The 288,358-nt window shown below is 41.4% G+C and overlaps 3 protein-coding genes across 6 annotated transcripts; 1 reads left to right on the top strand and 2 right to left on the bottom strand.

Moving 5' to 3' along the window:
* Positions 1-38,936: 38,936 nt before the first annotated feature.
* LOC135489992 (nucleoprotein TPR-like) lies at positions 38,937-41,093 on the bottom strand. The gene has a single exon (XM_064775635.1). The coding sequence runs from the start codon at positions 41,091-41,093 to the stop codon at positions 38,937-38,939; it is 2,157 nt and encodes a 718-aa protein (XP_064631705.1).
* A 37,620-nt stretch (positions 41,094-78,713) lies between these two features.
* LOC135489502 (5-hydroxytryptamine receptor 1A-like) lies at positions 78,714-248,433 on the top strand. Of its 4 annotated transcripts, XM_064774881.1 has the most exons (5): positions 78,714-78,730; positions 141,388-141,480; positions 175,710-175,830; positions 215,289-215,569; positions 229,908-248,433. In XM_064774881.1, the coding sequence occupies exon 5, from the start codon at positions 229,952-229,954 to the stop codon at positions 231,479-231,481; it is 1,530 nt and encodes a 509-aa protein (XP_064630951.1). In that variant the 5' UTR covers positions 78,714-78,730; positions 141,388-141,480; positions 175,710-175,830; positions 215,289-215,569; positions 229,908-229,951; the 3' UTR covers positions 231,482-248,433. The 4 variants fall into 4 exon arrangements, with proteins under 4 accessions (XP_064630951.1, XP_064630952.1, XP_064630953.1 ...); XM_064774882.1 differs by lacking the exons at positions 78,714-78,730; positions 141,388-141,480 and adding an exon at positions 152,046-152,115; XM_064774883.1 differs by lacking the exons at positions 78,714-78,730; positions 141,388-141,480; positions 175,710-175,830 and adding an exon at positions 182,953-183,205.
* An 8,904-nt stretch (positions 248,434-257,337) lies between these two features.
* LOC135489780 (uncharacterized) lies at positions 257,338-260,650 on the bottom strand. The gene is made up of 2 exons (XM_064775317.1): positions 259,765-260,650; positions 257,338-259,443 (listed from the first exon to the last, which is right to left on the bottom strand). Exons 1-2 carry the CDS (start codon positions 260,529-260,531, stop codon positions 258,699-258,701), a joined length of 1,512 nt encoding a protein of 503 aa, XP_064631387.1. The 5' UTR covers positions 260,532-260,650; the 3' UTR covers positions 257,338-258,698.
* Between the last annotated feature and the right edge of the window lie 27,708 nt (positions 260,651-288,358).

Here is a 288,358-nt window from a genome sequence, read left to right as displayed (position 1 = left end):
TTGGTCTTTTTGAATTAGAATATAAATCTTAATTACACTTGGGTCTTGGGATCATTATGCTTATCTCCGGGCAAAACTACCTATCCTTCTCCTGTTGTATTTAGTTTCCCACATTCTCCCCACTTATTTTCTATACTGCGACAGCGTCTATTGGGTCAACTGCCATGATGGCATCATCCTAACTATATCCCCCCTCTCCCACCCACCAACTACTCGCCATCAATCATTGACATTGTGTGCTAGCCAACTGCTTCTTCGGTCAACTGCCATGATGGCATCATCCTAACTATATAACCCCCCCCCCCCCCCCACCGAGTCTTCTCGCTCACCAGCCCTATTAACGAAGAGCTCCCTATCAAGGCCTGAGCCTTCCTCATATTAGCTGACGCAATGAAGATAATGCTGAACAATGGTTCGAGTTCCATACTATGACTATTTACAACTATACATGTACTATTTGAGCTTATTATAACTATATCGTGTCCTCGCAGCCTCCCAAACGACCTCACTAAGACAACCTAAACCTTATAATCAAATCTGTTCCGAAGTCCCTATCAACCTCGGAAACGAGGGCAAAAAAAACGACAAATCCCCAGCTTAAAGGAGAACGTGTTTATCCAGTTAAAGCATGTAATGAGACAGCCGGGAGAAGAAACCCTGACATTCTCCATCAGGGGACTCCTCATTAGCGGAAGAAATTAATTAAGCTTTGTACCATCTTCTCATTTCTATCGGCTGTTCTGAAAGAACCTGTCAGCATCGTTTGAGGTCGGCTCCCGACGGAGGCAGCCGATTTTCTCATCCGAAAGATTAATTCTTCTTCAGCAGAGACGATACGATGCAGAATCTGCTACGGTCGTGGTGAAGGGCCTACTTCTGTGGTGCTGGATAAAACCTCTGTGATAGTCGCAGGGGAGGTAAGGGTGTTTTGAATCGGGGAAGAGGAGGTGAGGATATTTTCAAACTTACATGCGTCATCAAATTTGTCTTTGAAGACTTTTCCAGAGCAAGCTTTTTCCCAAGGTTGTCGTTAGCAACCACAATCTCTTTCAAACGTTCTATTTTACATTCGATTCCCAGTTCATCTACTGAGATTCACCATCAAAGACAGTTTTACTTTTCGGCATGGACCCTCTTTCGTTCGGAGGGAATCTGGTAACAGCATAGATAGTTAACAAATTGGTAAAAAAACCAAACGAGCGGTTAAGCGCTCCACAACTTCAAACGCTGCGGACAGATCTACTTTACGATTGTGAGAACCACATGAACACTTCTCGTCGCCAAAACCGGGGATGCCACCTGCTTTGATTCGGTAACGACTAGGCGTTTGTGAGCGTCTTATTTTCTACCATAATTAGCCTTCGACGCATTTAAATGGAAACTGTAAATGTATTCCCTGCGAATTGAGGTGTTTGCCCGCACGCTAGCAACGCTGATACTTCATTTGTTGAAAAACAATTGACTTCGAAGAGTTTCATGTGATGTGAAGATTGTTCGTTTGATTGATATCATGATGCTGCTCTATGAAAGAATGTGGCAAAAAGCTAACTGTGACCGATTGGTTTCAACATTGTACCCTGTACCATCTAGTGTTGCAAGGGTTCATGTGGGTTCTTTGGCGGGGAGAGTTTGCCATCTTTCAAGTAATGTCAAGGTTACATGGTAAGGCGAAGTGTGAAGAAATCTTCTTCAATCTGGGTAAGGCCATTAGGTGCGTACGTTTTGCCTCTCGTTCGAATGAAGGACTGGTGACAGTCGCTAATGGATATGAACTGATAGTCGGTCATTCAAGGAAGCTGCCAAAAGCTTTCAGCACGTGTATTACCGGGCGAATCAACTTGCTGGTGATTGCAGGATGTCAGTCGGAAAGGACTTAGATGGAATTTGGACTTGGATAGGTCGTTGACTTGGTAAAAAGGGTGGTTTGGAACAGCAAATTATCACGAGTTCTTATACGTATACGCAAAAGACTCCGTAGAAAGTGGACGTTTCGATCCGTATGCGTGTAAGGATCCGTGATAAGTCACTGTTCTCAATCTCCCTAATCAAGTCCACCTACAAACGAAGTATCCTCTTTTCGCGGAACGGTTCCTACTCATGTCACTATATCAGGTCCAACTCTCCAACAAGTCCACCACCACACGGGACACAGTTGGCTCGTGTTCTCTTTTGAGTCTGTTTTTGTACTTCTTCTACCGATGATGGGCTATGGTTTAAGTGAAGTCGGTTTCCATATTGGCCGCAGGCAAACAGACATCTTCGGCAGCCCATGCTTCTCTGTAAAGAATGACAGTCCTGACATTGTTTTGGTTTCTGCTCTTCACACAAGCTGATTTGTGGTGTTTTTTTACGGGGCCGGGGGGTATGTTTTGAAAAAATCAATATTTCATCTTGTCACTAGTACTGTATCATAACCTCGTCTCATGGTACTCGGATCTAACTGCGCCATGTCGCGATATCGTATTCAATTAAAAAAACACACACCATGCTGTTGCATTTTGATTTAGGCACTGATGGATTGCCGCGAAAGAGCCAATGCGTACCTTTCAATCTTGACTAATTTGTAATGCTAACACAATCTTAATGCTTAGTTGTATCAGTCGCCGGAAAGTCGTAGTCAAGGTAACCAGCATCACTTTGAATGAGTCGTTGTCAAAAGAGATTGTCTTCGTGAATTGAACATAGGATGCGCCTATAATCCCGGCGCCGAATGTGATTTCAAGTGAAGATATTTACGAGGGCAACTTGCGTGGGCACAGGCCTTTGTTCAACGCTAGATCATATGATCTTGCCTCGGCGACATCTTTTGACTGTGTATCCAGTGGCTTTCCTTAGAGAACTTATGAACCTATGTGGCCTTCTTTCCATTGTCTTAAAAGCCAAACAAAGGTTCATTTTGTGTGGGCACAGGTGAACACTGCATAGTTTATAGATATGCAGTCTTATAAAGGCGGACTATAGGCAGCAGCTAGGGCGTTCTCTACAGGGTGGTCCAGAAAACGTTTCCCTTGCACAATAGAATTCTATTGTATATCCATTGTGTGATGAGGGATAGTTTTCTTGGCCACCCTTTGCATGACGTATATACACGGTTAGAAAACTGATTTACATATATAGTGCAAAACAGTCCTCGTATACGAGAATTGATAATTCTCAATTCTACAGTACAACAGTAGGTGTCTATCGGCGACGTTGCAAAATTTGATATGTCCGGTTCCTGCTTATAGTCTTCCTTTAATATTGTATACCAGCACTTCTTCGTCGGTGGTCGCCGACACTAAAATCATCAAGATGGGACCTTTACGAATCACTGCTTCTAGGTTGCCAAGCATGATGCTGTCATTTCAGGTTCGCAGCCTGCTCCGCCGACAGTGAGAGGGAGGTCAGGAGTCAAGACAAGATTCACTACTTTTGTTATTAGAAAAAAATCCTGATTCAGGTAGGCCTATGCGTACGGATCCTCGATTTCGATAGGAGGGGAGGGGCGATTGTGAAGAAATCTTATTTTATTGTAGAGACACTTGGCGGAAGAAGAGAGAACTGCATTCAAACTCAATAGGCTATTGCTCTCCAATATCCGTCCGTGAAAAAACAAATGTACCTGTGCATCATGCGTCTGACTGCACTTTACAAGGCTTATAAGGTGTCTGGAATCAGTTTTTGTGGCAGTTGACAACCATATTGTGCAATTTCTGTCTCGTCTCGAAAATAGTTTTTCTTGTCTATACTATTCTATCGCTAGACAACAGAAACATACCAGAGAGGAATAATCCGTTGGCGTCAGTCGCGGTAGTATAAAGCCGGTGGTGTAAATTTATTCCTTCTGCGACAGGATGGGCTGCTAACGGGAAAATAATATATTTTTTTAACATGCCGGAAAATCGTATGACAAATAAAAGACGTCTAAGATGTCTGCCCTTTATTTCAATTTGAGAACGTTTACAGAAGCTCCCGTCGTCGACTGCAGTTAGACAATTACAGACCAGGTGGGCGACGACTGACTATATACTTTGCTGAGACGCCTGCCCTTTCAGGGGATGTAAATATTTCCCAAAGGCTCCTCATTCTGTCCGAAGGCCTATTTGATTCCAGATTTGTTTGTTTCCGAATGTCATGTCGGGGAGAAATGAAAAATATTAGCCTGCATGGTCATGTTTTGCTTTGATGTTGCACTATACCAGTGTCGAAAGTAATCGTGCTTGCATCGAAATAATCATTTTTCAACACCTCACCTTTCAAGATGAGAAATTAGAGACAGATTTTAAGAAAGAGATATCATGTCATATCATAAAAAGAATGATCACCGCCTAACGCGGTACGCATAGCCTATGCTTATCAATGCACCGTTCTTATTTCGTGAAGACAAAAATGGTCGATATTTATCTCCGGGCAGAGCGGAATTAGTTGTATTCAGCATAACGGCACCAACGGCTACATTCTCAGCAGACGCAGACGAAATACAAAACGATCTCGCAAATAAAAGATTATTATACAATGTGTGGCGGTTTCGATGATTCTGTCGTCTGCTTCAAATCTTCGAAGAACGAATCTTCAGACGGGTAGGCGACAATAATTATGCTTGAATCTGCCATTCTGATGAGGTAATACCGACAGTCGTTTGCTCACATCATGATGATATCATCATGATGTACGGAATAATTTGGTAGTGATACTGATAAACACGTGCACTATCGTGCACACGTTTGTTGTTTTCAGCCCCGGTATTCAGCCGCTGTTAATCGACTGACAAACACCCACCCACTGACAAAACTTCTAAAAGAGTTCTTTCCCGTGTGTTGTCAGTGGGGATGTGTTTCTACGTCGATTGAAGGAGGGGGGGGGGGGGGTGGAGGGGGGGGGCTATTAAACTCTTAATTTCACGTGTCTTTGGTCTACCTAAACAATTACCGTATGCAAGTTTGGTCTAGCATCGCTTTAGAAACACTATCATGAACGCTGCTGTGATCGCTAATGTATTATAGATGGAGGCATTTATACCTCCGGAACAGGAGCAGGGAGCCCGGTAAAAGCGGGAAGGATTCATTGAATATGCCGAGTCGACTTCAAAGCCAGCCTGATGGCGCAAACTGTGCCATTAGTGACTCGTCTTGGTGATGTTCGCTACATGATGAGTCGGTGGAAATTTATATACCTGATGTAGTCTATACCTGGGGCGACTACAATTAACGATGGTGAACCATTTATTCAAACAGAAAGTGCTTTTTCGCCTGGATGTATCTAATTCTGATGATGGGTTACAGACATATCTAAAGTCTCAAAAGAAGTGACACGACCGACCGTATCGGCTACCTTTCAAGTTATTGCAAACTCGCCTCTGAGCAGTTTTCAGCCTGCCCTGATGAGCACAATGTCCCTTTCGTGCGTTAGGACACCGAACGCATTTTCCATATCTTATAGATGAAAAGTTGGTACATGTGCATGTAATTTTTTCCATTTGACCATCAGATCATACCATACATGTAGTTAGAAATTGTCGACAACGATGTCTACATGTAGGCCCTAGTTAGTTCTGTGCCAGTTTCAGGCGAATACTGTAAAACTTGGCCACGCGCTGGCCGGACATGACGTTCGCCTTCCCCGTCTTCTTTTAATAATGGACATGGCTTTATCTCGTTTTTGTTGATATTTCCATGCATGCACAACTCAATAGTATTTTTCAGAAGACCTGTTTTGTAGATCAGTTAGGCTCATCAACTTTGCGGCATAGAATCTTTGGGGTCGTATCGGTACATGTTATATTGTTGCAACGACGTATATCAAAGGCATGAAAAGCAACATGGTCTCCATGAGTTACGGGTGTAACTCTATATTCATTATATATATATCTTACACTTGGTAAACCAAGCTGGGGACTACTGAAAAATGGAGGGAATTGCCATTTAATGGCGCTAGGATCGTGTGACACATACCTGTATTTTGGCCTTTTTCCACATTCTTTTGAAAGTCGTGAGCACTTGAGGAACCTGAGGTAAAGAGAGGAAGAGAAACAGGTACATGTAGGGGCCGGCGGGGGGGGGGGGTATTTTATTAAAATAGTTTTTATTTCCTCCTCACCTGTAATATTTCACTGCCGATTCGTTTCCACAAATGAATTGTTTCAATTACAAAACCTGATTTTTATTTTTATTTTTTCCCCTCCCGCACATACATTTGGAGACAATAATCCGTAATCCAACGAATAAAATAAGCGCGGCCTAATGATGGTGACAACTGATATGTTCTATGGTTCCCTAGAATTGAGATTTTATGGACCAAGAGACTCTTTACACAGAGAAAATTTATTCAAAAGTCTTGATTTTCAGCTCATTGATTTTGCTACACAAGTAATCGCCTCTGGACTATATTTGTTGGCTGAGTCAGTCAAGGTGAACCGTGTGTATTTGCGTGGAAACTGGCGGATGTCATGCGTTTGCTTCAGAGACCATTTTATTATCAGCTGATGGAGCTTTACTGACTAAAACTGTTTTCTTGCTGAAAAAAAATGAAAAAAATTCCCGTAACTGATAAGATCAAGATGAAGGTAACAATTATCCCAGGCCTGCAGCCACGCTATTCGCAACATGAGCTGTTTGATTGTCGCATGTTTAATCATGGGAGTGATCAGCAAGTCTAATCTACTGGAAACATTAAACTCTCTCATTAAACAGGAAAGCGACATTTCAAATTTCGAAAGCAACATTGGAATCAATAGCAGTTTTTTAAGACGACGGTTTTTAATGCTGGGAAGAGGGAAAGCCTTTCACTTTCTCTGGCCTTGGGAAGGAAAAATAGTGATCGTTACTTTCTGGTCTTATTTTGAAGGCCAATGAAAATTGGTTGCTTGTTTCTTGTACTCCAGGTTATGGGATTGCATGAGTATATACGTCATTAGATCTTTGCCGACGGCACTGGGATGGGGGTCACTGCCGTAGGTTTGCGTGTGTTCGTGCCTGCTTGTGGGCACTTCCAATGAGACCCCTTTGGGTGTCTACTATATAGATAAGTACAACAATAGACGGATACCGAATTAATTTCTCTTTTTTCACTCAAGCTTGCAGCAACAGAGTTGCCTCGCCACTTCCGTATGACCATGATTACTGATGATGTATACATGCCCTATCATAAACAATGCAACTCCAATGGTGATAGTCGAAAAGCATTTGCTGAAGAATTTATAAAGAGGCGAGGCCAATGACGGTTTCTTAAAGGGACAATACAGGCCGCAGCTAGGCAGGCAAGATAAAGCCGCCAATAGGGGTCTCTCACATCTCACAGTAGGTCGAAATGATTCGTACTTGTACGATGGATATATTTAGTGCTAAGTCTGACATGACCTAGGGCCCTTACTGTGTATACTAGTCACTTGAAGATGACCAAATAAGCACCTCTCCTCCTGCCTATAGTCCCCCTTTAACACAAGCCATTGTCATGTGTCAGCGTAACCGTAGCCCCTAAATTTCTAACTATCACCGGAAAATCTAGTCGCGCTTCTTTGGAGCTTATAGCACAAGAAGCGTTTGCTTTGAGCAATCACGAGTAGAGATTAATCGATCCACCTCTTCAGATTTCAAATTCATGGTTCTCAAAGAAACTATTCATAAACTTTCTTTTCCGTCTTCACTCAGAGAACGCTGATTTCAAACTTTACATCAGATTTCAATTCGGCGAGATAATCCCTCAGCCAATCATCTGTTGAACAACATCACAAGAATTTGAATCCTTAAATCAATATCTTTCCGCCAGCACAAAGTTTGGTTATCCTACTTTTAAAACCAATTTGTCGCCATCTTATCCAAGGGGCTCAGCAGCCTGAATAAGGGTGGTACGTGTCTACGCCTTTATCTCAAAGTAGTCATTTCGTATAGGTGTGTTGCCTTTGTATCAATAAATTATGGAATACACGAAGGCACAATAAGGTGCCTTTTTTCTCCCATTCCCCAGGAAACAAACACCTTGCCAGCATCGTTGTGATATGTACATCAGTAATTACAAAAACAAAGATTTAAAACGAGTCTGTCATGATAAAGGTTAGAAGGACAAAAATATATGAAGTCCACCCTGCTGGTTGGGACCATTGTTCTAGTTTTGGTAATAAAAATGAAGCGATACATTTTACAATAAAAAACACGCAGCATCCAGTTGCTTCAAATCTGCAACTCTTGAATTTCCTGCTGTTTTTATCGGATCATCAAATGAAAGTACTTTCGAGCCATCAAATTATGATCTTGATCCAAAGGAAATTTGAACATTTTCTGTAGGTTGGCGAGATGACCTCAAGGATGGGGATGTCATTCCAGGAAATCCTACCTCGACCCGAGATAAACCGAGGACTCCTCTCGGGAAATGTAATGCTGATTCTCCAGGTTGACTTTGACTCCTGAAAATAGATCTTCTTGAAAAAAGTTATCTGATTCTGATCATTGAAAAATACGTCTTACATGTCTGCTTCGCCTTACAAATTGATTTCTGCGTCAGTACTTGTTGAGAATTATTCGTTTTTTCTACGGCATGATGCCTTTACAGAACCATGAGTAAATGGCTATGAAATTTGAAACCTTACTTAACTATATCTGAAATCGGAAACCGTCGCCAATTTTAGTTGTTGAGGTTTCATGTTGCAGTGTTTGAATGGACTAGCACTCTATCTCCTGCTTGGTGACCTGTACATTTCTTGTAACTCTTAGTGGACATGTGCATTTCTTGTCATTCCCGCTTGACATGTGCATATCTTGTACCACCTACTGTATGCATTTCTTGTATTTTGCTTGACTTGTACATTTCTCGAATCGTTTACTTGACATGTACCTTTCTTGTACCCACGCCTGATATGTGCTTTTCCTTTAGCTCATACTTGCACGTTAACTCTCCAACTTGACGCGTGCATGTCTTGTAACATCTACTAATTCCTCTGCCTGATCATGGACCTACTAAGACCCCGTTGACTTGGTCGCCGATTTGACACCTCTACGTGATGAATAATTGCTTCCTTTTCCATCGGTTAATACCCAGCCTGCCAATTCAATTATCCAATGGCACCGATTAGCGATTAGACGCGAGGCAGTGAATTAATAACCGTTACACAGGTGACGGTTGTATATTCAAGCACGAATGTGATTTTTTCTCTAATTTCAGCTGTGCATTCATAAGACGACAGCGCTGATGCAGAATTATTGCCTGTGACAATCACTCGGAATTCAATATAGAACTGACCTCACGTTGGCACACTTGTCTATCGTCGTTGCTTCTGCCTTAATTGCTCTGCGTAATTGCTCAGAAGTAGTGTACACTGTAAACCACCATTACTATACGAAAAACGAAAAGAAAAATTTCGTATTCCGCCAAAATAAATCTCGTGAAATGTAATTTTTTTCAGACATTTTGCAAATTGCAAAAATATAAAGGCGTATAAAAATGTTGTGGTTTACAGTATAGCTAGGTCTCTGACAGTGTTGGACGCTGATTTTGCTAGTCCATTTTTTGCAAACACGGCTGATATTCAATATTCAGGTGTAAAACACAGATTATTGCGGACACGAAGAGGTCAAAGGACGCCTTGCTCTATTCTTCACTCGTAAAAAGTTGAAGAGGAAAAAGGTTATTGTGACTCTATTTTCGTAGCAATGAAAATAACAAAACGTCATCCAGCTTGTAACTCGATCTTTTGTTTTTTTGTTTTCATCCGTGAAAAAGAACTTCAACTCAATAATTTGGTTCGTTATTCATTCACTGCACTGTCCCTGCGAATGTTAATCGTGTCTACCACGCTCTTTAAGCATGGAGTGACACGGACGAAAAGCTTGATGAAATGGATGAAAAGTGCCTCCCCACAAATTATTTTAGTACAGACTATACATTGTATATTCAATTAGGAGATCCTTGCGGCGGGTTAATTCCTCTAAGAAAGCGATCCTTTGCTTCTCCGGAAAAGCTGCAGCTGACAAGTCTGGCTCAGATTTCAAGACACTGAAGAAAGGAGGGGGCTTCGGACAGACAGACCTGAACAGTAAGGGACCATCTCAAAATACATCGAAGGCACTTTATCTCTGTTTTACTTTTTGACTGAACTGGGGAAAAGAGTTGCACATAACCCCACTGAAGAAAGGAGGGGGCTTCGGTACGACCGACTCAGAATAGTAAGGGGCCATCTCAAAATACCTCGAAGCTAAGAAGGCTCGAAGGCTCGATACAAAAACATCCGCGTGAAGATGTGAGTGGGTTGCCGTTGCTCTTGTCACCTAGCGCAAATCACTAAATCTAATGTTGGGTGCAAACAACTTCGTCGCCATGATATGGTGGGAAGAAGCAACTCCATGGTATTGTTACCACTGGCAAGAAGAGACAGCCACTGGTCTTGGTTATTGTCACTCTATATTGCCAATCACCCAGGCTTACCTAATAGATGCGTTAGTGTAAACAAATTCGAGATATTTGGAGATTGGGCGCTCGATATATTGGGTCCTCTTCATATAACAGCGCAACACCATTTGGGAGCGAGACGGGCTAGATGATATCAGCCGCTTTGCGAGAAGTGAGTGGGTTGCATTTGCATTAGTCTTCTCACTGGACATTTGGCACCTACATCCTATATCGCCACTTATCTCAGCTTATATTTATCACAGTTTTATTCTGTAAACAAGTTCAACGTCCGTTTGAGACGGGATTAAAACTTTGGTGCTTCTCGGATTGGTGCTGTGTAAGGTCATGGGTTTTTCCTTTCATTAGTTACACGAGCAATCGCAGAAGCTAATTCCTCACATTATCATGGAAGAGGAAGACCTTGATATCGATCATATCCCGTAAGGGGAACACAGTGGCTTGCCTTCTTCGTACTCGGAGTAGGTCGATACTGTGGCTCCGGTAGTGTAGTGTGTACGCTCTTAGAAATATAAGTTTATGAGCTTTTAAAAAACTCTTTTGTGGTTTTTTGGCCAACAGCTGCACCTTGTAGAGGTTTTTCAGCTAAGTGCAAAATCTTTAGAAGTTATTTTCACAATATCAAAAAACATCTTGGGTTTTTCATTTTGTCAAACAATTCTACGGGGTGCATATTTGTGTTGGCCGTAAAACCTTTGAAGGATTTTTAGAAGCTCAATAACTAATTTCCAAGTGTGATAATCGGTAGCTCGTGACTTCCAAGAAAATCATTGGCTAATTCAATGGATAAATCCCTTCAGCAATCTGGGTGACGGGTAACAAATGATGGTACATTTTCCAAGAGGAACAACATGGCGTGAGGCCCAATCATGAAAATGTATGATAGTAATCAAACACTTACGTGTATTTGATAAGGATACAGCTATCTGACGCGTATTGTTGGCGCTGGTAAATCGACTGATTCAGCCTCCAACTCTGCTCCAGCTTGCATTTTGACAATATATGGAAATGGCAATATATGAAAATCATTGGCTAATTCAATGGAAACATCCCTTCAGCAATCTGGGTGACGGTTAACAAATGATGGGACATTTTCCAAGAGGAACAACATGGCGTGAGGCCCAATCATGAAAATGTATAATGGTAATCAAACACTTACGTGTATTTGATAAGGATACAGCTATCTGACGCGTATTGTTGGCGCTGGTAAATCGACTGATTCAGCCTCCAACTCTGCTCCAGCTTGCATTTTGACAATATATGGAAATGGCAATGTTATGATGAGGTCGAGGCTACATAAGAAACTTGCTTAGATAATGGCATCCATCTACTTCAGAGGTTATGATATGAATACGGACACTTTTGTAGCCCGTCTATAATTTGCTCGGGTGAGTGTTTTTACGACTGATTGACAACTTCTCCAGTCGAAGTTCCTGCAATGAATACTTTCAAACAATTCCCATATACATACGCGCTTTCTTTATCCTCACCCCTTTGTTCTTTGGGTTATTTTGAGCAGTAGGAAAGAAAATTGTCGGTATTAATCGGGAAACATTAGAAATAAGAGATGCAGTTGTCTAACAGACTCCAACACAACACGACAGCAACAGGTGATGAGCTGCCCCCTTCGGCCAATGTATCGCATGTCTCAACTACACGTCTGGAGATTATACGGTCATGTTGGCTCAGCTGTTGAAGAATCTGGCAGACTGTGTCCAGGAAGGGCAACGGCCGTAATTGCCTGAGAAGGGATGCAGACAGCGTCTACCGGACTTCTAACACAACACGTTCAACCGTAACGTGGTGGTGCCTCGATTGTAGAAGTACATCTCCATTAAATGTCTGGGGATTGTAGGCTCATGTTGTCTCAGCCTTTGATGAAAGCGGCAGGATCGCAGCCGCTACCGTACAAAATGGTCATTTTAGAAGCGAAGCGATGTAAACATCGTCTACCAGACACCACCTCAATAACATCATCCATGGTTTGGTGCCCCCTCGACCGTAGAAGCACATCTCCGTTATACGCCTGGAGATTATACGCTTATGTTGGCCCAATTGCTGATGATACTGACAGGCTTACTGTACATTGCGCAACGAGCGAAATAGAGGAGCGACCATTATTTTTGACCCCGCCAGTTTTTATTCCTAAAATAAACTAGGGGCTAACACGGCCACAGATTCCCCTCACAGTGTGGATGGTGAACAGTCCCAGTGATTTGCGTTTGTAGCCCCTCTATTTATGACCATAATGGCAAATAAATTTGCTCGGTTAGATGCTGGCGCCACCTATCTATCCCCATGAACTCAGCCAAATTCATATTCCAAACTGTCCTAATGTGACAAGATAATAGCCCCTTTAACTGCTGGTGAATCACCTGTAACTAAAAATAGTATGCCCATTTGCATACTTTCGTTTTGGCTGCCAGTCCATCCTGTGTGCTGGAGTATGTGTGTTTGCTTGACTCCAGCTTGCGTTTGGCCTACTTTTGCAATGATGACTCCCCACCTAACCACAATCCTACGATGACCAGGCAGTGTATCATAGACAGGAAAATACACCTAGGTTGGTTGCGCTGTTTGCGCAAAGTCCAGTAAGCCATACTGACATACATCGTCTGGGAAGGGTCACAGACACTAGCACAAAATTGTCTTTTTTATAGGGGAGCGAACGTAATGAGGGATGCAAATATTGGTAACCAGACACCAACACAACACCATCATCCATGATGTGGTGTCCATTCAACCGTACAAGTACATGTCTCCATTATACGCCTGGGGATTAGACGCTTATGTTGCTGATGACACTGACAGACATTGTCCAGGAAGGGTCACAGCTACTGGCGCTGGCTGCGCACAAATTAGCGATTTCATCTCTACTGACGCAGATAATTAGATTTTCTATCATTCTTTTAGGGGATCTAGTTATCATTCCGCCTGGATTATTGGCTATGTTTAGATGGGTGGTATTTGCGGGGCGATGCGTGGTTGTAAATTGATCGGTTCGTTTTTCATCTGGGTTGCGGGTCAAACTTGGACATGGTATTCGATTGTTGCTTCATTTTGCATGTAAACATTTTATTCATATACGGCGCAAGCACCCTCCTCGTTATTTTTGCTGTTAACATCTGCTTTACCTTCTAGAAATGCAATATTCTTGTTGGGAAATTAAATGAGATGTCCACATCGGGCAATACATAAATGCTTTCCCTCGGGTCTCACAGTGGTACTGCTTTCTGGCCTGGGTCAGACATCGATCAGACGTATTCAATCGCTTCCTTTTGCAGACAGACAATTTGTTTACGCTGCATGCAACCTCTTCGTGACTTTGGCTTTGGTTTTTGAGATGCCTTTTTCTTCATCTCGTGAAAGGAAATGAGATGGCCAACTTTGCCAATACATGAATGTTTTTCAATAGGGTGTCATGTCTTGGCCAGGATCAAAGTTTTATCAGACGTATTCCAGGCTCATGCAGACGACCGGTTATTTACTACGCTCAGTATGCTTGCTGCCTGTGAATTGTGAGGTGATTTGCGTGGAAAACTGACGTTGAACTTGGCTTTTGGCATTCTGGCTTACCATCGGATTTACGTCTCCACATTTATTAAAGCTTCTGGAGATTACACCATCAGGAGATAGACTTAAAGCGCAGTACCCCAGGTAGGCAAGGATTGGTTTTAGGTTCACTTGTTTAACATCTCCTTGATTGATACCTTATAGGGCTGTGAATTGCGAGATGAGGTAACTTTGACACTGTCAGTCAAATGGACATCTATATCATGTCGGCTGTGACGCTGGTGAAAAAAACGTTGACCTAAGCAGGAACTATCATTTGTCTCTTCTCTGTGGACTTAGAACCTCTGCTTCTGAGTTTTAGGTCCATTCAAATTTATACGTGGTTACCACACCGTGTCGCGACCGTATAGAGATTCATTTCATTCGGCACCAGCAACCGCTCACTCCTTGCAGCGCATCTAAGCAGTCTGCCAGGTGAACATGTTCCGCCGTCAGGCTTGTATGGTTTGATGACACTTTCATGTACGATGACATATATGAATAACATTCCGTTTTAATGAATTGCCCAGATATCAGCCGGTCAAGTTGCTGCATCGATTTCATGTTTTTTTCTATCCTTTAACATATACGCATACCTTGACTGCATTATTCCCTAACCCAGTTAGCGCAGATAACCCAGATCCACAGGCGTCCACGAACGACGTATCGCCAGAATCAAGGGGTGTTCCAGCACTAATTGGCTTCATGGTATTCATAAGATTGTCACAGTAAACGAAGGCAAGCCTTTGAAGTGTTAGCCGAGAGAGAATTCCAGGCTGGTAACGTGATCAACTGCCATCCACTCATATCCTATAGTGGCGGTACCTGTCACTGGGGCCAAAAGGGTTATTGTCGTCCTGGGTGATGCGCAATATCACCCAGAGCCTCTATCTGGGTGATGCATAACTTCACCCTGGGTGACATTGTGCATGCACAACATCACCCTGGGTGATCTTGTGCATTCGTTTCGCTATTGGTGACGGGGTTGTCGAATCGGCGGACGTGGAAATGTTCACGGCCAAAAAAAAATGGCGGCCGTTCATCTGGTTCACCAGCGCGACTTGAAACATCATTTGGCAGCTATTCCCGAAGTCGAAAGGGCATCTTTAGTTGCCAAAGGACGGGAAATCAATTCGAAATTATTCGTGGAACATCAAAATAATCGATGAAAAAGAATGAAAAGTGCAACGCGCCGTGCGCGGTCGTCTACGGTATATAGCAGAAGTACCATGCTACGATTTAACAACCTCGTCACCAATCGCGAAACGAATGCACAAGATCACCCAGGGTGATGTTGTGCATGCACAATATCACCCAGGGTGATGTTATGCATCGCCAGATAGAGCCTGGGTGATATTGTGCATCACCCAGGACGACAATAACCCCTTCAGCGTCACTGGGCCGAAGCGAGGGAGGTTGGCCTCGTCGCTATTCCCGATTTCCAGACAAGTCTTACGGCGGTAGCGTGATCAACAGCCATCCTTTAGTGGCGGTACATGTATCCAGGCCAAAGCGAGGAAGGTCGGCGTCGTCGCTCAGGATACTGATTCAAAACAAGCCTTACAGCGGCAGGGGTTCCAGGCGGGTAACGTGATCAACAACCACCACTCATATCCTTTATAGGCGGTACATGTACCTGTTACCGGGCCGAAGCGAGGGATGCTGGTCTCGTCGCTCCAGATACTGATTCAAAACAAGCCTTACAGCGGCAGGGGTTCCAGGCGGGTAACGTGATCAACAACCACCACTCATATCCTTTATGGGCGGTACATGTACCTGTTACCTGGCCGAAGCGAGGGATGTTGGTCTCGTCGCTCCAGATACTGATTCAAAACAAGCCTTACGGCGGCAGGGGTTCTAGGTGGGTAGCGTAATCAACTGCCATCTAACCAAAGGCATAGTTTTGCCGGCTACCCGTACATGTGGCTGGTAAGTGTTTTAGGAAAAGAGATAGTGTTGATCTCAGTCACCAGTTTGAAATTTGTCATTATTTTTTTAAACACCCGGCAAGCAATTTTGTTCGGTCACGAACACAAGCCTCGATGCTGCCAGCAAGATATGGTCAAATACAACCCCTATATACAGAACCACCCTCGAGAATTGCTTTCCGAGCTTATGCCGAGAATCAAGCTGGCCCTCCAACTTGCCGAGCTGTATTATATGAAAAGAGACTGTTTTTCCAATAATGTTTGAAGAATTATGTTGTTGGATTCTTTCGTATTCATCTCGTATAAGCTCTTCGAGTATGATTTGTATCACAAATAGAGAAAATATACCGCCGGTGTCGAAGTAGAAAATGTCCCGTGGAAAAAGGGTCCGGGTTTACTTTGACCTGACGGATTATGATAAAGTTCTCGATCAGTTGGGTAACTAGTTCTTCGGGGTGAATACGGCCTTGTATTCTACCGTGGCATTGATGACTCGTTACAAAGGCACACTTCAAAAGCATCTCTTCGTGATCTAAGGGATCCGAGCTAATTTCTTTGGTAGAGCACTCCCATCATTTAATGTAATTATGGGTAATATGGGGCCAATATTGAATGCGGTTCATTTGAATTGAATATTTAACAAGCAATATGGCGGCTATTCTTTTTCATTTCGTCTGGCAATTTTCAGCGCTGAATCATGTTAATGGAACGTTTGTCAGTGAAGGTGCTGTTGAAGGTCTCCAAGACCATTTCCGCCCATTACAGCATTGGAAGTGATTTCATTGAAAAGCATTGAAGCAGTTTGACATGGTTTGACAAACGTTAGTCATCAAACCCGAAATGTTATTGAAGAAATCACGCGTGGGTTTCGTTGCTTGCAGAGATGATTATTTAAAACCGAGGCCCAAACTAATTGCTCATGTTGTGACTTTATCTAAAAATGGCATGTTGCTCTTTCAGTGTATTTTACAATTTTATACAAATTGACCGTTTCCTCAATATCTTGAACTTGTAAAAAAAGCGATTTGAAAAAATAAAATTTGCACAAAAATTTGACAGGATGGCACTCAGTTCATCAAATTAAACCTGGTAAGTACTTTTGCAATTGGCGATGATGTTCTCAGCCTCTTCACCTCCCAGTCACCAATGGACCTAACTGGTATTCGCCGCGCGTGGCACGACACTACTTTGATTACCTCGCCTTAATTGATTCAATAGAAATGCTGTTCAGAATACTCAGATCATTACCGATTCTGGAGCGAAACCGAATTAGCCTTTCATATCTTATGAGATAGCGCGGACAAGCTCCCGCATAGACGCTGTTCGCAAACCGATCGGGTTGAGCAGCCGTATCTGGCTAAGTTTATACCCCGAAGCATGCGTGATCTGCGTATCGATCTGTTAGAGATCATGTCTGACATTGGCGTGATTTCCCTATTCTGGCGCTTTGAGAAGAACATTGTAGTTTGAATCTATAAAATTTCCAAATGGTCGCCAAGAGGTCGCCGGTTGATAAGGGTTATTAAGTACAACCGCGGCGATTCAACGCTTCTGTTCTAAAAAATAAAAGTACAAATCAATTCTTTTTGGATGGATCTGATGTAGAAATTCGGTCTGCAGCTGCAGTGGTAGCGTGCAGCGGACAAGCGCAGTAAATAGCTCGCATGTATACAATTAAGGCCCAATAGTCCTTATATCATCCATTCAGTTACAGTGTATTTCGCAAAAGTGCATTTTCGTGGGCTGTGAAAATGGACCAAACGGCTACTTTCTGAGAGGCCTGTAGCTGTACCCAAGGACCATTGCGCTGTAATGGAAAGACAACAAATCATTCTTATCATTGCTCTGTTGCACAGAAAGAGAATATGTGGTGTGTGATGATACAGGTAAATTTCATTAGCGTCACAACCTGAATGGAAGGATGAGTTGACTTTAAAATTAGAAGGGAATAACAACAACCGCGAATCTGTTGTTGACACGCAAACCATCACTGCCGGCGATGATATACCTGGTAAATATTTTCATGATGTCCGCGGTTGACGATATGATTACCTCTATCGGACATCAAAGCCACTCGCTTTTCGCGTACGTTTTTACGCATAATGAAACTATAATCATTGCTTTGTCCGCAATCACTTCTCGGTAACAGTTTAAGTGCAAAACCGCCGGAGAAACCGCGGGTACTATGGCAACTGTCGCTATATCAACCATCAAAGTATGCTTAATTAACTTTACATTTATTGAAACTTAATCACCGGGCTCAGTGAATCTATAAAGAAAGCTTTATTGTTGTTTCGTAGCTGATCAAGCCATTTATCTTCCGGTGTTACTTCGTGTTGACCACGCCCAATTTTCTAAGACAACCGCTTTGGTATGATCTGCTATAGGGTGTTTTAGAAAATGTAATATCATCAAATCACTTGGAATAGTGAGTGAATAAGAATACTTTACTGGTCAAAAGCTGCATATATACTTTGGAGCATCAAAGAAGCAAGAGACCCTTCCTAGTATACGAGTTCCGTGTGGTTTGTATCACTAACACTAACAGGGCCGGATCCATGATAAGGTACAATTACGCGTGCCAGAGGCTCGTAGCTGGCTGGGGGGTCTGGGGGGCCTCCACAGACAAAAAGAAAAACTAAGTGTCTCAGATGCATTTTAGAGACTAACTGGGTTCGTTCGTGTTCTGGCCGACTATACCTGCCCCAGCCAGGGTAGTTCATTTTTGCGACGGCCACCTTTAGTTCAAGAAATGTACTTTCGATCTATCCGTCAAACACCCATTAGAACACAAAGTTTGCTTTTGAAGTTATTTTTGTGCTGCCTAAATAAGTCGGACTGCTTGTGATATTCTCTCCAAGCAATAGTAAGTGACAGTTCATGAAAAAAGCTCCCTTGGGGATGTCTTTTTAAGACTCTGCGAATATTTGTAATGGGTTCTCAATAAAACTGACAACACTCACATAGATTTATAAAGAAAATAACATTTAGTAATTCGTCTAAAATACCGTACCAAGAACGCATTGCGTCGTGTTGTTACAATATATTTTGTTTTTCAAATTACCTTCTGAGTATATAAATGCAGTGTCGAGAATTTAGATTAAAATTATGCCGTGTTTCAGTTAGCTAACCGATTTATTTCTGAAGGAGTTTTAGTAAATCGACATCACGGCAGTGTTGAAATAATTACACTTCCGCCAAGTAAAGTGCGAGGCCAATTTTGTGCCTATCTTTTGTCAAAATTTCAAGGATTTAGCCCTGTAGACATATCAATTCAAAACCAGGAAATATTATACCTGTCCTTGGCATTAATCCTTATTATTATGGTATGATATACAATTATACGTTTTTGTGTTAACGAAATAATTATGCTTCCGCCACGCGTAGTACATGGCCGAGGAGAGGTAAAACCTAGGGGCATTCACAGCTTCAGTCTCCCGACTCGCTGAAGGCAGCTTATTAGCCAAGGATAGCTCGCTAATGGTTCCCAGTTAATGACCTAGCGGAAGTGCTCGGGTTTTATTTCAGGCAGAGCTTGGTGGCGTAGCGCGTCTGGAGAGACATTGGCGTGGGTTTAAAGAAGGGAAAGGATATTGCAGCCATTGTGTAGATGAAGAATGAGGTGAAAACGGTGAGATGGACATTTTTCCGAGCGTTCTGGTAAAAGGAGTCTGAGAGAAATAATTGACAACTATAATTGATACAATATCAGTGCGACTTTTGTACACTTCCGTAAAGAATGAGACGTGGTGATAAGGAAGATTTCTGTAAAGAGTGGTATTGGTGTCGGGAAAATAGGAGTCTTCTTCTCGTATTGACAAGACGGCATTTCTCGACAACTAATGCTGTTTTGCAACAAAGTGTCTAGCGACCGCGATATAAGGACACCGATATTATAGAATGTCAACTGTCAGCGAAAGTACATTCTTAGTAATCTGCCCTCTTCACCTTCTTTAACAACTGCATGGACACTTCTCGGAGGATCGAAAACAAGTTTGAACATAGGACTTTCAACTGACAGCCAACCATTAAGAATTGTTGACTCTATGAAACTGGCTCAGTTATTAGAAAGTCGCAGGAATGCTGACAGTAAGTACAATGTAGCATCATAAAGGATTATTCCTTTATGGAAGCATGTAATAGGACTCTCCAATATTGCGAATAGACAACATCTCTAGGAGAAACAGTTAGGTGTCAATTGGCCCGGTGACTCCTCTGGTATAGCACGTCTCCCTCGAGGGAGTCGAACGGTAGTCCGTTTCTTGGGTGTTTCATCGCTTATCATGGCAATAGCCAGGAAGGGATCGGGTAACCCGTGATGTCAGATACGATTCCGACACCAGCCATGCACCTGACTAAAGCATCGCGATAACGAGTGATTTTAGCCGCTGCGACGGAGCCATGACAAGATGACGATTGTGGTTGGAATGCGGCCTTCAATCGCAGTCACTCGTCATGTTGTCATGGCTCCGTCGGAAAGGTCGCAGCGACTAAAAATCGCTTGTTTGTGCGGCGCCTTATACCACGCCGCATTTTACTGCAATAAGTGGTAGATAATAGGCTTGGTAAGAGAAACAAAGTCCAACAGTTCAGGAACAGTGAACCTTTGATATTTTAGAACTTGATGTCGCACACCTACGCCTGTCGATTGGTCAAGCCGGAGTTGTCTTCATCATGTCAAGTTTTGTTCGTAACCAGATCTACCCTTTCTTATCGAATTTCCATCACAATTTTTGGAGGCTATTTGACATTTTGTAATGCATGGGTTCAACTGGTAACTACATGTATGTAGAAAGCTTAAAAGAAAGACATTTTCAAGCTTCTCTGATGACCTATATTGTATCTTATTGGGTATTATTTTTTGTCTTTTGGCTATCAGATATCATAATTATTTGGCCATGTCCAGAAGATTACAGTTGGATATAATGACCCTACTGGATTGAAACATCCAGCACTCGAGAATCGATATTTAATCGTACGTGCCATCACAGAATGTCAAAGGCGCGCACTCAAAATCTCGTTACACTGGACAGAGATTCAATCTCTCGCCGGCGGGACACAGGATGCAATTATGCACTTCTTATCTCTAGTTACGGGTCTCTGGTGAACCATTCCATAAGCCACCATACACAATGAGGAAGTTCGACTCGTACCTCTCAGTTGACACGAAATGGAACCAAATCATATTGTCTTAAAAATCTTCTGATAGTACTTTTGAAACACCTTGTACAACCAAAAGGAAAAGCTGATCATCTGCGCGAACATCGGTTTTTGAGGCGTATCGTGTTCTCAGAGTCGTGTGTCTGATAATGTCTGGGATAGTGACATGGCAAGGAGAAACCGCCAAGGGACCTGTTGACACAAAATACACTTGTATCATGTTTCTTCTACATGGTTATATCAATGGAATAATCCTTTGAGGACTGTGAACCAGCACCGCGGTCGGCAGAAGTTCGAACACAATTTCCAGATTTTGCATCCGGTTACGCATGCGTATGAATAAGGAACTTTGGTTACGGCTTCGTTACCTTGGTTACCATGCGTAACCGGATGCAAAATCTGGACATTTTGTTCGCTATCTGCCAACCGTGGTTCGAATCCTTTGAGGACTGTGAACCAGCACCGCGGTCGGCAGAAGTTCGAACACAATTTCCAGATTTTGCATCCGGTTACGCATGCGTATGAATAAGGAACTTTGGTTACGACTTCGTTTCCTTTGTTACCATGCGTAACCGGATGCAAAATCTGGACATTTTGTTCACTATCTGCCAACCGTGGTTCGAATTCAGGATTTTAGTAAGTCGGGTGTTAGCGTTATTCTGACTATGATGGAAATGCTTAACACGTCATGTCCATCATGTATGTATGCATACGTATACATGTATGTCCAAAACCTTTGAATTCAGTCTTATTCCTTAAACTTTGCGGTTGCAAAACGTGCTTACATAACAAAAAACATAGAAACGAGACTAGCAGATGCTACATGCGGCGTTGCACTCCTCCAGCTGCAAACTACCTCTCACTTTTAATTGATTTTCTCATTTTTCTCCCTCTTAATTGGAGAAATGTTACGTTATCTGAACATTCCTTCATACCACGGGCTTCTGAAATGGGAGTGTGTTTAAATTGATATTACCCTGTATACCAGTAAGGCTGCTTTTTTTGCTTCTGGCTGAAGATTTTAAATTTATCGCCTTCAAAAAGAGTTTTGTATAGCGGTTAATATGAAGGTACGTATTTGACCATATCTAAATGGTTACTGTGCATTGACCAATTAAGTGACATTTCTAAAAAGTAGTGTTCATAGACCAGAATATAACCTAGTGTCTTACGAATATTTGAATTAGTTTCCAAGCAATCTTGGCGAATGAAGTGACTTGGCTACTGAGGGGAGAGGGGAAAATAAACAATTAAAAAAATCTAAAATAAAGACCAAAACTCGCTTTTCTGAAACAAACGCACACATCTTAAAGTTGCACACTTTCCTAATGCACCATAGTTTTTTGTTATTTATGCTAGTGCGCCATGCTACCATGAGATGCAGCGCATCCAAGCGCAAACTCAGGAGCCGCCTGCACACTTGCTCTTGGCATCTTACCAGGCACACCTTCAAAGGAGCATCCTGTCTTGTTACCATGGTAACGGCTAATTAAGTACGATATTTTTTCCTTTCCGAACATACACATAGGCTATCTGATGGTGGCGGATGTGTCACGTGCCTTCCTGCAATTACAAAGGTCATGACAGGCTCGTTTATGAACAATATTGCCAATAACAGAGCATTATGCCAATAACATGTTGGTAGATGATCCGCCACTTTTTTTTCTAGCTGATGGACATGTTATGATCGGCGAAGATGGGGTATCAAATATTCGCTGAATCCCGAAATGGCAGGGGGCGTGGGCGAGGCTTTGTGATGCCCGAGTCTCAAATTTGGTAGATGATCCGTCACTTTTTTTCTAGCTGATGGACATGTTATGATCGGCGAAGATGGGGTATCAAATAGTCGCTTAATCCCGAAATGGCAGGGGTGAGGTGAGGCTTTGTGATGAACATTCACGGAATGAACGAATTGCTCAGAACACGATCGGCGAGGGTACTTCGGCAGTTCATCTTTTAGAAAATTTATATTTTAAAAAGCCATCATTGTTTGAACATAAATTGAACCTGAATAATAATGGCATCATCAGCCATACAATATCAGGCGTGCATCGAAAGTTAATCTTGGTCAATAGGTCAGTAGACCTATGAAGGAATGTATCTTCGAGTTTGGGTAGACTTGACGTTTAGCAAAGTTGTGCTTTTCGCAATTAGTTTGCCCCTTACCTCGGCGTTAAAAATGTTCAGGTCCAATACACGGTGTATTGTCTTTAAACAAAGCTCCCTCGTCCCTAGGGCAGAATTTCGATTGTTCTACTACTTTCTTATCAAAGGTCCATCAGGGCACATCTTTATAACATCGACCTCCACGAAACCGCTTTCATGGTGGTCGATAAGTCTAATAAACGTGCATGTAATGACGTCAAAAGAACTATAAAACGCAGAATCCATGGACTATAAAACGAAGATGTGCTCAAAATCTTTGAAGGAATTACAGCATTCTTACCAAATTTTTGCTACATGGTTGTATAGCCAAGAGGAAGTTTTTCTAAAGTTTTCGAAAAATTCCATGCACCCAAGACTATTTTGAAGGTGTTCGTGGTCAAGGGCATAGGTACAATGTACACAAAATCAACATTATGTTCAGGAATTATTTTTGTTTGTTGAAGTATCGCATTCATATTGTTAGAATAGTATCTTTGAAGGGCAGTACACATGATCATATAGTTTGAATGGATTATTAGCGTCCTCTTAGTGTTATTTTAACATCAAAAGAACCATAAAATGCAGAATCCATGGACTATAAAACGAAGATGTGCTCAAAAATCTTTGAAGGAATTATGGCATTCTTAGCAAATTTTCGCTATATGGTTGTAAAGCCAAAATGAAATTTTCTAAAGTTTTCGTATAATTCCATGTACCCATGACTCTTTTGAAGGTGGGCGTGGTCAGGGGCATATGTACAATGTACACAAAATCAATATCATGTACAGGAAATATTTTTGTTTGATGAAGTATCTTTATAGGGCAGTACACATGCTCATATAGTTTGAATGGATTATTAGCGTTAGCGTTATTAGCTTCAATGTTATTTTAACATCAAAAGAACCATAAAACGCTGAATCCATTTCTATAAAACGAAGATGTGCTCGAAAATCTTTGAAGGAATTACAGCATCCTTACCAAATTTTTGCTACATGGTTGTAAAGCCAAAAGGAAATCTTTCGGAAGTTTTTGTAAAATTCCATGCACCCATGACTATACACAGTTCCCGGAAAACACATCTTGACTCTCAATGTATTGACATTGCTCATCTTCCAGACAACGCGCGGCAGTGGCTGCGGAGGCAGTACCGTTGGTCGTTCAAGTATGGGAAAACAAAGCGAGATCGCTCTACAATTAAATCGCACTTCGAAACGAAACACCACACAATCAACTATTCACTTAGATGGCGAAATGCTAACAATTCCCCCATCACGGCTAAAACTTAGGATATTAAAGTCTTCACATTTAGTTCTATAAGTGCGTCGCGTTATTAAATTCCTGTCAGAGACATGGATCTTCAATGCTCAAATGTGCACACTTTTATCTAACTAAATTCAATTTTTCTTGCTTTAGAAGCCGATGTCTTGACAGCCATATTAAGCGTAGGGTTCGTATGATGAGGTCGCAGCTGTCAATAAAAGTTGTTTGGCAAAATCCGTCAAAGACAGTTATTATTAGATTTTGAAAGTGGAAGATTTCTTATTGAAATAACACACACATGTCGTCCCAGGGGTGCGGTGCGTCACCGTTGTCTGTCGTACGCGCCGTAATTTAAAGGGGCACTTTGCTGATGGTATAAAATTACAAAGAAGCATCGTTGAGAAATTGCCGGAGTAAGAGCAATATTTGTCTTCTGGAATTGCCTTTCAACAACAGGCACATGAAAATAAGAGCTCAATAACCGGCCACATCCTCCGCAACGGACAACCCCCCCCCCACTGACAACACTTGTAAAGGAATTCTATTCTTTAACGTGCGTTATCAGTGGGGGTTGGAGTGGGGTGGGGTTTGTCTGTGTGTGTGTGTGGGGGGGGGGGGTGTGGGGGTGAGCGGGGGGGGGGGCAGGGGGCAACTGAGCACTTATTTTCACGTGCCTGTGTTCCAAACCCTTATAGTTCGATGACTAGCTAACAAATGCACATTGCCATGAAAAAACCCAATGATGTGACGACGATTACATTTGCATCAAATTCTTCCATTCCAGGTCTCACCTCGGCAGTTCTTTAAAGATGGGTCACACAACCGGTTCAGGTAGGTCAACCATTCATGAAATGGTTTAAGGAATTTATACCGAACTGGAGGTATTGGATGTCTCACCAAAACCGTGAGGGTGGAGCTAAAATGTAGACCACAACCGAGGTCGCGGACATTGCGCGAGCATCCTGCCACTGAGCTGGTCATCCATGGGTACGTTGAGAAAAGCAGCAACAAACCATCCTCCGGTTAATATTTCTGTAGATATAAGCTCATTATGTACAGCTGCGCTTGTCCCAAAATTGTGTCAAGTATGAGAAATTCCCAGAATCAAAATATGGCCTATCCAGGTAGCCCGCAAAATGACCACTTGACTTTGCTGTTAAAAAAAGAAATTTCTTCATTGACAATCCTGAAACTTACAAATCCTGTTAAGCTTGTTTGTTTTCGAAGCTCAGATGATTAAAAAACAAACTTCGAAGAAATTCAACCCGTATTTGGTGCTGCCGAACGACTGATGCGGACAGACATTTACCAATCATCCTTCTATATGTACATATACCTATGTCAATTACATCAACTTGTTTGATTTACTTGCTTTCTGAGCCTTTTTTTTCACTCAGTTAAGGAATGAAAAAAAGAGTGCGATTACGGGAACCCGCTTCTTTGCTGCTTCAAGGAATGATAGCTCTTGAGCATTTAAGCTAAGTGCTTCCAGCTTTCAGCCATGTTAGTTGAACAGTATTATCGCTGATTGGTACTTTATTTAACAATGACACACGTTGGTAGGCTAAGTGTAGTTATTTTCTATCAATAGGTCTCTATTTATCTTTGCTTGATAACATGCTTCTGAGGAAATGGTTCGGAGAAAACGAAGAGGTACTCTAATGACATCATCTAAAAAGAGATGGGATATCATTTTTTTGCTGCTATACGAAAAGGGCACCCTTACGCCTCCATGGCTTGTAGCTTATTCTGAAGAGTACGGTATGCATGATTGGTACTTTATCTACAAATGATACGGCTTGAAAGGCTGAACGTCAAGCAGCCCTTCATTCTCCAGCCACCGGTCTCCATTAAGCTGGTTTGATTACATGCTTTCTGACGAGACAGTTGAGGCACAATTATGGCATGATCGCAATACTCTCCTACACCATTCGTCCTCAGCAACCGTAGCGTATTTGCATTGATTTCTCAATTAATAAATGGTATATTCTGTTGCTTATTCAATGACATTAAGTATAACGGTTTCCTCTCATCTATCTCGATTGATTACATGCTCTCTGACGAGAGAGGTGATCGGAGGGGCAATCATGACACTGGTGACAATACTCTCCCGGCAGACATTTGAGAATACGGCATTCGTCCATAGCAGCTTTTGTGTACTCACTTTTATTTCTCCCAGGCCGTTTACATTTCCCATCTAAATGAGAGTTTAGTTCGAAGAATAAAAACCCTGCTGTTTTTGGGGGTAGATGTTATCAAAGTTTGCCCTGATTGCATCAACTGGATGGTTTTTGCTTGATTTTTGTCACAAAATACATACCTGAAATAGATAAACTCGTTTAGTAATTTTGATGAAGTTCTAAAACCCGTCTAAGATAGGGTTAAATAGTAGAAACGGTGATGATTATGAGGAAAATGTAATCCCAGTCAAGTCAAGGCGCGTGCGCAGTTTCAGATTATTCTTCGGTGGAAATCAACGTCATTCGTGGAAGAGTATCTAGTTACCGCTTGCAGATATGTCTGTTATTGTTTTTGATATGAAACACTTTTTCGCCGACAGGCAGAAATGAAGTACATTACTATGGTAAAAATAATCAGAGATTGGTTGTAACATTTACTTCTGACTGTCCTGGGGTTTGCAATCTCTTGTTTTAAAGTATGAAATGTTATACTGTGTACAACCAATATCGTGCAAGTCTGAATCGGCCGACCAAGTCTCAGAGGTGATTGGTAACGACATGTACACTTGTCTGCCTGGTTTATACTTCAAGAGCCCTACTAGAATCCCTTTATTTTAAAACTTAACACTGAACCTGAACACTTTTTTTTGCCGTTTGTTCGTCCCACAGTGGTACGTCGTATATAAAAAAGGGATGGCGACCATACTCTTAAAAAGAAAGGGAAAGAAAAGAGTTTTAAGATTTTCAATGAACTTTTAGGGTTTTCAGCTAACATTAATATACACCCCTAAAGGTTTTTGAGCTTACAAATACCTCAAAAAAAATTTTCATTTCGAAGATTTTCATTTCCAAGAAGGACCTTCGCGAGGAGCATATTTGCGTTGGCTGAAGAGCCCTCAAAGACTTTTGAAAAGCCCCATCCCTTGTTTCCATCAAGAGTCAAGACCAAGCTGAAATAAACAATTGAAACGCTTTTGCTATTCATGGCGAACACTGCGGAATAGCCTGGAAGATTAAGAACCATTTCCTGCTCCCACACGACCAAAGCAAGTTTCTTGGAATTTATCGAAAAAGAAGAGAACATGAGATGTGTTCCTTTATTTATTTTAGCCCAGTCTTTGTGCACTCTTAAAAGTAGGCCGCCCACTCAGCATTTGATAAAGACGCCATTGGCAATGGGGAGAACTCAAATGTCAAGAAAGCAAAGCCGTTATCCATGTTTTGTCATAGCTTGGCTGGCCGTCTCGGGTTCGGGCGCTGGTAAAATTTCTTATGAGAAGCCACAAATAAAAACAAAATTTGGTAAAAACAAAGGAACTGCAATTTAGTTTGTTTTCACTCATATTTATATTGCCGCATTGACTACACGTTTTATGCAAATATGTCGTATAATCGTGATCTTGCAAGACTTTCAAAAATAAAAATAAAATAATGAGAGGCCAAACGCGAAATTTGTGTTCCCTCCAAACACAATAACACAACGGAAAATAGTAGCACTGTATACAGTACAAACATGTATGGAAAAGTATAAGGACTGCAAATTTGATATTTTACTCCAACATCCTTCCGTATTGTCGTCTCTATACCCGTCGGGAAAGACGACTGTTGTCGCAGTGACATTACATTCTGTATGATATTTCCCTCTGCAGCTTTCTTAGGCACTCCTTCATCAAATAATCTGATTCAAAGCATTAACTCTTGTCAGAGACTTTGCACCCGCCTTCGTCTTTCGTGTAACCCTGTCGCCTTGATGAATTCCTTTGAAGCTGTGATTAATTTTTAATTTGGCCACACAGCGAAGCCAACTCGATCAGTACGACGCGTTAGATAGCCATCTACATGTACATGTAGCACCGCAATCTATCACGTAATCATTAACGTAAATATTTTTTGCAACGCCTTGTATATCTTTGCACTGCGTCTGTTCAAATTTGTTTTGACATGTCAATTTCCAATTTGCTTCTTCACTGCTTCTCAAGGGTGACCTCTAGACCCAATCGATGGGACGGGTCAGTCACTCAGCTCCAATGTTTACCAACCTTTCTCGTGGAAATGTTTTGATAAACACCCAGTATAATGTTTCAATTTCTTTGATGTTGATATTAATTTCCAATCGCTCCTTGGCTTCGCCATGAGACCCACTCAATCAATACGACTTGTTAGGGAACGATCACCAATCTATACCACAAGTATCAAGTGGCAGTGATTCGACTCCCTACGTGTCCAAAATGAAGTTGGCCGCTATTTACGGCACGATTCAAATGACGTCTAAGGAGGAAACCATTAGATACCGTAATTTTCGAGGCCATTTTTCGTCCAAAATCATCATAAAAAAGACGGCTCTTAATACCGGCCTGCAAGTCACCTTTCGAAATCTTAACGCGCGAAGAAAAAACCACAGTCATGAATTGAAATGACTTCCAGGAAGTCACTGGTGATAATATTGATTCGCGGGGGCAACTAAATTGAATGTCTTTAGTCTGAAGACAGCAGAAAGTAAAGCAGAAATCAATACTTTTTCTATTTGACTCCGGAAATTGATGATAAGATGATTTGTGGTAAAACTGGACCTTATAGCTCTCTAAATATCAGCGGTCCGAAAATATCCTCTAGCAAAGAGTTAAACAGGAATTTGTGTTTTTTTCATTGTGATTTCGAAAAAGTCGTTGGAAAAAAGTATCGATTAGTGGTGAAAATGGATCTAGCTGTCTAAATATAAGGCGTCCGAAATTATCTTTCAGCGAGGAGTAAAACAGGAAATGTTTTTTTAGGTGAGTGTATCAATTTTCTGATCGCTGCATGTTAATTTAGCGTATGTGTGTACAGAGGGTGTCATATGAGAATACAATGAACTTCCAAAAAAAGAATAAAAAACCAGGGTAGGTGTATTGTTTCAATCATCGCAAATCTGCCGAAATGGCACGTTTTCTCTGGTGCCGGCACGGCAGTGGTGTATGTTAAAGGGACACAATGCCGGCAATAGGGGTCTCTCCCATCTCACATTACGTCAAAACTATTCACACTTGTACAATGAATATATCAAGAGCTGAATACAACATGACCCAGTGCCCTTACTGTGTATAGTGATCACCCGAAGATCACCCGCCAATTTGACCTCACTGCTCCTGTCTAAAATCCCCCTTAAGCTCTCAACTAAATATTGTTTTAATGGAGCTCTGCCTCGATACAAGAGATTTCCAATGCTCACGCAAGAACTGCTTATACAGTGTATTATCAGCAGCATGTGCACTGCAACGCACATCCCTCGAGTTGGTTAAAGATCCGTCGAGGTGGTTTTAAGACCATCAGTTGTTCCTCAGTCTTTTTGTAGACAGCGCCACACGCAAATATGAAAGCAACCGCTCTTGCGTTATTTGTCGCTTCTATAGTTTACTGCTAATTGCAGCTCAGATAAAAGTCATGTTAACCACCCTCCGACGACAACAAGGGTTAGATTGCTGTTTATAACTTTTGATTCCTATGTGAGTCCCTTGTTGCCGATAAATGCAGTTCAATCAATGCAACTCGAACCTTTATATAATGTAGATCTATGAGAGGCGAAAGAAAACTGCCATGAGGAAATTCGACGAATGTGCAAAATGGAAAAAAAACATGCGGAAAAGAGAAGTTTTATCACTCGTTCTGGGTAAATAATGACTGCATTACGGCTTTTTTCTGTTTTTTACCTGGACCATGAGGAAATACAATGATCACGAATGGCGTAGGTTTTGAGTAGGTTTGTCAGTTGATATTACAAATGCATCTGTAGTGATGAGATTGGTATTATGATTTTCGGCTCGGAGAGAAAAATGTGACGGTTTTCGCTGTTGCCTAGTAGCACACGTGAAAGTAAAGACGTAGCTTCCCCTTGGTGCAACGGAGTCCTGGTCGGCGGCAGGGAGCGGATCAACACCTCGGTGAGAGGGGGCGGATTGCCTGTAGATACGATTATGCATCACTCTGTTGTCAAAGAAACGTAATGCGATTCAGACCTCTCTTGCATATTATCATATCGTCTTTTATATACAGCTAAATTGGTTAAATGTCAAATACTCCCTGAGCAATGATCATCGTCTCGATCGATGCGGTTGTGACAAACTGCCACTATAGGCCACGCCGATTTAACCTGTTGGAATGCAGGACACATGTATATATCATGCAGATTTCCCAACAGCAGAGTCGCAACTAAAAGTGGCAATGATGTACTCCAAAGTTAGTTCACACCATCCTCCGTGCGCAGGAACGGAACTATAGATATTGATGACATGATATCGTTATACATGATGGCCTCTAGTCACACCAAAGTTTGTGGCTTGGCTAAAATGATACATTGAAAAACATTTTGGCTTAAAAAGTTATATTTTAAACGACATGAGGTTTTGTAATTTCATCCTTACAATGGGTACGAATATGTGGTCTGGGCTATATTTATTTTCAGTCCGAATTCGCTGCTTGATCGTGACAGATAATATGAGTAGTTGAACAACTTCAAAATGAGATACATACACCATTTCTGACCAGATCACCGTTACGATTTTTATTACATTAGCTTTTAAGGCTTGATTCTTAAATTGAAAACTGCGCAGAATTGAGCATCACACCAGCAGTAACACGAATGTAAACTCTTTCAATGGATGATTTAAATTCTAATTTTGAAAAATGATTGTCGAGGTTACCGGATAACTTTGCTTTTTCTCTCAAGATTATCGGTTAGCATCACAGGAATGATGATTTGCTGACAAGTTTTTAAATTGGCGTGGTCGTAAACCTATCGCATCGCATCCATCATTTTCAGCGGGCTGATTGCTCTGATCTAATGTGGCTCTATATAAACTTGCTTTGTCAAGGGACCGTGCTGAGATGAGTGATCTATCTCATTAACGTGCGGAGGTAAAGTATAGTTCATTTACTCGACACTAGGGCTAGAGCAGGTATGAAGGGTGGGTCGCGGCGGATATTGACGTGACGGTGTTGTAGTTTCTTTCAATTCGAAATAAATTTATTGCGTGATGCTCTCTCTGAATGCTGCCTATGTGTAAACTTGCTTTGTCCAGGCACCGTGCAGAGATTGGTGATCTATATCACACTTGCGTGGGAAGGTTAGTTCCTGCCCAGGACACCATGGCGCTAGTAGATGTCCAAGCGGCCATTTTGCGTCAGGGTGTTTCTGTCGATTCGAAATTCATTTTCTATTTGCTCTGCTCTACGTTGACATGCTTTGTCGAGGAGCTTCACGCCTAGTGGCAAAATTGCTGGCTATCACGCAGGGCCGGGTCGAGCCTGGGGGGGGGGGGGACCCAGGTGAACCGGCTTTTAAGTACAAAACCACGTGATATGCCTGTTCGCTTCTTCTTTGTCATTGTCATACTGCATTCAAAGTCTTTGTCGGAAATATTTCCTTTCAAAACGACTGTGCTTTCTGTTGGTATTTTGGGTGGCACTTATTTTCGCTACGTATATATGAACAAATACTTTATGATCAGCAAGGGTTTTCTGCTTTTGCCTACGAAGAGTTTTGATCGGTTCAAAGCAGGAATAATATTCATCCAATAATGTTTAACAGGGTTAAAGTAGAAGAGACTCAAAGATTTTTAACAAATCGCGATATCCACGGCATCCCCAGGCATGAGGATATGTATTGTATCATGTCTCTGCAAAGAATGGTCTGCGTCGTCTCAGCCCCAGTGAGGACCGTCATTACCTATTTGAGCGCATACGATTTCTTATTAAATGCAGCCAAGGGAGAACATCAGTATCCTGATCTTAATCCGCAACAAACAATATAATACCCTCTGTCTTTGATGTAGACTTAGCGCGATTTTCTAATAATATATCAACGGATCCTTAAGCAACGGTATGGCTGATATTCGCTCATTAAATTTCGCTTTCTATTCTTCGACTTGCCTCGGGTTTTTCTCTGATTAATCTCGTTTTCATTGGAGTGGATTTGATAAGGTAAAGGACGTGAACTACGTGAGCATATATGGGCGTAGACCATGTCTCTTGACATGCGAAGCGGAGTGAAATTAGGTTTGAGAGACGGTTGAAGCGGTGTGCCATCTGTCGTTGATTCCAAGCCTTCAAGCATATTCTGACAACAATCTGACCACAAACGGTAGGATCAACTTGAAAGCATTGAAGTTCTGCTGTATGAAGGAGACCTAATTTCCATTAATTTATTCAACCCTTTGATCCAATTTATTCTGAGTAATCTGATTGGCTCTATCAAACCACAAAACTTCAACACGTGCGAGGAACAGAACGATTTCTACATCTTGTCAAAAGCGTTGCATTCCAATACATATTGCAGCAACATTTTGGATACATGTACTTTATACTTTGTTGATATGGAGTTTTAAGTAAGGAAAAAAACAAACCGCGGAAAACCGTTTCACATCATGTGAGATGTTTCTGGCACTCAAGCACTCAATTACTTGCCTAAACGCTTGCATCGTATCCTGCGATTCTTACTCTCCCAACACTTCCCTATCCTCAGTAACAATTTCAAAACCTCAAGCGAGAATCGGCGTAAATCTGATTGGTCGATCCAAGTCACGAGGGCTGGAAACATTTCACTGTGATTTTCCATTGGCCCTGTAAATGCCATGTTACACCTTAGGCTGTCTTATAAGATATTACATTTTTTTAAATTGTTACATTTCGCTAGGTATCTTTTTCTTAGCCCTGCAATAGGCCTATGAGACATGAATAATCTATGTAAAAGAAATATAAGCCACTGTTGTTTGTTTCATTATGGGTAGTTTCGGTACGATACAAAAAAAATGTGCCCTACTAGGGTGATAATAGAGCAAGACAACTAACTGTAGGAAACCGTTTCACATCATGTTTCTGCCACTCAATTACTTGCTTAAAGTCTTATAAGGGCGATAATACCGAATGACACCCCTCGAACGCATTGTCACGGTTGAGCTCGGTCCAGAGCCGCCTCGCCTCAATCAGCAATGTTTCCTTTGCGTTGAAAGTTCCTTAACGCCCTTCGCGGGCACCATTTTTATATTGCAAATCATGACCGATGGCCCTGCCAAGAACCATGCTCGTTGCAAACGAAACAAATCGGGTTTCCTGTAGCAATCTATCTTATTCCTCATGATACTTTTTTATACTATAATTCAAATGAGCCTTCAACTTCGCACGTGGTTTATTACAGCGCACTAAATAATTTCGCCTTAGGAAAGCTATTCACTGCACCTGTTATTCTGTACAGTTGTAATTATTTCAGCGTTATGGTTTTTGCCGTCTTCTGCCTTCTGAGGCATGAAATATTTCGCTGCGTATGCCATTGGTGCTGGTAATTTTCAACGTGAAATAGAATTTGCAAAACGCGTTGCTGACACGAAATGGACGAATGTTATGTACATTTCTATGATTTCAACTTCCCTCTTAACGCGACGTCAGTCGTATATAATCCTTTACTCCTAGTTGCACCAGGAATCGGACTAGAAATTTTAAAAAATAAGGCGGTTATAAAATACATTTACATACTTCCTACTTCGTCTTTCGTAGCTCTTCGAATGGGTAGCAAAACCTGCTTGATGCACTTTTAGAAAGAGAGCATCTATCTTATAATATTCGCTTTAAAAACGCGGTGCACATCAATATAGTTACAGTCCAAAAACCGAGAACCACACTGGCAGATAAAAATAGTTAACGTGTTTAGAAGCAGACATCTTATTACCATAACTGGCCAAGTATAAAAACGAACGACAGTTATTGATTAGAACATTTCTGCCAGTCCGAAATAAACGAAACCAATAGTATTGGTTATGGGACACAAACGCACGACGAGATAACGCTTTGGATATCCCGACGTATTCAGCATTTCGCTTTACATAACAAAACCGGAATCAAATCAGGAAATTACCCGCATTTTATACAGTGACTTTACGTCAAACCCGAATACAATCTAATTTCTAGCGAAGTCGGTTGGCCGATATATCGATAACGCCGTAATGGACGGTTTTCCATAGGCAATCTTGCCCGAACGACCGCAGATTGATCGATCATACCTATCGCCTTACTCCGCTTGTTATGACTGATGCCGTGATAGCAGCTCGGTACGAAATACTCCCGCAGGCTTACAGGGGACTTGGACGCATTCGTGAATGCAGCTCACGGCTTGACGCTGTGGTATAGAGTGTGCCATTCATCTGTTGACGTGGACGACCATTTGGGTTCCGTGAGAGCAGTCATCTAAGAATCATCCTGTGGGCCGATAAAAGGGTCATGAATTGTGCTCACAGTTGGGCATCACGGCTAGTGTCGTGACGCAGCTGATGACAACATTTGGGCTGATAGCATTCTCAGCACGAAATAGTTCCGGCAACTTTTATTCGGCTGGAATTACATGGTTATACGTTTAGATTGACTTGCGAAGTCCAGACAAGCGCGATACGGAGCCGAGAAGGGTTTCCGTTCTGAAAGGCATTAGAATACGCCAAAGTGACGCCTAAGGCCACACGGTCCTCAGAACTTAATAAATGGCATTTTGTTCTTCTGACATTATGGCAACATAGGCATGTTTGAAAGGTCTTGTTATCCTACTGATGTCATAAACTAGCGGTAAGCTCACTTGAGCATGTTGAGGGCGCTCTTGTCACAAGAACCTAAAACTCAGGGGGCTAATTGAGCAGCTGTAGCTGCCTACTGATGAGACATGCATCGGAGTGAAATTCCGTGAAATGGTACATGTATATATATATTTATTTATTCCTCCTATGCAGAAGAAGATATACAAAATAGTATACAATAAATTTAACAGAGTGTATGAGGAGTGAGTGCATTATTTACAGGTAATTTGGTAATTAATTGAGTGAGCTGGTTAATACCAGCACTCCGCTGCAATTTGCAGCAATGACATGTTGTCTTCTAGGTCGCAGCCAGGTATTTGCTTACCTAGCAATGTCTCTGTTAGATCATTGTCATTCATGTTCCACAGTGCCGCGGACACCTCTACGGAGCATTCGTCTACGGCTCTTTCCCAGCTTTACCGCGAGACCCGAGCACTCGCAGAAGAGATGTCGTGGTGTGTCCGTGTATGCGCTTTTACAATGTGAGCAATATATAGGCTCTTGCAATATGACAAATGTGTTCAGCTTTGCAAGAAAAGCATATCTATGTTTACTCCTCGGGTCCTTTTGGGCGGACAGCCAGAGGAGGGACGGAAAGTCCAACGTTTTCTCAATGTTCAGAATTCTGGTTAGTTCGCAGTCCTTGTTACACGCGGACACGAAGTTAACATTTTCATGAGTCTCTATGGCTAATCGTACAGTCGATTTCCAGACGGATTTGTGAGGGAAAAGAGCTGGGTCCGTGGCGGCTAGTTCTAAGTAATCCGATAGATGATATTTATATAACGTGTCCCTGAGCAAGGGAACATAGCCAATGCACTCCTTACTGCGGGTAGTTCTGTCCTGCATGGATAGGTACCTGAGTCTGAATACCGTCCACGGGAGTTTGCATGGCGCTTTACTTAATGCTACAAGTTGACCAAGGAACTGGAGACGTCTAGCGTCCACTGAAGATTGAATACAATGGCTCCCGATCATTGCTTGAGCCACTAAAGTCCTAGTCATTCTCGGAAATCCTTGCATCCTTTTCAAGCAAAAGCGGTGTGCCCTTTCGAGGATCATCGTTTCGCGCGCAGACAGATTGTCCCAAATTTCACTACCGTAGAGCGCTCGGGGGAGGCATACGGTGCAGTAGAGTTTGAAAGACGAGGTTGGATTAAAACCAGAAGGTTGAATCCCCGGACCTAGGATGCACATTAACGTATTTTTCAGCTTCTGGGCGGCGGCTATTACTTGCCTCAATGGCTTGGAGTGCTTATCCTGGGATACCCCAAGGTGCACACAAACATCTGTTTCCCTGACGGGTTTGTTACCCAAGTGCCAATTGCGGAGTGGCTTCGTTCTTTCCCACTGTCTCACGCTTTCACCGAATACTATTATCAGGCACTTTTGTCCATTGTAGTCGTATCTCCACTTAATTGCATACTGGTCACAGCACCCCATCATGCCGTCTAATCCAAACTTTGAGAGCGATACCAGGGTGAGATCGTCCGCGTGGCAAGGCGATCCACAGTTCACGTCTTCGATTTTAGCACCGACATCTAACTGATCTAGGTTGTCAAGAAGTTCGTTGATGTAGAGTAGGTACAACCAGGTTGAGAGTACACCACCTTGTCTGACAGACTGTTTTAGCGCAAACCACGGGGACATAGTATTACTGACAATCACGCAACTTTCAGCATCCACATAGCAGTTTTTGGTCAAGCGCCAAAGCTTGCCTTGCACCCCAAAATTAAAAAGCTTGTAGAAGAGCCCGTTATGCCAGACGGTATCGAAGGCTTTGGATGTATCCAAGAAGCACGCGTACACTTTCGAGTTCCTTTCGAGATTGTGACGGATTGTTTCCTGGAGCACGAAGGCAGTGGATACACAACTGCGCTTCTTTTGGTAGGCACTTTGCTGGCGATTAGGGAAAGCTATATTGTTGTCTTGAGTCCATCGATTCAGTTTCTCTAGCATCAGTTTTTCTAACAGTTTGTACAGAACAGGTAGCAACGTTATCGGACGATAACTCCCTGGTTCGGCCCGATCCTTTCCCCCACCCTTATGTATAGTGTGGATAACTCCTTTCTTGGCACTGGCCGGTACATGCTCAGATGTCAGTATCACGTTAAGGAGATTTGTGAGCGTTGTATGGAGGATGCGACCTCCATATTTGATGTGTTCGTTCGTGAGGGAATCGTGACCTCCTGCTTTCCCACACTTAAGTCCACGAATCGCGCGCGTAACTTCCTCAAAAGAGAAAGGGTGGTCGAGGCCGTCTATCTGTATCTGCTTTGACCTTTCGTCCATGTCTTGCACTGACCTGTCTACTTCACACCTAAACGTTTCATCATATCTCAGGTCGCATTTCGGAGAATAAAGCTCTTCAAAATATGCGGCCCACTTATTCGCGATGTCCGAAGTGTCATAAAACATTTCCCCTTTGAAGCGCATAGGGGGAGGGGGCCTGTTTGGCGTGAGTTTACGGCTTTTTAGCAGTCTCCAGAATTTGTCCTGGTCTACCTCGGCAAGCTCGTCCAGTTCTGCATAGAAACTCGCCTCCAAGTCGGCATTCTGCTTTCGCAGAGCCGCTCTGAAAGCCCGTTTGGCCTCTTTGTACAATTTGAATTCCTCCGAGTCCGCGGATCTGGGTTTGTCTGCTTGCACCCACAGGTGGCGTGCCTGTTTCATTTGCTGATAGACAGGCTTGAGTTTTTCATTCCAGTTTGGTCTGCACTTCTTACGCGAATTCCTCCGTTTGGGAATGGAGAGATCAGCTGCGGTGACCATTGTGCGAACTACTGATTCATACAGTGCATCAATCTCGGCGTGCGTACGCGCAGTTGACGTATCGACCTGCGGGAGGTTTCTTTCGAGTATTGCTCTGTAGTCAGTTATGCAACAGAAGTTGTCTCTTATGCACCGGTCCCAATTGTAGCGCACAACTAGAAATCCCCGAGCTGTAGTGTTGTCTGAGGCGCCAGTATGGGACATTTTTACTACTGCACAGATGGGTAAATGGTCCGATGTGTTTATGCCATTTTCTTGCAGTATAACACAATCACTAGCCGATTCCATCAGCGAAGCATTCACTAGGATGTGATCAATAAGGGTTTTGTTGGCCCCCTCGAACGGATCAAAGGTATAGGTGGGGCCCTTGCAGATATTGCTGGCGGGGACAGATATGAGTCCAGAGTTTGAAAGAAAGGCGTTCATTGCGCGTATCCTTCGACTTGTAACGCACAGCGGCACCCTTGTCCCGTCGATTTTCACGTTAAGATCCCCCATGATGATCACCTCACCAAGGGGGCTGTAGTAATCATACAGCTGAGATAAGTAGTCCACGTATTCGATGAAGTAATCGTCCGGGTGGTTCGAGCTTGGGAGGTAAGCCACAATGATTGTGATCATCCTATACCCCGTAATACTCAGTGATATTCCCACTGTTCTATCGCTATCCAGGTGCAGGCCGGTGATAGAGGGTGTAAGATCCTTGCGCCATAGGAGGGCCACACCACCTTTACCACGGCGCACCTTATCGGAGATAAATAGGTCTTTATCACAGACTACATAAGCAGAAAAATCATTGTTAACGGACTCTAAGAACTGGGCCGAGTCAGGATATAGCCAGTGTTCTGAGATTCCCAAAATGTCGAGATTCCGGGAGGTGAGCAGTTTGTCCACATATAGTGACCCGGACATTATGCCACGCGCATTCCAGCACGCAAGAGATAGGTTACGAGACGAGCTATCCATGAAACGATTGTCTAATCCATCCACTCCCGACAGAGGACACCGGCTGGCCAGAAGTCCTCATGGAGCAACATGTCCTTGTCCTGTAGGTCAACAATGACTTTAGCTGACTGGGTGCCTCTAATTTTGCTTTTCATGAGTCTAACGTGCGGCTCGATCACTTTGTGACCAACTAAGAACCTAAGTATTGAGTCAACGGTGGTCCGGGGCGAGATGAACCCCACGAATAGGGGCGCCCTCCGCCGTCGAGGTTTTCTGGTCACGCCAGTGAATTCCCCGCAGCCCTGCTCGTTCGTTCTGTAGCTATCTACCCCAGAGTCGATATCCGGGTTCGGTCTGTTCTTTACCATGCACTGATTGGAGAAGACGACTGTTTCAATTTGCTTGGGTGGAGGGACCGCTCGTTCAGTTTGCTGGGTAGTGGGGGTGATCATCCGTTCGATATGCTGGGGTTGAGCCCCCATTCGTTCAACTTGCTGGGGCGGGAGGATCCCTTGCTCAGCCCTCCTGGCCAAGGCTGCTCGTTCTGAATGGTGGACCGCTGATGCATCACCGAGAGGTTGAGTGCCTTTGACACGAGTGGATGGCTGGTTTCCCGCGACCGTTTGTGCGCTGGCATCCTTATGTTGCTCATTGCGGGTACGAGTAGCATAGCTATCCTTTTGGGACTTCAATTCGTTTGCTACTTTCCTTTCGGTATCAGAGGCCTTGGACTTGACTGCGTCAAGCCCTTTGCGCAGATCTTTGAATTTAGAGTCAAGTTCATTCAAGATAGTCTCGGTGTTTTTGACGTCCGTTTTTACCTGTTTGACGTCATTGCGCAACTTTGCCACACCCGAGTCGCGCGTGTCCTTTATGCGCTCAAAAGCAATTTTCACCTCCTTGAATTCTTTCGGCAGATTCTCAAAGGTCTCACATTTACCCCGCAGTCTCTCGTTATCCTTAGCTAGGGCCTCGCGTTTCCGGCTCGCATCCGACAACTCCGAACGCGTGTCACTGAGATCCCTTTGCAGTTTGTGGCACTCTGCCTTTAACGAGGAGTACTCCTGCTGGTGCTCCTTTAGGGCAGCTTGAAGGCCTTCGTACGCTGCTTCACAGGCCTCCATCCTAGCAAGTACGGAAGCGATATCGGATTTTGTCTGTTTAACGAACGTTTTGCCTCGATTCGAGATTTTGTCTGGCTCTTGAGAATCAGTAACTTTATCCCGAATTCGGTTCAGTTCTGTCTCAAACGAGCCCACAGATTCTTTCAGCGCAACGATATCGGTGATCGGATCGTTCAGAGTTGCGTGGTCTTTTTCATCCTTTTCCCGGTGCAGATTAGTGACCTGCGCTTGCAGGTTACCATTTTCAGCATCGAGCCTTGAGACAGTTGCAGTAAGTTCTGCAAGTTTGACTTTGTTTGCATTAAAATCGTGTGACACTGCTTTATTAAGCTCTTTATACTGTTCGAGCTCAAGCGCGGGATCGCTATGAGTGTTTTTGAAAGAAGCCATGTCATTTTCAAGCCTACACACACACGCGCAAATGTCCGCCATTGAGAGAAGCTTTGGGCCATGCACTGGATTAGTATTTGCGGTTATGCGAATGTTTGAGGTTTCCTGATCGGTTTCCACTTCAACACCTTGTTCATGTACATCTACACTGGTAGCGCATGAGTTGGCAGGCGCGATTCGGACATGGCGTATGGCTTGGTCGAGGATCAGCTGCCTTCTATTGATATCCGCAGGGGTTGAACCTCTGCTATGCGAGCGATAAACCTCATAAATATCGTGAACTGTGGCCCCGTCCAAGAAAGACTGGAGCAAATAACAGTCATTAGCATTTTTGACGTGCTTGGTCCCACCACCCTTGGTGCTTTTGCGTTTGATGGGTTCAGAAGTCGGACAATCGTCTGGCCGGGCTGCTTTAGCCTTATCGGACAGCCATGATCTAAACAGATCTATCTGCACAGTGTTCTCTCCTGTCAGCTCGAGTAATCTTTCGACGTACGAGTCTTTAGGGAGATTTGAGAGTTCTCCTTGAAAGTGGCCGTACCAGGCCTGATCAGCGGGTATATCGCCACTTTCGCCATTGTCGGACAACATGGATGCCTGTGAGGAAACCGAAGGAGAATTTAACTCCCTTGAAAGTCCTTCTGGCGTGAGATCTGCGTTGCTCTCAAAACTCATTGTGACATCATTAGATTCCTCACCTCTAGTTGTTTATATTCCGGTTGAAAACGGGTAAGATAGTCCTCGCTATGTTGGGTTATCCGAAGAAAACTAACACCGGTCCTTGAAGATCGACTAGCTCTGCCGCCATCTTGAAAAATCTCTCAACATGGCTAGCTACCATGAGTGGCCCGGCGATACTGTTTTTATTTGCAGGAACGGAGTCGTAATGCCTTGGCAGGGATTTCCGCAATTTCTGATTTTTTTGAAATTTGCGCAAGATAGATTGAAGGGCGGCTATCGGCGGTCCAGGTCGGTGGTAATCGACCGCTGCTAAATGGTGTAAATTCCCAATTCTCGTTGGGGGAACGGCACGGACATTTTATCTTCGATATCTTTTTTAAGCCACCACGCTACTGCTCAACACAAAAGATGCGTTAGGAAGACGATCAATTCCACCACTACAAAAACCGATCGAATCTGCCTTGAAGTCAGTTAAAAGGTTGCTTGTCTGTCGTTTCGCCTCCTAAGTTCGTTGCCCTCGACAACACTAATGACCTCATTAGCCGCCAAGCTTCTAATCAGTGTATCAGCCTCAAAGAGACTAGCTTCTCTGTAACTGTGGACTATGTGTGAATGCTTGTCGTATTAGCGGTTCTTTGAGTGAAATATATCATTAACCAGTGAACTCCAGCACGTACATACGGTTTTTAAGGGGATTTCACACGACCAACGATTAGGCCTTACTTTTACCTTTTCTCGGGCGATGAAAATGAACCTTCTCATTTCCTGTTTAAAAGGTCCGGTGCAGATCAGTGAGCTAGATTTGGCTTGCTAAATATGTGGACAATAGGGCCTGCAATATAGGGTAACATTCAACTTGATGATGCATCAACTTCTTTGATACCGACTGAGGCGCGGGAAGGGCGTATTGCTCGTAAGACATTAGATTTTAAGGAATCGAAAAAATAGAGTGTGACTAATCAGTTTCGACCAAAAATGTGCAAATATGGGTCACAAAGGCGCAGATGTTGGCGGCAGTCTCATCACGTAACATTCATTCAGGTAAAGCCGCACAAGATGTCCGTTCTCTCGGCTCACACCCGATGCGCTGATCTCTAAATCCTGATCTATATTGGTGTGGCATCCGACTGTTGTACCCGACTGGAATTCGTTGAAATTAAACCGGGCGCTTTCTGCGTAAGTGATGCTTCACTTAAGATGGATCAGTAGATTTGACATCACGAGATCATCACAGCAGAAGCCGTAGGAAATTTTCCGTCTGCGTTGCTCTTTGAGTGCCATTGGGAGTGGGCGGCAGTTGCAGAAGGAGTTCACCTCCCTGCCCGAAAACTGCATCACAAAACTACAACACTGAGAAAAAAAAACCTCATTCGTACATTTTGTATTTCATACACGAAAAGCCAGGCGTTCGGTTTTCTATCAGACATCTAAAGCTACGCCGTGTTTTAAAGATTTAGATTTTGAAATTGAATTTGAAAATTTCAAATTGTATACTGTATCAACAATGTCGTTGGGTAGACAGATATACATGTATATATACTATGAAAACCAAGTTTGAGCAATTTTGTATGCAAAATAACAATTATTTTAACTGCACTACGGTGTTTAACAGCAGTTTTATTTGCCTGAGCCACCAGTAAAATTACTGATTAATGCAAATGGCGTACCCGATCAAAGGCTTTTCACTGAGCGAGAAATACCTTCTTGGTTTAGGCTTTCGGCAATGCTGACCTTTTTGGGGGAACCTTGAGGAATTCTGCAAGTGTGCCGATTTTTTAAACTCTGATGGCGCATACATGTACATGAAATCTCCATGAAAGTAGCCCGTTGAGAGATGAGTGGGACATTAGCGAGGTTTAGATTAGAGAACGTATACGATGCAAGTGTATACCACTGTACTATCTGAACGACATTTCACGGCCGTTCTTGAGCACATTTCTGTTATGAATTCGTGTAATCTGTTCGACAATCTCAAGGTCTTACATACATGTACTTTTGAAATGTTCGGTGCCGAGAGTTTCCCGGTTATCCCAGTTCGATGGTCATGATGGATCGGCGGAGCGACATCCTGAATATATCAAGGATTAATGTTCGCTCTTCCGCCTCTCACACAAGAGAGCAAGAGAAGGAAACACTAACCCCTGATTTCGGGGTCATCCCTATGTTTTCCGGTACCTATGTTCCCCCAAGAGGTATCTTCCCTCAAGAGGTACCTATGTTCCCCGGTACCTATGTTCTCCCATATAGTTTTTATGATACAGTGTATGTACCAATTTAAAGCAAAGGCGCGTGCACCCTGGCCTGTAAGTCACGAAACAATGAATCTATGCAGAGTAAAAATGTCTTTTAATACAAACAAAAAATACTGAAACTCTGCTTTTTGGGGGATTTCTGGGAATTGCAATTTCCTGAAATTCAGTGACTTCATTCTGTGAGGTCTTTCCAGTAATTTGTGGAAACGAACCGTATCAGAAAAAACACACTTTTCTTTGCGGACATAGGTATTGGGAATATAGGTACCTGGGGAACATAGGTACCTGGGGAACATAGGTACCGGGGAACATAGGTACCTCATCGGGGAACATAGGTACCGGGGAACATAGGTACCGGGGAACATAGGTACCGGGGAACATAGGTACCGGGGAACATAGGTACCGGGGAACATAGGTACCGGGGAACATAGGTACCGGGGAACATAGGTACCGGGGAACATAGGTACCGGGGAACATAGGTACCGGGGAACATAGGTACCTCATCGGGGAAGATAGGTACCTCTTGGGGGAACAAAGGTACCGGGGTCAGGATGCCGGAGTGACCGTACCCCGTGCTACTCCTAGATGACGGAGTTTTTACAATATTGCTTGCTGCTTTAATTAATTTCTTTTCCAATAAACACTCAAATAGAGCCTCAAGACATTCAATTACCAGGTCATGCGGCCAGTGCTAATCAAATCAACCATTTCGCTCTTTATTATAACTAAATAATTGATATTTTTATTCATTGCCGGTGGTCAAATATCCGTTTGAGTCAATTTTGATTAAGTTTGATTTAGTATGAGATGTGACGAATGAATTAAGCACATTTAAAGGTATGAACGAGCGAGATATTGCGAAGCTGGAATGTGATCTTTGAAGGAAATGGTAAGTGTGAAAAATGAAGGCTAGAGCTCGATAAAACTAGATTATCGAAGCTGAATCGCCCCAGATAACGTCACGTTGCCTCGCAGTATCAAAAAAGATTTCAGGCCTGGTCCAATACTCCGTCTAGGCCTTAATTCTAATTGTTTTGCTGGCTCGGGTCATCAGGGAAAATCTAGATAAAATCGACCGCCACGAATCTGCTTTCCATGGGGGTCGCTAGGCCTATCAGGTAAGCGCAAATAAAGGATAACAGATTTAGAATTTTGCTTGAAAACGCTAAACTAAAAATGCTAAGATAAATTGCAAAACCTGGTGTCTAATTTACTGTAGGTTGGAGTAAACTAAAAATGCTGAAAATGTGATTTGAGAAAATTGTATCCCAAACGCGTCTAAATCTGGATATCAGAGGATTATATTAAGTCAGTAAATTGCCAAAAGCTGAACAACGTTGGATTAAATTAAATTGACCGCCATCAAATTGCCAATCAGAATAAGGAAATAGTGCCAAAATATAATTCTAATGATTTGAAAGGAATTATCATGTCTTGGATGAGCGGCGTCAGGTCAACTTATGTCGAGACCCCCAGGGCATTTAGGAAGGGCCAGTGTCAAGGGGACAAATGGGGTTCTAGGCAACCAATCTTATAGTACTCGAAGTCGCTGTGTTGATAGTGACGCCATTCGCCACTTTCTTCAAGCAGAAATTATTTGAGACTCCCTGTCCACTGAAAGGTTTGACCGATGGTTTGGTAGCGCCGAACAAGCGTTGTGGTCGCTTCTGTTTAGCCAAGCCCTGCTATCGGAAGTCACGATCACTTTAAATTTCAGAGGTTAGTTAATAAACAATCTAAATTATAGTTAGTGATTGAAGAAATATTCTCTTCTCTGCATTCCATATACTTTACTTATAAATGTCTTCGGCATAAACTAACTTGACTAACTTGTTTTGAACGACCAGTCCCAGTGCGATGGTGCTGCTGCTAGCTAAAGATAATGACCTGACAGACATTGGCATTATCATGTGATGGATGTAACCTAGGCGTGATCGATCGGGGAAAATCACGGGACGGTTATGACCGTAATGACTAGCAGAAGCGGGCCCTGGCTGAAATGAGTTTGGAGTCGCATTACGAGAGGCTATGAATATTAAAATAACGTCTTAGTGGTAGTAACACTAACCATCTATAACACGATTAACGCTTTACTACATGCAGGTATGGTGCCAGTAACAGTGGAAACAGCTCAAGTCCTCTCGAATGCGAAACTTTAAGTACGCACTTGTTTGGAAGTTTGAAATGTCCCAGTGCATAATGTCGCGGGAACAAATGATTCTGTAATATGCGCTTTAATCGATGAGCCGGACACTTTTTACAGGGTGACATTTTCTACCTGCACTCCGTTACTAATTACAAGTATACACCATAAATGGGATGAAATTGTCTCAAAGCAATATGCACTCTCCAGATTAGATTATTTGGTAAAATCTTCATACCACTTGCATTTTAAAAGCAAAATGCCAGAGCATGCATGCTGCACCATGTTTCTACAGGGTGTACCATGTCTCTGCTGGTTGTGCCATGTCTCTACTGGGTGTGCTCTTACTTTGTACATTATCCATGTTAGTTATAAATGAGCTTACAGGGAAGGGCCTAACCTGGGCGTAACCCAAACGCTATCAGCTGAATCTAACGCTGTTGACAAGACATGATTCGTGAAGTAAGCTAGATTTGTGTCATTACTGTGGAAATGTATCTCAGTCGCCCATACCTATTCAGATTTGTCGAATTAGTATGTTGGTACTCCTCCCTGCGACATGAAGTTAAATTCCAAAGATGTCAACACAACATTTCTAACAAAATGCCACAGTTGGCTTTTGAAGAACTTTTTACAGAAGCAATAGACTTGTACACTAAATGGAGTGAAAATAGCAATGATCTTTTAACTTAATTAACAGGAGAGCTAACCTTATAGTTCTAAGAAGACTATACACACTGTAATAGAAATTTCATCTTATTTTCGGTTGCAGACACAATGCAATTGTTCACGTCTTTCAAGCAAAAGTTCATATATCTGTTTACCTTGTCATTTTTGTATCATTTCGATATATCAAGGCACAAAAGGCGGAGTTTGCCCGCAAAGGTGATGGAATTTCCTTTGCGCTCATAGGTCGAGTTTCGTTTGAAGTCTAAATGGTGTCTGCATGAGAGAGTGACGTGGATGAACGTTCTCAACTCATTTTCGCTTCGTCCTTCTTGCGATGATCTTGGCAAAGCGTCCGGCCACCGGTACAATGGGGTTTTGTTCACCCGAAAAGCGTTATTTTGTGGTTGAGCGAGGAAAACTTGGTGAGCGATCTTTTCAGTGAGAAAAACAAACAAGAAACATGTTGAAATCGTCATCAGCGAGTCAGTATATGTTCTCTTCATTTTCAGTTTCAATACGCCCTTCAATCCTATCATGAAGTGGTGTTAACAGTGGACCAGATTTTTTCCCTTATGCATTGCAAAAATCCTCACGCGACCGTTCAACTTATTGTCTCCTTCATAAAGTTCCTGCGACTCCGGTCAATTGGCACCATTTTGAGTCGTCCTCGGAAATTTCCGAACATTTCCGAAGAGACCAGAACAGGCATACAGCGCGCCATAAACAAAACTAATCAGGCTGAGCACAACGCAGGAACTTTGTGATGAGACAAAGCGTTGAATGGTTCATCGAAAGTGCGCGAGGATGATTGTTATGGGTTAAAATGTAGTCAGGGGTCCACGTTTCACAACGAGCAGAAAGGCCTTTGCGAAAAAAAATGCTTCCTATTATAACAATTTAACGCACATGTGGTGCTGAGAATTAGGGAAAGAAGCAGTCATCACCCTCTTCAGGTAATGGGCATGTTTTTCTAAATCAAACTGACAAAAGGTCCATTTGGAAAAAGTGGTCTACTTTAGCACTTCAGCAAATCAAGACGTTACATGGGTGATACATTTCCCTGCTAGTTAAGTTCGACATCTCTGTCAATGTCTGTCAGTACAAATTTTAGTTTCGCCGTTCTCCCAACGGTTTATTGAATTACTCGGTAGTCTTAAAAAATAGGCGCACAAATACCGAGAATTTCGGTGAGTGAATTCGCCGGCAGTGGCAGAGGACACGGCAAAGATAATTTTGTTGTATTTCTTTAGTCCCGAATGGTGTAAATTGTAATAGACTCGTGGACCCGAAGTATAATACTGTGTTGACTCAATATTTGGCAAGTTCATGTCCTTTCCTCGCTGTGTTACTGTATAATGTATGTTGTCAATCATCTTACCAATAATTCTTTCCCGGTTTATTTTTCTAGATTTTTGGGTATGACGGGATTTGAAATGTCATGTGACAACTCTGAAATGTAACTTTTAGTTTGTACTCCGTATTCAAAATCGGTTATAAGATAGTCTTTAGGTATGACAGGGCTAACAGCCATTTTGACGCGTAACCTCTCAGTTGCTAAATTCTTTCCTCCACAAATACTATAATCTTGTGAAAAAGAGCCGAGGAGATTTCTTGAATCCCCTGACACGAACAGGGAGCAGTTCCTGTGTGTTCTATGCACTCGGTAAGTGCAGGCCCCGCTAGAGTGCTCAAAATGTGTGTAACCACAGGTTGTAGAAAGTCTGGGGTGTAACTTACAAAAGGCCGCACCACGCGGGTGAATCAGTTCCCCAGTTTGCCGAGAATCTATCTATAGCAGGCTCCCCCAACTTACCGAGCTGGCCTGGCCTGGGAGTGTATAGAGAATGATTTTCAATCATGTTTAAAAAACTATGTTCTTGGAGACGTCAACGAAATGACGTTGTGCAGACCTGATAATAACGCTCTTCAAGCATGATGTGCATCACATACATCGGAAAATGCACCCGTCCGCTGGTTTGTTCTGTGGATAGCGAACAAATTAGAAAATATGCATGAATCGATTTCGCACTGCAGAGTATCGCGTTGTTATTTTACCACGACATTTATGTTATATTTTCCATGTTACCAGAGAGACACACGTTATTTTATTAAATTTACAGCTAGCGGTTTTTCTTGTGGTGCACACATTTTTCTTTGCTTCTACCATGCCTGCCTTGAGTACATAGATAACATAAGATTCTCGGTCAACGGGGAACGGATTCTCCAGGATGTACATGCTGATCCGCGAATTCCTCAATCCCTGTCTTCAGAGTAGGTCGTAGTTGTTGTGGAACATAAAAAAACACAATAACAAGAGATACGCAAAACCCCAGGGGGCAACTTTCACAATACCGACGTTGTGTCGTAAATCCCTTCATGTCACTGTCCTCAGAAGCTGCACCTGCTGAGGTCTCATCTCCGAGGTTCGCGGCGACAACAGCCATTACCTAACATCAAAGGCGAGTTCCCGCCGGAGAGTGCCGCTATCTCAGTCTCCTCGAGCAGTCTCCTTGCACTCGTAACAAAATCCTTTCATCTTTGCTCAAACTTGAGCAGAACCAGGAATGGGCGTGTATATTTGCGCCCGTATGACTTGTATTCCAATCACAGGCGCTTGGAAATAAGAGCTCAATAAATAGTCCCCCCCCACCCGATCGACTGACAACCCCCCCCCACACCCCACCAGAATGGTTTCGTTTACGTGTGTTGTTGGCGGTGTGTTTGTCAGTCAATTGGGGGGGGGGGGGGGGGGCTACTGAGCTCATATTCCACGTGTCTGTGTTCCAATGCGGCATGATAACGCGGCCTATCGTCGCAAGGCGGGCGATTAAATTGACCTTTGTTTTAAATCTTTGAGAGAGTAAATGTGGTCCCTTTGAACTTTTCCTTCGAGGGAGAATTTCCTTTTAAATGCAATCATCATTCAACGAAATCTACGGTACCGTCTAAAGATACATTGCATTATGCTAACTATCAAATCGGCGATTTGCATTGTCAGAAGACCGGCAAACAAAAACGGATTCGAAATCGACAACGGGAAGCGCTGGTTTGCTAAATGGTAAAATAAAAAGATCTTTGGAAGAGAAATTTGTAATTTCAAACTTTCCTCAGACCTTAGTCTCTACCACATCATGTTCTAATGTCTTAACTGTCATTGTACGTTTCCGGGCCTCTATAAGCAAAATGGTCAGCACATTTCTTGTCTTTTTATCACGGGATTTCAGCGTCATCTGCAGGTAACAATTTCAAGAACTTTGAACCCATTGCTGCACCAAAACACCGAAACCATGCAAAATCGATTAACACCCGCACTTACTGCGGAAGCGACGGAGTATTTTCATCACTGGGTTCGGGAAGATGAATGGTAGGGTTAGGACCCCGTCTCCAATTAGGCTAAGATGGATTAGAGATGGGGAAATTGGTACTGTCATTGCTTGGCTATAGGAGTACGCTGTGCGGGTTTATTGTATCTATTGGTTGATCAAGACAATCAAATTCACTTTTGCATTTGAAGTATTTGTCTGCACTATGACATTGTTGAAATTTATATTCAGTGCGTATTTACAAAATTATAAAATTTCAAATCATAGCTCAGTTGCAAATCGTTGAAAGAACGGAGTATACTTTTATTGGTTGTGACGACTATATTACTGACCTACATTAATTGACTTCTTCTTCTTCTCTGCGTTCAATTTGCTATTTATGGCTATACTACACAACCAGGCCTATGTCTCTAATAAACCTGGCTGTCGTCTCTCGTTCCTCTTTTGATCCCCAGAGCTTTGTCTCAGTTGATGCACCATATGGCCATGTGACCAATCTCTCAGTGTCCCAGAGTGGGCAATTCTGGAGTACATGCTCTGGTGTCTGATCAGATGTGTCGCACTGGAACCTTCCGGACTCGGCCATTTTCTTCCTCTGGAGGGGGTCTTTTAGTCTGCAATGACAATCCTTAGACGACAGATAATTTACTGAAGTCGCGACACGTCGTGCGCAGAGGGAATGCGATGGCGGGGTCAATGCTGCTGCCACTGATAGAGAAAGAACCTTTATATTAAATCAAATCGATGAATGCTCCCGAGGTGCGGAAGCGATTGAGCATTTACCATCACTATTGGAAAATGAATGGGAGGGCAAGGACCCTGTCTGCACTAGCGAATAAGATGGATGCGAGTTGGAGAAATTGGTACCAGAGGACACATTACGACTGCGAGGTAGATTTGTCTGACGGCAATCTTGACAATGACCATATATATACATGTTTGATGCAGCTGTTAACCTGGATTCGAAATTTTTTTGCTTGGTGATTTCGTTCTCAGTCTTTTCCAATATACAGTATAAAATATTTCTAATGGATTCATGGTATAAGGTCTGCGAGGGACGCTTGCATATTGATCTAGCTTCATGTACTTACTGATTGATGTCACCGATTGAACTTGTTAGAGGTCACACAGAAAAACCCGACTCAACTATTTTACTTTTAACAACTATCAACTCGGTGACAGCCGCACCATGTTTTTTTGACAGCGACTATCAAAACAGTCACAACCGCTGCATACATCTTCTTTTTGACAATGACTATCAAAACAGTGACCTACATCTTCCTTTTGACAATGACTATCCAAACAGTGACGGCCGCAATATGTTCTTCTCTACAGTGACCATCAAATCAGTGTCAGTGTCAGTGTTTTCACCAAAACAGTGACACCCACTGCGTCTTGGAAACAGTGACAGTTGCAACATGTTCTTCTTGACAGCTATTATCAAAACACTCACAGCCGCTGCATCTTCTTTTTGATAATGACTATCAAAACAGAGACAGCCGCAACATGTTCTTTCTGCCAGTGACTATTAAATCAGCGATGGCCGCCACATGTTCTCTTTGACAGTGACTATCAAAACAGTTACGGCCGCAACATTGATAAATATCTTCAAGTAGTGTTGTCAAATAGATACAATAATGTAAATATCTTCCGGCAGCTGAAAGGCGGAAGTCCATTACCTGTGATGAAAGATACAGTCACTGAGTTTTAACCCCCCCCCATCTGACTTGCGCGTCTATTGTGATGCCGCTGCTTATCAGGCAATATCACCGGCCTGCGGGTGCGATCGTTGCGTTGCGACTGTTGGTGGGCGCAGTGAGGTCTGTTACTCGTGAGTGCGGCTGTAGATACCTCAGTATTTTACTCATTTATTGCTCTTGGTGCAAAGACTCGGAGGCCAAATTTGATACCCAGTAATGACTGTCTGAAAGAAATTTGCAAAGGTCTCGAACGGGATAATCTAGAACTGCAATAACCGTGTTCCCTTTTGATAATCGGCGGATTTTGCACGTTCGTGTTTAAAAGTGGGGGAACTTATGGATTAGACATGTTAGGGGTAGTTCATGTCCCGTTAATAATTCCTCTACAAGACGTAGCTTTACTGAATCTCCCCGAGTCCTCGTAAAAAGTTCCCCTTGCAGTTTATCGGACGAGAAGGTACATTATCTCATTCAATTCCTGAACGACAGTTCCTGGACCAGGGGCTGCATTCCAAGGAAGAGGCGCAGCCCTCCCCGCTCAGATCCTCATCTATGCAGCGTATCTTGTCCCTTCTCCCGAAGCCTTTCAGTCGAAGGAAGCGCCGTAATTTAGAAGATTTCATCAAAGCGTACTGCGCAGGAACACAGTCATCTTCTTGTCAAGGATCGACAAATGGCTCTGCTATTATCTGTGGGAGATATCATATCTTGAAGCCATATACTATTCTGACTACCCTTCACCGACCAAATATACCAGTTGGAAACAAAACAAGGCAATGAAGGGGAAGGCTGTGTGGTGCGATGTGTAGATGTTAGTGGATCTAAACTTGGACGCTAAGTTCATTATGTTTATTTGCTCTTGTCGGTTTGAAGTCTATCGTCCACATGAAAATTGTTTCGTGGGTTTCGAAGTTATAAAGACGTGCCCTGATAACCATTTATAAGACAGAAGAACAATGGGATAGGCCTAGGTGCGAGCAGGCTTTGTTTAAAGAAAACAGACAGTGTATTTGGCTGGGCCTGAATTCTTTTAACTGCGATTTAAGGGGCAACGTCATTTTTTTATAGAGAAAGTCGAAGGTTTGATGCAGTGTGTTCGCAATAGCGAGTCTGTACTGCAAAGAGGTGTTCCGCCGCTTGTCTACTGCTTCACTAAATAATCAATGTAAGCAAAATATGAAATTATCCAAAATGTAGCAGCGGTGTGTATTGCAATATTTTAGAAACGTTTGTGATACATATATACTATCCGCAAAATATCGGCACTATGTCAACTTCACAAACATATTTCTGATTCTCGCGCGTTGAAATGTTATTTAAAGGGTTTCAGATTAAATTGGGTTGGATATATCGATGAAAATTAGGTTTTCTTCGCTCAGCAGAGTTTTGATGCTTTGATCATGCCTGTGCCTATACACAGTAATTTATTCAGGACGAAGTGTCATGCTTTGATGTATGTTTCATGCTGGGCAGTTGCTTCTATTCATTGGCTACTGTTTCACCTGAAGATACATACACTACATTTTGTTAGCGCTAAAAGGCTTATAACAAACCAAACATCTCATCTAGGAATCGTACAAATATACCTATAACGGGTAATATGGGCCATCGCCTTTAAATATTGATTGCAAAGGTCTACCAGAAAAATGTCATACGAAACAATAGAGCATTGTTGCAATGCCCTTTGAGGTAGGAAGAACAGCAATGTCTGGAACACCAAGAACAATATGCATTTCCTTAGAGAAACAATCTTCGGATATGCGTTACTTTACTGAAAAGGCAAGACTTTTCTCATCCATTCCTGCTTTATCATCAGCGCCGACTGTTATCATTTTTGTGCCTTTTCATTACAAAATCCACCCAGGCCAATCTAGGGTACTGCCGTCTTCCGTCTTTCTCCAAACATTGAGATGTTTATACCAAGAGTAAGCTAGCATGCACGAAATCTGATGAAGATATGTTTTCTGCAGCATTAGGATAAGAGCCCGGAGTACAGGATGCATTACCTATAAGCCAAATGACACTAATCTGGCTCTGTCTAGGGCTTCATATGAAAAAAACCCATGAAAATTCAACATCCATTTCTTCACCAACAGGTCATGGTTTTTCGCCCTTCAAAAAACTGAAAGAGGAAAGCCAAGCTCCTGGTGGAAAAAGAAACACTCCTACCAGACGCTTCCTGGTTTCTATCCTCAAAATAATCTACTTGTAACGTGAGGACACAGACATAACAGAACCCAGTCCAGCTAATCTATACAGGCATCGGTTTCTGCAGCTTCGGCTGTTTATCATCTTGACTGCTCCTGCCGTCATCCATTCTTCTAGGAGTTTGTCATCTCGGCGCCAATTCAGATAGCAATATATTGCTTTCCCAATGGAGGTGTATACCACTCTTCTCAAGTATACAGTATGACCGACCCATTGTAACGTTATAATCTAACTAAGTCATATCAGTCGAGAGCATCAGGAATTTCTATGGTTCAGGCTGAGTTATAATCTGGATTGTCAATGTCATATCGTTCATTTTTCTACCAGTTGGTCATGTCATCTTAGCACTAGTCGAGATACATCCTTTCGCCAAAGTATGTACCGAGTGAAATGGCGTGGTATGTCAGAATGATTCCCTTATCGATATATGGGTTTCCCAAAAATAAGGTCATTTGATTTTTAAACTAACTAGTCTGCAAAGGCATGCATTACATTTGTTGTGGCATCTGCACAACATCCTGAGGAAATCGATAGGGGTTAATGTTCGCTCTCCGGCCCTAACTGATCTGCGCGAGACTTATGAAGAGGAAATGAGTCGGTTCATTTTCACCGCCCGAGAAAATATAAAAAGTCAGCTGAGTCGTTGGCGAAATCCCCTTTAACCCCTGATTTCCTCAGGATGCTGCACAATGTTCCATCATCAATGCTATATGTTTATGAAAAACAGTGATAGGGCAAGAAATATCTGCCACAGAGCTTATAAAATGAAACGAGAGTATTATGTTGATATGAACATGTTCGTGTGTGACGTGCACCAGATGCAGGTAATGTATGTCTCAAGAGAAAAGAGGCTTCTGGTTGTTTCGAGTGTTCATCAGTCTGAGAGTCGGAAGTAGTAAATTGCCATCGTTTTGATAATTAGATTCGTAAATCGAACAGAGCATTGTTTGAGGCAATACGGCCATACTTGATTTATTTGGTAAATGGTTGCGGAGGGGCTCCGCAAAGCAACCTGTAAGTTTGATCATATTGATGATATACAACAAAGATTTGCTTGACTCTATCAAGCTTTGCCTCCAAGATTTAATATCATTGTTGTTGGACATTGTTTTTACTTTGTACATTTTATGACTCATGTACTCGTACCAGTTCAATTGTTATCAGCATCGTAAATTACAGCAATCCTTTTTGCTTCGTCAGAAACGCCAGGGGTAATCTCTGCTTCTTCGCATTCACCTCTTCAGACAAAATAACTCTGCTGTCTTCCACAATGTCATCGTGGTTGATTATACATCGGTTGACACCATCTTGTCCCAACTGGCCCGTGAGTGCTTCGGCAGTTTGCCTGATTTAAAGGTTGACTCGCTTATCATTAGCCAACTATACCCAACTATATACTAGTCACTCAATCATATCCTAATGAAAAAGGAGGATGTTGGCATTGGGGACTCCATGATCAAATATCAGTGATAGGCCGAATAAAATGACGAACAAATCTTTAATACCCATGGGAGGCTGTACAATTTCAAACAACGTGAAACAACACAATTGCGCGCTATTGAAATGTTTTTAGAATTTGAAATTTGAATCATTTCAGATTGCTGTCGTTCCCGCTATAAACCACACAAAGCTTAATTGAAACATTTCTAAATAATACAGACTGTTAGAGCGGTATTAAGAGGATTCTTTTAAGAAATCTCGATGTCGTACATCGTATCTAAAAATGAGTGAGGTCAATCAAAGGCCCGTGATCTTTATTCATAAGAAAGGGTGTGGGGTAGTAATCAACCAAGCCAGAGCGATGAAACTAGGCATCGTTTTACATTAATCAGAAATGATAGTAATCAGAATAACAGGGAAGTATACTTGGTTTTCAAGACATTGCAATTTCGGAAAGAAATTAATAATCCCAAATGTTTGCTTATAGGCAGGACCATCTTCAAATAATTAATATGCACAATAAAGGCACTGGGTCATGTGTGATTCAGCACTAAAAATATTACTCGTACACGCGTGAATAGTTTTGACGTATACTGTGAGATCGAAGAGACCCCTATTTGCGACTTCGTGCAACGTTATCGTGCCTACTTAGAGGCTGCCTATCGAGTTCCTTTAACATCAAAGAGAAAGCAGAACAGAGGCGACCGACTCTGCATCGACTACAGAAACTTTAGTAAGGTGTAAATTTCCTTTTAGTTTATAATGCCATTTTCTAGCAATATCGTATCTTGAACGGATTAGCGCATTGCGTCTCATCTTCCATTACTTTAATCAGGTATTGTCAGTTTTCGTTTGAATCATCATTCTTTAAGACGACAGAGAAGGAAATTCGGTGAGTTTAGATTATAAAGGCTGTGCGTGATTCTTCCTGTGTGCTACATCATAATACCCCGATAATTAGGATTACTCAACGCTTCAGCTGGATACGTATTCTATTTACGCTATTTTAGTGTGCATTTTATACCATTGATGATGCACGCATCGAATTCATTTGTAGCTCCCAGATTCTCCAAAGGAAGAAAATAATTTTTTTCTGCATTATATTTAAATTTGTTTGAGAAATCTTTACAACTATTAAGAGGTATTGGTAAAGTATAAAAGAAGCACCTAATGTAAGATAAGCGAAATAGCCCTGTCGATATTTCAATGACAGGATTGGTAGTTTTTCGCTGTAGAATATGGAAGCACTTCTCAGTATTGACACCGGTACATGAAGTTCACCTCACTGCCATAAAATAGAGGCACTGCCACATTTTACCATAGATATTGAAAGAGCTGAAATTCTGTTCCCTACAAATCCATGAGAAGTTCTCTACAAACCATCATTCGGCTGGTCGCTCTATTTCCAAATTCCAGTCGCACTTATTCCAACTTTGATGTGGTGAATTGACTCTTGATAGACGGCTTGGCTCGTCTAATTGTACCTACTTTTCAGCGCCTTTGAAACTTAGATTCGCGGGCAGAATTGGAAGTTGTAGCACGTGGATAAATAGCTTTTAGCTATATCAGCAAAAAATAACAACCACCATCAGAATTATTCAACATGGCAATCTATGAACTTTTTCAGTTAAGGGTGCTCTTGAATTGTCGATCACCATAGGCACGAGTTCAACGGGTGGTAGGCTATCTCAAACAAATAAAATGGATGCCGTGCTGATCAATATAAGGCAGGAAAGTAAAGGGAATGACACCATTTTCATGATCGACTTTATTTTGGTCCGGAGACCCGACACGAGCTCGTGGCGAGCTTCACGAGTCTGGTGAAGACTCGAAAGCTTGTGTCGGGTTTTCGGACCAAAATAGTTGATTGTGAAAAACGTGTTATCGTCTTTACTTTTATGTCAAACAATGACTATCTTTATTCTAATAAGTTGCTCATGGCTTTGACAAAATATGTCATAAATCGTCCAGGATCGTATGGTATGTTAATGAAAAAATCCTCTTCGTTATCGCTCGAGCAAAACTGTTTAAGGACCACGCCACTCCCGGCGCCCTACCCCCATGGATTTCTACAAAATTTCACTCCTTCCGACGAGGCAGCCAGTGAAGCCTTCGGCTAAATGACCCTGGGTGCGCTCAACTCAGATAAGCGGCGGTAAGATAAGTAACATGCGTGTGTTTTGGTTTAGAGATGCATGACAGGTTCGTGCCAAAGCATAGAATCGAAGGGGAATCGAGTGCCGGGCGTGCTGTTGCCAGAGTTGTCTTATCTCTGGCTGATTGTAATGTCGACGGACGTAAATCAAGTCAACGAGTACAAGGACGTAATTTTAAGTACACGTCGTACAATTACATGAACAGGACTGTGTATGTCTGCTTTTCATAAATTCGATCGGTCAATTCTCAGTGTCAATCGAAAATGTAGTATATATGAGATATTCAAACACATGGACAATTTGACTATTCCAGCTGAATCAAAATTGGTACATGTTATTGATAAGTATTGCCAAGAACACATTGAATTTGGCAGCTTTTTCTGGCACGAGAAATTAAAGAATTTCGAATCGATGCTGATTGCAACATGCCACGTTATACTCCGTTTATTCCAGTCCATTTCGATGATTCGATATGAGGCCTCTTCTAGACCTTGGAAGTCACCATAACATAACTGATTCAGCTATCATCCTCCATAAAAAAAGGAAAGTCATGGGGAAATATTATTGAATCTCGCCCTCCTCTAACCCTCTTTCCCGAATCAGCGCTATCAGGAAGGAATGCACTTATGCACTGGGTAAATATACGCCGCAAATACCCTAAGGCATGGAAAACACCGCATCAGCTGATAAACACATTATAAAAATTTAGATTCGAAAATTAAATAAGTGAGAAAAGCCATTCTTTCCGAATACGTTGCCGCGAGCTGATATTGAATTCTCGCCTCATCACGAGCAGAATCGCGGGAGAAAAACTCCCGCAAATCAAGTAAGTGGCACTACGTTAGTTTGTGATGTATAAGACTGCTGATATTTGACTGAGTTAATGTTTGGTTACATTATCGTTTGGCTTTTCATTTTGGCCATTTTACCCGGGCGTCTCAATCAAAGCCATTGCTTTCCTTCGCCAATTCGACCTGGCTGTTGGTCGATGAGTTATTCAGGAATAGTTCAGAGTGAATATCGAATCTGTCTTTACCAGGTTTTATCGACTAATGCATGTAGTTTTACGAATCTGCGGCTAAAAAACGACGGCCGCTGAGTTTGTGCTTTTGTGGCCGAGTAAGTTGCTTTCCTTCGCCAATTTGACCTCTTTGTCAGATCGGTGTTGTTCAGTGACTTATCCCGAAACTAAATGCATTTTATTTCAGATCGAATATTATATTGAATCGGAAGAATTGTTTAGATGTCCGAGACTGCGTCGGTCGCAAATTGCGAAAAGTCCAAAATACCCTTGAGACTCCAATTTACCGCGACTCACTCGAGAATGGGTGCAAATTGCAGGACAACTCGGGTGATAAAATCTTTTCAAGACATTCATACACCCTCGGGTACGTTGGCTCTCAAACAATAATGGCTGATCATTAGTATGGCACCAGCAGCAAAACTCATAGATTGGTCTCGAGCTTTGGGCATCGTGCCTGACGTCCAGAATTCCAACCTTAGTTTTAAAGAGATTCAATCATGAATACGAACTCTTGGACTAGCTTATTGTAGTAAATTTCATTAGTTTGGAGATAATTTTTTATGCAGTTCATTGACTAGAGTCAGAATCCGTCAGAATGCAAGAGGGCCGAACACTTTTTGCAGGGGACCGGTATTTTATACTTTCATACCGGGCTAAATGATTTTGACCGTGCCGTTCAAAATATCCCCATTTTATAGGATTAGTTTCCACTTACGTGTTGTACTTCTATTGAGCGGGAGGGCACTGTGATATCAATGCCTTGTATGTCAAGGTGCCCCTGGGTGACCGGGTACTTGCGAGCCGCCAATTCTAATAACGCTACATTCAAATAATCAAATCCAATCAAACTATGTGTCAGCTCTCGCGTTAGTTGTCCACGGAAGCCTGGGAGCAGTCTCACTTTACCGTGATCGGTTTCGCTACCACCCTGGCGCCACATCGAGGCATCACTCTTAGTAACGGCCATCACCAATCGGTTTCCTAATCGAAGTCTCCAGCATCTTCCGGCGGCGAGGCTGTCATAGTTGAAACTATTCGATTTATGATAAATCCACCATCGTCGAGAGATCTTGACGAAATCATTTCCTCTTTGGATATATGTCTTAAAAGTATTTGATTGTGTGATCAGACACTTGACTAAAAGGTGAGTTTTAAAGACTTCTTTTCGTTGGATTCTAAAATTTGTGGTGTTCCGGATTTGATGTTTTTTTCTGGGATGTTTTTTTCTCGATTGGTCTTCAACCATTTGTGAAGGACAGTTGAAGTAAGTAATAGGCTAAATTTTCTTAATTTTGCAGTGCGAAGATCTTTTGCATAATAATATCATTATATTTGCTTATATTTCGGAAAAGGGCTGTCAGAGTATAGCGCAGTGACGAGACCTAAGTGGCGAAACCAACACCAGCGCCTGTGCAGCGCCGCTATGGAAATACGCCAATACGGATGGAAACTCTCCAATTTGGATGTGCCTATGGATAGTTTGTTTTTTGCTATCATAAAGACGCTTAAAACAATTGAAACCTTGTTAATACCTATTCATATATTTCTTCATAGAACAATATAGTCAGCTGTAGCAGTATCCCGATGCAACTTATGTGACTCAGCTATGGTGTCAGGTCATGCACATTCTTGTCACCTCAGTCCCTTTCATGGTTTTTCTGATCGTTGTTTGATGTAAACAAAAGCTTTTTCTGATAGCATTGCTCGTTAAATTACTTGAATAAATGACAAATTATGCCATTAATATGGGCACCATCCATATGGGAGTGTTTCCATCGGTATTGGCGTATATTCGGATGAGCGTGGCCGAGCGCCGGTTACCTCTGATCACGAGATCGTCGGTCCCAACCCTAGCCAAAACACAACTCTCTCTTATAACGTCTCGGTTTCCTCCTTCATCACAAATCAACTGATCACTGACTTACGTCTGCAAATTATCAAAAGGCAGTATTCATCTCGCCTATCACCCCATACATCCTTATGGGCACCTAGTACAGTAGAACCTCTAATAGCGGACACCTCTCTATTAAGGACACCAGTTTTGTTCCCAAATTGGTTGTTTCCATTCAAGTTGACCACTCTAATCAGGACACCTCTTTATTATGGACAGCACTTGTCAGTCCCAATAATAGAGAGGTTCTACTGTATAAGGATAGCATATAGATTTGCCTGGCTCTTCCCAGATATCAAAATGGAAGTGACTATTTGGCAATCTGGGCTTACCAAACATCGACTTTTTTTCCATGAATGGAGAGCCGAACTTATTAATATTTATACATGTAGTTGTCGAAGAGCTCATTATCATTCAATGGCAAAGCGGTCAACAACACTACTGAAGTTATAGCGAAGGACCTTAGCAATGTACCCAATGCATTTATTACGCTTATCAGTTAATCACATACTCGTGTATAGTCCACTCCATCGATTTCCGACAACAACACGAGTTTAGTAAAAGAAAATGAATCGAAAGCGAGAAATCGGCCATTGTTAATTATGCGCATAATAATTCAAATATGACGTCACTGCTCTCCAATTTACGGTGGCCCATAGAGGACATGCGTTTATTTTCAATATAATAGAAATTTCTTTTTTACAATGCGTTTTTTTTCTCTCGAATTACAACCGCCGTCGGATTTATTTCTCACCGCCGAAAAAATAATTCTCACCGCCATGTTGAAAATAATAATTCCCACCACCGCCAAGGAAAATAATATCCACCGCGGTGGAAAATAATATCCACCGCGGTGGAAATTAATATCCACCGCGGTGGAAATTAATATGTTTACAACCACGATTGTGGCTGGACTAGTATCAGGTCAAGGAGAGTAACATATCAATAGTAACATATTAATTTCCACCGCTGTGGATATTATTTTCCACCACGATGGATATTATTTTCCTTGGCGGTGGTGGGAATTATTATTTTTAACCCGGCGGTGGGAATTATTTTTTCGGCGGTGAGAAATAAATCCGACGGCGGTTATAATTCGAGAGAAAAAAAACGCATTGTAAAAAGAAAAATATTCTAATATATTGAAAATAAACGCATGTCCTCTATGGGCCACCGTACCAATTGGCTAATGTATTGTAAAGTCTCCGGCTCGTCAAACAGGGTAGAAGTTTTACAGGGTTGATTTGGTTGATTTTCAGTGTTGTTCGGCAAACGGCTCTCCAACCAGGGCAAAAAATGATGCCAGTTCGGCGAGCGGCTTGCCAAATATACCCGGCCTATCAAAATAATCGCTGCCTGGTTTGAAACGGCATAATCCACTGAGAGACGCTGGGTGGGTTCTTTAAATAGAATACATGTATCTTATCAGGCATAGACAGTGCTGAAGATAGCAGAGCTGCCGGTACAGGGAGAGGAATACTACATCTGATAAACTGCTTCCCATACATGTAGACACGATCCAACATAGATTTTTAGAGTTAATAATGAAATTCACTTCAAGGAAAGTTATTATCGACAAGTTGGTTAGTTGACGACAGCGGGCAGTAACCTGATAAAGTAACATATCGGTGTGGAAATCCAAGCCATCTTTCAGCTACTTCAACTGTCTCTGCGTCAGTTTACGAACTGAACTGAACATTTCTACCATATTTGTTAGATAAGGCACGACACATCATCGGACATTATCAGCCAAACGTCGACATACCGCAACCGATTTTTCATAAGCGTGATAGCTTTTCAAAAGTATCACGAACAAAAGAACCCTGAATGTCGCAGTTAAAATGGCCTGCAACCTTTGTATGTTTACGATTGCGAACCCTTTTTATCATGTGATGTTTTGCTTTTCTTTCTCGCATTTGTATAATACCTTCTATTTTGACATCAGCGTGGCTCTCTGCCCTTTACAATACTCTGGGAAAAATGACGCATCTGAGAAAGTTCATCCCTTCTTGTGTCATGTTGTCTATTTTAGGTATCAGTATTTATTTGTTTTCTTTATTAAGAATATACTTTACTGTCGGAATCTCTGGTTATACTACATCTTCTCCACATTCGCACTCAAAAAGGAGAAGATAACCTTAGGTGATGACGAGAATAGAGGTCCAACTTGTACATGTACTTGTATGTAGTTTAGCATTTCTCTGTTTGAAATATAAACCAATCTAATTAGTCCCTTACACAAGCGAGAGCGTTTTCAGTTCTTTCGATTACATACTTTTAGCATTCTTATTTCTTTGTCAGATGTAGGCATATGCTTATGCATAATATACTGTGCATTATCATACAGGATGTGCGTAAGCCCTTACCAACAACGACCCTTGATCTGAACAACAACAAAAATCGAAACTTGTCCAACTAGTTTACGTCTAACATTTTGTTTCGGAAGTACCCTCAGGGCATTCAGCTCTACCTTAGAAATACCTTTTTATCTGAAGATGTAATGACGGCTTTAGATACATGTATATACTTGTTAATTTTGAGGGGCGTAAAAGGCACAATTTTCTAATTTTTATTCCATCTTAATATTAATATTGAGTTCTTATATAGCGCTTTTCCATGTTCGCCTGATCAAAGCGCTTTTGGGATATTACCTTATTACCCCGGTCTCCACTGAAATTAATCAGGGTTTCAAGGTGCAACCAGAAGGCACTCACTTGAACTCGACCAGTAGGGGTGTGCAAGGGATAGTAGTCCTAGGGCTGATAGTCCGTGTAACAATAGCCCGCATTGCTAAATGTTTTGGTTGGGGTTAGCGGTACAATAGATCATGCTGCTTAATTGGTCAAATACAATGCTACCGGACTATGACTCCAGGGGGACTATATCCGCTGTCACAGGGGAACTAAGTAGTGACTCGGCCGGGAGTCGAACCCACGATCTCCTGATCATGAGCATGACTCTCTTCCACTGCGCTGCCGTTGCCCTATATCCCTGCAACACCCACAAGCCACAGGCCACTGAATCAAGGGTCAGTAAGTGATTAAATATTGCAACAAATATTGCAAAAAGGGTTTAAGTAGAAGAAGGAGCAAGGAATCCACGGAGGTCCAGAAGGGACGGAAGTGCATCAGATACCCACGTGACTTTACATGTCCGCCCCATGTACATTGTGTGGTGCATTTATGTACTTGGGGCGAACCTGTTAAAATCGTGTTTCTTACCTTTCGGTCCGCTACGGGGACTCAAGGCTCTCTGTTTCCTTTCTTCTTCTTTTACCTTAAACCTACATGGCCATTTTATAACGCTTTAACCCTTATTTCGGAGACCCGTGATAAAAGTAGGTCTGAGGGCGTTCCATTGTGTTACAAACATGACAAAGGTACCCCAATACCTTTACCCAACGTAAGATCTACCTGTTTTTTTCATGTTAATACTAGAAAAGAAATGAAAAACGAAATATCACATTATTTCACGTCTGTTCATTTTTTGGCTCCAAGTCACCAAAGGTGAATAGCACAGCTTCTTTTGTTTATCATCCGTGTATCCGAGGATCATGTGTCGGATATCTTAGCTAGCGCGCTTTTTGCTACATGTATTGAAAACACCATTTCGCTTTTCATCAACATATTCTTTATTAGCCTGGCGGAATGTTGTGATGAGTTTACCAGCTAACGATATATGATTAGCATGTCACGCCATTGTCACTTCTTGCACGCTGGCTGCTATTTTAAAATTGTAATCCCCTACTGGGAAATCTATTGTTTGCAGTTTCTTCCATTTGGCTGCTGCTCCGCGAGAAGCTATTGAATAACCGTGATTTCCTTGGCGTATTGTAGTTTCACGAGACGATATCGGAAAATAACGCACGCGAATGTTAACCGTTGTTAAGGGAGCCGAGGAACTATTGTGATTTAGATTCAGAGATGGCAGGATACTCTATTCTCACCTTCATGAGCTCAGTGGCGAATATTCATGTATTGACCTTTTTTCGTCTTTCCCTATGGAGTGCACCCATTGTTAATAAGTAAGATTGGCGCGAGGAATACTCCTCGGCGCTGATTACGATTGAATCAATCGAGCTACTCTCAGGTTTCCATTGCTTGCGATTGCGACAACGCAAGCGCGACGGCTCTGTTTTATAATGCGTCATTGCACTCCAACCAGCGAAAGCTTTTGCCTGCGATGTCGCATGCTCTGTGCAAATCGCATTTAGTGCAAACTATACCCTTATCAATGAAATGCATACTTGTACAATGCTTTTTGCATAAAAATCTACTGAGCTTATAACAATGAATATACAATAAACGCAACGCTATGGGAACTAAAGACTCTCATAACTCTTGCTCTTCAAAAGAGTTGTCTTCGTCTTTTTCCTCGACATCCAAAGCCATGCAGTTTTAAATGTCAAAGGGGAAAATCACACAAAAACTGCTCGGTGCATTTATTTCTTTTTTGCGAATCCTTTGATGAAAGTTGCTGCACGACACAAAAATGTCTTTACTTCTTGTAACGAAATGATTTGCATCCCAGTATAGATTGAACTGTGGCACGTGCTCGCAGAGTTGTGTCGTGAATTTCTACATTCAACCGAGAATAAGCGCCTCCTTTCACGAGGCCCTGCATCGGTTCGAGATGAAGTTCTTCGAAATGTCATCCCTATTTCCGAGGTTATCTCGATAACCAACAGCCGAAAATGCTGCAATTTTGTATCAAAATCACAAGACGGCTCGGAAATACCTATTTATCTTAACCTACATGTAATCAAAATCACAATCGATCAAAGATAAACTGACCAATCAGAATCACGGAATGGCCATCTAATGGGTAGTTCTAAAAAGGGAACACTAATTACAAATGCGGTTGTTTGACGGCACATTCAGACCGGAATCATATGCTAAAATGCTTTAAATAGTCACTGTCAATTTCCTATCCCGGCCACTTCAGTGTCTTTTCCCCCACTCTGGCTTCCTTTCCAAGCGAATTGGTGGGATATGAGATCAAGGCAAGAACCCCTGTCTCATTAACGATGCCCTTTGGTATCAAACAGACAGAATTCGCTATGAGATTCGCTTTCTGCGGCAGACGAACATCCGGGGCAACACCAGCGGAATTGACCCGGATGTTAGAAATAGACCGCCATGATGACGTCATTTATGACCCAATGACTGATCGTATTCACCAAGTTGCAAGAAAACGCGATATTTTATCATGTTATTGGCTCAATATGATGCCTCAAGAAAAATATTTAAAAAGCCACAAATGATTTATTTTAGTTTACTGAGGAAACTACATGTACCAGTAAAATAAAACGACACAGGCTGTCATCCAACACGTGTTTTTTATTGCTGTTAATAAAGTGTTGTAGATCTTCTAAGGAGCAACATTTGAACAATTTACCAGACTTTCTACATCCCCTCAGATTTGTAAATCACTTGGTGAAAGCGTTTAGGCGTCCATGGACATTTTCATGAGACGTACCGCCATTCTTGCTCGTCCATCAACATCGTATGATTTATTCATTGGGTTTCCCTGGTTCAACTTTTCATTAGACCGCTGGGCTCAGTTGATAAGCCGGCAATTTATCGACAGACGCGTTAATTCATTACATTTCGTTCTCATTAAACTGCAAGTTTGACTGTTCGGGCTTGGGTCTGTTCTCTCCACAGTTTCGTTGGATATGTTGATCTCCTGACAAGTCTGAAATGTATGTTCCTGAAAGCGGGGATTTGCACTGACATTGTGGTGGTGTTTGCCTGAATTAATTTACATTTTGAGTCGGTATCGTGGTGCTTTATATCTTAAGTCTTATACGATCCCGATGGTCCAGCGGTTAAGGCGTCCGCCGCGTGAACGGAAGGTCGAAGGTTCGAGCCCCTTTGTTAGCCTTTTCCGATGCGGTCGTTTGGTTAGCCGCCAGCTAGGTAAATGGAGGGTACAAACTATCTTCTCGCCAGGTACCCGGCATTAGAGATAGGGGTGTTAAAGTAAAGAGTGTCCCATAAAGCAAGTCTGGCTTGCCCTTTCATTGGTGTGACACTATCTACTTGTACATGTACTATATACATGTACCTGCTCCCCCGTTTCCAAGTACATTTCGTGATATGTTTGATAAACAAACTATTTTGGCATGGTTTTGGCAACAAACTGTTTCTGTCAAAAGTGCTCATTCTGCCTTTATTAACATTATTTGCTCAAAGACAACATACGCACCTTCACAATGCTGTGGCGACACCTCCATTTGAATATTCATAAGCTCGGAGGGAACTTGCAATCAGTAAGGAGAAGCATCGTTTTTGATGTGGGTAGTTTTTTAAAGTCTCGAATTTAAAATACTCATTGAGAAGATCCTGAGATCGACCCAAAAGTTTAATTAAGTTCCTTTTGAAAAAATAATGTCATCCTTCGAGCTTGCTGATGGTCATCAGTTGACTCGTTTTGCATTGAAACTAGCAGAAATTTTCTGAAATCCCGGATTTTCACATTTCTTTTCTTTTTTTCGAAATCTAGGTGGTGTTCACCTATTCAACTTTCGGTTTCTGAATAGCCCAGAGCAAGGAGAAAAAAGTATCAAACCCTGAGACCCCCAACAATAAGACCTGAAGTTTGGTGAGCCCGATTAACGTCTGATAGAAAACATGTTAAAAAGTGAATGGTATGGTCGCCTCCTAGGAACTATTATATCCATCCAGTTCATTTCCCCGGAAAGAAGCTCAAAGGTTTCCAAGAAATAATGACAAAGGTGATGCATACCTGGGTTCGACGGCGGCTGCTAATGGGTTATTCGCCTTACAAGTGTTGCATTTGCCAAGGACAAATATCCTCACCATGGCAATGATACCAAGAAACCCAGCCAGGCAAGAACTTTATAATCCATCAAGTGATGATAATGATGATGCGTACCTAAACCCGATTTACCATTCATGGGCGCCAGCCCATCAGCATCTACGAGTGGGAGAGTTCCGGGAATGGTCATTAGGCGGTGATTGTTAGCACTCACCAAGATAGATGAATGGGCCCGATTTCCACTTGGATAGCGGATTCCAGCATCATCAGCAGGAATAGTGGCTTCCTGCGATCAGAGGAATCGCCTAATTGATTGGTGACCTCTGACGGAATGCAAGTTGTACGGGGTGTCTCAAAACTAGCCTAAATGAGAGGGGACTTTTAAATATAACTAAAATAATCATCCAAAGAACCCATTATCATGAAATCATTTTAAATGTGACTCCTCATCTTTCGCTGATGACCAAGTTCAAAATGATTACCGGGTCTTGTAGAAATAGGTTTACAATAAAGGAGACCTTCAAGGTTTCCTCTCAACGCTGATAACATTGTCGGAAGGTATACGAGGGCGGATCAATAAGTTTTGACACGTTTTGCTACCGAGGCACAAACGGGAGTGCTATCATGCTGAAATGTTAGCATATTGTTGATATGCATGTATCTCTCTAGTCGCTTTTCCCATAGATTTCGGGTTTCGATCGTTATCCGTTAACTCCCGACGCTGTTTCATTTTTGTGTCTTTGGGCAAGGCACTTTACCCTACTTGCTTCTCTCCACCCAGGAGTAGTACCAGGCTTGCCTAGGAAGTTAACCTGCGACAGACCAGCATCCTTTCCAGGGTGAATTATACACTAAGTCGGTTAGTGCTACGGAAACCAGGATGAGCTCCGGCCGCATGAGCCGTTTGTGTCTCGGGCAATAGACTTTAACTTTTTCACGTTAATCATAAAATCGTGTCATCATGAAAACTGTTGCAAAGATGTTTACCAGTTCAATGACGGACTAGCGGAAAATAGCGACATGGTTTCTGTGGAGAGGGTGCCAGAGATATAAGTCTCGCGTGGTCGATGAAAGCAAAATTTGCCCTGATAACCCGTTGATGAGACATGAGAACAGTGGAATCGAGGCATCTTTATGAAAGACAAAATAACATGTGGGCCTGAATATTTTCAACTGCGAGAGAGGTAAAGGACGAAAGTACATAATGTAGCGAAATCCGTCAAGGACCAGAGTGGCAAACATCTGAAAAGGGAATCCGAACAGAGTTGGCTTCTTTACGTTCGTCATCGCAGCACATTCGCATTTTTGTTTCACATAGCTACATCAAAAACGTTGATGATTCAAATTGATATTTTATGAATTCTGACTGCAGATGCCACCACACCTGCCGTGACTGATTAAGGCATTAACAGTGACTTCTGATAGAGTATACTGGCAGGAAACTTGTGTCTTAATCAAAGTTTAAGAAGCACTTTATCATTCCGATCCAATTAAAACAGTTTAAAATTGCCGGAGTTTCTTTTTCAAACACAGTTAGGCTATAAATTACCAAGCAAGCAACTACAACCTTAATGATATTGAAAAAAGCTATCTTGAAATATCTCTCAGCTTTTGCGAAATAAGGGTTTAGAGTCACAGAGAACGCACGATTTGGGGAAGAGATTAAACTTGATACTACACCCCTTTTAGCATCCACTGAATTTGAGTCGGCTTGTGATCTTCTGGTGCGCGACGTACTTTTTACACCATCTAAAAAAGGTAATGTATAATGAGTCGTTGTGCTCCATAGTTGCGATGGGACATCACAGGCTAGCGGGTCAACCTTTACTTTATTCACTACATCCCCTTCTACACCGACACCGAACTAAAAATACACACCCATAATATTGGAGTCGTGAGCTATGATTCCAGACCCGCCTCCAACTGCATGGCGGACAGAAAAATCATTTATATATACCTGCGTTATTGTCGTCAATGCATATATTGCAGGCCATTATGCCCCCCCCCCCCCCGCATCATTACCTCACAAAATGTCATTACTGTTTATAATCATTCATTCTGGACCAATTTCCCATTTCAAGGGGATATTTATCATTTTCCATTCAACTTGCCAATATTAAGACCGCCGGGTGGTAATACGCCTAACCGGCATTTTACGCGATTGCCTTTGGTTGTACTAAGCGTTATTGTCCATCGCCCCTTATCATAACGTTTCATTACCTCCCGATATCGATTGGTTTTGGCATTTAATGAAGAGAGAGAGACTGGGTCGGCTGATATATAGATTTTTCTCTTCGGAGTAAGCTTACATGGTGTCCTAGAAAAAAAAGTGTCTCAATCTTCTCTTAGCTTGCCTTGATCAACGATTCAGTGCCTTGCGATGTGATTGGTTTTGCTTAGGAGTGCATCATTTTGGAAGATTATAAAACCACTTCGCATTGCTATTTTATATGATCCCTATATATACTGAATACTTAAGAAATATATCCCTTCATCATGATAGATTTCAATTTCAGTTCTCTCATCACACAATGCGCCCGTTATTTTTTCATTCCCGGATGTGTTTTGAGCAAAATGCTGTAGTTGCGTGGGCGCCTAATTACGTCGACGGTCTCGGCTGCGGGGCTTCTCTTCCATTCGCGTCTGAAATGAAAACATGCACAAGAAATGTCCACAGCAGGAATTAACCTATTTACCCATTGTCTATCAGTACAGAATAGTCGGGGAACAAAAGTCTGTATATAGATTCAACATCAAAGCTTCCGCCTTTGTGAAAAGGCAGACGCACCCGGGGGACACATTTCTTTTTCAACCTCTGATTGCAAAGCTTTATTAGTATCAGATTATCGCTCAGTTTATATAAATGTCACTAAAAGATAGCATTTTTAACATAAGGCTATCGGTCCACTTTGAAATGGTTGATATGATATTTAAACGATTTAAATACCTGCACTATTGGATATTTTTTTGAAATTTCAAAACTATAACTTCGAAATCTAAAAACAGGGTAATTCTTTTACATATTTGGCAAGCCGGCCTTGCCAAACTGGGTTGATTTTCAGACTGCTGTTCGGCGATGTCTGTTCGGCGAGCGGCTTGACAAATATACCCGGCCTTTCGGAATAACGGCGTGATTTTTGAGCTCTTCCATTTTTTATCATACATGGATTCTATTGATGGAAACCGTTAGATAGTAATGTGGTGTATGTGGAACATCCCGGACTGTACATCTAATCAACAAACCGCTCCATAAACTTTATTTTTTTCAATTTCAAATTGAATTTGAGATCTTTAAATTGGGTACTGCGAATACAATGAATATCTATTACTGTTTGTTCACAGACAACATACTCTATATGTAGATTTCCAACGTGTTTTAATACATGCCTGGCTACTGTATATCGGCAATGTTTATATCTATTTACATTTATTGTGGCACTTACAACAAAAACAGTCTTCCCTGACAAAACGGTGCCCAGCCTACAGAGATACTAGCAGCATTTGGGGATTGTGAGGCGCGTGCATGCTGATCTACCGATTCCTTGCAGTACTTCTGGATCGTACGAAGGGGTAACACTCTCGGAACCTTGTAATTTGAAAATGGGTATTCCCGACATGCCACAAGCAATTGACTTGAGTACTTACTCCCATGTCAACATTCCCCTTCTTGTCGCTGCATTCGAAGTTTATTGAAATGTACAATCCTGTGAACGGGAAACTAGGAGGTACGGACGGATGCCTCGATACGAGTTCGTTGTATTACTTGAATGAAACTCCTGTCTTAATCAATCTTCATCACCCACGACATTGATGCGCTGCATTAAAATGCTTTCGTCCCCAAGAGGTGAAAAGGTTTCATTAGGAAGTCTCGAAAATATAGTCATCATGGCGCCTATCTGTCAGAAAGGCCAGCCTCTACCAATCGCTGCCGCGCCGAAATTGATGTCGCGCGTGGGGTACTGATTAATTAGTAAGTAAAATATTGGTGAAGTGACGGAAAATGGTTTTATTGTGTCACCCACTGTCGGCGTAGGTGCAGTCTTCGAATGTCAGGCGATGCATAAAAAAAAGTTCCTGTCGCATGACTTTTTTTGCATACCTTGTCACGACTTCAGTTGAAGTACATTTAGCAAAAGAAGCGAGAACTCGCAGGCGGGTAGAATGATTTGGTGAAGATGTATAATCAGTTCCCTTTTGGAAAGATTTTCAATAATTGAATTTGTCTGGCGGATTTCTCTGAAGTAATTCAGTTTCTTAAAACCATGTTTCACAATTGATTTAGCTTTAAACAAGCTTAAGAATTGATTGCAGTATTCAAATCATGCCGAAATCGGAATGTGGATTGAAAGGATTCTAAGACTTGCCTAAATTTGGGCGGGCGGGGAGCGAGGGACGAGAAGCACCACGCCTCATCTGTTCGAACTTCGAATTCAGACCAGAAGCCATTATCATAAGCTCACTGAGATGAACTGAGAGCGAAAAGCACCTCAGTCATTACATGGACAAGATGCTTCCTGTCGGGAATAAAACACCACTTGTCCGCTTTGATGCGTCCGTAGCTTTGAAAAGGTTTAGCCATGATCGCTTTTTTGCGCCTTCTCTGTCTTTCTGTATCAAATCATCACATCATTCGAGAAACTAATTTCCTCCCGTAACCTCCGATGTGCATTGAAGAGGGATGAGACGAAGTTGATATACAGCGCGTACCAAACAGTAAACGCGTCCTTCCGTGATTCCAATCATCAGGCAGGGTGTTTCGCTGTCACTCCTGATCACTTTCTCTCTCTAAACTGATCCTTTGTTCAAGGAGACCGAGATATTAATTTCTATCAGTGAGGCGCCGTACGAGGGGAAGCATTGAAGAGTGCGGGGGCTGGGGAATACATACACGCCGTTCAAAAGGAAGCTCTAATTTTTCTATTTGCCTTGGTGTAATGTACATTTTATTGATTCTCCCACACCGAATAATCCGCTGATGGGAAAGGAGGGAGGGGGGTGGGGGTTAATGAAGTCACGATACCAAGCGTCACCAGGCAGCGAAGTACGTGTAACTCCTGGGTACTACAGTATTTCACTTGGTATGAAAAATGTCGGTGAGAGTGGATACTAAGAGCCCGTCGAATTTGACGCATGCAACATTTTTCGAATAAAAGGTGTTATCGTCGGATTCGTGCCTTGCCTTCAGCACTAGGAGAGTGTGGGCAGGTGGGTTGGTCTTCATCCTCATCTCAAGTAGAGGTTTGATTTACTTTGCGTGACCTGGCCAGTCAGCTCTTTCTTCGTTGGCCCCGGAGTTGATGATATATTCCTTCACCCCATACCATGTCTGCACTTTCCAAGTGTCTGCTTGGCCCAATATGGTGGTTGCTCCGCCTCCAGTGCCTGGATTTCCACCGTAATGGTCTCCGTACGGCTGCATGAGTCTTTACGAGGTCGCCGAAAGGTGTCGCTTCACAAGCCAACTTTTCCGCCTAGATTCCTTGTTGAAATAGGTAGGTTTCAGGCAGGTTTCGCAAGCCTTACGAATAGATACGAACGGCGAGAGTTTGTAAATGTACATTATGGGCAACTCAGTTTGAAAATATCCCCGATTCTTCGTACAAAAGACCTATCACATGACTCGACACAACGACAGAACTTCGTAGCTTATAGTTCGTCGTTCGTTGGGGGTTGCGAAACCTGCCTAATAAACAGCGGGAGTCTCTGTTGCACGAAGATTGCTGTAATCAGTGAGTCACAAATACGTTCTATCAGATAATGTAGACAGCTTATAGATTATTTTCCTCCCACGTAGCTTGGTGAATTGAAGAAGATGATGATGTACAGGGTGCTTGAAAGATTGGGAAGTGACGTCTGCAGAAAATTTTCCTAACCTTTCAAGGCGTTGTTGCAGGGATTACCGAGTGTTGCAGGAAATACCTTGTGTTTTCAAATATTTGCCCAATTTCGGTTATTAGGCAGGTTTCGCAACATGACAAACAACGAAGTACGAAACACGAAGCACGAAGGTCTGTGTTCTCCTCAGGTACTCGGCTTATTCATTTTTGCGACATTCGAACGGAATCTTTTAAACTTAGTTGCTGTTCGAGGAATCGAGAAAATCTTCAAAAATATGGCGATAAAAAAGGCATACGTAAATACTTAGTACCTCTTCGTTCATAACGCTTCGTAAGGGTTGTGAAATCAACCTATTATCTATTACATGTATCGAAGTACATGTATATGTGGCTATGTAGTTTGAGCGTTATCAGGAAGGATGATGCTTCTTGATCGTATACTGAAATTTGCAGCATTTCGCCTGTTTTCTATGAGAAGTCTGCATGTCAAAGCTGAGGTTTCTGAAATAGCTATTATGTCGATCAAAATCTTTTACTTTATCATTTTAACCATGTCGCAAACTTTCGGGTGACTGGAAGGCCTAAAAGTCGTATAAAAATGAGAGCCTAGCCCAGGCCAATCGGGGCTATACTGAACTTCCAACGGTATTGCCTCCGAATCATCCGCCCATATCGACGGACATTATCTGGAAGCTGAGCAATGTCAATACATTGAGGGCCAAGGTGTTCGGGGGCAATTGCGGCCAGTGAAAACAGAGACGGAACCACATCATCCGTTCCTGCGCTAGGAGGCTGGCGGGCCATAAACCCGTACCATCGTAGGCGGGGCCTGTAGGAGGGCGCATGTCATTGTTCGGTTTTCTGTCCTATCTCTGTGTTCAGAACACAAAGCAGGGGACAATCACACTGAAATCCTGAATGGAGCCTCTGTTGCGCTGCACGAAGATTACTATCAGCAAATGTGTCGTATCACATCGTGAATGCAACTTCTAAATTAATTTCCTCCCGCATAGCCTGGCGTTGGCGATTGGAATGATGTACAGGGATGCTTGAATGATTAGGAAGTGATATTACAGGAATTCTTTGATTGTCAAAGTGATACCGTGTGCCTGTGGATTTTTGATGAGCGTGGTTTCGATCAGGTTCTTCTCTGTGTTCGCTCTTGTGGCATTTAGACATGTCGGACGTTGCGCTTGCAACTGAGGGGAAAAATGGTTGTTTTGCTTCAGTCATTAGAGTGAAACATATAACATGCTGTCAACTGAACATTACACATTTTTGATGACGCGGAAATAAGAAACGCGAAAAAACCCCAAAATCCGCCAAACTGAAAATTGTGAAAATACCATAATTTATTTATTTTTTGAAAAAAATCTAAATTCTGCGGGGGGGACGAGGATCTCTTTTGTCCCCGTCTGTCTTAAATCAGCCAATATCTTCATGAAAAGCACGTCTTTTTGTGAGCTTCTCACCTCTGGCTGCGGCCCTGACGTTATGTGATTCATGTTAAGCTTTGGCTTTGCCTCAGTTGTATCTCTCGCAATGAAGCCAAAGCTGGTGAAGTAATATCCTCTCACACTAAACTGCGCTGACGGAAATGGAAATAGTGCACACTCCGCAGTGGATGAGTTCTAATACATTGTGGGATGTTTACAGGAAACAATCATGTCACTGTTAGGTGATCATAGGTGATGAATAGAGATGTGGGTTTTCGCGAGATTTCATTAACTTTCGTTCCAGTTTCAGTTGTTATTGCTAATGCTGATGTTGATGCGGATGCCTATGTTAGTGCTATTCAAAATGCTAATGATAACTAAATCATGCTGTCATTTCTCTGGCCTTAGTGCCTAAAGGCCTTCTTCGTTCGTTTAAAACTCTGAAATTTTATCCAACATCAAAAAGTTACCATATTGAGTAAATACGTACTGAACATATGTTATGAATTTTAACAATGCCGCTGTTGTCGAGATTGAATACAAATGCTATAAATACTGCCAAGTTATAGCAGATTTGAGTGCATAATAACTGCATGAGGCCACAATAAAAAATATTTGAACACGTTGACGTTAAAGCGCCCCTCAAACGAGAATTGGCCACATGCGACCTTCCACTTAAATTATATGGAACGATAATCCTAATCGCTCGTAGTGGTGGTGGTGGGGGCAGGGGGAACATGGAGGTTCGCTCACCTTTAGTCAAATCTACCAAGACCTCCATAATACACCACCCGTACCCTAATCTCGTTGTGTCTCCTCGTACGTGGTTCCTCTTTCTTGTATTACCCTAGTCAGCTATATATAAGGTAATGTCATTCACAACGGAAATGTTCATGACTTACTTACTATAAAACGATCAGTTGGCTCATGACTCGAAGCAATCATAGCCGGCTTACTGATTCCTCCTCATCAAGGCTGATTCACCAAGGGACGCATTGTGTATGGTTTCTACTTTGTGATACCACCGGGAATGCCAAATCTATTTCCAGTTACATTCATGTAGTACAGTTGTCAAGATGGTATTGGATATTTGTGGGGGGGGGGGGGATTTCTTAAAGGGTGATTGTCTGTACGAGCAGACTGGTAAACGTGATTGTCCATAAACTTATGATATGCATGGGAGTTATTTGATTGTATAGGTAGACGAGGACTCCTTTGAGAGACATTTGACGTGGTCTTCGCCTGTGCTCGGCGGTAATCGTGAAAATCCAGAAAGCCGAAAAAAGAGGCTTCACTGTATAATGGATACGCCATTGATTAAAATGTTGTCGGTCAATCGGGCCGATTTACTCCCAATGGGGATATAGTTCACACAAAAATTTAAAAGTTTTAGCCATGTTTCTCTAGTTGCGGGATTGGTACAAAGTAATAAGTAAATCATATAAAAGGCACAATTAATTTGATTTTCGGCGATCACAACCCCCTTTACTCAAAAAGTAGTGCCAGTGGAGGTGTTCAGCAATAGGAATTCAAGTATTGTGGTCCTTCCATACTGGAGAGGTTACACCTTATTGACAGGGCACTAATGCGGCTCCTCACGAATGTTTGTGATACCCTTTCCGCTGCGATAACTGTCCTTAATCAGTTGATGCTGGAAATAGAACCAGCCGGCTAATAAGCACTTAGGAGAAGAATACCAAATAGATTGTCGTGACTTATTTTCATTGAATGATTGCGTGGGGGAGTAGACCAATTGGCACTGATCAGTCACTGACTACTGATATCGGCGCACTTCTTGTCCATTTTGGAGCTGGCGATTTGTATGGGTCATGGCGGTATGGCAGAAACAGCGGCGGAGCATGCACGAAATCGGCTTACAATATCGGTATTCTCCTTCTAATTGATAGCACATAGCTATGAAATTACTTAAAACGCAAGACATGCAGGCCTTATATCCTCATATATGAAGAATTTTTGAATTATCTCAACATGCACTGATTTCCAAAAATGGTCTGCATCTTTTCTCCACCATTATTTGTTGATTTCAGGCGAGCCAGAGATTCCCTAGGTTGCGCTAAATCACCATGGCCGGAAAATTGGCAGAGCCCAAAAGAAAAAAAGACGAAAATACGAAAGGCAAAATGACAGGTGGCTGATGTAAAAAAATGTGGAATGGGGAATGTTCGATTAGGGCAAGTCGTAAAAGGCGTAAATAGGATGAAAAAAATTACGAAATGATAGTGACCTGTTCAAAGAAGGTTCTGTGCTGTCTTGTGTGACAAATGTCTCTTATCTGTGCAGTACGAAGCTCCTATTTCTGCCGTAGCTTCATTAATCTTTTTGATATCAAAACAAGTAAAAAAACAAAACAAAATTAAATTTCAGTATTAAACAACGGCGGTATCTTATTATAACTAGGGATGAAAAAGAAATCACATAACTTGACATTCTGAAATGCTAACGCCCAGGCCTGTTTTAAATGCGGTATCAAGGGCAAAATAAACGTAAGCCGGAAATTGCCAAGTTGAACCTTATACCCTTTCTAGAGATTCGTTTCAAATTTGCTTTAAGATTTTGATTAACACGAACTTTCGTTCCCATGACCCACTGCCCACTTGTGGCAGACATCTACCATAACCGTTGCCTTAGTTTTGCTCTAATCTTCCGAGCAAAACATCTTTTGATATACATTAATTGCAAGCAATTGGATTGGCGTATCTTGGAATTGAAACGGCTTAAAATTGATAAGCCTAATGCGAATCGACGGTGAGGATGATAGCACATTAAGCGTTAGCAGGAGAATGAGCAAACTTGATCTCGAAATGATCAGAGACGAGTCATAAAGGTGATTTATCATGAAGTTTTTGAACGAACTGCGTCGTTTTCGAAGTCGTAGATCACGGTGTGTCGATGCAAGACACCAGTATCTCCTATTCCTAATTTGAATTGCAGAAATTGAGGAAAGACGAAGTTTACGTTCGAATTCGAATGTTGGTCGTATAAATTGAGAACTTGTATTGGCTCCTGTTCGTTGTAGTGCATGAAGTGAAAAGAAATGAAATCGTAACAATTAAATTTGTCCGTTTTGCGATGAAAAGCGTGATTTTTCTGAATGAGATCAGATGGTCTTCGAAAATAATGTCATCCAAATGAAGCATACTAGTATGTTCCCAAGCCCAGGGTAGGTGATCACCAAGGAAAGTGAGAATGTTTCCTTGGTTCTTCTGGTTTTTAGAAGATTTTCACTTCACCTCCTTTTCTTGTCATTCGGGCACTCGACCGCAGGCCTGGTGACAACTGCAGACTTGGTGACCAATGGGCTTTAATCATATGAAATGAAGAGAGGAATTTTTGTCGGGGCCAGTCACCGACGTCGAAGCTGCGAGGAATCGCCGAAGACCTGCTGCCGATTTTGTCGCGGTGTACGACCTGTATTAATCATGATACCAGTTATGGTTGCGAAAATCTGAACCCGAACACAGAAGAGGAATTGACACTCGCAAGAGGAATGTTGTTATTTATTGCAAAATCACAACAGGCATGTCAACAATTCTATTACAACACATCCAATATACCCCCGATCAGAACGGCAATAATCGAAGTCGCTTAGTCAATATCGTTGCCATACGGGGCCAAACCCCCTGCCGTCGTGAATAAACAAGAAAAACCCCAGACCCGTCGAGTAATTTCCTTAACATGAGGACTTTCAATAAAGGCAATTTTCGCGTACAATTTCATAAATGGTTCCCCATCGATTCTAGTACGTGACTTAAATAGGTGATTTGTTTAATCTCAAGAAAAAGCGATTTTTCTTATCTACAGAATGCAACTGGTCGTCCCATTTGCATTTTGGACAGAAAATCGACATTGACAAAAATTCATTAAGAGAGACACTCTTCTCTGGTTTGATGAAATCGTGATATCGTATCACAGGCAGCGCGTTTTTATCATCAAAATGCTCAACCAATCTCTAGAAAACTCGGCAATTTATGTAATTCCTGGCACGGCTGCCCTCCTGTCTGTTCGAATTACCTCCCGTTTATGTCAACTTTGTCGTTTTGTTTATCTCCATGTAAAGGCTCAATTAACTGAGTGCACTTCTTTGATTCAAATTACGTTAACTGACAGAGGTTTGTCGTGAAGAAAAGTAAGGGTCGTCAAAGAGACTCGAATGCAAGCCCTGGACAAATACCTAACTTGATTAAGTGTGTGTACTTGTTTAACGCTATAAAGGTGACTTGTGAATCTACTTGTTTCTAATTTGATTTCAGTATATCAAAAACTTATTACATGAAGGAATAAGTTTTTGCTTCTATTAATAATCAAGTACAATTCGTCAAAACAGCTCTATATATGCGTAGGACATATCAATCAGATCACTCTCTGATTGGCTACAGAACTTGATTCGTTTTGGGCCCTTGATTACGCCTGGAAGTTAACACTAGTGAATCTAACGTGTTTTTTTTATAAACGACCAAAGATTTCTGACTGGAGTCCCGTCTGATTTTGAAAGAAACGCGATGCTAGAGAAGGCAAAAGATTTGATTAAACCTCTCGCTGATTCTATATCGAACCGACGCATTTTGGTCCCAAATTGTGGGAGTTCGCATTGCTGTCACCGCTTGAGATGGGCTAACAATAGCCGATGGCTGCTCATCGTCATGCCTGCCAATCTGAGAAGATTTTAATCTCTATTTCTTATTTTCTTCAGATTCGTGGATTGGATTGATTGGACCAAGATAATAATCATCTGAAGGACCAGTTAGAATGTAAGTAGACAACTTTTTTTGAATGCATTGTGCAAAGCGCGGTGTTTGTTAAAGTGAATTTCAATTCGGGATTTCGCACCACCAACTTATCGGCCAACATTGTGCATTTTCTAGGGCGGTGAAAATGAAATTTCTCATTTCCTGTTAATAAGTCCAGCGCAAATCAGTAAGCTAGAGTCGGTCTGATGAACCTGTGGACAATAGGGCCTGCAATAGGGTTCCATTCAGAATCTTGCGTATGACTTGATGATGCTTTGATACCGACTGAGGTGTGGTAAGGGCATTGTGTTCACTTAAACCTGAATATTCAGAACCGGTGTAATGTTTTGAGTGTTTCTGTTTTTGAGTGTTTCCCCTCATTGTTTGGGAACGCTCAAAAATAGATTGACAAGTTTTTCTGTGTATCCCCCCTATTGAAAAGTCGTGGTTACTCTAGCTGCCTATTGTTTGGAAACACTGACACATGGGGAACAACCACAGATGTTACACCGGTGTAGAAGTGGAAAATGTCCACTTGGAAACGTACAGAGGCCATGACTGTCAATAGCTCTGAGATTAAAGCGCACTCATGATATAATCCTTTGTTCATCCCACGTTCTATCCTGGGATCTTACTAGATCGATGAAATAAGAGTAATTTCATAATCATCCACAAAAGCCATTGCTTTTTCGACCTTGGTTGTTACTGTTTGTGATGGTATCGTCGTGTGGTGAACCTCAGTTGTTATATGCCTGGAGCACTTAGACAATTAACATTGACGAGGTCTTTCTTAATTTGGCTTTTCTTACTCTCAATAATGTTTTGAGCCAGGGGCATACTGCTGAGTGGACGTCCTTGGTTGTGTAATTTGTATCAAATGCACAGGTTGAACTGTTGTTATCGTTACGGAATATACATAATCTATTAGCATTTTGTAGCGTAATTTCATGTAACTTACTGGTGTATAAGTGGTTTGACATATGCCACTTAATAGTGAACGACTGTATTGGCAGGTCCGTCCAATTCAACTCTACATGTACGAAATTTTGAGATTTTCAGAGAACGAGGTACAATGTGTATTTTATTTTCTTAGGATGACGTCATCGAGGCAAAATGATGGTTTTGTATGATTGTTTCTAGGCATATCAGACATTTAAGGCACACTGTTTCAAAGGCACACAGTTTTAAAGGCACACTATTTCGAAGGCACACTGTTTCAAAGGCACACTATTTCAAAGGCACACTGTTTCAAAGGCAAACTATTTAAACGACATACTATTTCAAAGGCACACTGTTTCAAAGGCACACTATTTCAAAGGCAAACTATTTAAACGACATACTATTTCGAAGGCACACTATTTCAAAGGCACACTGTTTCAAAGGCACACTGTTTCAAAGGCAAACTATTTAAACGACATACTATTTCAAAGGCACACTGTTTCAAAGGCACACTATTTCAAAGGCAAACTATTTAAACGACATACTATTTCGAAGGCACACTATTTCAAAGGCACACTGTTTCAAAGGCAAACTACGACATACTATTTCAAAGGCACACTGTTTCAAAGGCACACTATTTTAGAGGCACACTGTTTCAAAGGCACACTGTTTCAAAGGCAAACTATTTAAACGACATACTATTTCGAAGGCACACTGTTTCAAAGGCACACTGTTTCAAAGGCACACTATTTCAGAGGCACACTGTTTCAAAGGCACACTGTTCCATTGCATTTCTGACGACCGCCAGCGCAAAAGTCGTCGTCAAAATGCCACTTTATTCTCATTCTTGTTCTCGGATCAAAACCAACAATTTTGTGATTAGCCTTCAAACAAAAAGTCAAGTCATTTTTACGAAGATAGTAACCACTAGAAACTCTTCGGAAGCGTGGGGAAAAGAAGTTGTTGTGCCTCGGATGCTGTGAACTAAAGTAAACAACAATATGTATCACATGTAAACATTTTAATTCTGAAAAAAAACAAGGACTTGAAGTGGTTTAAGTGGTCTAAGTCTTGAAGGTTTAAGTCTTGAGGGTAAAATTGGGAATCGACTCTTAAAGGAGACATGCACATAAGTGCTGAGTTTTGCAAGAGCTTGCTCTCCATGATTTTAATATCATCGTAAATTTACTTATCTGCAAAGGTGTGTCGGAAATTCGATGTGGACATGTACTCGTACCATAAAGAATATTCCCCTTTTCTCTGTCAATAGGAGTTTTCCTCGCGATCCCTCAGAATGTGATTTCACCCTGGGCCTCCGGCCTCGGGCCAGAGCAATCCATGCTGCCCTCGACAAATGGCAATATTTGATAACTGTTGCCTAGGACTTCCTCCCGCACCTTATCCGTCATCAATGGCTCTTGCTATCTCGAACGTACGGATACATATCTGCCGTCTCTGCGAAACCTGCGGGGAATGCTAGCGGCTACTGGTTTCTGAAAAGATAGTCAGCCGGCAACATACTTGATAACTCGGCAACTTGACAAGGGAAATAACATTGTCGGTCCACAATGTAATCGTGATAAACATGGGGAGGCGGATCGTATTGATCTTATGATCGTGATGATTGTAGCTGGTCAGTCAATGTCAAAAGTCCTTGCGAGGACAATAGCCAATATTCTTCGTGACTCAGCAACTCGAGTGGAAAATCCTCGGGGAAGATAACAATAACTCGCTGTTATACATGTTAAGGAACATATCATTGACATTATTGATTTGAAAGTCACTTGGAGACATGACAACTGGTGAATCAGTAGCAGGGAAAATTCTCGAATTTGAAACCCCCTGTCAGGTATTAACCAATCAGAAGACAGCTTCTGCTTGTTCCGCGGCGATGACTTAATAGGAGGGTTTTTATTTGTCAATACCTGGCACCTGACAGGAACTCTTGCATTATATCTGCTTAAGAAAAGTGGCGCATTGTCAGAATGATAACTTGTCAACTTGTCAGAGAGATAGCAGTATCATTTGACAATGTCACTATAATGTACAAATATCGGAAGCATGCCATGCATCGTACTAATTTTACAGGTCAGGTAGTAGTGATACAAAGAGGTCAGACAAGTGCTGAAATCCACCGAGCCAAATGGCGCCGGGTGATGTGGAGGGAAGTATATGTTGCAATTGGTCAATTGTAATGGTAGTTGATAAAGCTTGGAATCAGTGAAACCTTGGAACCAGTGATAAACCTTGGAATCAGTCCTAAAAATGCATAAAAACATGAAATAATGCCATTCGAACCTAACGTGGTTACGAATCAACATTTGGAGCTTATTCTTACATGATCAGATCGGAATTTTATGGTAATTTAGAAATCTGTCGCATATCCGATTCAATAGTCTATATTTTAGAACAACCCAGTTGAACCTCGCCTCCAGTGTACAGTACTGATCTCCCAAATATGGGAAGACACGCCCACCACACACCCATTATATGGACCAATAGCGCTCCTCTTATAAATACGCCACCACCACGCGGGGCCTATTTGAACTACGGATCGGTCTGTTCATACAGGGTGATACAGAGAAAATTGGGGGCCTGCCATGCATTATGCATGGATAAGGTTGACGACTATGTCTAGGCCTAATTGTCTATGATTGACTGATATTTTATAACAAACGATGAATAAAAGAAGCCTAGTCATGTATGTTTATTACCGAAGTTTGCGGATGAAAATTTCCTTCGCCGTGAGCGATTTCTTACATCTTCCAGTACGCATCGAGGGATGCAGAGATCTTTGTGACGTCACCAGTTCTAAGCGGGTTTTTTTTATTCACGTGTGTGTTTGTCCTATGATCTCGTGCATCTAGTACCGAGCATAATACTTTATCGTCTATGGAATACAAAACAATCAATCATAAAAACTAATTTTTGCTTCCATTGAAGAGAAATAAAATATTTTAACGACCACAGCGCATTGCCAATTGATGACGTCATCCTCCACATTAAAAATGTTGGCTTCTGAACTAACTGGCAAGTTGCTATCGATAAAGTCAGCTGGGACGAGACTGTCAGTTGGGAGGGTATAAATCGTGGAAGGAACGCACCCGATTTCCCGCGCTATTTGCACAGTGATTCCATGGTTTACATTGAATATTCCAAGGTTTATCAGTGTTTCCAAGGTTTCACTAATTCCATACTTTATCAACTACCAATTGTAATTGAGGTTTGGACTGTGAGTGTTCGACGCCAAGTGCAAACTTGTCTCGACCAACGCGAGTCAACAGCATTAGACCGTACAGGAATGTCATATTCGACAGGACATTCCCTGGAGATGACGATGCTGATTTACTCCTTATGCTAGAGATCACTCTTTCGCCAAGTGTTTTATTCAAATGCATGGGGTGCATACTATTAAGTACAGTAGTGGTACATCGACATTGGAAATCATAAAACAATGTTGGCTCATGTTGGCCTTGGGTTGCGGGGTCGCTGAAGACGATACTCATCAGTCTTGCGTTGTACGAAGATGCGATCAGTCTTGCGTTGTACGAAGATGCGTCACTCTTGTTGTGATTTTTTTTGAAAAATGCTTTTTGGGAACACACTGACATGTTGTCCATCAAGCTATTCAAGCTAATTATACAACGGAAAAAGACAGATTCCTGAAGGCGGTGTTGTTTGTTAGCACTTTAAGTCGGGTTCCCCCAAGGCGTACCTCGTCTTGATACTAATTCAGTGGCAGTTCGTGTCTTGCCAATTCCGTTTATGAAATAGCTATTGATATGCATTGGACGGATGTTGCCTTTGGCACCAGAGCAAATGTCTCAAGTAGTTTTCGCAATACCCGGAGGCGATATTACGAAATGGACAGGTTTTTAGAAAGGTGATGTAATTGCAGCCACCTGCATACTAATAAACGGTCAATATACTGGTCAGGAGTCCTTTTTTTGCACAGCGGAAAGAATTTTGGAAACCAATACCTCTCAGGCAAGCATTGTAGGGTTTCGTCACATGTTACCGAGTTGGCATAGGAATACACTTTTTAGCTCACCTCCAGAGAGGCGAGCTTATGTTATGGCGCGGCGTCCGTCGTCGTCGTCCGTTAGCAAGGCACGTTTTGTAACTGCTGGAGCTATAGACTTGAGACTTGGTACATATGTTTACTTATTTAAAAACAGCTGTGATACCAAATTTCGGGCCGGTTCGATTCCTTATTTTGCCACCAGGTGGCTAAAACCGAAAACAAAAAGTGCTATATCTCCCGAACTATGGGCTCGAACATCATCAAATTTGTTTCAATGGTACATGTAATGACGATACATGACATTATCATACGGGTTTTTATTTTGACCTTCTCTTCAAGGTGACAGAGGTCAAATATAGCGTAAATTGGCCAATGGTGGCACGTTTGGTAACTACTGGAGCTATTGACTTAAATTTAGTATATATGTAGCCCTATGTTATGAAACCTTGTACACTAAATTGCGGTCCGGCTCGATTTCTGGTTTAACCACCAGGTGGCTAAAATCGAAAACAGTCACATGTCTGTGAGGGAGGTGAGCACAATGACCCTGGCCATTTCATTTGATTCAGCGAACGCAAACTGCAAACAAAGCAATGACTTTCGCTGGGTATACTTTTTTCCTGGGTGCTAGCTTTCTGAGCGGAACAGTATAAGGTTTCTTGCATGTCACGGGTGTGGTTTAAAAACGGTGTTGCTTTTCTTACCTCAGCCGCATACGAAACGACCACTTTTGCTAAGTGCCTTCTTCGGCCGCGACAATGTTTTTTTAAAGCAAATAAATTTCATTCAGCATAGAACTGTAAGGTTTTTTGAGTGTGCGTGGAGTTAGTCACTTCTTCAGGCATAAAAGAGCGAAAAGTTCATATATCTTCGGTCCTTGCTTGCAGTCGCGTCGCATGAATGCTTGGATTCTATGCCAAAAACTCACGTCACGACATGCGATCGGATAAAAAAGTGTATGAAGTAACTTTAAACTAAGTGTGGGTTTTCTTTCACGCTTGAGCGACACACGATGTGATATTACAGCCTTTAGGAGGGGTATCTGTTTGAAAGTAGCGCCTTAAACCCTAACCGTAGTAATCAGTGTATGTAGCGCATTTGATATTCGAATTTAAAATCGGCTCTTGTCACTTTTGTGGTCAATGGTTTAGTATCAGCGGGTTCGATCCTCCGCCTTTTTGATGAGAGGGCGACTTTCCCTCTTCATAGCGTTCGTTTCTCTTGGTCTTTTTCTCAGTCACATGTAGTCCACCAATACTTATAAAGCGCATGTTTAAGGTTTATAAATTTCATTCCGTGTTCGCACCTCTGAAACTTCTCTCGCTCATGAAGTCGTATTTAAATATTGGATTTAGGGCTTAATGTCAAATAGAACGTTATCAGCTCGGGGGGACTCCGTAAGTGCTATCGGACACGATAAAAGCGGAAAGGTTACTGACAGAACATTAATCCTATATGTTAAAACCAGTATAACACGCACGAAAATTCGTTGTTTTTCGTGTAAGTAGTACATGATCATGCAGTCGTTTCGTAACTGGTCCTGCGTTGGGTTTCGCCGCGGTTGGGTTCGCTACAAGTGAAGACATCTGGCTTTTTCAAAAGCTAACTTTGTCTTGCGGGGCTACGGTATGGTTTGTCAATGTCTATGTTCTCCCTTTAATGATGTTGGGTAATATTGGGTAATATTGGGTAAAATTGGGGAAATGACTAGAAAAGATGTTGTTCTGCCGTTGTGGGTCCAAGTATAATTGCGCGTGTTTCACTAAATATAATGGTCGTTGCGGGGGACTTTTGCAATACATGTAGGTCCTTGTTATTCTCAATAAAGGACCTATTTTGAAACCTCATCTGGCTCGGTCTCCAAGCAACCCCGTCGGATAACTAGTATTGACATTACTGAGGACGCTGCAGAGATTTTTTATCGCGGCCAACTAATTGACCAAGACCCTGCTTGATTGATCTTCTTATCTCTGATGAGATAGAATGATCTCGGAAAGATATCTTTCGATTTTATGCTTGACCCAATATCCTAATGGCTTTCCCCGGCCCCTCATCAGACTGTATTGACCTGTGTCTGGGAATCGTATTGATGGCGTAGCTAAAAAATACGATTGTACAGTGTCAATTCAAGGGCCGGCTTAGGCAGGTGGCATCCAAAGCACGGGGCCAGGCTTGTGTTTAAAGCGCCGGTGTAACGTTTTTGAGTGTTTCGCTTTCCGAGTGTTTTCGCTCATTGTTTGGGAACGCTCAAAGATGTATTGACAGTTTTTTCAGTGTTTCTCCCTCGAAAAGCCATGGTCTCTCTAGCCTTCTGTTAACGGAAACACTGCTATATGTGGAACAGCCACGGACAGATGTTACAGCCGGCGGTTTAAATAAGTCTAGACTCTGGTTACTGGCAAATTGTTCCGGCAGTATTTCATGGCTTTATGTCTTCTTTTCTGTGGTCATCATCCTCCTTTCAGTCTTGCGCACACTGATCTACGAGAGTCCCCATCATGCCCTTCATGCCCTTAGCCTTGCAATCTAACCATACCAACATTACCCACCAGTCTCCGATATGGTCATATACTGTGGACGCTGCTTCTATTGAGCCAGTTGAAGGGCGCCTGTGCAGAAGGCCTATATTATTAGACTTACATGAATGTGAAACAGACACACTAAAACCGACTAAATAACGTCTAGACGGTATTTCCTGTAGGGCTCCCATGCCCACTGCTCCAGCCTGACGTTATCATTCCCTAAAACTTAGTTAAAACGGAATGACTTTCCCAACGGCATCAAACGTATTATATTGGGTGCCGCTAGTAGTTTTTATGACAAGTCTCCATTTCAGGGCCTACAGTTTCTAACAACTTATTTGGTTCTGTCTCCAAGACGGACAGATGGTGTATATAAGCTTCCCTATCGAATCTGATCCGCTGTAAAATTCTCTTGAACGGTCATGCGTCGCAAATCTGACAAATAGTAGCTTATTTTCTTCCCAACAAATCTGGGGTGAAGTTAGCCTTCTTACCGTACCTTGTATTAAGTGCCATTATTCATCTTTAAACTGGTGTTGCATGTCTACCTCTCATACGCTAACTTTGTCGCAAGTCTGACAACTGGTAGCTTGTCTTATAACTAGGCCAGATCAGATGGTAGATCAATCTTCATAAAACTGCCTCTGGCAGTAATTTATTTAGACTTTGTCAATTTATTGATTCAGGAAAATCCTTTCTGTCAGTTGCCTGATTCCGGTCGATGGGATTAGGAATCGATTCTAGTCATGAGGGAGCGCCGGGGCAATACTATCGAATGCGATGTGCAATCCAGCGTGAGTTTTGTGCCATTTGTGACCAGATGTTATGGGTCGGCTACTGTGCGGTTTGTTTCACAAAACGACCTAGTTATTCGGAGAAATCTCCACGCTGATTCAACCCATTAAATAAAACATGGCACTTTCTCTCAATCATACCCTACTTAGCCTTTTATAAGCCCAACCTTGAAGGTTTTTACCACATCGCGTATCAGGCGCACTTCTTTAGGTACTTCCGTCAAGTAAAGTCAAACCGATCGGGGGGAGTTGATTAGTCGAGAAAAAGCAACGACGGAGTGGTACGCTTGACGTAATGGTGCTTTATGGAGTCGAGTCGCTAACATGAACTCTGCAGGTGGCGGTTCAACGTCATGTATCTCTCTAACTCAAACGAGAAATGCCTCATTATTGCTGGTTATTTCTCTTCATAAAGGACAATCAGTAAAAGCATTTGGAACGACATTTTAGGGTCGTTTGTGCTGGTGAATGTTCTTCGATTGCTCAGTGGTGATTTTTATGTTGAAGGGCGGCTTAAATGACACGATGAACATACACCCAATTAGTGGTAGTGAACGCTATCGCCTATTGGCACGATATGTGGTTTATAAAGGCGAATGATGTTTCCTTCTTCAATGTCGTGAATAATACGCAGGTTTCGCCAAGAGCCAAGAACGGCGAGGTATTAAGCCTGTGTTCCGTTCTGAGGGGGTTAATATATTTTACCTTTAAGTTTCAAGGTTTTATTAATCAAAATTGAGAAGCTGTTATCTGGTCATTTCAATGGCTGGGTCAATATCACCTGTTCACAACTTGCTCAGTACTCGATGACCTCCTTTTAATATACCGATGCGAACTTTCAGCTCGCTCTTTTTAATCAACGTTTAGGGCCGTTATCTCGGAAGCTGACCACAACCAATTGAGGTTCTTCGACAGATGCCACCAGGAACCCGCACTGTTTGCAGTGGGATGAGTATTTTCATCCAAACATCATTTCCGGAAGCAGGAGAAACGCCCGGTCTCGGAGTCGCCGCCAAATTTGTTCATTACCGAGCCGTCAGCGCCAGACTTGGAACGGAAGCCCCGCATCTTTTGACTATACCCATGCTGTGGGTGGGGTTTGGCAATTAATTACCTGACCCCACATTGAGGACTGATCATTCGAAAACATCGATTCAAGCTGACTGTGTTTGTAATTACCATTTGGCCTGGCATTGAAACCTGATCATCGACATAGAGCGCGGCAAAATGCAAGGCAATGGCTTCAAAACATAGTTCTGCTTCTACCTGCAGTTCTGCAAATAGAAGCTGCAACACAAGTTTATATTTCAGCCTTTCGTATTTGACTTTGAAGCCTTTATCAGGTGTCTGTGTACAGTGCAGTTTCAGTCGCTTTTGATGTTTCAACTCTGACGTTTTAGCGAATGCGGGAATGCGAAGGTCCCGGTATATTATCTACCGACTGAGGTAATTTACGTAAGGCGAATATAGATATAAACGTCGAGTAACGCCTATTTTGGTATTTCCAAATGCATTCACTTGGTATAATGACTAAAATCGTTGAAGGCGATCATCATCATTCCTGAATTATTTGCTTTGATTTGGTAGACTACCCCCCCCCCCCCATTAGATCTCTTAAAGAGGATATCGCATGCTCAATACAATTTCCCTTGACTTCCCGCGCCTAAGACGGTATCAAAGCGAGCATGAATGAAACGGTCCCAAATTGCTACGCAAGTCATTAACCATTGAATTCCACCACACGAGTTTCTGGATAAAGCTCAAGGAGACAGCCTCACGTCACTGCTACCAGCGCGACTGGTCATTAGAAATCCTGAGAGCACGCCGGTACCAAATCAAAGTAAATGCAAGTCTTCTTCAGCTAGGAGTATCAGCCCTGCTGAACGCATCTTCACCATACTGATGGGCCGGGAGCAATAGAAGGTGATATCACAATACTAGCACTAAGCCTTAGCTTTCTTGCAAGATGAAATGAAGGTATCGTGTAGCGCAAGGCAACTAGCCTTGTATTTCATCGGTATCCTTGATTCGCGTCTCCCGAGTGTAGCTAGAATCTCCGCGATGTCCTCTGCTGTCTCTCCATGATGACTCATGCAGCTCCAATCAATTCCTATTAAAAGGGTGGAAAAGCAATTTAGATCTAAATCTACGGATGTCTTTCATGCTGTTTACTTCAATCCCAGCAGTTTGTTCGAGATTGCCGATAATCGTGAAGACATTAAGAAGAGAAGAACATTGAATTAGACCTGGCATCCTATTTCTTCCGTGCTAAAACGGAGTGCCAATCATTTTGCTCAGCGAGCGTGCTAGATTCGGGAACATGGTGTTTATTGTTCAACATGCAATTATACCACTGACATCAAGAGGACAAAAACAAATGAAGATTGACTTCATGCTGTGTGTTCCCGGTGTAAATCTGTGGTTTTTTCCCACATTTCAATTTTTAATGAAATAGACAGAGAGAGAGACCATGGCTTTTCAATACAGGGTAACAAGGACAGAAAAAAACCTGCCAATATATACTAATTCAGCATTTACACTCAGAGAAACGGAAACTATACACTGGTGTAGAAATTTTATATTTCCGAGGATAGAATGTCTTGGGGGCAGAGGATTCAATTGTGAGCTTTCAATCACTTAAGGAATGACAGTCATGACCTTTATAGAAAGAACCATACCATCAGTCAGAATACAATCGGCCAGCGAGATAGCTCAACATATGTTAGTATGGTTAAAGCATGGATCATCTTGTGGATGCCAAGATGGAACACCACCAAGGTAGCAAGATGATGTATTGTTCACCGATGTTTTGGATGTATGGCGTGTCTTACAAAGAAAAAAATAGGCCCTGTTTGCAGTTTAGAAACGTCGACGTAAACAAAGTACATGCTTTATACGATTTTAGAAACGTCGACGTAAACAAAGTACATGCTTTATACGATTGAGTTGGGTTTTGAAAATAAGACATGGGTAAAAAATACGGTACTGGGTTTATACTGGATTGTAATGCACAGCTTTTCATGCAGGTAGGACCAAGAAACTGTTTGTACTCTACAAGTATCTAGGCCGTTAACCTGATCCCTGCTGATCGACTGATATGTAGTAAGCACTTGTTTGACATAAGCGAAATAGCTCATCAACAAGATGTTGATTAGCCTTCTAACTTATTCGTTCTGTTCGGGATGCCTGACTGACAGGTATATGTTTCCCGGTGGCCTGTATGAATGAAAAGGTGAAGCGCCGGCACATGAAGGCAAGAAACAGTATTGAATCACTACTTAAAGTAAAGAATGTTTACCTTGTTGTTCTGACCAATATAGCACTGTAGGGTATACTGTAGGTATACTTAACATGCCCGCCGGTTCTAGAAGCGTTTTCTAGGGAGCGCCAGCTATCTCTCAAATTGTAGCTCTGTGGGGTTGGTTTGTCTGAGATCCATCTCTATCGATTCATCACAGCCCATTAGACCTACATGTAACGCCAAGTTAAAGTTAACGCCGAGATAGTGACCATTACTTGTTTTAAACACCCGAGCTCTGGACCCCTATATCATTACCACAAGGATTAGCCCTGGGCCGGAATAATTAACCACACAGCCAAATATCGATTGATGCATGTAACTAACTCACGATGCTTATGTAAAATTGCTTATTATGTGGAATATTCAAATCGATATTCGGCTGGTCAGTGGTGGTAGAAGCCAGTAGCTTGTTTACACTTTCACTATAGTATGGATTCATTAAGTGCGCGGATCTACCGGACATGGTCGTTGGAACCTACCCAAGGAACCTACGCGAAAAGCTGCCTGTTTGAATTAATTCGACAACTGTTATTGAGGTAAGCAATTTATACTTGTTTTCAGTAGTCGTTCGACGTCGTAATTCTAATGTGGGCACAGTAGTGCAGACATACCAAAAGCTTGGGACATGGATCCATATCCAGGTTGCCATATCATGTCTTAATAAGCCCAAGTTGTCTAATCCTGACTTATTTAATAAGAAAGAATTATCGACATTCTTGGAGACGTCGAAAGACAGTTACAGCTTCCTGAATTCCCTAATTGTATTTCCTAGTGATTGATGATAGCGGACTTCCTTGAAATCGATGGTACCTATTGCACATTGGTACCTGTTTTCCTCATGATAATTAACCGATGGTACCTAACTTTCTTTTGGTCAATGGTACCTGTCTTCCTCATATCAATTGATGGTACCGGTATACCAGACTTCCTATTGGCAAATGGTACCTCGCTTTCTGTAAACCAATGGTGCCAGACATCCTTCTAGACAGTAGTACCTGACTTCAAATGGGCTGAAGATGCCAAACTTCCTATTGACCAATGGTACCTGACTTCCTTTAGACCAATGGTACCTGACTTCATTTTGACTAATGGAACCTGTTGTTTCCCGTCGAAAGCGATCTTGCCTCGCTCCTGAAAGCATAACAGGAATAACAAATTGACTAAATATTTTGATCTAGGCAACCAACTCCGCTTCTGGTCCCTCCACATCCGCGGGCTGCGTTGATTTTTGCTCTTGCGCAAGAAAAATATTCGGTAAGCGCTTGGCAATGACCTTCCCCAGACATGCGATTAACAGGCTAAGACGAAGAAAGGGCGTCGAGCCGGAAAAAAAGCGAAACGAGCAAAACTCTCGCCGCCTTGAAAAAATAAGCATTATTCTTCCTAAATGTACGATGTATTTGATCGGGAAAGTCATCCACAGTTCAACCCTGTAATACATGAATTTATATTTGACAAACGCAAGATGACTGCATCCAGCGCTTTCTGGTAAACACCACATGCTCCAATCATACTTTATACATCGCAACTTCTGGCCGATATTAATGTCAACACCATGTGACTGTCCGCAAAATCAATTGATGTTTTTACCTCGTCCAATTTCTCGGAATGCTGTCGTCAGCAACTGTGACCAGCAGACGTTGACAATATTTTACGCAATCGTGTCTGACTATGACTAACACTTAGATGATTTATTCGGCCAGCAGATCACGAAATATTTTGGCCGAAAATGGCATATTCCTCTGCGCGATCATATTAAAGATAACCTGTAGCAAAACGGTTCTAAAAATGGGGAGTTTTTAACGGCCCGGTTAAAACCTAAGGCTGAAATATGCTTCCATTGATAAATTCTAGCAGTTTCGAGTTCCCCTGATCAAGTTGTTGATTACGGAGCCAATGAGCTGCATAAGAAGTAATTTAGTTATTTTTACCACGTTCAGCTAGTCTGAATAAAGACTTGTGCCATGACTGGATCTCTTTAAAGACCTCCCTTCGAATGTCAACCGATTCAATTGAGAGGGTGCCCTATTTTTTACGGTAACTAAAATTGCATAAGTCGCTTTGCTTGTTTTAAGTCTGATTGTTTTTGGTGTTTCTTTAAAGTCAAGACGCAGTTGGTGTACTGCGATGAAGCTATACAGTGTGTGTAATCATGAAGCTAACATAATGTTATCGTCATGGAACAACATCAAGCATATCGATGACATGATACTGTAAAACACAATATTTTTGCGGGCGTTTCATTTTTGCTGATTTCGCTAATAATCTCAATTCGCGAAAATATAATCGCAAAAAAATGTTCTAATGAAAAAAATTAAAGAAATTCCGTAATCAGGTAACATAAAGATTATCAAAAATATGTTGTTCAGAAAGTTTTGCGTATTGCAGAAATAAATGGTACGAAAATGTGTGTCAGTGAGTCATAATCTCTTGGTGACATTATAGAAAGATGTTCACTGTTTCGCCGGCTCTGTAAGCACTTACATGATTCACTCTGGAAATGCCCACTACATGTATTTCTTACCCAATTCAAACGCATCTCTTGTTTATTGTTTGCCACGACATATCTCAAGTACCAAACAGAAGTAATCTGCCAACTGCTAAAGGCTATATAAACTCTCACCCCGGGAATCGAACACTGACACTGCCGTTTTTCTTCAGCTCTTTCAATTTTCCCATGACAAACATTATTATCCGAATAAACAAACCAGTTCTCAATCTCAGCCAACGACGGACGCATAGAATAATAACAGATATTGGCCAACCATCGAAAAATACAACGGGCAATTTTGCAAGCCATTGTCTTCTCGCCTCTCTCTAGTCCTTCAATAGAAAATTCAATGCAAGGTGCTAAGTATTTATATTTAGCAAACATACATCCACACCATTAATTCATTATTCATGCGAACACATAGTGTTTACCTTTCATTGAAAGATGGAAACTGTGAGTCTTCCTGTATGGATTTTGTCAAATCCTGGATAATAGTCCATTAATATTGGAAATACGCACTGCAACTGCAAACTATGCACCCGAACCTGAGGTCTACTTGGCATGGAGATACATCCAAAGTGTAAACTAATCTTGCGAACTGCAACACATGGGAGCGACCCGATGCAATTTGCAAGAAATTAATTAATCCTTAAAATATCGAATATCAATCTTGAAGAACGCGTTGAATAAAACGTTCGATATGCTCTGTGGATACTATTGATCTATGTGGAGACCAGTGCTAGAATATGAGCCCAATGATGTAAACTGGCACTTCTTGCCGTTACGTGTAGTGGCAGTAGGCAGGTTTCGCAACCCTTACGAACATTGAAAACCTAGTACGAAGGTCTGTGTCGTCAAGTCCATAATTCATTTACATGACACTCGTAGGTCATCTTCCATGTACCTAGTTGTAGGAGGAATCGTTGATAAATAGATTTAGATGCTTCGTATTTCGTCGCCGTTCATAGCTCGTTTTAAGTTTTGCAAAACCTGCCTATAGATGTTAAGAATAAACGTACCAAGTTTGGTTAAATCGGTTCATTAGTTTGGTGGCAATTTGCCCTTAATTTGGACCTATGACCTTCAGGTTTTTACCTTATGACCTTGACATTTGACCTACCTGTGTCAAACCGGCATCATCCTGGATAATCTTACCAACTTTGATTTAAATCGGTTTATCAGTTTGATGTCATTTGACCCGTGCGCGTAATTTTGATCGCATGACCTTGATGTTTAATCGTATGACCTTCACCTTTGACTCCCCAGTGCAAACTGGCATCAACCTGGATGATCGAACCAAGTTTTATTGAAATCGGTTCAATAATTTGGTGCGAATTTGATCGTGTGTGTAATTTGGACCACATGACCTTTACTTTTTACCTAATTACCTTGACTTTTGACCCTCCGTTAAAACAATATCATCACTGGTATCAGCCTGAACCTAACAAGTTTGATGGAAATCGGTTCATAACTTCGATGGCAATGGCCCATTCATATTATTTTAACCACACGACCTTGACGTTCTACCCTATGACCTTTACCTTTGACCGGCCAGTGGCAAACTGGTATCAACCTAGGTAAATGTACCAAGTTTGGTGGGAATCGGTTATAGTTGGTAGAATATTTGCCCGTGTGCGTAATTTAGAAAATGCGACAGTGTCTTATGACCTTAACCTATGACCTCGTCGACATCTTTAGGGTCATGTGGGGGGGGGGGGTCAAACTACACGTGAGATCAAAGTTTTGTGTCAAACAGGCTAAGGACCCTGGAGGAGCAGTGAAACATACAAACAAACAGACAGACAGACAGACAGACAGACAAACAGCCCTCAATTTATGGCATAATGATAGTGATGACTCCTTAGAGAGCAACGTGTCGATCAGAAGTATCTTTTTTTAAGTATCCAACAGCATGAAATATATCATGAGGAGAGATGAAGACGCACAAGCTCCTAAACGAGGCAGTTTCACCATCTACCGTCTACCCACGCATTCGTCACTCAAACGAAGTGCCAAACATCTTCAGATCTTGAATAATTTAAACGAAACAATCAATGACTTAATGAAGCGCAGACCGTCAATATATAAGTAAACGAATGGAGCAGAAGGTTGGTAAGAGAGCAGAAAGTAGTTGTAGTCCTTTACCAAGCGAGTGGGGATTTTCTAATGCAGACACGCTAGCAACCATTCCTCTATAGATGCTATTCGGCCTCAAAATTTGATGACATAATACAATTTTGAACCTGTCTTGACCAGTTCGTTAATGGCAGTTAAGGATTTTGGGAGAATTCCACAGTTCACGATCCGATGAAGTATGCGAAGGTGTCCAAATTTTGTAGAAAGCCCGCAGCAAAATCGGTAAAAAAATCAATTCATTGATGAAATCAGGCAACACTGCTGAAGTATACAATTTGAGATCCTATTGGTGATGAAAAATAATAACATTTTCATGTTGTAAACCAGTTAAAGGAGGTGAACATCTTTGGATCGCAATCATTTCGCACAAGGAGCACACGACGATGCCCACTCGTGAGAAAGAAACATCAAGACAATGAGAAGGACGTGAGCTGGATCGCCAACAACGACGCCACAAAGACTGTGAAAGAACAAGTATGGACAAAGATTCAAGATACAAGCCATATAGCTATCTCTGTCTGGAGGATTATGTGGTCGATTCTCTATCCTCTCCACGTACATGTACCTCTTGGTAAATGAATAAATAACGCTGCGTATGCTGTATCGCCCAATCAAAGTAAGTTGATTGATATGCGTGCTTACAGTACCCAGAGGACTTCCCCGCATAATACTAAGTCACCAGAACTTTAAGAGAAAGAAGCACGTGCGCTTCAATTCAAAAGCATCGTTCTATACTGCAAACAGCATGATATCATTAAAAGATCCGTGTGTCAATCAATCAATCAATCAATCAATCAATTTGTATTGCGCCCAAATTATAAGAATTACTGTTTAGGACTCTTAGGCGCATTGAAAAAGCGTGCCTCATGACGTTTCTTAATACATCGCCATCGGACGTACCGTCGAGAAATACGTAGTACAAAGAAACGTACTTTTATTTTAAACTCATCTTGGTGGAATGTACTCGAGTGACATACCCCTTTTATTTCACGTCATAAGTTTATAACTGGCAGCAGTGCAAAAAGTTTCCGGTGCGTGTGTTAGGGAATGCAATATATCTGTGCTCATTGCAAGGCATATTAAGATGAATAATGCCATTTGATATTATAAATTATGGCCATACGAAAAATACCACTTCACATCATCTATGATAGGCAGTATTATTAGCCTGGCCTATCACCCTGTACATCGCTTTGTCCCAGCTTGATTATGATATAGATTTAGATGCCTCTTCCCAGGTTCCATACAAACATAGTCGCCGCTTCATGATTATGTAAGCACTGCTTGGTGAAGCTGCAATGAATAGAGAGGGCTTGATAAATAGAATGTCTGATCAGGTCGACAGTGGTGCTAAAAATAGCAGATCTGCAGGTAAAGGTCAGAAAAATACTGTCTCACTGCCTCACTGCTCACATTCATTACCTAAAGCGCTCACGTCTAAAGATGAGTGGCCTTCTTTCTCTTGCAATGATTGCTAAAGACATAATCCGAGGCTGATAAATCCTGTCGCAGTCAGAGCAGCTGTTGCGGTAAAAACCCGACGCTATCTATCTTGTGGTATTCAGCTGAAGCGCACGCAACGCAATCTCGTTTCTTGGACATTTCTCCGATATCTGTCAATCTGATTGCGATAACTCCACGATAGCTTGGCCAGTAAATGGCATATCGAGTATTACTGCAGGTGGGAATGTCGGTGTTGTCGAAAGTAAATGTCCCACACAGTCTGAGTGGGCTCTTGCGGGCAAACCTCTCCGATCGGACCACTAAAAAGCTATAATTCGTTATAATTCTCGGCTACGTGGTTCATTTTCGGATCTTTGCTATTCGAATCATTGGAATTGCTGGTGGTTTATACGTCAAAATCGTCTAGCTTGAAGTCAGTTTGTGCAGTTAATGGACATTGGGGAGACAGTCGTGAAGACTATTTGCCCGACAAGAACGTTTGATATCGCAGTTGTAGTCTTTGTTTTATCCATTGACAGATCGAATCGACTAATTTTCCCTTTTAATCAAGTTCATATCCTATCATTTTCGCAAACGCTGCCCCTTCTCATGAAGAAAATTACATACTGATAGAGCAAAAAAGGGAAATCTGAACAGTACTATTGAGAGGTCAAATGATTTGGACCTTTACTTCTGACGTCGACTCTTGTCCGATGGCCTCTATTCCCCTAGGCACCGCATCGATAGACGCGTTGGGCCGGGTCATTGCTTTATATCATGAACGCTAGACTGGAAGGAGGTGATCAGCAGAGCGTTATAGCCATATCTAGCGATGGGTCATTTGAGCCTGCCATCCATCATAGGTCGGTCTTTGCTAGGCCGTGGGAGCGGAGGGATGGTTATTGACGTACGCGAATACACAATGATCTCCAAGGGAGAAGACTTCGGTTTGAACTGAATTACTATACGGGACAGTATTTATGGGCGGTTATTTCCGCATAAATAGAGGTTGTCTCAAATAGACATTTTATGTCGTGTTATGACTCGAATAGAAAGCAGCAAAGATTACGTAAAACACTCATTTTACCCAAGAACCATTAAAGAATGGAATGCACTCCAATTCGATCCGGAGCAATGCGGAAATGTGGACCAGTTCAAAACCAAGCTGCTGGCCACAAGACGCACACCAACGAGTGAATAGTATACGAGAAGAAGCGTCGATGATGTCCCCAGCACCACTTACGTCATTATGAACTGTTTACCACACGTTAATTGTTAATTTGGACATTGCATCGACTTTTAAAACACGTTTACCCTTCCCTCCGTGCATGGGCAAACTGTCCAACTGCCACAACCTTCATTAATGAAGTAGAGTAGTTTAAAAGAAGAAGAAGAAGAAGAAGAAGTAGACGTTTGGTGGCGCTTTTCAAATAGACATACACTCAAATAGACGTTTGGTGGCGCTCGTATCTCAAATAAACATATATTGTCGTGTTTTCTGATTTTTGTGTATAACTCAAATAGACGTTTGGTGGCGCTTTTCCGCAAAAATGGAAGTTCCCCAAATAGACGTTGTGTGGCGCTGGAATCAATTTTAACGAGGGCGACAGCGATATTGACATTATCATTGCGGTAAGCGGCGGCGCTATTGCATGTATTGCATGCACATTTGATGTACTTGTTTCTCTCTTCTTCTGCCATAGCTATACACTGACAATCCAATTACAATTAAAATGAAATGGTATTAAGTCTCGATTTTCCTTAGATACGCGCGCAAATAGCCATGTGCACTGCTTAGAGCAATAACAATAATATCGTCGTGGCAGATAAACCAATTCCAAACTTGCTCCAGAATTGCCTCACGCCAGCGCCACACAACGTCTATTTGGGGACCTTCCATTTTTGCGAAAAAGCGACACCAAACGTCTATTTGAGTTATACACAAAAATCTGAAAACACGACAATATGGGCCGAATTTACGAAGGGTGTTTAAGAGTTAGACGCGTGTAAATTCTACATAATCAGTTTCAGGGCCTAATGCGGTTTTCATGAAGAAACCCTGCAAGGCCCTGACTCTGTCTATTCAGACATTAAACGCTGTTTTAAGCTAAACACCCTTTGTAAATTCGGCCCTTAATGTTTATTTGAGATACGAGCGCCACCAAACGTCTATTTGAGTGTGTGTCTATTTGAGATACGACACAATATGTTTATGTCAGGTACGTCTCCGTTAAAACGAGCGCCACCAAACGTCTATTCGAGTCATAACACGACATAAAATGTCTATTTGAGACAACCTCTATTTATGCGGAAATAACCGCCCATACGTATTATAAATGTTATAAAGAACGTTGCCAAAGTGGGTAATGAAAGTGGAGGTCGTCGTTGAGCTTGAAAGAGCTCAGGGCCAAAAAAACGATCTCCATGAGAGAAGACATGATTTCGAACTGAATTACTTATTACACGGGGACTGTGTTTTAGAGAGCGTAGTCAATGTGGGTAAGGAAAGTGGAGGGCAGTGTTGAGCTAACTGGAAGAGCTCAGTGCCAAGAAAAGAAGATTAGCCTAATTACAATTACGTAGAAAACTTGGCGTGCTATTGGTCAAACGATCGGCAGCACGATGTCAATTTCGTTCAGAGATAAATGTGAAGTTTAAAAAGGTAACTAAAATCGTTTAACGTGACAAGAAAAGGAACATTTAGATTTCGGTAAACAGTGAATCTCGTGGATATAGAAAAGTAAAGTTAAAACGAAAATTCTCATATTTGCAGACCATCACTATGGATTTCCACGACCATCAGTAGATGGGCTTATCGTACCATAGGGCTATTTCAGCATATCAGGTGTCAAAAACTGACAAACCACAAAGCAGTTATTACAAAATGTTGTTTCACTGTCATGACGTGACATCAAAACAAACAGCAAAAGCATTCCCCCCCAAAATATATTGATAACATCCACCCCACGGAACAGCTTTCATGAATTCGATAGGCCTAAAGCGACAAGGGCCAATAAAAGTTTGAGATACATTGAAGTAAAGTTCTAATAAAGACCAATGACCTTTAAAATATCGCAGAGACTATTAGGGCACGCATAATAGAATGTTTTGTCCCAGAGATACTTTATTCGGGGACATTTAAAACCACCGCACCAGATCCAATATATAATTGTTCAATAAATGGTATACATGTACCTGGTTCCGTTGAAAGAAACAATCTGTTTGGAGCCCAGGCAACCATAGACAACGCTGGACCCCTGGATCAAGAGGGAGATTTTAATGGCAGTATGTCAGAGACAATAATAGAGAGGAGAATGCACAATTACCATTTGTTTGTATGAATCTGCTCTTGCCATTTCTACAGTGTGAGGGTTTGCCGGCAAAGAGTACATATGCATGATGGGAACAAAGAGGCTGGGGATCCTCACTCTGTCTTAAGTTAGATTTGTAACGAGTGCAAAATGATGGGACATACATTAAAGGGCAAATTCAATCATGTTATTTTTTTACTGTGGCATTGTTTGTAACTGCATTTTTATTTTCTTGACACACGATTAAAGACAAACGGTGAACCCCTTTAACTTTAACAAATTCTGCTGTATCCTTTTACATTATTGTTTTTTTTTCGATTTCTATATAGCAGTACGAGTATCATTGTCATTCTGAATTCTTACATAGAAAACGAGATACCTTTTTTAATCTGGCTGACAATAGCAAATCCAACTCAAAGCCGGGAAGATAGATAAAAGCTGGCGCTCTGACGCATGCGTAATACTTTGCGAAACAGACAGTCTAAGATGTTTTTCCTTTTTTATGTTTTCTTTTTTAAACATAGATATATGAGCGTGCGCTGAACGAACATGAGCAAATACCGATGGTCGAATTGAAAACAGTACCTAAGTTGAATAATGAATAATGTTAGTTCACAAAAGGCGACGAATTGATATTTCTTTTCACCATGTGGCGGTATACAGCTCACAGCGTGCATGATCTTTTGCTTCAGTCTGAACTATGGCATTCTCCTGAAAGTTAATCTGTGGATATATCGGCTTTTACCTTCCGATGCGTTGTAGCCCAAAAGTACAGCGCACAACAGTTGAAAGCAGCATTTTGTGGCTTGGCAATCTTTTGTGAAGTTGCCTTCTTGAAAGTGATGTTGCTTGAAGACAAAGCACAGACGAACAGTGAAAATAAAAATAATAAGCCCATTTGCTACACTTGGTATTCTTAAAACGTATGCACCTTGCTTCTTGGAAAATTTGTTCGAGCATTGATCGAAAGTTTACTGTTGCGTTAGGTGCCGATTTCTGAAATTCGGGATTACTTCAAAAAACGGTAGGTACATGTTTCCTTTTTAAACCAAGGCCAAATCTTTTTCAAAAGCTTCGTGAGAACCAGCAGATTGCGTTAGATTGTTCCGATTAATCGACATATTGCTCCATTTTCTGTTACGAGTTCGCAAAGTGTTGTGATAGGATGAACTTACCATCATTTTACTAGAGCAAATTTTTTTCGAAAGTCCTGCAAGGTGCTTTTCTGATTGGTTCTATTTCGAAAGCTGTTCACGCAGCGGCAAAATTTGGAACGATCTGTTTGCAATTTATACGGCTAAAAGTTCTGCCAATAAATGTGGCGTTTGTCAATCCCTGTTCATCACTGTTGACATATTGTGTAATTTATACAACTATAGCAGCCAAACTGCAAATTCAACGCAATAGCGAGATTATATAATGTACAATTATCTATACCGGTATTTATACGTAATTGTAATTCATAACCATTTGATGAGCGCTGTCTTGGGGAGTTCGCAAATGTAAATGTAGTAGTCCACTTTATCGTAGAGAAATTCCACCAAGAATTCCACGAAGGTCGAGGCCACGTCCATGCGAGGGTCAACCAGTGCATCGTATGTTACAGTAAATTTACGAAGAATCGTACGTAGTAGAGGATTTTCCTTATGATACGACAATTATATGCTTTATACTTGGTTTGAAGTTAACTTTTTTGACAACTTAATAAATACCGTCCTTTTGTCGGACGGGTCTATTTTCGGACGCAGAAGAAAGAGGGTACGCCGATGATGGTTGCCTAGAAGACTGGTGTAGTCTCTGGGTATAATAGACAATTCTGTGAAATGATTTCAATGTGATATTGTAGACCCCAGGCATATACTGCCCATGACCTTGGCGATCCTATTTCTGTGGTCTTACACGTAAATGATATTAACCATACGCACTCCAGTGAACGCGGCAAAGATAAACCAATGCACGTCAACATACCTTACTGTTCTGAGCTGGTGGATATTTTTTTAAGAGACTTCTATCAACACTTTCTGTTTTCTTAACCCGCATGCCAACAGATAGGAGAAGTATTCTGCTGAAAAGTCATACAAACTAGGCCAGAAAAGCAGCAACCGATTCTATAGTACAGTACAATATTTCGATGGAAATACAAATATTGCTTGCCGGACCGAGTATAATGGAGCACGGAAAGCATTATGCTAGCAGCCTAAAGATACGAATTTATTTTGCTTTACCAAAATGCTTACAGGATTTTTAACGCCAAGTTGTGGAACAAACTTTTTTGGTAGTTTTTGCGTGTTGCTTCGTTGATACTGTGCGAAAAAATATCAAGGTAGGTCGGCCTCGACTCAATTCTATACTGATTTTCAGGCAGTCTTCTATTATCTCGAGCTGCAAAATGAAACAAAAATTTGGTTTATTCGCGGCTACTATTCATTTTCAGTACGAATTTAAGCAATTGGAAACTTTCAACTTCGATCAAATACAAATTCAAATGATACACGTAGGCCTTTAACACGATTAAGGCACTTTCTCAATTTCTCAAAACAATGTATTTCCAACGAAAATGACCTCAGGACAGGTGTCGCAACTCTAACTATGCATTTGTTTTATTGTCTCCTACATGCGCTTCATTTTCCCACACCAATAAACCACGTGTAGTTCACCGAGTTGAGCAAACAAACATCAGTAGCCTCGGAATGCATGCGCAGATGTTAAATCAGGGTATTTAAATCGACCATCGGACGCGTTATGCCCCCCAGTTATCGCTGTCCTTATGACAAATTTTCGTCAATCTTCCATCTACCTGTGGTCAACACCCATCATTCTCCAATACTGCACCAAATTACCATGGCGTGCACCGATTGCAAAGTCACAAGACACACCTTGACGGTTTTTAGGCAGGCAATTTGCCTCGAGTTATTTTACGGGGTTACGTGATGAGCGTTCCGATAGCCTTCTGCAGGAAATGCCCTGCCTAAGTAAGCCGCGGCTGATCACCGCACAGTGCGGGATAATGATGTCACGTCCTCCTGGCCCGAGTATGTGCCCACAAGTGCTTCCCATTATATGAAGATTTACTTCAACGGACGAGGATTATGGATATTCGGGACAAAGAATTATCGCCCTCAATATCTCTTGAATGCACAAGAGATATGAATACCCGACAAATCGCGGCTAAATATCGTCTCGGTGAATGCAGATGAGTGGTTTCAACTCCAATGTTGAATATCATATATGCTGCGAGAAGACGAGGAGCCGTTCGAACCGATATCGCTGTCAGTAAGTGTTAACCTGGTAGAATCCAAGCGTATAGTACATTGTATGTAGAAAGCTTGGCTGTCTAAATCTTTATAGGTTTTGTAGCATGTTAACTGTACATTGCTTCCCAGGTCGGAAATCCAGATACGATTCTTATAAGATTCTTTGTTAGGATCTTTAATGTTAGTTAGCAAGATTCTTGTAAGAAAGATTCTTAGTTAAGATCTGACCTAAGAATCTTGTAAGGATTGTACATGCACAAAACCGAACTAGAATCTTTTAAGTCAGGATTTTCGGCTTGGAAAAGAGATAATTCTTCCCCCCCCCGCCCTCTTTGTTTTCCGAGTAAGTTATATTAAAAGTATTTCAAAAATACTCATAATAAAATTTTAAAAAATAAAAAAATAAGACCTTTTACTTCAGCGCTGAGAAATCAATGATGTATCGTCATTTTGGACGACTTCGGTTATATTTGGTTTTCGATCGTGTTTTTCCCGATGCACAGAAGACGATGTTGGTTATTTCTGCCGCAAAACAGATAATCACTGTATTAGGAAGATATTTCAATATCTGCACGACGTAATGATGTCTTACAATACATCAATCGGCCATAGCTCCTCGATTTCTTACCTTGACATGTGGGTGGAAAGTTCACCTCAGTGGTTCTTGAGAGCATCGAAAGTGTACAAAATGAAAAACACGACAATATAATTTTTCTCGACAGAAGCTTAAAGTAGCCTGTTGTGGGTGGTCAGGAAATCCCAATCGAGGTGTCCCAATCACGAAAATGCGCTCATACTAGCTATTTAGCTACTACTATGACTTGATTGTTAGTAATTATGTCGTATCGACTCGGTCATAACTAAATAATACCATCTCAAGCAGTCACGATGCAACCACATTTCTGCAGTGCTTCAATGTCTCCACGTCCATGCAGCCCGGGCATGCACCAGTTGTGCGTGTCGTGCAGTATTGCTTGTCATATATAATCAATGGTGCAAGTTGAGATTCATTAGCAATGGTAATCTCACTAATTAAGCGATCGTCATTTTTAACAGAAATATCGACTTTGTAATCGATGGATGGGGATAATAGAATTGTGTTTTCGTATCGACCATAAGCAAGTTGGACGGGGTGTACAGTCAAAATAAACGGGGATTCGTTTCTGACCACTTACAACTTTGCGCTCAGCCAATGCAGTTTAATGGGCAAATACGTTACCAGGAAGTTGCTTAACACCAGCAGGGCCTTAAGTTTATTCAGGCTTAAGTTCAAATACGTGTCAAATAATTGAAGGAAAGAATCGATCCGGCCCTGGTATTACCTTTGAACATAAGGAGCGTGGTGATACACGTACTAGCATCTCTATACGGACGGTGTTCTGTCTGCAATACATCAGGTTATTTCTCTGAAGTATAAGTGTAAGTAGGTCAAGGCCACAAAATCTTATGTCGGTAATACATGAAGAAACTTTCGCCGTGTGATCTTCAATTGTTTGTCATTGATTTAACCCGAACTAGCTTAACATTGAGCCATAAGTATTTTGACCTTGACCTACTCCAAGTTCACAGAGGTCAAACTCCGCGTAACCATTACCATATCCACATTCCTTTCATTGACAACAGGTGAGCACATGGACCCTCTACAATTTATTTTTCATTCTACCAAGTCTAGATTCAAAGATGTGTGCATGAAAAAGTTGAAAAAATACCCCAGGGTCGCACTATTGTTATTGTAACTTGGAAGTGTTTAGGAAACTTTTAGCACGTAATCGCTGAAGAGAATATCATAAATCGATCAATCAGATAATCACCTAATTGAACCATCAATATGTTCTATGTAGCGATGTGAATGAGGTGCTTGGGGGCATTTCACAGATCAAACACGCCCTATAAAAATTGTTTGCTTGTCATGGTCTGCGATATTCTACAAAACATCTCTCTCCTCCTTATTTGCTATTGTCGCCTAACATTCCAGGGCCACTCTTACTTTTCTGCACTGCAAATTAACCATTGGTAAAAGGCGATTAAAGGAAGACTAATGCAGAGGTCAATCTGAACCCTGTACCTCCCCCCGCTAGGGGCCACCACTGGTTTAGTGTCGAGTTCTCTGTGAACAGTATTTTCTTTTTGTCCACCAGAAAACAAATTATTGTTTTTAAAGAGAAGGTCACTTTTCATCAGTGAAATACTTGAGCGAAATGTGCTGAGCCCCGGCAATTTCATTTCAAGCCCTCGGTGAAACGTGGCCCTAGAAAGAAACTGACAAGTATCGTCTACATGTCGATCGCCTGATGACGGGACTTGGGGTTAGGGTTGGGGTAGGTTCAAAATCACTGCTGCATATAACATTTGCAATATGGGCTGCAATTGTAAACAAGAGACGTGACGGGCATTGTTTGAACCTCATTAAAGAACGTCTGAAATGAGCAACTATAAATTCAACATCACACAACATTGGTAATAAATGCACAGTCAGATCGAATATGGCTGGCGGGAGTGGACAAATATCTGAATTAAGGGTCGGGATAAATCAGATTTATACCACGACTATATTCATAATAATAGACAGCCAATCAGAACCCCGCATTTCATGAATTATGGTGACCATTAAATCTGAATTATACCACGACATAAATGAATCAACCCACGACTATAATCGTTTTAGACCCACGACTATATTCGTAATAGCAGACAGCCAATCAGAGAGCCGAATTTATGGACGGAAGTGCGATTTATGCCGCACCATAAATGATACGATTGCCACCTTCTGATTGGTCTAAATATGCCACACCACAATTCCTATTTATGCCGTGGCATAATTGTGAATTCTGCCGCGCCATTATTCACGAGATCCGATGCTTTGATTGGTTGATTTATGCCGTGGCATAATTCTGAATTTTGTCCACTCGCGCCAGCCATAATCGAATGCTCTAATTTGCCCTATTTTGATAGGCAACCTGATGTCGCAGCAAAATTATCTTATCTGATCAGCTTTTGTTTCATTTGTGTGGCCTTAATTGCGGCCGAATCCGATTAAGACCACTTGGAGTCGCAATGACTTAGAAAGTGATTGATGCAGTTTTTCACCAACCTGACATTTGACCTCACCTGGGCTGCGTTCAGAAGCTGGTCACATGCTATTCTTATCACCAGCTACTTAAATTGTTTGTCTTTGTCATATTCCTGGCTATGGTGTTCCACAGCCAAGCTTTCCGAGATCCCATTTTAAACATTTAAGGGCAACAGATCGAGTATCAGTCGGACCTAAATGGCTCAAGTTGAGCAAGGCGAATGCGAAACCAAGTCGTCTGATTGGACAGCTCTAATATGTGTCTTTATTAACACCATCCTGGCATAACGTGTGGTTTTCAATACACCCCGTCTGTCGATATTTCAAATTTGTATATGACGGAGGAGTAAAAAAAGCCCGATCTCAGGATGTATTGACCCATGACAGCCAACGCGGTCGTTCACCTTTCTTTACTAGTCGACAAAACGTCTCATGATCAACAAAACAATCGTTTCTGATTGACACGTCATTCCCATCATTGCCTTCGTTGCATACTTGTAGAAAATCAATGTCAATCTGCCCACATAGATGGAATGATCAAAGCAGCAAACGTCTGCTGTATAAAGAAGACCTAATTTGTCCAACCCTGTGACCCAAATTATCATGAATATGACTGGCTCTCTGAATCGTAATCATTTCGATAAGTGCGAGCAACAGAGCTATTTCTGTGAAGGCATAAACATCTTGGAAGTGACTATTTGGCAAGCCCAGCTTACCAAACAGCGCCTTTTTTCTGCCCTAGATGGAGAGCCGAACTCATGCATATTCAACCATCCAGGAGCTCATTATCATTCGTGGCAACACGGTCAGCAACACTGGAGTTACAGTGAAACGCCTTTAGAAATGCACACTAATGCATTTAACATGCTTATCAGTTAAATCACGTTTATGACTTTTTTTGTAAATCCATACAGTCATGTACATGTACATGCTTCTTCATGGATTATTGACCAAAACCCGAGTTTAGTAACAGAAATTGAATCGAGAGCGGGAAGTCGGCCATTGTTAAATATGCGCATATAAATTCGAATATGACGTCACTGCTCTCTGATTGGCCAACATGTTGTAACCTCTCCGGCTCGCCAAAGAGGGTAGTATTTTTGCTCTGTTTGGCAAGCCCGACTTGCCGAACAGAGTTGATTTTTAGTGCTGTTTGGCAAGCGGCTCTCCAAGCAGGGCAAAAAAAGATGCCTGTTCGGCGAGCCGCTTGCCAAATAGACCCGGCCAAACATCTTATCACGAGCGTTATTGAAAGTACATGGATATGTATATGTATATTTGAAATTTTACCATGCATACCGTAGGGATATGCATTTTGATATGTGGACATGTGGATATTTTGGGGCCTAGCTTGAATATTTAGAAATAGTCACAGATCGTTGAAACCATCTAACTCAAAAAGGCCATTCACCTTCTGCTTTGGCAATGACGTTTCTTCGGGACCATGCTGATTGGCTTATTTCTGATCACAGACTCGGCGAACACGGATGGGCAGCATTTGATTGGACAATAAGACCAGGATGGAAATCCTTGAACTAGAAAAACACTCAACGAATTTTACTGCAGTTTGTTCATGTACGAATTTATTAATGAGTATTCCTATTTTATTTAAAAAGATAGTGCATACCGAAAAAAAAGCTATTGATTCAAAACAGATATTTTTACGCTGTATGGGACGCCTACACCATAATACATCGTAAACCATTCATAATAAACTCAATCAATGTCAATGGCATAGTTTACATGATGTATATGATTTTCATTTTCGTATGGGTTTTATTCGCTGTTGTGTTGGCTGTTGCAGTTATTGTTCTTAGCTGTCTCAACCAATAGAATTGAATCGGATCGGCCCGATACAAATAATCACCAAATTGCTTGTCCATCATATGGTACAAGGGTCCATCCTCTCGTAAGCTCCGTGCAGATTCTGAGTTAACTATAGGTATTGGCGGGTTTCTTCCGTTCATGTGTCAGTCTGCAGCATATTTGCGTTGAGAATCTTGGGCTTGCGGAACTTGAATTTACCAGGGATTGGCGTATATATTCCGAATATGTCTCTTTAGCGTACTTCCGTCATAGAATTTGATCGTCCCCGATGCAAATAAATCAAAATAGCCCACAACAGGACAGAAGAGAATACCGCCCACCTTGCCTAGCGAGTTCAAAATAGCAATTGTCATGCTATGTTGGTTGAACTCTTGTATTTCCGGCTGCTCTTCGATCGAGATCATAGGATTAGCGATCGTTCTATCTGTATGTGTTGACAGAACAGAAAAAAATATCTTGTGCAATGCTACAAGGTATTGAGAGGTTATTTTGTTCAAGATTGTTGTCTTAAAACTGTTTGAAACAATAAACCGTTTATACGGAACTTCTGAACACAGACGATGTACTTTAGGTTAGGTGTGACTTGAGCGATGCGCGGTATCTACATGTTGTTTTGTTTCAGATAAGTAGTCTAAAAGTGGCTTGAACAACAAGCGGTGTTTGATAGCGCAAGTAAAATCATTTCAACCTAGCTCATGATGATGTCTCTAGTCATAGTCTTTCAGTAAGATTTAAGTATGTATCTAGTCATTAAAGTCGTGGGACCTTCATGTCAATAGTCATGGTCCTTCATGTGTGTCTCCAATCAATGTTTTTCAGAAGATTAACCATGTCTTTAGTTAGTTTTTTTCTGTGACTAGAGCCATACTTGCTGAAATATCTTCGGCGTTGGCAGACAAATTCTTAAGGTGTATTAAAAGCTCAAAACCCCAGTGAAGTTCCATTAGGTAACATCGTCTAACATCGTGTTATGCTCATTCTTATCGCAAAAAACTAAAGGTTTTCCACCAATTTGATTTACTCCAGAACAACCAAATCTGATGAAGACATGATTTTAAATTGTGGCGTGTGAGATATCCACCCCTGTTTATTGACTCGCATCAGATGGATTGGGAACCTAATGGCCAGGGTCCCACGGCCCATTTGTCACTCGTAATTCACCGTATTATCCGGGGCCTCCGAGTAAGTCAGCAGCATGATTGGAGACTTAGTCGCCAGATCCATCTTGCCAATATTCCGCCAAGATCAATGCGTTGTTTGTATCCATATATACTTGGCTATGCATGTAGGGTGTCATTAGATAGATAATGATGCGCCACTGGATCAATGGTCCATCGTACGTTGACAGTTACCTCTGAAAATTTACCATCAAAGGGTGCCTTGTTGGCGTAAATGACCGTGCCTAGTGGGACTAAGGGTTTGTCTGACCTCTTTGAAGGGCAGACGATTTCATATACATGTGTAATTTCTTCAAACAAAATAACAATATATATACCGGCCGTCCAGGGATGCATTGTTGACAGCAGAATAGGTGGAGATCGAGATGAGGGGTAGGGGAACAGTCATATCCGTATACATTACCCTTTCTGGTTTTGGTCAATCGACCACCCTGAACGAAATTTCGGAGGGGTCGAAATTATCAGGGTTTGCACTAATGATCCTTTGATAAGACGGTATAGAATAGTGGGAATTAAGGTCTTGATGCGAGCGGGTTGAAGACAATACATGCAGTCTGGAAAAGGCCTGAATTCTTTTAACTGCGAGGCTGGGGAAAATGACGCTATATAGTCTCCTTGATCGGAGATTTCAAATCAATTTGAAATCACTCACGACACTGACCATTACAGCGAGCGTGTCTGGTGAGATGTGCGGTTAGGGTGATCGCTTTGCAGGTGACCGCACTCTTAGCAATAAGGGTATTTATTAAGCTTTTGAAAAATCTTACGGTTTTCGGGCCAACACAAGAATGCACCCCATAGAGGTTTTCAGCGAAGAAAAAAAAACAATTAAAGACTTTTCACATTGTTAAGATATCATAAATCATCAGGGGTTTCACTTTACCATAAAAAAGCCTCTCCGGGTGCATATTTGAGTTCACCAAAAAACTTCAGCTTTTGTGAAGCTAAAAATACGTTTTATATTTCCAAGAGTGTGTGACTTTTGAAGAACACCTTGGGTGTTACGGAAAGCAGCTACATGTAGATAATATTACGTGCTTAGAATTCAAAGTACAGTTCACCCACCCCTGCCCACCGACCCCACTCTCCGGTTAATGATTTCTTTCATAATATCACACTGCACAGATTTTATATAAAACATCATCGTGGACACAAAAATCATGAACATTTTGCCATTTTGGTCAAACTACTGCAAACTGCAAACTGCTGTTTACCCCTTTGCACACTAATGACATATTATGTGCAGCAACTCGTGTAGTTCATCACTGTATAATGTTGCAAACGTGCAATCAATTCTAACCCCTGTAGCGTTTTCTCATGGGTCCAGTTTCCTAATAGGCCGACCAGTCATTTATGTGGTATTATACTGCCCACGAGGTGACGAAGTAATCATGATTAACTCACATGGAAAAAAAAGAAAAAAATTGTTAGCTTGAATGCGATTTTGGCTCAGACGTAAACTTGTTCGCACCTATCTCGGCTGACGCTCCATGCACAAGACTGTGTCAAGTGATTACTAAGTACAGTATAACCTCTCTATTACGGACATCCTAGAGACTGACAAGGGCTGTCCTTTATAGAGAGGTGTCCTGAACAGAGAGGTCAAGTTGACTGGAAACAACCAATTTGGGACCAAAAGTAGTGTCCTTAAGAGAAAGGGTGTCCTTAATGGATAGGAGTGTCCTTAATACAGAAGGCGTTCTTAATAGGGAGGTTGTACTTAACAGCGTGTCCTCGGAGTGTGGTTCCCCTGTAGTATATCCTAAAATAATTGGTGTGGCACAATGGACATGTTGCTTTCGTTGGGGGAGCCCTTAAGGCGGGTAAGCAGCTGTATTGCTTTCGACTGCTAACTCTCTCATTCATGACATATCAGCACATTATTTGCTATCTGATTACGTTTATACATGACAGATGATATGAGATATCGTCTTCTTAGGATATGCGCGCACAAGCTGCGAGTATTTCCCTTAGCACATGCTCCGTCGGCCCGCATAGCACAGAAATCCGCTTTGTTCAATACCAATTTTAGAAAAAGCAATTTTCTGCCTGCTTGGTCGTCAGGTCAGAATCTTTTGGTCACGAAGGTTTTGAGGGAGTGGTAATGGCTTGGATCAAAGATCCCTGCTAGGCTGTGCTGAGTATGGAGCTATTAAAGAACAGGGTGTGGTAAAAGTGATTGGACGAGTGGTTTCGAATAGCATAAGCACGCAATGTACTACTCGCTGTATGGTGTCTGCAATTCCAGACGTTGTTTTCTTGTATGCATGTGTGACTGCTCTCGAAGTAGAGTCAATATTTAGCATGTTGAATCTTGTAATAGAAATGTAGATTTGTTTTGGACGTAAAGAAGTTGGCGATGGTCGCTATCTTAATGTACCTTGATTGGTAAGCTACTTAACAACTGGACCGATAAATGTCATCCCCGTCTATTTGATCGAAAAAATCTAGATGAACACTTTACTGGAAAAAGGATATTTTGTAAAATTGCGTCCAAAAAAGACACACGGATTTCACTTAAACAAATGATTTTCAAATGTTTTCGATCAAATGATCATATTCTGCGGTAAAAAAACAGGAACTATACTTTTGATATCCTCCATCATTGCGTTTGTTTGAAGATATTTCGGTCCTGGTCCCGAAACATTGTTCGCGGTGTGCGAACGTTCTGAACAAACACCAGCCAATTATCATTGGTTCTGCTGTCATAAGACTGTGTTTAGTTATTTGATGACTTTTTCGCGGTACCGAAACATTTTTCGCGGTGTGCAATGAATTTGCATCAGTTCTGCTGTCATCAAACAGACGGTATTTACCCCTGCACAACGTCGGTCATCGTGCGTATAGACCGTGACTGGTTCCTGCGGTCTAGTTTTAACCGTTTATGGAGTGCTGTTCCGAATGACGCGGGCGAAGATAAACCAACCACGTGTCTGTGGATTACAGTCACAACATCGTTCTGAATTTAGTTAAAATGTGCTCAAAAGCGCCGCGAAATAGTTCGCAGCTACATTGTAGCTGCACTTATACAATCGCTGCTATGTGCGGCCAAACGATTTTTCGTCTTTGGTAAAACCGGTAGTCGCTGGGTTAAATATTGACTGGCAAGTCCGTGCGTCCAGCGATGACCAGCGAAAACGCGAGATTATCGTCCCCCTTGATATAAATCGAGGGTCGCATCAATCTAAATCGCTCGTTTGCGGAACGCTTTAGCTTAAGATAATATCACAGCGCACCACGCAACTGCGGTGTTAAACTTCATATTCATTGTTGAAGTATATTAATGGTTGCCATAACCACAGCCGCATATTGGAAGCATCGCCGGCAATCATTGCCTTATGGAAACATTATACTCTAATTATTTATGCAAATAATTCCTTCCCAGAAAATGCAAACAAGCGTATCAATAGAAAGTCTTTAGTGCAAATAAATTCAGTGTAGCACAATGAAATGCATTCAGGTAATGCGTTTGCAAAATGAATTGTTGAATTATTGAGAGAATTACATTGTTTTGACCGAAATGAATTAAAATTCGCTGAATTAATGTGTATGTTTATGGCTTCTACCAGAATAGGAGTGCTAAAAATTTTGTTTTCTTTATTTCATCCTAATGGTTTATTCAAACTCTCTTTCTGTGGTCATGGTGGTTGTGATATTTTTTATCAATTAAGGTTTGCTGTTTGGTGAAAGTATCTGGGTATGGCTTCTATTAGTGGCTACTTCGTTAGATTCAAGTTGTTTCACCATAAAATAATTTCTAAATCCTGCTTGCTCTTTCCACTATTATTTTGGCATTATTGAAAATAATAAAAATGTTGTGGTAGTCAATGTACTCGGATTTGGCCTTCAAAAGTAGTTCGGTTTATGTCTTCTCTATACGATTCTGCCAATGCACGCCGAAAAAGCTTAAAATAGCAGGGAAAGTTATGAGTATTTTGCTTCAAATTACTTGTTCTTGGTCATGCCTTGTCCGATTTTGGCAAAGTAAGTATTCAGATACATGTACAATGGATTTTGAAGTTTTAAAGAAATAGAAGAATAGAATAAAGAATAGAATATAGAAATATCCATTCTTTTCTTACTACTATAATTTCTGTGTTAAATCACCCTCACTAAGTACATTTGTTCGTGAAGAATTAATTTTCGTAAAGATTGTAGAAGACCAGAGTCTTTCAAATCTTAAAGAGTCACGTAACGGCAAGTTTCCTTTGATCCCACAGCTCTCGCGGGCAATTAACTCGAAGCCATGATGAAGCCCATTTTAATTCAGCTACAAACTGACCTGATGTGCAAAACAATAATAGAAGAACTAAAAATTCAACGAAAAAATATACTCTCTTCATATGCTATGAAAGATTTGAAAGACTCTCAACCAATATGATGCTATAATTTACATAATACATGTATGTACTTCAGTACGGACCAAAGTCTGTCACTTTATCAACTCTTCTGTGAGTTTGAATACGTGTTCCTTACTTCAACATGTTAAATGTCATTTCTTGTCATTAGATTAGAACACTCAAGTTGGGCCTACTTACTCCAGCCCTTCGCATCAAGAAAAAGACCTCACACGACGTAGAAGTCGTGGTGAAAACATTATTCTCAAGGTGAAATTCTGTCAATTGGTTAATCAAACATTATAGGTATAACTTTGTCACTTGTTCAACATTATAACTCTTGGTGTTCATGTTCATCAATAAAGGCCCATTATTAAATAATCTTGACACTACAGGCGCTGATTTCGTTCCTATGCCTCTAGAACTAGTCATTTGCCATCATCTTGAAAAGCAGTACCGCGGATGTAGAACAGGAAAGAATCTTTCTCAAAACAGTTTTATGAGAGAAAGTGGCTCTAATTCGGCCTGAAAAAGATTTACAGTCTGAACTGGCGACACAGTTTATGACGTAGGATTGTCAAAACCCTGAATCTCAGGATCCTGACATCCAAGATGGCGGCAATTGATCAATTCCAGTGTCTGAAATTTTTTAATTTCGGCACTGGGGCGAGTTTGACTATCAAAATGTAATACTACTAAGAATATATATTATTTTTAATACAGTTCACCATCAAACCTCTTTTGTGTGTGGGTTTATTTCAATGCAGTTTCGCCATTGAAGGATATTTCAGAATGAAATATGCGATGGCGTATGCGTTTCGGTTGCTTTGTGAAAACCACTCATTTGGTTGACTTCTACGCGAATTGTAATTTTACACAATCTTTTCACAAGTATAACTCTTTTTATTCATAAATGAACAATGATACGGCGTCCTTTTTCCAAAGACTTTCCTCATTATTTTCGGTTATGGCCAAAACAAGAATTGCAATTTGACTTAATAGATTTCATCATGACACGCTTTGGTGTTTTTATTTGAGTAATTCGGGATCTTAGTATTTTCCGGCACGCTTTGCGTGACGAACGCCAATAAGAGACACGCTAACGAGCGGATAATGACTTGCTCATTAAAGGTTATATATCGCTCATTATATACTTTTTAATATCCTGGATTAATGAGTCTTTTGGAGTTTGTGTTGGCTGACTGTGTAACTTTTACGAGTTCATAATTGAGACATTGGTACAAGTATTGGTCAGGATTATAACAGCGTGATAATGAAGTTCTGTAAATTGCATCCACTCTCTTTTATTGACCAGCAAGGTGTTGCAGTTTATGACCAATAAAAGGAAGTATAAGACCACGAGGTTCAGGATAGTACTTAGGCTTTGGCATTGTTTGGGCCAAATCCAAAACACTGAAATCCCTGACAACATTCGGAGGGGCGAAGTAGAAAGCTGTTATCATGATGGATAAGGTGATAACATCACAAATAATCATGAAGTTCAAAACAAAAATGGCTGCAGTAAACGACATTTTTGACTTTAAGTTCGAGGATATCCAAGTCTAAGACCAGTTGCTTTAGTTTAACACTTAACTCCTAGGTGGCCAAATTTGCTTTATTCAGCCCTGCAACCCGGGAGGCAAATCAAGAACTAAACTGTTTCTTAAGAGCACTTGAAATGATTTTCTGATGCCAATATATCTGGTTTAGGAGAAACGATTGTTTTGCGGAAACTTCTGTTTTGTTTGAAGTACAGCACCTTACTACCTGTAATCACTATGAGTGCACTGTAAGAGCATATCTACTCTACCCCCAAATGTTTTCACGAATGAAAAAAACGAAAAGAAGCTCTTTTTGGATTTGATCCACGCCTATCTCTTTGTGCTAACATTGAAGATAACACTCATCATTGCGTAGTATGTGTTAGCCAGGGGCCGTGTGAAAGTAATATACACCCCCCCCCCCTTCGAATTAGTCATTCATAACGCTATTTTGCCCCTTACTTCACTGTTTAAGGACGTTAGGCCCAGCCTAATTAATATACTGCATATTGTCTTTAAACAATGCCCGCTAGCACCTAGGCCTAAATTCTATTGTTTCTACAAATTTTTATCAAAGGGTCATCAGGGCAAATCTTGATAAAAAAGACCTCACGAAATACATTTCAGGGTGGTCGATAAGCCTAAACTGGCTAGGGCACATGAACGGAAATGTTTGTTTCTTTGGAGCATGCCCTTAAATCGACAATGGCCTACACCTCCTTGCAACAAATAGCGAATATATTGCGTGTGCAGTTTCACTAAAAGTTTCTTGATAATAAGTATGCATGTATATCGAAACTGCTTTGGATAAAAATAATCTTCTTACTAGGCTTACCCATGTTAACTGGGTTTGGAACAAAATTCGGGGAAAATGACTGAAAATAATCCCCGGCACCTGTCGGAACTGAGACAAAACACATGTGTCTATCCGTCTCCTGTTCGGTTAGTAATGGCAAAAGACGCACTTTTTTATGTGTCTATCGGCTGGCTCCCTCAAAAATAATGGATTCATGAAGAAAAGAAATGGATGTTGGCAAATTTTGCAGCGGAAAAAACACAGGAAATTCTCGCCAAATTGATATTGAAAAGTTGAAATAAGATATTGTCATCTCTTAGAAATAGAGATGCTAACAGTTGGTTTTCTCGATAATGCTGAGGTTTGCTAAAATGATCTAATATGATTAAAAAAATGCAAAGTGATGTTCGTTATATATGATGAAGAGCAGCAAGTAGATAACGTTTTTTTCTCTCTTTGCTTCAATTTCCCGGTGTGACGGGGATAGTAGTCCTAGGGCTGATAGTCCGTGTAACAATAGCCCGCATTGCTAAATGTTTTGGTTAGGGTTAGCGGTACAATAGATCATGCTGCTTAATTGGTCAAATACAATGCTACCGGACTATGACTCCAGGGGGACTATATCCACTGTCACACCGGTTTAACAAGGGCTGTGTGTTGGTGATCAACTGACTTCGATGGACATCAATCAGTAAATGTCTATACTATAGAAAGAGGTCTAAGTGTAATAGACATCAGTTTTTGACGTCTCTTAGATTTTTGTAAGTCGTCTTTTAAATGTCTATCATTGACTAACAGACGTCACACTCTCAGAAATAAACATTTCTACGATTTTGAAATTCCTTTAGAGGTTTATCGGCGAATACAGATATACACCCCGTAGAAGTTTTTATCGAAATCAAAAACCGCTATGTTTTCACTTCCAGACTCACAGAAATCATTTCGGGGTTTTCATTTGGCTGAAAAACCTGCAAGAGGTGCATATTTATGTTGGCCGAAAAACCTTTAGGATATTTTTTTTTTACTTCCGAAAATGCACCAGGTTTTCACTGTGTCATCCTGAGATCAGACTGTTTTACTCCTATGTCGTATACAAAAATATCGAGAGGCGGAGTATATTGAAAACAACTGGTGCCAGGATGTCCCTGTGTATGTACTATTAGCCTTAGGGACAACTTTGGCGTGGGATTTACCCGACCAGGAGGATAATACCCCTGCTTGACACCATGCGCCGCCACTGGTAGTATCACACCAATGCTGATCGCTAATAATGATTTTCGCCAGTGTTACGAGGCAGTTTTTAACATGGCTTGTGAATTTCAGGCAGGCCACCCCGTTCTAGTGCATTGCTTATTGCAGTTAAACGATTTTGATATGATCCTGTTTGGTAACGTTGCGGTCCTGCTGGAAGCCATTTTTGTATAAAAAGCCAACACATCTCATGCCCAAGTCCCTTTAAGACACTATATTATATTGTCACCGGGATTCAATCGGGTCAGCAGATTCTCCGATAACTCGTTTTTTAACGTTTCATACACTCAAAGGGTATCGCCTTACCCGATACTACACAGTCGCCAGGGTTGGACACAGACAGAGTTAAGCATCTCCATGGCAATGTCTCTTCACATGCTCGAGTGCGTCCAATGTTGCTTCTACTTCAGCTGTTACATGTAATAAATTGAGCGAACACTCCTTACCATATGTAGGCCTATTTTCATGACTTTAAACATTTCTTTTCCAAAGTGATATCTGGACATGGGCTATATCTTTTTTAAAGTGGTAGTTTGAACCAGGTGGTGAGTGTCGGGTACCATCACTTACCTCGCGGCTTCCTTGTGTTAAAATGGAATCAGAATCTATTTCGCAGAAAGCATGACAGGCTATTACATGGTACATGTAAATGTATCAATAATCAATATCGTTATGAGGCGCATTTTGACACAACAGGCGTCGAGCTAAAGGTACCGGTACGTTTTAGCTCAAAGTACTTTTAGCTCCATGCATCGGATGAGCAAAAAGGTGGCATGGCTGTCCCCTCCTACATGTAATGCCAATTAGCCACCCGATGAAAAGTTTCTCTTTTTCGGATACTTTAATATTCTCTTTGAGCCTACTCCGGTCTCCCAACCTACGGGCTTCACATCATCCTGATTACAATTTTGCCTTTCAGCACACGGCTGTGGCTTCTGCGACTATCCTACAGGAGTTCACTCTTTTTCCGACTCGAACGTGACTTGTATAAATGCGCTCTGTGCCACGCACACTTCTTGCAAATAGGCTTTGAGCGATATGCAAACTCTCTTCTTCTTCGTGGACAACTGCCTGTAGTTCTTTTCTATTTCGGCATGTCGGATGCATGCAAACATTAGCTGATGAGGAATTCTTGTAAAAACAAATGTGTGAAAAAAATCCCATCTTCCTAAATTTGTTGGTAAAGTATATGATGGAATTGACGACATCGTCTCAATTCAGAAATCTGGGAAAGATGGCAAGTCAGGATATCAGGGTGTTCCAAGAAACTACATGATCTCAGACCAAATCGTGCAGTGCACTGAAGTGTACATTGACTGTATGAATACCGGTGGATGTGTTTGGGTCACTGATTTGCATAAGACTACTAACATAACACCGCACGGTGTACACGTATTATTAATCCAGGAAATGTTGGTGAGAAAAAACATGTAGTTCTAACAGGAGGCCTGAATATCACAGATAAAATGTGTAAGCAACGATGCACGTTTCGACATAACTTTGCCTGAATGATGTTTAGAATAGTACACGATATGCACAGCGGTATAGTATGTAACCAATGGTGGAATTGATTGCACTGTGAGATATTAAATGATTATTTCATACTGAACCAGGCAGCTAGAATATGCTTAGCCCTTTTCAATATTTTCCATCAGTACACGCATCCTTTACCAGTCTGAATTCGATCAGCGTTCCCTTCACTAAACATTGACTATTGCCAATCGAGGTGAGGCAGCGTCAATAATGTTAGGGTCATCAAATAACAGTCGAATCGATGGCGGTTTTCGGTCCTTGTCATTTTCTGTTAGAATTTCTACATCAGTTTGGAGATATGCGAATACGAAAGCACAGCAGAGTGATTTCAGTCAAGGATCCCTGAACTGCGAGTCGTCGTCAAATCAAGCAGTTTCGCCTTTCACACCCGCAGTTTTGCGCGACTATCACCGAGTCTGGGATCCTGATCGCATTCTCTCGCTATAACCCGCGTGTCATTCCTTGAAATTGGCTTCCGCCTCTAGTGCTCATCTCCTCATTTTCCTGTTGATTTCGATGATGACTTCCAATCCGCTCTGTCTATTGGACAGGTGTGAAATCAGATGAAAGTCGGTAAGATTTAACGATATCTTGCACAAAATTTTTATGTCTGAAATGCTGTTCATATTGGGAACATTTCAACCATGTGTCGGCACAGTCGCCGACAAACTCCGTGTATCCATCCTCCTGGTATTCTCGAATCGAGGAATTTCGAGGGGTTGTCGCCCGAGTTAGCTACAACCCGTCCTTTTGGGATCCTCGCTTCGCAGGTTCATGCATTGATACTCTGAATTAGATCATGATCGTTTCCTCCGTCGATTCGAAATCTGTCTCAGATATATGCAGCTTGGTCGATATTGAAAAGGTCAAGGTCACTATGTAGCCAAATAGGCGGCGGCTTTCAGTGTTCGATATTTTCTGCAAGGATTTTTACAGCAGCTTTGAATAGGTCCGGAAGCACATTATTCAGTGCATGCATCCATAGCCCTGATACACGCTTTTTCCGTCGATTGGCGATCCGGGGTAGGTACACGTAGCTATCGATATTGATAAGGTCAGTGTCAAACGTTTCCCAAATCAAAGGCGGTTTCAGTGCTGGACATTTTCTGTCGGACCTTTTACAGCAGCTAAGATGCGGAAAGCAATCATTATTCTATCAGATCGATTCACCCACCTGATCATAGCCATTTAATTGTTATCATATCTATTCATTCCACTCTCCAGAGGGCGTCTTCAGTCTGAATGAATAGCAATTGATTGAACTGTGGCGGTTGTGTCAAGAACATTTTGATAGTTTTTTTCGAAGCCTATCACAGATGCTATTGAACTGTAAAAAATGTCCTCGTATATATAGCTATTGACATTTGTGTCAGCGTTTCCTTTAATAGAATACCTCTAGTATTACGAGTTCGATATTGAATTTATCTCACCTGATTGATCACATTAACAAGACAAGTATCAACAACGCATAGCTTTCGATAAGGTTTCGGGCCATTATACTTATTCGGTTTATGCCTGTTTCGCCTATTCCTGTTTCGCCTATTCCTGTTTCGCCTACAAAATTCCTGTTTCGCCTATTCCTGTTTCGCCTACTTTCCAGTACCCCTACAATAAATCGACTCTCCCAGGGGGAACCTTAGGGATGCATGTCCATTTTATGGGGAAAACGTGAGGGGACAATTGGATGATGTTAACGATGTGATGACAATTTGACTAATCAAATGCCATCAACTTTGTTAACAAACCATGCCATGACCGTTTTGAAAGAGTCACCTTGAAAGCGGGGACAGTCCGGGACTTATTTGACCATATGACCATACTGACACACAGTAAAAACTAATAGATTAAGTAGAGTAAAGCAGTCGCTTATTTTATAAAAACAGGAATTCATGACTTTTTGATAAAAATACATAATACTGTACATTCTCATAATTATTTGATCAAAATCAGCTGTAAAACCCATGTCATAGTAAAGAACAATGTAGCTATAGGTATTCTTTCTATTACGAAGCCAGTTACTGACTAAGACAAAAGAAAGAGAATCCACAATATAAAATGCAGGCCTAAGAAACCTTTCTCAAATCTGATGAAAGGGTAAAATTTTCTTACTATTTTATTTCTTGCCTTTTAAAATAAGCTAAAACATAAGCCGATGTAAGCTATGTATAATTTTCCAAAGTTATTCCGAATAATACTGAAATAATTGACATGTCGCTAAATCCATTATTTTAGACTTTATTCTTAATGATAGCCTTTAACACTATAGTAAGGGACGATTCATATTCCTACGTCTGTGGGGAGGTTAGCAATACATTTGAATAGGCGAAACAGGAATAGGCGAAACAGGAATAGGCGGAACAGGAATAGGCGGAACAGAAATAGGCGAAACAGGAATACACCACTTATTCACTTAGCAACATTTTCTGGGCCTTTTAAGTTTCTGGGTGACCATATTTATATTGTGTTCATTCATGAACCTTTTTTGTTTGACTGAACTAAACATAGCCTATTCGGGAATAGTACAACATATAGATAAGAGAAAAAAAATCAAGTTTCAGAACATATATATACGCGATATAGTATACGACCCGTGTGGAATTCATAATTCCTCGAACACCAACCTAAATTTCATCTCACGAAAAAATTCGGCATTTTTTCTTTTGCCAGTTGAAGGCTTTCTTGCAGGGCCAACCTGTGTACTTTAGAATAGCCTATGCACGATCACATGATTACTTTTCTAGTTGTTTTCATTTCACGGATAAACTTAAGAGGATTACCATTACGTATGCCTGGCATAAAGGATACATATCAGAATATGTCAAAGTCAAAAGAGCTAAAAAGCAACGAGTTGAAATTGAGCACTCCTCGCAGAACCAAAAATTCTTATCCTTTGTTCCTTTGTTCATCGGCACTTTTTTGGATTCTACTTCCTTTCCTCCTGTGACAAAGGAACGCTTCTTCCGTTTCCTACTGAGTGTCTCGTGAAGATGGCTCAGATTATCCTGAGGAGGACGGCAAGGTGCCTTGTGGCCATGGCAATGCTTGCTGTCATATGCCTGTTTTTTGGTGGAACGTACTTTTAGATATTTTCCATCTCGAGGAGGTTTTGCACAGTCTTTGAAGCGTCCACGCGAACTTCTGTTCCATTCACATATACCTGTGGTCATGACGGTGATCAAGGACTGAATATCAGGCATACTTTACTCGAGCCTCCTTTTGTAGGCGACTGGAGCTGAAAGGGTGGATGTCGTCCTGGTGCTGACAAATGGTACCCAGGTTCGAGATCGACGGGACAATAAGCACCCTGGGTGCCATTACACTAGACAAACAGCACCCAGCTTCTTCTTCTACACTTTTTCTATACCTACAACCGAGGTTGACCCCACGCTCACGGAGGTCACGTGTCAAGATAACCCTCATTTTGCAAGATGGCGACCGTCCCTGTTTCCAACCGCGCTCTAAAAACCTTTCTTTCATCACACAATTTTTCATTCTCTGAATATATACCTACATACCTTTTCTGAATAAATCATCCGAAATGTGTTTTCAAAGACCTATTGGCCTAAACGCGTTTTTTCTGTTTATCTGTTCTTTTTATTTCGCGCACTGCTAATGCCGCAAGTACCACGGCGCGATATAAAACGAGATTGCAAGAAACGTCCTCGTCCCTAAGATCCATAATCCAGGCAAAAAGAAGCTGGGTGCTGTTTGTCTAGTGTAATGGCACCCAGGGTGCTTATTGTCCAGTCGATCTCGAACCTGGGTACCATTTGTCGGCACCCAGGACGACATCCACCCTTTCAGCGCGGCTGGAGTATTAAAAAAAATTAGAACAATTGTCTAATTTAGACTATGTGGAAGTTGGATTGCGTCACTTCACCATTCCATGGTGAAGTCTCCAAGGTTATCATAGCGCCACTTTGAGTTGCAGTGTCCTTCCTAAACCAGCCACGAACTAATTAATTACTCAGTACTTAAAAGACCTAAAATTAAACTAATCTTGCCAAGGTCACTTGTTACTATCATGTTCACATACATGTTAATTAGCATCGGTCAGTCATGAATTATCGCGGCCCCATGATACTTCTTCACTCCTCAGCGGCAGGTGCAAATGCTTGGGGCGAATATTGCCATAATTTGAAACTTTCCCAGCATTATCCATTTAAATTCTCGAAGCAACGATTTATTGATCATGACGCTCAAAATAGGAATTCTCATTGAATTTAGGTTTTGTTTGTGAACACTGAGAGTGCAGTGCAGAAGGTCGATAGATCAATGTCTAATATTGCTTAGTGGCGATGAGGCGTCAATCTATAGGAGCCGCGTACCTGCCTTACTTTTTGCTCGATTGACGCTGTCATTTCGCCCAAAACCACGGCAAGGCGCCTCTTCTGGCCGACATTTTAAGTCCCATCATCGCGGTGTTTAGTTGAATAGACGACCAATCCATTCAGTTCGGTATCAATTCCTTATGCAAAATCAGCTGCTATTCGCTCAACGTCGTCGCCAATTCTTTGCCGCTTGGCTTTGAGAGTGACGCTGGCAAAATAAATGTCTCCTTCAGTCAGACAGCTGGATTTTTTATGAAGTAAACCGGTGATATATTCAGACGACTCTCCAAAATACCTCTCCCTGCACCCTTATCAACCGGAAATATTCCTCTCAATGCCACCTCCCAAGTTAGATAAAAGCGGACGCCTTAATGCCGCCATCAGAATTGAAACTGACGGTAGCATGGAAGGTTATATCCCCTCTCACGAGGCAATCGATATCAGAAATTTTATACTGTTGGGCCCAGCAAAGTTCTTTCAATGCATTTTTTAACCAAACCTGAAGTTTTGTCGATTTCTAGTCATCATCAAATTGACGGAACGGAACGGAATAAACAGAAAATGGTTCAACATGATAAAAACATGCCTAAAACAGTCGCAAAAAAAGTTTTCCAGTTGAAGGGCGGGGCAGCGGGAGATAATGGCATGGTTTCTTTCTGTGGAGAGGGCGCCTGGGATAAACACCAGTAAAGTGGAACAAACTGTGCGATGATTACGCATGATTTCATCACGTTCCATCTTATTCCGTTCATTCCGTCAATTCGCTGAGGCCCGATTCTGTTGTCGCGTTAGGAAATCTATTGACTTCATCAATAGCCAATTCACATCCCAACGACCCATTTTGTCACATCTTTGCTTGAAACTCGAGATGAGATTCAAATTACTTCATCCAACAGAACCAAAGAGTGAGTAAACCAATTATGATTAATAATGTATACAGCAAAGGTTCGATAGTGAACCAATAAAGGCTGAGACTCCTGCAAATATCAAATTGACAGGTTGAAGTGTGGCAATTACGGCAGTTTCACGTTGCGGTGTTGGCTTACAGGTCGGGATTTTCCTTCTTCACAATCGTATAGGATTGTGAAATGAAGCTTTTAAATATTGTTTGAGGGGAGGGGGCTATGGGCAATTATCTTTTAAAAAAAAGGAGATTTTGCTCCCGTTAATTTGTTAGCCGGTGATGGCCACTGAAAGCTTCATTTGAGGAGTCATTTGATAGCTGATAGCAAACGGCTCATTTGGATATTTTTGCTGTTAGACAGTTAAGCAACAAAACCAAATGCTTCTTCAAATATCCAGTTGAAATGTTAAAGTGTAGCAATTACGGCTGTTTCGAGTTGCAGCTCTGTTTACAAAACATGTTTTCCCATGGCGTTGATGGTAAAATCCAACTCTGGGTATGTTTTAATGCGATTCTACTTTTCCCAAGCAAGAATATTTAGCTACAGCAAAAATCAGATGGTGCTGATCATTGAAATCTTCATTTTAAAGATCTCTACGAGAGCGAACCAATAAAATCAGCGACCTCTGCTAATGTCCAATTGACATGTTGCAATTACCGCTGATGTTGCGGCGCTTGCCTCTAAATCCAGACTTCCAAGACTGTAGGCCCTAGCGAATAGGGGGCTGTGGTGATTATCTCTCTTAGCTCCTGATCAGCAATATATAGATGGAACTTGGAATTGATAGAGAAGCTCGATAGAAATGTAGCCGTTCGATAGTGACCCAATAAAACCGAGGACCTGCAAATATCCAATTGACATATTGGAGAGTGGCAATTACCGCTGTCTCTCGTTGCAGCGTAGACTTACAGATCGTGATATTCTATAGCTGTGATCGTGAAAAGCAGCGAATAGGAAGCGTTTGCCTGTTTAGACAGGCACGCTTTGCTCAACCTTATTGATCCTGGTAGTAAGAATTTTGTTACAAATTTTTTGCCACAAGAAAAGGAGACGGGAAAAGGGTCACACATGCAAATGTCTCTGCTTGCACAGCTGCACTTTATCACTCTCGGAACTACCATGTCTCGCCCTTTCCTTAAGTCGTCGCTTTTGAAGCAGCCAACTAAACCGTTCAGTAGGTAACGGCTCTTGGAGTAGCTTTGCCCTACTGCACTTCTTGTCATTATTGCACAGCTAACACGACGCGTATAGCTCTTGGTTTAAGGTAGATTTCCACTGAATGGGATTTGGCGCGATATCGCATGAATTTTATAATGCGTGCGATTTTTGTTTTGTTTGGGTGCAGTGTGGCGTGAAATGAGAAAGCACTCCCGTTGTCGCAATCGCATCCCCAGCAGTGGAAACCTAACCGGGAAAGCAACACGTATCTGCATCCAATCTTGCTCAAGTATTTGACCAAATCGATATCACGGCTGCACCTCAACGCAAACTGGGACGCAACACACCCGATATTGATGACAGAGTGAGCGTTATGATACATGAAACCCACTTCAGCCTCTTACCATTAATGGCCGTGTAGCAAATTGAGGTACAAGATATCGTGAAGCGAGGAAATCTACATGTAACATCCGACAACACGTTTAGTATAAGTGTACGACGTCTCCGCGATTGGACATGGTGCATAGGATAAGGAGGCGGTTGATGGGCAACTGAGTGGGGTTCATTTCGGTGCAGCTTCCTCCAATTGGTGCCACTCAGGTCTTGTGTTCTAACATGACTATCAATGATGCATTGTGTCGTATAGATCTATCACACTTTGGGCAAGGTTTGTGTGTCAGACATGATGGTGAGCTTGTAGATTTTCCTTGTTGGTGTTTTTGATTTGCTCTAAATTATGCCATGGATCCTTGTGTACTGTGTATGTCTGATGGGGGGGGGGGGGGGGGGGGGGGGGTGCGCTGCGTAAAACTCTCGGTCCCAAATATTGGTTATCTTGTAATTAAATAATTTCCACTCTAGTTGTGCGGTTGGCGTCTTTGATGATGCATTCACTTCCCAGTCGAGCGACCACACACTACTGTGTATTCTTGAAAAAACCCAATCTCGGCCGGGCCCGAGAAATGTTAGTTTTCAGTTGGAAGCGATCGCAGCGGGAAACACGCTGGAGGAACTGGGCCTCCTTTTGATTCTCTCTTCAGCCCTCATTCCATTTAAATGTGTCCATCCTATGTAATTCACGCACGCCTACGTACATGCACGGTTGGTGAACAAATTCTCAATCTCAAATTAACTGATGGTAGCACTTTAATTTGTCTTCGTTACAAGATGCCTTTGAATTGAAGATCAGAGTCACTTTATAGTTAACATCACTTAGAATATAAAAGAGGATGCATGCTGAGCCTTTGAACACGCCAAAGCCGTGCGAGTACTAAGAATTCGAGGAACGCTGGCTGCGGGGATAATACGAGCTCTTCAGATCTTCTCACGAAGTATTTTCTAATCAGGCGTGTGTTAATGGGTGCATTCGATAACCACACAGTTCATGGCTAGGTCTCCAGTAAACGTGTTGAATGATGCAAGCTTTAGATTCAATAGTGAAATACAGTCTTCAAATAGGCAAATGATGCAGGCTGAATCTTGAATGCGTCATCAGGATTCCGGACCATTGTTTACCATTCTGAGACATTATTGTTACATGTCTACAGTAACATGGTCAATATTTTTCTTTGATCCTTTCTGGTTGCATGGTTTGATGACGTTACATGCCAATTCATTACCAGCATACCTATAATTGACATAGTGTACTAAATATTATTAGAATGTTTGATCTTATACTTATAAAGCTTTGCAGGTGATGGAACTAATGACATCCCGTGTTGCTTTTGTACACTCGCAACGTTTATAATCAGTTGGTATGTATTCGGGATATTAAAGGAATTATGTATCCATTGCCAACAAAGCGCCGACTCCACAGAAGGCATTTGCCGCTGCCTTGATACTAGACATTTGAATGATCATTATTGTACATCTATCTTCTTGTACGGTAAGGTGGTACAATTATAGCATGTATACACCTCAACAAAACATCTTGCAAAAGTAAGCAACCCCCCGTCATTGATCATACATGTATTTGCTGAAGTCCACTGCAATGAAATGAAAACGTCTTACTGTACTATGTGCTTGGGTGAAAACTACATACCATTTGTTAGTACGCCTGAACCTGGTCGAAATATACCTGTACGTGAAAAAAGGGTTGGTTTATAAAAATGACAAAAGCAGTAATATTTTTATAATTCAGCCTTAGACAAATGTTGTGATATATCCTGAAATTTCCATGGCATGGCTGTGGACATTAAAAAAGGTGACCGATCATCTTGAAGAGGGACCTTACTTTTGTTGAGGTGTTTAAAACATTTCCAGTTTTAATCATCGTCTCCTCTCCAGAAATGTCGGTGTGGATGCAACAAAGTTCCAATCGCAACTGGAGACAAAAGGGTTATTGTCGTCCTGAGTGATGCACAATATCACCCAGCCTCTATCTGGCGATGCATAACATCACCCTGGGTGACATTGTGCATGCACAACATCACCCAGGGTGATCTTGTGCATTCATTTCGCTATTGGTGACGGGGTTGTCGAATCGGCGGACGAGGAAATGTTCACGGCCAAAAAAAATGGCGGCCGTTCATCTGGTTCACCAGCGCGACTTGAAACATCATTTGGCAGTTATTCCCGAAGTCGAAAGGGCATCTTTAGTTGCCAAAGGACGGGAAATCAATTCGAAATTATTCGAGGAACATCAAAATAATCGATGAAAAAGAATGAAAAGTGCAGTGAACTGCACAAAAAACGCGCCGTGCGCGGTCGTCTACGGTATATAGCAGAAGTACCATGCTACGATTTGACAACCTCGTCACCAATCGCGAAACGAATGAACAAGATCACCCAGGGTGATGTTGTGCATGCACAATATCACCCTGGGTGATGTTATGCATCGCCAGATAGAGCCTGGGTGATATTGTGCATCACCCAGGACGACAATAACCCCTTCAGCGCAACTGGAAGAGACCGCACGTCTAAAACTGTTGTTTATTCCTCATGATGACACGCAGAATTCAGCGCTAAGCGAGCGTGTTGATGGTTAACTGATAAATGTTTCCTTCAGCCTTAATTACACGACCGTTAAATTTCCTGTTTGGGCGTGGCTGATACGAGACGGCCGCCCCGCTGGGGACGAAGCGGAATCGGAGGCATAATCAATGAAGTGTTGGCATAGAGTCTGGCACGTTTAATAGACGGCTATCACGAAACAGTTACAGCTGACACGAAAAGATTTGCTACATGCCACGATGATTGGAATTCACCAGGTACAGAACTGTTTTAGGAATAATGTTGGCACTTGACTATAGTATCTATTTAGAGGTTGTGATCAAATCGTACAAAATGACACGCGATTGGTACTTACAGTTGTGCTCATAAGTATTCATACCCCATTCATTTTGACGGCATTGGCATAGTATAAATGAGATGACCTATCAAATTGGTTGCTATCATTCTACATACCATCCTAAACATCTTAATTGAAAACTTTCGAAATTTTTCAAAATATCTTGCAAAATATCAATATCTCAAAATATTGCGAAAAACCAACTTTTTCCAGTATTGAAAAAATTCATGAAAAACGTCTTGAATATGAATGTACATTATATTCAGAGAACAAATGTGAAGAAACCGTTCAAAAATCTCTTTTCATTTCCGTGATATTTGACTATATCGAAAATATCGAAAATATCAAAGTTTTGATATCTCATGAGATGTTGGGTTCATCTTGTAGCCCTTGACAAGTAACCTTCACTGGCAAAGTTTCACTTCTCAATCAGTCTTCCTCACCGAGATATTCCACAAAGAAGAGCTTTATTCGTGTTTTATTAAGGGTTGATATGCTCACTGATGGTCAAATATCATGAAAATGAGGCCAGATTTATAAAAACATCCATCAATATCCATCTAAGGACAGATCATACTTTCAGTGCCCAGCAATTTTTTACAAATATCATTGAGTTTTTAAAAAGTAGGATTTTCATGATATTTGATATTTTGATATTTTCACGATAATTTGATATACTTCGAAAAGCTTTTGGCAAATTCAAGATATAACCACTGTTAGATGATATGCCATGTAGTGAAAGCCGAAATCGGTTCACCATAGGAATAAGGTAAAATAAACAGGGGTATGACTACTTATGAGCACAACTGTATTAGGGAGTTGAGCTACCTCTGTTCTGTGGAAGCACGATGGATAATCTAGTTCAATATGAGGGTCAATTGGGGTTGCTAGAACCCCACGTCTCTGTATCAAGGTTGTCAATCCATAGCGTGGATGAGTTCACTTTTTTAGCACACGAAACATAGTAGCACCAAAACTGTTTTATAAAAGCTTTGCACTGTATTCTAAAATACCTTGGTACCGTAAAGTCAACTTTTAAATGGAAAATGCATAAGCCTCGTTCTGAGTGGAGTGTTTTGGACACGCAACCAAGATGCTCCACCAAAGTTCCCTCGGGTTGCACTAAAATGTGGAAACCATGCACACATCTCACTTCAGAAGTTTGAGGCTCTCAAAACACTGCTTCAAACACAAATCAGCCAGGGAAGCATCAACCACCCTAAGTTTTTTAATGAGCACTACACATATTTGCTGAGAAAAACGCTCCAAATAGCCCATTTGCGCGGATTTTAGCATCACTTGAGCGAGCCGATGCGGACTTCCTATGCGCGCTGCCGTAACATAATGTAAACAACGGCGCTACCGGCGCTCCGGGCCGGCGATGGATGGAATTTGCCAAATTCGCACATATTCAAGTTATTTTCGTGGCCTATCTTTTTAAGTTTGAGGTATTTTTGAATAGAAATTGAACCCTCGGCTTCGGACCTTGGTTGAGTTACCAAGACACTCTCGGGTGGAGCTAAAATTTCGTCCAAACCCTCGCCGATATTCGTCCAAACCCACGCCGATAGGCGAGGGTTTGGACGAAATTTTAGCTCCACCCGTATTTTAGCTGTATTTTAGCTCCACCCTCGAGTGTCTTGGTAACTCAACCAAGGTCCTCCGCCTCGGGTTCAATTCCTTAAGTATCTGGTGGTTGTGATGAAATTGTTCCAAATGACACGCGATTGGTCGGCAATAGTCGGCAAGGGTTGGGGTTGAGCTAACTAAATCCTATGTTCTATGTAAGCATGATGGATAATCTGGTTCAATGCGAGGGTCAATTGGGATTGCTAGGACCTCACGTCTGTACCAAGGTTACGAATCCATAACTTGGCTAAGTTCGCTTTATATAGCACACGAAACGTAGTTAACTTGACCCAAGGTTAGGGTTCGATAATGTGTTATATCGGCTATGGCCTTGGTTAGAGGTTGAGGGTTTTGTTAGGTTCACTTTAGTGCACTGATGATGTTAGTTCTGGTCAGGCTAGGGGACTATGAGTGGCTATGATCCTCTGATGACTTATGCCTGAGGATCGAGGGTTAATTTGCGCTAGGATTCATGGCGGTTGTTTTAGTCTAATGAATTAAGAGCAGCACATGTACTCTAGAAAGTTGGATAAAGGAAAATACATTGACCATAAGGGAGTTTGATAAAGGATAAGACATGATCATTGGGGTGTTGGATAAAGAACAATACATTCACTCTGGAGTTTTGGGTATGAAGGAAAATACATGTGCTCTAGAGAGTTGGATACTAAAGGACATTATACGCACTTTAGAGAGTTGGATAAAGGACAATAAATGTACTTTAGAGAGTTGCTTTTGAGTCTAGAAGTCATGACTGAAAAAGAACAAAATGCAATCCTTTACATCCCACATGATACTTACTTTTTATCAGAAATGTGATCGAAATGCACACATTTACCAAGCTAGCCTTTGTTAAGTGCTACCTTCTTTTAACCTCAGGGGAACTCATTGCGATCTCTTTTATATAGAGACATTGTTAAATAGTCGTCTTCTAAAGGAGTGCAGCACGCATTAACAGGTAACATGACTTTGCCCAGGGCACACCGCGACATTTCATGAGACTGCGTCCTCCGACAGAAAAGATGATAAATGGGACCTTATTAAAGAAAGTAAGGTCATTATAAGATAAGGGGATTGTGTCTGACGTCATACCATTTATCATCCAATAGCATTATGGCTTATTAATGCAGCATCTTTGTTAGACGGTGTCATGATTGGTTATTAATACTGTTGGGGAAATAATTGATAACTCGACATAGTACTAATGGCAATGCTCTACTTGGACACTTTACAGACTTACCTTAACAAGTCAATCAATTTTCCTCTCCAGATTACTGTAAAACTCCTCTAAGTCGTCAATCTCGGCAGGTAATACAATAGGCGTGTTGACATCCATTACGTCCTTGCTCAGCATGATCATAATCGACCCATGCTCATTCATCACGTTACTGCTGACACGTTCAGAGTATCATCATGATGCTCTTCCTTCCATATCTAGCAACTTATGGGCTCGGCTTCAGCAGCTTTTTACATGGATACTTCCGAATTGCGTCTAAAAAATTGAGAGGCCTCCTTCTTCAAAATAGCCGCTCTTTCGTTTCAGGGGCAGCATTATGCAGGTTTCGCAAACCCCACGAACGACGATTGGCGAAGTACAAAGGTAATCGGTCCTTAACAAATCCTGCGCGAGTTGAATTACGGCTTTCATTCTGAAAAATACGATGAAGCGCGGTGGAAAATTTTTAGGACAGTCTTCGATCAGTTCCTAGATTCGCCGACCCTCTTATACCATCATTTTATACCATTATGAATATTATCATGAAAAAAACCCTTCACGCGAACTTTTCAAGCTGAAGTACACACTGATTCCAGGTGTTCGAGCACTCCAGATAATGGTTTGACTAGTCGGCGGCTTGAATTTCCGAGGGTACATTGAGGCCAACGATTATTTTGTTTGACCTCGATTCCAAACCCTTTTTCAAAATGGCCATTCAAACCATAAAATCAGCTAAAAACAGTCTTTGTTGAAGGGACAACTTTGGCAGGAGATAGGCTGTTTTTCATGCAAAATAGCTTCAAGTAGGACCGTGACATCTCAAGGAGCTGAGAGAATTATTGCCATATCATCAACCTGCTAAAAGAATCTCACCAAAACGGAATGTAACTGTACGTTTGCCTAAAAATCTAAGATTTGCAAGTCATGTCAAACCCTTTTCACATTACACGCTAAATTCATTATTAGTGATGAGCATTTAGTTTGTAACTACAGTGATGAGCAGGCGGATAGATTCAAATTACACATCATCCTCCTGGTCTCCTAAATGCCACACCCAAATTGCCCCTTCAAATCACGTGTACGGAGCTATATAAATACCACTGCCGTGTATGCGCACTTCCGACTCCAAAAGAATCGACTGGCCCCGAATCTTAATTCAAATCCGCCATTGCTACCATCATTGGCGCCAAAGACTATTTCTTTTGACCCTGTTGACCTCGCTTCTAAAAACATTTTTGAGAAAGCCATTCAAACATTAAAATCAACTACGAACATTATCTTTTATATCACCGAGCTATATAGATACGATATATCAAGACAAATCAGTCGCACTATTGAATTATACTATAACTTGGAACTATTTGTACCCAATTACTCTTCCGCCAGCGTGATCTCGTCAATATCATGGCGCTTTTCCAATATGGCGACTACTTGAACAACAAAAATCTCTGTCTATCATTAAAGCCTTGATGGCCTCGGCGGTTAGACGGTTGCACTGTGGATTAGATGGTCACGGGTACGAACCCCGGCGATTAATTTTTTCGTGTTTTTTTTGAAAAATGTTCTTGTTATTAATCTTTCATATACATTTATCAGGCGCGGATCGAAGCGGATGCACCAGACGCAAGGCGCCTAATTGATGTAAACTTGTTTAATTGACCACTCATAAAAATTTGGAACACAGATCAAGTAGGACCGTGACATCTCAAGGAGCTGAGAGAATTATTGCCATATCATCAACCTGCAAAAAGGATCTCACCAAAACGGAATGTAACTGTGCGTTTGCCCAAAAATCTAAGATTTGCAAGTCAAACCCCTCTCACATTACACGCTAAATTCATTATTAGTGGTGAGCATTTAGTTTGTAACTACAGTGATGAGGAGGCGGATAGATTCAAATAACGTATCATCTTCCTGGTCTCCTGGTACATTGAGGCCAATAACATTTACTTCAGAGACCCTTCGAATAAGAAAATGTGTGTATGTTAAGTGATTCATTAGATTTTACATACATGTATGCACAGAATATTGCTGATAACCACATCTTCTATGCGTCTTATCCGCAAGGATATTTAGTAGCTCTGCTATATTATTAGTATTGTTATCATTCTCAATTGCTTGATCGAGACGAAGCGCACAACATGCCATCATCGCTGTCATACAATCTTAACGAGGCAATTTATAAACGGAATACAAAATGTGAATTTGATCGTTCAAGCATTTGCAGGCTCTGCTTTTGACAGAAACCTGGATTCATAGGGAAGTCGGTCTTTTCGTTTGTGAATTCTATCAGCATAGCTATATGGGCGCTGGATCTCCATTTACTACATTAAGCTTATCTGCCCTTACCGGTTTAGGCCTAACCCTCTTGGAAGCTGTTTCGTGGAGTAGATGTTATCATTGTTATCATGAGTTTAGGCCTATAGGTGTGAGCGGGCTTTGCATAAAGACAAAATACCGTGTATTTACCAAGGCCTGAATTCTTTCAACTGCGAGGCAAAGGGCATAGTAGTCACGTTGTTGTACTACAAGGCAGGGTGAAACCATTTTCACGTTCCCGCTCGTTTTCATATCGAACCATTACGGTACTACACTTCTAAGGGTTACATTCAGCGCCGGTAAGCAGAGAACCTAACGGTAATAGGGCTATTGTACCACTCTTATTACCACTCTTTATTTTTAATTGAAGTAATAACGAAATTGCGATCGCATTCTGGTGAGTTGAAAGGTAAGTCACGTGTACTTGATTTCAAAGGGGTGCGGCTAGTTTTAAAAAGCTGCGGAGGAAAACTATCTTCTCACGAAGGTTTCCTGAGTAAGGAATGTAGCCCCCCCCCCGGCATTTGGTACTCTAAGATTTACTCATCTTCCGACTTCCTAAGACGCGTTATACATGTACCCGGAGCTTCAGCGTAATGAGTTTCCAGCACCATGTGTGTGGAGAGGGGTATTTACCCATCTCAAATTCCACTTGCGTTTTGATACTTGAAGACTCGTAGTTGTACGAGAAAAAGGTTTAGGCGAAACTGAAGAAACTGCGAAACCGATTTTTTTACGCGCGGCTTGCACACAGTACGGATGGAAAAGCAATATATTTTATCATAACATACATGTATATACTTTAAGCAAAACCGAGTACTTGTGTAATGTAAGACTATAAGATGTGCCTCTTTACTTCATCTCATGTTAACCATTGGAAAAATTTGCATAATGGGTGATGTCTTTAATGCTAAACAAACCAGGTGAAGAAATATACCTCATTATACGCTGAACATCGTGCCCTGCTGTTTTGCATAGCGTTTGGTGGCAGAAAGCGAACGAACGCCTGCAAGTAGACCAATAAAACTTGTTATTCGGTTAGATGTAAAGATTAATGGCCAACATATCATCGGCTTGAACCCGTTACACTTTGGTTCATTTTGGGTTCAACAACCTCAGGATCAACAAACAAACAATTTAAAATGAGGTGACGTTTTTTGCCTGTTCAGGATGTTGTTGAGAAGAAAAACATTCGCAAGTTTTTTCCGATCATAGCTGCATTACATGCCGGAAAAAGATTAGGCCATCCCTGGTCTCAATGGAAGAAATTCGCTGTTAAATTCTTCCTCACGCCGATACCTGGAATAATTTCACTAAAGACCATGTTTTCACGACATCGGCTTTCACGACATCGTCAGAATCAAAGCTCATTACTGATGAGTGGACACGGTACGCCCTACTGCGTAACAGGAACAGTTGCTTCGTGTTTTCGTGTTTTCATGTTTTCAAAGCCCACATCTGGTGATCAGTATTTTGTGTTGTATTTCGCCAGATCAGAAAAACTTTAATGATATCACTTTATATTATGTATTTGCTTGTTAGGCAAGAACGGCATAAGATTTTTGCATCTCACTTTCTTTCAAGCATCTAGTTTATAATGAATGGCCCGGATATCGTTTTTATGGACCAGCGTTATTCTAAAGAAATCAAATAATTGCTTTTAGGCTTTTAGGCTTTTAGGCTTTGCGTTAAAATGCAAAAGGCAATGTTTTAACACCCTTTCCATTGGGACATACAGCAAACAGTCGCCAGCCCATAACGTTGATTTATACAAATGAAAATAGTTTTTGTTGGTGTCATGACGAGCCTTCTTTGTTGAGATATTTTGTTTATCACGGCATAACAATCTTGTATTTGATATCCTACATCTATAGACAGGCTGAAAAAATGGACTGCTGGTTTTCCCCATTAATTTTTACGTCTTCAATTTGCCAGATTCACCAGTGAGACCCGTGCTACGTCCAAATCTCAAAACGTATCATTCTTCAAAATGTACACCCGTTCCCTTGATATCTTATAGAAGTAACACTCAGGCCCCAGCGGTAAAACAGAAGAAAATAGTGACGTATTCTCCCTGCAATGATGGAATAGCAACTCAGCATTTGGTGACCCCGCCTTCATTATATCCCAGTGTTTACTAGAAATTGGTGCAGTCATGCAGAGAATCACCCAAAATGGATTGGACATATCATTTCAAGCATATATTGGATATCAGGACAACGATGAAAATCAATGTCTTTGAGCTATTCAACGCGGACAGAACTAAAGTGCGTAAAAGGCGCTTGGATAGTAATTCACTGAAGCCATGGGGGAGATTCACACTGTCTAGAGGTTTCTTGACAATATGCCGATTAGGCCAGGGTACTTCCATAAAGGATTTGTTGATTTATTTTGAGCTAGTTGTAAAATGCTAACCTCATTTTGTATAGTTTTGGCACTGATAAGAAAGGATGATGCATTTGCGGTGCATTCTTTGCCAACTTGTCAATAGCTTGACATTCCGCCCGCGTATGATTGATGGGCTACGCGAACGCGTTGTAGCTTAGTGGTAAGTTTATTGACTTTAGGTGTAAAAGGAGAGGGTGTAATGCAGAATGTTACAGTTGAGTGTTTCAATACTTTAAGGAAACCTATAGCGAATACGCTTAAGCCACATGTTAAAAAGTGTCCGTCCCTTGAACGAACTCCTAGGACGAATTACAATTGATGAGCTAGCCTGACTTCCTTATATAGAAAAAAACTTTATGTCGATTTTAACGTTGACCTATACATGTACATGTAGTTTCTGTTATACTGTTTCACTGATATTCGACAAAGCTGGATTGCTGGACTATTGGATTCACTGGATTGTGACTCGGGGGTCACCACCGCCTGGATTGAGGATCGTTCGTATCGACATCGTATGACATAAAGCTGCTGTAGCTGGTACTATATGTTGTACTGTAGTGTACCCCATACCGGTAGGCCTATCATGCATGCTGCAATACTCAGCCTCACGCTGTCATTATCACAACTGTCTTATATAATCGAATGCCCAAACTCAAGTACATACTCATTCACACATTAAATTTGGAAGTTCTTCAGTTACAATACAAATCCGCTTGTAGTTCATGTAGAACCGCCGGTAAAAGTCCGGCGATTTTTCTGGTGAAGAGTCTGAGACTGATGAATCCATGTTGGAAGTGCCAAGCACATGGTGGGAAACGTAAGAGATTTGGGAATTTGTTTGGCAATTTATCCAGGCGGTGGTGATCAATGAGTCACAATCCAGTAAATCCAGCAGTCTAGTGATCCAGCTTTTTCGAATACCCGTGTTTCACCGTACATGGAAACTGCAACTGCAAGATAACTTTTCTCTCTCCTTGAGGCTCTTACCAGGTGATGGAACAGAAATATTCTTTACTCTACCAACAATGTAAACTCGAAAACTTACCAAAGCTTACGGGGACATTTTTTTCTCTTTGTTGATTTTTTCTTACGAGGCTGAAGAAGCTGGTAAACCCCTGGTCGCGGTTTATGGACGGGGCTGTGCTTCAGCTTCGTTATTATTCGAAAGAACAATCAAAAGACTTCGACAATAGGGACGTTGAACTTTGGCAAATTTCCAATATGCGTTGGTGATGGAATGAAGAATATTTCCGTTCTATTTTGGATTCCTAACCGAAGAATTACCATCAGGTTTTTAACAGGCGGTTCGAACATAGCTAGCGCTCTGCAGTGTTAACCGAGACAGCATTGCTTTGCATGAACACACGAGGTAATTGAAAAAAATTGCAAAAACTAGCTTCAGTTGTCAGAAGCATTTAACTCGCGATGAGATACGTAACGTCACGTATTTACACTTGCAGACCGTACATCATTAGCGTAGGGAAAAAAGTATGTGTATCGTTAACTGAACGAATTACACCAGCGAACATGCCAACGTCGGCCGTTTACATAAACATAAACATAAACATAAACCGATCTATAGATCGATTCGGATCGGTCTAGATATGTCTCCCGTGTAAGTGATCTGGTCTGAATATATGTACGTATACCTCATTGCGAGACTTACGTCATTCATGACGTCCTGATCGATCTGATCTGGGTTGGTCTGGGCCTGGTTGGACAAAACAAATGTGGTCACCAACGGTGGCGTTAACTTAAAGGGTAACTCGTGTCAAATTTCACCATATAATGTTTAGCTGTTTTTGACAAATGACTAAGTAACTTTCTCATAAATCGGTAAGGTTTTCGAATCGAAATGCACATTTTCTAGAAATTGATGGTTTAATCCCGCCCGGACGGCTCACTTCGATGGTTCATGCCCATTTCGCCTTGTCTTTTTTCGCCTTTTCCCATTTTGCCTTTAAAAAATACACATTTCGCCTTCTCCTATTTTGCCTTTTCCAATTTTGCCTCTTCCCAATCCGCCTTATTCTATCTCGCCTTTGTCTTTTTTCGCCTTTTCATTTTTCGCCTTATGCTATTTTGCCTCTGTTTTATCTTGCCTTATCACAAGTTGCCTTATCCATTCTTGCCTTCGTCTCAGTTTGCCATTGTCTTAATCTGCCTTCTCCTATTTCACCTTGTCCTAATTTACCTTTGTCCTAATTTGCCTTCATCCTATCTCGCCTTTACCCACCCCGCCTTTGTATTATTTCGCCTTCTTCCCATTTCGCCTTCTTCCTACTTTGCAACAAACTTGGTGTCTTTACCCAGGTTTGTTGAGTCAATCTTTCATATGAAAGTGTCTTCAACAGTGTTGAAGGGCTTCTAGGGTCCATTCGGGGGTACCCCCAACCAAAACCCGGTGGACATTGCCAAAATTACAAGTGTAGATAACTTCTCAGCCATTATAGTCATATTACATTACATACCATATTACAAAAGACTTTTGTCTCTTTTACCCATGTTTGTGGGGCCAATCTTTCATATAAGAGTGTTTCCACGAATTATGTTTTGGTACCCTACCCAAAGGCTGTTGTTTAATTACCAATGTTTTCAAATCTTCAAAACTTCTGAACCATCTACATGTAAGCTTACATGTATCTCCAAAACCAACTTAGTATCTTTACCCATGTTTGTCAAATCTTAGAGTTTTCCAAGTCTTTCATGGAAATATTTTGGCATAGTGTTTTGGCATTCTTTGATAAATAAGACTTGTGACCTGGTACTATATAGGAGAGATGGGGGTGCTAAGTATTTTATTGATCATTCAAAGTGTGAGTGCTTCTGAAGTTCTTTATTATGAACTATGGTCAATAGGCCTACTCAAATCCAGCAATCTGGAAGATGTATTCCTTTGATCATTAGGGAATTATGAGGCCTTCTCACAGAACGAGTTAGCTCTCAAGACAACAAGGCAAAATAGAACAAAGGCAAGATAAGCAAAGGCGGATTGATAAAAGGCGAGGTGAGATATGGCGAAACGGGAGAAGGCAAAATGGGAAGAAGGCGAATTGACACAAAGGTCAATCAAGAAAAGGCAAGATGAGATAAGGCAGGATGAAACCAAGGCAGAATAGGACAAAGGCGAAATAAGAAAAGGCAAACTAGGATGAGGCAAGATGAGAGGAAGGCGAGTTAGGAAGAAGGCCAATTGGAACAAAGGTGAGATAAGACGATGGCGAAATCGTAGAAGGCGAATTGAGAAAAGGCAAGTTAGGAGAAGGCTAAATGGGAGAAGGCAAAATTGGATAAGGCGAATAAGGTTGAGGCGGAATGGGCAGACACCACTTCGATGCCGTTTTCGTTGATGACTTCACAACATGAACATTTTCGCGGTCGCGGTGGTTTACATTCAGCAATTTTATAATAAATCTAATCAAAAATGGAAAATTTGAGCTTTACATTTGTGATCAACAATTAAAAACGGACGTATTTCCGCAATGTTGTAAATCACATCATAGTATCACTTTAAACATTTCGTTATCTCCTTCAGTTAATCCCTTTAGACTTAACGCCAAGGTAATTTAACGCCAGCGTTAGTGACAAAACTTGTTTTGAACAATGGGCCCTGGTTTGGTTTTGGTTAGGTCTCATGTAAACGGCCCTAACATTATTCTGAGATCGCTCAACTGACGTCTCTCTGACATCATTCTTGCAAGGTGTTCCACTGATTAATGCCAATCTGATGCCAGTTGGGGATGGTATTGTGCAATATTGAATAACTTAAAAACATAAACTAACATAAAAGATTCAGTAGGCCCACTACAGTAGGCCTACTATCGTTTTCTGTCGATAGGATTTGGTCTAACCGCCAAATTTTCTTGGGCATTTTTTTTGCGGATTGACGATTCATCGCCCAATATAAATTTATAAAAAAGATACACCATCCGATTGTATTATTTTTAAAAGCAAGCGAAATCGGAGGCCAGAGACAAATTTAACTGGAGAAAAAAAACACCTTATCAGGGCTGATATTTTACCTGCATTGCCACTCATACACTGCAGCCCAACACGACTCTCAACATAGAACTACACTTCTTGGTGATATTTTAGTTTTTATACTTTCAATGACGTCACATGATTGATCGACATGCGACGTAAAAGAGACATTACTTTGGCACGCTTGGGAATGGACTGAAATGAAATATCTGAATAACTTGATTGAAAAGTGTAAGAGACAGAGCTTGAAAATGTCACATTGCGATTGAAGGTATTACTCTTGGGATCTGCATGGTTGGAAAAATGATGGTTTTTCAAGAATTTTGAGAGCCGGTTTTTATCGTGATATGAGAATACAGATACAGATATTATACGACTTGTGATTATGATTTTTTTAAATCTTTGTTTCAAATCCCCTGTGATTTTACTTTTTGTGACATGCATGATTCTGTATTATATTCCGTATTCGCCAAAAATGGCTAATTAAATTAAAGAAAAATGGCCACCTTGTCCTTGGTAACCCGAAACATAGGGGATCTGTGACAAACCAGAAATTGATTGTTGAATGGGATGATATCCGCACAATGATGAAATACACGAAATTCCCAATTTTGATAAGATTGAATGACGCGATTAAGTGAATGGAAAATCTAAAATTGCCGTGCACTTGCTTTGAGAGCGTGTCGAGAAATGACGTCAGAATACATCAAACCTACCGAAGCGCGTCGTCCAATCAGTACGTTCCGTCACGTCACGTCAGCCTCCATTACGTCTCGTCCTCTGTTGAAATTTAGTACGACTTCCGTCACGATGTGGACCGGAGTAAAAATGTGTTCGATTCGTGACCTGGTGATGTTTCCATGTCCATGCGAAACTCCCTTTGATTGAGGCAAGTACTGCATGAAGAAGGCAACTGTATCCTCCCAATGCGGTAGTCGTACGCAGGCAACTTGCAGCCACATTCAGTCCTTCGACACTGTGAGGGTTGGCCACCTGGGCTTGTCGTGAGACTGAGAGCACGGTTTTGGAGTTAGCGCTCAGTGTACGTAGTTGTCGGAATCAAAGTCAAAGTCAAGCCTGGCTGCTGATAAGGCGACCATAATGCATGCCGAAGTTACGGTCCTTTTGACAAACCAAATTTAATACAACTTTTGAAATTGATTGATCCTTGCCCTTGTGCCTTCTTTCACTAATAATCATTATACCTTTACCGACAATATTCAGATTCACCTTCCCCACTGAAGTATAAACTCACTGCGTCATTTTGGATTTCTATAGGTCCCAAATCATGCAATTGTAACGTGATGGAACTGCCAGTAAAGTTACTATAGTCCATTCGTAAATATTATGTCCGAATCATTTTGGGCTCTTGAGGGTGAGCTAGTATAAATATACTGGTCGGATTTCTTTGAAATTTGGTGTTTATTGGTCTTCGCCTCAAAACCAAAAAGTCGTTTTTTTTCATTTTAGTAACCATGGTAACGAAATAACTTTTGGTATGCAATGAATAAATGTAGTGCATTGAATTTTTACATTTTCCGCTCTGCACGGTTTATTTCTGTACCAATACGGATGAAATGTTCAGGTTATTTTTTGCTAATTTACTCCTGTACCAAGAATGAATGAGAAATGATGTCCAGAGCCATCATGGCTCGCCTGACATCAAATCCTAATGACCACACTTCTAATGTCCTCCACTCCTTTTTTCTTTTAGGTGAGCCGGTTCTTGCGTATGCGTGAGGACTCAGGATTAGCTTGTCTACTTCCCGATGATGATATATACCAGTACTTAACCTCTCGCTCAAAGGTAAGAATATTTCTTACAGTATATAAGCCGAACGATCAAACTTGGCCATTGCGTTCTGGTATATCTTCCACGGTAATTGCGGGCTCGTTTGTGGTAATGTTCTCGATGACATAAGCGTTGGTCACGAATGGATTTTATAAGAGTTTATTTCTGGCGGCTACCACATTATCCAACAGCTACGCCACTTTAGATAGACTGAGTAGCTGCTGTATTGCGTTAACGGGATTGACGATATTTCTAAACCTCTCTACTAACAATGTCGTCATATTTTGTTTATCGTCTGTCCTGACCTGCTCCTCCTGTTTTTAATCCAACTTCTGCGAAATCCATTTGTCATGTTAGTTACAATCTAGCCTACATAAGTTATTCAAAAGATGACTGTGAATTAAGGCCTTCTGGATTTTGAATGTGCCAGTCCGCAAGAAATTGATGAAAAATCTTGTTCTTGGTTCTCCAGAGTAGGCGACAACTTCGCTATTTCGGAGAAGCTGATAAATTTTTAATCGTGGTACATTACGCCGAGCGATTGTCAACCATTAGTAGAGTCATGCACTTGAAAGTCAATTAGACGAGGCGACATCGCTCCTCTTAAATGCGTAGTTCATCCAAGTACAGTGTTAACATGTGTCCCGCTGGTTAAAAGAAGTGACGTGGCTGTTCTGCAACAAATAGACGCGGTGAAAATTGGTAGAGTACTTCATTGCACGCAGTAGCAGACATGACATTTATATATATGCAATGCATAATTTTAGACAGAATTGGAAATTTCCAAGTTCGAAGTATTAAAAGTTGGAACTTCAAATTTTAAACGAACGAACTCGGCCTTTAAGTAATGCATTATCGGACATACGCCATTGTCATGTCGATCCTTCGGCAATGTGGGTTGGAAGTGGGCGATTCAATTCTTCAAGTATATCTTGATGTGGCAAACAAACAAAAGATGCAAGCCCCATATCTATAGGTTCCCAATTGTTGCTTCGCCTGGAGTGTGACTGGCCTTAATTCTAGCTATCTTTAGGGTTTACCTCCTCTTCTCTTGGCGGATGTCGGAGGTATTATATTATACGTTTTATCGATTTCTCCAGTTATCAGTTTCCCCTGGTAGATGATACTGTTTGAATATGTCGTATTTTTTTCCAGTTATCAGTTTCCCCTGGTAGATGATACAGTTTGAATATGTTGTACTTTCCAGTTATCAGTTTCCCCTGGTAGATGATACAGTTTGAATATGTTGTACTTTCCAGTTATCAGTTTCCCCTGGTAGATGATACTGTTTGAATATGTTGTACTTTCCAGTTATCAGTTTCCCCTGGTAGATGATACTGTTTGAATATGTTGTACTTTCCAGTTATCAGTTTCCCCTGGTAGATGATACTGTTTGAATTCTTTGCTGAGGTTACCTCTTCCGGGGTACGTAAACCTGCCGAGGTTATCAATTTTAAAGCAAACCACCTGTTAAAAAAATAACTGAAACAGTGTACTTCATAATTGACTCTTGAAAGAATTCCTTTAAGCTACGTGTATATCATCGTTGTTGAGATGAAAAACATCGTTTTTGCTCAATAAGTCAACACCTCACCATCAACTAGATAAAGTCAAGATTTGGAAATTGGAAAAAACGCCTCGCGTTTTACATTTACATGTACATTGTATACTGGCCTCGCTTAACTCAACACTCAGGTAACTAAATAAACTACTACAATGTATGTAGCTATTTGCCTTAGTCCTAAACATACCCCCTCAATTGGGAAGCGTTGCGTACCAATAACAAAACCATGTACATTAAGATAGACAGAACTATGCCTCGTCGAACTTGTCTGCTTTTTGTCTTGACGAAGATGGGAAAGAAACTATCATTCTCGGGAACAAACAAAAGATGCAAGCCCCATATCTATAGGTTCCCAATTGTTGCTTCGCCTGGAGTCTGACTGGCCTTAATTCTAGCTATCTTTAGGGTTTACCTCCTCTTCTCTTGGCGGATGTCGGAGGTATTATATTATACGTTTTATCGATTTCTCCAGTTATCAGTTTCCCCTGGTAGATGATACTGTTTGAATATGTCGTATTTTTTTCCAGTTATCAGTTTCCCCTGGTAGATGATACAGTTTGAATATGTTGTACTTTCCAGTTATCAGTTTCCCCTGGTAGATGATACAGTTTGAATATGTTGTACTTTCCAGTTATCAGTTTCCCCTGGTAGATGATACTGTTTGAATATGTTGTACTTTCCAGTTATCAGTTTCCCCTGGTAGATGATACTGTTTGAATATGTTGTACTTTCCAGTTATCAGTTTCCCCTGGTAGATGATACTGTTTGAATTCTTTGCTGAGGTTACCTCTTCCGGGGTACGTAAACCTGCCGAGGTTATCAATTTTAAAGCAAACCACCTGTTAAAAAAATAACTGAAACAGTGTACTTCATAATTGACTCTTGAAAGAATTCCTTTAAGCTACGTGTATATCATCGTTGTTGAGATGAAAAACATCGTTTTTGCTCAATAAGTCAACACCTCACCATCAACTAGATAAAGTCAAGATTTGGAAATTGGAAAAAACGCCTCGCGTTTTACATTTACATGTACATTGTATACTGGCCTCGCTTAACTCAACACTCAGGTAACTAAATAAACTACTACAATGTATGTAGCTATTTGCCTTAGTCCTAAACATACCCCCTCAATTGGGAAGCGTTGCGTACCAATAACAAAACCATGTACATTAAGATAGACAGAACTATGCCTCGTCGAACTTGTCTGCTTTTTGTCTTGACGAAGATGGGAAAGAAACTATCATTCTCGGGAATTATGGTGTCCAAAGAACAGAATATTATATGGTATGCCTTGATACCTTTTCTGGTCAATAATAGTATCTTGCAAAAGCATCTTACTCGGTGGTAAAAAGTGCTTCCACACTGATGTGTTCTCCGGGCCTCCGACTCATCCTGAATTTAAAAATAACAGTAATGTCATCGACTAATTAGCTGTCCGCCACCGCGCTCTCAACCCCTGGCCCTTGGTTATCAACAGTCCTAGCCGTCACGCCAGCCAGCTGACGGCACGGTCAAAACACACCGATGCAATCAGAGTCATCAGGAGGACAACCAGCTGCCAGTTACTGTGATAGCGGCTCACATGATGGAGAATTATGCTCTATTAATTGATAGATTAATTGATTTAGAGTTGGGTTGATAGGCAGACTAATTACTCTGGGAATTTCTTTGGGCTGTCGAACGCAGACGATGAAACTGCAGTTGAATGTGGACATCACCTATGCTATAAATAGGAATGGAGCCGCCTTTCTTCGTCTTTGGTATAATCAAAACATGCCAAAGCAAATGTGAATAATAATCGAAGTGACATGCCCGGCAGCTGCAGAAACACAATCTCAAAAGCAGGCTGTTTTGAAAACGTGCGCTCCGACATTGTGGCGACATTTTGGAACTTTATCACATTATCTTCTTGGACGCATCTGGTTGGTAGAAAGAATGGCCTCATTTTGTTGATCGTACCCCAAACGGGTGAAGCACTTACTTAACTGTGGTGCCATCCTATAAATAATATGGTAAATTGTATGATATTAATCATAGGATGGCATTACAGAAGTGCTGAAACGAAAGTTCTCCTGATCGAGATAAGGGTATCATTTGACTGGGATGTTTAAAGTTTCGTATCCTGCGTCTTTTGTTGAGGTCTACGATCTATAAAGGCAGTTGCCTTTCCAGCTTGCTAAGCGCGAAAGAACTGTGCCTAACGCCATTGTGTGGACGAAAAACCCAGCACGTTCCTTAGTAGTAGATTTGATCGCCTCAGTTGCTGTGCTGAAAACTCTCAATCTCACCCTTGTTCGCACCTCATGTACCTGTTTCCACACGGATTCTTCACAGAATATCAATCAATATCATATGCCGAGCTGGGAACATTTACGAAATTGAAATACTTTTATATTGCACCTTATATTGTTGGTAATTATCTGCCAGGAGCCACGTGGTACATCTCTGGGCATGATTGAAAGCATTCATCGTACCTCTTCTTCGATCAGAATGTGATTTGCTTATTTGATGCCTGAATGGGTTTACAGTGTTTCTTCGTGATGTATGCGACGACTCGGGAAGCTCCGGAGCAATATAGTTAGTACGAAAGTACTGTATCTTTGTATCGAGTGCGAAGATCATCGGATAACACTTAGTCTGATTGAACGCCGTCGATACGCGACTATTGAAAATGTCGCTTTAACACCATCAGGTCACGCACCTAATTAACGGTCCGGTAAATAGTCCCTTTAAAAAATAAAATTCCCTTAGTATGCAGTGGAAGAGGGTCTTATATCGTTTTAAATTTTTTTGAGACAATTAAAAAATTTAGTATGATTACCACGCATGCACACAATTTCATGTGAGTGTGTTTGAACAAAACCATGTACGCGCCAAAAAGTAGGGTAATAGTGAAAATTATGGAGAAAAAAACGTCCCTTATGTTCACCCCCCCCCCCCCCCCAAAAAAACACACCTTGAATTCATCATGGATGACGTCCAACGAAAATTTCATGGTTTGAACAGCTTGGATAGCTCTGTTTGGCTTTCAAACCATTCCTCCCTTGTTACGTGTGGGAAAAAGGAGCTGAATGGATTGCCTATTTAACTGGAAAATGGCTTACTAAAACTTTATTACAGGACGGTATGTCCCATCATTTATGTCATATATAATCGAGCTACCCCTACGAACGACGAAGTACAAAATACGAAGGTATGCTGTGTCATTATGTACAGTGCAAATTCATTTAGATTTGCTCGAAGCTCTTAAAATATCTTCTCAGTATATAATTATATAAATAATACTCAGTTGTATGAAGAATCGGGGAAATTTTCCAGAGAACCACTTTTACAGGTACACTTCGTACCTGTAGCTTTGTAAGGGTTGCGAAACCTGCCTATAGGTTAATGTCTCACTTGACACCATCGGCAAAGGCAAGGTTTCGACAAATAATGGCGTTCAAATGATATGCTTTCACCGTCAGTTCGATAAAAATTAACTTGTTGATGAATTGGTGGTGAGTATCATTGCTCTAAAATATCTAAGACTATTTCTTGGGGTATTTCTTTTCAGTCACTTCTAGGTAGATTTCAATCTACCTTGAAGAAGCGACTGTTGGATGGAATGCCGCAGGCAAAAATAGATTATCTGATCAGTCCATGTATTCTCTCCAATCTCTCCCGTTCTGTTTGTTCGAGATCAGGCACACCAAACCTAGTGCAGACAAGTCATTCTTAATTCCGTTCAACCAACAAGAGAACTGAGCGATCAGGTAAATCACAGAATTGATTGAAAACTCTTCATTCAGGAGCAGATGTTTTTACAATCATCCCTGCAGAAAATTACAATAACTAATACTCTCAGTGAGCTCTTTTAGCATCAAGTGATACCTTTTTATCCAGATGAAAATATCGTGCGACTCAATGGCGCTGCACCTTGTACCCCGTGTTCCTATTGTCGGATATACATGTCATGCTTGCGAGGGAAGTGGTCGATGAGGTCACTTTGTGATTCGAAGGTCTGGGGACTAACATTGCGAACCTGGTCAGCGACTTTCCCAGTGCCACTTCAGTTCTCACCGGTTATGAAGTATTGGCTGAGAGGGACCCCGGGGGCGAGGTTGTTTACCTTATAGCGGCTTCTTATAAATCTGTTCAGACAGGGGTGCCGGCCTCGTTCACGGGATCTAATGCGCTGTCACGGTCCTATCAACGGCGGTACAACGAAACAGTCACTCCCGATCAACCCGAGGAGAAGCTGGTTCAGACTTGCCAATTTTCCCTCACCAGTTAATATTTGAGATCCAACCCCATTCCATCATATGGACATCAATCATTTAATCAATCGGTCCACACTATGTTTGATAAACCAGTCTTCGCCTTTATCCACTGGTTTTTGGGTTGGTTCACACGATCTTTACATCGTGCACTTGTATACCATTGAGATCAAAGGTAATAACAGCTGAACAGACGTATTCGGGCTGCTTAAGACTAAAGAGTAGACTGATAGTGGAGACTGGGTCAAGTTGTTTAAAGCTCTGCTATCTCCAATGGCGGAATAGCAGCCGCCAAACCTCTGTTATCTAAGCGTGCCGTCAAGTTACATGTGGCACCATCAGGTGTATATACGTGTACATTGTAGCTGTCACTATGCCAGCGCCAAATTTTAGCGGAACCCTGGTTTTCTTGCCGGCCACTCACCTTTACGATCATCAGGCTTTGAACAACCGGCCCTGATCAACTTCAAGACAGGCGATTGACCTGCGGAATAGCTGAGATGTCGATGGCTTATCTTCATTGCCATTTTATGTCGTCTGATATCAATCATCCTAATGGCTTTTAACCATACAAACCACTGCAGACAAGAATGCGCCATAACCTGACCAATGCCTCAATCTCGCGAATGGCGGGATACTCCGATCGAAGCTGAACCAGTCCGTGAAGACAAGTTCTGATAATAGTTTAACGTCCTCAGCTCAAATACACTGAGGAATTTAAGACGTCTGTGGTGAAGATTGTCCCTATCACATACCTCTTGCGCTTATGCATACCCTTTGAGGTTTTCTGCAGCAGCCCCGGCCGGCCCGGCTATTTGCAATTTTTTACGCCGTGTTAAGCTCCATTCGCGCGTGGGCGGCAGGATGCAGCATCATTGCGTGACACCCACGGGAATAATCACCTTGCTAGTATGGAGGATATCTCTTTTTGAATAAGGCATAAAACGGGTGATATTAACTCTATAAACAATATTGGGCGATTGTAATGTACGTAGGATGAAACCGGAGACCCCGTAGGAAACTTACGCTGTCAAAGAGAGTCGCCATCTATTACATGAGTGCATCGGGAAACGAATCCGGGACCTCGGAGATGACAGGCGCTGATGTTTCCACTACCCCACCCCGACGTCTCCCAAGTATGCATTCACCTCCTCCTTGACGGTGATCGGGTCATGTGTCTGACAAGGGGGGAAAAGGTCAATTGCCAGGGCATGGGGCATGACCGTCGCCTAGGAGACCAAGGGAGTAATAGGTGTGTGTCTGGGCACTCGGCTCGCAGTTTAAGATGATGAAGCTAGGCGGAATATCCGCTGATTGTATTAGTCCTCTCTTCTTCTGTTATAGGCAATAATATACGGACTATGATCATATCGGTAATAACATGCGTAGGCAGGCCTCGTGTGTCGCTGGCTTCTCAATCTCAGAATTAATAATCTCCATCAATTCCAAGGGCAAGCTTCACCAAAACAGTCGACTTCCTATTGAAAAGCTCGATTGGATGGCTTAAGTTCCCGAATGACATGTAACAAAGTATCCGTACTTGATGTAACCTATCTCCGTTCAAATTTATTTTTTAAAGCAAAATACGTTGTCAGAGATATGACAGCCCGACAATATTGAATATTTCCTTTATTAGCCCTTGCTGGTTGAGGCATATCAACTCTCTTGAAAGCTGTTTCGTGGATGTCGATGTTATCAAGATTTGTCTTGATAAGACAGAGGCACAATGGGAATTTAGCCCTAGCCTAGGTACGAGGGGGCTTTGTTTAAAGACATTCGACTGCGTGTTGAGTTAAGTCTGAATTCGTTTTATTACAGCGAGGTATATAAGGTGCAGAAAGACGTAATTAACACTTTGCACCCTGAAAAAGTTGAGATCACGGATAACCGTGGCCAGCATCAGGGCGTCACTGCCCGAAGGTTTTGGTTGAAGCAACACTTTCATAAGGTATTGCAAAAACCAGCCAGTGCAATACGCCTGGGAGCAGAAAATCTATGGCAGCAGGCCAATCTTCCGATACCATTAGACTTGTAAGAATAAAAAATGTGCGTGTTAGGCAAGTTGGATGATGGTGAGCCCATGAGGACTATCGATCTCACGCTTTCTCCTGCCAAGCAGCCTGTTGTGTGAATCCATAACCACCGTTCATGTGCGTGTCACAGGTGTGACATTTTGGAGGACCCCCCAGAAACGGTAATTCATAAATGAAACAGTTAGTAAAATTTCTTCAAAGAAATAATAAATAAAATTTTGAAATATGATTAATGGTACACATCACGAAAGGCAATAGAGTCAAAATAAAACTGGTCTAATTTCTTCGTCGAAGTAATGGGTCAACCCTAGATTGACTGGACCTATTGTCACAAGATCTCTCGTTATGATGGATGAGCCTCAGAAGGCCTGCTTGCCAATCAGCATGTTGGACTAAAGTCTCACAGGTATGATATTTAATTACTTGTCACGACTCTGAGAGAAAAAATGCGAAAAATTTATGGTAAGCGCAGAGGGAAATGCAACATGTGCTTTGCAGGGGAAATCAGCTTAGCTTATTTTTATCCTGGGTAAATGATACCCCTCCGTTTAAATTTTTGGTGGAAGTTCGATCACCATCATCATCATCATCATCACCATTATCATCATCATCATCATCATTATCATCATCATCATCATCATCATCATCATCATCATCATCATCATCATCATCATCATCATCATCATCATCATCATCATCATCATCATCATCATCATCATCATGTCCCCCAGCCTTGCGGCCACTGGGGCGACCCTAAGCTGCTAACTATGCGACACCACACGGTTCTGTCCTCGGCAAGGCGGGTCACTGGCCCTTCATCCAGCCAAGTGCATCACGTCGTCCATCCGAATTCTGTTTGGACAGCCGCGTCGGCGGCTACCCTCCACTGTGCCCAGCAAGATGGTATTTGCTAGAGTTCCCTGGAAGTTCGATAGTGGTACCAAAGTACCCATATCAAGGGCCCCCAGCGTTTAACTATCGACACCTTTGAAACTCCAAACAGATATTGACCATATAGAGGGAACGAGTGAAGTTTTCTGGGAATTACGTTGTATCTCCACAGGCCAAATGCGAGAGGCTGAGGTTTTCGGTCAGGGCTACAGCAACACCACGTACCTATAAATAGACGGGTCGCAATCCATCCTCGTCGCATAAGTTAATAAGGTCGGAAGAAGATTAGGCTCTTGCCCAGTCTCTAGGCGCGGCACATCATACAGGTGACGGGAACAAAGCTTGGGGCCGATCCGTAATGGACTCATTAACTAAGGTATACCCGACAGCCATGCCCATTACAGAAAAGTTCAGCCTCTCGAGTGCAGAGCTTACGGGGGCGGCGAGCACGTCAAATAAAATTCTTGAACAGAAAGCCAGACCATTAGCTAGAGAAGCCTCCTCGATTAATCCGTTGAATAACGAAAGAGGTCCTTGCCTTACAAGGATAAGTTTACCCCTTGCTTTGGACGCTTAGCCATCTTTTGAACAAGCGAATAAGTAGTATGACCGAATTGCAAATCCTTTGGCTTGCAACTCCGACATTTTTATCGTCCAACGCGTTTTACGATCTTATCTCTCGATTTCTTTCCAAGACATCGGGATGTTCTCCGGTGTCTTGTGGATATCGTAAGCCTTTGCTGGTTGGATGCCCAGTTTAATATGTGCCTGAGTGTGGACAGAACTTGATATCAAATGGCCTCCCCCACAACTGGTTAAGCAGTGAGTTGCTGGTTGTTTTTTAGGACAGAGAAATGTCCAGTGTTTACTGCTGGCTACCACACAATAGATCCTGGGTATGTTCCCTGGGAGAACCCAAGATTGCACTTTTGGAAAAAGATTCCTGGCTCTTTCCAACAAGTTTAAGCTGCTTTAGGTCGAAGATCGGCAATTCAAAATCGGAATCAAAAAGAAGCTTTGGGGAATTGTCATTCTGAAGCTACTTTATAAAGAACAAAAATATGAGTACGACGGCTACCGTCCAAGAGCACAACCGTCTTTCGGTTTCGGTTTTACGGAGTCTATTCTTCGATGACCTTCCTATGCTACAAAACAGGAAATGCAGTAAGTACGTACTCTTCTCAGAACCACACCTTGGAAAGATACATTCCTATACAGAAAATAAAATCAATTTTCATGGTAACCAAAGGATTCCCCTCGTTTTATGCAATTATCTAGGCCTACTGTCTCGTGCCCAAAACCTCAACTGAAGTGCATCATCATACATAAAACATCACAACCATTGTTGACAAAGGCAGGTGATGGTTCTCAAAACGCCGAGCCCAAATTATACAACTGTCAGCTTCGCAAGGGTTTCGATTGGCGATATGCACGGCAAGCGCCAGGCGGCATGTTTTTGGTAACCACTGATCATAATCCATACCATATGGTAAATCAATACTAAATTCATATGCTTTTGGTGAATATGTGTGTGGAGAAGCCATACGGGAGCTCTGAGCGAGTGCCAAACAGTGATAGTACTGGTTAAGGCCTACATGCATACTCACATCGGCCTGGATAAGTCTTTCATATATACACGGACGTATTGAGTTCGTGGGGTTTATGGTGCAGTCCCTGGATTGCCCCAAATACATGTCAAATGAGATATAAACCTTTATCGTGCATAATATCATTTCTAAACAAATATGTCTTCAAGCCGCGAGCTAGAATGGAGTAAATACTAAACTGGATTCAATAAAGTGATAGACGACAGTAGAGAGTCACGTGTCATATATACCTGTCACGTAGCTGCGAGCACTCGGACATAAGGAATTTCATCCGGTTGAAAATTTCAAGAGATAACTCGGTAAGTTCTTATCAACTCTTCTTGTGTGTGGTAGCCAGCAGTAAACACTGGACATTTCTCTGTCCTCCTAAAAAGCAACCAGTAACTCACTCCTTAACCAGTTGTGGGGGAGGCCATTTGACTTCAAGTTCTGCCCACGCTCAGTTTCTGCACTCAGCATCGACAAATAACTGTTTTATGGCTTGTTCAATAATGTGAAGTTACTTGTGACCATAAGCCTTTTCCCATGGTAAGTGTGGTGAATGTCGGTAACCTCCCACTGATCTGGGGTTGACATCGCATGGTTGTCGCTGTATGGACAGGGTGTGATTTCCTCTCACCCAAAACACTTCTGTTGGACTGAGCGAGCAGGTGGTGTATGTATTGTCAAAAAACGAGACGCGTGTCATACCCAGTCATGTCCCTTGACAAGCTCGTGCCCTTAAATGGCCACCTTGACCATCGAGGTTCATGCATCTTAGCAAGATGTACACCTATATTCAAAGGGGGTATCATAGGGCCATGGGGTTCCGGATGTTTAATGGCATGCCTATACATAAAACGTCTTTGCGATATTTTTTTTGTTTGCTTAATTTGAGAAATCTGGAAAAAAATGCTTGATACAATGTAGTGACGACTTGCAAGCATATGTATAATGGTCATGTGTACGTACATGGATTATACTTTATTTTGAAGGTCAGATTAGTCGTAAACATGGGAGCTCTGACAGACATTCTTCAGCCCCATTCCGGACTTATCCATTTTGGGAAAGCGCATAAGAGCTGTCCCTTAATGCGACTTTACCGTGTGTTTGTTGTTTGGAACCCCTCTGAGGGACTCTCAATCCGGCGGGCATAGGCGTATAAGATTACTGCACTGAAAGTACTGCAACTGTGCTGGGCAAATTTGCTGGCCAGTGCCCGCAATTCCCACCAGACCAGGTCGAATGACGTCATGATTGTTTCAACCAATCGTGTGCCTATGTCCATATGTTGCTGCTATTCCGTTCAGACCTCACTGTTCTTCGAGAAAAGAATGCGATCGCAATGGGTGCATTCAATCTGTACTACTGTTTTATACCACCATTCAAGTATTTGGCCATTGTGGTGAAGAAAGTGTCCTTCACCATGCGAAAAACGAAAAATGGCGCCATCGTCACGCAGCCACCAGGCAAATCGTCACCATCCATTTTTAACTTTGGGTGTCGATTCCCAAATCCCAAATGAAGGGAATATATAAAAGATGAATGTAAGGGTCGAGTTGGTGTCATCAATTCGTCTTATCGGTGTCGAGTGCCAGGTTGATAGGTCTCTGTTGGCTCGTTCACCAGTTGGCCAGTAGATTATTTGAATACCAACAGAAAGTATGGAGTACACTGTATATATGCCTCGTTCTAATACCTCATGGGAAGTATTGCGATGTTCTTGGTCGTGCTTTTCTTTGTTGTCAGTGGAAAACAATTTGTGAGTTTTAATCAACTGGAAAGTAGTCGCCACAGATTTAAGGTGTGCGCAACGTTCAATAACCTAAACATCGAAGACTGGTCAGGTGTGCGCAATACATGTTATTTCTGCACAGTACCGTAGCACTGTAAGTTTTAAAAAGAAACACAACTGTCATATCCTTGTAATAAATGTGTTAGCTTACGACTAACACATATTGTACTTTCGACCTGACAGTATACACATAATAGACAACTGTCATGATTTCGAATATCCTATGGGAAATTCAAACGACAGGTCGTAAGCACAGTCAAAGGGACTTTATTCAGGAATATGTATACACTTAATCGCTTTAACTCGACGTGATGTCGAGGGCCAACACACATACACTTTACACTTTCGCTTCGTATTCAAAGTAAACGTTCTTATCAACTCATCGAAACTAATCAGTTTACTTAATGTAATTTATAATCATACAGAAAACATGACTAGAGTAGACGATTTCGACATTGTGGCTCCTGCGATATAATTTGATAGACACACGTCAATGACTGAAAAGATTATTTAAACTTTGAGTTTTGAAGTGTTTCTAAATCAGGAACTCGGTTTGGTTTAATAAGTTATCAGAGATAAAATAAAACAGCAATGATATCTGGTTGTCAGCACTTGAGCATGAGTTTGTGAGAGTGCCCACGCGTTTAGTTAGGTGAATTTTGCCTGCAGGCTTTTTTCTCTGAAATCATTAGAGCTCGCCAGCGATAGATCATACCGAATTATGTCTCCTGAAGAAAACCTTTTGCACTGGGAGAAGCTCTCCACCTGCTGCTGAAGGAGTGAATGACAGGTGATCAGAGCACAGTCTCATTCCATAGTGGAGACCCAGGGAAGGTTTTGACCTGGTAAACCACTGGCAGTAGTCACGGACCATAATTATCCTCCGGTCGCCCCTTCATGTACCAATCAGCATAGGCATATTTGAAAACGCTGAGGCCAATCTGGAGCCAGTTGGTCCATGCTCATCGAGACAACCCAGTTAGCCGTGGCTATAAACCACCCTGCCGGAGAAAATCGCTTTCTCAGCCACTTTTATTGGACCAGAATAATCACTCGTGGGTCCTCAAAAGTACAAACATCTAGTAGGTCTGCGCCGCCCCGAGACCCCCCTAAACTAGTCAGCAAGTCGTGACAAAATCAATGAGATTTTCTCTTGCCGTTAACATGGCCATGTGCCTCGGGGAATGCAATATCAACTATTAACTGTCTGAAGTGTTTTTGACAGATTCTCCCACTGCGACGCGATTCCGACAGGCTGAATGATTTTCAAGAGTAGGCGCTTAGGACTGAAAAAGCTTAAAATCAATACTCCATATCCATCGGAGGTGAATCATAGCAACCATAATGCGAAAGGGCCCGGGTTCGATTCCGAGGAAACCCAGATTGGTACATGAATCGGCGTGGGTTTCAAAAACAACTAAAATTCCTCGCTCCTCACATTTCTTTGAATTAGCTACTATAAGGAATGAGACTTTAAACGGAGATTCTCTGGGGCATACAGGCATATATATATAGGCATATATGCCCGAGCCAGTGCCTTTATACCAGGGCAGGCAGACGTTCCCATACGTAAGTGGGGGAAACCCAGATGAACCGGCGTGGGTTTCAAGGAACTAAAATTTCTGACTCTTCCACAGTTTCTCAACACCATAATGCCTATGCCAGGGCAGGCTAATAATCCCACGCAGTGGTTTAATGTGTCACCCGATTTGAACTTAAGATCCCATGAAAAAGATCGAAATTGACTACGAAGCCTTAAAAGATGATAGTGATGATGATGATTTTATCAAATACCCTAAGTGCATTGATCCGGGAGACAAAACCACAGATAAGCAAAATTTCACCACAATTAATACACCCGGAGAATTAATTTATTGTACTTTGGCACTGGGTTAAAGTCGAGTGTTGACCATGATATTGACCATGATTCTCAAATGAAATTGATAATTTACTTGTTTTGTACACCCATGTTACGCTTTTGGCAATTTGTACTTGCTCAAAGAGTGTGTTGGTTGCGGCAGAAATACTAATGGATTAATCAAACCAGGCATGCCAGGGGCTGGGTTGGTGTAAATGTTCAAATACATCTGATTCCCGTGCCGCTCCGTAAGCTCTCAACACGCCAACAAGTCATTAGAAAATAAGCGCGACTTTCTCTCGCCGCCGACATGACCAAGTCTCCCCGGGGACCGCGATATCAACAATTAACTGTCTGAAGTGTTTTGATAGTGCCTCCCCCTGCGGCACAGTGCTTTTTGAGAGAATGAACTTGGGACCGAAAAGGGTGAGAGTCAACATACCCCATCAACTCATGCGTCTAAAGAATTTTATATAGTATTACATGTACTTCAGCAACGGATTGAAGTCGAGTGCTGACAGCGATATCTTTCTTGATTCTGTAATGAAGATTTATTTGATTTGTTTCGCCTCTGACAATTCAATTTAACGGACTTGCGCGGAGTATCTTGGTCTCAACCGATTCTACTTGTAACTTGCCCTTATACCGAGAACAAAACTAATGATTTTTAGAAGATTCGAATCCACGATCCCGGTTGATCTGGGTTTTGCTTTTTACAAATAATAGTTAAGAAAATCCTAGAATACTGGGCAGGCAAGACCCTCGCTGTGACATGTTCGATTCGAACAGTTCCGAATGCAGCTTAGTTACTGATTACTATAATTCACTTTGACCTGATACCATGTTCCATGTACCATGTTGAGGAGAATGATTGATACCCTCACCCAAATGCCCCCTCAACCCATATTTATTTTCCCACTGGTAACGTATTTTGACATCAGAAATAGTAAAAACCACAATGATCCCAAAGTCAGTCACGTCGGCTATGTACACACAGTGTACCATACAAATTGTTTAATCTCTCCAAGCTGGTTAATTTCACAGCTGATTTGACGACAGGTGATGGATTGCTCATAGTCTCCCTGGTTACCTTATCGACAGACATCACCGCGACGTGGCAAGCGTTACAAATACGATCAGATATTAGATACATTTTAGAAATAGAATTTTCTCCTTCGCATTAACCAATTCCTAAAAAGTCATTGCGGATGCGTTTTCAAAGCCCATCTTCTCTAAGACAAGGATATGGCGGGTGCCTGATGCTAGCGAGTTCCTAGCCAGCTGGACTATTTGAGCGTTGACGTTCATATTTCCATTTTGAAGCGGACTTTAGAAGTCAAATCGTCGATTTGGTCGTTCCCAATACCAAACTAACTACTGTATAGTATACGTAACTGCGAATCGTGAATTTCGATTTTGGACTAAAAACTTGTTTAATGTCTTCAAGCTGGTTAGTTTTACAGCTTATTTGAAGGTTGATCATCCCGCCTTGGAGGAGGAATACTCCCTGGAGAAAATCATCTCCAAGTGCAGAGCTTACCCCTAAGAAGACGAAGAAGAAAGAAGGTAGATGGATGGCTTACCGTCCGCCCGGTTGCCTTATCGATTGCACCTCAGCGACTTAACCGCAGCCGAAGTGCGCTCAGATAAATGGAATAGATTTTCAATTTCAAAATTTAGGTTTCTCCTTGACATCAAACCAATTCAGTAAAGTACAACAGAACTATCTTTTGGTGTAGCCGTCGGCAAAATAATAATCACATCTAAACTGAATAATGTTACACGTACATGTACATGAAGTATCAAAACGTAACCTTCGAGTCGGATCCCGAGAGTCCATTCAAGAAGATAAGAATAAAGTAAAGCCAGCATGCAAAATCCTGTTCCAAGTATTTGAAAGCAAAGCAACTGGTCCATCGAGGGCAATACCTTAAAACGAATTACGTGTACAAGGCTCACAAGTGTCTCTCAGGGTCTAAATTTGACTTAAAACGGTAAACGACTCCGTATTGATTGCTTGTGTCTACGTGAGCTGTGACCCTGATTTACCATGAATTCATATGCGTGACTTAAATACATTATTCCAAACATGGAATGTATGGATTTTCCCGAGGCCGACCATGTCGTCGTCTGGCTTCATGTCGTGTTGTAGACAGTGAAAACCAATGAGACGGAGACAGTTGTAAGATTTCTCTTCCATTTTATAAGAGTACGATACTATGTTTAAGTGTCAGTAGGCAGAATTATGTTGCTTCCTGACGTGTTCTTCATAATTGAGGCAAGTCTCGCAGTCTACTGAGTATGTGTCATGGGATTAGAACTTGCCAAATGTAACTGTTCATCACATCTTTTGGGGCCATTGTGCAAAAAAGGTTGCTTACAACGTTTTCCCCTCTGTTTCTCATCTTGTAGACCCTTCAAAGAACGAAATACTTCCTATTATACATTTAATAACTTTCACCCTACTACATCTTGTCGTTATCATGATATCATCATGTCCTTATTTCGCTGTGTTATCACATCCTATCTTCCTAGCTTCGCGTTGCGCATAAACCCAGGAACAGAAAATAAGATCTAGCCATGTTTCTGCAACACCTTGTCTATTAATAGCTGCAACCGTTATAAAATTCAACGCAATTCTTCTTATCCAAGCTCTCCGTGTAGTTTTCCTTGACAGCCAATGCATAATAACGGCGAACAACTTGTCATTATCCGACTGTCAATGTTGAAAATTGATCAAATATTTAGCCAGGCTCAACAATAACCAGGCAATAAACAGGTGTCTGAGTGCGATATCCGATTTTACCGTGTGTTTGTTCTGCATCATTACGATTGTTGCATGTGTTTGCCTAGGTAATAATATCTATTGACCACCAATTTCCTAATTAGCCTGACATGACTAAAGATGGTGGCCAGCTCTTTGAGTCGTGTGGTGTCTAGTTGGCCCAGCAAACGTGGAATTTGGCTGTGATACTGTCATGCTATGAATGTTTTTCTGGGTCAACCGATACTCAGGCATAGGACCCCATGACCTATTTTAGGTCACCCCGTAGAAGGAGCACGCCTAGCTCGGTTGCTGAGTTAGCCACGTTACGCCTTGTGTTTTCAAGAGCAAATAAACATTTCAACGCCAATCCTTCTTCGTTATTCTACATAAGAATATATACCTACATGTACACGAATTGACAAGTGGGTTTCCTTCGAGTTCAAGGGCTTTCTCCTTGTAAACATTTGGACCAGGTGTGCGACATGTGCGATGTAGACATGTATACAATGCATACAATGTATACAATGTATACAATGTAAGCAATGTATGCAATGTATGCAATGTATACAATGTATACAGTGTATACCATATATACATTTTTTTCAGCATTTGTTCCCCAAACCTCTTTCATCCAAATAGATGTTATAAATCCAACAAACTTCAAAAACCTTTGCAAGATATCAGCTAACGTTAATATTTGTCCAGCCCAACAATCTCTAAGCTCTGAACAGGTGTCGGACAGCGATATCCGATTGTTATTGCGTGTTACAATTGGCGCCCGTGTTTGCCCATGTATAATGATATATATTGGCTGTCAATTAGTTTCTGATAAGCCGCAGTTAGTGGAGAATTCATTGGCGCACAGGCCTGACAATCGGCAATTAACGAAAAAAGGGATGTCTTGTTGGCTGTTAGCTTCACGGTCGAAAAAGATGTTTAGTTTGTATTGCCATTAGTAAATTAGATGCGGTAAACGTGATATTTTTTCAACGAAATGGCCGTCAAATTTGTATTTGTACATGTAGTTAAGTTCGTTTCAAGGTAGAAATTCAGTTTGCTTATTTACAACGAAAACAATTTTGACCATGTTTTCACTATATCTTTTGAGTTGCCCCTCATGTGTGATCTTGTAATTAGAAATTTACCACTTTCTATTTACATTTTGATGTTTCGTTTGGTTACGACCTACTTTAGGTGTGTTGATTAGACCAATAGGATATTGACATTGTGCAAGTGTTGGCTTGGAACTCGAATCTAACTTTCAAAACATTGTTATAGAAAACTTAATTCCAGTTAGCCGACAATCTACTCGGGGGTGTAAACATCAATTTTGGCTGTTTACATATGACGCGATACAAATTGGTAGTAAACAGCGCATTCCTTTCGAAATCCTGCCTAAACGTGATTGAAATCCTTAAATAACAGATTCTTTGAAAATCGATCGCCAAAATTACCGGTCATTTTCGTAGCTTTTCTCAGCAACAAACCGGAAGAGTTTACGGTAAAAAGGCGGAGGAGAGTATATATAAGGTCCATATTATTTTATTTAAATACCGGTATTCTAATATGCTTAATTTATTCTATCAAAATTACCTACGATTGTCATTGGGAAAAAATATTTTACGAACACTTGCAGCCAGTGTAACTATGTGTTGTGATTACTCTTAAAAAATCAAATGACGGTCATAAATAAACCATCTGTGTTGTTACTGCTATTTTATTCAATGCCTATAAATAATATTCGCTCGGTGCATTCTACATGTAGGCGTATTCATAAACATCGATGGTATTTTCACCAACATTTGGTCAATATGATAGAATGTGTGTACTTCAACCGGGGCACTTTGACACGAAACCTCATGCCTTGTGTACAAGTTTTAGTGATATCAGACAAGTATTCTGTTCTTCCCACTCGCATGTTTACTTTCTTAGTATGGGAACAGAAGGTACACATAATTGAAAAATATGGAATGAAAATCAATAGTCGTGCAGCACGCATGTACATGTTGAGATATTTGGTCGTCTAGTCCATAGCGATCCTCTCTTATGTGTCGATTTCCCCGATGTGCGCGCACCGCTTGGAAGATATAGACGTGCAAATGCTGAAGGCAGACGATAGGAAGCGGAATCAGAAGATACGTGTGCAAGCTATGATTAACGTCTGCTACTGTCGTACCTGAGGAGTTATTTTTTTGCCGCGGACTATGTATACATAATATGTACAGTTGTAATTGCTGTGTGGATAACTTTGTTGGAGTAACATACATTTCAAAAAAGTCATCTGACTGGGGATAACTAAAAGAGTGGCTGTTCGCGTTCGTCGTCGCTGGAGGCAAACAGGTAAACGCCACTCCTCATCAAATTAACCAGTGAGAGTACTTTTTTCTCACCCTCTCATTTCATGTATTGCACTACTTGTGTTCTCGGTCTATATTACACCATCTTGTTCTTTCACAATCATTGAAAATAAAACACGAAAGAAACACATTGGACTGATACTGATTTGTTTTACTACTATCTAGGTGTTATACACAATGATTGCAACTGAATGTTAGTGGTCTGCTATCATTCTTTCATGACAGCAGTTTTCCTGTAACGAAATTATTTCTTCGTGTTTTGTTCGTCGATTCCTGCCATTAATTCCTACACCTCATCAACCTTCTTTGACTGGCCAGGCCCGGGAGCAGTAGCTCAAGGCGTGTACGTTGCCGGTGAAGCATTTCTGAGTGTTTCAGTGTTAATTGCTGAGCGTTTCCCCATTTTTCAACAGTTTTTAAAAATCTCTTCCATGCATTGGCCCACTCCTCAACAGACACTATCTATATATTAACCGCTAAACCAATCCTATTTGTCTAATACGACTACGGTACTTCGTGAATCCACTTCTTAAAAACTTATTAAAGTATGCTTTGACAAATCAAGATGCCTTCATCAAATGTCTAAAGTTAATATTCCGACTTATTCATCTCAACAACATTACTGGCTACCTACATTGTATCGAACCTATTGGATTTTGTCCACAAGTAGCTCGAGATGTACTTGCTGGAACTGTGTGAATCCACTCCTTGCTAACACGTTTCCTCCCATTTATTGATCGGCGCGCTTGACCTGATTTCATCCAAGCCGAATAAAAGTGGTTGAATCTGAGTCACCTCCTGCTCTCCACGCAGTGCACATCATGTCAATAGTCATTCTGGTGCGAAGAACGTGAATGTAGCCACAGGGTGTTGCTGCGCGTGATGCATTTTGCACTCATGGCTGCACTTTAGTATTACCCGTCAGGTTTTGGAATCAACTGCGCCGACTCGGACTCCGTTTCAATGAGGGAGGGAGGCTACGGAGGGACATTCAAATTCAAATTAGTTTATTAATCAAGAGGCCCGGAGGGCAAAGGTACACATGGTACAATAGAAATACAATGATTTTGATTGAAAGTACATAAGACATACAAAGGATACATGACAAAAGTAACAATATAAAGTCTACTACCGGGGTCAAACCTGGAGTAGATACTAGTAGGTGGGAGAGAGGAGGTCCTTATTTTTACAACCTCTGATACTGATGGTTCAGAATGCACTATTATGACTGTACATAGGAGAAGCAACAGTAGTAGAGAGAATGGTTTTATAATTATGGCTGAAATAACATTAGTCTGTATGACGCGGATCAAAGCTGATAAAAGTCCATTTACTAAAATCGTGGCTTTGATTTGGCCCTTCTCCAATCGATGACGCGTCTGGCATGCAATTATTACTGAGTGCATTAGCCAACCATAAGTATCCGTTCAATTTGTTTGGCTATCAGCCTAATTCATTAAATACATGTATATCCGGCCAATACCTTAAAACCAATCAATACTCGAATTCTGGCGAAATATGGTTCTGACCATTTTTGTCTCCAATCGATTACAGGTCTTGCATGCAATTATCGCTGAGTGCATTAGCCAATCACGAGGCCTAACTCGATCTCGCGGTCGCCCAAGCAAGGTTAATCAGATTGCATAGATAAAACCATGATTTATGATTACTGTCCATAACCTACTATAAATGGATTCTGCGTAAGATTCAATCAATATTGATCAGTGCAATATATGTATTGGAAATGTTGGCAGAGATGACGCATCTTGATCAGCCGCCATTTTTATCTTTATCAGGCACAAGTCGAGGTCAATATGGCCGACCTTTCATGATAGATGGAAGATTATTGCATTTTCTTGAAAAAGAGGTTGAAGATGATCAGAATTTCATGAAAGATGGTGACAAATGTTAGAAATCTCACTTAAAGAGATGAAAAATGATCGACCTCTCATGTAAAAGGGTGAAATGTAATGAAGTTTTTATGACGAAGGGTGGAAGATGATGGAATGTTAATGAAAGAAGGGAAAGTTATTGGATTGTCTTTAACAATTAGTTGAAACACGATTCATTTTAACCTAATCAAATGAGTGTAACAGTGAAAATAAGTATCGTGCCGTAAGAAAAAAGTCCCTTTTGCGATGGGGCCAATAACAATACGTCACAGGAAAAACTGATAACCGGCTGAAAGCGTGATTCCATCCCTAGAAGTAATTGTCAATGATACATTTTCACAGACTACGAAAATGTATATTTGTTGAATATGTGAATGGGGGGGGGGGGGGGGGGGGGGTTAATGACCCTTTTATACACTTTTTTCGTTCTTGACCTGTACTGCAGGTGCTGACATAGATCTCGCTCCGAATCTCCCATTAGCAACATTACATATCAAAGCCCTCGAGCAAAAAAAAATCACAAATGATCACGTCGTGCAGTCATGTAAATTTTTACGAAACAGGTGTTCTTCCAACAGGCAGCCTATTATAACACTGCAATGATGAATTGCAAGAAGCGTCCGCCACCCCGGGAAGTGTGCTATACCTTCGAGTCGAAAGATGTTAGCCATCAACTATCGACAAAAGCTCTAACCTGCGCCTGAGTTCCACTACTCTGTAGCGGAAGCTCAATCTTCTCTAATTCGACTTGCGCTATTCTTGAACCAGCTCCAGTCAGGCAAGCGTTATTTGAGGTACACGAGCACACCACGTTAGCAACAGTTTCTTGGGTGCATAACAATGTTCAATGCCCACTAATAGCGTACATTTCGAACATAGAATAATACTTCATGCACACTGCTCTCTAGCCTTGGTGGACTGGAGTCGTTTTATCAAAGAAACCTGTTTACTGCTTCTCTTGTTCTACGAGGTGAAATAACTTACGAGATTGAGTGTATGGGTGTTTACCTTCCTGTCGGTATGTTCTTCGAGAGGTTTAGGCTGCGTTATAATCATGATAGCAATAGATTTAAAAAAAGATTTCCCAGACTCCTTTAAGTCCAACAACTAAGTACATGACTGTATAAAGATGATTCAGTAGTGTACTAAATGATTTAGTACGAGACTTGATGACACCACAGGTCTTTCGTATTCCGTATTAATTTTGGTCGTTCGCACGGATTGAGTATAAGCCTGCCTCCGAGTTGCCAACTATACCATCACGTCTTTGAGCAAGCTCTTTTATAGCAAATATTTTGAAGCTGCCTCTTACAGTAACAATATTTGAAAATGTATTTACAGTAGTTGTTTTTTTCATGAGGTTTCTTCCTTCCTGTTGCTGAATAAAGGTCCTAATCGCTTCATCATTAGACCTTTAAGTTGATCTTGACAAGCGTTATTTTGACTTGGCGTCCAATCTGTTATGCTGGGGAAATCTACAGGATTTGACACGATTAGGCTGCCTCTTCAACATACCCAGCCGAACCCTCCGCGTCCCTAATGGGCAGTCCGACAATATCGATTGCGACTTCATAGATAGGATACTAGCTGGATCATCACCAATACAACATTGAGTAGCGCAATTTATGCGACCTACTTCACTTATCAGGCAAATCATCCGTCCTATTGATGGATATTTGCTCAGGGAATCAAACAGCTCAGTGTAGGGGGCTTAAAAATTCTCATCCCGGGCGCCCTCAATCATGTCCCTGTCTCGATTCCTAATAGGTCTTTCTAGATGTATCTGTATGACCATGTTGAGGTATTTCCCGGCCGTTTTATCCTCTAATTTATCATACTTATCAAGCGGTGGTCGCGGACTTCGATTTGACGCGGGCCAACAGCAGTAATCCTCGCTCGTATACGCCGGGATTACCCGGCAAACAGAGGTTTTTACCGATATCCACACTAATATCCCAATTTAGAATTGATGCTTTGCCGATTTAGGTTATCAATGCGTATCAATCAGACAGAGCGAAATGATCCCCTGTTCGGAATGGGACGTGAGGTTGTGTTGCCCATTCTGGTTGGGTAATGCGGGCGGTGACGAACACTACCAGTGATAGGTCATGGTGTAACCAGTGCCAAGCATATCAATTTTTCTGCCCATAACATGGCTGCAAATACCCCCAATGAGTAACCAAAAACATGCTTTTCAAGCACTTACCATTTCATTTAGCTCAGTCCCGATCACAATTTATAATGCTGTTTATAATGGTTCAGCGGCATTTTAAATGCGTGATCGTTATGGAGCCATACGGGATGTACCCCTCATAGTTAATGGGCCACTAACAATTTATTGGGCCATAAAATCACCAAGTTGTTCCGATGATCAAATGTTATGCTGGAATGTTTTTATATTGAAATTTATTTGACTATCTGTTTGTCTGCTGCGGCAATGATTTGACATGCCCGCTTATCGGCGGTGAATATCAGTCCTAAAGTCTCCTGGATATACGCACAACGACGGTGGATCGGCATGTGATTTGAAGGGGAGATTGTGCATTAACTAACTCTGGTTCGACCATCACTAGCCCTGAATTATTACCGGAATATCGTACATTGTGGTTGAATACTTTGCCGGCGACAACAGTGCCAGGAAGCCTTTTAAGCAAGACCAGATTACACAGGACACAGTCGAACATCCCTAAGCGGACACCTCTCTTAGCTGGACACCCTTTCAGTTAGGGACAGTGGATTTGATCCCAAATGTTATATTTCTATCCAACTATCAGGACACCTCCCAATCAAGGACAGTATTTGTCAGTCCCCCAGGTGTCATTGACAGTCAGAGATGTTCCACAGTACTTTCGCATTTAGATGGGTGACACTGTACTGCATGTCACCACCACTTGATCTATAGTCGATCTGCCTCTCTTCATCCACCATCTTTGTTTAACATAGCAACACAAGTGGTACCCTATGTTGTAAACATAGGGTACTATGATCATGAATATTCATGAGCTGGCTGCCAATTCATTTTGAAAATATAACTGTTACTGGAAGTGAAATTATTCAATTCTTTTATTTTTCATCATTTCAGAGAACTCTGAATTGCTGAGCCGTTCAGTTTTGCACTTATGGGGTTCTTGTACCATTTTAGGATTCATTTCACCACATCGTATAGGAATAATTCAAGAAAACGTGAAAAATTTGGTCGAAGCTATTCATGCCTATGAAATGTGTGTGTTAATGCCATACTAAATACTAATCAACTATTTATAGCCTTCCCCGACCCTTAATGTTTAGTCAACTAAATAGCGATACTGGTATTCTAATTGTATGAATGGGCCGTTATATTAAGTGGAATGGAAAACTCATATATCAGAAGCAAGCCGTATAAGTTTCGCTATATATATAAGTACATGTAGTTGAGGAACATTTTACGAGAATCAGAGAACTAGTAACTTCTTTATAAGAAAATGTCACTGCCCTTTTGAGCCGATGTAATTTGTAATCAAAATAACCTGGGCGTAGTCCCCCTTTAATAACTTACCACACACAAAAGTGCCGATGTTTCTTAACCGCCTCCTTTGAGTCTTATCATCTTGCTCCATTGAAGCGAACGAATGTATTATTTCCACCAGCCTCTACTAATGCTAAAGTTATTAAACCACGTCATTCTTACTTAGCCCTTTATTACTATTTCATAGTGGCCATCGTCGGGGGTTTTATATTTGTGCACCCGACGTTCTTTATATCGGTGTGCTGATGAGCGTTGGCAGGCCGCGACTGGCGGGTTATGCGGGTTTGATGCGGAGGCAGTCACCTAGGTGATGGCACTAACCAAGCAGAACAGCTCCACCCAACCACTCGCCCGTTTTTATATTCGAGAAGTGCAGTCATGGCCATCATCGTCGGTAACGCCATGCGATTTTTGCCGTGCTCATTCGTGCCTATAAAGCGCCGCCGAAATTAGTTATTCGAATCGCGCAACCTGCGATTATGATCGCTGCTATATGCGACAGACAATCTCATGTCTGCATATAAAACCATTTATCGCATGGGTTTGATTAAATCGCAGGTAGCACCGAGTGAGATAGTCAAGTGAGAATGAGCCAAGTTTCATTGGCCAAGGCAGACCTTAGAAATGAACCATTGAAAATGACACAGATTTCGGTTCGAAATAGTCTGTGTGGTGTTGTATTCAAAACGTAATCAACGTCGTTAAAAAGCATACTGTAAATCAAAGCGTCAGGTTGACACCTGAGGTTAAAATAAAACGAACTTTCTTATATGTTATCGTTTATTACTGAAAGACTGGGGACGATTAGACGCGTAAGAAATTACTAAACCAAACGGGTCAGCAACAACCAGGAAAAGGAGAACTCGCGTCGCCATGGCAACTTGTGTGATTGACATGGTTCAATCAAAGCAATCACACATAGACGATTTCTTGTGGGTTTAATCGACCGAATTATCACTGGCGGTCATCAAAATCATTTTATCGACAGCCGAAATTGTTTCAAGTTAAATGCATCGATAAGGGTGTTGCGGGCGTCGCCATGGCGACGGAATATTTTGCTCTGAGGTCTAAATGAATTAACCTGACCCAAGATTTCCGAGATTGCTTGTCAGTGATTTGATGTGTTATAAGAACTACGGCTTTAAAGTCTGTTGCATGGATGGATTGAGGAAGGAAATGATGTGTCATATCCATGGCCAAAATGAAGAATACTTGTAACGTCAAAGCCCAAGTCATGTAAAAAGACGTTAACGCCACAATGAATCTGCCACCAATCGTAGCTCAGGTTTAACAAACCATCGACGCCATAAAGTAAGTTGCAGGGTTGGTGGTGAGGAAGGAAATAATGTGTCGTAATCCATTTTCCATAGCCTGGCTCAAAATTGAGAATACCTCTATCGATAAAGCCAAAGCGGTGTGTATAAAGACGCCAAAGCCACAATGAATCTGCCCCAATTCAGGCTCAGGTTTAATAAACCACCGACGCCATTAGTGACACTCCGGGGTTGAAAGGAAATGCTACACGTATAATATTCCACCTGAAATTTTAGGTTCGGTTGCCCTGAGCTACCTTTTGAAAGCGGCACTTGTGTCAGCCGTTGTTGTACTCTTCAGTCTAGCTCATATTGATATCAACGCCTATGAAATATCCTTAAATAGCACTGGCAGACCGATTTAAATGCGGTTTTTTTATGCAAGGTTGTCTCAAATGTCTAGCTAGTCCACATGAACATTATGATTACAATGAAATGCGTTATTGTCTTCATTATTATGTAATCCACTATTCAAAAATGGTCAACAAAAACGTATTTCTATATTTCGGAAAAATTGTATATAGTACAGCAAGAACTAAGACTATTTGGTGTGTTTTCATGTTGATATCTTAATTGGGTTCCGAAATATCATGCTTTTTCTGCTCAAATATCAACACGCAGTGGTTACTTTTTCTATGACCTTTGTAGTTGTAGTGTAGGTGTTGACATTACTGAGCTAGATTTTGCATAAAATATTCATAACTCACTGGGAACTTACTGATGGTATTGTGCATACTTGCATATTGTTTACTAAAGCACTGAATAGGTGGTGCTTTTTAACAGTGTTACGCATTGTGAGTTTGTTTGCAACAACAACTCCCAGCACTTCGGCATTATTGAGAAAAAAAATCCGCGGAAATAGCCAAGAGCACCCAGTCCCTTGTTCCAGTGCCCGCTAAAAGCGAAAATCAATAAAAGAGGTTATCTTTATGCCAATTCGTTGACAACATCCACGAACTGGAGTAAGCGTAGAAAAGAAAAACCCAAGGGAGTCATCTGACGATTGCTTTATTTATGCATGTTATGCAAAACCCCCGGGTGGAACTGGCTCCATGCATAAATGTAGCAACTATTGGACTAATAGTCCCCGAGGGGCTGCCCGAACCTACCCGTGTTATCGCGAAGCCTCTAATAACGAGAGCAAACGAGTCATGTCGAGCCTTCGGGAGGACGTCGGGAGATAACGCTTCCACGGGGGGGGGGGGGGGGACAATTAACGCTTCGAAAGCCTTGGAGAGCATCTCGAAATATCATATTAAACACTTTGAAAGACGTATTGATGGGCTCTTGTGGTTTTGCAATGTATTCTTGTCATCATAATGCACTTTGTGAACGTGATTTAAGGGAGTATTCGCAACCACCGAAACGTCAAAGCGAAGGCCAATACTATTGCCTCTCCTGATCATTATATCGAAGAACGGGATAGGTGTTCGCGTTGGCATTGCGAAAACTCCCTGATACTTTTTGGTATATCCGCCTGAGAAAATCTAAGCAGGGATTTGGTAGAGTGTACATGGTCATGCAAACATTTGCAGTTTGAAGATTAAGACATGGCTTACCACTGTCTTTGCTTATCGTCATCATCTTCACTATCATCGTTTCTATCATAGTCACGTCCACATCATCGAATCGTGCGGGGTTCGTTCGGTTTGTTCCACCGATCGTATCACCGCTATTAAGGTGTTCGATTCGATGAGCTCGATCCTACAGCTTTTCTGTGGCGATTTTGATGAGAAGTTTATCATTTAGAGTACGACCTCATATATCTTAAATAAAACATCGAAATTGCCTGCATATAACAAAATGTTACAATTTGCCATCTGGTTCCGGAACTGTCCAACAATCCGCTAGTAGTATTACCTCTATAAGTTGTAGTCGGAATCTTTGGTCGAAATGGCTTCCGGTACAACACATCGTATGGTGTATTTTGTCTGATCTTCTTCGATATTCTGTCTGCCCAGGTCATTCACCAGCCGTTCCCCCAAGAGGTACTCACGCTAATTTGATTCGACGGTCACCGCACCACCTGAAGATACGGCATGTCATCCCTTGCCGTAAGCCCGTACGTCCCCGTATGAAAAACGCAGCCTCCTAAATGGATTTAACCCCGTGTATGATTTATATCATAATGTGGCTCATGGAATACCGAAACAAGATCTAAGGTGCTCTGGGATCAGTTTATACCCAAGCCGCTTATGCATGCGCTGTGGTTACGTTTCATTCCTCCCAACATTCAAAAACAAGCGATGGCGTTGATGCTCTTTGCGTTAACAAATTCTCTGATAGAATGATCTGGTCGGTCGGACTAAGAGGATGCTGTAACTAAGATACTAAACCTGTCTGTTGGTCGAGCTTGGGAACGGGGTACTGGTCGCACTCTCAATATATCCCTGTTCTTCAACTTCAATGACGCATAGACAGTGTATTGCGGTGACAAAATATGCAGGTTGACCAGAACTTGAGACCTGATTTTTTTTCTCAAAGGTCATTATAACTAGAGTTAAAATTAAAAAGGCCCACCTCAGTGTAGGGGTATACATTAGGCCTACAACTTGGTCTCGCACTTCTTGTAGGACAAGAAGAGAAGGCCATCATCACCTCAAGACTTTTTGCAACTTCTTCAGAATTTGCACGAAAGCAGCCCAATTCAAGCATTTGACACAGTATTGTATATAAATGTTTGAACGACAAACTGATGCTTAAATTTACCTGGTTTCCATTTATTCTTGCAACTCAAAATGGCTTCCGATATGTTAAAGGATTTGATCGTCTACTTCAAAACTGGTTCAAAAGGGCAAAACTCTTTCGCATATTATTTGATTAGAGACAGTTCTGTTGGTCAGTATTTCTGTCAACGTTTTTTTATCGATTCTTAAAGTCTTTTGTTCATTTAGCGATACCGAGTATTGCTGATAGAATCATCCCACTCCTCCCACTTGGGAAGCCTCTCAATGTAGAATATCCGGACGTCGTCGTAAAAACGAAGGGCACGTTCTTTGATTATGCGGGGTTGCTTGTTTTTCAGTTGACATTTGTCTCTTTCGCACTGATCCTCGTGAAATATGATTGGTTTCGTTCAAGCGAGGTTAAAGTTCATTGACATGGTCTCAAATCGCTTTCAACTGGCTCACCCCGACATTGGCAAATATTGTTGGTTGTTCGATTGGCCTTTTGAGGTCATATATATACACTGAAGTTACCCTCAGACGGTTCAAATCCAAGCTTGTTGAAAGAAACCTCCATTTCAATCCTGTTGAGTGGCCTTGTGTCGAGGCTGGTGACAGCTGCAAATATAGTCCTGAGCCAATCTCGGCAATCAGCGGGGTGTATCGTTCTCTGCGTCACCCTCAGTTACTCCTGCGTGCAAGTTCTGCCTCGCTTGCCCCCCGCCCAGTCTGATAATTAATATCTACTACCCCATCAGAAGCACTTAGGCGAAGAGCGAACCAGGCGACTTCATATTGAGTATGGTCGCATCGGTATTCCTATGCACGAACTCTATCTACCTGGATATTTCATTTATATTCATAGAAATCTTTGTCCTGTTCCTTAAGCTCAGATTGCTCATGTCCATACTTATACCTTAAGGTGTCATTCGCTTACTTGATAAGTATGGGGAGTATATTCAATTTGATAGTCCGTCGTGGAAGATAGCTTTGCATTGGTCATTTGGTGAGAGGCTAACTTGCTATACCGCGGTATGGTTTTGTCACGCCCCTCCACAGGTTGAGGTCATCCGCGAATTAGGTCAACCCATATGACTTGCCCTTGTCAGGTTGCTTTGCTTTCTTGCATCAAACATCGTGACCTCAAGAGAAGCAATAAGAGTAAAACTTGTCTCTGTTCTTACCATCAACCGGTGTTTCGTGTTTGTTTTTTTCTGTGTTTCGCTCGATCATCTTGGAGAATTACTGGAAAGCCGGTTGCCAGTTTCTTCTGGTTGTCCCATTTGTCAAGTCGAGATTTCGCAAATCCAGTGCATTGGCAAGGCCGGGACTGACCGCCACTTTGCTGGTCAGGAGTACGTCGCAGAAGATGCGGAACGCATTACTTCTACTTTTATGTGAGGATATGCACCTGAAGAAGACGGTTATTGCCGTTAACGGCCTGTTATCAAAGGGCGACAGATGCGCACCACTATCTGACCTTTTCAGAGTGTTCTCCTCGAGAAATTCGCTGAAAGCGGGTGTTACGTATTGGCCTGCTACCTTGAAATAGCTACTCCATCATGTCACGTCGCTTTATATACCACATGCCAAGGAAAACATAATATTTATCCCAGACGCGCCTAAGGTTACCCAAGCGCAACTATATCTGCTTCGATCTTAATCTGAAATCGATGAGGAAAACCAAGAAGCCAATGTTCGTGTGCTATATTTGGCGAATGATCTTACTTTTCGAGACAACATGATATCTAGTCGCACCTGCGCTGTCTGACTTAGTTCGACAGTGAAAAATAGAAGAGGGTGAGACGTCAAGGGGCATTGAAGAAGCTGCTCGTAAGTGCCAGTCCTGATTATCTGGAGGTATTGGGAGGGGAGAGGGCTTGCGGAAATGTGGCAGATGTTCTCTCTCGACAAGTCATTGGCAAGTATTAAGATGATCACCATATTCTTCAGATTTCACCATTTTCTTTAGAATAATTTTTCTGGTTTAAGGACGATATCGGCCTCATCTGAGGAACAGTTACAAGGTAGCTGCTCTACCCATCGTCACAATGCTAGAATTTCCACCTAGCCACGCAATATTTTCTATGGCGTAATAGCGAACGAAAGCTTCATGATAGCATCGACGTTCCCCTGGAAGATTTCTTGATTTACTACGGGTGGGCGGCAGGCGATCCAATACACAATAGATTTCCAGCCCATGTCAAACGTATGCCAAGTTCATCCACAATTTATACTGTAATGTACTGGACCGCCAACTACTACAGCCATATTTTGGCAATAACGGTTCTCATTGACATGAAGAATTTATGCACTCGCTTTATCATTACATTCGATTAGACTTAAAGCTTAATTACACGACATCATTTAATTGCTATTAGTGCCAACCAATAAGTAATCATCGTGAATTACCGTACTAGGTAAATGAGCTGTGATATACTGCCTTGGTAATTAAATTACGTTGGCAGAGGGAATAATCACAATTACCATCACGTTTTGCGATCTAAAACGCATTACAGGGAAAGCATCCCGTTACTTTTAAAGACGTCGTTCACCAGCCAATGACGGGTTCTGAAATAACAACATAGAATGCAGAAATCTTCCCGGAATAAAAGTAGTTTTGCCGGTCTATAGAAGTGCGAAAAAAACGCAGGAAAACGTGTCCGGCCCTATTGTATTCTGATGTTGATATTTGGTTTTTAATAAGCCGTCCCTGTCAACAGCTTAGAGATAATCGCATGAATGAAATATTTTGATAACCAGACATTCTGTCCTGGCTAGGATATTCTTTTCAATGTTCTACACCAGAAAAAAACACGCCGCGCTCATTTCAAAAGACTCAGAAAGCTCTTTATTCTTTCTGTTACATAAAACACGATATCTCTGTACTACAGAGGGCAGGATTATACATATAAATATATTCCAAGTCGAATATTCTGCTACTATACAGAATCCGTATCTGTTCGACAATATTGGTGGACTATATATTTCAGATAACTTCTTGGTAAGGGCGACAAGTCTAATCGAGTTACGCCTGAAACAGTAACAAAATGGTCTGAACATTCATGTACTGTTGATATGATATGTGACATGCCAACAAGCTGCTGCCCACTGCGGCGAAACAGTCGTCTAGGGTCTCATTGCGAACATGATGCAAGAGTCCACCAAGGGAATTCGATTACCAGTGGTCATAAGGTGTTTGTGGCGGGTTTAATTGACCACATTCGGAAATTATTGATAGTCTCTGTCAGATATGGCAGGAAATAATGCCAGGACCGGGTCGAATCTTTATTGAAAGTTTTTTAATAACTGACTAACGGTGATTGATGTAAAGTCATTTTGTTATTTCGTGCGGCATATAGTACCGGAGTATACTAGTATTGGGGCGATTCATTTTCATTTCATGGTTGGTTTGTGAATTGGTTGATATCGGACATCTATATTTCCCCTAGGAAAACATTAAGCACGTATCTTGCACGTAATCAAGCCTCAAATTGAAAAAGAATTATATGTCGCGATATTCATTATCACCGGTGGTCGGTCCACAGTATTGTCGAGTCGTGACATGCAACATTCTAACACACTTAAAAGTGGTCAGTCGAGAGGCTCTTAGACAGTGGGACTTCTAGCCCGTAGCCCAATTCTAAAGAGTTCTCTTTAGTGACAACATTTCGGGGCAAAGTAAAAATGCTATTTTCATGATGAATACGTTTGAATATTATTTTTTGCTGAATTACTGTCTTAGCAGTGCTATTCGCTAATACATGTCTTCGCACTTCTATTACCAGCAGCAGTTCGTCAGTCGAGAGGCTCTTAGACAGTGGGACTTCTGGCCCGTAGGCCAATTCTAAAGAGTTCTCTTTAGTGACAACATTTCGGGGCAAAGTAAAAATGCTATTTTCATGATGAATACGTTTGAAGATTATTTTTTGCTGAATTGCTGTCTTAGCAGTGCTATTCGCTAATACGTGTCTTCGCATTTCTATTACCAGCAGCAGTTCGTATTGAATTTGTGCCCGAAGACGTTCACTCTCCTAACATATACGTCTTCGCAGTCCTCCTAAGTCGGCGTTACCGGCCAAATATATCTCCTACTTTGTCTTGCAAACCGAACCTACTAACAGAAGATGAAATACACTTTGATGTAAATATCTGTTACACAGAATCCATTACGAGTACCGTTACCAGATTTCGCCTCAAATAAAATATTCGATTGATCTGAGTTAATAACGTCATCCAAGTCTTTGATAGCTGTTCGAGCAGTGACTTCCGAAAAGGCTAAAATGAAAAGGGAGAAATTAGTTGACACCTTCTGGTATATATACATGTATAAATATTTTAAACTAGCCACGTCAAAAGAACGACCTCGTTTGAGAGCAGGTGCTGCTTTTATTGAAGGTTCGATGTTGGGGCGAAACTTCTTGCCCTCGTGGCATCAAAGTTGTGGAAGAGCTATAAGAAATGTGTGATGGTTTAAAAAAACGACGAAATAACGGCACGTATAGTTTGACAGGTGAGGTTGATCTTATCTTTGAGACGTTTCCCTTGATTGAAGGAAGTCGTCTTACAGCTTTGCCGTCGAAGGAAAGGCGTCTCCTTGTGGTGTCGTTCTAGGTGTCTTATTCTATTATCCTGCTACAGTTTTCTTTGTTCAGAGAACGTCCTCGCTTGGTGATAGGTGACAGGGTTTAGTCCGCACGCCTTCAACCGTGAGCAAATCAACAGCATAGTTAGCTCAACCTTTTTTGTACCTTTTTTATTCCCAGCACAGCAAGCTGGATATAACATTATATTAGTTTCAGTACAGGCAACGCTTGGTCAAGTATCAGCCAACCTTTTACGGATTTGACAATAGCAAACTGGAATCAAACATTGTCCGAGTTTAAGGACTGGCAAAGCCTTGAAATGAGGCTGTTTTGCCCCGCTACTATTTATTACTATTATTATTAGTACTAGTATGAGTAGTCACTACTGCTCGCCGGAAGCTTATCTATTTCGGTTCCCAAGCTGAGAATTGTAGATATCGTACACTGGATTCGCAATAGATCTGTGCCACCTTTTATCTACCAACGGCAATCTCCTACTACAGCCTTAGATCCTTGTTTCAGGACAATGTTTGCTAGCCCGAGGGCCAAATCCAAAAAGGGGTTCAGTTTTTTTAATTCTTGAAATCGTTTCGGGGGCAGAATAAAATGCTACATGTACATGTACTTCTCATGAAAGTTCCCGCAAAATAGTTGCTACTAAATCGATACATTGACATTGATGACTAGAAAACCCGGTCAACTGTCCGAAACTGAACGATTTTTTCAGTTCATAAACTATATCCTAGATCCTAAATGTAAATATAGAAAAAAAGAAAAATGTATAATGTAAAATTTAAAATGTAAAAAAAGAAAGTACATGTACTAGGGAAATAAAAATATATATTACAAAAAAAACTATATCCTAGGTGGCAGCACTGAATAGAGTAAAATTGGCCATCTAAGGGGCAGTTGATGAATTACAATGATGGAATTTGTATGGGATATTCTCGTGATTCAAGTCGGTATAAACGTTTACGTGCAACTAGTTTCTTGGGGACTTTTTATGATTGTGATTCATAATGATAAAACAATTTCTCTGCCCCCGAAATGTTGTCACGAAAGACTGCTTTTTCGATTTGACCCAAAGCCTATAGTCCTTGGACCTTCCAGCGGTCAGCTCAAAAACCTTTCAGGAACACATCACTCACTTACCTATACCGTTCTTCTATTTCCAGGCTCCCAAGCGAATGGATAATTAGACAATCAGAGCCTAACGGATACATTCGACTAATAGATCTGTGCCACTGATGCGTCCACCATTATCTGCTGTGGTGATATTGGCTGTATTTGATGCAGGTAAGTGAATTGGCTACATTCGCACATCAAAGTAATGGGTTTCTCTGTTCAATATTGATCAGATGTGTCCGAGTGTCCTCCGGTGGCGGCGGAGTGGACATTGCAGACTGAGAAGATACATGGGAATAGCTTGTCATGAAAAGGTTACTGCGGTTCTACCCTCAAAAATTGGCCAGCCCCTAATTACAATGTATAAGACGCACGCGCCCACGAAACAGTTAGTGGTGTTGGCTACATTATGTTTCATCCAGACATCAAAGCAACGGGTTTATGTGTTAAGTATAAATTGACCAGGAAGAGTCCGAGTTTCCCTTAGGGGCAGTGTTGTGGACAGAGTATCTCATATCAGGGATATCACAGAGAAAATACAGAGAAATAGCTTGCCATGGATACTAGGAAACTCTTTTCGGTACTACCCTCAAACACTGACACGCCCATAAGATGCACATGCCCACGAAACAGATCATAAAGACGGTACAGGGAAAACGCATCTCATGAAGAGGTAACTCTTTACGGTTCTACTCACCCCTGATTACTGTGCAAAAATGCACACACCCACAATACAATTAGATTGTGGTGGCTACATGTCACTTCCAGACATCAAAATCACGTGCTTCTGTATTCAATATTGATCAGATGTGTCCGTGTGGCCTCCAGCAATGTCCAGGGGCGGTAAAGTGGACCAGGTACCTCGCATTGGTGATATCACGTGGAAGATACAGGAAAGTAGCATGTCATCTAACGGGGAATGGTTTAGAGTTCAGTGTCGTGTGATACAATGTAATGAGCCTCGTATTAGTGATATCGCAGGACAGATACGGTGTAGAAATGTAGATACAGATTAGAACAGTTTCTAGGTGATATTACACATATACTTAAGGACATCAAAGTTATAGGTTCAATAGTCATGATAGCGACCTGGCAAATGACTACAAGGTACCTCGTATTAGTGATATCATGTAGAAGGTACGAATACATTGAGTATAGTGTCATCTTAGGTTTCACTTGAAAGCGTCGGCTGCTTTTCCGTCTGCCTTGTTTATTGCCTTTACCTCGGCTATGCTTTGACGCCATATATTTAGCTCGGTTGTTTTGTTGTTCTGTGCAATGACGTTCGATCGACTCAATCAAACGTGTCCGTATGAGATCACGTATGATCTCTCCAACTTTTCATCTTTTTACAGCATCGACCTCGAATAGAACTTAGCTCTTATTTAGAGAGCCTTTGCAAGAACGACATGAATGATGGGAGCATACATGTTCACTGCTCAGACTCAAATGTAGATAATTGGGATAAGATTGCATTCCATCAGTTCACTAAGTCGAATGTTATGTCAGTTGATTTCTGATTTACTCACTTGTCGGTGAGATGACAGACTATACTCGTGTCTCGGATTACGCCTGATGCTGTAAAACTATCAGGTATTTTTTTATAGGATCGACCTCGACTCAGTGACACTGCTGCGACTGAAATGAATAATTGATAAGACGAAAGCTTATTACAACTTACTAGCTACATTCCACCTGTTCCTTAATGATAACTGTTAGATGAATGCAACGCGGTGATATATTTACACTCGGAAACAAATGCAATTACGTTACATCAATGGTTATCGTCTCGCAGGTATTGGGAAGCACTAGAGATTTCAGACGACATTCTTATCGTTCAAGTAGGCATTATCATACAGGGTATACACTGAAAGGACGCTGAGGGCTTGTTTCGAAGTGCGCCGTACCTGTCTAGTAGATATTGGGAATTTCAGCCCACGTCCTCAGCGTAATCGCTATACTGCACGTGACAGAGTAAAGCACAAAGAGTGCCTGCTACCAGTTTGTATTTTCAGTGCCTTTGTTTGCTCCGAATTTTGTGATTTTCCCTAACGAAGTTAATAGCTTCGTTTCGACTTTTCTAGCTTCGTTTCGACTTTTCTAGCTTCTGACAGGTGGGAGTTGTTTTGGATATTCTGACACCTGGTAGTTGGTTTTTTTACATTAACGCACAGAATTGGCTTAATGCCTTTACAATATAAGGTAGTGTGTGTCACGTAACGACATCTTGATCTTATTTTCAGGCTTTTATCTCTAGTCAAAACAACGAAGCAGGCCTTTAGACTTTGCAGAGCATGACTACCTTTGTAGATGTTTGTATGGGAAAATCCAGCGAGGAACTAAACTGGCCTCTTCGAAAAGCCGTAATGACTACATTGAAAGTCTACAATCCTAAAAGCCTTAAAGTAACGTTAAATCTTTTTGAAGTGAAATGTTGAAAAGAATCCGTCGTTAAAATTTCACAAAGCCGTTTATACATGGTCTGTTTATTGGATTACACATGCTCCCGCCTTTAACTATTTAGCGCGGAAGAAATAATCCGTGAATTTGAAACCCTCCCATGCAACGATGTCAAAACGCATTAAAGAATTTTGTTACAAGCTATTTTGATCGCAGCAATATCTACAAAGTGATTGAAATCGATAGGGCATGTTGAGTACTGTTCTTGTATGCGAAAAGCTGTGTCTGTTTTTGCAGTGCATTCAGCGTGTTCAATGGCGGCTATTTTGGCCAGAAAAAATAAACAGGACGGGTTCTGTCACACCTCAATCGTTAATTGGTTCATTGTCGATAGAAGGAAGAAGACGCTATTTTAATACAAACAAAGTTTGATTTGGGGAAAGAGAATTTCAATTACCTGTGATAGTAAATAACAAAGCCGGTTTTTTATTGATGTCAGCGGTAATGATTTTGAATACTTCTATAACCATTCAAAAAGACGCGACCGAATAAGTCGTGTGCAAGGAGATATACCGTACCAAAGGTGATACCGTCATAGGACCGTACCAGCAATCGTATCGAACCCAATGTTGTCCTGGACTAAAGGCACAAACACGCCAAAACGCGCGTTGAACGCAGCGGAAAACGCCGCGGTATTCGCCCAAATACAGGGGTCACACCTAACGCGTGAAACGTGGGAGGAGGCGCACTGGAAGGGCGGCATATGATCGAAACGCACTCATGTCATTGCCTGTTCTTTTCTCCAACCAAACACATTCGCAAGGACATCATTTCAAGCTCAGTCTCACTCTTAAAAAGTACGATGTCCGACAAAAGAGCAGCGATGGCCTCACCATGTCACGTACCATACGTACACCCAAAGTTGTGTTGCAACCAACTGTTTGACTGATTACTGTTCAGGTCAGGTCCAGACGTCTTGCGAAAAGGCCCGCTAAGTTGCGAGGCTGATGAACTGAAATCGAAGATCCGGGTTTCGGTTTAGATTTTGAAAGTGCTCTGAATAGCTTGAATGAGTTGAATATGTGATCGATATCATCTTGCTGTATTAAAATATTATCCGCTTTCAAAAGTCGATAATATTCTTACCAGCTTAACATTGTGCTATTGCCTTATTTTAAGATCAAAGTGAACAAAGATATGTATATGCTATCGTACTGTGTTCCTCGTAAAATGAACTACTGCTGGAGCAACTGCTTAGTTGTTTTTAACTGTTTCCTTTAAATAGGTCTATATAACTTACCGGTTAACAGTTTAGAACATAATTTGTTTCAATGACTGTCCATATTTTCATGTTATATTCTGCAATTAAGTTCCAAAACTTGAATATGTAAGATAGCATAGCCTCCGTAATGATTGTATCGGACGGTAAACTCTGACAGTTTTAGTCGTAAGTCGTTTTAGGTATATTGTGTGATGCATGGACGAAATGTAAAAATCCCGATACCTTGTTGGTACAAAGGTACACTGTATGTTGTTGGGTCAGTGCAATTCGTCAAGGGAGGCGGACAGGTTCTGTCGAGGCTGCATGGATTATAATACTAGGGATCTCTCGCAAATCCCCCGAAACGTCAACGTAAACGCCTATCCCATTGCCCGACGTTGTTATCAGGTGGTCAAACAATGAGACAGGTGTTCACGTTGGCGTTTGGGGGGATTTGCGAAAACTCCCTATTGCCAGTGGATGTTTGATTGCTAGCCCTGCACAAAAAATAACATCATAGCCAATGGCCGCTCTTCTTTCCTGTAATAGTAGATGAGTATTTGTAATATAGTGTCCACTCAGTGCAGAGCGTTTCGATGGCATGTTTTTGCAGATCAGGAAAAAGTCTAGCTATGTTCGCTGTCAGATAAAAGCATCATATGTTGCGTGATAAATCTGAAAAAAAACATTCCTTCCATGAAGCTCTCAGATTTCTATGCAAAGTGTCGTTTGCACTATTTTTGCTACACAAGGTAAAATATAGCGTTCACGCGACACAGTATTGGGTAACAAAAGTGTTGTCGCGTATGATGTATTTCCTTAAAAGCGCTTCTGCCTCCATTAATGGATGGACATTGTATCTTCCAAAACTGTTTTGCGGGTTTGGTGTTACACTAAAGTAAGGAAGAATATCTTCGCTGCACTTTCTTCCTTTTCCCCGCTGCTCTCTCGCTTTGGAAGTTTAACCAAACTAGAATGGCGGAAAATGTATGTTAAAAATGGAATTTGCCTGAATCCATTTACCTATCTGTTGACTTGTGGTTTGAAAGGCGTTCATTTTACAGAAAAAGGACCTTTTACCTATCGCAACGCGCCAATTTCTTTCCACCTAACCTCAGGTTTGTAGTTTACTCAATTCGTGCCTTAACTCAATAACTGCATGTAACCTGAAATCCGTAAAAACCGAAAAACTGCATTCCTTGCCTCGGTGCAAGTTTCCTGAGCAGAGTGTAAGGGCGATCCGTCTTCTCTAATGGGTTCTCCGTAACGTTCTTTAACGAAGCTACTTGGCTGGCGTAACAGCCATTAACAGCTCCCATTTGAGGAGTATAGCGTAAAGCGCGATATCATTGACTCCGAGTACACTCGTGGTTGTCAGAAACAAGTTCGCACTCGAAGCCACCAGCTCAAGAGGAGTACAGTTGCATATTCGTTCAGATTCAGATTCAGATTTGTTCGAATGCATGTGACACGCTAGCTGTGAAATCCACTTCACGGATAGTAGAATTTCTTACTGACTCGGCGATAATCTCCCCGAAAATTATTCTATTTTGCTGCAAAAACACTCAACTTGGTTCGTACTGATCGAGGCACGACTCCATGTCAAGTCGAGTTCCATTCCTGTTCTGCAGCGTATTACATTTCAGTTACTTTGAAATTGTTTTGACACAAGACACGGTATGTCTCTCCATGTCAATTTCAATGGACTTTTCTATCAAAGGCTCGTGCAGTCATTAGCTTGTGTTTGTTTCATATCCAAGCGATATTCTAGCTTAAAGATTGCTTAACTAGAGGAACGAGTTGGATTCATTTTGATATATGGTGCTACACTATTTTCCATCTTCAATTTCAATGGATCCCCGGGCCCCCCGAATTGTTTGCCATCGGTGTCTTTTGTTACAGAATCAGCTATATTATGTTTCTATTTTTCGAATTACCCTCCCACTTTCGAAGTACACTCCTCCTGGTTATCTCAACTGCATGAAGCAAGCTCATTATGAAATAGATGACACGATCCTATTTATCATGTTCAATTCCAGTCAACTTTTCTCTCCCTGTGATATGTGTTTAATCAGAGATCTTCTGAAGGAAAAACTACATATCGGGATCTCTTGTTTAATTATCGCACTCTTAATTCAATCTCGCATTCTTGGGCTCGGGTTGCATGCGGCTTAGAGGCGCATTGTTCATTTTGGCACCTGACACGGCACCTAAGGTTTAATCGCATCTGTGGTAAAAAAATCTTACCACGTCATGGCACGATTTTATCACAGCTACGTTCTCAACCATATTTTACAATTTTCTGCTTTTTATCAATTCCATTAAAATCTAGACGCTGATATTTTTTAATACGCTTCGCATCTCGTTCGGTTTCGTTCAAACATGTTTCAGTCGTTGGAATAATGAACAAGTCTATTTTCAAAAAAGCTTGACTTCCATCATAGAAATTGCGTGACGTGTAGTCCATGTAGTCAGTATGTCAATCTATCAATGTCGATTCGTATGTTTTTCATCAAAATGTTCATTCCTATTAGCTTTCGCTGGGGTTTGTCATCGATATTTTAAGTGGCAGTGGGCAACTGACCTGAGAAGGATGACTACATTATTTTTTAAAATTTTTGTCGTATGGGGCAAGTTTCAAAAGGTGACTCCCGGTGTAGTATCCCTGAGAGTTTCTCTGTGCCCGTGTTTTCCCCAGCAAAAGATCGGTCCTGGAATGATTGTTGTTTGGTTGGTGGTCTCTGGTGATTGTATACCTAGGGCAGCAAGAGAAATGAAGCCGAAATTCGCTGGTTCCTCCAGAAACTCTTCTCTCACTCCATCTCACATCATCACCACTCACTTCAATACTTTTCGTTTTTTACGGGACAACTTGGGCGTGGGATTTACCTGGCCAGGGGGATAATGTGCCAACTTGACACCATGCGCCGCCACTGGTAGTATTACACTGATGCCGTTATCTGATAATGATTATCACCAGTGTTGGAAGGCAGTTTTTAACATGGCTTGCGAATTTCAGGCAGGCCTAAGGTAACACCCCGTCCTAGTGCATTGTTTGTTGCAGTTCAAAAAGTTTTCAATAATCCTGTTTGGAGAAGTTGCAGTCCTGCTGGAAGCCATTTTTGTACAAAAACCAACATATCTTATGCCCAATTTGGCCCTTTAACAAAACATCATGCCCGCTCGTTTATAACAAAAAAATCGGTGGTTCAAGTATGCTTGTGTGTTTATATGTTTATCAAAATAGGCTATGCAAACCGTGTACTTGTACAGCAGGTACTTCAGACGACATAGGCCTATAAAAAAATCAACAACGTGTAGACAAATAATTGTAAAAGATCATGTACGTGATATACGGTGGTGATATGTCTATTGATCGAAAATGGCTTCCCTGCTGAATATCCATTTACAGAGGCCATTGCACAGCTATATATCAATCTTTTGGCTATTGGTGAAGCCTTTCAGAAATTGATAGGCCCTCTTAACCGGACAGTTAAGTTGTAAGACGTGAATAGGGCTAAGTTTTCTCATCTCAACAACCGTATTGTTGTAGGCATATATTCGAACTTAGGACGTTCTATTTATAGTGTAGAGATTTATTAATAGAACTCGTTTAACAAACTTGACCTTAGGCATCAGTGGCGTTGGTCTTGGCAAACAACTGGGAGAGACTATTCTATTTGCGATAGCTGCCTAACCGAATATCATTCTCAACCGCCAAGAGCCAAGTAATCTGCATGCAGGCCCGGTCGCCTTTAAATACGAATGAGGTGAGATACCCAGGCAGTAGAGGATTACAACACACGGGCACCAAGTCAAGAGCATAACGTCGGCACTTTCCTAGCGGTTGTATCGGCAACTTTGTCAAGGAACCTGAGAGCTTCGGTAAGACATGCCATTAAATTTTGGTCACGACCCAACTTTATCAGACAGTAGGCCAACATTTAGAGATGGTATCTCTTTCGAAACATTTGATATTGTTATGATTTGTGATTGAAAGTTTGTTCTTTGTATATATAGGTTCTTCACGTGACGCCACGACGTGACGTTTTGACGGCCACCTGCCAATGCATTTCCTTTACGTCGTGACCACGTGTGACGGCCAAAATGGCCGTGCAAAACAATTGGCAACGTCAGCATGTGACGTCAGTGAAGAACCCCTATAGCGAATAAGTGATGACGTTTAGGCTAATAAAGGATAAAATGTTGAAGAACCACCATCTCAATACCTTAGTACCGAGTGATACATTTGGTAGCTTATTCTGCCATTTATCACCTTGTAACATTAGAGAGGTTAAGATTTCCGATCCGAGAACGAAAAACGAGGAGGTATTTTGGCGATAGATACCGTATTGCCTGTTGTCAGAAACGAAATGAAACAGTGTGTTTATAATGCCTGGTATGCCTAAAATCAATAATACAAAACAACCAGTTTGACTTGATGGCGTCAACTAGAGAGAAAACAAAAACACCTCGTTCTCGTTCTCGGATCAAAATCTTAACCAACCTCTCTTATGTCCAAAGCGGAACAAAAGCGCGTAACCTACGTTCTAAAAGGTCCAGTTTATAAATCGCCATTTACAACTGCTGCGAATGTCTTCTGTTCAAGTTCAACATTCATAATAGCATTCCGCGAAGATGACGTCACTGCAGCTGCTGCCCTCTATTTCCCCATCGCTTAATTGCAGGCAATGTCGGACAAACATGCGGTTTCGTATGGATTCAGGCTTTCTAACTAGGGCAGTTAGATTCAATCTGGCACATGTCCAAGTGTTGGAAATACTACATAATTGTTCTGAATATTTCTCTCTCTGACTCTATGGTATCATTCATGCTAAAAACAATGCAGGGTCAAAGATAATTGACTTTGAAATAAGCTCAAATTCGTAGAAATAAGTGTCGATGTCCGACTGTCACGTGACTAAAACGTCATCAATATCTTATGCAAATGACCTTGTGAGCTATAAATAGTAACTTCGCGGGATGCTATTGTCTGTGAATGGAGCCTGTGACTGTGTTTGGATTTTAACTCGAATGATATGACTACATTCGTTTATCAGTGTCGATAACTATAGTAAAAATCTATAAACATGTACATGTATTGTCGTGTGCCTCCTGGTTCTAGAAATGAAACGAGCATTATTCCCTTTTTAGATTGCTTTATTAATATTTGCTACACGAAATTATACAGACGGGCAGTGTTGTTGACTCGCCATCATCCTTCTGAGAACTTAATTCTCCGGGGTCACCAAAAGGCGGGTCACGGGGGACCTACGCAGGGTGACCCAACACTTTCAATATACAACGGTATATCCGAATATTCGTCATCAGACTGTTGGACTTTTTCTCCATAAATCATCTCGATTAGCTAGGTAGCGGATGAATGCCTTCACCAAAGATCATCTGTATCGGCACTAAAGCTTTTGCGGCACATTTGACGTAACGGACATGTTTCATCATGCGTGCAGTGGAAAGAACATGCCAGCGCAACAATTATCGCCAAACCGTAATCAGTTTTGAAGAAAAAAATGTGACTTAGCCGAGTCGGGGTTTAGCCTGAGTACGTTATCAGTAGGCGATACTCAAGTTGAAAGCCACACCCAAGGTGTCTCAACGCGTATAAATTCCAGTGCGTCTTTGCCGCTAGCTGCAGCTCGCTAATTGCCATCATTATTCATGTACATTTCAGTTTCACTCAATATATTTGATATAACGAAGACCGCAGAATGACGAGCGTGCTGTGCTCAAATGAAACTTGATTATTAAATGCATTCTGGCATTGTCTGGCGTTGTCTGGGTGGATTGGTTGATTTTTCACTTTTCTTCGTGTTTGTTTCTAAATGAACAGACTGCAATGTAATGCATTCTATTAAATTCCCATCGTGGAAAAATGTTGAAATGTTGTTTAATTAGTGGTGACGGCACCCATTTAAGACTGAAGCCCCCCCCCCCCCCCTCCCCGTTACGTTGTTACCATTCATTGGGTTTCTCTCGTGATCGACTCACATATCATTTTTAGGTTGAAATACATAATCGACTCTATGAAAAACTCTGTGGAAAACTTTGTTTCATATCGATTCTTCTTACCAAGAAAATTGGCATATCCGATAGGTGTTTGTTAGTTACTCCCAAATGTATGTATGTATCATGGTTATCACGCTTTCCGAATGCACCTTATTGGTGATTTGGGAATTTAAAGTCCTCCAGACAGTTCAATTTCCATTCCCATAACGGAAAACGATGAGTTACACGGCTGAAGTGATTTCCAATTCCAAGCTGTTGGCATTGGAAATAGCTACTTTGGTAGTTAGTGGGAAAGTTCGTATTAGAATGTATATCGGAACAGGTGTCGATGTCAAAGCCTTGGGGCACACTTTGGTGCCCGAGAAAGAGGAAAGTAAAAAAAGATGTTAAGACTGAGTCGTCAGCATTGATGTTTTCTTTCAATATTTAGCAATATTGTTAATCATCATCCTTCTCATAAAGCTGAATTCATACCCGAATCATAACATCGACGTCCGACGCGCTATCAAAATCTGGACGCGGACGTGTCTTGTGCGCGTCGGAGTATGCAGAATTCGGCTTAACAAGTCCGCTAATTAAGTTTAATTGGGAGAAACGATCTTCACCTAGTCAACCGAACCCCTCCCACTTATTCTCCATTTTGAATATTCTATGTACGGTTGGTTAGCGAGTGTATATCTAAATCACCGATAAAGCTTATTCGGTTCACTAGCTCCTTTTCGGCGCTTGGTGAATGCGCGTTCATCCGTTATTCTTAAGTGAATAATATTCTTGATCCATGGCGAGATCTATGTTCATCAAAGATTCAAGATAATTCATACGTGAATAGAGTACGCGCTCAGCATTACAGTTAGGACACCAACCGATTATTCAAATCCTGACCTTAATACGGAGCGCAAATACAAAATGGCCCGGTACATAAACTAAGTATTCTTTAAGAAATAGGCCTGTCATGTTCACGTGTTCAGATTATGACTATCAAGAAGATGATTTTATGCAAGTCTCTATTTGGCTTCCATTTCAAACCCTGACACGTACATTAAGGTAGGCACACTTGAGCCTCCTCTGTCAATTTTCAACTTGAAAAAATCCATAAGATAGCTGATAAATTGGCCGACATACGAAGTTTGTGCGATGTCTCAGTGGTGAGTGTGCTTTCCATTTTGCTAAATCCACGCAGGTCTAACCGTCATCTTCGAACAAACGCTTAAAGGCCTACCCCGCTTGCTAAAAAAATGAGACTTTTAACTGCTTTTTGAAATTTGAAATTGTATGAAGAATACGTTCTGAATTAACTGTTACAATGCAATTTTGTAGTCAGATATACAAATAAATGCAAATTCGTATGCATAATACATGTAGTAACCGAATTAGGGTATTGTGTGTAACTGCATTTCTGTTTTCCTTGGAGTACACCGTTCATAATTACTGGTGGTCCAGTTAAATAGAAATCCAGTAATACACAATGCCGTAGTGCAGTTATTATGAATACAAATTTGTTGAAACTTTGTATTTATAGTTCTTGTATATTTGTCAAATGAAAGGCAATGCTGACATTTATATTTAGTATGTATTTAGTACGCAATTGAGAATTTTCAAATTCAATTACAAATTCAAAATCTTTAACGAACGGCGGAGGCCTTCAACCTGTTGCATCGGTGACACAAAAAGTGCGCAGAGACTTTCACAACATAATTTCAGTATATTCTCAACCCACACCCTCGGGGTAACAGTCGAATGGTAATTGGCCCTCCAAAGGAAGGATTTCCCTTCATTATATTTAAAACCTAACTTCCTCTTTTTAATCTTTCTTCAAATGATGATGGGGGCAATTGAATTCTTTTTACGAATGTGTTGAAGGATTATGAATGCAATTACCAATAGCGTCCCCTGGTTAGAAATTCCTATTACTTTTATTTCAAGCTCGGAGCACCAATTTTAAAGAGCTCATTATTTCTTTATGGAGGTTTTGGTCTGAAGAAATATGTAATGAGACGACTCGTACCCTATTCCCTCTTAATGATTTTTTGATATTGGTACTTTTAAAACATAAGTTCATTATCATACCATGTTGCCACTGAATAAAATTATTTACTTTGATTATTTTATCACTTATTTTGCTTTCTCTGATGACCCTCCAAATCTAATAACTATACGTACTTTTTGGACTCCATGTACATGTTCATGTACATTATCGACTACAACAGTGGAATGTACATTACTGATGAGTATCCAATTCTAACACATCTAGATTTATGATGAACCGCTGTTTACAGCATAAATGCCCTATGCGCCTTTTCGGTCCCTCGTTTTGAATTCAGCGGTTATGGTTGGATTGGTGCAACATATGGAAGCAGTCAAAAAGCATTTAAAATGGTTGGCCAAAACCTCGGCTACGCCTCGGTTTGGGTGAGACAACCAACACCTCCAGTTCGGTATCAGTGCCTTAAACCTAAGATGTTACAGACAATGCAATGTACTTTATTGATAACTATACAAACCTTATAATATGTTATAGACAATAGACATCCTACTAGAGCCGTTTGTCGTTTATCATACACCAAAAAACGACGAGACTAACAGTTCTGTGAACACGAGCGGGTAAACAAGGTCTACACTGCCTTTAATGGCCTGATATTACAAACTACGCAATAACACATCCCTCCGCATCTTTTCTCCATCACCATGAAAGTCTTGTTTTGACGGATAATCATTATCTTGTGCATCCGCTCTGCTGTAATAAGTCTTGTAGGCGATGCGTGATATGCCACCAGCATTCTACTCCACTTTGAGCGAGGCCGTCACAACAGCATCAGCACGTTTTTTATCCTTCATCTCTTAGTAAACCAAGGTCGTATCAGACAGCTGATGTCTTGTCAGGCAAGGGTGTCATCATGTTTGTTGGTTTCTGACATTCTGCATGTTCCCAGGGTTGTCATGTCCCGCCATACGCAAATTCCACTGGCATCCATAGTGGGATATTTGTCAGTCTAGTCAAACTCTTTACTTTTACATTGAGAAGATTTTGAGAAATTAGAAAAAGGGGGAAAACGAACCAACACAATAGACTGATCACCTTTTTATTGGGTAGGAGTTTCTCGACGACCCGGTTTTAGCTACGAAACATCCTCACCACTTCCTATGACTCAGCATTTGATCGTGTGACGAACGTCCCTTTAAATCGCGCATGGCCAACAATTGGCTTCTGCGGAAAGTACATGTAGTAATCACAAGAACTCTAATGCCACGGGTCAAAACCACCCCTTATATCCATCCTGTGAAGAATGTAACAGCCAAATCGATTTCCAATGAGCTATTTTGGGACGTTTATTTGATAATGTGTCTCACATTTCTATTTTGAATCGATTTTAACATTAGCAGCATCAAACACAAGGATGGTCTCAGTATCCAGCGAGGTTGTTCACCCGGCCAAAAAGGCTCACCTTAGGGGGAGTCTATACAATACCGCAGTGTTCCTCCGCGTCCGTCGTCGTCGTCGTCGGCGTCCGTCGTCGTCCGTTGTCGTCTGTATCCTGTTTCAAAAACAGTGGTACGTCTCTTAACTGCTCGGGCGATGAACTTGAAACTTTGTAAACAGGACCCCCAGGTCAGGTGACCTCCGCCACTGAATTTCGGTCCGAGCAGATTCTTAAAATGGCCTCCAGGGAGACAAAAGTGAAAACCTAAAAAGTGTGATATATCTCTTATAAGTGACTCGTTTTGGACAAAATTTGTATGGTAGGTTTTCCTAGCAAGGATACATCTCATATCATACGGGTTTTTGATTTGACCTAATTTTCAAGGTCACATGTACAGGTACAGAGGTCAAATGGTGTAAATTGGCCGTTGGGTGTAACTATGGCACGTTTCTTAACCGCTAAAGTGATGAACTTGATATTTGGTACACATGACTCCCTACGTCAGATAACCTCTTATTAGTGACTTGTTTTCAATAATATTTTATGGTAGGTACTCTAAGGATACATCACAATGTCATACCGATTTAGATTTGACCTACTTTTCAAGGTCACACAGGTCAAATGGTGTAAATTGGTCGTTAAGGTTTAGTATGGCACTTTTCTTAACTGCAGAAACCATTGGTCTCACATTTGGTACACATGTACGGCACCCTATTGTCAGGTGATCTCAGAGGCCGTTTGGTTTGGTTCGAGCTGATTCACTGCTTGGCCAGCAGGGGGCCAAATCTGAAAACCTTAGAAATGCGTTTATTGCGTTACTACTTGCCCGATTGCCACCAATCTGATATCATGGGTAAATTTAACCACCATATGCAGTATTATATGTCGCATGGGCTTTTAATCTGACCTACTCTATAAGGTCGCAGAGGTTAAATAGCATAAAATTTCGATTTGCTTATATTAGTATTGTCTGTTAGTGAACTAGCAACGATGTGTACGAATTTAATCGCACTTTCGTCCTCGCATACTTGAGTCTTCTGCACACTCCTCTCTTAATTACTTCGAAGGCGGTAAAAATGGTTCATGGAGTGCTTGCGGCTACGAGATATCGTTTTCACTACCGCAGCTGCAGCATAGTTTCTTAACATCGTTATAGCAAGTGAGCTGAGTGATAATGAGGTGGCATTTAGCACTCTGTGGATGTTGGCAGCTTCCAGTCATCGACGGTAAACAGGTCATAGTACCAATCAAAATCCACAACGATACACATGACTCTTCTCAATACCAGAAGCTGAATAACAAATACGAAGAAGATGAATAATTTTAAGATTTCTGCAAAGGTTGGGGGATCGTTTCCGTTAGCACAGATGGTTTTGTCGTAGCGTGTCAGCACTTCAAATGCCTTGCCCTGCCTTGCTTTGACACCAGGAGAGTAGGGACTCTGGCAGGTGCCTTGTTTCTCTCTCCTCCAAGTATCTCAAGGATACTTCTAATTGCGCTTTGCGTGACTGGCACATCAGTAGATGTATCTTCGACTTCCTTTGTTGGCCCCAGAGGTGGTTACTGCCTACTTCACTCCACACAATGTCCCCACCAGTGAGGCTCTGCTTTGCCAAAGATGGTGGTTGCACCAACTGCAAGGCCCGGCTCAACTCCGTAAAATGGTCCTCAAGACTGCGTTAATCTTTACGAGGTCAGTGGAAGGTTTCGCTAAACCAGTCAACTTGTCTGCAACATGATCGATATATCAGGGGTCGTTTTCGTTTTCACAGTACACAATTTGAGCTCTTCGGTCATGTCAGTAAGTGGTTTCGCGAGAATGCGATCGTCCGGCCTGCTGAATCAACATGAACCCCGGCTTCAACCTGAGCATCATATTCAGTGGTGGACATCACCAACCGACAGTTTTTACTTTCTTCTTACTGGGAAAGCAAAATTAAAGCCAGGGAATCGATATTGAGAGAAAATAATGTGATCTGAAGTTACATGATTAGTATATAGTTGATTAATTAGATGAAGCTGATTAGTAATTTTACCATGTTCTTACTTTAATGATTCATTATGTTTGTCAGAATAGAAATGGGAACATTATACCTAAGATCAGGTCTGACGGAATCTAAAGGGGTTGACACTAATTATTTGACAGGACTGCTCCTACCTTTCAAACTAATTTTATCTAATTAGTAGCTATACTTTTATATATGAATCAAGCTATATATAGTATATATACTAGTTGGACCAAATATGATATTGAGATGATGATGGTGATGATAACGACGATGACGATGATAGTGGTTTGATGATGGTTACCTTAATTAACGATGACGATGTTTAGGCCTTAATTGTCGGTGATGGTGATGGGTTAGGCCAAGGGCCGCAGAGTAGGAGTATATGCTTTGAGGTGGGATTGCCTCGAAAAGGAAGGTTTTCAGAAGTTTTAGCTTGGGAAACAAAACTTTGCAACAATCTATTCCCTCGGGACACCTGACAATGACATACGCTCAGTGGTTGGTTGATTCTAAAATAACATATGGAATGCACTTGGTTTTCGGCGCCATGTCATCGCTAAAAATAGCACTGGGATCGATCCACCCTCCAGACAGCCATTCTTGAAATAGATCCGCGGGCATTACACTACGAAAGGCACTACAGTGCCGGTGCCCCTGTCCTCACATTAAGCTAGCATGTCAGGTTTTCCAAATCTTTTCGGACCCAGTGAACTGACGGAAGTGTGAGATTAACTCAGCTTCGGCGGACTCGAAGTATGGATGGAGTATGGAGATAAGGGACGTCTTATCCCGTCCAATCTCCTTGAAGCATGTGCAGTTTAACACTAAGCGAACTGGACGCCAAAATCGATACCTCATGCGGAGACGAGACCTTGCTGTTGCGTCCTGGGATATTCGCATATCAAAATATCCTCGGTATGATAATTAATAGATACATGTATTCATAATATTCATATGGCGAATCGTGGATTCCATCTTGGAATACTCCATCACGCATAGTCCATGAGAGAACAGATGACTTGGTTGCGTGTACATGTATTTGATGCTTGGAGCGACATGAGCAGCGTGGTGTGTGATTGATGTTTGTCGTTGAGTCTTTTTTGCGATTAGATTCTGTTACTATTGAGCCCCCCTCCACCTCCAAACACATCCGTACACGCACCCTCCCAAGAACGCCCATGGTCAACAACGTTAAAACTGCTTTGGCAATTTGGTGATCGCCCCGACTACTCTAGCTCATTAAATTTATTTTTATCAACATTGGTTTCGTTCGATTTGAGCTCATGGTGAAAATCACCTTGACCCCAAGGTTTTGGGATCGCTAAATATTTCACTAGAGCCCGATGGCAGTGCACAGGAGAGTCGGATGGGTGAACATCTCTATCAGAGTTACGAGAATAAGCAATAGCTTATTACCCCATCATCACGCTGATGATTCTTTGACTGTCAAAATGACAAATTTCAAATTCAATGGGGAAAATATACTTCGATCACTCATTGTGGATGACGAAAATAATAACATAACATAAATTTATACTGACATTTTCTTCACGATGATATTGTACGCACTGGTGCAATATATTTTTCAGTGATCAGTCTGCCCAGACAACAACATCGTGGGTCATTTTAACGTTTTTTATGTTACAAACACTTCCGCATTTTCAAACTAAAAAGAATCATACATGTACATGTTTACATAATACTTTCAACATGACTAAACCGTTTTCATGGTAAAATGCGGGGGGGGGGGGGGGTGATTATTGAAATGTCGTTTATATTTTATTTTATACCTGTAGATATTTTCATTCGATTAATGGGTGTGCTTGTTTCATGTTCATTAATTTAACCCGAGCTTCCCATTGTTCTCCGTAGCGTCCTATTCGTTTGATAGAAAAAAATAGAAAATAGATTATGAATACCGATATTTCCAATAACTAACAAAATGGCACCATTAACTGCTATTTTGAAGGTTCTGAATGTAAAGAAAAATTCCGATAATCTTTTTCAGATAATGTTAATATTCGGTGAGAGGTTAGTTAGGTACATTTTATTTTCAGTTGAAGTAATCGAAAAAGGAAGAATTATTGCTACTTCCGACAACAGTAGATAGCTTGCACGCCGTTCCGATTCGGACGTGACCCAGGCTTCAAATTTGAGGCCGAATTACTCACTCGTCGAGGAGAATATGTTCGGTTAAACTGAATTAAAGAACCCTTCAAAACCGATAAATAAAACTACCATTTGGACCTGTTCATAAAATATATGTCGAACTGGTACTTGAACATCAGGACATGGCTATAACCCTTACTAACCATGAGTTACGATTTTGCGATGATCTGCACAGAATGGGCAACTAAAATAAAACGAGAGGCAGTTTACTCTGAATCCCCGATACCTCACTGGACTTCCGAGCCAATTGATTCTGAGAGAATTGTCATACACTGGCCGCGGTTGCTTGATACAAATGGCTACAACTGATAAACATTCTCGTTTCCACCACAGCGATCCCAAGAATATTGCTTTTCCTCTTGAGACTTTCTGGTTTAATATTCTCTTTTTTCCATCTCGTAGCCAAGTAATGTGTTTCTTGCTTGATTTTTTGGTCGTTTCTGGCGTTGCATTTCACAATAGTGAGGTTTCGCTATCCCGTACAGAGAACCAATTCACTGAGAATGACAAGTTTTGTGTATGACGTCATAAGTTTTAGGGACGTAGGTCTTCCTCGAAAGCGGATACGGTGATTCAGGCCGTGGAACCTAGCCTCATGCATCATGTTATTTTCAAGAGAATCAACACCTCACCGATATATAGCTTACTAAATTAGCCTAATGCATTTTGCAGAACATATCTACATTCAATTGTGATTTTGATGCAAAATTTTAGCATTTTCTGTGAGTTACGAAGACGACATCGGGAACAGGAATGACAAATCCAGAAAATCCTACCTCGATTCGAGCCCAACCGAGATAGGCCCTCGAGAACTGAGGTCCTGATTCTTTTAAAGTATGTATGCCGATAGAACTCTGGGGAAACTTTTTATACCTGAGAGAGCACAATTGTCACATTTTCAATACAACTCAAGCAAGACAACTACTTAACATGGCATAATGGTTTGATATTGGACAATCAAATGTGTTTCAACAGAAGCTGCTGCACTGGATTCAGTGGATGAAACAATATACATGTAGCTTTTTTCTGATTTCATTGAGAGTCATCTGCTCCAGTGTGGAAAGCAGTGATTTGAAATTGACGATCTTGACCCTCAAGCTCAACGTCCGTCGGCGGAGGCTACGGAGGTAAAATACCGGTGGAATGGAATTTCAGTATGGAAATAGATAGGCATTCGCCTTCTTCCTTGCTGCAGTGGTGGTTGATTTTTAAAGCCACACTCCGAACAATGCCATATCCGGTGCTAGGTCATTCTCAGAATGTTCGATGCTATATCATGTTACCCGATCATGGCCTCCTTATCTCACTTGTCATGGCAAAGCCACAACCGCCCAGTAATGAACAATCAGTGTCGGCAGTAAATAGCTCGTATTAACCAGGCAGAATCTACGGGACGTTAGCTTCATATACTACTGGGTGCTTGAAAATGTATTCGACAATTTTAAATTCTAACATCTCCTAAATATGAACCTGAGATGGAAATAAAGTACTGACTTCTATCACCGTTAAAGTGGCCTCCCTTAACCCCATTGCAAATATTACCAAAAAGTACACTTCCGTGGGCTGTGAAAATGTGCCCCTTCCATTTAGTTCAAAAGGCCCGGTATTAGTCCTCTTGTTGTGCTGAAAACTCATAAAAAAATTGCAATGTTGCGCAGAGATTCCACGATGTCGGATTATAATTGTCATTCATCCAATATCAAATTTATAATGGACAAGGTCACAAGCAGAGAAGACCAGGTTAAAAATCCTTTGAACGGAGATAAGTACGTGACGTATAAGATCTCTTTTGAAAACATGATTGCGTTACTCGCAATACTCAGAGCTGTGGTTAGTTATATTTCGTGCACCAAAGTATGAAACCATTAGAAATGAGGAAGCTGTTCAGAGCAACAAACGCCAGGCTGATAGTGACAGTATAGCATTGGAAAGGAAGAAAAATGTTATTAGCTGATCGTCCAAAACAACTTGTCACGATAGCATTTCGCAAAAAAAGTGTCTCGGCGTCAGTTGAATTATTGTTTAAAAGATTGTTACTTGATACCCACTTTATAAGGAGATGTTCGGAGTGTCAATACATTATGAAACGCCTTGTAGGCCAAAACAATGTACTTTCTGAACCAGAAATAAACAATACAACATTCATTTCCCCGAGCATGATTAGCACTGACCTAGAGCTTTCATGGATGGTGATCCAAATACCAGCCGGCCTAGGCTACTGCGGCGGAAGCGGCTGCCGATATGATCAGGCCCGAGCCATGCGTTGTGCGCGATCGAAGACTCCAAGCCCACTCCAACCAGCCAAACAACCAATTAGTTGAAATTGTCAGGAAATTACGAGCAATTTGGCGTGTGTGTGACAGTTTTCCTCATTAATAAGCGTTTGTTGGTAGGAGTCGCTGATTAGTATTTCCCTATCAGTGAGGGTGGCCTTGACATAAGGAGATTTTCTTGAATCATCTGCTGAGGCTCCAGCATCCGCCGAGGTGCGTCTCACAGAAGAGGCCCTCGGAACCACTTTAATTTGGTTATCATTCAGTTGGAGTAGCACCAAAGCCCAACGTGTTAAAACTGAATAACCAACTGATTGCTCAAGTTGCCTGATAAAGAGGCCACGTTATGTTATTTGACCAATCAAATCTTATGATTTACGTCAATGTTTACACTAACAAATCACCAGCTGTCTTCTGTTTGGCGTCGATCTTTTATTGTTTTCATTATTAATAAGCGGTCGTTATTTGGCTTTGATGATTTGTTTTCCTATCAGTGAATGGAAAGCCAAGACAGAAAGCGCGGATATCTGCTCAAGGTTTCTACTCAGTGGAGCTCTCCGCGACCGATGTGCGGCTTGATGAGCCACCACTGCAGAACAATTTCCCGGGCATCGGAACTACTTTAATTTCATCATCAATCATCTTGGAGTAGCAATACTTTAAACTGAATAACCCACTGATTGCTCAAGATTGCCAATAAGAGGCCACGTAATACCAAATTGACTAGAATAAATCAAACGCTTTCTGTCAATGTTTCAAGGGAGCTATTGCTTACTATCAATCTATTTGGAGGTATCAATTTTTGTAAGAGTTAGTGAATGGAACAGGGCCTACTTTGTTAAAATATTGAATTGGGCTACTTTGTTAAAAAGAGTTTATTCTAAAACTTTTCCGATTAGTGGTACATGTACACCTTTCCCACGCAATTTAAAGTGTTTATGATATATACTAGTTTCCAGACAAAATGTACTATTGCCGAATGACATTATGAACCCAAATGCTTTGCTTGAATTGGAATTCACCTTTTAACAATTTTCAATCAAACAAAATTTAATATTGTTGATGATAGTGAGGCCTGTAATCGGATTTCGATCAAACGAAATTGGCTCCGATCGACGAAAACATTTCATTATTTTTGTTCGCTTCGCATCTCTGAAATATGTTATTAAATTGATCTTATGATTTATCTGAGCAAACCATCTTTTTCTGCGCAATATAATAATCAGATACAGACTAGGATATGATAATATCAAGCAAAACTCTTTTTATGCTGCCGCCTGCAGTTACTTTTAAAAATGCAACTCGGCTTCGTCACTTAATAGCCACCATTACGCATCGATTTCATCGGGGTGGTTATAAAAGAAAGAACCGTCGCCCGAAACGAATCGGACTTCAAACAATGATGATCGATTAACTGGCTTCGATGCATTATTGAAGATCGATATCGTGATGAAAGTATTTAAAATTAGAATCAGGAACGCGGAGGCAGCAGATTCATGGAATGTGTTTAAAAATGAAAATAAATCTGCATCACTCTACATTAGTATAAGGGGAGAAATCCAAAAAGGGGAAAAATAACCTTTCGTACGCTATCCGTTCCACTTGGTTTCAATGATTGTTCTTTTTAGAAGTGAAATCAATGTGAGTTCTTCTGGTGCGGTTCTATTTATAGATATAGGTGTTAGGTTGTTTTAATATAGCCATTTCCAACAACAGTATTGATTAGTTGGTAATCACAGAGAAAATCTGTCTCGGCTTAAAAATAGAATCAAATGTGGATCAGATGGTTCTTTTAAGTGTTGATACGCAGCTATAATGATCGGACGAATATTTAAATATTTTGGGACGCCCTGTATGAATTTTATCCAGCGTATCTATGGACCATCAGGAAGCTTATCCAAAGCTTCTGCAGAAAAAAATGATAGCCGAGTGCTGTAATCCGCTTTTCACACTGGCTTAATCACATTTTTTCTCCCAATAAATCGATGATTTCTTCTGATTACGTAAATTGGATGCATTTAGATTAATGTTATCGAGATTATCTATCGTTTAACCGATATCTCCTTTGTTTGACGACGGTTGAATTGATGAAAGTTTCCAGTAAAAAAAGAAATGTCTTGATGAAGTCTGCTGTTGCCTTTTTCTTGAAGCGGGATCTTTACAGACCTCTAGAATGGCAGAAGTAGAATACCTGGAATTGGTTAAGTGTGGGAATGGGATTTTGGAGGTGATGACACTGGGTATTGTTCTCGAAAACGCTTTTGTGGGATGATCAAAACAGTTTGAAACACAACCGCATGAGCGTAGCTAGAGGGGACAGGGTCCCTCTACCCAAATGTCACCAAGTATGTCTTTTTGACCATGGTTTTGGTCGAAAATATTCCAAACGTGTCATTTTGCGCCACCTGATGCCCAAAAGGCTAGCTACGCCCCTGTAACCGCATATCACAAGGAGTCGATCTGGTTAAAAGCCTTTTGAACACGGACATGATGACCCTTACATAACTGAACTGACAGAATCGTCTCTTCAGTGCAATGTCACCTTATAAACTAACATCCTGTGTCTATCTATATTCTTAATCACATTATTTAGGGGGATACAGATATGTCGATATGTCAGAAGCAATGGTGCCCCTTTTCACACCCAGTGCCAGTGACTGGTGAGGCTGAACTGATGAGGTGACAGCAGTTGGCCGGGAGAACTGGGGAAGAACACAGAGCAAGACGCGTTTTGTCGTAATTGGGTTATTGCTTATGTCGTGGGATAAAGGCTCCCCCCCCCCCCCCCCCAAGAAAAAAACTATTCACCAGAGCAGCCCTACATGCTTACATCAGGTTGACCTATCTTGCCTTTTACTAGGTACTCATTAAACCCTTTGAATTCCAGTGCATGGAAGTTCATTGTCAAAGTTACTCGCATACGACCAAACACCTTCACTCTTTGGGTCGGCTGCACAGCCGTCCAACAATGCAATGTGTTTGAACACATTGCGGACCATAAAAACGCATATATGAGCAAATATATATTATATAGTGTATGATATTCAACACATTACCGATCAGGATTGCTCCTCGACCCACTTCTGTCCCCCGTTGCATTCCGCCAACTTCTATATTGATCCCCGGGCAGTGGGCAATGTATTATAGATAATACCAGGTTTTACATATTTTGCGAAAGCTACGCCAAGTCGTCTAATGGGATGAACAAAATATGGCAAAGCACGGAAATTTGATAAGCCTATCCGAGGCCTTTTGTACATGTTTGATTTTTTTCTGCCAGATCATGGGTCCAATGGGCAAAGACATGATAACAAAATATTGAAACCTGATAAGCCTGTCATGGGTCTCAGTGATCGGCGCGGTTCTCCAAAGCAATTGGGCCCAGTGGGGGAGAACATTTGGCGGCATACTGAAATTTGGTAAGCCTATCTCTGCATTAACAGTCGTTTGGTTTGCGGTTCGTTCCGTTGGGAGAAAAATGGAAACAATCTATCTTTCAGCCGGTTCTTGGGCTGCAGGAGTCCTTTGCCTGAGTCCACCTTCTCTAGACTTCAAATCCTTCAAACGAAATGCTCAAAGACAACCAATTTATGGCCGCAAATGAAACAACCAGGAGTGATTCTTTCAAGTGGAAAGGACAATTTTGTCAATAGGGTTCTCATTTCGTTCCTTGTGTTACCATGTTCGAGAAGGTCGAGTGTCGAGTGAGTGAAAATTTGCTGACCACGAAGACATAAATACTGGAGGCTATTGCGAGTCGTACTTTTCTCGACATTAGACCACTGCAGGTCAAGATGGAGTTCAGACGGTAGTTTTTCTTGTAAAAGGACGTGAAGAACAGGCCATTACCAGTAATAATCTCGGGCAGACGTGATCTGATATCCCCTAGGACACAAAACGACCCATAAAAATGATTGAACAGATTTAGTTCGCCTATCGAGTAGAAATACATGCGATGCTGATTATAGTTACTTTATGACAATGGTTTCGCCATTAGGTCACCATGTGGCGGAAAAGGCACTCGAGGGACGTCAAATGGCAATTACTGTCAACTGGTTGCAATGGTATACAGCCTCCATGGCAGACCATGAAATTAGGGAATTAATCAATTGCCATTAGCGAATCATGGGTGGAAGTGGGTCATTAGATTCGTGGTGATCAGGTGTGCTACTACATAAACATTGTTCTGCTGATCATATTATACTCTACAACCGCCTTTATAAGATCATTCAATTGAAACTTTGGGAAGTGCGTGTCCAAAAGGCAAGAAAGATTGTGGTTTGTTCGTTCTAAAGTAAATTTAAGTGTATAATTATACAATGTAAACAAAAAAAATTGAAGTATACCCACAAATATAACTTACACATTATTTGCATCAAAATGCTCTCGTACTAGTACTAGCACGCATACTGGTACTTGTACTGACACCAGTACTTGTAGACGCGATTTTAGAGTATCTCATTCAAAATGATTACATAATGAAATGGAGCGACGATCAGATGAGCTATTTTTCAAAGTGAATTCTTCATTGTCGGGTTTTGACTGCACGTATTTAATTAATAACCAACCCATAACTCCAGCTTGGTGATATATACACCCTAAGTCGATATCGTGAGAATCGTAAAATCTGATTCAATGTACTTCAATCCGCACAATACTCATGCAAAGGAACTGTCCATTGCGGTGTCAATAGCCGTACTTCGCACATTTCAATCCGATATGACACGGATCTTTACTGTCAATAGCAATAAATTCAGTATCTTCTGTAGGCGAATTTGTATGTCCTTTAGGATTGGCCGTATTGTCCTGTGAGCAAAGTTGTAGGCCTTAGATTATTATGTTAAATGGTAGGCCTCAGCGAATGAAGAGTAGAATGACAGTGCCATCTTTGATAAAGCATTACACTAGTGCCGGTGTGCAAGGGATAGTAGTCCTAGGGCTGATAGTCCGTGTAACAATAGCCCGCATTGCTAAATGTTTTGGTTAGGGTTAGCGGTACAATAGATCATGCTGCTTAATTGATCAAATACAATGCTACCGGACTATGACTCCAGGGGGACTATATCCGCTGTCACACCGGTTGATGAGGTGTCTGTTGAGAGCTGACCACACCATTGAATTTTGGCAGGAAATACAGTTAGAATTTGCTGATTTTTACGCACAGAACCCATTGAACCATTTTGAATGCAGCGACCTGTGAGAATGTATAGGCTAGAATGAAGAGCTGTATGAAACTGGGCATAAGTTATAATCTTGTCGGCTGGGCTTGCACATATAGAGCTTCAATAGTTTAAAGTGCACCCGGGACCAAGCTGGGTGTACCTTAATTGCACCAAGGATGCACTTAAGGATGCTTATGTGCACCTAGCATGAAATTCACATCAATTAAAAACCTGTGTCCGAGGTTGAAAATGGTATGTTTGTCTATATTTTTCCCTTGAAAAGTTTATAAACATGGATTTGATGCGGCAGAATTATCACTCTAGTGATGGGGATGATGGTCATGATGATAATGATGACCAGCTGCTGTTATTGTGCTAGGCTATGTTGGCTGAACCCGTACTGACATTTTGACGCCTCGTTTACAATTCGTGTTCAGCTAAACGAACTTATTATATAGGGTACTAGTATGTGATTGTGAAGTTGATATCAAAATTGATGTCTATTCGTCAGGGCTTCACCCGCTGGTGTCAGTGGACATCAGCGGATTTTCACGAAAATGATCGACAGAAATTTCCACTGGGAACGTTTAGTTCCTCATTACCCTTGGTCAGTTCACTCGAGTTTGGCCACTGATCTCGGCCCTTATCTTGTTTTTTCCCCAGTTCTTCCGTACTGGGTTCTGTCAATGTGTAAAGTAGTCCCGGTGGGTTGGCACAGTGACAAACTTCTCATGACTGATACCCCGCAACTCCCAGGACACAACAGTTTCAAGGGCTCTTTATAACGCCTGGTGGCATGCTTCTCTCTAACTTTCAACACCTTGCGCACGGCCGGGCTCCCCGGGCGGGCTCCTAGTCCTAGTTGCCTGCCAGGGTACCTTGAGTTTGCACAGCGTACCTTGCCGAGGTTATATTGATCGTTGTTTTATTGATATGAAAAATATTTATATCTATACGTGTCTGAAGCAGTGTATTGGAGTATACTGCTGCAATTCAATCGACCCGAGTTCAATGCCCGGCCTTCTCGTCTTAAATAGCTCAATCACTGTCAATGGCCTTAATTAACCTAAATGTAATATTTTGACTACTGGTTTCTATTCGGAAATGCACAGAAAAGCATCAGAGTTTGCTTGCAAATGGCATGTTCGTAAAATTCGTCTCGGTCTACAAGTAATTACTCTCTTCGAAATAAGGGTTTTCGAGCTTTTGAATATCATTAGCACCCCGCAGAGGTTTTTCCGTAAAATGAAAAAAACTAGGTTTTGAGACACTGACAAACCTCTGGTGGCTTTTCATTTCGTTAAAAAACCTCTTACATGACCAAAAACTCATTACTTTAAAGTAATGAGTTTTGACATTGGCTGAAAAACCTTGCTCAAAAAACGTTATTTCTAACTGTGTAGACTCTAAAACGCGCTTCATGTCCTTTGGTATACTTTCACCTGACTAGAAGTTGCCATGTAAATTGGTTTCTTTCCTGTACTCTTTTACCAATTTCATACGCCCACCATTTACTTGCAGCACGGTTGTATAGAAAGGCCGTCCTTGGAATGAAATGACTGTGGGCGTTGTGATCTCGGAATCTGGTTTTCCAAGATACGTGATAGGTACCTAAATGCTATTAGAAGGCCTCTATCACAATTGACGATAATGGTTCTTCTGGTTATAATGGTTGTAGGCCTACATTATCTACCGTACTGTTAGCAGTTATATTTGTCATAGAGTGAATAAATGTACCAGGAAGGAAGCTCTTTTTCATGAAATGTGGCCAATGCGCTCTCAGATTGACATATCCCATCCGATGCCTGCCTAATACGGTAGTCCTAATACAGTGTACAACTGCTTCAAAAATTGCCTGCTTCAAGCAAATGTCTATTTCAGACGACATAATACACCACGAGATAGTGCATGAATGGCCAGTGCTATTGACAGTGTGGCACGGCATTTCCTGGAATACGTTTATCTTAGTGTCAAACCTATAACACAAGACAAGACAGTTTGCCTCATCTGAGATTCAGTATGTATATTATAATATATCACTTCTTTCAACACTTCACAATTGATCTCGCCACTCACATGATGCAGTGGCTCTGCAACATAGCGTGCCTGCCATGCCATGGTGCTCAATTGCGACGTTAGTATCGTTTAAAAATCGATGAAGACAGGGAACACCAGGAAGGATCGGTAAGCGCATAGTGCAAGGCCTATGACGGGCATTTTAACCCTAGATTTAGAGACTCGCAAAAACACAGTTTAAAAGTACGTCACATCGATTTAATATTGGCTGTTATATCAATGCCCATGGGTTTTAAGAAAGTATCTTCTTTCATCTTGGATTAAGTTACCAATGTTACTTCGCTTCCGCCGCTATTATTTGTCAAGTGCCTTTGTGAGAAACTGATGTTGGAAAGGAATCTCGTAGTTTCCTCTTTAAATGAAATCATAAAGACGATATATTAAATAGATGGGCGGAGATACGAGTAGCTTCGGTGAATCTCGTGACCCATCGGTGACAGCCTGTTCATGCCCGAACGAATGTGTCTGGTACCGTTCTGATCATAACCGAAAAAGAAAGCTATTTGTGCATAAAAAGAAAATCAAAGCAATTGTAGCAATGGTAACAATTGTAAAGAAGCAATTGTAGAGCGTTTTTTAAAGCTATCAAGTAATTCCATAACCTGCATGCGCGTCTAAACAAGTTATTTACGAACTGGCCCGGTAACTGCGATCACACTATAGAAACCCCCGGAAGCAGAACTAATCCAGCACCAGCGACTGTAAGAAGCCATTACCAGGTGGCTACTGCCCTCAGCGGTTGATGGCTTCGATGTCGCTGGGGTCATACTAATGGTCTTACTCGCTCAGATGAAGTTAGGGACTGAAATTTCAACTGTCAGCCAAAAACCTATCTATGTATGGATAGTTTTTGTGACGACGGAGGAAGCATCCGAGCCTTCATCTCAAATTCCGTGCTATGTAAGAAACCATATTCAACCATACACGGCGGGTAACGCCCTCGGCTTCTCATGTGAACGGCAGGGACCTTGCCTGATTTTCCCTATAGGTGTCACAAATTTGTGTCTTTAGCTGTATGTATGTGACACAGAACGATTCTAACATGCTTGGATCGATACTTTCCTGATGTCGCTTTAATGTTTCATTTAAGCAAAAATAACAGACATAACGGTCAATAACTGCCATCTGCAATCTGTATAATCGTCTAGACTTTACTCCGTCTAGAAACATGGTCTTGGCTATAGACAAACAAATTATCTCATATTTTTTGCTTACAATTTATACGTTTTTGAAAAGTGCTACCCGACGTCGTCTTTCAAGTGTCCGTTGTGAAATTGAAATAGCATAACCAGAGCTGGATGAATTTTTCTACGATGTGGAACAAATTCTTAGGGCTTCAAGCAGGCCGAAGTATTTTCAAAATAGTTAATCCTGCTGGCTTTGGTGACATGTTTTCAGCAACACCCAATACAAGAAATGATAAGGATTAATATGAGGTTTATGCAATATATCAAGTTGACGCATGTTCTAAAATAAAGTTGTGGTTTGTGGCGAAAAGTTGTCAGTATTTTCACTTTAAGCGGCTTGTTCTTGGTCATACTTGTCCGATTCTGACTCTGGTCAAGGTTAGCATTTCTGGATAATTCTTTGAAGTTTCAGGTGCAATGTAACGATTTGTTCATGGAGAGTAGAGACTAGGTTGTGACTTTATCCTCACGGCCCAGGTGGAATATATAGTTGTTGTCGTCGTTTTGCTCTTGAAAAATATCGCTGTTTTATACTGAATCAGCATCTTCTATTCTAAGTCATTTTCCCCTGTCCTGAAGTTCCACTGCTTTCCAATGAGGACATGTACGGGTGAAATACGAATCAAGAAGAGACTCGTAACCAGTTCAAATGTTGCCTTTTCTTAGTGATGTCACAAAATAATAAATGCCATTTTTTTCGTGAAATAGACAGCATGGTCCCGGAGTACAGTGCGCTGTACGTAGTGAGGTTTTTTCCGCTAACTCCGCCGCCTCTCAGCCTTATCACGCCCTAGTTCATCACAGAGCTAAGTCCATCATCTCCATCCCTAGAGTCGATAGACGCCCAAGACACCTCTTAGGATTCCGCGGCTTTCTTCTCCTGTCACAACACGTCTGAGGAGTATTGTCATAGCTGTTGTTTCAGCCCATTGGATGTAACCGGTTATTGATTTCTATGCGATACAGATGTCAGACGGCGAGTGATTGAGGTAGAAGATTGAACTAAGTGATTCCCCTGTGGTCAGGTTAGGGAGGCGACGAAATGGATGATTTTCGCGACGGCTTGTCCATTGCATTTTACTATATTGCCGTTAACACTGTGTACAAGGGGCAGGGTCTTTAAAGCCACTGTGTAAAAACGAGCATGCTATATCTCCCGAAAGTCGAGTCCACTGATCACGCGATTCTTTTTCGTTACAAAATGGTATTTCAATGCGAATCGGCTATTTTTTCAATGGGCTATACCCCGTCGGAATTGATATGTTAACTTGTCCGCCCTATAAAACAATGAATTGGGCCGTTGGAATGTACTTCCTGTTAACATAGCATGCTCTGCTTATGACGCGCTTGCACAGAGTAAAAAGTGACTAAAGGGGGATGATTTCGATGTGGTGCAGGTAGATGGAGAGGGGCAGGCCGCACTGTGGCCGCAGAGTGCACTGAGTCAAAGAAGATGTAACTAAATGTTTCATCTGTGGTCAGGTTAAGGAGGCTGCGAGACACTGTAAGTAACGCAATAAAAAATCCCCAGCGTGTCACGAGACGAGATTTTTTTCTTGTCCATTTCTTTCTAGGGCTTCGTGGCCTTAATCATGTTTGATGATTTCTGTGACAATTTAAACAGAGAAAACTATGAGATATATACTGATCTTTTTCATGGTGCGATGGTCGAAGGCCGCCTCGATGACTGAAAGGTGACGGGAAAAGGCGCGTTAGGTAGTTTCATGAACACCCTAAGCCACCCTCTGTTGTCATGCGAACTCGGCGTTGAAACAAGTTTGGCATTACCATTGCTAATCACTTGATTATTAGGGGTTAGCTAGCGCCATCTTGCGACACCTACATGTATAATCGAGATACTGTATTTTTGTTAAGCTGTTGTCCCTTTAATATAAGGCACGGTACGTAATCTACGGATGGCATGATGATGAGGTCAACGATCATTGGCGCCAGGAACAACAGCTATTTATAAGTTAATAACTGTATCGCATTCGTCGTGCTGGATCTATCACGCACAACGGATGCCAGACGTGAGAAGTTCGGGGGCGAACAAACTCTTGACATATCAATGTAAATTTAACCTATTATAGGTCACCTACATAACTATTTTGATACATTAACTCGCTACCATGGTTTTGTAGGAGGAAGTTATGGTGTTCGTACATCCATCTCGAGTGATTAATACGCAGCTCGTGCAGCATATATTAGGAAAAGTGACCACATGTCAAAAACATCTCGAAATACACTGCTTATTTGGTAGATTCCATTTATCACCAGAGTGACATTGCTTTGAAGTAATACACTTCCTTAGGTCAGTCATTTATTTCGCCTATAATTAATAACACCCCTACATCCAACGGCAAAAAGTGTTTGAAATGGTGTTTTGGCTCATAAGGAATGAACGTTTCGGTAACGCAATGCCTGTGGGCCAACCCTGTATTTGATAGAGAAATGGAGACGGTACCCGTAAAGGTGATAGCTGGCGCCCTCCTACACGGAGTGGTTAACATGTCTCAGAAAGAAATGCCTTTCAAATGTTTAAAAATACGTTGACTCCTGTGTTAGTAATGTCTTGTTTTGCTATTTCTAGAATGCATCATACGATAAAAGAAAACAAGCCTGGTACATACAATATATGATATAAAACTCTCTCCTACGTATACATTACCTTACGTGCAGCTTCAAAGGGATGTCTTCTTTGTTTACTCTTGATGTAGGAAGAGCCAAGTTTTTCCGAAGTTCTGTATTCAACACATACATCGTGTGTACGTCATTCATTAGATCTCACTGCACTCCGTGGTTTGCACTTGTGAGGATTCCTAGGAAATTGTAACTCAGATGTTGGACTAAAAGGAGCTGTTATGTCTGATAGCATAAAAGAATAAACGTTAAGGTCTCACTAAGAATTACGTAATTACGCATTCAGTAGCTTTCTGTGAAGTGCAGCCTTGCTTTTGATTCAGTATACATGGTATAACGATCAGTTTGAAAAAATTCCAGACTTCTTATGACAAACTATGACGGCCGCCTTAAAATACATTATTTTCTGTATTTTTATATGCCTTTGAATTACTGCGTGATGTTTGCTCTATGAGTAACGATAGAAAATATAAATCATAATACGGTAGACAACAGCGTTTGTATTAACGTTGATGAACATAATGTACAGCTGCATTTCGTGCATTCAGTCATGTCATACTGCATAACGTGCATGGTAAATACTGCATGTATTTAATAACAAGTGGATGAATATACCAGAATGCAGTGATAGTCGGGCCTTAGGGATTGGCCAACGCTGTGTGCCCTTCAAAATGGACACTTCTCACAGGTGTGAGATACAGAGATTTTTATCATAATTGTAAGTTGGTCGTATTCATTCATTACCAGTATGACCCCTGTAAAACTGTAAATCAGAAAGCCTTTCTACCAAGGTGACATCAATGTCAATTTTAGGGATGTCCGTCATAGAGAAAGCATTGGACGCCGTACTGAAGCAATTCCATAAACTTGTTTCAATGCATGCTGCCTTCCGCAGTAGCAGCAGTGTACGTTGTTGGTAGTAGGTAAACATTGAAGGACTTGAGAGACTAATGAGAGTGAGAGTGTTCTATTATTGATAACTCTGTACAAGCATCAATATCGTTGTGTAACTTGAGCCAAATAAAACATAAAAGTTTCATGATGGAACAATAAAGAATATCAACAGTACATGGATGTCAAGTCATTGACTTCGATGTACTTTTGGTAAAAAGTAATGGAACACGACCAGAAAGCTATCACATTCGTTTGCTTGTTTGTTCCAACAATGTTAGGCTTGGATTTGTTACTAAGCGTAGGAATATGCACAGTGATATTGTTATCTCGTTTGCTTGGAATATCGGAAGCTGATGAATCATTGGGTTGCTTTGTAATCGACCGGAAACTTGGGAATTGTTGAATAAAGTACATGTATGTATATCCCAGATAGCATAACAAAAGACAATAATATGTACAGGTACATACCACTTTCATGACTCTTGAGAATTTGCTATTCTTACATAAAGATGAGGTCATTGGGTAGGTGGGGCCGTGGAGGTATGGTATTAACCTCTGCATTATAGCTCTTCTAATCGAAATATCATATATAAATTGTGTGACGAGTAAGGCATGCATGCTGAGATCATCATGAAATTGTATGGAAGATACCGGACAATTTCAAATTAATTATGCGAAATCATATGCGGTTATAATCCCGATTTCGGTAAGGAAACAGGTTTACCCTTGTCCGTGTATCCAGCTGAGGCAACGGTTTGTAGGATTGGTTTCAACTGTGTGATTATGGTGTTGGGGCTGCCTTGCGATTTGCGCCTGTTCCGACACTCAGTAATGGCCGCCAAGCAGCCATCTTATGTTTCGCATTCCGAACTGTATTCACCCGATTGGATTAAATTTTCTGTGGCATGAATGATGGGGTTGGGTGGGAGAGATGCCCTCTCACTACCGATACATCAAGTTTGGTAGTGTTCAAATTAACAGAAAGTGTCTATTTTGGAAGAGGTTATCAAGCTTTCATATGTGGAGAAATTTAAGAATGACCACGGATATGCTATACATCCGTTGAATGACGAATCTGTATAGGGGCAATCTCAAATTGCACTGCTACCCAAGATATTTCAAGATTCTTATGCTGTGGGCTGTCAGCAATCATTGACTAGCCCGCCTTGGCAATGGCTGACAATGCTTGCGTAGATACGGGCAATGACCTTTCGACGTTGCCGAGGTGACTGCACAAAGCGGCAGTTGCTTTGACGGCAATATCGGCACGGTGAGATGTCGCGAGCCGCTTTCATAATGGTATTATTTAGAACATGAAACGCGAGACACATAATACCAAACTAATGGTAAGTGGACAGAGTATGCGACCGGAGTATGTCAAGTTATTTTTGTCTATTGCAAAGAATGGATGAGTCTGTTTCGGATATATTTGGATGTGGCACACGCACGTTGTAACATTTGTATATAATGGCTGTAGTTATATTAAGAATGTGGCACATTGCGGGATGGAAATGTGATAAAGTACACTCTACTTCAAAACGACCGACACAACTGACATTAAAGGGAGACATCTGTATAAACGATGACATCAAGGACAAGCTAAGGTAAAACGTCTATTTTCCGATCCGTTGTTGCCACGCCCCCTGGCAATGCTCCCGCCTTCAGACGACATTGAACGATGGGTAATTTTCCGTCATTATTCGCTAATGATACGCATTATTTACGATATTGTAGGTCTTCAGGAATGACACCTTGGCAGTTTCCGTCAGACAGCAGTTTACTGACAGCACTTATGTGTTTAGATGGCGATAGTCTCAGATGTCTTCATATTTTGACGAGATAGCTTGGCCCAAGCGGCAATTCAGAATGCAGATACCAGCTCCTTATGACCCCTAGTGGTACTAACACACAATAATTCATGACGTCGATAAACGCAGTATCCAGAATAGTATTATTCTTGAAAGTTGGCCAATCAAATGTATACATTTTGGAGCTATCGCAATTAGTATACTAATTTTGTTCTATTTTAAAACCGTCCGATTGCCGTCTCTCCTGGCCGTGTCGCCGTCGAGCTCTTTGTCGCATTCGTAACACTGATGATTCGCATATTCATTGTTTTATGCGGTAGAGAAATTTATTACAAACATTTTGAGTGGTATATCATAGTCTTTTGTTGGATAGTTCCTGATTTATGTCAATTTTTGTTTCCCCTACCCCAAATTTGTGCACAAAAAAATTCACGTCTAATAATATACAATTTCCATAAAAACGCTGTTACTGAATAAATCACGCACAGCGGTCGGCAGATTCCATTGGCGCCGGTGTAGTACACAGTATTTTTTCATTTTATATTATAACGTTCATACAATATGTACAAACCTAAACTCTTCGAAAAACGCTCCGAAAACCTGTCCTTTCAGGTCAAGTCCCGGGGTGAAACCATCCCTGCCGTGCACTCCACCATTTAAGTCGATGAGATTATCCCTTGTCTAAAAGGTCTAAAAGGCCTACATGAACCATGCATGAACTAAGCCAGGAATAATACCTTTGATTTGAAAGTATGCGTACAAATATTGGTAGTCTATGGCCTCACAAGTCAACTAACGGGACCATTGTAGTCTGTAGGCCTACTTCAATTTTGGGAAATGGGGTACCTTTTATGGAGATTATTTACGCGTTTATTCGTGACGTCAGTAACCACATCGTTTTAAAAATCTTGATATCAGCCGTTACAGCCTCCTGCAAAGGACTGATTGTGGCTGCGGGATATCATTTTACTACCGTAGCTACAGCACACAGGTTTTTATCATTATTATTACTGTTCTACTTAATGAACAGTGAATGGTGTAGTAAGAACGTGTGCTTGATACCAGAAAACAATGAAACAAATCGTGATGATGTTGGCCTACTCCATACACATGCGTAGTATTTTCTCGTATAAAAGGCCTAATTCTCGAAACCAACTCAAGTAATCAAAATACATTGAACTAATTCACAGAATGAATGAGTACTCGGATAAGGCCCACACCAAAATCCGTCACGCTTGAGGTTGGGCCAACATATTTGCTGACAGGCTGTTGGCGTGTTGTGACATTTACATTATATGTAATGTGTGTTTTGAAGGGACTACATACAACATAGACACAGCTGGTTCCAGTTCGGGCAAAGATATTGACATGATTGAATATCGGGGATCCGTGAAGTGACTCGATCCCGAAACGGAGATTTGCTTGAAGTGTATCAATGCGCAATGAAGGCTTCAACCGTTCCTCCCTGATTTGACCGATAGGAGACCGATATTCTGTGTTTTACTTGGATAGTGGATTTACCTTGGTGAGGCAGATAATGGATATGTAAGTAAAAAACAGTAAAACGACCATGTCTTTTTGTTCGGTTTTTGAAGTATAGTAAAAAGGTTTGCGAAATACCTTTTGACCATTATGTCATTGTGTCCTCTTCACCATGTTCACAGGCAACTGGAGATTACCATGACATAGAAGGTAATTTTTAAATGATTAACCATCAAAATCCTTTAAATCATCATGAACATTGAAAGACATCTACAGGTATTGGTTAAAATTTACAATGCTAGACCTTTATACCATTAAAGGACACTTTGTGTTGGTGCTGGTCAGAACCTAGGAGTTGTTGTAAGAGCTCCCTGGTAGAACTACCTTCCAGCTACGGAGTCCTAACCTTCTATCCGAATTATGTGACCATCAAAAATCTGAGTCGTCCTTCAACTTTTGACCCTGAGGTTCTGATATCCCGTCGCCCCTGTGACTAAACAGCCTCGAGATGGATTGACGTCTTCCTGTCTCTGTGTATTTATAGTCATATTGTTATTTAGTACATGTATTGATAGATTATTCGATTAATCGTTTACCAGTGTTTGATGGCTCATCCTTGATCTCGGCTTGGGTTCATGGCGGATACAGATTATCATGAGTAATGTTACCTAAAAGTTCATCATGTTGTTACCTAATAAGGCTGAAATTGGAGGTTGTTGTTTTGTTCGAATTTTGTTGCTTTACTCCTCGAAATGTTGTCTAATTCTGCATCGTTTTGGCATTCCAAAGGCTGACTTGGCCTCGGAGAAAATTGTGCATATGTGTATTTCCGAACCAGGCCTGATTTCTGCCAGAGGGGCCGGGGACAGGGGGCACACCGGCGCCACTTGACATGAAGAAGGGGGTTTTTACTCATTCTGTGTGCTTTATGCTTCTTCAATATAAATGTTTATTGTTGATATGTAAGATCATGTCCTTCAGGAGATAGTTTTGATTAACGTTTGGAGCCCCCCCCCCCTCCTGGCGGAAGGCAGTTATACAGTTGTCACATGCCAGTGTTAGTTTTCAGATATAATTGGTCACTGGAATATTACTGGGGATATAGTCCTCTGATAGCAAAATTTGACAAAAACATGGCCGCGAACCCCGAAGTGAAGAGGTGCATTTTGTATTAATTGTCATATTTCCCTATGTCTTGAATTGCCTCGTCGTCGTTATCCTATCATGATATCCTCCTTGGGGCGTGTTAACCGGAACGTCTCTAGCCTCTGGCGGTCAAGGTCTGGGTTGGAAGTCATTTTGTCATCACGTCGAGTTCATTCCGGATCATCTTTTGCGCTGACACTAGTGACATGGGTACTTGGGGTAACTGACAACATCGGTCTACCATCTCTCAAAAGCTGTTTGGCAGCTGTTACCTTTTGTCGTTCAGGTTTTTGATAACGTGGGAGATTTTGAAAGATAAGGATACATCTTTGGAATGTCTTGAAAGTTGAAGATGAAGAGACATTTTTGGAATATCTTGGAAGACAATTTTAGCGGAAACATACCAAGAAAAATCAATGGCCTGCTACAGAGTATTGCTATAGGATATCATCTTGATATTCTACAGTGAACGGCGTCACTAGTACAAAAGGCCACAGTCATCTGATCATTCGAAACCACTGATATTCATGCATGTACATGTATATGCCATACTGTCTGTACTTGTGATAGTTGTGCAAATAAATAATTTGATAACACGGCGGGTAATAATAAACAACCTTTAAAGCCAACGAGTGCAGCAGAACCACGTCTTTTGGGCAAGTCAATGCTTATCGCAATTTTACTTAAGTTTCCCTATACTATACCTCATCCGGAGCATGCCTCGGGAGCATTCTGTGCACAGACGAGTCTTAAAACCCTGCCTTGAAACGCTGGTGATGTCTAATCCAATTGTAACGTCACTATGGAAATATCCACAGACGCACAGTCATCCGTCTCAAATGGATGAAAGTCTTACTCATAGTCATACAGCAGCATTGAAACGAACGAAGTATTCGTGCTTTTGCAGATCTAAGGGCGTAGGCTGGATATTGTGCCTTATATAGGCAACGAATGAACTTGCCTTGAAGTAGGACTTTTCGTTGCTACTGATAATGTGACACTTTTGAAAATGCAGATATTTTAGCGGTGGTTGCTAATGGTGTACATAGTGTGACATTGACGTGAGTAGGCACTTTGTCAGAATCATTGATGACTGTATCTCCGCTGCTTTGGCTATTATCAAAGTTTAATTCTACTCGAAATAAAAGGTAAAAGTTGCATCGTGATTGTGGTTTAGGGCATTGATGTCAAACAAACAAGCAGTTAACTAGTGGCAGTAGGAGCTTCGTGAGGTGCTTAATTCTCGACTGAATAATGAAGTCGAGCTAGTATCATCACTTTCAATAGAGTTCTAAGTCGTCGATGTACAACTCATACTAATCTAAACAATATTTCCCACACGTTCAAGGCTATTTCAGAATTGTTAAACACTGCTCTGCCGTTTTCCGTGAAGCCTGAATATCAATGATTCACCTGATTTCGGGGGTGCCTGTCGAATCTGGTAACTTTAGTCCATATATCTTGATAACTGAGTACAATGTGAGCTGAAAAGTGAATCAGAAAATAAATAATCTTTCTCTCAGTTCTTTATCGTGTGGCGTTTGCTTTTTAGCCCTCTGTCAGAGCAAGAGGGTTAAGTTATATGATCTTGCATGTCAAAGTCACTTAGTCGCGTACTATAATAGCTCATATATTATGCCAGAGTTGCCAACAGTAAAGAAATAGTGACAGCCAGGCTTGACAGTGGTAAGGCAGACTGATTTGATCCATTGTCAGTTAATGGCCCATGAAACCCCTTGTGGCCTTGTAGTCTATGGGCACCATAGTCAACAGAATATCCGATTAGCGAACATGAGCTATCACTGAATTCTGAGGTTGCATTAGGCCAGATATCAGGTGCCGAGGTTGTGAACTCGCTCTTCTGGACATCATGATTACTGTGCCCACTCAATTAAACGAGCATCAGCTGTTGGTCTTCCTCGACTCGTATCAGTGAATGTAAAGATATATAGGGGGAAAACATGCATCCCTGAGCGGGCAAACCTTACCTCAAGTGGGAATTGCATAATATGCAGTGTATCACCGGTAATACACTGCAGATAATATTGATCGATAAACTCTCCACTTTGAATTGAAGCACCTGCTGATGGAATGAGTAAGTACTAATTAACTCCTGACGCGATGTTCCCTTGAGTGACGAAACCTGGCATCATGTTGCGTGTCTGAGCATTAATAGCCCCATATCAATAGTGAGCGATTTGTTATGTAAAATGTAGGAGGAAACCGGGGCAGGGGCCTGGGAGGAAACCGACGCTGTTAAAGAGAGTTGCCCTATCTATCACATTGATGTACAGGGACCGACGTCGAGTCGCATTCCGATACCTCAGAGGTGATAGGCGCTGTTGTTGCCACTGCACCCGACTGGAAGGATTCAAGAGTTCATTTCAATATCTTATAAATTATTGTGCCATTACTGTTTTCCGTCTAAAGCCAATGCTTGCAGTTGCGTGAATCAATAAAAGCCAATTTAAGTCTTACAGGGATGACAACCTAATCATTTGGTACAGATTACCGTAATTCTAAGTCTGCAAACAAATTCAAAATCATCCGTCGTGCACGAAATACATGTAGACGCTCGCATGTTTAACAAATTTAATGCAAATTCGAAGTCACAACCGCATTGAATCTCACTTTTTGATCAAACGGGGCGTAATAGGTTGTACACGAGCCTGTGAAAAAAAGAAAGAAAAACATTGTGTGTCCCACCTACATTGCACTTTTTCTCCTTGCTTGGTTCCGAGTGTTTCAGTGAACGGTTTTTTCTTCCACCTACTCTTCAAGTGAGTGTCCCGGAAGCCAGTGCGACTTATCAGCCTGCATCGCGATAAGGCTAGGAATTCTGCTGATATAACACTGCAAACCGCCGGATATTCGCGAGCGTTTTAACTTGGCACACATCGCGAACAATCAAACTTCGCGAAAAAAAACCTGCGATAAACTGTTTTGATTGGAATCACCGTAAGGAAGTTTTTTCATCTGCCAAAATAAAATCGGAGTGACATAATTTTCTTTTTTTATGAATTGTTTGGTAGATAGGCGAAAAATTGCGCGCTTAGCAGTTGTATCTGTAACGTACACCAACTTTTATCATTCTGTACCAACTCTCTTATTTTGTGTACATTACATACAACCCCCATACGACGAAACTGCCTCATTTAGCCAACAAACGACTCCAGAACAGTTAGTAGTAATTACCCGCCTAACGAGTTTGATAAAACCAGCTGCAGGAATTCGCCCTGAAAATCAGGAATAATGAGTCTATTTTAAGCGCGGCAGAGCCTCGATCTCAACACTGAATGGATCTCATTGAATTGAATAGTCGCGTGTGTTGAATAGCCTGAATAGTATCTGACACGGATAATATGGGTTCCGAGAAATGTTGTTATTTTGATTCTTTTTCCTTTAGTTATGTCCGTCTTTTCGATGTGTAGGTATGAGTCCTCTTTACCTTAATGTCGATTGCTTACTTTCCAGACGGTAGCGGCAATGGCGGGCTTTCTCTTGTTTACCTTCTCATCTCTGCACTCTCTTGGTTTCCCTCTCGATCTCGCGCCAGTCTCGCCGGGGAGCTCACGTATGTGGATATATTGGCGTGTATCCATTTCGATCGTTCTGCGAGTCTCATGCGTGTACGTCTATGTATGCATTGCTTTAAACCAGTGTCATTCTGTATTTCCAGGTCTGGATCGATGTTTGAATGATGTAGCAACATACTCGAGATGACGGCTGGAGGGACGAGTCATCGTGGAGCCTCCTCGCTCCACTGAGCTTTAACTTTCTCTGGATACACGAAATGTTCTCGCGATCGCAGTTTTCATCTTAACGCGGCGGATACCCTCATCTCTGGAATACTTTGTTAAGCTATGTTCTCTTTGGATTAACATTTACATTCCAAATTTCATTCTTGGATTATCTCTGAGGATTATCTATCTTGCGATCTGGATTTACCACCAACAACACGTAAGTTCATGACTATGTAATTGATTAAGCCATTAATTCACCAGTGTTGTCATCTTCAATTCATCATCTCCCGGCATGATCAGCCGAGACCTTTCTTTGTCTAGTGGTAGTCAATTTAACTTTCTGTCTTCCGAACGGAAAACATGACATGAGCTTCGTTAGTTTACAAAAACATATGTTCTAGTTTTACTTTAACATTTACATCCTTCTTGTAACTGAACAATTTAATGGCCTGACTTCTTTAAATCGAGATCGTCATACTCATCTCCCAGAGTTGCAAAATCTTTCAATATTGAAAGATTATGCGAATATGAGTAAACAATACCTCGACCTGTTTAAATGACGATCGCGATCCTGAATCCTGATCCATGATCCTGATCCATGATCAGTAGTAAAAAAGCCTTGACTCTTAAAATATCATTATGATTTCCATACCAAGTTCTTTGTTTAGTTGTAAACCATTTATGCCTTAACCTCGTAAATGATTGTTTACTCAGCTCAATTTACTGCCTTGACCTCTTAATGTGTTCATAAATATTTATACTCACTTTCTCTCAGTCGTAGGTCCTTTTCAGCCTTGAATCTTTAATGTCACCATGATTGTCATACTCGGATCCTCAGCAGTAAGCTATTCCATGCATTGATCTCTCAGTGTCTTCATTAATGCCATAACCAGTACTTCAGTAGTACAGATGTTCCAACATTGAACTCTTAATGCATCGTCATACTTTTAAATTTCTCGGTTTTAGACAATTTCATATCATGATCCTCAGTCCTGAGTAGAGATGACTGTCATACTGCAAGAGACACTCAGAGTTAAATCCACAGAACTTTTGAACTTTATTGTCATACTCAGTTCCTGAGTCGTAAACCATTTATGCTTTGGCCTCTTAATTTTAATCACAATTGTCAAGCGTAATTGAGTAGCAAAAATATTGATTCCCTTGGCCTCTTCCGCAATTCCTCAGTAGCACTCAGTGTTCAGCCTTGACCTCTTAATGTTATCATGATTGTCAATTCGTCAGCCTCAAGTCTTGACCTCTTAATTCGAATTCCTACAGTTTTAATTGCCTTTATCTGTTTATGTCATTATGATCGTAATACTCAGTTCCTCAGAAGAAAGCAGTTTAAGGCATTGATATATTTATAATGTCATCACTATTGACATGCTCAGTTCCTCACTTGTAAACTATTTTATGATTTGGCCTTCACAATTGTCAAATTCAGTTCTTCAGCAAGAAACAATTTGGTCCCCTTGGCCTCTTGGCCTCACCACTTTTAATGTACTCATTTAATATTATGTACAGTGCTTAGAAAATGTATGCACCATTATTTTAGCACTTTAAATCAAATAAATTATTATTATTATTATTATCTTCCACAATGCTTTAGTGGCATTCAGTTTTCAGCGTTGACCTCACATGGTAACAAAATTGTCATAATCAGTTCCTCAGTCAGCCATCAATTTTATTCCTTGACCTCGTAATCTCATCTTGAATGTTATTCTCAGCTCCACAAACTGTAGTAAAGAGTTTTATGCCTTTATGTTCAGCTGTGATCTCTTAACATTTTCTGATCGTAATACCTCATTCCTCAGTTGTGAACATTGACCTCTTTTAAAATTTTACCACGACTTTCATATTCAATTCCTCAGTTGCAAACAATTTCGTAACTTGATCTCTTTCAAATGTTATCACAGCTGTTATACTCAATTACTAAGTAGCAATCACTGTTCCTCTGGTTAAAATTCCTCGGTACCAAGTAATCTGATCTACTCAGGTTTCGCACGCCTAACGTCCACTGCAGTAAGCCAGTGTATGTGTTCATTTAGGAGGCTAACGACGGAAGTAAGTTTCTTGATTGATTGACCAGCAGCATCAATTGCAATAGTGGCTTGAATAGAAGGCCTAAAATTTCCCCCATTACGGGCCTAGAAATGTGCATTATGTAAAGATCTGGCTGGACGTAAGAAGTGAGAAACTAGAGTACATCTATTGAGTGTGATCATTGTATTAGTTTACTCCAAGTTCAAACTGATTTTGGCTCCATAACCTCAAAGTGTCATTGTTTAACTGATGTGAAAGCTATCCTATAAAACTCCTTTGTACAACATGATTTGGGAACCATGACCTGTGAGAGCCAGTGTTTAACTGATGTGCTCACCATCCTTAACTCCTTTGTGCAAAATTATATTCCCTCCACGATCTCTCAGTCTCATTGTTGAAACTCCTTTTTTGTACAGAATTAGATTCCCTCTATGACCTCTCATAACCGCTAAAGCTATGAACTTGAAATTTGGTACACATTACTCCCTACGTCATATAACCTCTGACACCGAATTTCGATCCGATCTGATTCTCGACTTGGCCACCAGGGGGCCAAAACTGAAAAAGGTAAAAAGTGCAATATCGCGCTTATTAGTGAATTTTTTCGATGATATTTTTATGGTAGGTACGCCGAGCAAGGATACATCGCACAGCTTACGGGTGTTTGATTTGACCTAATTTTCAAGGTCACAGAGGTCAAATGACATAAATTGGCCGTTTGTGTGTAACTATGGCACGTTTCTTTACCGCTAAAGCTATGAAATTGAAATTTGGTGCACATGACTCCCTACGTCATGTACACTCTGACACAGAATTTCGGTCTGATCTGATTCTCTGACACAGAATTTCGGTCTGATCTGATTCTCGACTTGCTCACCAGAGGGCCAAAACTAAAAAAGTAAAAAAGAGCAATATCTTGCTTATTAGTGACTTTTTTTCAATGCTATTCTTATGGTAGGTTCTCCAAGCAAGGATACATCACATATTATATGGGTTTTTGATTTGACCTACTTTACAAGGTCAAAGAGGTCAATTAGTGTAAATTGACCGTTTTAGTGTGGCTCGTTTCTTAACCACTAAAGCTGACAACTTGAAACTTGGTACACATGACCCTCTCGGTAAGATAACCTTTGACACCGAATTTTGGTCCGATATAGTTCTAGACTTTGCCACCAGGGAGCAAAAACTGAAAAGGTAAAAAGTGCAATATCTCGTTTATTCGTGACTTGTTTTCGATAATATTTTTATGGTAGGTACTCCAAGCAAGGATACATCACATGTCCTAACGATTTTGATTTGACCTTTAAACTATACATGTAGTCGGTTTCTTAACAAGGACGAATTCCTAACCACCAAATATCTATATATGGTAAGCTCAATGGCCCTTGGCCTTTTCATGTTATTGCTGTGAACGTCACCCATCCGTAACTCTTTTGTTGAGAATAACTTTTGTTTCATGACTACTTAGTGTCATTGTTTACATGTAACTGATGTAGTCGTTATCCTTTTAAAACCCATTTGTACAATATTATTTTGGTGGCATGACCCCAGTGGCATGGTTTAACTAATGTGGTTGCCCTCCTTGGGGCAATAGCGAGTTTCCGCATCGCTTACGATTACGATTACGATTACGATTACGATTTGTGTTTGACGTCATCGATTTTTGGTGCTACGTCGTCCCCAGCGAAATCGTCGATGGTTCTTTCGTCTCGTTCTTACGAGGATTCCGGCTGATCTTCGTAAGTCGAAAAACGATTACATGGATTAGCGACAAGCCTATTCTCCACGCTACATATCAAATTCAAGGTGAAATATTCATTGAAGAATACTTTAGAACATATCTGTCAAACATAGGAACTGCATTTAATTTGATCAACGGCGATTATGATCATGTTTTAGCGCCGAGAAAAGTGCACCCAGAGCATGAGAGCAGAGTATAGGGCCTATACTACAGTACACCAAGTCGTTGGTGTGAATGCGGAAACAAAATTTCTGGTCCATGCCGGTTTTGAGAGTATTACGATTACGACTTTGAAATCGTAATCGTAATCGTAATCGTAAGCGATGTGGAAACTCCCTAATATCAATTCGGTTCCATTTCGGTTTAGTGATATGATTATAATAGTTATAATAGTTATAATATATGATTTACTGATATATCATGTCCATTTTTCACAAAACTCATTCAGTCAATTTTGTTCTAGCCCCCAGTATCTTTGCTATTGTGCTTCGTCAGTACTATCTTCCACACATTGTCAATGTGAATACATGTAATTTATCTTTGGGGACTAATCTTATCCGTTTTCTATCAAACTATCCCTCTCTGCTCTCTGAATACTTAATGAACATTATGAACCAACCTTCCGATGGCAAAACAATTGATACATTCAATACTAAATACCACCAGTGTAAAAACTACAGAGTATAAGTTGGCCTGATTATATATATGTCATTATTTGTCAATTTCTGTTCACCTCCCACTGCAAGTGCAAAATTATTTTGATGTACACTCATCTCTATTTGTCTCTGTAACTACTCTTTGATGGCAAAGCAATTGGTGTGATATAAAGAGAGACAGTCAGTCTGTTTTAAGATCCTGAAACAAATATTGGTCCTTGGCCTCATCTTCATGATGACATCCCTTTTACCAGGTCGAGGAACACTGCAGATCAGCACGAACATGTACGTGTAAGTTGTGTACGTACATGGATTGACAATTTTATGAAAATTTTTCCTGCACTGTTTGTGCCTTGTATCAAACCAAGATGTTGTTATGTTTTGGTTTGACATCAACGAATGAAATATCGTGTTTCTTTGACTCAATACAAAAACTTTCCATTGTTAAAATTACAATTTGTCTGACCTTTCTCTGACCCCAATATTATGATATCATTATATTGTGTGGCTAATAGAACGTCATCAATTTCGAGGCCTTCATTAGTACATATCCAGTTGTGTCGCTGATATTAAGTATTACTGTAGAACCTCTCATTAGGGACACCCTCGGACTGACAAGTGCTGTACTGAATAGAGAAGTGTCCTGATTAGGAAGGTCTAATTGATTGGAAGCGACTAATTTAGGTCCAAAACAAGTGTCATTGATAGAGCGGGAGGGCGTCTCTAATAGATAAGTTCTGTACACTAACAAAACGGATAGTGCGCCAAATTGGCATTTACACTTTTAGTTGTGGTATCAGAACTAAAAGTTTCAAACTTTACAGGAACTAACTGTATCTGTATCGCATTGTGTGGCGATTTTCATTAGCTTTTCATTGAGTATAGACTCTAACCCGTCATGGCCACCCGATATCTCTCTACTGCATGTATTCGTCTCAAATTCTCCAGTATCAAAACAATTTGTATCCATACCATGTGTACATTTAACCAACGGTGAATAACAATTCGATTGATAAAGGCAACAATTGTGAGCCGTTTAGCTAATTTCTTAAGGGATAGCTTCATAAAAAAGCGATAAATCTGTAACAAATGTTAGTGGAACGTTTAGCCAGTCATAAATCCTCGATACTCATCCCAGTTAATGATCGTAATGTATGTTCTCACACATTTGCCTCCTATAAACTCGTAAAGCGCAATTAAGTGACATTGTGACATTTATGTACTTCCTCAGGAGTATTTTATCCTGCGATATATCCGAGAGAATTACCTGACGATACCACTTTGCTCATAATCAGTGCTATTTTCTGTGCAACGTCGATACTAAAGAGTCTAACAGGACATTTTCGTGCCCGGAATATATTTTTGGATCGAAGGCCGTACGCAATAGGATGATAAGGCGGCGCGGGTATTTTGACACGACTCGCTCCTGGCAGAATTTTTTATTTTATCCGCTCGTTATTTCAAATGTACAGCTGCTGAGTAGTCGATTAATTCAATTTTGGTTGTTTTGCCCATTAAATTATATGTATAATAACACAAATCAATGAATCACTAATTTATTGTGGGTAAGTTCAGTGCCAAAACTCATAGAAATAAAGGTTTTTGAATCACATATTTATTGTTGATAAGTTCAGTGCCATAACTCATAGAAATAAAGGTTTTTGATTTTTTAAAAACATTTTGACCCACACAGTAGAAAATTTTCAGCAAAATTAAAATTTTTAGTGGTTTTTTCAGAATCTCCCCAACTCATCTTACCGAAAACCCCGCTACGCCTACTGGTTGCATATTTGTGTTTACCGAAAAACCTTCAAATGTTTTGTCAAAAGCTCCAAAAAACCTCTATTTCTAGAATGCAATGTCTGGTTGCCACTTGCTGTAGAGGGGAGGGCTTTTTCCTCACTATGTGAAAGTCGATCATATGTATCATACAATGAAATACAAACTACATGTACACAATCAGATTATATGCATAACTATTGCATATCCCGACCTACAATAATTCGAAAGTGTAAACTTGCATGCAGGCCGAACACAAGTGTATAATACATTTTTGATTGCAATGAGACTTTTTTGTTTTTAATGGAGTGCGGTGACTAAATTGACGGGCCAGATAACACACTAAATTACATCATTATCATCAGGGTAAAATATGACCAATCATGACATGGGTCGATCGATATTATTTCATAATAGTTACTAGCTGGCAGGACAGTATCGACATTAATGAAATGGTCAGATTGAAGAGATATTGTCAAAACTATGCAAATTATTCGATATGGAGGCTCAAAAATCTCTACTAACTAGACTACATTTTGGACTCCAGAACTTCAAGGAGTACGGTGTCCTAACGGCGGTCATATTGGTGGCTTTGTAAGTTGTACACCAAGAGGAGGGTCGGGGTAAGTTGAAGTATCAAGTCGGATAATCTTCTTTTATTATGCTAGTGGAAGGGGGCGACTAACGTAACACTGAGGAACTTTTGTTGGCATTGACATTTTGCACGGATGGTGTTGACATGTTATCCTGATGCAACGTTTTGTTTTAATTTCGAAAATTTACTTCAGCGGAGCAGTAATTTGTTGTTTGATCCATTCAATCAATTCTCCTTGCATCGCTCAGAAACCAAAGCTATTTTAATCGCTTACTTGCCCTCCCAGTGCATCTTGACCCTCAATGTATTGACATTGCTCTGCTTAGACAACGCGTGGAGGCTAAGGAGGAAATACCGCTGGTCGTTCAGTACGGCCAACTAGGGTGATGAACGTCACTCAACAACTGGGTGTAGCACGATAAATGCAATAGCCTATATTTTAGTAACCTACCTGGTGACCCACTGAACTGATGACCATCAACCAAAAATACCTTCGTAGGAACATCTATTCACACCAGTCAGGCGGTGTTATAATAGATAACCGATCCCGTGGTTATGGCGTTCACCTCGTGAACGGAAAAAATGTCGAAGGTTCGTGGCCCGCTGGTAACCTCTTTCCGATGCGGCCGGTTGATTCGACGGCAACTTATCAAATATAGGGCACAAACTACCCTCGCCAGGCGCCTGACATGAGAGGTAGGAGTTTGGAAGTAGAGTGTCCCATAAACCAAAGCCGGCTGGCCTTTTCATTTGGGATGACACTAGATAATGAACAACGTTTTTACAGCAATCCTCAGAAGACTTCAGTGCCTTTAATAGTCATTATCATCTTCTAGATATTGTAAAACTCAATTTTTACAAAGAACGATGCGAACGTACATGAAGCATCCAGTAATGCTATTCTCGCAAAGTTCTGCACACTGCATATAAAACAAAATGAAAAATCTTGCGCAAGGACCCACAAATGCCTCCAGCAGTAATAGAAAGGGCGTTTTGGGGACGGTTCAGAGCAGAGATGAGACGTGTATGTTAGCAGCAGATTATGGAGCATGAACTTGACGAAACATAGTGGGGAAAACAAATAGATGGCTTTGACTTTGATGCAGTTGCAAGTACAAATGTACACGTATACTTTGCAGCCGGAGTCGGATAGTATAAAAATAGAGTACATTTGTATATTGTTTAGAGTCAAGAGACTGGAGACAATTATTTAGTTCTGTTTTTTTTTTCAATCTCCTTCAAATACATGTACACGTTTTTGTTCGTCTGGAGTTGGTACACCATGTATGGAATAAGTCATCGAAGGCCAGTTCCCGAGCTCAGTATATTTGCCATTATATACATGTTGACCTTCAGTTTCTACAGGCTTTTTGGCTCACCGTAGGGGAGTCTATACAATACCGCAGTGTCCGTCGTCCGTCGTCGTCCGTCGTCGTCGTCGTCGTCGTCGTCGTCGTCGTCGTCGTCGTCGTCGTCGTCCGTCGTATCCTAGTTCAAAAACAGTGGCACGTTTCTTAACCGCTAGGCCTATGAACTTAAAACTTTGTACACATGACCCCCTAGGTCAGATGACCCGTGACACTAAATTTCTGTCCGATCTGATTCTCTACTTGGCCACCAGGGGGCCAAATGTGGATATCTAAAAAGTGTGATATCTCGCTTATTAGCGGCTTGTTTTCGATGAAACTTTTGTTGTAGGTACTCATAGCGAATATACATCTTATATCATACGGGTTTTTAATTTGACCTACTTTTCAAGGTCACCGAGGTCATGTGGCGTAAATTGGCCGTTAGAGTGTAAACTATGGCACGTTTCTTAACCACTAAAGCTATGAACTTGAAACTTGGTACATATAACCCCCTATATCACATAGCCTCTGGTGCTGAATTTCAGTTTGATCTGATTCTCAACTTTGCCACCAGGGGGCCAAAAGTGGAAATCTAAAAAGTGTGATATCTCGCTTATAAGTGACTTGTTTTCGATAAAATTTTTATGGTAGGTACCCTTGGGAAGAATACATCACATATCTTACGGGTTTTCAATTTGATCTACTTTTCAAGGTCACAGAGGTCATATGGCGTAAATTGGCCGTTAGAGTGTAAACTATGGCACGTTTCTTAACCAGTAAAGCTATGAACTTGAAACTTGGTGCATATAACCCCCTACATCAGATAACCTCTGATGCCAAATTTTGGCTCGATCTGATTCTTTATTCGGCCACCAGGGGGCCATAATGGAAAAAGTAAGAAGTGCAATATCTTGCTTATTTTTAGTGATTCGTTTTCAATAACATTTTTATGGTAGGTTCTCCTAGCAAGGATACATCACATGAGTTTTTGATCTGACCTGCTTTTCAAGGTCACAGAGGTCAAATGGCGTAAATTTGTCGTTTGATTGTAACTATGGCACGTTTCTTAACCACTAAAGCTTTGAACTTGAAATTTGATACACATGACTCCCTACGTCATGTAACCTCGGACACCGAATTTCGATCTGATCTGGTACTCAACTCGGCCACCAGGAGGCCAAAACTAAAATAGGTAAAAAGTGCAATATCTCGTTTATTATTGACTTGTTTTTGATGATATTCTTATGGTACTTACTCCAAGCAACGATACATCACATGTCATACCGACTTTGGTTTGACCTATATACTATACATGTACAATGTGTCTTAATCTGGATGAATTACAAAGCACCAAATATCTATACGGTGAGCACAATGGCCCCTGGCCGTTTCATTATTGTATCATCTGCGGTCATCATTACTCAACAATTATATCAATATTATGATGTTCATGTACTGTCAGCAGAGTACGGTAACAATGCATGAAAAGGCAAGGCCAATAGGCATTATATGACAAGCAAACGTGAATTGTAGCAAAATATCACCGCCAGCTTGTGTACGGGTTAGACATCGTGTTGCATGTTGTTTTTAGTGCGATCTGCTTTCGTTCGCATGGCAGGGGCTTTTCATGCGACTTCGTGATAGCCATCGGTACAGGGAGTTGAATACTGCCTCTAATGAGCATCTGCTGATATAGCCTGCATGGACGCGGTGAAATTGTGGCTCGGGTCTCAGACTAGAGGTCATGAGGTTAAGGAATTGATACCGTTGTCTCACTCAAACCGCGAGGGTGGAGCTGAAATGTAGGCCTATATTTTAGCTCCACTGACCCGAGCGGTTTGGGTGAGACGATCTTATCAATACCGACAGTGGGGTATCAATTTCTATTCTAAAACATATCAAATTATATGTTGAATAATGTGGTTTAAATGCTTTTAAAATGCTCCCACGTTGCACCAACCCAAGCGGTTATGGTTGTCTCACCCAAACCTCTGTGGTGAAAACGAGGCTATACACATTATCCATTATGAAAATATATATCACTTACGCATGGTCTTACTCTTAGAAAATCCCAAGATGCAGGCCTATATATTGATTTTCTCGATAGATATAAATACAGGTCCTATTGAAATCTGGGCTGTCCAAGCTGTGATACTTAAAACTATATGCATTTGATATTCGCCCATGGGTTGCAACACATACCGATGTATGGCTCTAGTGTTTGGGAACCACACGCCGCCGCGGGCTCGCAGTGGTTGTGTGAGAGTCTGATCGCGGTAGAATACGAAGCATTCTCTAACCATAGGGCATCGGCTTAGCACGAACCTCGCCAGGTAAATCAAGCTGAGAAACTACGAAGTCCGTAGCATGGCATACACTCAATGCATATCAAAAGGCAACACACTGAATTAAACCAGATGTAATTGTTGGTTATCTCCATGCTGCTGTTTCATCATGATTGTAGGTATATGCCAGTGACACTGACGTGCTTACATATGTGCCATTCTCGAGCTCACTACTATCTGATAAAAGCAATCAGACGACGACCAACCAAGGCAAAAATGAGATGACATCGCGTGGTCGTTGTTTTCTATTATCCCTATCGATGAACTAGCTAGCAGCTCGGTGTTGTCATATCGCCCCCTCGCGTGTTTTTCCCTGTGGCGAAAATGATGTTGTACTTCAAAACAGTATGGCATGAGGTGTGATTCAAAACCAAAGTCAGTTGTATACTCCTTCCCTCGCACACGTTACATAAGCTCAGTCGTTCACTTTTAGGTCTTTGGACTAGGAACATCGTAGTTCCTCCAGTTGTGACCAAGCTATCGGATTCTTTTAGATGACAACTTCGAGACATTTCTGGTCAAAGCCACACAAAAAGAGGCCAGCTGCTGGAGTTGTCGCTGACCTCTGATGAACTCTAAGCACACAAGCGTTCTGCTACTTTGGGCGTTGCTGTACATCATAAAAAGACTGCTCGGGGGGGGGGGGGCGTTAGCTACTTCTCAAAGGAACTAGAAATCCCACGGTAAAATAAGTGGCGTTTTGGAGGTATTTAAGATATTTCTGATGCGCCTGCTTCATCTAATATAGGTATTCACTGATTATTATATTCAGTGCCGAAAGTTTACATAACGAAGGAGCTTTGACATGGACACAGACGACAGCAGTTCCACAAACAATCACACATCGTTCTTAAATATATCGGTTGGCCCAAAATGCACTTGTAAAATTTAAGAGTGCGTAGATACGTATGGAAATTTGTTGTTGATATCCAGTAGTCCTTAGATATAAACAGAGTACTGGTGATGTAAATGATACATGTGTCCCCTGAAAATTTCATAAATCTAGCTTTTAGGGTACACTTTTCAGACTAAAGCTAAAACTGCAAGTCAGAATTTATGGCCACCCAAAATATTGAGATTCACACTAGGTCGATCGTTTAATTCTTTACACCACCTTGCATTTGAAATGTTTTAAATGCAGGCTTGGATGTCTTCGGTATTTAGATTCGGAATACATAGATGTGCCCACAACAATACGAGGTACGGTGAAGTAGGTCACCTTCCCTAAACTTTGATATGCTTTGGGTAAATAGGCCTTCACTCACATGAAAATGGGCAGGTCATCCGTGAGATCGTGGGCTACGATATTGTTCAGCCTACATGCTTTTTAAACTTGGTGTCGGAACCTATAATGGTACATGTAAAAATATGCTTGCCTTAAATACTAGCCTTGGTCAAAACCTTACAACTCCCACTACAGCTACGTGTGAATCTAATGGTTACGTGGGCACCAATTGAAAATGTAAACAACTGCCATCTGCAATCCTTGGATCTCAGAAGTTAACTGGAACCCCCATCATATTTGTACATGTAGTTCTTGTCTTTTATGTCCTGCTAAACTAAATACAAATGATTATTATTGTTATTCTTGAATTTCATGCACCAGAAGCTGTATAGTTGGTGTAACCAGAATCATTGTCACTCTGAGAAAAGTCTCCTCTAATCGTTAATATGACATACAGCTAAGAAGGTCACGCAAATGCAACGCGAGCATGTGAACCTCTACATCGTGTGTAATCGTGTCAATATGAAAATGAACACAAGACCCATGCAGAGAAGTTGTTGTGTATTTGTCAAAGTTTTAGTAGTGTGACATGCACGTGGATGTGAACCGTAAATACGCCACTAATACGCTGATGGATCGCTCCATTGCCAACAATTTAAAAAGTCATAGCTAATAGTCTCCCAAATTGCCCAAATCATCGCGCAGGCGCAATGATCCTTATAAATCTAACCATATCATGGTGTACAATTACCAATATATTTAGCAGAACGTGAACTAAGGTAGTATATATACGAACTGATTTCAACTGTATAACTGTTTGCTTAATTACCCTAACTAGGCTGTAAAATCGGGCTGTTGCCATAACTAATTCTTAATTGCAACATGTCTAATGTGGTGTTTGGAACGGGTATCCAATATTCTAACACCTCGCGCGCGCATCTCCCCTGGAATTTAAGACGGGTCCCAGTCGATTTGGCAGTTTGGCTGTCCATTTGTCATCATTATTTCCCACAATGGTTCGTGATTGCTGGAACATAGATCAACACTTTCATTTCTCCTGTTTTGAAGACGCGGCTAATGCTATCATCCTGTTGTTCTGGATATCATTATATATAACTTATATTAGCAGAATAATGATAAACCGCTCCTTTTGCATGGGAACAGGTGCCACTGAACTGTAAAGCCGCTTTACATACGTGGGAGTTGCAGTAGATATTGTTGGGTGAGCTCCGGCTGTTTACACGAGTCAATGATTGGGTTTTGGTGAAAACAGTCAAAAGGCGGTATGATAAAGTACATGTTCATTACTATAGCGGTAAGATTGGTAGCACACAGAGGTAAGTGTCTGCGAAATCATGTTGCAGAGGATTACTAAAAAAAGAAGCTAGTAGCAATAGGCAAGTTTCACAACCCTTTTACGAACGACGTAGCACAATGTGACGTCATCAAGTCCTGCGCAAATTGATTTACGCGAGACTCGTGAATCGATTTTCGTTCTAACACCTATTGTATGTAGGTCCATGGTGTCATCGGTTGCTGTCCTCGTACGGGTGAGCCTATTACTATTTCCACCTCCCATGCCCTCCCAAAACGAAAAGCAAAAAGAAAACAATTATTATCACAATGTGTTACTGGTCGATGATCAGTAGACTCATTGGTTCCAAAATTTACGTTCAACTTCGACAAAGGTTGTACTAAGGCTCCTAGTTAACACCCAGTACAATCGTCGGATACAACGAGTTCATTCCAATAACTTGTATTTCCCAACAACAATTGTTTGCTTCTGACAAATTATTGCCACAACTTACCGGTTGGGTATATTCTGCGCGCATCTTAGTAATGCACCACATTTTATTGACACGACTCCGGGATGTCCATGGCAGGATGTCTGAAAAACTGGCTGTTTCACGATTGTGCGAAATAAAAATGAATTGATAACGCATGCTTAGATGATTCCCACGGATTCCAGAGATGACAGATGCGTAATCCAAATGGATTGCATTCATAGCTCGATGCTGTGATATTGAATATTACGACGCGTTGATTGAAAAGGATAAGATAAGACTGAATAAGACCATTGTCACAAGAATGACGGTGATTTTAGAAACGATTTTTAAATGAGGCTGCTGATGAAGCTAATTTATGTCACTTTTAAAGTTACCATTTCAAGGTTCTCGGACATAAAACATTGGCATATATAGCAATTGACTCCGTGTCACCGCTGTCCCCGTCCGGGCTTGTCTGGAGATGCGAAAGCTTTTGGCAAAGATTGTTGAGGGCTGAAATACGTTTTACAAAACTCATTGGGGATTGCCCTTGCAATTTTTGGTCTCCTCCTCTGTGTAAGTCCTTAGACCGCTTATGCACGTGAAGGTGAAACTAAGCTAGAAGATGCGAAATTATACCGATCGTTTAAAGTTAAAGTCTGATATCAACTACGATATAAATTTTCATTCATCCGACAATGGGATGCATGCGGCTGCCTTGTCATCGTGCAAAACAGGTTTATATTTTGCTTGCATATTCTTCGTCGATGATCATGACCTATTGGTTACGCCCGTAATCCGAAATTTCTTTCCATTGCAGAAACGGTTGCTCATTAAATGACCTAACTTTGTGTTTGGTTTCTCTAAAGTTTTTCCTTCAGGTAATTCCAATTACAGATACCAATAACTTTGGACTTTCGTAACCCGCCGCCAGCGAACTTTGAAAAACCCGACCCTGATCTTCCCCATTATTGAATTCAAAAGCAAGCCACGATTCTCTTTATTCACTATCTTTGATGCCTACACTAACTATGTTCTTCTGCTTTCTACTTCCAGGTTGTCTCGCCACTCGGACTGGGATGCACTGAGTCCATAGCGCGATGAATCTGACGACGACTTCGGGTGGAGGAGGGGGTTACCAGGTGCTGGGCAGTCCGCCGGCCACCTCTCCTCCCTTTCTCTCCTCAACGGGGGACGACCTCGGGAATCTCTCCTTCGACTTCGACTTCGACTCAAACTTCTCAAACTGGACTAACACGACGGACGAACCGACGGGTCTGCACTACACGGTCTGGCAACAAGCCATCATCGGTATCATATTATCAGTGATTATCGGAGGCACCATCATCGGTAACACGCTGGTAATCCTCGCTGTAGGCCTTGTGAAGAAATTACGTACGCCCTCCAATATTCTTATCGTGTCCCTAGCCGTCTCTGACTTATCTGTCGCCGTATTAGACATGCCCTTCGCTGCCATGTATGAACTCCGCCAAGTGTGGACATTGGGAGAGACAGTCTGTGACCTATGGACATCTCTGGACGTCATGCTGTGTACGGCGTCCATCCTCAACCTGTGCATGATCAGTATAGATCGGTATTTTGTCATCACCCGACCGTTTACCTACATGATCAAACGGACCCCAAAGTTAATGGCGCTGATGATTACAGTGGCCTGGGTGTCCTCTGCGCTGATAAGTATTCCGCCGCTAATTGGCTGGAAACAAGAATACATCGATGGAAGGTGTGGTGTCAGCAACGAACTCGGATACCAAATCTATGCAACGATTGGTGCCTTCTATGTCCCTTTAACTGTGATGATCGTGGTTTATGGCCGAATTTTTCTAATCTCGAAAAGACTATCGAAGAGTGGAGCCAGTTCTCACCCCGCTGGGCGGCCGGCGGATCGGCCAAGCGGAGGGTCCGGCGGACCAGGAAACTGGCACATCCCACCTATATCCGCACTAAAGCGTGATAGCAACGAAGAGAATCACAATTTTCCAAATGGGTCTGCGAAACGATGCTCGAAAGATTCCCAAGACGACAGCAAACGGGAAATGTTGCCGAAAAAGAATACCAAGTCCAAATTTCAATTAAAAAAGTTCGGACATCGCCAGAGCAGAAACAATAGTAAAGGAGGCGGTGAATCGAAGGCAACGAGGACACTTGGCGTCATCATGGGTGGGTTTACTTTGTGCTGGCTTCCATTTTTTATATGCGCTCTTTGTAAACCATTTAAAATCAACCCGCCACACTGGTTAGAAGCATTCTTCATGTGGCTCGGCTTTCTAAATTCCTTCCTCAACCCCATCATCTACGCGAAGTTTAACAGAGATTTCCGAAAACCGTTCAAGGAGATTCTGTTATTCCGATGCAGGGGTTTGAATAGAAAGGTCCGTTCAGACAGTTATGTGGACCAATACGGTGGTCCTCTGCCGCTCAGAGACAGTATCCGGCGGGAGAGCAACCAGGCTAATTCCAGGCGAGAAAGCTTCTTAAATCCACCCTCCCGGCGGGAGAGTACCCGTCCGTTACCGCCAGCAGAAAGCATAGTGCGTTGCAATGTCCAAGGTGAAACATCCGTACGATTAGGCAATGGTGCCCCGCTTGCGGACGGTGAAGCAACGTTATAGCATACCAGTGATGATATCAGAGACATTACTACCGTGTGATTGTGGACCAACCCTGCTTGGGTTTTAGCCGAGCTCATTCACGCGTCGGGAATTGTCAGTAACCCATGTCAAGAGAAACCCCAGTGAAAACAGTCCTAATCAGTTGCCGGCCATTGACTGAAAGAGTTGCCGAAACATGTCCACGTTCAATTGATCAGAATCAGAGTCCCCATCTTAGTGATGTTGCAAGATAAAAATCTCTGAGACGGAACGAGGCAGTGAGGGAAGCCTAAATTAAAAATAGATTTGATGTGGGAAACAGATTGTTGCACGGAAAGGATTATTTGCAGAAGTTAAGACCTGGTTACAACATGAATGGTATTGGATGGTCTTGAATATGAGAACAGTGGTATACCAAATAGTTTTATCAGTTGATGTAGGAATAGGCACAGAAAACAAGGTGTATGTGCCAAGTTGAGCTAACATTATGCTCTTGGCCCCTGATTGGTTGCCACTGAACCATCTGCTAAATCTGGATCTGGAGATAGATCTGGACCTGGCTTAGAGGAGCAACAGGTGGATTAGATGGATTACGGATTACGCCGATTAAGGATTAAGCCGATTGTTATGACAGCCAAATAGCAGAACAACCTAGTGCGTATGAAGGAATCGAATGTAGCCAAGTTCGTATTCGATGTAGATACACCTATAACCGCTATTTGGTTATCTAGATAAAACATTCTGAAGGATATATACGTAACTGGTAAATGAATTAATTAAAAGGTTAGAAATGTCACCGAATGTTTTGTATTGTGATATAGGATGCTGCTGGAATAAGGCCATGTTTGGGTTATTCGGGGATTATGGAAAGTTTACCTCATGCGAATAATCAGGATGTGAATCTCTGGAACAGGTACGAAATGTGCTGTTTTTGCATAATCGACTCGAATTGGATAAAAAGGTTGGATAAATACTCTGGCGTACCCTGTATATATAAAGGTTTAGACGAGTTACAGACCAATGGATTTTGTGTGACGGTACAGTTACATACAGTGATCTGCTCGTGAAAATAGACAGCGACCTGGAGGAGATCACTTTAACTGTTACGACAAAAGCAATGGCACCGTCATCAATTTGTGTACCGCTATATTTGTGAATTTGTAATATTTGGGTTTTGTATAGTGGCTGTTACACCAGGCGAAACCCCGGTTCTGGATTATCACACCAAAAGGGGGGTGGTGTTTTCGGTGCTAAGTACCTGCAGATGGTAAGTGTCATTAAAGATTGTGACTGTCATCTGTATCATCAATGGGTAAGTTTGGGTGTAGTTTAGACTTTCGGGGAGCATCTGATACTGTCCATCTTGATCCCAAGGCTTTGTCATCGCTCCTCCCCTGCCTGGCCTCTACCCCCTTCAAACAACTGGGGACGAGTGGTGCAAAGGTTTTAGCTGATAGTCGGCAAAATCGTTTGCATTGAGAGTAGAAGGTGGTCCTTAAAAGTTGAGACTATGTTCGTATCCTATCCCTGGTGATGGTGCCGGGTGAAGGTGACACTCACTCCATAAATCTATTGAACAAAGCGTAAATTCATAAAGTGAGCTAAATGTTTTATGTACAGGTATATGTTTGTAGTGATGTCTAATACACAAAAAATGTGACGGCGCTGGTATTCTTGCTATGCTAGCGCCCTCTGTACGTATAATTGTGTACCATTATACAGTCACGTTGACCAGAAACTGTTTTAACAATTACTGTATGTCATTCGCCATCGGTGGGTAAGGTTCCAGTCTATGTATATATTTGTTATATATATGATGCTATGTAGGAACGGCAATGTGTGTAAATAACTCAAACTTAAGTTTGAGATAATGTTATGTACTAATTTTATGTAAAGATGTACATATAGTTGTATAAATGTAGATAATGCGTGGTACTAGGATGAAGCTCAGGCACTTGGCGCGGTACTTTATCAACCAAGACAGTGATATTTTAATCAAATATGAGATAGTGAATGAATTTAGGTTTATGAAGAACGGGTACTTAGTATCCTTCTTTGGTTTAACCATGGCAATAAGAAAACAACAATCATGTTCACAATATAATGTTCCCTCTATTGGCGTGGGACCACACTTTACAGAGTGACTCATTGCTGGCTTCATATATACATGTGAGAACAGGCTGTTTGATGTCACAGGAAGAACGTCAAGTCTTAAGGACAATCTTGCTAGTGATTTTGAGTGTGGCATAAAAATGGTAGTACATATGGTGTCGTCAACACCACAGCGGTATTCAAATTCAATACTGGCCTCGATGAAGGGCTCCTGTGGTCGAATGCTATTTGAACCTGTTCTTCATGGCAACGTATGTACGTGTATTTATAATGGAACTGAATTGCACATGTGTTACTTTGAGGATAAATCAAACTTGACAACGAGACTTACATTGGATGTAGACTTGAATATTTGAACGTGACATTCTTTATGGACGGTTGTCACTTGGAATACATGCCATTTGGTCAAATTGGCATTCACTTTCTCAGCAAAATAGCCTGGCCTGGGGCGCTCTGTACACTGTGTTCAACAGTATGGTTTACGTGCAAAGCAAACACGTGTCATCTGATAGCATTGACGAGATTATTTCATGGGCTGAGTCACATAATAATAGAATAATAACGTACAGGGTTTATTGGAAGAGAAAAGACAATGAAAGCCAGTGAAACAAAGCTTGCTTTGAGGGATATTTTTTTAGAAGTTTGAAACTTGGTCATTGTATTGGTCGGGGTATTGGCTTAACCAGTTCTTTTTTCATTTCGCGGGGTTATTTAGAGCATATGCGGTATTCAGTTTTCAATTTTATAAAAAAACAAAATTGGGGAAATATTTTGCTATCAAGAACTGCCGGATTGATACTCCTTTCGTTAAATTTTCAACCGTTTCTTCGAATCAACCAAAAATTTAAAAGTAAAATTAACCATGGTTCTGATAAGTGGTTTCTTACCAAGAAGAGGTTGGTTTGGATAATCCGAACATCAATATTCACAAAATATACGTAGACGCAAACACATCAGTAGGGAGTTTCGACAGGTATAAATTTCACATCGTAACACGATTGCGTTTAGATTTTGCTATGGCCGCGTCACATATTACGATACGTGATTCGTAAAATTGATACGAATTTCGTTATACCCAAGCGATTGCGAACTCGCTACATGTACGTAAGTTAGAAAAATACGTATATACACTAGTGGGAGGCTTTTTCCGACCTTTTAACGGTTTCTCTAACTTTTTCCTGATTTATCCGACATTTCTCTGACATTTTCCTACTTTGTCCAAAAGGTCGGATTTCCATAAAGCTTGTGAAAAAAACTAGGTCTTCCCAAATTAATGGCTAAAAATTGAATGTTTTGCAATTGAATGTTATGTATTTTATTTCATCAAATCATGCAGGAAATTACATTATTTCTGAACTGGAAGTGAAATTATTTATAGAATCTATTTTGCGAATGGATTTGAGCATGGTGAACAATTCAAGATTTTTTTAAATTCAAACAATTGTTTTTGGTATTCAGCAAACATGTAGGTATTGGTCTGTATCATGCAGATAGATACTGTAAATATTTCGCAAATTACTCAGTTCAGTACGTCAAAAATATCTTTAATGCATATGAGGCTTTGTTTTTCTTTATGCTATCAAAATAAGCCTATTTTCATAAATCTCCCCTGCTCAAACATGGAGTGGTGCAACCCAGATGCACTCATGTGTGACATGCAGTGGGTCCAAGGAGAGGAGCTAATTAGTAGCCACACTTAGGGTAACTTTGGGTGTTTGCATCACACCTCATTAACCCCATTCACTGAATTGAGGCCTTTGATCTTTAATGGCCTACTTTGGGAAGAGCTACATTTTCACATGTTTCATGGAAATCCGACCTAATGGACAAAGTCGGAGAAAATTCGGACAATGTCGGAGAAATGTCGGATAAATCAAAAAAAGTTAGAGATACCGTTAATAAGTTGGAAATAGCCTTCCACTAGTGATAGTAAGTTGTCAGTAAGAAACCTGGCGAAACTCGCTACGTAAGTTATCATACATTGCAGTAATTGATACGTTTGTCTTTACGTTTGAATACAAATTCTGAATTCTGAACCTATCTAAAAGTGTGACCCGTTGTACAATGTATTTCCACGCGAGATGAAAAGGAACTGGTGCGTTTATTTTTAGCTCTTTAAATTTCATGAGCCCACCCTGCTTCTTTGTCAAGAAACATTTCTTCTTTGTCCATGAAGTTTTTATCCGCCTCGTGATGAGTTCTTCGTCATTAGCTTCCCTTTCTCGATCAGGATATTCACGAAAAGTACATAACGTGTCAAGCGCATTAAAACCATTCCTTTCACAATGACCTCTATTTATGCAAATGAAATCAAATCATCAAAAGTATTCAAATCTGAAAAGCATGAATTTTGGATCTGTTGAATAAGGATTGCTAAGTAATTGCACATAGCCGAAGGCAAGGACCAACTTCCTGGACATGAAATTAGTGGGGTTTAGAGAGTCTAATGTGTACGTTTACATGTACGTGTGTGGAAATGGGAATTCCCTTAGTGATGGCTGCATGACGAAATGCGGTTATCACCAGAGGTCAGTCTTGAAGCTCGTGTTTCGATTGCGAGTCCTTTACACATTGGATTAGTGATGCTACATGTACGCGTACGTGAACGTATAGAGTGGCTTTCACAACCTCTCTTTATTGCCTGGTTTGAGAAACATCGTTTGGAAATAATGTTACTGTTTAGGTGAAACACCAATACCTTTGGTTTGTGCTGTGTATATTTTGGTAGAGTTAGCTAAATCTCCGCGGGATGGAAGAGCTTTCGCCGTCTTTAGAAAGGTTCCATCGTCAGCTGCAATGACCCGTCCTACGGAGAATGTGACAAGTCTAGGTATGTGTGTTTTCCGTGCAAAGTGACTTCCATGTAGATACAAGCGTGCTGTTTTACGCTATCATTTGTTTAGTATCCTTATACCCCACTTGTACAGTTTCATAGCGTCATTTTAAAGAAGAAATGTTTATTTTCTAAAATGTCTGTTATGAAAATGTGTTATTGAGCAGGTTGCAGTTTTATCTAAGCCTGATGAAGCGACTACTAATAACTATTATTGGCATGGCTGCTTCAAACCCGGTATACTGAAAGTGTATCCTCAGAAAATGCATAATATCACAGTTCCCTATTGGTAATATCGATTAGGATTTGTTATTTTAAACTTGTTATTGATTTTTCGCAGTTTGACTGTTATGCGCGCATCATGTTTTTATCGGATCAAAGCCGAGTCTGCTAGTTTAGCCTCGTGGCGTTGACTCATCGCATCATGGCCTGTTATTCTATCGGGATGGATAACAACATACAAATGCAACGTTATGAAAAAAATCAAATGCGATTTGCCCACGCTCACCCTTAATCTATGAACGCCAACGATGCGGTGTCATTTTTCATTTGTGCAGGATGGTCAGCTTATTTCGTTAACCCTGTAATGACCTAATCCTTTCGTTTAAAAATTTAAAACTTGGAATCCAATTTGAAAATTTCTAATTGTGTAAATAAGCAATGAATATAAGTTTTATATACAGTTTCACCACCTTAAATATTCTAAAACTGTGAAGAAATTTTATCGTTTCATGGATCCAAGGAGAAACAAGCCATGTTGCTGACACGTAACAAATCATATAGTAGCACCCATGAAATCCCCAAGCTCGGAACGAAATTTCACCCCGGTCTGACGTGTCAGTCTCACAGACACTCCCTAGCCTGGCTGTACTAATGGCCGCTCCAGCGACTAAACTCTGCTTAGCCCTAACTAATCTTCCATAATGAGTATCGATATAGTGACAGCATTTCGCAGAGATATTCGATCCGCCGCTCTTAGCATTGATTATATTATAATTGCGCTGATATTGATTGAAAGCTGGCGCGAAAACATAACACATCAATGGATAATGAGGAAGATAGGACCCCAGCTTCCATCAGTGTCGTTGGTTTCATTTCTTTGGCAGGTCCATGAACAATTCTTGATGAAAGTAATTGTTTTGCAATATTCGTTGGTCTGTCACGTGCGGGGCTCGCGGTTCAAGTTGCGGGATCTGGATCTTACAAAACCAAGGCGATCCCCTGCTGTTCTTAGGCAGTAAGTTGCCGAGAAGTAAAAGCTCTGTGTGCCGCGCCTGATCATTTAATTGCTGGCTGACATTTAGATGAAATTCCACATATAGTTTACATTACCAGTACGGTATGTTAAGTTAATTGCTACCACGTGTACATGTATCTTGTTCTGTGCACAGAACTTGTTGTGTTTTGGGTACGTTCTGGTCGTCGAACTCCAAGAGCGTAACCGATTTTCTGTGGAAGCAGCGGAGACATGACTGCCACCCAGCGGTCCCCTTCTCTATTGAATGACCACCCAACAGCTGAAGGTCATAAACGGTGTGTTCTCCACCATAGCTTTCTTTTACCCGTGGGTTACGGATTATTCGTCACGGCTCGGATTATTAGAGAAATGTGATTAATCCAAGGTCACGTCTCATGGCTGAATGTGACCTTCCTCTGTCAGTCGCTTGGGACGCTGTAAATGAATAATCTTCTTACCTACTCAACTCTTGTGTTGCGTAGAGTGTTCTGTCTAGCAGCAGCTGTAGCTGTTGAGAATTCATCCATGTAAACAGACAGATAGGATCAAGCCCATCAGGCTGGCGCGAGACTTGGTGACATTCACAAATCATGTAACACAAAGGTCTGATCGAGTTGCCTGTTCTCTCTTCAAAAACCTGGAATTTGGTCCTTGGATTCCTCTACAGCTATGTTGGACAAATATTGCTGCCTTGCAAATTTTCCACCCTAAAGAACACAGGGAAGCATGACCTTCAGGATCGAGCCATCAAGTGGCATCCTGTCTTGTGCTGTAGCAAGAGGCAGAGGATGAGAAGTCTGTTATCTCTTTATCTTCCCAAATCTTTTATTTTGTTCTGTTAGTCATTTACGTGGTTCGGCTATAGCAAGCAACTGTTCTTGCCTGTAAATTTCAACACCTATCAAAAAACATTTGACCAGATATCCTTTTTGGGTCCCTAATCTTCCAGATTGCAATACCTCGAAGAGTGTACAAGTCAGGAACCGTGATCTTCAGACTCCAGCCATCAAGTGACATTGAAATTGTACTGTAAGAAGAGGGTTGACTAGAAAGTTACATATCTCTCTGGTATTGCTCCTCTGACCAAACTTTATATTTGTTCCTGATGCGGCAAGCAAGCTGTTGCGGTTTTGAAAGCCAGGAAGAGCTTAAGGACCTCATCATGACATTGCCAGTTATCCCTCCTGATATCTTGTCGATAATGCACTCAAAGCCTCGCGTTATTTGGATGAAACCTTGCCAATAATTTCCACGAGGCCTTGAGCCGGATAAATTTGATGTGGACATGTCCATAACAGCCGGCATGACAATTATGTCACTCGCGCTGAAGCAGTCTTTTCCGAGTGCCAACATTGGAAAGCATGTCATTTGAATGGCGCGGTGTCTTGAATTGTGTGTCGCGTAACGTCTGCTGGGGACGTTTGGCGTGTTTGAGTAGATGCTAGCACGTCTCTTGTCACTAATGGCGCAAACATTAGTCATACACTTAAGACGTGTGCGGCTGACAAACAAAGGCTACCGTGTCTCAATATGGTGTAGGGTTTGACTTAACAGTGGCAAAGCTTTCGATTTCTAGCTTAAATTCTCAAATTTCTAGTTTCGATCCGATAATTTGGTCATGCATACAAAGGGCTGTGCACACACGATCGACTCTCAAGATGAGCATTGGCGTGCAGCGCGTCTACTGCAGCGTCCTTGACCTTGTGGAGTTGGTTTCGTTTCTGCTTGTAAAGGTCCCAGCTTTCTTTGCCAAGAACGAATTTGACTTCTAAAATCCTTTTAGTCATAACTTGAACGCTCTTTTGTATCAAACTTTGATTCATCTTTCTTGATTTCAAATGTAGATGATTTTGATGCTATTTTTTGGCTAACTCTCGAAAAACACATACCGCCATCTCAAAAATATTACATTCTCAGTCTTACTCAGCGTCATTTCTCTTGTGAATTATCAAATGCCGTTTCATTTTTATTGCCATTTTTATTACTTTGGATGTCATACTGAGCATGCTGAATACACAAACAAAAAATAACGTTTTCATAGGTAAACGCAATGTAAAGAATCCGCCATGCCGTGTGGTATTCACAGTTTGCATGTATCATTGGCCGTGTACTATGCATTCAAAGGATTATGATCTGGCAGATGCCAATTGCCGATTTTCATGGAAGTTATTCAGGTCATCCTATGGCAAGAAACACATGCCGGGCGCCCGCATACTTCACCGATTTCTTTCAACTCAAGATTGTTGCGCGTTAGAATAATCAATACATGTGCGCGCCTGTATATTTCACCGCGTGCATTTATTGATACATGAAATCTACATTGTAGTGTATCGTTTGGTATACGAATGCACCAGCACAGCACGCTGCAAATTCAGCGTTTTATGATCGATTTATTGTCAATTCATGCAGTGTCTAATGTAGCAAACCAAGACGCGTGTTATGTGAATTGATTGACAGTCTTTAATTGATGGCATTGCTCTGAAATTAACCCATTCTTCCTGACTGCAGACTCACTTTTGTATTTGCAGTGATGCGCGCAAATTAGGCTGTTTAGCATCTGGTGGTGTTCCCTTCGACAGCGTTTGGGGTTTTGAATCGACGCCACTTGGAGGCTCTATCATGAATGTACAATACTGAAATACATGTATGTTCTTAAGCTGCCCCAGCGAAATCCAGCTAAGCTTCTCCTTGGAGTGACCAGCGTATGTAATAATTAACTGAAATATGAGCCACGTGCTGCCACCTTGTCTATGAACAATTTGACTTAACACACACAGAAAGAAAACATGTGCTGCACCTGGAATTTAGTAGAGCGGATGTTTGACTTGGCTCTTTTAGCCCTAGGTACAGGTGATCCAATACTACATATTTTGAGTGGTTCCCAGTTCCCACATCTTGACCACCAAGGTTTTGCATCTCATTGAGATATTAAAATTGCCTTCAATTAAAGGCAGTTTAAGACCATGAGGTTCAGGATGAGTTCCCATCCGGCCGAAGTGTAAGAATTTGTGGTACTTCGTTCTTTTAGCTGCAAATACAGGCAACATTCTTCAAACACGACAGAAGTGTGGCTAGAGATGTAATCTCGCGTTTATCTCTTGGCCGAATCGAAGCTCATTTGAGCAGCAGCCGGCGTGTTTCCCTCGCGATACCTCGCGTTCATTCTCCCAGAGAGTCTAATCTCTGGCTGGTAGTGGCTGATAAAACATAGCAGCAATATGCCGCTACTCCATTTGCTTTCTTCGTGTTCTTAAGAAAGATTGCCTTCGGGGGTCTCGGCAAGAAAGGTGATAACACGGCCGGCATAGATCGATAAACATAGAAGACGTTTTCCCACAGGATTGAAGAGGTATCCATAAAGTCCGGCCAAGTAGTTTAGGGTGGCAGTCCATCAAAACTAGTGGCGAACTACAAAACGTAATCATCCTAATTTGTCCAATGCCGATTTCATTGGCCTATTCCAGTGGTATAATCACCAGCTAGTTGCTGGAGGATTTCAAAGGTTAGGAGAGGGAATGTCAATGAGGCCATCGACCAGTTTGAGTCCATTTTGGCCCCAAAGGTGTCTACATCACTGCGCCCTCGTCATGCAGTCGGCGCAGACGCATGGTCACGGTGGGCTAGATTGAATATCGCTGACACCTAGTTGGGCATAGTGCATGACTCAACATGCTCCCTGTGTGTTAATTCCTTGATCAATTTATTTCTGTGTGCTTTGTTTCTGGGCGGAGTTCCATGACACCAACGGTTTTATCTTCCCCAACAGCGTTGACCATGACGGTCTTGGCAGATCTCGCTGCTCCGCAACAGCTTCTCTTTAAAATCTCTGTCTCCCTCATTGCGAAGATACCGCCTCATTCACCGCTTTTATCTAATGCAGACGCGCCACTCCTTACCATCCTTGGTTTACGTGCCAAAGCGTAGATTGTTCATTGTCTGCCTAAGCCAGACAAGCTGGGTAAGCAACACCGCGATACGTTCTTGGCTGCTGTCGCCCAGAGTGTCGCTGTCATCTCCCCATTTGGAAGGATATCAGCGCGTTCAGTAGTGGACAGTGTCAGCCACGTTTGATTTGCATGTATTTGGCTTCAGAGCTGATGTTGGGCTATATTACCAAACCTTTTGGTGAGCCGAGAACTCCCGCCATCTACCGAGAACTACCGAGAACTACCGCCATAAGCGCTTTTCTTTCATTCGAACAGTAGCCAGGTTTCGCAACCCTCACGAGCAGCAATTTACGAAGTACGAACGAAGTATGAATTTCTGCGCGAATCGTAAATGGGCTTTCATACTTAATAGTATAGCATGGGGATCGGGAAGTTCGTCAAAAATCGTCGTCGTTAACACTATAATTGGAGGGTGAGCGTGCGAGGGTCGTGATGCAGGGAATAACTAAATTACACTTCACACAATCATAAAAACAGTGGCAATCCTGTCACAATTTAATGAAGGAAGTCATTCAGTTTGAAAAAGGTGTATTGCGTTTATTTTGAGACACCAAGATAGGCCAGTTGATATGAAGATTTGAGAGAGAAACAAAAATCTCACAGATCAGTTAGTGAATTAACAATATATTAAAGGGCTACGCCGTTCGTTCAAAGATTAACTAGTGTTGGACTAACTACATCCCTATTCCTGTGTTTAACGCCATGCGACGCCATTAGTCATTTATACCTGCATGCTCGCGCGTTATCTGTATACCAATGAGGCGTAGTTAAATAACCCAATTCGCTGCACGTTAATTTAGACTATGTGTGCTCTACTGGGTTGATCATATGAGAATACTACAAGGTGGGTGTATTGTTTTAATCATCGCAAATCTGCCAGAAACGGCGAGTTTTCTCTGGTGCCGGCACGGAAGTGGCGCGTGTCACTTTCATAGAAACGACCACCAAAGTAAACAAAAGGCGTAGACTTTAAGTTTGTCAATATGAGTATACGATAAGGCCAGTGTAACTGTATCTTCATTGACGCAGATCATACTGCGAGGAAACTAGCAGACAAGGTTTCGGTTATAACATGATGATCGCCCCAGGCATCTCTGGTGAATTCATTTAAGCTCGGATCAAAATACAGGCTACAGGGCGTTTCATAAAAGCGGGTCAATTTCAAATCATGTAAATATGCCAAAAGTGATGTCGCTCGAATGTCCCGAATGAATAAATGTTGTGAGTCGTGTTTCAATTGCGTTGTCGGTGTAGAAGGAATTTATGTCCCCTAGAGAGTGTGTCCATGTAAAACAGAATCTATTGTGTAGGTTTACTCCTTAGGTCATCAGTTACTGGCGACATGTATCTTAATCCGACGTTGACGAATAGGTCAAGACACAATTCAAGGGGACATTCTTTCCAGTTACACCGGCATTACCAACACATTATGGGATGGTTAGTCAAGGACGCATCTGGTCCAGATGGTATCATTAAAACTTCTACGATACGAATAATCGAATTTTGGTTGCGTTTACGTCATTTTAGTTTGCTTTGAGCCATGTGAAGCCATGCCAAAATTTTCATTAAAGGCGTTGTGATAAATCCGCACTCATCTGGTGCAATCACCAAATTCGTATACCGTCATGACCGTCAAACATCCTAAGTCAAGTTGAGAATGTTATCTCGTTAATGGTATGGACACATTTTGAAGAAAGAGTTAGGCATATTTAATACCTTACTTTTTCTTCAAAACTTAAAGATTCCTTAAATAATGGAAAACCGTGAAGACTTTCATCATTTCTAGAAAGCTAGTTACAACCGCTTTTTTAGGATGAGACGACTATTCTGGTAAATTCTGATGAGCAAATTCATTGCTTTCGGGTTTATTGAACGAATACGGAGAATCTGTACAGTAGTTCTAAAATTTGCTTCATGAAAACATCGTATTGTAAAGAACAGTCAAATTGCTCCAAAGCATTGGTTCTTAAAACGTCGTTTATACCTGATAACCCTGCCGATTTCATTATCTACTCTATTGTTAAAGTGCACAAGTGTTTGTTTTCAGTTCTTTGAGTACCTTAGGTTCATTTCAACGCTGATAGTTCTTAATGAGGTGCAGATAAGTTATATTGGGGGATTAGCCTAACGGTAGTAATTTAAGACCATTACTGCCGTTGTTGCAGGTGTATGATGCATTTTACGAGGGATGTTTTCTGATTTACCAACTTATCAAACTTACTATGAAACGAACAAGTGTACGAGGGCGGATAAATAAGTTTGACAGCTTTGCTGCTGAGGCAAAACCGGAAGTTGCATCATGCTGATGTCTCTGCGCATTCGTTGATATAAATCTTTGGGAGCTTTCACTCAAATTTCGGCGTTTTATCGTTATCCTTTAACCCTTGAGTGGCAACTAAATTATGGCCAATAACTGACTGTGAATTTTTGTCAACATTTGGATTTTTTCAACAACATACTTGTTAATACATATTTTTCCAGAGTGCGGATCATTATAAAAACAGCAGATTCAGAGGTTGTACTGACCTCCGTTAAACAGACTGCAGTTCCTGTAATTGTAGGAGCATGAGGATAATTTTACATAGATCAGCTCATGAACGTTGCATCTTTGGAGTAAAGGTGTTGTCAAAAGTCTCTGATAATCCCTTTGAAAGGAATACCTTGTTGCTAAAACTCATCGATCCGCCCTCGTAAGACCACCTGGGCCTGCCTTTACCACCCTTGAAAGAACCGTTTTCTAAGTATGTTAGTTATAAGATTTTCCTTCGGGAAGTGTGTGGCCAACTGCCTTAATTTACCATTGTTATATTAGTGCATGTCACTACAAGTTTGGTAAGACACTTTCTCTTTTTAATATGGTCAGTGTAATAGCTATGAACCAGAAATGATACCAGACATTCAAACGTCGGACAAATATCAAATGTCTAGAGAGTTCAAAATCCATCAAAAACACGGAACCTGCATTCAAGCTTTTCATCAGTAACATTTCCGATATTTTCGTCTTTTCTGACTCGGTAGAAATTCAGTTTGTTATGATGGCATTGGCATTCATAATTTCGATGCTGAAACGTGAGCGACTTTGAATTTCCAGCGTTGCTTTGTTTCTTATCATGTACCAAATAACACTGCAATTTCAACCTGGTGTAGAAGTTTAAAATGTCCTAGGATAAAATGTCCGGGAACAAAGGATTCTATTATGCGCTTCAATCTCTGAGCTATTGACGGTCAGGGTCTCTATAGAACCATATTGCAGAATACAATAGGGCCGGACACTTTTTCCAGGGAGGACACTTTTTACTTTTACACCGGCTCTGACAGATTTATCCCCCTTGAAACTCTAACGTGTTTCCTTAGTAAGTCTTCTCACAAGGGGTTGGAATTACAATTGATACACGTGGCGATTCCCAGATGGATAAGCCAGACCCTCAACATCATTATTACACGCATACGAAGCCTGTGAATCAACTGTCGCCTCCTGTTACTAATGGAACACACATGTCAAATTGCGGAGATTAGGTCAAAACAGCCTCATTCACTCAGCCGTCGATTTGTACGCACACTCTAGAGTAGATTCAGCTTTATATCCACGGCTGGGCGAAAGGCAAACGAGCTAGGGACGCCATTTGCATTAAAAAGGGTAGTTGTCTTTCTTCTTACTCCAACAAAGTTATGGTCGTACTTACATCTATTTATCAAGACTCGTTTATATAATTAAAGTTGTAGTAGCATTTTTTACTAGTGAAGAGAATAGATAGGTCTGGGCGTAGGTCGGTGAGTAACTTATTCAACAATTTGTTCATTTTAGTTTATAGTTTTGTAGAGTTTTCACCCATTTCGAGTAGGATTTGTTGGAGTAATCTTTCATCCACTTATTGCTGACAAACATTATACGGCTATGCGATTATGAATAGAAACAACAAATATGATTTCAGTTTGTAATTTGTGTTTTTTATTGTTTAGATCTTTACTTGATATGATAGCCCAGACTGTGGAATTAAATACAGTGTTTTAGCACAGAATACCCAGAACAACGTTTGATAAGACAACCCCGGGAACCTTTTGTTATCGGACAGCCTCCCCACCATTTGAGAAACCGTGTCAGAAGCACTTATTATACATGGTCACCAGTCTTACACCTCTCAGTGTGTCTATATTTCCTGGGTTTGTTACTGAAAGCCTGTTAAGCTCGTAATATTGGCAAGGTGGGACTCTTCACTGTTCGCGGCATGTTTCGATAGGGAACAGCAATTCTGAGAGATGCAACTCGCCGGTGTCATAAATGTTGCCGGTTTTCGATGTCAGGTATGTTTTTGGAACACTGATGATTGGAAACATTTGGTTGTAGGAAACGCTATGCTCTGAACTGCGAAGAAATGACGTATACAATGTATATAGTAGTTCAACTTAAAATGTTGGCCTGGAAGCACGCATTGTTAATAGTGTTTTTAATGGTTTTTGTAAATGGTGGTTTCATCATCGATCATTTGGCATTGTTTTACTTTGCATATTGGGGTATTTCGAATGTTTGGCCCATTCCCGTTGGATATTACGGTCAAGTCATTATTGTAAGGCAGAAAGGGTTAAATTTTTCTAATGAAAACGCCACCGAGTAAACTCTCTTTTCCATGGACAAAAAAACATATCAAAATTTTTGATTTTTATAAAACTGCGTCGCGTATTTCCCTACGGTGGTGTCTAGCAACGCTTGCTTCATATGTCTCTGTATTATTGCTTTCTAAATACTAGCATGCTGTTCACTATTTATTTTGCACTAAACCTTTTGAAAAACTGAACCGCAGTACTACTCACGAGCGCCAGCCAAAGTTGCTCCACAATCTCCACAGATCGCGGAGAGAAAAAAAACATAACTGACCAACGAGGAGCGTTTAATGCTGCTTCACCGTTGATAGTGTTTGCCAAGGATCTAATGAAAATGGCGAATTTTAGAAGATTTCGTGTCGAAAATTTGTGAAATTGTGAAATTGTGAAATCCAGTCATCGGTAAACGGTTCATTTACGGCAGCTTTAATTTCAGCGCCGCATAATAAAGAAACTGACGCGCTAAATTCACTTTAACACATCTTCAGCCTCAGCGTCTTAATGTTCTATTAGATGAAATAACAGGCTTCGGGGTTGAGTACGTTGCCATGGCAGCCGATATGTGATGCCATGTCGAGGCCTTCGTAAATGTACGCGGGAAACAGGCCAAAAGTGTTACATCTACCAGACTGTCTGATATTTCGAATCTTTTGTCGAGAGTTTTGCCTGGACTTGCACACAAGGCTATCACTAGCACCAACCACTTTGCGATGTATTGTACAATGATGTATATATTCGTCCATACTGAAACAGGGTTACCATGCAAAAGAGAGTTACTGTGCGGAACATCAATTTGGGAGCTTGGAGAGTTTCAAGTTTTGTTTCGGAAAGGCGACGATGAATTAAAGGCGCTCCGGCGGCAAGTTTTGCTCAAGCCTCATACTTAAATAATGTCAAGACTATTATTTTGACTGGCAGCAGTAACTGATCAAAGCTCACCTACGTATTTGGAAGATGCATAATAACATATGTTTGCCGCTTTGATTTTGCAACACCCTGTTGTAAAAACCGAAAGCCTGCTGTCGCCGGAAACAGGAACTTTGGGACTTTCCACGCTCTCCCCAGCCTTGGTGTTTGTCGTGCTTAACATAACCAGAACCAAGAAATACGTGCATATTTACATCGAATGCACATTTTCTTTGTTTCAATATTAAACGGCCAAACACACGTTTTGAGTGGTCAATAAAACTTACGAATGTCACGTCGACATTGATAACTTAGCTGGAGATTCTGCCAAATGTTTTTTTACTGCGTTTCAATCGAACAATATTGCCGAATACAATCACCACTGTATCATTTGCGTCCTGTATCATTATTGTCAACGTGCCAAACATTGAGCAGACGATAGCAAGCCCGTAGCTGGCTTCTCTTTGGTCCTCCGTTTGTCTAAAAATGAGCCAAAATCCGCATGAAAAACACGTTTTTGGACCCTTGGGGAGGGGAGCATTCCTACCCCATCCAGCTGGGCCCCGGATAGGTGTCGCTCAAGTGAATCTTACAACTTCTTGAGAATTTCGGGCAACTTTTCACAATGAGATATCTATTTTCTTGGGGATTGTATACTGTTGTTTCTTGGTACATGTACTTGCCCCTTTGGTGGTCGGTGGTAATAGTGTCAGTTAACCAAACGTTCTGAAACTACAAGTACATAACACCCATCTGTTCTCGAAGTTTTTTCCTTGCTGCAAGATCAGAACTCTCGTGAGATTCTCTCGTGAGTATTCAGCCTCCGGGATAACAGTTTTATGGTAGCCTAAAGGTATAACCATAACATTTTGTCATCATGCCTGTATCTATCAAAAGCGAGGGTCACGAACTTCTAACAACGGGTTATTTGTAACAAGCTACCTGATTGGTCAAGTCAAAACCAATAAACCAACGCACACCAATCAAGCTTCTTACGAAAGCGTTATCTTTTATGCCTGATGATAAGTCTACAAAATGAGCAAAAATAAAATTTTGCGCTTAGATATGCCGACATTTTTGGTAAAGAGGCTGCAATTTTCTACTGGTGTGGAAGAATCTCAGGAAAGCCCCGGGCCTGTCAAAATCGACGTAACCTTTTCATTCAAAAAGTCGTCTGCCCTTCTGTAGGTTTCATTTTTATTCGTAATCGTGGAAATTACTGTGATCTCTTCCTGCGCCTTTAGCAGCAGCGGTATAACGTGCAGACCATGCCACTAATGTATAGCCTCTCATGCATAAATCGATTAAAACAAATAATTTTATACATGAAATGTTAAAATCCGTATTGGTGTTCTTTATTACTGTAAAATTGGTTCTGTGTCTTGTCCATTGTGCATGTATGGCCCAGATGATGCTATGTATACGAGGGCCGAACTGCGGATCCCCTTACAAAATCCAGACAACAGTCATCTCTGTGTCATGTTCATTGCGTGGCACAGATGATGCTATGTATACGAGGGCCGAACTGCGGATCTCCTTATGAAATCCAGACAACACAGTCATCTGTGTCATGTATTGCGTGGCCCAGATGATGCAATCTATGTGTGAGGGCGGAACAGCGGATCCCATACTAATACCAGACAAAACTGTCATCTACATTGCATGCGTGGCCCAGATGTTGATATCTACATGTATGCGAGGACCGAACTGCAGATCCCCGTACGAATACCAGATAAAACTGTCATATGTGTAATGTCCATTGCGTGGCCCAGATGATGCTATGTATGCGAGGGCCGAACTGCAGATTCCCTTACGAATTCCAGATATCAGTGTTTAATAAAAAAATATTAATATAGCAGAGAAAACGGTCACCTTTGGCACGTACATGATGTATGTATTGGAAAACGATCTGGACTGTGGGCAATGCACATTTTCTACCTATCCAGGACAGTGTTGACACCTATTAGTGCTTAGGGGCCGATGGTGAACAGGGATCGAGCAGGTAGGGAAATCGAATTGTAGAGATGACGTTTATTTCCACATGACTTTGTGGTCTTACAGAAAGTGTCGAGTCTCTGAGCATGCGTTACAGACAGGAATGAACAGATGGATCAGATGGAACGAATACCACGATCATTCATTGAAACCTTCCATTTTGATATAGGAACACCCGTGGCGACATCTGTAACATCGAGCTCATAAACAGCTTGCCATTTCGGTCACTCTCTTCTCTGCTGACGCGGAAAAGATAGCACGGGAGACGCCCCATCCGGACAATTTGCCCCTCCCGTCCCTTTAGGGATAATTGGGAGGTTAAGATCAGCTCCTACTCCCACTCCCACTCCGACTCCCGACTCCAACTCGAGTCGGGAGTCGTGACGTGATGACGCGGTTAAGAAATTCCGAACCCGACTCGTCAGCCGGGTAGTCGGTTCCGCTCCTTAACGATAGGTGTCGCGCCAATTTTGCAAATATTGCAGACGATCGAATTTACTTCCGGGTTCGGCGATATTCGTCTTGTTTTTGCTTATTTTTGGGATGTAAAGTACTGATATGAACCAAGATATAGCTGAATAGTGTTTGTTGATGGACGAGAATCCCGAGGATGAGGATGAAATCCTCCTGGTGTTGGCAGCAGAAGGATTTTTTGATCGAATGCCACGTCCACGGGATCGAATTAACCAGCATCGTTTTGACAGATTCGACTTGGATGAGTATTCTGAAGAGGAGTGTCGAGCCTTCTTCAGATTTGAAAAAGAGGACATTCCTAGATTGTGCCATGCACTAATGTTACCAGATGCAGTTGTTGCTAAAAATGGGACAAAGGGATGCATGCACGATGCAGGAGGAAATTGTATCCTTCAAAATGAGCTCCAAAATGCCGATTTCGAACACAAATTTCCACCAACTAACTTGATGCACTTGTTCTACATAACCATTACAAAGAGTTAAAACCCATTTTATGATAATAATTTATTAAGAAATATTGATTTTTTCAAGTCGGAGTAGTCGGAGAATACTTACGACTCAGGCAGGTCCCAGTCGTTTTCACGAGCGAGTAAACAACATAACGCGGTGAAACCCCGTTCTTATTGATGACGTAGTTCACAAAAAGGGAATCACCCGGAGTGGGAGTGGGAGTCGGAGCTGATCTTAACCTCCCTAGTATTCAGATGCGGCTCCCCTCCTCGGTCTCTCTATTTTCTCGCTCGACAATTTTCAAGTAAATTATGTTCATCTCTCCGAATACTTCCCAAGGAGACTGTTGATGTCGCCGAGGATGTGTCCAATTCATTGCTTTCACAGCTGGTTTGATCAGACGGGAGCAAAGAAGGTAGTGGCATCAGGCAGGTTTCAGCACCCTCATCCTCAGGAGCGACGAAGCACGAAGCACGAACAGCGATGTTCTCATCAAGTCCTGCGCGAATTCATTTACGCGGCACTCGTTAATTATCTTCTATACTTACCTGTACGAGAAATCCGGAATATTTTCAAAAAACCTCGACGTCGATGAAGTACATTCAATAAATACTTTGTACTTTGTCGTTCGTAGCTCTTCGTAATGGTTGCGAAACCTACCTATTAACAAAGGATAGGAAACGAACAACTTCGCAGCCTCACTGACCAGTGGCACCTGGCGGAATTTTCCTGCACGCTCCGAGTTGCACTGCTTATCATATGTAAATGACTTCCAATAGGTAGTTGAGGAGAGCAGACCAATATTGCGACGGGTTGTTATCCACGTGTCGATGTAGAAAACTGAACCGATTTGTCCCAAAATCTCGTCGAAAACCACTTTATGACGGGAAGACAAAATAAGAGTGTAGCGTAACATTGACTTTGTTATCTGTGTGGCATCTTCAGTCACCGTGGCTTGTAATATAAAATCGTCGGAGGATCGTTAGTTTTGACCGTTTGCATGTGGATTCGAACATGTGCGTGGAGGCTGGGTTTTACATCAATGCATTGCACTGCCTGGATTCCATAAACCTCGCCTCCAGTTCAAGATGAATAGTTTATTTGATTTGGTAACCTCCGATCATCGCGTGATCAAACTTGCACTTACACAGAATCAACCAATGTTTATAGCGTTGACCTCAATAACTTGCACAGTAACATGACACGATCAGCCATTGATCGAAAAAGATGCCGTTGGAATAAAATTGAACTTCCTCAATTTCCGTGTAATGGGCTACAGGTGGCCCGACGGTGCCTCATCGAATTCACGGAACGGACTGAACTGGAATGGGACATCAAACTTTCGGGCGGTTGATGATGTGAGGTGAGATTTATTGAATGCAGGTGATGCAATCCAACGATGGTAAACTTAGCGTCCAGTGTCCAAACTCTCCGCCCAGGTTTTACTAACTACCTGTCAAAAGGATTGGATAAAAAATGATAAGTGCCAAATGAAAAAACTTTCCATTCTTCATTTTTCCAAAAAATCCAAGTAGCTTCGGCACAGTGACCTTATGAACTACTTTGGTTGGATAAGGTGTTGACCACAGAACGTAACGGAAAAGTGGCAATTCACAGGCCAAAGTTTCCGTCTCCGAATCACTGGTGAACCCATATGGTATCACAGACCACGTTTAACATCGGATCTCCCATCATAGATTCTATTCTGTCCCATCATAGAGAGGGCCACCTAAGATTCTAAAACGGCCCGTGGTAGATTCGATGATAGGAATTCCATCATAAATTCAATAACGGTGGGTCCCAGCAAAGCAGAGTGTTTTAATAAATTTATTGAAAAGACCCTGGTCAAAGTAGGTATAAAACCCAACGAGTATGGTGTTTACAATTCTTTAAAAAAGACACAAATTCCATGTAAAGTCTATGATGACCCGTCAAAAATTCCACAAAAGATTCCTCATTTAATCTAAGATAGTCCAATGGCTGATACGATCATATGATTTCCCTCAATGGTTTTATGATGAAGATTCTCCATCGTCGAGCTAGTCATTGATTGTCCTATAAGTGTTATAATGGAAACGTTCGTCTTTGATTTAAAGGGGTATGCCGTTCCTAAACGGCGGGCATGTTATTACTCCATTCCTGATTTTAAGGTTTTGATCGGATCTCAATCGCACTTCAACTTACTGGTAAGTGTCTTCTATTTTAACGATTAATCATGCTCATCAAATGATCCCAAGAGGCTTGAAAGCCTCGTGTCTGAATGATGACCAGAACCACAGGTTTAATGATAACATAACAGCAAGCCATGCATCTAGCCAGCATTGAGAAGTAGTCTAAAATAGACATAAGAAATGTCTAGAGCGAACGAGAAGAAGAAGAAGAAGACATAAGAAATACAAACACAACGATCAGAAGATTTTCATGAACTCCGACTCGGAGACGATTTTCAACCTGAGATCGTTGAAACGTGGTCGTAAGCTCCGACTAGCGGTGACTACACTCGACAAGCGATCGTTAAAACACGGACGTGAACTCCGACTCGGTGACGACGGCGACCAGACATCTTTGAAACGAGGACGTAAGCTCCGATTCGATGAAGATAATCGTCCAGATATCCTTGCAACGCGATGGTGAACTCAATTGTTCAATAACAAAATTGAACTGGGTCACACAATCCAGTACAGTGTAGAAGTGGAAAATGTCCCCCCGGAAAAACTCTCCGTCCGTTTTGTATTCTGATGGATTGTATTATATGGTGCATAGAGGCCATGACCGTCAATAAAAGAAGATGCAAGCTGAAACCTCCGAATAACGCTTTCTTTCACTTTCAATTTCCAACTATTGCGTTGTATTGCAATAACAGTTTAGTGGTCGAACTGACTCTTTCCAGACTCTCATTTGAAAGATGATCTCTCAAATACGGCGATCGTCATTCAAATAAGAGTCTGTCCTCGACTTGCTCATAGCGTTTTTCATCTCGTCTGGCCGAGGGGACTTAGTTGAACTAAGGAATGTGACCACATCAAATTTATTAAAAGATATAATTGTGTTGCTCAGAACAAGATTACTTAGTATCCTTGGGATTTGCCTGACAAGAGTCTTTCAACCAGTCTGAGAGTCTTTCACATTTTTTATTTAAAGACTCTTGCCTAACCAATGCTCCTTTATGGTGTCAACTAAACCTGGTCAACTATAATATGACACCGGCTGCCCAAGGCTGTGTTTCATTACTATGATATTGGTGATCACACTATTACAATTCAGTGACAAGAAGAGAAGAGCCAAGTAAATATGGCCAGATCTAAAAGAATCCGAAATACACTTTACTGCATGTGTAATTTCCCTCAATATACAATTATATCTGCCGGAATATCAATGAATTTATTTATGCAACACGGAAATTCCTTACGGTAGAGAGTGGAATGCTACGATGTCTGTTTCGATTTCGCGTAGATATAAGTATTTAGACAAAGATTCTAGTGTGCAAATTCCGAAAAATGAACGTTAGTAGTGAATTATTAGACATAGTAGCAGTCAGAAATATCGCATCCATAGCTGTACCGTATCCGTCTCATCTTAATTTCTTAATCAGCTACTGTGAGATTTGTTCGTGCAGCTCAGCTTTAGAAACAATATAAGTCCACCCGAGTACTTTGTTACAGAGTAAATACCTTTGCAGTCATCTGCTTACCAGTACCGAATTTGGGCCAGGCAAGTAATCTTTCATTCGCACCGACTATTAACCAATGGTTGAAGACAAAAGGGTCACGGAAGGTCATCAATAACGTATTCTTAGCTTCGACCTCGGATTCATACAGGCATGGCCCCGTTTGCAACCTAAACAGAAATAGAGCGTGATTCTTAGGATTAAGCCTAAAGCTATCCTTAGGAGCATGTATTACATTCATGGTAACGAACTTCGCCCGATGAACCTCAACGACGACATTATATGATCCTAGCAAAGACAGAATTGCGGAGTCTCCCAATTTTCTGAACAGATCATCACGTAAGATAATCGACGTGGATTTATTATACTCGTACGGTTTTTCTAAGATGGTGATGGAGTGTGTTCTAGCTGATGATTTATAGAGATAACCATTCAAATCACATCGGATATCCTCTAAGATGATGTCATCTATATCAGATAATAAAGCACTTTCGACTTCAGGCACAGGAGAGTAGTTTATCTCTTTTAGGCTTTTAACATACCGAAGTTTAAGAACAAACCCTATATTTACTATTTTATACCAATTTAACCAAGACATAAACAGGTCTTTTCCCCTGTTTTTCTGCTTCTGAAATTTGCAACAAAAGGTCAACTCCAAGAAAACATTCTCACCACATGACACCATTTTGAAATATTCGAACCTCGAATTCTTTGGACCGACGCTTTTCTCAAGTTCACCATACGGTAGAATCAACTCTCGGAAATTGCCACTTCCAATCAAATCGAATTGAAATGCCCGAAACTTTTTAGAGACATATTTCCGTCCATGATGAGTGCTAACACCTATGACATCATTGCCATATTCGCCAGCAATGTATGCGAGCTCGTGAAAATGAAAATGATACATCAGTTTAAAATATCCGCTTATATCATCTTGGCTGTAGACGTAAACATTACGATGAGGTGTCAAGGAGTAATGAAAAAGAGCCACTGTGACTATGACACTCAGCCCTGTGTGGTAAAATACCGATGCCGCCCACGGTGGGAACTGGCCATAGATCTTCACATTACGGTACGACCGATAGGTGCCCCTCTGCTAGTTCGGCGTGGCGGATAAAAGTTAAGATATGACATCTTTAAATGAAGTGGATGAAATTGTTGAAATTAGGTTTGAATACATTACATTGTGGGAGAGATGGAAGGCTGTCTCTCTCTGTTGACTAGACAATCTTCATAAGTAATGCGCTCATCTTGTTTATATAAACCCATTATTAACGCATAGGCGGATACAGCCTCTTTGGTATACCCTGTATATATTATAGACAGGTTGGCAACAATGAGCGCCACTCTGAATCTCATCCTGACGGCCAGGGCAATAAAGCGGACTCTACGAAAACTGCGGAAAATTGGGAAAACTGGGAAATATGGTAAAATTGGGCGGAAACACCCTAAAACAGTGCACATGAAAAGATCGATATTGAATATGTATATAATAATGATTGGTAAAAATTGCTACGTTTGGCCTTCTCCCCCCACCACCACATGTGGAAATGGCCCGAGAAGAATAATGCAGATCATTTTGTCATGCATGTTGGGTTTTTTTTTCCTAAGTCCATAAATACTTGTTTAGAGGTTTCAGCAAATTGATACTAATGGAACATTTCAAATGTTTATTGCAGATTCCGCTAAATCGGAGCCTTGGCCCGTTCCGAGTCCCACTCCGACTTCATCTCTGATATCGAATTACGTACGGTTATCTAATATACAGTTAATCGACGAACGTTTTCATTGTGCCATTCCATCTGGAGTTTTAAAGTAATGTTTATAATATCAAATTGGATCAGTGCATAAGATGGCTGCAACGAAGTTGTTATCCAAATTGCAGACTTGTAATACGACTTCATTATTGACATGTACGCCTAAAGCACAGGTCGGTCTTGATTTCAAAGTCTTATTGCGCAGTTTCACGTAATTTATCATATATTTGTGAGAAAAATGTTTACCAGTTCAGTTGAATCGAAGTTATCATCAGACGACTGATATTCACCCTCAACGTTGTAGGTGTACTATGGGCCGTGAAAACCGCAAAGAATCTGTACATGTTTTTGTAAGCGGTCGTCGCTCGCGCAAACTTGTCTTGCATGTTTTTGTGAAAGAGGACGTCGAAGAACGCGGTCGTATATCAAAACAGACGTTGGGTGGCGCTCGCGCAAACTTCCCTCACATGTTTTTGTGAAAGAGGACGTCGGAGAACGCGGTCGTATATCAAAACAGACGTTGGGTGGCGCTCGCGCAAACTTCCCTCACATGTTTTTGTGAAGAGACAAGACCACAATAGATTTTTTAAGCCTTTTAGCAGTTAAATTGTCAATGTTTGACCGCGACGCATCAAAGAATGCGTCAAGTAGTGAAACTGAAATTCAGATATGATATACGGGTTAGTCTTGCGAGTAACTGGTGCGATTTAAATTGGTGATTGACCACGGAATTTTTTTTTTAAATTGACAAGTTTGACACAAGTGGACATTTTTACCCATATCGGCCATTTTCACTCCAAATTTGAACCCCCCCCCCTCTATGGCCAGGTTGTCGAAATTCAAAATTATTTTTTTTACCAAACAATTTATTTATATCTGTAGACTTGCCACAGCAAATATTTTTTCAATACGTCTCCAAATATGTTCTTGAGAGTAAAAAACATGCACTCGTCTAATTGATAGGCCTCGACCATCCAACCTATGAATATTCATTAGTGGTCTTGTCTGTGAAAGAGGACGTCGAAGAACGCGGTCGTATAAAAAAAACAGACGTTGGATGGCGCTCGAGACGGGTCATCCTATTTAGCGTCCAGTGGCGACCAGTGGCGTCCAACGCGAAATAATAGGGTGTATATGGTTAACAATGTTTTCAAGCTCCTAAAACACTTTCAATAAACAAGATTTAGAAGTTTGGTGGAGTTTGCAAACCTAGTTTTTGAATAATTATCACCAGAAAACGATCTTAGTATGCGTCCAGCAAAAGTACTGGACGCCATGTTTGTTTTAGCTGCCGTTCCTCGGGTTAAATGAAAAAGCGGAATCGGGATCTGGCATCAGGTTGGCATACTAAGATCGTTTTCTGGTGATAATTATTCAAAAACTAGGTTTGCAAACTCCACCAAACTTCTAAATCTTGTTTATTGAAAGTGTTTTAGGAGCTTGAAAACATTTTTAACCATATACACCCTATTATTTCGCGTTGGACGCCACTGGTCGCCACTGGACGCTAAATAGGATGACCCGTCTCGAGCGCCACCCAACGTCGTTTTTTATACGACCGCGTTCTCCGACGTCCTCTTTCACAAAAACATGTGAGGGAAGTTTGCGCGAGCGCCACCCAACGTCTGTTTTGATATACGACCGCGTTCTTCGACGTCCTCTTTCACAAAAACATGCAAGACAAGTTTGCGCGAGCGACGACCGCTCACAAAAACATGTACAGATTTTTTGCGGTTTTCACGGCCCATAGTGTACACCTTATTCCTCAGTTGACTGTACGCCATGCATTCGCACGAGAATTTGGTTTCTGTTAGCTGCATATAGTTGTGTAACGACCGTCCTTGTGAATGGAATTGTCGTTAATGAGTTCCCGTCAACCCCTGGTAAAATGAATGAACCTTCACCAGCGTTGACGAGAACCAGAGTTTGTGGGGGTGTGCATTGACCGATAAATTATAAGCGCTAGAATATACCCAAAATATGTTTATTATGAACAAACTAGATTCCAGATTTCACTTCACATTCATCCAACCCAATAAACTGCATGGCCAACCAGATATGACCCCAGGTTACCCAAATTCCTTCTCACCACACTTGTTCTACCAACAACCCAGAAGCCTAAATTCCCCTGTCAAAACGACATCTAATTGGAGGAGAAATCACCTATTAATCAAAGTACCAGTCAGATGAACCAAAGCCAATGTAAATCTATACAGGGTGGCCCAAAACAGTTCACCAACCAAGACATGGAACACTCCGAACTAAGATTCCCCAGAACTTGTATCACCTGGAATCACTTTCTGATTATGTAACTCAAAACCTATGCCAAGCAGGGAAGTCAGAACAAGATTAAACACTATCACAATCCAGTATAAAACAAGTGACATGATCATGACATGTCGGACAGGAATTGTGGGCAACTTTGCCCAGCTTCTTCACACAAAGTTCCAACTCAAACAAACTAAAAGAAACCTCAGGAAAACCCGGTCAGTCTGGCCATAACAGGATATTGACAAACCCAGCCCTAGAGGCACACGAAGGGGGTAAAATTATAGGTCACATGGCAGAAATACGGAACTCGGAATTTGAGGGTTTATACTCACAAGAAAAGCCAAAAGTCAGCAAACGTTCCCATGTACATGACATACATGGTGAAGATTGGGCGTGTCACACCATGCAGCGGTTCAGAGAGATGAGACAAAAATGTAGGCTCTACTCAGCCATAGGAACCAAGCAAAATCACAGAAAGAAAAGGTCTACCCGTCTGGTAGCAAGCGCGCTAGGGATGGACACTGATCAAAGCTAGGGCCCAGTTTTATACAGAAAGATTACCTCATCTCAACGAACCAATGCCTGCCGTAACAGCCAGAATTCACCAACCCTATTACAAAGTAAGCCACACAAAAGAAGCTAAAATCATTAGCCCAGAACACAAAGGAGACCAACGATCATCACTTGAAAATACCTCAGGAGATTACCAAATTATAGGCCCAAGCAAACCAGGTCAAAATTATGACATAACCATTAACCATGCAAGGCCCATAACGACTTCCGTTACAACTACCCCCCTCCCTCTAAAAATGTCATGCCCTCATGACATCAAAAATGCACAAAATATCAAAACATGTTCAAATACAAAGTCACCAAACATCACGACACATCTGGAAAACAAGCAGAAAAATTACTATATGCTCTTCAGTTTCCCATCTCATCTCCTAAACCTGGAAAATGACAGAAATTATCTAAATTACTATGATTCCATCACGTCCCTTCAAGGTTGACCCTGGAAAGGCTGAAATTTCTGCATCTCATTACAAAATCATTTCGAAATCGAAATGGCAGTTCTATTTTCCGACCCCTCCTAGTACGGATTGGCGAGACCGCAGGCACAACAACCACAGGCTCGGTTTCCACTTCCACATCCTCCGGGTCAAAGTCTATCGCATCATCCTGCCACTCCACTTCTCCTGGTACATCTCTCCCAGATTCTGGAACAGTCACAGTCACATCACGCGGTTCAACAGCAGCAGCCGCTTGCTCAGTATTTGACTGAGACAACTGCTCAGGCGCCACTTGATCTGAGTAACACGGTTTTAGCCTATTGAAATGCACTACGTACGATTTGCGTCCGCCCTCCAGCTGAATCTTAAAATTCACGTCTGATAGCACTTTCACTATCACGAATGGTCCAGTCCACGGCTTATGCAACTTCCGACTCAATCCACGCTTGACCGCCGGCGAATGCAACCAAACACGATCTCCTAACTCGAACTTTTTCCCATGCTTCCTCGAATCGTACACCACTTTCTGTCTCTTGTGTGCGGCACCCAAACTCTCCTCAACCATGTCAAAAGCCGACCTCATTCTCTGCTCAACATCCTCTGCGTAAGTACCAACGTCATCACACGGCTCACCAGGTGGTCTACCAGCAACGAACGACAACGGCGTCACCATCTCTCGTCCCAACATCAACCGTGCAGGCGTGAAACCAGTGGACTCCTGGACGCTAGAATTGTAAGCATATTGAATCATTGGCAAGTATTCCACCCAGTCTCTCTGATGATCATCAACAAACTTCGACAAAGCCGTGCAAAGTGTTCTCATATATCGTTCTGCCAAACCATCACCTTGTGGGTGGTAACTCGTAGTTCGGGTTTTCAAGATTCCTAAAATCTTAGCAAGCTCAGACATAAGATTCGACTCAAAATTAGGCCCTTTATCAGAATGCCAGCTCCATGGGATTCCGAACCTAGTGATGAAATTGTCAACTAAAACTCTGGCTACCACAGCAGCCTCCTGACAAGGTAAAGGATACAATTCTACCCACTTTGTCAGATAGTCCTGGACGACCAAAATCACGCGATTGTAATCTTTACCAGCCGGAAACGGTCCAACGATGTCCATTCCAATCCTATCAAGCGGTCTGCAAACCAACATGTCCTGAAGAGGTGCTCGCCTATGAGGTATCGGACTACGACGCCGCTCACATGTCCTGCACTTCTTGATCTGCTCCTTCACAAACGCATCCAAGCCTGTAAAATAGAAAGTCTGACGTATACGCCTTAGGGTTTTATGCACCCCAAAATGACCAGCTGTGTTATCAGAGTGTCCCAATCGGAAAATTTCTAATTTCATACTATCAGGAACCACTACACGAAGTTCACTACTGTTCTCTCTCATTGACTCCCATCTGTAGTAAACCAAATCATTCTTCAGTTCTAACTGACCAAACACCGACCACCAACGACGAAGGGCGAATGAGAACTGGAGCAACTTCGATTTCGGCGGACGTTCTCCAGCTTCCAACCACTTCCGAACAGTCTTTAGGTCACCATCAGCTTTCTGCGCCTCCACTATACCTGCAGGAGCATCAACATCTATTCTCAAAACACGACAAAACTCAGACTCAGGGCTAGCTAAACTACATGTACGAGTGCATTCCTCAGCTTCCACCTGGGTACTCAGATCCTCTATAATTGATTCTTGAATGTCACTTATTGGTTCACTAATGGAATGTTCATGCTCTTCACCCTCCTCCAGGGGATATCTACTTAAACTGTCCGCATTTACATGCTTCTCACCTGGCCTATGCATAATCTTAAACCGGAATGAAGCCAAATACTCCAACCAGCGAGCAACCTGACCTTCTGGGTCTTTAAAATTAAACAGCCAGCGTAAGGAACCATGATCTGTTCTCAGTACGAACTCCTTCCCCACCAATGCACACCCCCACAAACAATTGTAACGACCGTCCTTGTGAATGGAATTGTCGTTAATGAGTTCCCGTCAACCCCTGGTAAAATGAATGAACCTTCACCAGCGTTGACGAGAACCAGAGTTTGTGGGGGTGTGCATTGACCGATAAATTATAAGCGCTAGAATATACCCAAAATATGTTTATTATGAACAAACTAGATTCCAGATTTCACTTCACATTCATCCAACCCAATAAACTGCATGGCCAACCAGATATGACCCCAGGTTACCCAAATTCCTTCTCACCACACTTGTTCTACCAACAACCCAGAAGCCTAAATTCCCCTGTCAAAACGACATCTAATTGGAGGAGAAATCACCTATTAATCAAAGTACCAGTCAGATGAACCAAAGCCAATGTAAATCTATACAGGGTGGCCCAAAACAGTTCACCAACCAAGACATGGAACACTCCGAACTAAGATTCCCCAGAACTTGTATCACCTGGAATCACTTTCTGATTATGTAACTCAAAACCTATGCCAAGCAGGGAAGTCAGAACAAGATTAAACACTATCACAATCCAGTATAAAACAAGTGACATGATCATGACATGTCGGACAGGAATTGTGGGCAACTTTGCCCAGCTTCTTCACACAAAGTTCCAACTCAAACAAACTAAAAGAAACCTCAGGAAAACCCGGTCAGTCTGGCCATAACAGGATATTGACAAACCCAGCCCTAGAGGCACACGAAGGGGGTAAAATTATAGGTCACATGGCAGAAATACGGAACTCGGAATTTGAGGGTTTATACTCACAAGAAAAGCCAAAAGTCAGCAAACGTTCCCATGTACATGACATACATGGTGAAGATTGGGCGTGTCACACCATGCAGCGGTTCAGAGAGATGAGACAAAAATGTAGGCTCTACTCAGCCATAGGAACCAAGCAAAATCACAGAAAGAAAAGGTCTACCCGTCTGGTAGCAAGCGCGCTAGGGATGGACACTGATCAAAGCTAGGGCCCAGTTTTATACAGAAAGATTACCTCATCTCAACGAACCAATGCCTGCCGTAACAGCCAGAATTCACCAACCCTATTACAAAGTAAGCCACACAAAAGAAGCTAAAATCATTAGCCCAGAACACAAAGGAGACCAACGATCATCACTTGAAAATACCTCAGGAGATTACCAAATTATAGGCCCAAGCAAACCAGGTCAAAATTATGACATAACCATTAACCATGCAAGGCCCATAACGACTTCCGTTACAGTTGCATGTTCCATTCTCGGGCGCTCCGATCATGAGAGAATGTCGCCCAAGAAAATTCTAACAACGATGGGCGCAATGCGCGAATAATGGCGATCGTTCAATAGAACGAGCCATTCATACAAGCTGTATTTAAACCTAACATACTAAAAGTAATGTTTGGGGAACACTGGCCTCATTATCATTAGCTCGGGTAGGCAACCAGTCCAGGACTAACGCAATTGCGATATCAGCCAAGGGTGGACTTGTCAGTAGGGCAAAGAAGGCCGCCCTGGTGACTAACCGGTTGGCTCGCAACAACAGCAAATTATGTTTTTATTGCAAAATATGTTGTGCATAAAAAAACGAAATATTGACTACCTGCTTTTTCCAAAGCCGATGTCTTGTTTTCCAGTCTCTGCAATTCCAGTCCTTGGTAGCAGCATTCTTGTGAAGATGACAGGTTCCCGTCTGATCATGGCCGTCATGCTCGTTCTGGTGGGTAATGATAAAGGCAACGCACAACTGAATATTCGAGCATGCCATACCACATCGAAGAATTGACTGAACTCGTAAGATTGCGAAAGTTAAATTGTTATCAGTTCCGTTAATATGCATTGTCATGAATTGAAATGAGGAAAACACTAAACTTGCTGAAGCTCTATCCATGTTGGTCAGGACGTGCAATGACTCCCATTTAGTCATGAATTGCATTTACACGGTCTACGAACTCAACCAATAGAATTCTTGATTGGACGACCTTCTTTCTCGAGATATTGATGGTGCCAGAGCAAATAAATGCCACAGACAAAACTTTACGGAAAAATGGCTTTATGGGTGCACCTTAAATGCCATGATCACCTTAAGTGCACCAAGGACCAACCTAGGTGTACCTTAACACCCAGGATGCTCCTGGTAGCTGGTTTAAAGGATCTTTATGTGCAACCAGATTGACAATTCCAATTAAGAACCTGTGTCCGAAGTTGGGTACGCGTGCGTTTGCTCTACACCCGTGGCTTAGCTGAACACGAAATGTAAACCAGGCGTCAAAATGTCATTTCGGCATCAGTGGCAGGATCTAGGGGTCATTGCGCATGCGTATGCAATGAACGGGCGTCTGCATGGATGCGGGAATCATCTCATACAGCATACTTGATTACATAGTATATAGTATTATGTTTTTAAAAATACTTTTTCTTTATTTCTTACCACCATCTGTCATACATGTGTATTTGTAACTCACACAACGTAGTGAGTCAAATGGTTACGTATACACTGTATGTAAAGTGTAAACAAAATGCATATATCCATCATGTCCACCGAATCTGAAAAAAATTGTGCAGACCCATGACAATTCTGGTTCCGATTTTTCCTGCACTGCTACCGTCCCCTAACGCCCCTCTAAAGACTCAACAAAGGAATGCACCGAAGTACCGGCAGCGTCTTGAGCAAGTGGCGGTGGCAACGGAAAGGAAAATTCAAAACGAAAGGGGAAAAAACACTTCGACAAGACGTGACGGAAAAAGGTCAATGTTGGTCTTTTTGCCCCGAACTTTACATTTGTTTTATTTTTGGATTGATGCTAATAGAAAATAAACTAATCAAAAGTCAAATTATTGAAATGATAATCTCTTTTAGTGACAATATTTCGTTTTTACAAATTCCATCTGGTCCGAAAAACCAAAAATAACAACTTGTTCATTTCCACACTTGCCGGGCTGGTCTTTTGAAGCAGTTAATTGTTTTTATTAACAAACATGCAATTTGCAATTTGCATTTGTCAATTTATCTGTAAACTACCCTCGGTGCACTAAAATCATTATATTTGATCTGAAATTGATTGTTTGGTGTGGGTGAATGTTCGGTTTCATTGTGTACTACAGGGTGTCTCCCAAAAAAAAGTATAACCACCTCATTCATTCTCGATGAAAAGGATGGTTAATGGTTGGAGTTAGCATCAGCATCAAAATCAAAAGTCATGGTTGTGTTAGCTATAGCATATGAGAAGGAAGGGTCATGGTTGGGGTTAGCTATAGCATGAAAAGTCTGGGTAATTGTTGGAGTTAGCGATAGCATCAAAATCAAAGGTCATGGTTAGAGATAGCTCTAGCATGTTTGACTATGAGAAGGAAGTGTCATGGTTGGAATTGGCAATAGCATAAAAAGGAAGGGTAATGATGGTTGAGATTAGCGCACCACTAAAAGGTGTCAGAAGGACTCGAGATGGTTTGGGAGTTCCACTGCATCGCCTCGGGATAAGCGTCTCAGAAGGACTTAATGAGAGCCCAATGGCCTTCCCCCCATTTCTCGTGCTAAAACATGTAAGAAGGAGGAGGCTTTGGGGAAATCCCCCAATGCACTGGCTTAAACACAACAGAAGGACGGGGATGGGGGGGGGGGGCTCCCCATGTCAAACAGTTGTGTGAGTTCACTAGAGCTTGCACTTTACATATTACACTTTTTTTAGGGTAAAATCGAGCAAATGTTCGACACGAGATTTTCTGATTTGCTACAAGACAAACATACCATTTTCAACCTCAGACACAGGTTTTTAATGGGCGCGAATTTCACACTGGATATCACATAAGGATCCTTAAGTGCAGTTAAGGTACACCAAGATTGGTCCTGGGTGCACATAAGGTACACCAAGGACCAACGAGTGTTGGGCACTATTCAAGTGTGTGGAAATTAGGTTTTTTATGTATAATTACGATACGTGCTAATTGCGAAGGGTATGCGCAGTCTCTTTAATCACCACGATCGAAATAGGGCCTATAGCTAGATGCAATGCCAACATAGCAACAATGACATGGAATTCTTGCTGAAAAGCAAACGATTTTCATGGCAGAATGCTTTCGCGATCGTGACCTACTCGCGAAATGTGTGAAAACATCTGTGAAGAAGAACATATTTCGGGAATGGATCAATGACGAATTGATTGTCGAAGTGTCATTCTAAAGTACTTTGGTATCACAAATCATAGTAAGCCTTGGAAACTCAACCAAGAGCCTCCTGGGTTATGTTAAAATGCAGAATATTGTATGGCACGAGCGTACATGTATATCTCAAATGCATTTGTGCACAAATTACATACGCTAAGACTGCAGTCAGCGCGGTGAACCCAAACATTCGTCGGTGAAATGCTAGACACGTCAACTGAAGAAACGAAGGACGTTTTTAATTCACAACAACATACATCAAAGGTAAAAGCACACATTGAACATGCGAAAAGAGTAATTAGGTATATCCGGTTTCGTTTGGTCAATAGTTCGCCAAAGTAAATCACTGGAATATATTGAAAACCACTGGTGCCAGGATGCCCTAATTCCTGATCAGTGCCTTTAGTGCCTGAGCTCTCCTGTTGTGGCTCTGTTGTCGGGGAAAACAGCTGACATGATGTGGGTATCTAATATTTTTCACCACAACATCAGCCCTCCGCTACAAGAGTCGCTGATTAGGATAAATGTGAATTACGAAAAGAGCATGTTTAGTCACCTCTCTGATCTGGCGTTCCTATTTCTGCTGCGACAGACACAACCGATGCAATATATCTTGATGCCACGATTACTGTAGCTTTGACAAGACAACGTTTAATCGCTCACAACACAACCAGCGTCAATAATTGTATTTAGTAAAATTGATTCAAGGAAAACAATCACGCATGACCTTATTTTGTCATCGATTGTTTCGAAAATCGATTTCGCGGAATAGAATTCGACACAATACGCATCTTCAGATATACCAAATGCAGTTACGTAGCTATTGCGATGCAGATCATTGAATCTAAAAGCAGACTTGTGTTTTTTTGTCACTGCGACCTGTGATCATGATTGCATGCGACAAAAATCCCTCGTTCACCATGTTTACGGTTGTCATCGCAGGTAACTGCATGCGACAGGAATTGATTATCGTGGCTCTCCCGGGCCAAAATCCAGATAAGATTTGTATAAGATTTTTAAGATCTTATTCAGTTTTGTGAACGAGTGCATGTGCATTTCGTTGCAAGATTACTTAGTTAAGATCTTAACTGTACTAAGAATTTTGCAAGAATATTCTTACGAATGTACAGTCTAGCTCTTATCAAATGAAGCCAAATATATTATCTCGATCGTCTTATCAGTTGTTTAATCGATTATAGCATAAAGTTCTAAACCTCTGTTTCCTACTTGTAAAATCCTGTTTCCATTCCAGCATGGGTTATGTTTTATGAGATGCCCAATCAAGTTGTTCAGTGACATGATAATTATGATTAAATGTAAAAAATATTTTAAATCGGGTTGGCATTAAAGGACCATTGGCATTATTCAGGACAATATTACCCAGCGGTCGGCTACCCAGTCACCTCCTGTTCTATATACTAAGCAGCCTCAATCAACAAATTGCATAAAAACGAAATATTCAAATTCTGACTGAATTATCACCCTTTTCCGATGTTGACTCCGATTTGACCCGAGTTAGCTCTCGTCGACCCTTTCCACGTGGATCGGTGCACTAGTAAGGTAAGGCGTTCTTGGACACATGGATCTATCCTGTGTCGTCTTGGTTCTTATATCGATTTTTCCGACCTCACGTGGCGGGAAAGGTATTTCGCGCCAAGACTTGTGCGTACTAGAAATAACGAATAACGCGTTTTCTACTATCTAAGAGCTGAAACAAAATTGGAAAAGCATCAAACACGTTTAGAAAAATAGTTTACTCATGATGAGCCAGAGGAAGAACAGACATACTGCAATAAAAAGCCGCCCATTCCTTATGCAATTAAATTTGAAATTCCGGCATAGGAGCAGAAATATCAGTCAAACCGCGACCAATCTCACTGTCAAACGTCATTCAAGGTCATTCAAGGTCATTTAGCATAATACATGAGTATCCAAAAGGGTAGGTGATAAAGCTTGGAAACAGTGAAACCTTGGAACCAGTGATAAACCTTGGAAACAGTTCTTAAAATGCATAAAAACATGAAATAATGCCATTGGAACCTAAGGTTGTTACGAATCAATATTTGGAGCTTATTTTTGCATGATCAGATCGGAATTAGACGGTAGTTTAGAAATCAGTCGCATATCCAATTCAATACTGTTTATTTTGGAACAACCCAGTCGTACCTCGCCTCCAGTGTACAGTACTGATATCCCAAATATGGGCATGCACGTGACGGCATGCACACCACACACCCATAGTATGGACCAATCAGCGCTCCGCTTTAATAACTCACACAACGTAGTGAGTGTAATGGTTACGTGTATGTATAAAGTGTAAACAAAATTCATATATCCATCATGTCCATCGAATCTGAAAAAATTGTGCAGACCCATGACAGTTCCGGTTCCGGTACAGTTTGCTGCATTCCATACGGGCCGCGCTTGCCGATCCTGCTTTCACGACGCACCGCAACCACAGTTACCATGATTCCCATTGTTTCCTTCCTCGTGACGCAATTATTTCATGACGTCATGAGCCATTGACCATTCACGCAAGTAGATTTATTCACACCGGCGCCACTGAAGTGCGGGTGTGGGACATCATGATTTTAAAAATCGTCTGCTAGGACATATGTACAGAACAACGTCGGCGGAGACAGATGTGACATTTTATTGCAGACCAAAGCAAACGTCCTCTTCTTCTCGATTTACGTACTTTACTTCAAAAAAGTCAGTTTTAACACTACTACACAATTATAGAGTGGTCTTAAAGTTCCATTTGGATAGAGATTTGACGGACTGATTTGGAAATTCATTCCAACCATGCAACTGTTTCAGAAATGAGAAAAAGCTCCTGGGTGTCATGACATGCATGATGTGTCTTGCCTCTGCATTTTTGTACTCAGACATGTCAGAGGGTTTTCAACTTTCATATCATTGAAGAAATAATTCATTCCAATGGTATATCAATCACATAATTTATTTAAAAATCGTCTGCTAGGACATACAGGACAACGTCGGTGGAGACAGTTGTGACATTTCAATTTTTATTGAGATTTGACGGACTGATTTGGCAATTCATTGCAACCATGCAACTGTTTCAGAAATGAGAAAAAGCTCCTGGGTGTCATGACATGCATTCAATTATTATTTCACCACAAAGAGCTGCTTCTTTCAGCAGATATGAGACAGCTACCGGGGCGGGGACTATTTCTTTATGGGGCCTTATTGTTCAGCGTCTCCAAGGAATTCTATTTTTAGAGTCCAATGGAGGGGGTTTGGGGGGGGGGCCTCCCCCCAATGTACTGACTAAAACCTGTCACTTTCAGAGAACGGGGAGGGGGTTTGGGGGACTCATCCCCCAATGTACTGGCTATTTATGTCAGAAGGACGGGGGTTTGGGGGCTCCCCCATGTCAAACAGTTGTGTGAGTTCACTAGAGATTGCTCTTTACATATTACTACGCCACCACACGGGGCCTATTTGAACTACGGAGCGGTGTGATCATACAGGGTGATTCAGAGACGATTGACTACATCATGCAGTACCGGCTGGCACTTATCCGTACATCATCTTAAACATGACAAGAACCGTATAAGAAGATTTATTACCGAAGGTTTTAGCCGGGTTTGGAGATGAAAAATTTGAACAAATTCCTTCACCGTGAGCGATTTCGTACATTTTCATGTACACATCGAGGGATGTAGAGATATTTTCCTGATGTCACCAGTTCTAAGCGGACACATTTTTTGGTGATTCCCGTGTGCATGTTTGTCCTATCTACAAAGCTTAATCAGAGCATCATATATACAAAATGATTCTTCTAATAAAAACGTTTTATTTTAGTATATGGAATACAAAACAATCACAAAACCTTTCTTTTGCTTTCATTGAAAAGAAATCATCAGATATTTGCAACTGCGGCCCGTCATGACTTTGTGGTCTTACAGAAAGTGTCGAGTCTCTGAGCATGCGTTACAGACAGGAATGAACAGATGGATCAGATGGAACGAATACCACGATCATTCATTGAAACCTTCCATTTTGATATAGGAACACCCGTGGCGACATCTGTAACATCGAGCTCATAAACAGCTTGCCATTTCGGTCACTCTCTTCTCTGCTGACGCGGAAAAGATAGCACGGGAGACGCCCCATCCGGACAATTTGCCCCTCCCGTCCCTTTAGGGATAATTGGGAGGTTAAGATCAGCTCCTACTCCCACTCCCACTCCGACTCCCGACTCCAACTCGAGTCGGGAGTCGTGACGTGATGACGCGGTTAAGAAATTCCGAACCCGACTCGTCAGCCGGGTAGTCGGTTCCGCTCCTTAACGATAGGTGTCGCGCCAATTTTGCAAATATTGCAGACGATCGAATTTACTTCCGGGTTCGGCGATATTCGTCTTGTTTTTGCTTATTTTTGGGATGTAAAGTACTGATATGAACCAAGATATAGCTGAATAGTGTTTGTTGATGGACGAGAATCCCGAGGATGAGGATGAAATCCTCCTGGTGTTGGCAGCAGAAGGATTTTTTGATCGAATGCCACGTCCACGGGATCGAATTAACCAGCATCGTTTTGACAGATTCGACTTGGATGAGTATTCTGAAGAGGAGTGTCGAGCCTTCTTCAGATTTGAAAAAGAGGACATTCCTAGATTGTGCCATGCACTAATGTTACCAGATGCAGTTGTTGCTAAAAATGGGACAAAGGGATGCATGCACGATGCAGGAGGAAATTGTATCCTTCAAAATGAGCTCCAAAATGCCGATTTCGAACACAAATTTCCACCAACTAACTTGATGCACTTGTTCTACATAACCATTACAAAGAGTTAAAACCCATTTTATGATAATAATTTATTAAGAAATATTGATTTTTTCAAGTCGGAGTAGTCGGAGAATACTTACGACTCAGGCAGGTCCCAGTCGTTTTCACGAGCGAGTAAACAACATAACGCGGTGAAACCCCGTTCTTATTGATGACGTAGTTCACAAAAAGGGAATCACCCGGAGTGGGAGTGGGAGTCGGAGCTGATCTTAACCTCCCTAGTATTCAGATGCGGCTCCCCTCCTCGGTCTCTCTATTTTCTCGCTCGACAATTTTCAAGTAAATTATGTTCATCTCTCCGAATACTTCCCAAGGAGACTGTTGATGTCGCCGAGGATGTGTCCAATTCATTGCTTTCACAGCTGGTTTGATCAGACGGGAGCAAAGAAGGTAGTGGCATCAGGCAGGTTTCAGCACCCTCATCCTCAGGAGCGACGAAGCACGAAGCACGAACAGCGATGTTCTCATCAAGTCCTGCGCGAATTCATTTACGCGGCACTCGTTAATTATCTTCTATACTTACCTGTACGAGAAATCCGGAATATTTTCAAAAAACCTCGACGTCGATGAAGTACATTCAATAAATACTTTGTACTTTGTCGTTCGTAGCTCTTCGTAATGGTTGCGAAACCTACCTATTAACAAAGGATAGGAAACGAACAACTTCGCAGCCTCACTGACCAGTGGCACCTGGCGGAATTTTCCTGCACGCTCCGAGTTGCACTGCTTATCATATGTAAATGACTTCCAATAGGTAGTTGAGGAGAGCAGACCAATATTGCGACGGGTTGTTATCCACGTGTCGATGTAGAAAACTGAACCGATTTGTCCCAAAATCTCGTCGAAAACCACTTTATGACGGGAAGACAAAATAAGAGTGTAGCGTAACATTGACTTTGTTATCTGTGTGGCATCTTCAGTCACCGTGGCTTGTAATATAAAATCGTCGGAGGATCGTTAGTTTTGACCGTTTGCATGTGGATTCGAACATGTGCGTGGAGGCTGGGTTTTACATCAATGCATTGCACTGCCTGGATTCCATAAACCTCGCCTCCAGTTCAAGATGAATAGTTTATTTGATTTGGTAACCTCCGATCATCGCGTGATCAAACTTGCACTTACACAGAATCAACCAATGTTTATAGCGTTGACCTCAATAACTTGCACAGTAACATGACACGATCAGCCATTGATCGAAAAAGATGCCGTTGGAATAAAATTGAACTTCCTCAATTTCCGTGTAATGGGCTACAGGTGGCCCGACGGTGCCTCATCGAATTCACGGAACGGACTGAACTGGAATGGGACATCAAACTTTCGGGCGGTTGATGATGTGAGGTGAGATTTATTGAATGCAGGTGATGCAATCCAACGATGGTAAACTTAGCGTCCAGTGTCCAAACTCTCCGCCCAGGTTTTACTAACTACCTGTCAAAAGGATTGGATAAAAAATGATAAGTGCCAAATGAAAAAACTTTCCATTCTTCATTTTTCCAAAAAATCCAAGTAGCTTCGGCACAGTGACCTTATGAACTACTTTGGTTGGATAAGGTGTTGACCACAGAACGTAACGGAAAAGTGGCAATTCACAGGCCAAAGTTTCCGTCTCCGAATCACTGGTGAACCCATATGGTATCACAGACCACGTTTAACATCGGATCTCCCATCATAGATTCTATTCTGTCCCATCATAGAGAGGGCCACCTAAGATTCTAAAACGGCCCGTGGTAGATTCGATGATAGGAATTCCATCATAAATTCAATAACGGTGGGTCCCAGCAAAGCAGAGTGTTTTAATAAATTTATTGAAAAGACCCTGGTCAAAGTAGGTATAAAACCCAACGAGTATGGTGTTTACAATTCTTTAAAAAAGACACAAATTCCATGTAAAGTCTATGATGACCCGTCAAAAATTCCACAAAAGATTCCTCATTTAATCTAAGATAGTCCAATGGCTGATACGATCATATGATTTCCCTCAATGGTTTTATGATGAAGATTCTCCATCGTCGAGCTAGTCATTGATTGTCCTATAAGTGTTATAATGGAAACGTTCGTCTTTGATTTAAAGGGGTATGCCGTTCCTAAACGGCGGGCATGTTATTACTCCATTCCTGATTTTAAGGTTTTGATCGGATCTCAATCGCACTTCAACTTACTGGTAAGTGTCTTCTATTTTAACGATTAATCATGCTCATCAAATGATCCCAAGAGGCTTGAAAGCCTCGTGTCTGAATGATGACCAGAACCACAGGTTTAATGATAACATAACAGCAAGCCATGCATCTAGCCAGCATTGAGAAGTAGTCTAAAATAGACATAAGAAATGTCTAGAGCGAACGAGAAGAAGAAGAAGAAGACATAAGAAATACAAACACAACGATCAGAAGATTTTCATGAACTCCGACTCGGAGACGATTTTCAACCTGAGATCGTTGAAACGTGGTCGTAAGCTCCGACTAGCGGTGACTACACTCGACAAGCGATCGTTAAAACACGGACGTGAACTCCGACTCGGTGACGACGGCGACCAGACATCTTTGAAACGAGGACGTAAGCTCCGATTCGATGAAGATAATCGTCCAGATATCCTTGCAACGCGATGGTGAACTCAATTGTTCAATAACAAAATTGAACTGGGTCACACAATCCAGTACAGTGTAGAAGTGGAAAATGTCCCCCCGGAAAAACTCTCCGTCCGTTTTGTATTCTGATGGATTGTATTATATGGTGCATAGAGGCCATGACCGTCAATAAAAGAAGATGCAAGCTGAAACCTCCGAATAACGCTTTCTTTCACTTTCAATTTCCAACTATTGCGTTGTATTGCAATAACAGTTTAGTGGTCGAACTGACTCTTTCCAGACTCTCATTTGAAAGATGATCTCTCAAATACGGCGATCGTCATTCAAATAAGAGTCTGTCCTCGACTTGCTCATAGCGTTTTTCATCTCGTCTGGCCGAGGGGACTTAGTTGAACTAAGGAATGTGACCACATCAAATTTATTAAAAGATATAATTGTGTTGCTCAGAACAAGATTACTTAGTATCCTTGGGATTTGCCTGACAAGAGTCTTTCAACCAGTCTGAGAGTCTTTCACATTTTTTATTTAAAGACTCTTGCCTAACCAATGCTCCTTTATGGTGTCAACTAAACCTGGTCAACTATAATATGACACCGGCTGCCCAAGGCTGTGTTTCATTACTATGATATTGGTGATCACACTATTACAATTCAGTGACAAGAAGAGAAGAGCCAAGTAAATATGGCCAGATCTAAAAGAATCCGAAATACACTTTACTGCATGTGTAATTTCCCTCAATATACAATTATATCTGCCGGAATATCAATGAATTTATTTATGCAACACGGAAATTCCTTACGGTAGAGAGTGGAATGCTACGATGTCTGTTTCGATTTCGCGTAGATATAAGTATTTAGACAAAGATTCTAGTGTGCAAATTCCGAAAAATGAACGTTAGTAGTGAATTATTAGACATAGTAGCAGTCAGAAATATCGCATCCATAGCTGTACCGTATCCGTCTCATCTTAATTTCTTAATCAGCTACTGTGAGATTTGTTCGTGCAGCTCAGCTTTAGAAACAATATAAGTCCACCCGAGTACTTTGTTACAGAGTAAATACCTTTGCAGTCATCTGCTTACCAGTACCGAATTTGGGCCAGGCAAGTAATCTTTCATTCGCACCGACTATTAACCAATGGTTGAAGACAAAAGGGTCACGGAAGGTCATCAATAACGTATTCTTAGCTTCGACCTCGGATTCATACAGGCATGGCCCCGTTTGCAACCTAAACAGAAATAGAGCGTGATTCTTAGGATTAAGCCTAAAGCTATCCTTAGGAGCATGTATTACATTCATGGTAACGAACTTCGCCCGATGAACCTCAACGACGACATTATATGATCCTAGCAAAGACAGAATTGCGGAGTCTCCCAATTTTCTGAACAGATCATCACGTAAGATAATCGACGTGGATTTATTATACTCGTACGGTTTTTCTAAGATGGTGATGGAGTGTGTTCTAGCTGATGATTTATAGAGATAACCATTCAAATCACATCGGATATCCTCTAAGATGATGTCATCTATATCAGATAATAAAGCACTTTCGACTTCAGGCACAGGAGAGTAGTTTATCTCTTTTAGGCTTTTAACATACCGAAGTTTAAGAACAAACCCTATATTTACTATTTTATACCAATTTAACCAAGACATAAACAGGTCTTTTCCCCTGTTTTTCTGCTTCTGAAATTTGCAACAAAAGGTCAACTCCAAGGTCAACATTCTCACCACATGACACCATTTGGAAATATTCGAACCTCGAATTCTTTGGACCGACGCTTTTCTCAAGTTCACCATACGGTAGAATCAACTCTCGGAAATTGCCACTTCCAATCAAATCGAATTGAAATGCCCGAAACTTTTTAGAGACATATTTCCGTCCATGATGAGTGCTAACACCTATGACATCATTGCCATATTCGCCAGCAATGTATGCGAGCTCGTGAAAATGAAAATGATACATCAGTTTAAAATATCCGCTTATATCATCTTGGCTGTAGACGTAAACATTACGATGAGGTGTCAAGGAGTAATGAAAAAGAGCCACTGTGACTATGACACTCAGCCCTGTGTGGTAAAATACCGATGCCGCCCACGGTGGGAACTGGCCATAGATCTTCACATTACGGTACGACCGATAGGTGCCCCTCTGCTAGTTCGGCGTGGCGGATAAAAGTTAAGATATGACATCTTTAAATGAAGTGGATGAAATTGTTGAAATTAGGTTTGAATACATTACATTGTGGGAGAGATGGAAGGCTGTCTCTCTCTGTTGACTAGACAATCTTCATAAGTAATGCGCTCATCTTGTTTATATAAACCCATTATTAACGCATAGGCGGATACAGCCTCTTTGGTATACCCTGTATATATTATAGACAGGTTGGCAACAATGAGCGCCACTCTGAATCTCATCCTGACGGCCAGGGCAATAAAGCGGACTCTACGAAAACTGCGGAAAATTGGGAAAACTGGGAAATATGGTAAAATTGGGCGGAAACACCCTAAAACAGTGCACATGAAAAGATCGATATTGAATATGTATATAATAATGATTGGTAAAAATTGCTACGTTTGGCCTTCTCCCCCCACCACCACATGTGGAAATGGCCCGAGAAGAATAATGCAGATCATTTTGTCATGCATGTTGGGTTTTTTTTTTCCTAAGTCCATAAATACTTGTTTAGAGGTTTCAGCAAATTGATACTAATGGAACATTTCAAATGTTTATTGCAGATTCCGCTAAATCGGAGCCTTGGCCCGTTCCGAGTCCCACTCCGACTTCATCTCTGATATCGAATTACGTACGGTTATCTAATATACAGTTAATCGACGAACGTTTTCATTGTGCCATTCCATCTGGAGTTTTAAAGTAATGTTTATAATATCAAATTGGATCAGTGCATAAGATGGCTGCAACGAAGTTGTTATCCAAATTGCAGACTTGTAATACGACTTCATTATTGACATGTACGCCTAAAGCACAGGTCGGTCTTGATTTCAAAGTCTTATTGCGCAGTTTCACGTAATTTATCATATATTTGTGAGAAAAATGTTTACCAGTTCAGTTGAATCGAAGTTATCATCAGACGACTGATATTCACCCTCAACGTTGTAGGTGTACTATGGGCCGTGAAAACCGCAAAGAATCTGTACATGTTTTTGTAAGCGGTCGTCGCTCGCGCAAACTTGTCTTGCATGTTTTTGTGAAAGAGGACGTCGAAGAACGCGGTCGTATATCAAAACAGACGTTGGGTGGCGCTCGCGCAAACTTCCCTCACATGTTTTTGTGAAAGAGGACGTCGGAGAACGCGGTCGTATATCAAAACAGACGTTGGGTGGCGCTCGCGCAAACTTCCCTCACATGTTTTTGTGAAGAGACAAGACCACAATAGATTTTTTAAGCCTTTTAGCAGTTAAATTGTCAATGTTTGACCGCGACGCATCAAAGAATGCGTCAAGTAGTGAAACTGAAATTCAGATATGATATACGGGTTAGTCTTGCGAGTAACTGGTGCGATTTAAATTGGTGATTGACCACGGAATTTTTTTTTTAAATTGACAAGTTTGACACAAGTGGACATTTTTACCCATATCGGCCATTTTCACTCCAAATTTGAACCCCCCCCCCCCCCCTCTATGGCCAGGTTGTCGAAATTCAAAATTATTTTTTTTACCAAACAATTTATTTATATCTGTAGACTTGCCACAGCAAATATTTTTTCAATACGTCTCCAAATATGTTCTTGAGAGTAAAAAACATGCACTCGTCTAATTGATAGGCCTCGACCATCCAACCTATGAATATTCATTAGTGGTCTTGTCTGTGAAAGAGGACGTCGAAGAACGCGGTCGTATAAAAAAAACAGACGTTGGATGGCGCTCGAGACGGGTCATCCTATTTAGCGTCCAGTGGCGACCAGTGGCGTCCAACGCGAAATAATAGGGTGTATATGGTTAACAATGTTTTCAAGCTCCTAAAACACTTTCAATAAACAAGATTTAGAAGTTTGGTGGAGTTTGCAAACCTAGTTTTTGAATAATTATCACCAGAAAACGATCTGAGTATGCGTCCAGCAAAAGTACTGGACGCCATGTTTGTTTTAGCTGCCGTTCCTCGGGTTAAATGAAAAAGCGGAATCGGGATCTGGCATCAGGTTGGCATACTAAGATCGTTTTCTGGTGATAATTATTCAAAAACTAGGTTTGCAAACTCCACCAAACTTCTAAATCTTGTTTATTGAAAGTGTTTTAGGAGCTTGAAAACATTTTTAACCATATACACCCTATTATTTCGCGTTGGACGCCACTGGTCGCCACTGGACGCTAAATAGGATGACCCGTCTCGAGCGCCACCCAACGTCGTTTTTTATACGACCGCGTTCTCCGACGTCCTCTTTCACAAAAACATGTGAGGGAAGTTTGCGCGAGCGCCACCCAACGTCTGTTTTGATATACGACCGCGTTCTTCGACGTCCTCTTTCACAAAAACATGCAAGACAAGTTTGCGCGAGCGACGACCGCTCACAAAAACATGTACAGATTTTTTGCGGTTTTCACGGCCCATAGTGTACACCTTATTCCTCAGTTGACTGTACGCCATGCATTCGCACGAGAATTTGGTTTCTGTTAGCTGCATATAGTTGCATGTTCCATTCTCGGGCGCTCCGATCATGAGAGAATGTCGCCCAAGAAAATTCTAACAACGATGGGCGCAATGCGCGAATAATGGCGATCGTTCAATAGAACGAGCCATTCATACAAGCTGTATTTAAACCTAACATACTAAAAGTAATGTTTGGGGAACACTGGCCTCATTATCATTAGCTCGGGTAGGCAACCAGTCCAGGACTAACGCAATTGCGATATCAGCCAAGGGTGGACTTGTCAGTAGGGCAAAGAAGGCCGCCCTGGTGACTAACCGGTTGGCTCGCAACAACAGCAAATTATGTTTTTATTGCAAAATATGTTGTGCATAAAAAAACGAAATATTGACTACCTGCTTTTTCCAAAGCCGATGTCTTGTTTTCCAGTCTCTGCAATTCCAGTCCTTGGTAGCAGCATTCTTGTGAAGATGACAGGTTCCCGTCTGATCATGGCCGTCATGCTCGTTCTGGTGGGTAATGATAAAGGCAACGCACAACTGAATATTCGAGCATGCCATACCACATCGAAGAATTGACTGAACTCGTAAGATTGCGAAAGTTAAATTGTTATCAGTTCCGTTAATATGCATTGTCATGAATTGAAATGAGGAAAACACTAAACTTGCTGAAGCTCTATCCATGTTGGTCAGGACGTGCAATGACTCCCATTTAGTCATGAATTGCATTTACACGGTCTACGAACTCAACCAATAGAATTCTTGATTGGACGACCTTCTTTCTCGAGATATTGATGGTGCCAGAGCAAATAAATGCCACAGACAAAACTTTACGGAAAAATGGCTTTATGGGTGCACCTTAAATGCCATGATCACCTTAAGTGCACCAAGGACCAACCTAGGTGTACCTTAACACCCAGGATGCTCCTGGTAGCTGGTTTAAAGGATCTTTATGTGCAACCAGATTGACAATTCCAATTAAAGAGGTTGAATAGCGCCTCCAGAAGCAAGCAACAGCGCCACCCGTAGCAGAAATAAGAACTGCTTAGTGACGTCATGGTTTCCATATACGGCATCTCATTTGCATATTTTTACAACCTTATTTACTACGAGTTATAAATATGCCAGTAGCACGTGGATCATGCCGGGCGGCGCTGTCAGGTGTTTCCACTATGGCTTACATAATCGGCTACAAAGAGGCCAGTGTTCTAGTAAATGAAGTTAGCAATGATAGCGAAAGAATGTTAGTGTATGTTACGCAGTCAATAGCGATAGTAGTGAGTTGGAGAGAGGAGAAAATGGAAAATGGAGAGAATAGTAGTATGGATTTCGAGTCCCAAGAAGAAACTTTGCAAAGTTTTCATCAAACTGATAATCATATTCCTTCCTTCTCTGTCTCCAACAATTAAAAGTTGCTGCAGTCAACCTGATGCGTTTATCCGCGAGCGAATCGACGAGACAAGCATTTTTCAAGCATCCGAATGGTACCTTACAGATCCGCAAGGGGCGCGTTACCGAAAATGTTGCAAAAATCAATAACGTGATCGTAAATATTGTCATATTTTTCAAAATGAGAGTATGTAAATGATACGCAGACGGTAAACCAATGAAAGGCCAGTATCTATTGAACCTTACAAGTGATTTGGGGGCCTTGAAACTCCTTATATTTATCAATGAAACCTTATTCCCGCCTCAGGTTTTGACCGGGCCGTCCAAAACTCCCCATTTTTTGGCGGGCCATTCCCTTTAAGAACCTGTGTCCGAAGTTGGGTACGCGTGCGTTTGCTCTACACCCGTGGCTTAGCTGAACACGAAATGTAAACCAGGCGTCAAAATGTCATTTCGGCATCAGTGGCAGGATCTAGGGGTCATTGCGCATGCGTATGCAATGAACGGGCGTCTGCATGGATGCGGGAATCATCTCATACAGCATACTTGATTACATAGTATATAGTATTATGTTTTTAAAAATACTTTTTCTTTATTTCTTACCACCATCTGTCATACATGTGTATTTGTAACTCACACAACGTAGTGAGTCAAATGGTTACGTATACACTGTATGTAAAGTGTAAACAAAATGCATATATCCATCATGTCCACCGAATCTGAAAAAAATTGTGCAGACCCATGACAATTCTGGTTCCGATTTTTCCTGCACTGCTACCGTCCCCTAACGCCCCTCTAAAGACTCAACAAAGGAATGCACCGAAGTACCGGCAGCGTCTTGAGCAAGTGGCGGTGGCAACGGAAAGGAAAATTCAAAACGAAAGGGGAAAAAACACTTCGACAAGACGTGACGGAAAAAGGTCAATGTTGGTCTTTTTGCCCCGAACTTTACATTTGTTTTATTTTTGGATTGATGCTAATAGAAAATAAACTAATCAAAAGTCAAATTATTGAAATGATAATCTCTTTTAGTGACAATATTTCGTTTTTACAAATTCCATCTGGTCCGAAAAACCAAAAATAACAACTTGTTCATTTCCACACTTGCCGGGCTGGTCTTTTGAAGCAGTTAATTGTTTTTATTAACAAACATGCAATTTGCATTTGTCAATTTATCTGTAAACTACCCTCGGTGCACTAAAATCATTATATTTGATCTGAAATTGATTGTTTGGTGTGGGTGAATGTTCGGTTTCATTGTGTACTACAGGGTGTCTCCCAAAAAAAAGTATAACCACCTCATTCATTCTCGATGAAAAGGATGGTTAATGGTTGGAGTTAGCATCAGCATCAAAATCAAAAGTCATGGTTGTGTTAGCTATAGCATATGAGAAGGAAGGGTCATGGTTGGGGTTAGCTATAGCATGAAAAGTCTGGGTAATTGTTGGAGTTAGCGATAGCATCAAAATCAAAGGTCATGGTTAGAGATAGCTCTAGCATGTTTGACTATGAGAAGGAAGTGTCATGGTTGGAATTGGCAATAGCATAAAAAGGAAGGGTAATGATGGTTGAGATTAGCGCACCACTAAAAGGTGTCAGAAGGACTCGAGATGGTTTGGGAGTTCCACTGCATCGCCTCGGGATAAGCGTCTCAGAAGGACTTAATGAGAGCCCAATGGCCTTCCCCCCATTTCTCGTGCTAAAACATGTAAGAAGGAGGAGGCTTTGGGGAAATCCCCCAATGCACTGGCTTAAACACAACAGAAGGACGGGGATGGGGGGGGGGGGGGGCTCCCCATGTCAAACAGTTGTGTGAGTTCACTAGAGCTTGCACTTTACATATTACACTTTTTTTAGGGTAAAATCGAGCAAATGTTCGACACGAGATTTTCTGATTTGCTACAAGACAAACATACCATTTTCAACCTCAGACACAGGTTTTTAATGGGCGCGAATTTCACACTGGATATCACATAAGGATCCTTAAGTGCAGTTAAGGTACACCAAGATTGGTCCTGGGTGCACATAAGGTACACCAAGGACCAACGAGTGTTGGGCACTATTCAAGTGTGTGGAAATTAGGTTTTTTATGTATAATTACGATACGTGCTAATTGCGAAGGGTATGCGCAGTCTCTTTAATCACCACGATCGAAATAGGGCCTATAGCTAGATGCAATGCCAACATAGCAACAATGACATGGAATTCTTGCTGAAAAGCAAACGATTTTCATGGCAGAATGCTTTCGCGATCGTGACCTACTCGCGAAATGTGTGAAAACATCTGTGAAGAAGAACATATTTCGGGAATGGATCAATGACGAATTGATTGTCGAAGTGTCATTCTAAAGTACTTTGGTATCACAAATCATAGTAAGCCTTGGAAACTCAACCAAGAGCCTCCTGGGTTATGTTAAAATGCAGAATATTGTATGGCACGAGCGTACATGTATATCTCAAATGCATTTGTGCACAAATTACATACGCTAAGACTGCAGTCAGCGCGGTGAACCCAAACATTCGTCGGTGAAATGCTAGACACGTCAACTGAAGAAACCAAGGACGTTTTTAATTCACAACAACATACATCAAAGGTAAAAGCACACATTGAACATGCGAAAAGAGTAATTAGGTATATCCGGTTTCGTTTGGTCAATAGTTCGCCAAAGTAAATCACTGGAATATATTGAAAACCACTGGTGCCAGGATGCCCTAATTCCTGATCAGTGCCTTTAGTGCCTGAGCTCTCCTGTTGTGGCTCTGTTGTCGGGGAAAACAGCTGACATGATGTGGGTATCTAATATTTTTCACCACAACATCAGCCCTCCGCTACAAGAGTCGCTGATTAGGATAAATGTGAATAACGAAAAGAGCATGTTTAGTCACCTCTCTGATCTGGCGTTCCTATTTCTGCTGCGACAGACACAACCGATGCAATATATCTTGATGCCACGATTACTGTAGCTTTGACAAGACAACGTTTAATCGCTCACAACACAACCAGCGTCAATAATTGTATTTAGTAAAATTGATTCAAGGAAAACAATCACGCATGACCTTATTTTGTCATCGATTGTTTCGAAAATCGATTTCGCGGAATAGAATTCGACACAATACGCATCTTCAGATATACCAAATGCAGTTACGTAGCTATTGCGATGCAGATCATTGAATCTAAAAGCAGACTTGTGTTTTTTTGTCACTGCGACCTGTGATCATGATTGCATGCGACAAAAATCCCTCGTTCACCATGTTTACGGTTGTCATCGCAGGTAACTGCATGCGACAGGAATTGATTATCGTGGCTCTCCCGGGCCAAAATCCAGATAAGATTTGTATAAGATTTTTAAGATCTTATTCAGTTTTGTGAACGAGTGCATGTGCATTTCGTTGCAAGATTACTTAGTTAAGATCTTAACTGTACTAAGAATTTTGCAAGAATATTCTTACGAATGTACAGTCTAGCTCTTATCAAATGAAGCCAAATATATTATCTCGATCGTCTTATCAGTTGTTTAATCGATTATAGCATAAAGTTCTAAACCTCTGTTTCCTACTTGTAAAATCCTGTTTCCATTCCAGCATGGGTTATGTTTTATGAGATGCCCAATCAAGTTGTTCAGTGACATGATAATTATGATTAAATGTAAAAAATATTTTAAATCGGGTTGGCATTAAAGGACCATTGGCATTATTCAGGACAATATTACCCAGCGGTCGGCTACCCAGTCACCTCCTGTTCTATATACTAAGCAGCCTCAATCAACAAATTGCATAAAAACGAAATATTCAAATTCTGACTGAATTATCACCCTTTTCCGATGTTGACTCCGATTTGACCCGAGTTAGCTCTCGTCGACCCTTTCCACGTGGATCGGTGCACTAGTAAGGTAAGGCGTTCTTGGACACATGGATCTATCCTGTGTCGTCTTGGTTCTTATATCGATTTTTCCGACCTCACGTGGCGGGAAAGGTATTTCGCGCCAAGACTTGTGCGTACTAGAAATAACGAATAACGCGTTTTCTACTATCTAAGAGCTGAAACAAAATTGGAAAAGCATCAAACACGTTTAGAAAAATAGTTTACTCATGATGAGCCAGAGGAAGAACAGACATACTGCAATAAAAAGCCGCCCATTCCTTATGCAATTAAATTTGAAATTCCGGCATAGGAGCAGAAATATCAGTCAAACCGCGACCAATCTCACTGTCAAACGTCATTCAAGGTCATTCAAGGTCATTTAGCATAATACATGAGTATCCAAAAGGGTAGGTGATAAAGCTTGGAAACAGTGAAACCTTGGAACCAGTGATAAACCTTGGAAACAGTTCTTAAAATGCATAAAAACATGAAATAATGCCATTGGAACCTAAGGTTGTTACGAATCAATATTTGGAGCTTATTTTTGCATGATCAGATCGGAATTAGACGGTAGTTTAGAAATCAGTCGCATATCCAATTCAATACTGTTTATTTTGGAACAACCCAGTCGTACCTCGCCTCCAGTGTACAGTACTGATATCCCAAATATGGGCATGCACGTGACGGCATGCACACCACACACCCATAGTATGGACCAATCAGCGCTCCGCTTTAATAACTCACACAACGTAGTGAGTGTAATGGTTACGTGTATGTATAAAGTGTAAACAAAATTCATATATCCATCATGTCCATCGAATCTGAAAAAATTGTGCAGACCCATGACAGTTCCGGTTCCGGTACAGTTTGCTGCATTCCATACGGGCCGCGCTTGCCGATCCTGCTTTCACGACGCACCGCAACCACAGTTACCATGATTCCCATTGTTTCCTTCCTCGTGACGCAATTATTTCATGACGTCATGAGCCATTGACCATTCACGCAAGTAGATTTATTCACACCGGCGCCACTGAAGTGCGGGTGTGGGACATCATGATTTTAAAAATCGTCTGCTAGGACATATGTACAGAACAACGTCGGCGGAGACAGATGTGACATTTTATTGCAGACCAAAGCAAACGTCCTCTTCTTCTCGATTTACGTACTTTACTTCAAAAAAGTCAGTTTTAACACTACTACACAATTATAGAGTGGTCTTAAAGTTCCATTTGGATAGAGATTTGACGGACTGATTTGGAAATTCATTCCAACCATGCAACTGTTTCAGAAATGAGAAAAAGCTCCTGGGTGTCATGACATGCATGATGTGTCTTGCCTCTGCATTTTTGTACTCAGACATGTCAGAGGGTTTTCAACTTTCATATCATTGAAGAAATAATTCATTCCAATGGTATATCAATCACATAATTTATTTAAAAATCGTCTGCTAGGACATACAGGACAACGTCGGTGGAGACAGTTGTGACATTTCAATTTTTATTGAGATTTGACGGACTGATTTGGCAATTCATTGCAACCATGCAACTGTTTCAGAAATGAGAAAAAGCTCCTGGGTGTCATGACATGCATTCAATTATTATTTCACCACAAAGAGCTGCTTCTTTCATCAGATATGAGACAGCTACCGGGGCGGGGACTATTTCTTTATGGGGCCTTATTGTTCAGCGTCTCCAAGGAATTCTATTTTTAGAGTCCAATGGAGGGGGTTTGGGGGGGGGGCCTCCCCCCAATGTACTGACTAAAACCTGTCACTTTCAGAGAACGGGGAGGGGGTTTGGGGGACTCATCCCCCAATGTACTGGCTATTTATGTCAGAAGGACGGGGGTTTGGGGGCTCCCCCATGTCAAACAGTTGTGTGAGTTCACTAGAGATTGCTCTTTACATATTACTACGCCACCACACGGGGCCTATTTGAACTACGGAGCGGTGTGATCATACAGGGTGATTCAGAGACGATTGACTACATCATGCAGTACCGGCTGGCACTTATCCGTACATCATCTTAAACATGACAAGAAACGTATAAGAAGATTTATTACCGAAGGTTTTAGCCGGGTTTGGAGATGAAAAATTTGAACAAATTCCTTCACCGTGAGCGATTTCGTACATTTTCATGTACACATCGAGGGATGTAGAGATATTTTCCTGATGTCACCAGTTCTAAGCGGACACATTTTTTGGTGATTCCCGTGTGCATGTTTGTCCTATCTACAAAGCTTAATCAGAGCATCATATATACAAAATGATTCTTCTAATAAAAACGTTTTATTTTAGTATATGGAATACAAAACAATCACAAAACCTTTCTTTTGCTTTCATTGAAAAGAAATCATCAGATATTTGCAACTGCGGCCCGTCATGAATATAAGTTTATTTTTTAACGACAACAACGCATTTTAAATGCATTTCGTGATGACGTCATCTTCCACAAAAAGGTAGTTTCTGGAACTACTGGCAAATTGCTATCAATAAAGTCAGCTGGGACGAGATTGGCGGTTGGAAGGGTATAAATCGTGGGTTTCATGCGGTACTTGCACAGTGATTCCACGGTTTAGTACTGACCATTCCAAGGTTTATCACTGGTTCCAAGGTTTCTCTATTTCCAAGCTTTACCTACCATCTAAAAGGGACAACTCGCGCGTGGAATGTAGCTTGCCATGAGCACAGGGTCATGGTTACCTCCAACATCTTCTCCTGGATAGGTCCTGGTCTTAGCCATGTTGATGCTGCTCACGAACACATTCGTAACCATAATATAGTCAATCATGCTGTGTGTGTTACCACTAGGATAATGCAAAGTTGCCTTTCGACTGAGTTTTTGAGGCTGGAAGGTGTTGGCTCTTGCGAGTTCGAGGAATCTAGCAAATTCAAGTTGCCGGAGGCCCCTCTTGTTTGTGACTCCTGAGCAAAATTTCCCGACGATGCCTTTCAATTGGTCCTTGGCATCGGTACCGATTTTTGCGCTGCAGCCCCCCACTACCAGAATAATGTCCTGCTTTGGGAGAGACTGCATAGTAGCCATGAAGCCTTCGTAAAAGCCATTCATCCTGTCTTCGGATCAATCGCTTGTTTGAGCGTAGATCTGGACAACTGACAGGTTGAATGGTTTTGCGCTGATCCTCACAGTCATCGGTTGGAGACTGGCCAGTACTCTTTAAAAATTAGATAGTAAAAGTAACTAATTATAGTTATGTTTTACTACTCTGGTACATGTAGTTGCTATTCACTGACTGTAAAATTAGTTGTTTTAACTAACAACATGGTAATTATTAACCATTTTAATGGTAGTTTTACTACCAATTTTAGTTGGAACAACTAATTATTGGTTAGTTTTTACTAATTTAACAGTTGGTCCAATAGGAACTACCAATTACATGTAGTTGCTTTTAGAACTGCTGGTGCCGTGTCCTTATGAATCATGGCTGCCATCCCATATCCACGCTTGGAATGTTTACCACTCAAGAAGAGTCCATGTCCATCGGCTGTTGTCATCTCACCTGTACCAGTGAGCCTTGCCTCAGCCAGACCAACAATGTTCCACCTGTATCGCCTAAGTTCATACTCGAGCTGTTCGATCTTGCCCGCATGGGAATGGAGTGAAAACAATATATAGCAGACGCTCGCTTGCCTGAACACACATACTTGAACGCGTCCGTCGGGGAGAACAAGGCACAAAGAAAAAATGCAGCCGAAACTATGACCCTCAAAAATAAGAAACGGCGGGCATGTTATTACTCCATTCCTGATTTTAAGGTTTCGATCGGATCTCAATCACACTTCAACTTACTGGTAAGTGTCTTCTATTTTAACGATTAATCATGCTCATCAAATGATCCCAAGAGGATTGAAAGCCTCGTGTCTGAATGATGACCAGAACCACAGGATTAATGATAACATGACAGCAAGTCATGCATCTAGCCAGCATTCTGAAGTAGTCTAAAATAGACATAAGAAATACAAACACAACGATCAAAAGATTTTCATGAACTCCAACTCGGAGATGATTTTCAACCTGAGATCGTTGAAACGCGGTCGTAAGCTCCGACTCGGTGACTATACACTCGACAAGCGATCGTTGAAACACGGACGTGAACTCCGACTCCGTGACGACGGCGACCAGACATCTTTGAAATGAGGACGTAAACTCCGATTTAAAGGCCATATATCAAGGTTTTTTGCCATTTTCTGCTGTAAGACGATTTCAAAAGTGTACCTAACACTTTATACAATACAGAAAACCAAATGCAATTAGCTCCATCCATTTTGAAGATATAGCCAATTATGTGTTTGACAACTTGATTACCTAATCAGGCTAGCAACTGGCTTGTTAGAGCCAGGCGGCGGGTTCAGCAAAAGTTGTGATGTAGATCAGGTCATCTGTACATGTCATGCAATCATAAAAGCAGGAGGGCCTTAATTAATTATGCACACCTGGAAGTAATGTGTTTCATTCACTATGGTGTATTGTGTGGCTCCGAATTGTGTCAAGGATAGCACAAAGAACAATCGAATGACGGATGGGACCCATTTTCATGAATTTCCAAAGCCAGTTGAACGAGAGAGGAGGAAACTGTGGATTCGGAAGTGCAAACGTTTGGAGTGTTGGAAGCCTGGGCCTTCGGCCAAACTTTGCAGTGATCACTTTATCGATACGGATTATCACATGAAGCCGGATATCTGCATCCAACTGAATATTAAATGCCACTTGTTAAAAACAGCTGTTCCAACCATGTCAATTGCATTTAATACCCGAGGCTGCTGAGGTCGGTTGTTATACATAATGTGTAGGCCCTATTGGAGCCTGTGATACCGCATAGTGTCTTCTTGTGTTCCAGCCATAGCAAGGTGACAGCGACACAGGTCAGTGTCAGTGACAGCCACTGTCAATGACAGATTATTGTCATCTGACATCTAGGCCTATCTAACGTTGCACGGCATTATATCGTAACGTAAAGATGATTGTGCATAATACCGTCACTTTTCAATAGTAGTTCAGCGTCATGGCATAACTGGCGATACAACACTGACGAGGCGAAACAATATTGTGCAATATTAGTCTGTTCAAAAATCATACATGTTATGCATCTGCAACCGTCTATCAATGTCTTCTTCGCTATATCGGCAGGTCTGCAAATTGATTAACCACAAATTCTAATCACTTTCGTCCGAATGATCACTCTCATTATGATCTAGTGATATTATTGGCTCGAACATGTACGGCTCAACGTTTAAATATCCTTCTGTATCGACCAAAACATCCTCAAATTCACTGCTCTCACTCTCTGAACTGTATGCGGAAGCCATCTTGCTTTGTTCTGACTGACCTGATCTACGTCATCAAAAAATCCCTAGCGGCCACATGTGGAACTAATCTAAAGTTGTGTGTGGTGGGAAATTCAAATAGTTTAAAATTGAAAATTGAAATAACTAAATAATGACTTTATTATTAGAATTTTTTTAATGTCTGGGATCTTGTTTTTTTAACCCTCAACATATTTCATGAGTATCAAGCATGTTTTCAAACCTTGATATATGGCCTTTAATGAAGATAATCGTCCAGATATCCTTGCAACGCGATGGTGAACTCAATTGTTCAATGACAAAATTGAACTGGGTCACACAATCCAGTACAGTGTAGAAGTGGAAAATGTCCCTCTGGAAAAAGTCTCCGTCCGTTTTGTATTCTGATGGATTGTATTATATGGTGCATAGAGGCCATGACCGTCAATAAAAGAACATGCAAGCTGAAACCTACGAATAACGCTTTCTTTCACTTTCAATTTCCAGCTATTGCGTTGTATTGCAATAACAGTTTAGTGGTCGAACTGACTCTTTCCAGACTCTCATTTGAAAGATGATCTCTCAAATACGGCGATCGTCATTCAAATAAGAGTCTGTCCTCGACTTGCTCATAGCGTTTTTCATCTCGTCTGGCCGAGGGCACTTAGTTGAACTAAGGAATGTGACCACATCACGTTTATTAAAAGATAGTGGTATTGCTCAGAACTAGATTACTTAGTATCCTTGGGATTTGCCTGACCAGAGTCTTTCAACGAGTCTGAGAGTCTTTCAAATTTTTTCTTTAAAGACTCTTGTCTAACCAATGCTCCTTTATGGTGTCAACTAAACCTGGTCAACTATAATATGACACCGGCTACCCAAGGCTGTGTTTCATCACTATAATATTGGTGATCACACTATTACCATTCAGTAACAAGAGAAGAGCCAAGTAAATATAGCCAGATCTTAAAGAATCC

This window comes from Lineus longissimus, chromosome 6 (assembly GCF_910592395.1).
Source record: "Lineus longissimus chromosome 6, tnLinLong1.2, whole genome shotgun sequence".
Classification (NCBI taxonomy): Eukaryota; Metazoa; Nemertea; class Pilidiophora; order Heteronemertea; family Lineidae; genus Lineus; species Lineus longissimus.
Note: the sequence above shows the minus strand (reverse complement) of the source record. Positions and strands in the feature narration are given on the sequence as shown.

Coding starts and splice junctions, on each gene's coding strand:
- LOC135489502 (XM_064774881.1), top strand. CDS start 229,952: ATGAATCTGACGACGACTTCGGGTGGAGGAGGGGGTTACCAGGTGCTG.
- LOC135489780 (XM_064775317.1), bottom strand. CDS start 260,531: ATGCATAGGCCAGGTGAGAAGCATGTAAATGCGGACAGTTTAAGTAGA. Junction 259,444..259,764: donor GTCCAGGACTATCTGACAAA/GTGGGTAGAATT, acceptor TTACAATTCTAG/CGTCCAGGAGTCCACTGGTT.
- LOC135489992 (XM_064775635.1), bottom strand. CDS start 41,093: ATGAGTTTTGAGAGCAACGCAGATCTCACGCCAGAAGGACTTTCAAGG.